General features: G+C 39.4%; 7 protein-coding genes across 15 annotated transcripts; 2 read left to right on the forward strand and 5 right to left on the reverse strand.

Annotated features, from left to right (window-relative positions):
* Positions 1–16,603: 16,603 nt before the first annotated feature.
* Positions 16,604–183,005, reverse strand: tns1a (tensin 1a). Of its 9 annotated transcripts, XM_072683799.1 has the most exons (36): positions 182,814–182,885; positions 168,610–169,080; positions 118,078–118,192; positions 104,705–104,746; positions 76,315–76,349; positions 74,288–74,329; positions 66,523–66,572; positions 65,517–65,688; positions 64,619–64,669; positions 64,364–64,486; positions 61,144–61,208; positions 59,570–59,653; positions 58,504–58,616; positions 57,844–57,904; positions 56,809–56,884; positions 55,009–55,138; positions 54,802–54,867; positions 52,510–52,626; positions 35,187–36,743; positions 33,301–33,378; positions 30,924–31,117; positions 30,353–30,503; positions 28,647–28,730; positions 27,489–27,515; positions 26,974–27,106; positions 24,871–25,556; positions 23,994–24,083; positions 23,766–23,894; positions 23,564–23,659; positions 22,081–22,158; positions 21,681–21,752; positions 21,473–21,502; positions 20,777–20,945; positions 19,901–19,969; positions 19,735–19,764; positions 16,604–19,633 (listed from the first exon to the last, which is right to left on the reverse strand). In XM_072683799.1, exons 2-36 carry the CDS (start codon positions 168,733–168,735, stop codon positions 19,492–19,494), a joined length of 5,283 nt encoding a protein of 1,760 aa, XP_072539900.1. In that variant the 5' UTR covers positions 168,736–169,080; positions 182,814–182,885; the 3' UTR covers positions 16,604–19,491. The 9 variants fall into 9 exon arrangements, with proteins under 9 accessions (XP_072539900.1, XP_072539901.1, XP_072539899.1 ...); XM_072683800.1 differs by lacking the exon at positions 168,610–169,080 and having other exon boundaries at positions 182,814–183,005; XM_072683798.1 differs by lacking the exon at positions 182,814–182,885 and having other exon boundaries at positions 168,610–169,989.
* Positions 183,006–188,654: 5,649 nt separating this feature from the next.
* Positions 188,655–189,730, reverse strand: LOC140559427 (C-X-C chemokine receptor type 1-like). The gene has a single exon (XM_072682934.1). The coding sequence runs from the start codon at positions 189,603–189,605 to the stop codon at positions 188,655–188,657; it is 951 nt and encodes a 316-aa protein (XP_072539035.1). The 5' UTR covers positions 189,606–189,730.
* A 7,027-nt stretch (positions 189,731–196,757) lies between these two features.
* On the forward strand, positions 196,758–207,922 carry LOC140559964 (actin-related protein 2/3 complex subunit 2-A). Its single transcript, XM_072683816.1, has 10 exons — positions 196,758–196,988; positions 198,153–198,187; positions 198,410–198,522; positions 199,340–199,385; positions 199,555–199,741; positions 200,116–200,209; positions 200,934–201,060; positions 201,282–201,382; positions 202,662–202,762; positions 207,472–207,922. Exons 1-10 carry the CDS (start codon positions 196,915–196,917, stop codon positions 207,491–207,493), a joined length of 900 nt encoding a protein of 299 aa, XP_072539917.1. The 5' UTR covers positions 196,758–196,914; the 3' UTR covers positions 207,494–207,922.
* Positions 207,923–208,810: 888 nt separating this feature from the next.
* LOC140559428 (keratin, type I cytoskeletal 18-like) lies at positions 208,811–211,344 on the reverse strand. The gene is made up of 8 exons (XM_072682935.1): positions 210,965–211,344; positions 210,786–210,868; positions 210,321–210,477; positions 210,051–210,212; positions 209,768–209,893; positions 209,373–209,593; positions 209,197–209,234; positions 208,811–208,994 (listed from the first exon to the last, which is right to left on the reverse strand). Exons 1-8 carry the CDS (start codon positions 211,301–211,303, stop codon positions 208,972–208,974), a joined length of 1,149 nt encoding a protein of 382 aa, XP_072539036.1. The 5' UTR covers positions 211,304–211,344; the 3' UTR covers positions 208,811–208,971.
* Positions 211,345–211,867: 523 nt separating this feature from the next.
* Positions 211,868–216,211, forward strand: LOC140559429 (keratin, type II cytoskeletal 8-like). The gene is made up of 9 exons (XM_072682936.1): positions 211,868–212,077; positions 213,579–213,787; positions 214,278–214,338; positions 214,441–214,536; positions 214,679–214,843; positions 215,042–215,167; positions 215,365–215,585; positions 215,718–215,746; positions 215,979–216,211. Exons 1-9 carry the CDS (start codon positions 211,868–211,870, stop codon positions 216,113–216,115), a joined length of 1,254 nt encoding a protein of 417 aa, XP_072539037.1. The 3' UTR covers positions 216,116–216,211.
* A 3,861-nt stretch (positions 216,212–220,072) lies between these two features.
* Positions 220,073–221,179, reverse strand: LOC140559430 (G-protein coupled bile acid receptor 1). The gene has a single exon (XM_072682937.1). The coding sequence runs from the start codon at positions 221,146–221,148 to the stop codon at positions 220,099–220,101; it is 1,050 nt and encodes a 349-aa protein (XP_072539038.1). The 5' UTR covers positions 221,149–221,179; the 3' UTR covers positions 220,073–220,098.
* A 9,454-nt stretch (positions 221,180–230,633) lies between these two features.
* aamp (angio-associated, migratory cell protein) lies at positions 230,634–238,802 on the reverse strand. The gene is made up of 11 exons (XM_072682939.1): positions 238,471–238,802; positions 238,142–238,279; positions 237,651–237,770; positions 236,989–237,128; positions 236,639–236,783; positions 236,260–236,343; positions 234,062–234,177; positions 233,839–233,933; positions 233,434–233,524; positions 231,880–232,034; positions 230,634–231,575 (listed from the first exon to the last, which is right to left on the reverse strand). Exons 1-11 carry the CDS (start codon positions 238,559–238,561, stop codon positions 231,500–231,502), a joined length of 1,251 nt encoding a protein of 416 aa, XP_072539040.1. The 5' UTR covers positions 238,562–238,802; the 3' UTR covers positions 230,634–231,499.
* Positions 238,803–255,189: the final 16,387 nt, after the last annotated feature.

Consider the following 255,189-nt stretch of genomic DNA (forward strand, 5'->3'; position numbering starts at 1 on the left):
AATATTAATCACAATAACTTTGTGAGCTAAGTCTTTTGTATTCATGATTATATGTCCATAATGAAACCTTCTTAAACACGTTTATTTCCTTTTCTTCCATAAAGGTTTTGCTCTAGCAGCAATGGTATATCTAATTTAGTAGACTAAGTATTTGATGTAAAGATGAGGTTTGGTATTTGGTGACACACTTGACTGTTTCATGTGAATTTGTTATTTATTTTTTTTAATAAATGGCTTAAGTAATGCAAAAGTAACTGAAGGTAATCATGTGACTAAAATGTGGAAATCCATTGGATTACATTACAATTGCATTTTTTGAACAGGTAATTAGTAATCTGTAACGGAATACAGTTTTAAAGTAACCCTCCCAACCCTGAATATAAGTTGTAACATTTAGAATTACGATGCAACCATGTCAGTGATATGGGATATGAGCTCCACAATGCACTAATGCATCTAAGCCACCTCTAAATAGAGTAATTCAAGTTCATATAAACTTGCAACCAGGTTTACATAAATTATTTGCAACCAGGTTTTTACAAGTTGGTTTACCATTTATGAACTCAAACTCCATTTAACCATTTTCAGTGCTTTCTGGAGTGCTTTCTGGAAGATATCATGGGAGGCCTTGAAAATGCAGCCTCTCTAGAGTGCAGCTCTTATGACCTACACAATTTGTTAGCAAATGCTAAAAAAGAATTAGCCTTAAAAAGACAGCTATAATTTTTCATGCTTCTGAGAAGTTTCCCCCATGTGGTGGACAGAACACCTACATTCAGCCTTGGTGGGAGCCCAGCAGGATCCCATAAAATGTATACTGACAGGGAATCCAGAGGCACTTTCAACAATCCTCCAGCAATGGTATTCTCATACACCAGTTTAGAGTTTTGTTAGTAGAATGTAAGGTGAGTAAGGGAAATGTTTTGGTTGTGGTGAGCCTCAAGACCAAAGAATATAGTCCCAAACATCTCCCAGGCTGGGGGAGGAAGATGAGGTTTCTCTGGTGTGGTCATGAGGATGAGTGGTGTGTGAGGACCTGGGCGGCCGGCCATAACGCCCTCTACCAGTCTGCCAATGGCGCCGTGCAAGTGGGCCTCAAAAACTGCTGGATAAAAGCAATCGTATACTTGTCGAAGACTTCAAAGCTGTCCTTCAAGGAGTGAGGAGGAAGATGAAGACAGTTTGGACTTATTCCTGCAATCTATGCACCATTTCTGTATTAGATTTGGTGGATGTTCAACAGCAGTTAAAAGGTTGCATGTCACATGCCTCAGTTGCTGACAGTAAAAGCAGAACTGACCTAGCCACAGGAGTGGAAAACTTTCAGAGAAATATTACTCACAAGTATATTAATGGAGTCAAAACTATACTGTTTTTACTATGAATCAAGAAATGTATCATTTTGGATTTTATGAAAAGATATGATATGTATGTGAATATTAGGTAGACCAACTTACAATGGTAAAATAACTGATTACAAAATGTTTTTTAAATTCACTCAGTTTAGTCAAACATTACTCACTAACTCACATTTTTAGTTCAGCATTTCAGTTTGGTCAACAATACAGGGGGGCATTTCTAATCTCATACTCCTTACCATGGAGGGCTGTAGTGTTGAGGCATTTGAACAATCTTCTGTCTCTTGACAAGCATGCAGTTAGACAGTTGTGCCACTCAAGAGTTGTGAAGCCATGTACATATTTGTGTAGAAGAAAAAACAGGTAAACTTACTCAGAACTGTTTTATGTAATAATGTTTCAAAGTAGCTTTACCCACAATGCATTCTGTACTGATGGGCTCTAAAAATCTTTCTCAAGGAAGTCACTTACCTCCTAAAACTCTAACACCTGCAGTTAAAATGTTTGCTATACATGTTCAATCCAAAAAGACCAACACTAAAAATATACTCTGTATGAACTATGTTTTTTAGGTAAGGTAGTTTCACAGTCCAAGAATGATGCTCTTCAAGAGACAGACGTTTACATCCTATTAACAGCACAGGCCTTTATGGTCAGAAGTCTAAAAATAGCAAGGCCTCCTATCATGTAATATGGGACATCCTGACCTGCAAATGGGAATAAACTGTAAACAAATTGAGGGGAATGGAACAAGGAATCTTTTACAAAATGTAAGCTGCAGGACATTTAAAAAAAAAATTAAGTTAGTTTTCATCAACTACACTAAAATCTAAAAAGAATTCAAAAGACTCTTTCTAAACTAAAAGCTAAACTTGACTGTTTAGTTTCACTTTTGGCAATTAATGTTTCCCCTTAGATGAAGGTTGTAGGTCCAGGGGTTCACAGACACAGGAAATTGTAGTATACTGAGATTCCGGAGCTGTCGTCTCACTGCTTGCATGCTCAGGTTTGTGGACAGTGGAGCAGATGGACGCTAGCGTTTCAGGGTACTCCTGTGTCTGTGTTACCTTCTGGCTCTCTCCTTTTTATTAGGCTGTTGTAGTCAGACCTGCCTTCATGGGTTCCATATTGGCCCCACATATGGATGCCCACCAAGTCAAGTCAAGTCAAGTGGGTTTTTATTGTCATTTCAACTATATACAGAGTACACAGTGAAACGAAACAACGTTCCTCCAGGACCATGGTGCAACATAGACACAGTGCATACATAACACAAGTGCAACTCAATACAAGTGCATACAGACAATACAACACAGTACAGACAAAGAATAATAAATAATTAGGGGTAGTTTGCAAATTATGCAATGTGCAATAAATATTGAGTCCAGTGAGGTAGTAAAGTTATTTGTGCAAAATGCTTTGTGAAAAAATGCTTCCCATGTTGTCTGGGGTAAATGGTTGGAGAGAGAGAGAGACAGAGAGAGAGAGTGTGCATGGAACAGTGTGTGTGTGCATGGAAGAGAAAAATAATATCAGTTCAGTCTCTGTAGTTGAGAAGTCTGATGGCTTGGGGGAAGACGCTATTGCAGAGTCTGGTCGTGTTGGGCTGGATGCTGCAGTACCTTCTTCCTGATGGCAGGAGGGAGAACAGTCTGTGTGAAGGGTGGGTGGAGACTCTGATGATCCTCTTAGCTGTCCTCACCATGCGTTGGAGTGTCTTCCGGTCAAAGGCTGTGCAGGTCCCAAACCAGGCAGGGATGCAGCTGCTCAGTATGCTCTCTAAGGTCCCTCTATAGAAGAGGGTGAGGATGGGTGGAGGGAGACGGGCCTTTCTCAGCTTCCGGAGGAAGCTGGGCTTTCTTGGCTGTAGAGCTGGTGTTCAGGGACCAGTCCAGGATCCAATTGCAGTGTGAGGGTGGGGTGATGGTGTTGAATGCTGAACTGAAGTCTATGAACAGCATTCCTGACCAGAGTCAGGATGGGACCAGGAGAGGTCAAGCATAGGCCATACATTGGTTGTACACTTCATATGGGGTCTAGATGGAATACATGTGAGATTAGGGTGGGCTGTAATGATGGGACCCAATGCAAGCCTAACTGGGTTGCAGTAATAAAGTACATACAAACCCACTCGGAGCCCATACCCACCTGGAACCCACCTGGCCCACATTCCACCCATGTGAGCCTCACTTGAGCATGTTGTCTGGGAGTATATTCAGTGGGAGTATGTGCATAATTAGAGTTGCAAGTGTGACCAAAAATACAGTGTATGGGAACTGTGTATGACAGAGGGAAAATGAAAAAGAGGAATTGAAGGTAGAAACAAACAGTAAATTGGATATTCTTCTAAGACATTTTTTATTTTATGCCTGAGTATGGTAACAAGTGCGGACATCAGCCGATTCTAATTTGTTTTTGTCAAAATACTTGCAGTGTTGCAGTGTTTGCAGTGTTATTTAGAGTGCTATTCATTTTCAAATGGGATTTTGTTTGTTATAGTTTGTGTTATTTTGTTGAAATGTACCACACATATCATAGTTTTTAGACTGTGTTGGAATTTTAGCCAAACATCTGTAAACTTCACAACAGTAGCTTTAAAAGACATCTGTGGGCCAAGCATGAAAAAGTCAATTTGCCTGGGTTTCAAAGCAATAGATTAATTGTTGCTGGTGACAAGTTATAAATATGGTGGTGTGTCAAGAAGGTATGTTTATGATCTACTGTATGTGTAGCTCTGAGACAGCATTGCTCTGAGATCTTGACAAAGTTACAGAGCTGATCATTTATCCTTATTATACATAACTTGTGCTCACACCTCAGCCATTCCACACTTTAATAGCTGTGTTTTAGTTGTTTCAGGTGCACACCATGGGCCACTACAAGTGCAAATCCTGGCAATGACTGATTGGACCACTGTGGTCTCTGCAGCTGTCATTGTTATGAAAAGTTATCAGTTTCTTCCTACACATCCATCAACTTCTACAGCACCCAAGGGAATTCACATAAGAGGAACATGTCAAGAATGGATGTTAACTGTCCATTAGCTAGTTTGGGGCATACATGTAAACATTCAAGTCACAGCACTATTGAATATTTTGGACTGAAAGTTCTTGCAGGGTCACCATTTGCAAGACTGCAACTAGATTCCTTTTGAGATTATTTCTGTTCATGCTCCTGGTGGAAATTGACAAGACGAGAAACTTGTTGAACAAAGGATCAGAAGCAGAAACAGCTTTTGGCCACAGCTGCCCTTATGTGTGCAATAGCTTGTTTGGGGGGAAAAATTAAAAGACGCCACAAAATGTGGACACAGCCCTTGGTTAAAGAAACAGGGACCAGCAAGGTGCTTCTGCTTTGGTGCAAGAGAAAGCTTACCTATTGGTTATTCACAATGCCCATGTCACCATTTGCATAAGCCAAGAATGAAAACTTGCTATAATATTGAACACGATTTATTTCATCAGAACATCAGAATTGTGCTACAACTTTAGCAAGACTCCTTTGATTTTTGATTGAGAAATTGCTTAAAAAGTTGTTTGGTATAAGGCATAAGCTAGCTACATTGGCCATTTCGAGACCAAACCAAGACCTGGTCATGTTGAGTCTGAGTCAAGATCAAGATTTTGCAATGGTCTGGACTTGCTCAAGACTAAGATATTTTTTATTATTTATTATTATTTTTTGTTATTAAGAGTGCTACTGTGTAAAAGTTTTAAACTAGAAACAGTGTAGCCTTTTAAACCAGTATATATACCGTTACATGTGATACATGCCACAATATCTACAACAACAACAACAACAACAACAACAATAATAATAATAATAATAATAATAATAATAATAATAATAATAATATACTTGTCTTGTCTTCATATCTTCCTTCTGACTTTTGGAAGAAATAGATCTTAAGATATATATTTGTCTTTTAAGCTCTGCCTCACTGTAATTAGTACTGTAATTAATCAATCATGTTCATTGATCAGATAGTGACTGAGGAAAACATTGATCTGTTTTTTCCCAGCAGCAAATCAGAGTGCAGATTATATGCCAGCTGTTACCTGATGTTCATGTATATATGTTTGTGGTATATATCTGTATATTAGGCTAACTAAGTTTGGCTTTATATTAGGCTGATTTTGGCTAGCTTACTGTAGTATTTGTATCACTTTACATGACTTAATAAAAGCTTCTTTTGTACAAGAAGCAAAACATGACAGTATACTGTATTTAGACACGTCTTGAAGCAAGTTGCATTTTGTGCACATGTGCCACTGTTACAGTATGTGCTAGCTGAAGCTGGTTTAAAAGGCCACACAGGGTAGTCCAACACTGCTTCTGGTTTTAAATGTGCTGAATTTTACACAGCTGGCTCTTAATGAAATTACTGTAAAGCTGCTTTGTAACATCAAGTTTAAAAAAGCTCTATACAAATATATTTGACTTGACGTAATCTTAAACAAAGGAAGCATTGCACTTGACTAGTGTTAAGTAAATGTTAGAGTCCTTGGGACAAGGACTGAGACAAGGCCAAAATGAGCATGAGACTGAGATAAAACAAGATCATTCATTTGACAATCTTGTTCTATCAAGGCTTAGGTACTTCCACACAACTACTAATCTATGAAAAAATGCTAATATAGAGTTTTTAGCTACAATGAGGCCAGACACATTCTCACCTGATCCACACTGATGTACTTAAGTACTCACACTCACTCACTCACTCACTCATGCCAGATGGGGCTGTTGTACATTCCACAGCAGCAATAAGTCTATTTAACTGTCTGGTTAAATACCCAAGGGGCAAGACAATACTGTTGAACATACACGTCTGCAAGCAGGAACACACACTGCATGAATTTTGCTTTGCATACACACTTTTTAGCAAGTATCAGGGGTGCTGCCAGATATTTTGGGCTATGAAAAGATATTACATTGGCCCCAAATCACAGGTTATGCCAACCAAAATGTAACATCAATCTCTTGAAGTAAAATGATGTAAAGCTGTAAGTAGACACTGACAAATCTAAAGTTGCAAATATAATGCCATTTATGTGTCTTTATTACAAAACACAACACACAAGATTTTAAAACACTGAAAATTAATTGCCCTGCTGAAAAAAAACCCCCAGCATAGATCAGCATGGCTGATCAACAGCAAAACCAGCACCAGAAAGTTCTGAAATAATATTTAAATAAAATCCCACTGAGCCCCTGCAATTATGTCCTTCAACACAGTGCAGCTCTCCTCTTTTGGTTGGGGGTTGGCTGTGATATGAGGATGGGGAGGCGGGGCTGCTGAGCTGTTTTTGCCTGTTCTACGTACAACAATTAATAATTTATTATTTAAATAAAATAATAATAATAATAAATACATTTTTAGGACCCCCCCAGTCACAGGTCCTTAAAATCGTTCTAATCCCCATCCCCCACCCCTCCCTATACGACGCCCTGGCAAGCACCTATCAGAGTAACATGTAGAGTTGTTTTTTTATGGTGACTTCTACATTAGTCATCAACTGCCAGCTGTGATTTTTCTATTTTACAACAGAATGATATGCACTGATACCGAACATACTGAGGAACTTCCCTCCAATAACACTCATCCATGCTGCAATCCATGCCTTATAGACACATAAGAACAGTTTAACACAAATAAACTTGAACCAATTCTAATATTAATATGTTCTAATGAGAGGATTACCAGGAGGGCCACTGCATTCATTTGAAGCATTAACTTTTTACCCTTGTAGCTCATTAAGAGAGAACTCAGAAAGAAAACAATGACTGATTAATCTAGATCTATGTAACTGCTTGACTATTTAAAATTATAGAGACTTAAATTTAATAACATTGAGACTGAGTTTTAACATGAAATGCCTTCTTACACCCAACATGGATGTTATAAAACGAGTTCTAAAATAATGGCATCTAAATGTAAGTAAGTTACAGGGGCACTGAGGATGCATGTCATTTTCAACAACCAAAATCTTATGCTTTTCATAGATTATAGTGCTGCATTCAACATCATGAAGACACACATTCTTTTGCAATGATTTAAGATTCATTATGTATTTATTATTATTATTATTATTATTATTATTATTATTATTATTATTATTAATAATAATAATAATAATAAATATAATAAATATATACAATCTTTTAATGTTTTATTATTTTTTATTATTTAATTTTGTGGATTAAAGATTTGAAGTGATCTTGACATTTTTTGGACAGCTGTCGAGGTTTTGAGGAGAACTGAGTTTGAGGTTTAGTCCGGATGTTGTTGAACTAGCATATCCCTCTCTTTTTGAAAACTCATGAGCATGGTGAAAATGGGTAGTAAATTAGTAGGAAGAAGTCAAATGAGGATCTGTATATTGACTATACTCAAAAAAGACATAGACCAGAAAGGATACACTACAGCCTTTGAAGTCACAGCTGAAATTCACAGCTTCATCAAGCAGACAGCGTATGCTACCAAGAGCTACCAGGAATATTTATAAGAGATCATTTTTACCAAACACAGTGGAAATTATGAACATTTTAGGGGTTGTTGTTGTTGTTTTTGGATAAAGCACTCTATTCTATTCTTTTCTAGAATTGGTGCAGCTACAGCATTTACCTTTTCTATCACTGACCATCATCCAGGATTAGGTTTACATCTCACCATCCAAAAGAGCAGATCATTGTGAACCCTGCTTCACATCAGTGTGGGCCTTCAAACTTTACTGGCATCGCCATGCTGTGTAAAAGGTTGTCCATCAGTGTGTCACTGTTTGGCAGAGGAAGCACAGTGAGGGAACTACAGTGGGTGGAATAGGGTCAACGACAGCCAGGGTAGGACTTTCAGCAGTGTTTTGACCCTTTTAAAAGCTGTGCTGTGCATCTGCAGTGCAGGCAAAACTAGTTCTTTCTGTTCTGAATGCTCACTTTGGTTCTGCCTCAGTTGTGTGGTTTTGAATAAACTCTGAGTACGAGCTCATTAATCCAAGAAAAAAGGCAGTGTTGCATCTGCATCTGTAGGAGCAGGAGCATTCTGGACTGCTTTGATGTGTTCTTTATCAGGTAGAATGCCTTTAGCAGATGATCGCTTTGTTTGGTTCTTGCAGATCCACACACATTCGGATGCCCTCTAATAATTTCTGTATGACAACAAACCTTTTGTATGCCAATGCTAACAAGGTCCCTCCTACAAGCCCAGACTTTGTGACACAGCTACTGTGTAAGCAGCTCTAACATAGTTCAGCTGGTAAAGTAAAAAGCCCCCTTTTCAGCCTCAAAAAAATATATCCATGCAACAAGAAGCGGCATTCTACAGAGTTTCAAATAAGAATCCTGTAGCTAATCAATTCCGTCAATGACGCTTCAATCCCTGTCACAAGGCTGTTATTACAGTCTCAGTAACGAGTCACAGCTGGACAAGAACAACTGGATGAGGGGAAGGGAAAAAAAGCAGCTCATTGGAGTTTGAAAGTGAAGCAGGTTTTTCTGAAATAAAGTTGGAGTAATGTTTGTACATGTTGCGTGTCTGGTGCTCGGCCTTTCTTTTCCATTACATCGTAGTCATGCAGCGGTCTCACACAAAAAGAGCCAACCACGCCAAAGCCAAACAAGCGCGGCACTGCGTTAGTTTCTAACAATGCAGAACGCCCTCCATCACTACACACATCAAGCTCCGGCGCAGGCGCACTCTCCCCTGCCACAGCTTATTTACACACTCTCCCTCTATCAGCCTTCCTTTACTCTCTACCTCCTTTATACTACCTCTCTACTTTATTCTCTCCCTCCATGTCCCTCATAGTCATTATGGCTTTTGGGGAAGTGGAATAGTGCACTATAGACCCCTGTGGCACAGCTTATGCTTTTGGCATTTGTTTTCCTTACATTACTTTTACTTTTATATTTTAAGTAGTTTTGAAAGCAGTACTTTTACACTTTTACTTGAGTAAGAAGCTTAAGTTAATACTTCAACTTCTAAAGAAGTATTTAGTATCTACACTTATGAAGTGAAATGAGTAATGAATGTAAATACATTTGGCACATTCCTTCCTTCCCTGTCATTTACTCTCTCTCTCTCCCTTTCTCCTTCAATTCCCCTCCTACACTTTTTCTACTTCCTTCCTTCCTTGTCATTTTCTTTCTCCGTCAGTGCCTCCCTTTACTCTCTCCTCCCTTCCCTGTCATTTTCTTGTTCCCTTCCTCATGCTCTCTTCCGCCATCTTTCTTTTCTTCCTGTACTTTCTCTCTATTTCCCCCTCTTTCCTATTCCGGTAACCTCATTTACCCACCTTGTTCTAATACCAATGTGATGGTGACTGGGGGACTCTGGAATTGCCAGTCTGCAGTGCAGAAGGCAGATTTCATTTCAGCTTTTGCTTCTGCTCGGTCTCTAAACTTCCTGGCACTGACTGAGACGTGGATCACCCCGGACAACTCTGCAACTCCAGCTGCCTTGTCGTCTGCCTTTTCCTTTTCCCACTCTCCACGAAGGACTTAGTTTACAGGACTCAACTGTCCTGACCACTCTTCCTCATCTTGAATCTTTCTCCTCTCTCCCACTTGAAACTGCTACAGACACTCTCCTCTCATCTATCTCCACCTCTGTCGACCTTCTCTGCCCTTTCTCCCCTAGGTCAACACATTTTTCTCCACCTTCCCCGTGGCTGTCAGATGTTCTCCGCAACAACCGTAGAGAGCAAAGACTGGCTGAAAGGAAGTGGCGGAAGTCACAACACAACTCCGACCTCCACTCCTATCAGTCTTTTCTCTCCAGGTTTAGAACGGAAGTTGCTCCGGCTAAAGCATCTTACTACAGGGAGAAATTGGAATCATCTGCATCTGACCCATGCAAACTCTTTACCATCTTCTCCTCTCTCCTCAACCCTCCTACTCCCCCACCTCCCACTACCCTGTCTGCAGAAGATTTTGTCTCTTTCTTTGAAGAAAAGGTTGACAAGATCTGCCGATCTTTCCCCCCAACCTCTACCCCCCTCTCTAGGCCCTGTCCTCCTCCTCCCTCTTCTCTGACCTGCTTCTCTCCTCTTTCCACAGATGACCTCCTACATCTTCTCTCATCCAATAATCCTACCACTAGACCCTGTTCCATCCCCTCTGTTCCAAACAATCGCTCCAAACCACCTTCCTTTCATCTCCTTTGTCATAAACAGCTCTTTGTTGTCAGGTCATGTACCATCGGCCTTCAAGTCTGCCAGAGTTGTGCCTATCCTAAAGAAACCAACTCTGGACAACTTGGACATCAGCAACTACAGACCTATCTCTCTTCTCTCTTTTCTCTCAAAGATTCTCGAATGTTCAGTCTACAACCAACTGTCTCTCTTTCTCTCTCAGAACAATCTACAGGACCCTAACCAGTCTGGCTTCAAAGCTGCACACTCTACTGAAACTGCTCTCATTGCAGTTACAGAGAAGCTCCATGCAGCTAAAGCTGCCAGACTGTCCTCGGTTCTGATCCTTCTTGACCTCTCCGCAGCTTTTGACACAGTGGACCACAAGATCCTCCTGTCTATCCTTGCCAGCCTTGGAATTACCGGCTCTGCATGGTGATGGTTTGCATCGTACCTGCAGGGACGCTCATACCAGGTAACATGGCAGGGCGGCACGTCCGCTCCTTGTAGTCTCTCCACTGGCGTTCCACAAGGCTCGGTTCTTGGTCCTCTTCTTTTCTCACTCTACACTAGCTCTCTTGGTAAAGTGATATCCTCCCATGGATCCTCTTACCACTGTTACGCCGATGATACTCAACTCATGCTCTCTTTCCCAACGTCTGACACACAGGTTTCTGCCCGCATCTCAGCATGCCTCGCCGACGTCTCTTCTTGGATGGCGACTCACCACCTCAAACTCAACCCCAGCAAGATGGAGCTGCTGTACATCCCGGGAACTGCTGGACCAAAAAACGATCTTGCCATCACCTTTGAGAACTCACTGGTTACTCCTTCTACAGAAGCTCGAAGCCTTGGTGTAGTCATGGATGATCAGTTATCGTTCTCAAGTCATGTTGCAAACTTAACTCGGTCCTGCAGATTTCTCCTGTACTACATCCGGAGAATTTGACCCTTCCTCTCTAGAGAGGCCACCCAGGTGCTTGTTCAGTCTCTCGTCACTTCAAGACTTGACTACTGCAACTCTCTTCTGGCTGGTCTCCCTCTGCGCACCATCAGGCCCCTGCAACTCATCCAGAATGCAGCGGCACCGGTCGTCTTCAATGTCCCTAAATTCGGCCATGTCACTCCACTGCTGCATTCTCTTCACTGGCTTCCTGTAGCTGCTGCCCGAATCAGATTCAAAACCCTGACGCTGGCCTACAAAGCCAAGAACGGACCAGCCCCTCCGTGCTTGATGGCAATGGTCAAAAGGCGATCCGCACCTAGAGCCCTTCGAGCTTCAAGTACGGCTCGGTTCGACCCGCCATCCCTCAAAATCCGCGGAAGACAAGCGCCCAGGCTTTTTTCTGTCCTGGCACCAAACTGGTGGAACAAGCTTCCCCTGTGTGTCCGAACGGCCGAGTCGCTCGCTGTCTTCAAACGCAGACTGAAGACCCTCCTCTTCCGAGAGTACTTGGACGATTAGAGTACTATGGTCACCTTATTGTTTTGTGTTTAGTAATGTCTAAGCTTGGAGGTATCCTTTGATTTACTGGTCTATTATAACTAGCTAAGGCTTTTATTGGGTAGCAAAGCACTTTGTAAGTCGCTCTGGATAAGAGTGTCTGCTAAATGCCATAAATGTAAATGTAAATGTATTTATAACAAATTCAGCACTGGCACAATGGCAGAAGACGCTATTCTCGTAGACTAGTTCTCATATTTTAAAAAACGGTGCCGCTCAGCAGGTGGCGATTGTTCTGCCAGCCAACATTTGCCCAAAACAGTGAGATAAATGTTTATTTTGCTATGTTATGAGGCCTGTATACCCTCCTGTGGTAGCCTTAGCTTTTGATAATAGTGACTAACAGCTGGGCCCATTGTATTGTCAGCTCGGCTTGTTGTATTGCACAATTGCAAGTAGACAGCACATCTTAATTGGTGTCCTCTGTCCCTGTGTTCTTGCGAGCATGTTCTTGCAAGGTAACATTGCGTTCTTGGTATGGAGAAACATAAAGTTTTTTTTTGTTGCTGTGAATATATTAGACATTTTTTTTAAAAATAAGAATAAACTAAAAATGCACCACAATGAGGTTGAGACAAGAAAATAAATAAGTATATAAATAAATAAGTACATTAAATGATAAACAAGTTTGCTTTCTTTTGGCAGCCGTACATGCCCATGCCATAACAGTAACCCCATCATGTTTGACAGATGATGTGGTATCCTTCCTTTTCTCAATCATAAACCATTTCTTTTCCTCTTCATATTCAGGTTAATTTGGCTTATTATCTGTTTTTTTTTTATTATTCTAGAAGTCTAATTTGACCTTTCTGTTCTTAAATCCAAATGTGTGGACCTGCAAATATATGAATACCAATATATTTGTGTGTGTGTGTGTGTGTGCGCATGTGTGTGTGTGTGTGTGTGTGTATGTACTAATTGCAGACATTCTCAGATTCTGCGCTTGTGAAGCAGGGTGTGAGAAGCGGCCTGGCGTGTGTCTAAGCCTCTCGCAACCAATTTCACACCTACTAACAGGATTTATGGGCTGAGTGGACTTCACCGCTCCAGGCTTGTGAAGAATTAAGTCAAGAGACACTGATGTATTTTCCACATGCAGCATTTAAGACACACTCACACATACACACATACACTCACCCGCAGATGATTCTTGGGTTTGCTAGCATCAGCAGCTGGTTTTCCTCAGGGCCTGCATACCTGTCTTCTAGGGTTGACAGGTACAATGTTTTTCAGTGTGTGTGTGTGTGTGTGTGTGTGTGTGTGTGTGTGTGTGTGTGTGTGTAAGCACAATACTGTGCACGAGACTGTGTGTGAAAAAAGTCCAGAGGGCCTGTGACTGTTGGGCTCACATAAATAATTCTGCCCATCATGCTTAAAAATCGAGAGGGAGGCAGAATTTAGAACATGCCATTACAGCCTGCTTTCACTTTATATCTCTACATTCCTTCCTGCAACCTCTGAAAGGGAGTGCATTCACATGTCTGGAAAAACAACTGCTGACCAGTTAGAACATGAAACAATAAAGTTACACTTAACTGGACATCCATCTCTGGCTTATTAATGCTGGAATGCTATTTTTAACATTATTTCATTATTAACAGAAATGGCTCTAAATAAAGCAAACCTTGCTACATTAACATAAAATGTGACCTTGTTCATAGGAAATTCAGCTCATTTATTTAATGTATACAAAATATGTATACATATTTAAAGCAAATAAATAAAGTCATACAAAATTACAGTAGTGGTCTAAAGCATTCAATGCCACTAAATGCTACATTGCATTAGGTTATCACACAAACTGATTATGACTATGTTGCTGAATGCCTGATACGCTGTTTTATGATATTGTTATAACAGGGGCCAGAGTCCAGATCAGTTTGCTGATTTCCCTTCTCTGACAGACCTATTAAATCTGGCAATTAACAGAGTTGAGATTAGTTGAATCAGGTGTGCTTGAGCAAGATAATTGCAGAAATCCAGCATTTTGCCACAAAGCTAACACGTGTGGGTGTAATCTTAGGTAAGCTGAGATTGTGTTTCCTTGCTTACATTCTTTTTATTATGGAAGTGGTGCTAAGACATAGTGTCAAAGTCTGTAGCAATAGCATGTCGACTCAACACCACATTGCATGGTTTCTTAACTTTGCCCATGTGTTTCTTTCCTATTGTTATTCTTTTGGGGATTAGAGATTTGGGTGTTAGTTAGGACAGAAACAATATACTTGGATGTAAAAAAAAAAAAAACTGTGAGCAGTTGAGTGTGGCTTATCTGTAATCAAGAGGCTACTGGTACGTTGCTGATTCAGGTTTTAAAAGTAACGCATCATTAAGAATGACAAGGTCATCCACTAGTGGGAAAGTTGCTACAGCAAATTGTCACTCTGATCTATGTGGGTGGTAGGGTGACTTTGACATGAACACAGTGTGTTACTTTTACATCTATAAACAAATAAAATTATTCCAGTATCCTGCATGTAGAACACTTGCTGAAACTGCTGAATTGACTGAAACAGCATCACAGGAAGAACAGTTGTGAACAGCACATATCTGCTTTGAGATCAATGTGTACTGTTTAACACTGCTCAGTGGATCTTGGTGTCCAAATAGTGCCACATGCTGGCAGCCGCAGGTACTTCTTCAACCTGAATTACAACATGCACCAGGTACAGCTTTGAATTACACCTCCTTTACAACACCTTAGCTGCATAACTTTTTGAGTACAGTTATACTACAGTTTGTTGATTTAGCTGATTAAGTGAAGTGTTTACTACAGTGAGAGTTTGTTAATGTATTTTCAACTAGAAACTCCAGGGGGTGCCTAAGCTTGAAGTCTCTTGACTAAACATGTCTATATGTTGTATGTATAAGTTTTAGTAGTATTCATGGGAGTATTTAAAGTATCTGTAAAGTAATTTATTTAGGCACAGCCAGTGACATGAGCCACTTTAAACTAAATCAGCAGTAAAAATAATAATAATGATAATAATAATAACAATGATAATATTAAAGTTTAGAATATAAAAATATAAGTAATAAGATCAGTATCATCAGGTAGTTGTGCTTTACTGCTTAACAAAACCTTTTTTAAAGGTTAAATTTCTTAAGATGTGATGTCATTCCGGCGGTATGACCCAGCTGACTTCGAAATCAGGAGCATGAGAAACATTGGAACAGGGTGTTTTTGTTCAGGAGTTCCAAAACTTGATTTGACTTTGACCTTTGTCCAAATATTGAGAACAAAATGAAGTCAGTTAGACAGTTCTTAAACCATTCTTTATTGATTTTAGTAGTCTTTAAAGTAGTAAATGGATACAATAAGTATTTTTCATCAGATAGACAAGGTGTAAGGTGTGTTTTCTTTTTGATAAGCCTAAGTAATGTTTTTTTAATGAATGCTCATTGCTTAAAAACGTTTGGTGTTTGGTGTATTTTGTTCTAATCATTCGTGTTATTGAGGTAATGTGTTAGGATAAGTATGATAGATTGTTTTACTCCATAAATCTATAGATGTTTAAATGTACAAGCTAATTACATAAACAATACAATACAACAATACAGGATACATTTCCCAGTATCCTCTTAAAACTTTTGAGGTTAGTTGAGGATTAATGAATTTATTTATTTCATCTGTGTTTGGTATTTTTTCATATAATAATGTTTACATTTGGTAAAATACAACCTAAGCCTTTTAAAATAATATTCTGTTGTAATATATGGTGCCCAACATTGCCAAACTTCACTGTATTGTAACATTTCCAAATAAGTACAAATCACAAAGGCCACATAAGATTTTTCTCTAAAGCCAATCAGACATCCTACACAGAATCTGTATGAGAACCAATATTGCCCTTGGTGATCATACCACACACCTTCAATAAAAAAAAAGGTTTGTATACTGTTTGTATGCCACTATATGCAAATGTTTGGCTATCCCTGTTTAATTAATGATTAAAGATAGTTCACAGTAGAATACACACACAATTACTGTTTATTTGGTTAAATCGAGTGTGTAAATGCATTAAATGTGGCAAAGATGCCACAGACGCCACGTGACAGGGTTTGCTGCATAAATAAGCGAGCACACCAGTCAGTTGTAGCCGAATGCAAAACAATCATCATGGGCAAAGAACATGATTTAACTTATGTCCAATAGGGCATGATAACAGGGTCCCGGGCAAAGGGTGGTAGCATTGTGGGATGAGCTGTCTTGGTAAGGTGTACCAAGAATAAACTTCTTGAACATTAAATATAACAGCATAACAGTAGTGCCCCACAAGCCATTGATGCTAGAGGGAAACAATGATTCTTATCAGTGGTAAGCCTCAATAATAAACACTGTCTGTATCGCCTAATACAGTCCATGCCACAATGTCTCACCTGTGTCATCTGAGCCAAGAGTGGCTAATCTCCTTATGTGGAAAGTTTTGCATACTTTTTTTACTTGACTTAACAGATCCTGAGCTTTCACAGTCTCTCTGTACTTCTTACATCCCTGCTCCCCATTTGGCTGGGTCAGATGTGTGGGTGTGTTCCCAGGGCCAACTTTGAGAACCCTCTAGCACAAATGAAGAGCACTACTTTATCTGAAAGATTTAATTTAGCATAGACAATTTTGGAACAGAGTTGTATTGCTTTTAATGTTTTTTTTTTCTTCACAGGGACAATAAAATAATGTTAAACAAAACAAATGAAAAAAGAAAACATTAAAGTTCTGTATAGCCTTAGTAGTACATTCACATCTTCAGAATCCAAAATCCATCTTTACCAAGCAGATGTCAAGCAAACGCTATCTGCCCACTTCGCTGCAACACTGTAGTCCATTTGCAGGTAACACTGATTCCGAATGTGATGGGCCACTCTCTTCTAGAAAAGAGCCTTTTTGACCTAAGCTGGACCAGGAAGAAATAAATAGCTAAAAATAATAAATATACATATTTATATGCATCGCAGGCAGGTGGGTGACATGGATTATACCTAGGTTGTCATGGAATAGCCAGGTGTAAAGTCAGAGGTGATGGCTGTAGATCACACATGGCCAAACATTTTGTGTAGGAAACAAGGCCCTAGAGCACAAATCAAAACCCACTGGTCAATCGTGTAGAATGGAAGCAGATGTGCAAATTTTAAGCCTTAATATCAAATCGACTGCACTTTGGCAAGTCAGATAAATTTGTCCCATAGAACACAGTTTGAACACAGTTTAACACAGTTTGGGCTGCCTTGGTCTATATTCTTGGCATGTGAGTTTTCCACAAAGAGTATTTTCCTGGTTTTTGTGTGTGGTCAAAATTATTTCTATCCATAAGTGCCTTACAATCATGTATGGGGTAAATGTGATGGACAGACAAAAGCAAAGTCATTTGACATTACAGAGGGCACATTGTATCAAATTCTGTGACTCTTTGGCAAACATACTAGATTGCATTGTCTTTTTTTTTACATTCCTAAAGAAAACAGTGACTAAGCACTGCTTCTATGACCAGTAACATACTCTATATCTTTTGCATGAGAAATCTGAATTGCACTATAAATGGCAGCATTCATGACAAACCTACATTTGTTGGCGACCACATGGTTTTTTTTTTCCAGTATATGTTTTTTTTTTTTTGGAAACTTCTTCTGCATTCATGCCTTTCCATTCTAAAACACCTAAAATGGCACAATGGGCACATTCGAAACAAAGTGACAAGCTGTAACATACAATTTACATCTTACATATTTCAAGAGCTTCTCAAAATCTCCTGACATCAACATCTTAGCCAAAATAAGTCTTTTTTTTCTTCAATGCCATAAATTGTCCTGGGGACTATACAATTTCTTTTCTTCAATATAATGTATTAGTTACCCGCGAGTAACGTAGCAAGAAAAATAAATATTTAATTAATGTCATCTTTTTTTGTATAATAATACATACATACATATCTAGTAATATTAATTTTCATATCTATTATCAGCTGTTAGCTTATAATGTGTGGGTGTTGTTTTTTTTCTTTATTGTTAAAAGTCAGGTGCTAAGACACAGTGAGAAAAAGGATGAGCTCTGACCATGACTCGAGAAACGATCCTCGGATTAAAAAAATAACTTGTCTACTTTGTTACAGTTAAATAAAACCCCTGCTTTGAGAAGGACATAAATGATACAAGCATAGCATTTTTTTTTTGTACACGTAGTCCTCGCTTCATTAGAAGGGACGTTGAACCATAAGTTTTTAGACCTTTCTTTTAAGAGAAGTACAAAATAAATCTACACATGCAGCCGAGCAGCTTGCGGCACTTGGCGTCCGCTTATTAGCGTATTAGTCTTTTTTGACTGGCGTGCAAGCCAAAGTATGAGGGATAGGGCGGTGGGGGGGCATGTGAGATCACGAGGCAGAGCAGGGAACACAAGAGCTAAAGGCCTACTAGCACGTGCAGGTTGTTGTGGTCTCGTCCAGAGAAAGAGAGAGAGATCCTTCCTACTCTGATGGTAGGTAGGTAGTTAGAGGGAGAGGGAGAGTGAGAGAGAGAGAGGAAGAGAAAGCATTTCAAGGTATGAACTATTACAGTTATCCTTGTCCACAAAGGGAGGAGCCATTGTCCAATCAGCGATCAGCCGTGTCACATAGCTGCAGCTGACGTCAGTACGTATTAACAGTCCCACGTCCGCAGGCAAGAAGAGCGCATCATCTGAATCCCATGGTGCCGACTGACTCGTCCAGCCTGGGCGAGGTGCTTATTATTGCCAACGTTGGACCACAGTGTGTGTTGCGTTATTTTCCCGAGATGCTTTTGGTCTGCTGAGAAAAGGTTGTGAAGAGTCGTGTTTTGCAAGAACACAACGCTAAGCCAAGAAGCCTACTGTCTCACGAGTCCAAAAGATGACTCTTTCTAGTGGAGAAGGTTCTTTGCAAGCAAACATGCAAATGTTTCTTCATACTGGTTGTTTTTTTTTTGTTTGTTTGTTTTGTTTTTTACAGAAGCACAGACACATACATTAATCCCGCAGGATTTTATATTTTCAACCTGTGTCTGCATGAACAATCTGATCCATTACAAAAACAAATGGAATACATTGTCCCATATGGCATACTTTTTTATTCTGAGCTCTACCTTTGGTTGTTGAACCTGTATCCTCTTGCACAAAACCCCTAAAATGTCGATTTTTTCTTTTACCTCCTTTTTTATACACAAGCTTCATTTAGTCCGGAAAGTTAACAGGACCGACTGTATCTGTGTCGATCACATCCTCAACACCTTTGGCACCTTCTCAGGCTCCACTTGTAATCTTCCCTGAATCTTTCTAGAGACATGTCTGAAATCTTTGCAAAAAAGTTGCCAGAGTGAAGAACCCGACTGCCATGTGTTTTTCAATCCAAGGAAATAAATGAATTATGTCCACACTGAAGAAAACAATGAATAACAAAATCATCTTTGGTGGGAGAAAAACAAACTCACAGAGAGGGAAAGAGAGGGATATAGAAGCAAAAACTCGGGATGGCCGCCAGGGCAGGACAGTTGTTCAGGGTTTCTGCGTGCTGAGCATGACTTTGGAGACGAAACTGACAATGGCTGTGGCTGGCTGGTCAGGCTCCAACTCAGCAAACAAGTGGCTCACGTTGTCCGTTGTGCTTCCTTGTTTTCGGGCCACAAAACCAAAGAGCCTGGTGTTTGAAACAGAGGAAACATATATTGAGTTTACTGAATGAGCTGAACAAGTGATCTGTGTTCTATCATTATAGTGACATGTAAACATTTGACGCACCTTGCTGAGCCTCCATCTGCCTTGTTCCACCTGTAGAGGAAAAAACAAATGTGATCAGATTTCAGATTTCAGACACAGTGCAATGTCATTTTCACAAGCTACAAAAGTCAAAATAGCACTGTGGTAGTGTGTGTGATATGTGATTCAATTCGTTCCCAATACTCACTTCCTTTCTTGTGGGTCTATGTTGCAGTATGTAACTGTGTTGACAGGATAATGACGACGAAAGAAGACCCTTAAGAAAGATAATCTGATTACCACTTGCTTAGCCAAACAACAAAACACACAGGGGTATTACTGCAAGGTCTCTACTGCACAACACAAGAAACCTTGTGGGTGAAATGGGTGTGGCTACATAATGTGTTGTTAGAGTGAGGGCTTACAGTCAACATCCCTGCAGTCATTATATGGTTTGCTGTTAGGAGTCATACTTTTGAAGTAGGACAACAGATACAGTTATTGTTTTTGGACATAATAAGCACATGTAAATGCTTCTTTGCCTGCTTCTTTGCATACTTGAGAAAGCTACAGACAGCATGGTTAATGGTTAGTTGTAATCATGGTCAACATGATCAAAACATAGGGTCCAGGACATGGGCTGGATAATTGCCTACTATTATTATCTTTACGACACCAAAACAAATGACAAAAAAGTTTGACTTGTCCTGATTGAAAGAGACATCCCTCTTTTGTCAGAAATTGACATTGTTAATAAAATAAATAAACAGACCTTGGAAACTTGAAGGGGGCGATTCATGATGTAAAGTCAGATTACACCAGTGTGTATATGAACAGGACAGAAAAAGGATTAGGTCTTTTATACAGTTCTTGTGAATATGCTGGTTCCTAGACTATGTGCATGTAAGCATACTTATTGTTGATTGCTGCACACAAACTGATATACTGATATCCCTTTTAATAAAATGTGTTACATCAACATAATTACTGCTAAAAGCAGAGGTGGTATAGGAGTAAAAGTGTAAAAGTACACACATTAACACACATTATACATTCAAATATCACAATTCTGCTCTGAACTCACTTCCTCTGATTGTCAGTGAGAGTGATGCCCTGCAAGGACACTTTGAAGTGGACGAGGGTTGCCGTGGGAGTAGGATTGGTGGCCAACGTCTCACTGATGGCTTTGGTCACGGCTTGAGGGCCTGTCAGAGACTCCATATCCACTGAGTTTATGTACAGAACATTACATGCTGCAGAGGCAATGGGACAGTGAGAGAATAACAGTGTTTTTGGTTACAAATACTATAATAAAACGAACATGTGAAAAAAATCTAATATTTCCACCTTGAAGGAAAGATGAACCATTAAAATGAAGAAGGATATATGTTCATGAATCTTGGGCACGTCATTACTACAGTGCTAAAACTAACAAGAGATAATAACTGTGTTATGCAAGCAATGTTAATTCACAAACTGATCAGCTGGAGAGGTGCTGGGACTTGTATCCATGCTTTCCTGACCATGCCTGTAAAACACACTTCTTTTGTTTTGGTTTTGATTTTTTTAACAGAAAAACACACAAACCAAGTCAAAAGCACTACCAAGTGGTGGCAAAGACAGTCTAGTTAAGGTTATGAAAACCTGTACTGGTCTCTGGTGCATCTATTGAGAGTGGAGGGCCATGTGACTACTAGCTGTTATTAGTAAGTGAACATGCACAGCTACAGGGTTCGGAAAAAAGGAAACCAAATGGACGGATACCAAATGCCATATTTACCATGGGACTCTTCAGGAAGCTTTGGTGGCCCTAGAATAGTGTAGGAGTGACATGGAGAATGAGGGGACAAATGAAATAGACACGCACACACACAGCAATGAGCGAAGGTCACTCAGCTATGAGGGTGAACGCAGAAACGCAGACATACTGACAGACCAGCAACAATCAGTGAAGAGAGAGAGAGAGAAAGATCAGGAGAGAGACATACCTGCTCCTTGTTTAAGAAGATCCATTGCAGAACTTGTGGGTGTGACCAACTCCAAAGCCTCTTCATTTGGATCTACTCAGAAAATTATAATTACACATTTATTTTAGTACTTTTCAAACATTGTTTATTGTTTGCATACTTCAATTAATGGCCAAAATATCTGATATATAAAAGCTAAATACTATCAATGGCAGAAACAGGCATTCTGGAAATGGTAAAGGTTCCCATGTTGCCATATACAGCTTTTAAAATCGGTATGGACTTTAACCATGGTTAACATGCAGACACTTTGTGGAATTCCAAAAGACAGGAGGATCAGAGTTAACAGAGTACATACAGTCCACTCTCTACCAGAACAAAGAGAAGCTGAGAGAATGGAGTGATAGAATGTGACTCTCACCTCTGGTGGGGACCATAAGTTTGCATGGCAAAGCCAATGGTGTGATGGAGTGTTGGTACACCAGTGCAGACAGACATCCTGTAGACACATCCAAATACACACACACACACATATGTGAGGACAAACACACATAAAAGTACAGTTACTGTACACAAGTAAGCAGATGGATTGAGTGCAGAACACAAAACACTATTAAAACTCTTGGATCAAGTGTTCTTCATTACGAATACTGAAAATGCATGATGATGCAAATGTCCAGATGAAGAGGGACACAGTACTGCAAAGTTTAGGTTCTACGCTGCTTTGGCATACCCAGTTCAGGTCAAGGGTCTGAATGCATTAGAGAGAAACTCCACCACTTTTTTTATTTCTCAACAAATCTTGTTTTTTTTCAAGAGTTTAACAAAATCATTCTTTGTGATTTAAAGCAGCATTATGCGAAAATGGGTATTTCTTGCTTCTGGGCTAATCCTACAGTCAGGAGGCATAACACCCCTAAGACACCCCACAGGTTTTTCACACACATTTGTGGACAAGATACACAGAACCATCACTGAAAGTGAAAGTATGTGGACTGAGGAAGTAGATTAAAATTAGAATTTTATTTCTAATTTTATCCAATTTTATACCCAATTCGGAAGACCAATTACCTAATCGCCATTCATGGGAACTCCCCCTATCACTAGCAATACCCCCACCAGGGTGGAGGGTGAAGACTAGCACATCTCCCCTAACACACGTGAGGCCTGCCACCGCCTCTTTTCGAACTGCTGCTGATGCAGCATTACTAGGTAGCCTGCAAACTCAGAGGAAAGTGTGGCTCCCCAGCTCCGATATAACAGCGACGCTTGTGCAGACCAACATCACACTAGGAGTGATGTGGGAAGGAAGTGCCATCAACCTACTCTAAGAGAGCAAGTCCAATTGTGTTCTCTTAGACTCTGGCTGTTGATGGCAAGCAGCATGATCCGGGCTTATGCAGTATTACACAGTTCAGAATGTTATCCTGCTTTGCCAGAGTTACATAGTGGAGTTAGCAGCGTGCTGACCTCAGAGTCACTGGAGCATCAAAATGATTTTGAAGCTGCTACTTATAATTTCTTAGAAAGGCAATGGACATGCTACATAATGCCTGAAATCCTGTTTTATGATAGCTCCAGAGATTTTGGTCTTTAATGTTTTTCCTCAGACAGGGTGGAAAGGCACATGCAGGGCTTTCTAAAGCAAAAGATGACCCTTTTCCAGGTTTACCAGTATTTTAGTATTATCAACATTACATATGAAATAAATATGTCAGTTCACAATCTCAAAAATGTTAAACACTATTCAAATATCTTAAAATCAAGGAAAACACGAAACTCTGCAGTGCTGTGGCCTTAAAGGACTCCTGGACTAAACTCTTATGTCACATCAGATGGCATTCAGCTTCATTACTGACTGACCCAGTGCTAATGGCTGAGTGTATAATGCATGGATCACGCACCAAAGTGTGGTTCGTTGGGACAGCCTTTCAGCCGAACACCCTTTGGGCTGGTCTCGATCAAGAAGTGGCGGACCAACTCGTTAGTCATGTCACCAGCTTCAAAAGAAGACAGAGCATCAGCAACATAAACACTGGAGGTATGGTTTTTATGTGGTAAAATGCTACTCTCTTGCTTAGTGATGGTGTTGTGTGTTGTTTCTACCTTTCTTATTCTGCTGTACTGTTGGTGGAGGACAGGCCACCTTCATGGCTAGGCCATACGCCCCTCGGAACGAATGGCTGTCACGGATGACGAACGCTCCTGGCTCACGATCTTTCAGCAGAGTAATGGCTGAGAGAGGACAAAGGAAATGTCAGAATGTACTGTGTTAGGCAGTTTTGCAGTTTTATTTATAGCTTTGCATATTTGAATTGCCTTGTATATTCTCACCTTGCTCCCTTGAGATGTCTGGTTTGTACCAGAACTTGGATGTGTCTTGAACAAACTTGACATTGAGTTTGATATCTGGAGGTCCATCAGCTGGGAAAAGTATTATATTCACTGAATGTTATATTCGAAAAACACAAACTCATTCTACTCATTATGGCAAGAACAAGTACAGTATGTGCATGCCAGTCATGCCTGCAGGAAATTAAACATTTGGTAAATTAAATAAAATAAAATAAATTAAGGCACCAAAACTAAACTGAATTTGTCAGGACCAGTGTTGCAGTCATTACTCAGATAAGTAATAATTAATTACAATTTAGAAAGTATTTTTCCATTAAACTGTACTACACAATTGGCCCTGCTGTTCCCTGGTGAGCTTCCCTGGCTCTCTGTCAGTGTGATGATGGTTGGCGTGGGCATATGCTAGCTTATATATCAGAAAGAGGTTCACAGAGCTTCCTTTCAAGATTGGTTGCATAGGTAGCAGTTTGCAAAGAGATGTCGGAGGAGGCATGTGACAGTCCTCACCGACCGAGTCTTGGTCATTTCATGTGATAAAGGGAAACTGGGTAAAAACAATAATAATAAAGAGAAGTAAAACTATACCAGCTGATTTAAAAACTAGAAGAAACAGCTGCATGAAAATAACATCTTTATAATTTAAAGTGCCTTCAAACATCGCTTCCATATTAGCATGTTAGATTACCCCAACACTGGTCATGGCAAGGTAACAAATCTCATCCTGCCCAAGACCCTCAAGGCAGAAGCCTTGTCAGTACAAACATTCAAAAATACAATGTGATAAAACAAACACTTTGACTGCTAAGTTGAGGTTGTACCTATTGCTAAACACCATGCTTTAAATGCTCCCACTAACCGTAAATAGAAACAAGGGTAGGCTCTTGTGGGGATCGTTGGGCAGGGATGGGTGTACTGACTCCACTAGTTGCAGGTGTTGGGGTTGCAGTCTTGCCGTTCTGGGTACTGTCTACTGTTGCTCTATCTAGCTTTTCTGTGCTGGGCTCCGTCCTTTTAACCGGTAGCTGGGGCTGCTCCAGGGGAAAAGATGACATGAGAGAAGTGTTGGGGACCATAGAAGACAGGCTCTGCCTGGATTGCGCCCCTTGCCTGTCGTCAGGTGTGACTTGGCCACTGGGCATGGGCCTGCGGTCCGGGCTGGGGTTTTGGGGAGAAGGTGAGGGGTGTCTGTTCAGCACAGGGCTGGGAGGGATGAACTTGCCATTGCGACCCAGCAGAGGGCTGTTGGGTGTGGTTGGTTCACTGCTGCCATTGCTCGGTGCCATTCGGCGGGCCATAGCCGGACTGCTCTGAGTGCCAAGGCGGCGCTGGAGGGCGGGGCTTGGGGGTGTGTTGGTGGCCACGGTCCGGTGCAGGGTGTTGGGGCTGCCGGGAACTCGGTGCACACCCATTACATTGACGGTGGCCTCCTCAGGGTCGAGGTAGCCCAGGGGGTCGGGGAAGAGAGGGGCACGAATAGGTTCAGCCGGAAAGGAAGGAAAAACAGGTTCACTGGCGTGTGCAGGATTAGTCATCCTTATGCTCCTGTTATAGACAGTCAAAAATAGAGAGTTAGAAATAAAGAGAAAAACAAAGAGAGGATAAAACAAAAACTACATCTCCATTATTAAGGAAGACATAAAATGTGATACATGCTGGAGACCCAGTGAGGCAGCAGTAGTTAAATCTGCAGTTTTAGAGAATGTTCTAGCATTGGACTCAATATGCTAGCATAATATTTAAGTACCTGGATAGTTTAACATTTAGTTGTAGGTTTTGTTTTTCTGTTTCTACTCAAGTCAAGATAACTCTACTTAAGATATTTTGATATATTATTTATTCTAACTTTGATATTGTACTCCTTTATATTTAAATGATTATTGATCTTGATTTACAAGACAATTATAGATTACAGAATGACTTGAGCTAACAACAAAGCTAATAACTCGAGTTACAAACAAATACCACAGCAAACCAATAGGAGCAGCCAGTGTGTCATTGGCTACCGTTGGAATCTGGTTGGCCTGGGTGAAACTTTTTTCTATATGAATCTATATCTATCTTTCTGTGAATCTATATGAGCAGGCTTTTAAAAAATGGTTCTTTTATCTCTACTGCATTTTAAATGAATGATTGTTTGATTGTGTAATATCTCTTTTAAATCTATTGTAATAATTATAGTTTGATGTTCTACTGTATTTCTATTATAAATTTTCTCTTCATGTAAAGCACTTTGAATGACCTCTGTGAATTTAGATTCATTTGTCAGATCCTACTGATTTCTAATGTGTTTCTAAGTGAGAAGAAGTAACTTGTAGGCATGAAGGCATACACATGACCAGTAAGAATACTCAAATAAGGTAATTTATGCATCAAACTTCTGTTCGTGATAGGAAGCCAGACCCCCCTCTGATAATTTATGGTCATGTTGTATTTCTGACTTACCTTACTAACATTCAGCACACACCGGCATCATTTTGAGCATATCAGTGTTTATTTCTTTATTTTCACTCTTTTGACAATGTTTATCTGACTGTTGTTTTCTTATCAATACAAATGTATACACCTGCACTTCTTTTGTCTCAATGTTTCATGGCATGGATTCCACAATAACATTCCACATTTAAAATACTAAAAACTTTTTAGGCCAGGTGACTGGGAAGGCCACTGAGGTACACTGAACTCATTGTCAAGTTCATGAAACCAGTTTGCTTTGTGACATGGTGCATTACCATGTTGGAAGCATGCCATAACAAGATGAGAAAACTATGGCAATTAAGGGATGCACATGGTCAGTAACAATACTCAAATAGTCTATGGCATTCATGTGAAGGTGGACTGGCAGAAAAAAACTGTACAAAAGGAAATAAAGTGTAACCCCAGATTTAGTTTTTCATGTATTTAATATATTTGTAAATTATTTGTTAAAATTTTATGTTGTGTATAAACTGAATGCACTTACCCATCAGGGTTGTAGATGGCGCTGCTGACAGGTTGAGGATGAGTGAAAGAGTGGGGAGGCTGAACTGGTCTATTGGGGACAGGGGACACCATGCTACCTCCTTGAAACACAGATCCCATATAGCCTTGTGGCTCTGTAGAAAGACAACAGAAACAGAGATCCTCATTTTGAAAACTTTAAGCTACAAGCAACCTCATGTTTTTGGACATCATGGATTTGGTGTTCAACAAAGACATTAGAAAAATATTGCTAAAATATGGTACACTGAAGAAATATTTAGAATTGTAAAAAGAAAAACCCTACAATAACTAACTTAGGGTTAGAAGGAGAGGTAAGGTGTTCTTGTATTTCAACTGTCTTGAACAGATTAAGGACAAAGTTAACATGCAAAAAAAAAACTAAACACTGATAAGTATGTGTGAGAAACAAACAAGTTTGTAAGAATATTAAAGTACACTGGGAGGTAAGTACTCAAGGGGAAATATGATTTTGCCATCATTTGAAATACCTCTTACCTTCTAAATCATCACTAGAATCTGAATCTGACAGTGGTAAGCAGAAAAAAGAAAGGGAATAAAGAATTGAAAGAATGGTGTTTACAAGAAAGAGAGAACAGAAAAAAAAAAAGTTCAACACTGCACAGGATGCTTGAGAGAGAATACAGCATCTGGAAAATTCAACACTACAGTCTATCTATATTTGCTTTGTTAAGAACATGTCAGAACACCCTGCTTTCTCTCATAAAGTTATGATTTTTGATAAACGAGGTATTCTTACAACAGCAGCAATATGATGCAAGCATTGTAGAAAAATGATATCTTAACAAGTGAAAACCCTATCTGACATAGTCAATAGGATATAGGAAATTTATAAGAAGAAATTGCCTATATTACATCTGTAAAAAGACATTATTTAACAGAACGATAATTGTACTTGTTTTATTGTTGTTTTTACTTGCATTGTTTCCAAATTAAGCAACCTTATCTGCCAATAGAATATAAATAAAATGTAATAAAAGTGAATAGACAGTCATATAAGACATAAGACATTGGAGGACAACCAATTCATATGCAATGCACAAAATCTATAGCACATTTTACATTTGTTGTGTAATATTTTTTCTAAATAAATAAAGAGAAATTGTGCTGTAGAGGATGTGTTCACATATTTTCATTTAGAAAAGTAACAAAATAAAAATAGAATAAAAATGTAATTTGATAAGCAGCGTCCAAACATTTGCACAAATGTACACAAATGTACATGATATACAATGGCATGCAAAGATTTAAGCACACTCTGGTCAAAATTTTGCTTACTGTGAACAGTGAAATGAAAAGAAGGTTAATTGATTTCAAAGACATAAAGGTAAAGGACATTTTAGACAAGATGAGTACATTTGTGTTTTCTACAATTCTGGAGTGAAAGAGGAAAGACTTTATTAATTTGCTAGGCATGTGGAGGTGCAAACCTTAAAGTCTTTTATATACTATGATTCCTCAAACCTTAAAGAATCAGCAGCCATGAGCTCTTCAGCAGCTCCCAAAGACTCTGAAATTTTAACTGATGCTCACAAAGCAGCAGAAGACTACATGAATACCAAAGGGTTTTTAGGTAGCCAAGATAATGATCCAGTTTAAAAAACAGCAACAATACATCTTTATTGTTGTACTGACCTGAGCTGCTCTGCTGAAAGAGGGCCTCAGACGGATTGGGTTGCTTCAGGCCCAGAGTTTTGGTCAGTCCAGGTGGTGAGCGACCTGTGTGTTCAAGTATGGATAGAGTGAGAAGAGAGTGAATGGACGCAGTAAAGATCTCTTACTGCAAAAGAAGCTTAACCCTTAACACGAGTTGCCTCATGAGAACTGTCCAGTTAGTATGCGTAGTTGTATGTTGAATAAAATTTCATTTGGTGGCCCTTACAGATGTGCACTAGTGTGAAACGCTTACTATACCACAGCTGCAACTAGAATAAACAATAAATTGCCACAGTGGATAGTGGAGGTTCATGCGAATTACTCGATTTTATGAGAAAAAAAGAAGGTACAACCAGATGCTGCATGCACGACATCTGCCAAGCATGGGGAGCTACACAGCTACAGAAATGGCTAGCAAATCAATTACAGGGTGCCGATGTTTGATGGGTCTTTTATTAAATACAGTTATATAGGAAGCAGCCACAGCAGTAAAGCCACTGTGCGTGAACTGTCAAAGTGCACTGATCAGGATTAATTATAATTAATTTATCAGGCCAAAATTGGTCAATATGTTGATTTTAAGTCAACAGCAACAAGCAACTAAGACAATTGTATTGCTTTTGTTGAGCTTGCATTTTGTGGGCTACTGAACGCAATGCGGTGAAACATACAGATTGGTGGCCAGGCCTAACATATAAACAATTGTTTGGAAGGTCCTTAAGGTTCTTAAATGTTCAGGACTTGATTTCACAGATGTGAATGAAGATTTTAGTCTTCACTGACATTAAAATAAAGCAGCCAGGGTTTCTTTATTTTTATTTTGCTCAACCCATGCTGCTATTTTTCATTTCTATATGATTGCAATCATGCAACCCTGTTAACAGCACAAGCAATACACAGCCAAAGCTCTCCACATCAGATGAATGTCTAAATGTTGGATTTTAATCTGCTGGTGGTCTTGCAAGAGCTACTTCCTACATTCTTCGTCATGCTAGTTGAAGCCACAACGAAATGGGTATGAAGAAAAAAAGGCACTCCGGAACATCATTCATGCTAACTCCACTTACCAAAGAATCCCAATCAATTCTTTGAGTGGCAGCCCAAATGCCCAGTAAAGGGCAGGGAAAGAGAGGAAGAGGTGGGCATTTGGGGCTAATCTCGCCACAGATCGCTTCTCTACAGCAAGTGCAGCCCACCCTCTCTGCAGGAGGAGGGAGCCATGAAGGATTTAATGATGTCACTTGTGTATGGCCGGCATACGCCCTGTTTCACCACGTCTATCAGAGAACCCAACTAGTGTGTGCAGGTGTGTTTGCATTTGGGTAAATGTATGGGTAAATTCAGTATTTTAATTGGGTCTGCTCTGATCAGAGTGCTGTGGGCCTTAAACAGCTTAAGATGTGAGCTTAAAGCATGACATGTTTGTTGTATCAAAGCTTAGATACTTGTAGCCTGGTGCTATGACTGTGATGACAAATGGGTGTACCAAATGGTAAACAAATCCCATTCAGGAGAGTATGGCTGGCAAAATTTCAAGTTTCCGACATTAAAAACAATTTTGTTGAATAGTATACATAAATTGAATAGTATACAATCTTCTGTGAAAACATATGGTAGTGACATGTCGTATGTTGTCATGTCTGAGAAAATTTTGCACCCTCATCTTGCTGCGAGGCTGAACTTACACAAGTTGAAGTATGGGGTCTGTGGCGAGGTGATGGGCGAGACAGGGAAGGCGGGGGTCAGAGGTTGTGCCTCACCGACACTGCTGGGGGTGGGGCTAATTGGCACTGGCTCTGCATCCTCAAAGGCCTCCTTGTAGCTGTGCATGTGTCCCTAAAGAAGGGAAAGGGGATAGCTACTGTTATGCAATTACAACAAAAGGGTGCCATAGAAGAACCACTTCTAGTTCTCCTATGAATCATGTTTAAAAAAAAGGTCTGTGAATGTAAATATTCTTTTAAAAGTGTAAGAAACCAAGCTTCTTTCTAAGACCTATAATTAGATCCTTTAAACTTTGGAGAACTCAAAAAGCAGTTCTCTAGAGAACCACTGAATAAAGGGGTTTTAGGGAACCAGAAGTACTTCCTTTACTAGGGGCTCGATTTTTGTAAATCTGCTTCATGATAACACAATAGTTTCTGCATTAGACAATGCATGCCAAAACAATAGTTTCTGCATTAGGATTACTAACTGAATAATAAACCTAAGGTTCAAGGATTAATAATAAAAATAGAGACATTCCAGAATCTCTACCTCTTTTGGCCGTCCACCTGGGTTCAGGGCAATGGTGTTGACAAATTCTGGTGATACACAGTGTGCTGGGGCACGCATCCCTCCAGTGGGAGCAGGGTTGTCTTCATGACTGTTATTGTACTGGCCCTCACTCGTGGTGCGACGGCGAGTGCCAGACATGGCCTCGTCTGGCGTTACCATATGTGAGCGTGATCCTGTCAGAGAGAAAATAAGGTATGCATTTTACAGTTCGCTTCATATAACAGCTAATCATGAGCATTACTTATAGTGAGAATGATCTCTGAACATGATTATGCACTTTCATAACAATACTATTCAAGAGGATAAGTGGAAAACACAAGCTAGGCAAGACAATAAAGTTGGGTCATTATCTAATCGAATGCATATTGCAGTGCACTATTTAGCGAACATTCATGCTTTGGCCTTTTGAAAATGCATTTGACATCTCCACCAAGCCTAATTGATTAGCATAGATGACGTATTTCTGGCAGACGCAGGTGTGTAAACTGGATGTACTTACTATAATGGTGTGATCTAGCATAGCAGGGCTACAGAATCAATCTTGATTTGGCTGCGTTCCAAGGACACAATTCTGACAAAGGCAAGGCCCTTATTTGATTTCCCTAAAGTGCTACCGTTATACATATAGTATCAAAGCCAGTTAAGTGAGGAACTTATTTGTAATAGCTGAGTGCTTCCTTCCCAGACAAAAATATAGAATCCACAATATGGATCAATGCCATTGCCCTTGAAATATATACTGGTACATTCAGAAGTACATTTGCTTCATGTCTTCCTATGAGTTACACTAAATCGTCTTAAGTGATCTCAAATGGAGATGGCATTATTAGATTAAATGCTGTGTGTTAATTATGTATTCACCAAGCTGTTCTAGAAACACAGTGACCATAATAGACTGAGCCTGACTATGCTAAAGGCAGTCTGAAAAAAGGAACAGAAAAGAGGGGGAAGTAAAAAGGGAGAGAGTGAGGGAAGAAAAGAAAAAGATTTGGTTTGACTGATATGTCAGTTGGTCAGTTGATATTTATTAAGTACCAAAGTTCAGTTGGCTGATTTGCAATAATAACCAGTCCCCTGTGAACTACTTGGGATTAGCAGTTACGCACTGGAAGAATAGTTTTAAAGACATATCTTAGCTGAAGGTTGGTGTCTACTTCCTTACTTTTTTTATAAAAATGAACTGAACTGTTATTTAGACATTTCTGCTCTCTCATCGATTTTTTTTTTATGTCTAATGATGGTCTTTACTTGCATCCATGATTATATAACACTATTACAACAGTTATCAAAAATGCACACCTTTTATATCCTTAACTTGTCATAAAATAATGTACAGGCCACACTTCACCATGAAGCTGTAATTCTTAAATGGGTAATGCAGTATTTTTGTTAAACCTCTTGATTTATAGCAAATTATTTTCAAACCTTAATTGTTCATTTCACATCTTTTAAGGTGGTGTGCAGAGGCAGCATGATGAAACCACTGTCCAAATACCTATGGATCTGACTGGAAAGGTTTCACTGTATTTTTGTCAGTAAATACATGGATTAAAGCAGATTTATATGATTTTTAGTGTATTAAGTATCAGTCTATATACATTTTGATAAGGTAGGCTGCATCTGAATACTTAACTAAAACATCCTTTTTCACTGAAACAATCATCATGCCTGATTTGGTAGCAATTTGAATACATACAATGTTCAACTCTGCCTTGTTGATCAGGCAGAATCAAAGAAAGCAAAGAAAGGAAGTTTTAGTAATCTGTAATCTAACATTTAAAATACAAATACACTATATGGACAAATGTATTGGGACACCTGCCCATTCATCTTCATCATTTTCTACTGTCCGTGGAAGGCTTTCTAATAGATTTTGGAGCGCTGCTGTGAGGATTTGATTGCATTTAGCCACAAGAGCATTAGTGAGGTGAGGAAGTTAGATGATCACCACCCCTCCTCATCCCCAACTCATCCCTACAGTATTGGAAGAGACCCCTTTATTACAGAGAACACAGTTCCACTGGTCCACATACTGGGGGGCTTTATGTGATACTGTTTTCTTTATATGATGTTATTTTTATATCATTTTATCTGTAACTTTGATCTGTTTGCTGTTTCGTATAAATTTCATTATCGAGTATTTTTGTCTTGTTTTTTTTTTATCATTTAACTCCTTATAATTATATTTTTCACAAACTATTCATATCAGTGGTGCCCAAGTGAGAGGGAAAGAGAGAGAGGGAAAGGAAGAGTGAGTGAGACAGAGAGAATCAAGACATTAAGAGTGAAACAAATGTATCACAGGAGGAAGTAAAGGACAGGAAAGAGAGGTGGAGGACAGTGACAGAGGACAAACCGGAGAAAGAATAGGAGCGATGGCGTTCAGGCTGGTTGGACATGCTCTCGGAGATGCCCCGGATGCGAGCGTTGTACTCTGGGTGGGAATGTGATGGGGTTGGGCGAGGATGAGGAGTAATAGGAGGAGAGGGAAGATGCAGGTGGAGGAGGAAGAGTATGAAGCGTGGTCCACAAAACAGGGTGGGTGGCCAGAGAAAAGGGTGGAAACAAAAAGAAAACTGTGAATCTTGTGGTCTAATATCCATAATTTGGACTGCATTACTATTTGGAACACAATGTGTGCAACCATTTTTAATTTAGTTCTGTTTTCATGTAGACCACTTTTTTATGTTTTGTTTTGGCACAATACTCCAAATATTCTACTGGATTTGAAATGACAGAATGATGTTGCAGTGCAGAATGACACATCTTTACTGTGTGAACTATAAGGGTTGCAATATATTTTGCAAGACTGAATTTTATCTGATGATTCTCTGTGGAGCCTGTAATGTTACAACTTGCCTTCATTAACTGTAATACATGCTTAACAGGATTAGGCCAGTTGGCCAGTCAGTAACATGCCACTGGTTTGGCACTGAAAAGCTCCATAGCAGGATTTAGCTGTAAGGTAAAATAAGATACATTGAGTTTTATGTATTAACTGCACAGTATCATTTAAATTCATTGTCATGTTAATTACTGTTTTTGTAATGTAATGCCTTTAAATTATTACATTAGAACCCTGAAGTCAGCTCTCTTGTTTCCTATTTATCTTTCTAGCTTTCCTATCTATCAACCTTGTAGCTACTAGGTTGCACTGATGTGCACTCAATAAGCCCAATGAAATACATTAACTGTTGGTGTGTTATTAGTTTAGTTAGATTGTGTCTGTCCATAAATGTGACTTAGATATTAGCAATCAATGCTGAAATCCAAAAGAGAACAGAAATTTAAGTACAGATGTTTTATAGTACCAAGTTAGAAATTCTGTTTTTTTATTTTCCTTTTATTTGTATTTATATTTATATTTATATTACACATACATGTTATGTTGTTTTGCTGTAACATAATTGCAAAGTCATTTGCAAAACATCTACTGCTTTTGACAATCAAATACAAGTAACATACTTGCAGTAATACATGCCTATGCTACTTTGTTTCACAGAGAAGGCATGCTTTACATCCTATCCCCATGGTCTCTCCAGGCCAAAAGAGTAAAAAAAAATTGCAGAAATTGCATGATGGTGCATGAAATGCAGTGATCCTTAGATAAGTCACACAATACAGACAAAACTATTGCTGATTAAACTCATTCTGCACATCATAATCATAATATAATTTCTTATGGACTGCACTTATGTAAAGTATATGTGCTATAACTAATATTCACTAAGATGACCTAATGTCACCTTGAAACACTGCAGTAGAGAATAAAAAAAATTATAGACTAGATTTCAGAAAAGACACTCAATCAAATGAAAACCTCAACCAGCAATTCCATTTACAGCCACAGAGTGGCACCTTGGAGATTTCTGCTCTTGGACTGCATGGTGTGTGCCTCTCAATGCAGAGAATGTGTGGTAGGTGGAGCTCAGCAGAGCAAGGTCTATTCTTACCACTAAAGTCCCAGCATGTTCTCTCCACTACACAGCCAATCTCGTAAGTGGGCATAGTTACGGTTCACTAAGAACATTCTAGTGCACCATTCCAACTACTATTTGGCCAGTCTTAGGGAATGTGTACCTATAGAACATGTTCCACACTAAACATATGCAGAGAGTGGTTTCAGCAATGTAATTTCTCTAGTTCTCTAATTTCTTACTTGGCCTTGTTTCAAATAAAAGGGAGATGACAGGATAAAAAATACTGTTTCCCTGTGGCTAATTATAGATGCTTGTTTCTTACCTGCCACGCGATGGGCCACTAGTCCTTCTAAATTGAGACTCTCTTCTTCAGGCTCAGGCTCAGGTTCCTTAGCAGGGGTAACAGGAGGCAGTGGGGAGGAGGATGCGCTGTAGCTCCGCTGAGTGGTCGGATACGGGGATGAACCTTGCAAGTCTGGAGAGTATGACACCACCCCACCTCCTGGGTAAACAGTCTGAGGCTTGATTGGTGATGGCAAGGGCATAGTAGGAGAAGGGGTCGTGACTGACCCTCCTCGTAAGCTGTAGGGGTCTTGTTGGTAGGTGGGTGAAGGAGAGTGCGGGGCTTGGTACTGCCTCTGGTGGATATCAGCTGGTGGGGTCATGGGGTATGCTGGAGAAGACCTTTGAGAGGATTGGCCAAAACTGGCTGAAACAGAGAGTGGTTGAGCACCAGTGTAATTATGGATGGCCTGGTCAGCTTGATAGGAGGGTCTGGTCAATGTCTGGGAGAATGGCTGGAAGACTGAACTGTTCTCCCCAGGTGGGGCACTCTGAGACTTGGGCACTGGTGTATGCGGCTCCAGGTCAAGCATGAGCATGTTGAGTGCCTCTATAGATTGCTCCACATCCTGTTGCGAAGCTCCGCTGTGGGTAGGGAAGCGAGGGAGACCAGCATTAGGGCCAAAGAAGGGGTCATCTATCAGGCCATACTGGTGCCAGGCACTTAGGCCACGCTGCACAGCCTCTCTGCTGCTTGTGCTGCGCTCTGGGGCCTGCGGAAGATACCTAGGACCGTCATCCAGCAAAGGCGCACCATATGACTGTGAGCGATACATGCCTCCGTTCTGCCCGCTGTAGTCCACCAGTCGTTCCTGTGCCGACGACGATCCTCTAATCTGATGCACAGGCATCGTCTTAGTGCTCACCACTGGCCTCTTTTCTGGGAGACCACCCTGCTGCCTGTCAATCTCAACTACAGTGGACTCTGTCTGAGGCTGGGTATCTGCTGGAGTATCCCGACCCTCGAAAGAAGACAGGGTCCCAAGACTGTCAGCACTGTTATCCCCTACTTGGCTGTCAGGTAACTCGTCGTCAAGGATATCTGTCTCACGCTCTGTGCCAGTTCGTCCGTTTACATGGACCTGTGCAGGCACAAGGTGGCGCACACCTGCTCCGGGACTTGTATTAGCTGCAGGAAGGAAGCCCTGGCGAGGAAGGATTGGAGGGCCCTCTAGCCCACTCAGAAGCTGCTCAAGCTCTCGTTTCTCGCGGGGGCTGATGGGGGCATCAGGCGCAGTGTGGCTCACAGGGCCAGATGAGGAAGAGGACTGCTGGGCGTCATCTGTGCGATCAGTCTTTACAGAGGCAGTGGAGTTGCCTGAGTCACTGCTCACTGACAAGGCGTGGTCAGCAGCTGGGAGCGGGTGATTGGCTACAGGAAGAGGAAGCGCGTGGTTGGCAGCAGGGACAGCTTGTTCAACTGCAGGTGGAATGCGGTCGCTGACTGGGAGACCGTTGACAACACCTTCAAGTGAGTCTTTCTTGCGCACCCGTGCGTAGAGGCTGCCGTCAAGTGGGCCTTGAGTGTGAGCAACGTCTGAAAGAGAGGTCATCATTAAACCCTCATCAACAGGTCAAGCACAAAACATACAAGCACACAAAATTCATGCGTATAGCAAATGTTAGAGGACCCTATAGAGAAACATATGGCTTCCTTGTATATTAATATTAATAACAAGCAATTGCAAGAGTTCAGCACAGGTGGACAGTCATTCTGGGGTTAGCCTTCGGATGTTTTTTTTTCTGCCTGCCTTGTAGGAATCTGCTTTTGCCAGCAGTGGTGATGTATGCAAGCACACCTTGGCCTCAAAAAAGCAACACCTTCTGTTTGGGAGCCTCCTTGGCCATCTGCTAAGGTGTTTTAAGATCAGCAACAAATGATAAATCTCCACAGCAGGGTAACATGTGCTCTTTGGGGGTTGGGGAGAGTAGCTGGACTGAGGACATATGGTAAAGTGCTCTAGCCTATTTTAGCTATTGGTCGTGTCACTTTCAAAAACATTGACAGCAAATATATGCTTTATCTGTCCTCACATTCTATACATACAATCTTATGTAAAAACTCTCCTTTTGGTTTTTCTAGTTTTGCTGAATATGTTAAGCTTGATACAGTACAGCCATTGTTCCAACATTCTATCTGTTTGATCTTTTCATGTAGCTTGTTGAATTGGCTCATATTACAGGGCTCATATAAATCAGTTACATGTGCTTCAAATCTCATCAAAAACCATGCAATGTGAAATGTGGTGAATTTCCCAGACAAGAATCAGATCTTGTCCTAGATTACACATTTTGAATGAAAAGTCCCTATTGAAGGGAAAAGCAGTGTTGGAATAAGCTTAATCACTGTCTGGGAAAAAGACCTTTTTTAAATGCGTCTGAGGATGGTCCTATAACAATTTCCAAAGACCTACTGGAGGAATCACAGTATTTACAATTACCATCCCACACCTAGGTCCTATTCAGTCTCCATCTAGTTGGTAAAACTAAACAAATCTGAGTAGTCAGCAACCAAATCTAACCTTTTCTAACTGTACTAACCAGCATAACAGTAACTTTTTTGGAAAATAGATTGTTTTGTTTATTTTAATTCACTTCTTCTCAATTATATTTACTGTAATATTGTCTTTTTTACTGAAAGTACACACTACCTTTCGAGTGACCTTTGTATGGATTTGGTACTAAATACAAGAATACACAAACTGTATATGTACTTCTGTTTGCTAAAATGGTCTCCTGAAATGTAACAAATTTATAACAAAAGTTGTTATTTTAATTATGTGTAGTAGTATGTATAAAAGCAAACACTGAGTGGACACAATGAGCAAACACTCATTGTGTAGTACAAATCATCTAGAAGCACAGAAAGGTTAAACATTCAGACCTATCCACTAATGATGCAACAACACCACTGGGGAAAAGATGCCAATCCTGGCATCTGACCTTGTACTCTGTTGTGTGTGTGCGTATGTATTTGTTAAGGAGAGCGGAAATGGGGAAGGGGTATTTTACATTGCAACAAAAGGTCTGAGTGCCATCCACTTCCGGAACCTTTAACAACATTTATACAGGAACCTTTAACAAGGACAGGGTACGCAAGATACATGTTCTTTTTTTTTTGGCTGGGTCTCTATTTTTACAGACACCTTTTAATGTGTTCACAAGCAATTACATGAAAGGTATCACAGGTTAACAATCAAACATACAAAGCATGCTGCCCAAACATGCATTCCTGTTTGTCTAATTTGAATCAGCAGATGGCTTTTAGAAAGGATAAACCACTTGTACCAGCACATCACACACTAACACACCACCACCACATCAGTGTCACTGCAGTGCTGAGAATGACCCACCACCCAAATAATACCTGCTCTGTGGTGGTCCTGTGGGGTCCTGACCATTGAAGAACAGGGTGAAAGGGGGTTAACAAAGTATGCAGAGAAAGATACGGACTACAATCTATAGAACTAAAAACTTTTTTTTTCAGGTATTATTGCACGAACATAAGTTACTGAGGAATTCAATTCACCCCAAGCTTTTGCAGAAAAGACTACTGTTGCAGTTTAGAGCATAGACTACTGCCATGGCCTTTCCAAGTATATACAGATTTTAACAATTACCTGTTAAATATATGCATACTGCATCCTTAGTAGATGTGTACATACAGCTAGACCTTATACAGCAGTCTAAATAAATAAATAAATAAGTCTGAGATGCATTCATGAGTAAGAGGAGTTGAATCACTTTAGGGGCTGTCACAGAGGCCTGAATGTTTGGGCCGCTGGAGGAAGGTGTCAGTGGCTCAAGCTGTAAAAAAGCCCCCTGCTGTCCCTAACGGCCCACTGAAGCCATAGACACTACTTCTAATATCCAGCACAGCTGGATCATGCACATACATAAAGTGCATCTGTGAGTATTGATGACCATTGTAGTGCTAAACAGTGAGATGCAGTGTGCCATGAGACAACAGACAAAACGAGGACTTAGAGGACTAATACAAACAGAAAAGATAAGGAACAGAGTAAAGTCTAGAAATTTTTTTAAAACACAGATAAACATTGTCTTTGTATCTGTTTACTTAACCAGCTATTCGAAAAAGGCAGGTGTGCTCTGGAATAAAGAAAGTTTGCTAGTTCAATACCCAGTGATGCCCTCCCTTTCCAACATCACTAGCCAACCCAGGTATGTGTTAGTTGGTGTAACAAAACTATAAGCATTCTCCTGCAAGTGTGATGAACTATCCAGTGAGCTAATATAGTAACAGTCTGAAAAGATGTATGTCTTTCGGAGGATGCACATGCTAGACTTTACCCTCTCAGCTTCCTAGCATCATATGTGACTTGGGGGGACCTAGCTATGTGGAACTGGTCAAAAAATAGGGAAACCACCTTCTTCAGTAAAAGTGGATTTGTATGCGGATATGCAGCCATGCAAATGTCTGGACCACAGGCAACTGGTATTGCATCTCAGGTTTAGCAGAACAGCTAACTCCAAGTATGCATGCAAATGTTTCAAAGAAATATACAGTTTAGATTACAATGATATTATTCAAAACCTAATGGTCACTAGTCAGAATAAGTCAGTGTAAAGTCAGAATTACAGTGTAAATATCTGTAATTACAATTTCTACTGATACAAAAAATAATTGTACACATATTTAATTGGACTTTTTACAAGTAAAAATGTAATTGTAGTTAGACAAGTCAAAATGACATTAGAGATATGTCATCCTGGAAATATGGCTAGTCAGAATGGCTGTATAGATCTGTAGTTCTTGTGATATTCCCAGTAAATATTTCATAGTTTTCTGAAATGATCATGATATCTGAAATAAAAATTTCTACTATGGCTTTCCACTTGCATTACAGACATAGAATTCTGTTTTTTTCTAGTATTGTCTGAATTACATCCCATATTTCTCATGGTATTTTAGGCTAAAATGGCTTGCCGTACTATAGAGTTTGTATGGATATCAAAATGGTTAAAATGTATATCCATACTAAATTGGCTATATTTTTATTTGCTTTTAAGAAAAATGTCCTAATCACTTGCTAGTGTGACTACTGAGGTTACCGAGTTCATTTCTGAGGATTGGGGCATTATCATATATGGAACATCTATTCACATTCTAGGCACTGAAATACACAAATCACTGGGTAGACTTGCAGATCAGATGCACACATGTAGACACAACCCTAGGCAAGCCAGACAGTCTGGCTCATTTGAAGTAGACACTTTATCTGTAACAGAGCAGTGTGTAGGAAATGCCTATGAAGTGTCAATCAAATAACTCATAAAGCAAAGGGCTTATGTGATGGAGATGGAACTGAGAAGTGATGTTCACAGAAGCAAATGCTAATATGTTGCTGTCTATTTACTGCCCAGTGCTATAGTACATTTGACAAGGAGTACATCTAAACACCGAAAGTATTCATTAATTACAAATACAACATTAATTACAACCCATATATATTTTTTAGAGGTATCAATATTTGTAAGTAACATGTTTTATACTATAGTTAAGATGCCTACTATGGAAAGAACTGCTTATGTCTGAGACCTTGAGACCTAATTGCTCCATGCTCTTATGGCAGAATTTCCAAGCTAGGAATTTTTCTAAGCTAGGAATCATCTGTTGACCAATTGTGTTAGAGTAATGTATGGCTTAACTGGTACATGTGAACACAACGTAGTGTGCCACACAAATACCTGCAATTTTCCCGAAAGGTCAATTAAGTGCTACGATCTTTCGACAATATAGTTTCTGAAGTTCTAGTTCCTTTAAAATCAATACTGGAATCATATTATGCAGGCTCTACATAACTAGCAATCAAAACCACATAACACACAATATTTTGTCTGTCTAGATCAGAATGATCTTACTACAAATGTCTTATTTGATTGGTCCATGTATGCTGACATTTCTATACTATTCAATGGCTGTTAGTTTCAGTTCACCCCTGCTGTTAGTGTGAGAGCTGGCCAAGTCTGACTCAGTCTAACTAGCAACAGCCAGGGCACTGGGTTATGGCCTGGGGGTGATGTCATGGGCAAGTGATGCCAAAGTATAGGAGGGAAAAAGAGATGGGGGGAGAAACAGAGGGAGGGTCATTCCAGGAAGGAAACAGATCCACAGTGAGCACTGCAACACTGGAGCCACCCTTCTGAATCAAGTCTGATGACAGCTTGTCTCTGACATGGAGCATGTAGCCAGCTTGCTTCCATGTAGCCAATTCAACGCAACTCATCCCTTGTCTGACTTCCCAATCAAAATATCAAATCAAGTCAAATGTATATCTCTAGTGCTTTTTTACATCTTTTAGCAAGCCAAAGGCAACAGGGGCGAGGCAAACCTTGGAAGAATCTGTGTGAAGAACCAAAACTCACAGGGGGACCCATTCTGAATCAAGTAGTCAATAGCACTTTATACTTAATAGTACTTAATAGTACTATTGGTAAAAAGTCATTGGACCACTTAAGACTTTTGTTATGCTCAGGAATACTGATACAATCATAATCATGAATAATGATGGTTTATATATATATATATATATATATATATATATATATATATATATATATATATATATATATATATATATATACACTGTAGAGAAGTACTGCCAATAGAATCATGAAAACATGAACCTACTGGCACCATGGGTAGAGGCCGATAAAGCCTCCCACCATTGCGCTGTGGTGCTGTGGAGCAGTGGAACTGTGTTCTCGAGAATAATGGTGCTTCATTCAATACATTTGGTATGAGTTGGGGATTTGGGGATAAGGTAGGGCAGAAGTACCCAAAAGACTTTTAAATGCAGCAGCAGGGAAACTGAAGTGGTAAAGGAAACAGACAGACAGACAGAGAGGCATGTAAGGAGAGAATATATAGTGTGACATTTATGAGGCGTGGTAAAGTAAGGAAAGAAAACAAAGCTGGGTTGTGAAAACAGACAGACAGACAGACATAGAACTGTGACTGAGAGTGATGTAAGAAGGAAAAGGAGATGGTGAGGGGGGCTTCAGGGACACCAAACCTGCTCTTGCAGCTCAACTCGTTGTCACACACTGCTCTAATTGGAGCGTGCTTCCTGCATGTGAGGGTTGAGGTCAACACCGTCATCAGCAAATACCATAATACCCACTCCCACACACAGACACACACACATGTATTTAGGTCTCTAAAGATAGAGGCTCTCTCTATCTTTGTCACTGTCACACAAAAACCTTGTATCTCTATCTTTGTTGTTTTACATTTTTGGTTGGTTGTTAATTAGTTGTGATGCTCCAACATTACTTCTATTTAAAGTTAAGACATTTTTCTCTTTCCTGTAAAGTTGCCATTTTGCATAAACAAGGTTATGACAGTGATGATATATATCCAAAATAATTTGCACACTCAACTTGTCATGGCTGATGCCAGGATTTGGGATAACTAGTCCTTAAACAAATTGAGTATAAAAATGATCCATAAGAACTTGTACTCGTACTCAAAAAAATCGCTAAATATACCTAAACAATAATCAATTATGCAAGTGAGCATTACTGTGTTTGCCATATCACTTCCTTTCACCATGTAACACTAAACCCAGTACACGGTTGAGCTCACACAAATCATTGTAACATCAGCTCTAACTTCGGAATGCATTGGTTGATGACTGTTTTTCATTAACATTTGTCAACAATATCACCGATATAACACAGCCAGTGACAGAGTCATAGTTCACAGAAGACAGAAATAGCTGGAGTGGTGTGATTGGCATTCAATAGTAACACACAAATAATATACCCTAGGCCACACCACTAAACTTCACCTGAACTCGTTCTTCATAGGCCAGCCTATCACTCATATATCGGAGAGAATAAGCCTTACTTTGACAAGAGTATTTATAACAAGCTTAAGTGATTCTGAGAAGTAACCAAAGTGGGGTTTGAATAGCTGTGGGCTACCAACAAGAGCATAAAAATGACTGTTCGCTCTTGCACAGGGAGCTGTTCCCTAGCCCTAAATGACGCATCCAAAGTGCTCTGTATGAAGTGTTTATTGTAAACATTCTGTTGACATGGAAACAAAACCATTCTGCCTGCCTTAAAAATGAGCAAGAAAAACCTCCTCCTGTAATTAATCGAAAAGACCCAGACCACACGCTTAATTGAAACCTCAGTGCAAGAACAGTCCAACAAACTTCCAGAGACCTGATGGCTCCTGTCCACAAATAGATCCTAGTGAGCCTGTGTTCAAAGTAAAAACGGATTTAAAATACTATCTATATATACCAAATATACCAAAGCATATGTCATACAAAGCCTACAATTGTATGCAAAAGGCTGGAAACCCCTGGAAAATTACATCTATTGTCATCATATACTCTACAAGTAACAAAAAAAGTCATTTTTTGCATGTTGTAGCACACGATTTTGCAAATTTGCTGAATTACATTATTTGTTATTAAATTCTTTGTAGTTATCATCCATGCATGGTTTGGTAAATCATTTCTTAATGGTAAATAGTGCTTAAATCAGGTAAGATGGTGACGAAATGTAATAAACCCATGAGCTGGCTGGGGTGTCCAAGAGAAATCTCAAATCAAGCTTTGTTCTTCTAACTGGCTCACAACATATTATCTACTTTCTTATTGGCATCTGATTATGATGTAACATTGCAAAATGCATTGACAAAAATGTTCCTAACTTTTAATGTAAGTTATTGGTCTATTCATCATTAAACGCTCACATAAAACAACCACTGAAAACCCCTCCAGAAAAACAAAAAACAAACATATATATTTTTTATGTCAGTGCTATTAGATTATACAAATGGCATTTTTATCACTCTATTCAAATAATAATAATAAATAAAAAACTATATTAGAGTAACAGTCCTGTTAGCAAGTTCATCTCACAAATAAACACACACACACACACTGAGCGACGTGTATGGCAACAGTTCATTTCAAACTGCTTTCACAGCCACGAACACTAATCAACAAAACCCACTTTACATTAACATAAGATGTATTACAAAATTATCACTCTAAACACAAACAACACACACAGCTTACCCGCTTCTCAGGTCCAACCTGTGTCTGTGTCTCTGTGTCTCTGCTGAGAACTCATTCTGTGTAGTCCATGTATCCACCCTGCCTTCAATCACTGCACTGTCAAAGACTTCAGCTCTCTCTCTCTCTCCCCCCCCCCCCCCTCTCTCTCTCTCCCTCCCTCTCCCACACACTTCCCTCTCAGCCATTCTAAAAATGCTGTGAGGCTGTGTAGCAGCCAAATATGGGAGCCCTGGCAGTAAACAAGGCCTGGTGACCATACACTCTGCTATCCCTGTAATACACTCTCTATCTTACACACACACAGTCACACTTATAAGTAGCCATAGGCCTAAGATGAATGCATGTCTACAGATAATCACTGCTTAGTTTTACACATGTTTAAGAGCGTTATCTATTAGTGCACCATCCACAGACAGACATCATGACATACCACCTATAGACAAATGCAACAGAAGGTAAAAAACCTAAAGGGAAAGGAAAAGAAGGAAACAATATTTTTAATGTTGTTGTAAATTAATATGCATTAAAATGACCAAACATAGACCTTTAATACATGATAACATAATGCTAGATTTCCAGTAATTCCGGACCACTTTTATTGGTCCACTTCTGAAGAAATGAGTACTGTACTTGTACTGAGACATCAAAAATGGGACATATTTTGGTTAGATTTGCGATACAACACCAGTAAAGGATTGTCAAACCAGTTTTAGTCTTTAGTTTTTTGGAAATGTTTTGAAATGGTTTATAATTATCTAAATGTTTTACTGGAACACAGTCAACTCAGGTGTGATGTCATCCAACCTCTGAAAAGACTAAAAACAAACCTTCAACAACCATACCACACACTGTACCGACGAGAGAGGGAAGAGAGTTTTGTTCTTGTTATAGTTCTAAGCTACACTATGCAAAGCTAGGCTGTATGCTGTGGGCGTAAACCAGTCAGTAAAGCTCAGTCAGTCAGAAGAGGTCATTCTTTTTCCACAAGCTCAGCATAATAGGAAAATATGTTTACATTTTATATAATATATACTGTTGAGAGGTCAGGTTCAAGCTAACAGACACTGCTATTTAGTACACACTGACAGACAAACCATTTTTCCTGCCTGTATCATAAAGCGGCTTTGTCTGGCCATTTTAGCACTAGCTCAAGAGTCTGATGAAAACAGCATGGACACCCACCACCCTTCAGGGGAATTAACCCCAGAGACAGCTGCTTGAATAGTCAACTATTACTGGATCTGTGTAAACACAGTTAGGATAGGGTACCCTGTGTGCTAGAACCTGTGATCTACAACCACATTCACTTTGTCACCACCTCTGTACTTGGAATGGGAGGGCATGAACATCTGCTGATCATCATGATATAACCGAGCAAAATTATCATGTTTTTTGGTATTATCATATTAATATACTGAAAATGTTATCATTACCACTGTGCAATATTATGTGAATGTAGTTACCCAATTCCAGGATTAAATAACTGATGAACTGAATTAGATTAATTGATTTGATAAAGACTGTATTAGAAGGTTTTATATTTATTTTTAAAAAGACAGCAATCGTACGGTATTACAAATTAGTAAAATATCAAAGTCCTTTAGACTGTCATTGGGCTTTTTACTGTGATCTGCCGTTAAAACTGGTAACCTCCCCATCTTCAGTCTGTGTGTGCCCGTTTTATAGGTGGATATCAGAGCATGGAAAAACAGAGATGCCTAACAGGAGGTATCCTAAACACTACACTCTGGACTCATTAATCATTCGTTACACTGATGTCTGTGTATGCTTTTTCTAAGCCTTAAAATAGGTCCATCTCTCATCCATTCCTTTGATCTGATCTCAGTAAATGTTTTTAGGGCTTGTAAACAATGAGCAGAGATGGGCATACAGGCCACGTTAGCACGTCAACTCATAGCTATGGAGCTATCATTAGTCATACAGGGCTAAAACAAGACTTTGCCCAGTCATGACGTGGAGCCTCCACAGCGGAATCTATAGCCCACTGCCAGTTCTTCTACAGATCAGGCCTAAATTTGGTACTAGTCTACTTGTTTAGGTTACCTCACCCATGTGCGTGCATGCTAGAGTACAGTAATCTCCAGCATGACCCTAAATAGTCTTGTTCTTCACACCTCCACAGCAGTTCAGGACAGAGCATGAAAGTAAAAGAAGCGGGAATCTTAATGGGGAAGGCTAGAAAAGCCTCTGAGATATCGGACCAGTGGGGAGATTTACATAAAGTAGTAAGAAATGGGAGGCCATGCATTGTGAATAGCATAGTGAATTTACTACAGTTAAGTCATGAAAATGAAAGTGTTCAAAAATGGCTTCATTTAAAATTGTCATTTGCCATTTATTCCAGAATATTGGGAATAAATGAACAATCAGATGCAGATGCACTTATACTTTTAGAATGCTTTTAGAATGCTTACACTCTAAACAAAAAAATGCTACAGCATGAGTAAACTAAATCAGTTATTTATCGTAGTTTTATTGAATCTGTTAAAGCATTAGTAGACTGATAAACTACTGTGCTGATCAGTTATTTATCTCAGTGTTACTGAGCTCCACTAAAGCACGAGTAGACTGATAAATCACTGTGCTAATCAGTTATTTATCTCAGTGTTACTGAGCTCCACTAAAGCATGAGTAGACTGATAAATTACTGTGCTGATCAGTTATTTATCTCAGTGTTACTGAGCTTTAATAAAGCATGAGTAGATTAATAAATCACTGTGCTAATCAGTTATTTATCTCAGTGTTACTGAGCTCCACTAAAGCATGGGTAGACTGAAAAATCACTGTGCTGATCAGTTATTTATCTCAGTGTTACTGAGCTCTACTAAAGCATGAGTAGATTAATATATCACTATGCTGATCAGTTATTTATCTCACTGAGCTCTGCTAAAGCATGAGTAGACTGATAAATCACTGTGCTGATCAGTTATTTATCTCAGTGTTACTGAGCATGAGCAGACTGATAAATCACTTTGCTGATTAGTTATTTATCTCAGTGTTACTGATCTCTACCAAAACATGAGTAGACTGATAAATCACTGTGTTGATCAGTTATTTATCATAGTGTTACGGAGCTCTACTAAGGCATGAGTAGCCTGATAAATCACTGTGATGATCAGTTATTTATCTCAGTGTTACTGAGCTCTTCTAATGAGCTTCTAATGAGCATGAGTAGACTGATAAATCACTACTTTGATCAGTTACTCATCTTAGCTGAGCTCTGCTAAAGCATGATTAGACTGATAAATCACAGTGGTGATCAGTTACTTATCTTAGTGTTGCTGACTCTGATAGACCAATATGAATGTACCTTTTTGCCACTGAAAATAATGTATCTAAAACTTCTATCTAACCATTTCTTGTAGCAACTTTATGTAATGTAACTTTTAGAAGTATTACTCTATTCAGGCATCTGCTTCCCATCACCACCACTGTAAACAATTCTGACCAAATCACATGTTTATTATAAATCACACTGTTGACATCTTATCCTATATAATTATTGGGCAATCAGTGAAATTTTAAGAGTAGTGTTAGCTCAGCTATGGCTCTAATTTGTAAGCAGTTCTTCTATGCCAAAAAAGAGACACCTTCATGAGAGCCCAAAGCAAGCAACACACTTCATTTGAGGCTCACACATGATACCTATGGTAACACTGCAACGCTAGCAAAGCTAGCTTTCCACCTGCATCTCCCTAAATAAATGGGGGATGCATGATTGTTGCTTGCTGTGTGAAAAGCCCTTTACTGTACCCTTAAGCTACATAAGCCAGCAATATGTAGTTTATTAGCATAATATTAAAATACTGCACCTTAAAGTTTGCCAGTGGTACAGTGTGTAACAGCTGCTCATTTTGCAGCAGCGGCCCAGTAGTTTTACTGGTCACGCTATGTTCTATGGGACTCTGGCACTCTGGTTCTCTGGATTAATGAAAGGCCTGGCGCAGCTTTCTGCTGAGAAGCGCTGGGAAGCAGCACATCCAATTATGGCAAAACTGCAAACACCAGCGCTTTACTTGCACTTTCTAATTCATGAATGACCACAATCTTGTGCTTCCCTCAACCTCAGTCTCTTCAGCTCCACGCCTTTTTTTATAGGGGCACTGTGCGCCCCCAATGATGTAATTCTGCCACTAAGTTAAGGAGCACACTGTGCTTGATTACTGAAGCTTCTTGATTAAAACTGTACCTTGCCATTAGGTGAAAATATAAACTCTTTTAATGGGCTACAAAGGCATATACTGTTTGCTATAAAAATGTTATAATATTTAAAGATAACAGCTACTACTACTGACTTTAGCTCTATACTTTTACCTGTAAAACTACAGTAATGAACTGGAGGCAGTTTTACCTGTGGAATATTACGTGTTTTCAAGGATTTTAGAAAATGTAAAATGCTGCTAATCTCATCTAAGATTTGTTTTATCTAATCTAAGATGTTGTACTGCATTGTGTGATTTAATATTTATTTGTAAAGCCCATGGGAACCTAAATCTGAGTTTTCTTTGTAAATAACATAATCTGGTTCGTCAAGACCCCCAGTGTCAATGTATAAAGTATGTTTTATGAATATCTTCTTTATGAACCCCCCCAAACCCCTCCCACCCCCCCTTTCAAATCTGACCAACCTTGAGAGCTATAGTGTGAGCTGCTATTGGTTGAGTGGGTGCCCGTATGCCTTACGGGCCTGATGTCTCTTCGCTTCAATGTGGAATTTAGCGACTAGGTGCTGGGACAGACGAAAGGTCCCAACACAGCACCGTAGCCGGGGATATTCGCTGCCTGCTGCCCACACATACCCTGCACAAGCCAGCCGCCACAGTGAAGGAGCAGAGAGGCAATGTATGGGAGGGATGATAAGGCATGTGTGGCAGCCGCCCCCAAGTTGTGAGCTTGTATCTAGCTATATATGGACTGATATCTATGTTACAGATATCACAAACTCAGTAAACCCTACAGATCGATGAAAACTCAACCGCAATTCAATGTAAAAGACTAAAAATGTAACTTATCTGTATCAAGGCAGTTCGTTGCCATGGTAGCATAGACAAATTTTGTTAGCCAGTAAATTGAATAAAATTAGTTATGTGAAATAACAGCAGTTATGTCAAGTACATATGTTTTAGTTACATGTTCAAACTACTTTTACAGCAGGGCTTACAGTAAAGTTTGAGCACCCTTTAACAAAAAAAACGTCAAAAAAACGTCAGTACGTAGTAACAACCCTTATACTAGAAAACAGGTGGTTTGACATTTGCATTTCAGATTTGCTGGTATTTTTTGGAATCCATTCCCCCAATCTGTGCAATACTACCAGTGTTTTCTCTAAACGTACCTTTGCAGATTGAGGCTTAGGGGTGAATCGTATGACAAGATCACAGGTAGAATTTTTATTGCTGTAAAAGTATGTAGTTATTAATATGCCTATATCCATCTTTATTACCCTGGCATGGTAACTAAAAAATGTTAACAAAATTTAGACACTAAACAAGTTTTGACTGCTTGACTGGGTAATGGGGGAATTCTGTAAATAAGATTTTTTGCCGAAACATAGTCTGTATTGTGTGCTGTGTATGAGTGCATGGATCAACATGCCAACAGCTCTGACTGTGCAAACACCAGCTTGCATGGCTTCTGAGAGTCAAATGACATGGCCCAGTGTGTTCTTATTGGCTCCAGTTTCAGCTTGAATCCAGCTGTATGAGTGAGAGAGGGTGAGATACAGGGTTGGGGGTATATAGAGAAGGGGATGTTTTGGGAACCAAGCTGTCTCTTCTGACCCGCCCATACATCTTGCATGAAAATTGGATAGAGCAGTTTCTGTTTTCCACCTCCTCTCAGTGATTGCCAATGACCACTGACGCCCCCTATTTATGAAGCCACTATTTAAAGCTCTGAATGGCAGGAGGCATGAACAGTGTCTTAATAGCAGGCCAGATGGAACAAGCAGACCCAGCAAAAGCAAGTGTCATACCTAGGGCTGCAGCTAACAATTATTTATAATAGTTATGCCTGCTGCTGTTTACTTTCAGTTTGCCCCTTCTCATGGCACCACCACTCTCAGGGGTGAGTTAATGGGACCTCCGTCCCACATCACTCCTACTGTGACATTGGCGGACAGGCGTCTGTTAGCTGTTGTATCAGAGCTGGGGATCCAAAGCTTTCCTCCGAGTGTGCTGGCTACCTAGCAACGCTACATCAGCATCAGTTTCGTATTTCATATGTTTCGTCTGAGATGTGCTATTCTTCACCCTCTTAGTGGTAGGGGCATTGCTAGTGATTAGTTGAGTTCATATGAACAGGGATCTGGTAATTGACCTTCCAAATTGGCTGCCCCTGTTCTGTCATGTCTGTCCCTGTTTTGTGTTGTCATGTGCTCCCAAGCACATGGCTCAGTTTGTGTCTTGTCTGTCTTAACCCTGCCTGTCTATGTTCCTGTCACTGTCTTTACTCCTCCTGTCCAGCCCCCCATTTCCATTCCAGTCTACTGTCCATTGCCCATTCCTTACCAATGTACAGTCTTTTTTCCGGCCCTGAGAGTTGCGCATTTCGGGGGGGTTGTGGGGGGCTACTGTCACTTGCATCAACACTTCCTTGGGCTGCATATTAAGAGTTCTCATGAACAGTGTGCCTCACCAAAAATAGAAATCAGGATAGGCTGCATTTCCAGTCTTCTGTCCAGTCTTGTTTTTTGTTTAACAATTTATTTCTAATTTTAAATATTCTAACCAATTCAGAAAGTCAATAACCCAATCCCTGTTCATGTGAACTCCCTCTATGACAATGCACTAGTGTTAAGATAAGCACATCTCTCTTCCAGCCACCACCTCTTTTCGAAGTGCCACTGATGCAGCATCACTACGTACCGTCTGTATATACAATATGTGTGCATATATACAGTACAAAATATATTCACTAATATATTCATTTAATTTTGTATGTTTGCAATATAGTTTTTGAACAAAAACTGCATTTAATTAACATAGTCATGAAATACACAGCAATCTGAGGGCTGTATTCAATGGTAAGTTATTACGACTTCAGCAGAGTTCTCATTTCATAGCCTCTGATGAAATGCATATAATGATGAAATTACTCGTCATCTGAATGCCTAACGACAGCAAAGGAAACTTAATAGCGTCATTAAAGTTTCTCATTTGGCAGCATCTGCTGGTCTCTGCCAGCCAAAAGTCTAGGAGAGCTGCCAATCACTAAGCCTCAGCAAGATACAAGGCAACGCGCAATCACATCACTCTGTTAAGCAACAGTTGCTCTGTAGTGGATAATCAACATCACTTAGGACTAATAATAAAACACACATAAAGGTAAAAAGTTTAGCCTGAATCAAATCAATATTTTGGCTAAAGAGTCACATTGTGACTTATGACTTATGAACTATGACTTTCTACCATAATAATATAATAATTGTCTATATATAATTGTCAGTAATGCTTGTGATTTATTGGAATGAATTAGCCAACATATTAAAACTATGTGTATTTAGCATGAACTAATATTGCTACCTAAGCACCACACTCCTGTTGTCTAACTGCATTATAGAATAACATAAGTGGCTTTAGTGGGCTATATTTCAGCCTTCAACCTGCATTGGACATGTGTAATATAGCAGTGTTTAATAAAGTACCATTTACTCTAAAAGTAGCCTTTGTTTAGTACTACAGCTATGATAGTTATTTTATACTAGGGTCTATGGAATTTGGAATGTTATGTTAGTGGTGTACATTCCTTTTTTTCCAAACAGGATTCTTTTATGATAACAGTATTTTAAAGGCCAATCCCCAGATAATGATTAATAAATGATATAATATGTAAAATATGCCATGTCACCACATGCAACAATATAGGCTGGGTCTACTTTCAGAGAAAAATGGCCACCCACTAAGAGAAAGGTGCTCTCAAGTGTCATTCCCTGAGTTCTTAGGACTCTATAAGTGGTCTGGAGCAAACCAATAAATCAGTGAGACACTATAAATTGTACTATTTGCCTTAGTCAGCTCAATGCACCTACATTCTTTTAGATGTTCACATTCATACTCTCATGCTCATACAACAACACTAAGGTCAAAAACAGTGAGCCAAAGAAAACTAGCTATAGCAAGTGACCAGTTATTCCTAGTGATTCATGGCAATTATTTGACAGATATAAAAGAAATGCCAGTTAAAATGCCAGACAAATTATAATACTGTAATTTTCCTCACCATCAGTTGTGTCCTCGCATCGGCGGTTGAAGTTTTCATATGAGTCCCAGCGGATAAGAGGGTCCTGGGTGTTGTAGTCTACAGACACACTGGGACCATTCTCTAGGTGATCCAGCCCTGAGGGTAACAAAAGAGTTCTGAATGACTGGCATTCAGTAGAAAGACCACATCTGAATCTCCTTCTCCTTCCTACCTAACATCCAATATTTTCTTGTAATATACTGTAGCTTCTGGCATATCATGTAAGAAAAATAGTGTAATCTGGTATAGTAGTCAATTTAGAAGTAGTAGTAAATTTAATAAATGCAGCATGTCTCACAGCGTAGCAAGTTTTTCCCTCAATCTGATTTGGCCAAAATGAAAGTTAAATCTTCCAAACAGAGCATATACAGTGCAAGACAATTTTTTTCCTTTTTGAAAAATCATTTTTGAAATATAAATAAGCAATATTATTTTCCAGAATTGCCTTAACTCTCTTGGGCATGGAGTTTACCAGAGCTTCACAGGTTGCCACTGGAATGCTTTTCCACTCCTCCATGACGACATCATGGAGCTGGCGGATATTTGAGACTTTGCGCTCCTCCACCTTCCACTTGAGGATGCCCCAAAGATGTTCTATTGGATTTAGGTCTGGAGACATGCTTGGCCAGTCCATCACCTTTACCCTCAGCCTCTTCAATAAAGCAGTGGTCGTCTTAGAGGTGTGTTTGGGGTCATTATCATGCTGGAACACTGCCCTGCGACCCAGTTTCCGGAGGGAGGGGATCATGCTCTGCTTCAGTAATTCACAGTACATATTGGAGTTCATGTGTCCCTCAATGAAATGTAACTCCCCAACACCTGCTGCACTCATGCATCCCCAGACCATGGCATTCTCACCACCATGCTTGACTATAGGCATGACACACTTTGTACTCCTCACCTAATTGCCGCCACACATGCTTGAGACCATCTGAACCAAACAAATTAATCTTGGTCTCATCAGACCATAGGACATGGTTTCAGTAATCCATGTCTTTTGTTGACATGTCTTCAGCAAACTGTTTGCGGGCTTTCTTGTGTACAGACTTCCTTCTGGGGTGACAGCCATGCAGACCAATTTAATGTAGTGTGCAAGCACTACATTAAATCTGAGCACTGACAGGCTGACCCCCCACCTCTTCAATCTCTGCAGCAATGCTGACAGCACTTCTTTCAAAGACAGCATTTGGATGTGACGCTGAGCATGTGCACTCAACTTCTTTGGATGACCAACGCGAGGTCTGTTCTGAATGGACGCTGCTCTTTTAAAATGCTGGATGATCTTGGCCACTGTGCTGCAGCTCAGTTTCAGGGTGTTGACAATCTTCTTGTAGCCTTGGCCATCTTCATGTAGCGCAACAATTCGTCTTTTATGACATTTTGGAGGGGAAATGACAAGCAGTGCTCAATTTGGATATTTATGGGTGTAGTCTCTTAGGGGTGTACTCACTTGTGCCGGTGGTTTAGACATTAATGGCTGCATATTGAGTTATTTTGAGGGAAGAATACATTTACACTGTTATATAAGCTGCACACAGACTACTTTTTATTGTGTCAAAGTATAATTTTTTCAGTGTTGTCCCATGAAAAGATATACTTTAATATCTGCAGAAATGTGAGGGGTGTACTCACTTTTGTGATACACTGTACATAGTTTTCGCTGATTTTCTGGAGCTTCTGCAGTCTTTTTCATTTTAATTCTTTAAATTTTGCCTGAAGATTTTATTTATTCTTCCTAAAACCTTTTTTTCCATACTATGCTATGTGGCTCCTGTGAGCCACTGTAGTGTCATGAACCAGTCCTCAATAAAATCAGAATGTTTTATTTTGAGCCAAATTAAAATAATGATAATTAGTGTGTGTGGAAGCTTGCAGGCATGTCTTCTATTAATTCCACTTTCCTAGCATTCCAGATAAGGCTATTCAGCTAACCGACAAGATAGCAGCACAATCTGATAAGACTAATTACAATGTTCTTGTTACAATGTTAAAAACGTAAAAAGTAAGGACTATGCAAGGAATGTTGATGAATTTTGTGGAAGCCAATGCAGTGCCTTTTTGTAAACCAGCCAAGCAGAGCTCATCAATTGTAAATGGTTGTGTAAAATTGCATCTGGGTATTTTTTGTTTCGCCCAAAGTCCTTTTCTCTCTATGTAGATATTAAAGAACAATTAACAAAATCCAACCTTAATGCATTCTATGGCACCTTTCAGACGAGAAGCTAAAGCTGACTAACAAACTGTGTCAGCACGTTGTCAACGTGAGATTACCTCGTATTTTCTCTGGCCCGAAAGAGAAGATAAACTCCACTTTCCCATCTTCTGGATATCTGTCATCTGTGAAAACACATTTTCATGATTAGTCTTATTAGCTGTCTGACGGTACTATATGTGACTCATGTGGTGCACTGAGCATCTCTCCATTTTACTACAGAATGTGTTGTTTTTGTAACAAGAGAAGGCTAAGAACAGAAGAACCTCTGAAGGTCTCGTCCAGGTCATTCTTGGTGAAGACCAACCCTAAATCATGCACAGCACATGTGTGGAACTGAACTCTGAAGATCACGTCTCGACTGGGGTTCCGAAAGCGCTTGTGGTAGCACTTCAACTGCAGAATGAAAGAACAGACAGACAGATAGGTAGTAGTTACATTGGCATTATAAAACACTATCAAATTTCTTTAAACTTTGTATAGTATTTGAAACATGGACACCATTAGAAGCCGTACAGCCCTGTGCAAAAATGTAGCACTGTTATTTAAAACATTTTCAATTCAATTAATTTTATCTTTAGCTTGTTTTTGCTCCTAAATGAAGCAATGATCAGCCAAATCAGGTGTTGGATGATAACTAAAAATAATATTGGGCTACGTCTAGAAGAGATTTGAAAATGGTTAAATGAACACAATGACATGTAAACCAGTAGTTTTTGGATATTAATATTGTTTGAATGTCCAAATAAAAAGTAGTAGTAGCATTCTACTTGGAAACCTCAAGCTGTAAGCCTGTAAACTGCAAGAAAAGTAAATAAAGTTTAGATTTGCATGGTATTGTGGGAATTGTGGTGGATTTATGAGTATCGCTATAGTAATGGCAGTTTGGTTGGCTCTACTCTGCCCTCTCCTCCTCTCTTTTTTGCAATACTAAATGCTATCAGTTAGTCAAGGTTAGCAGTGTGAAAAACTATCACACCAAAGATCTGAAAAACAATAACAGTAATACTTAGCATTGAGCTAACAATAGTGAAAAGTAACTTTCCCACACTTGGTTTTATAATACTCTGCTTAAAACACAAGACGATTTCCAGTTTTGTATATGCTTTATATTTAGTCAGGTTTTCTAGTCTTATGTGTGTGTGTGTGTGTGCGTGTGCGTGTGTGTGTGTGCTAATAAGCATAGGCATATTCGAAAGACAAATGTGGGTTTCATCAGCATTACTGTAATCCTGTTAGCAGGCTGTGTTGGGAGCAACCAAACAATACAAAGTATACCTCCCCATTTGTGAACACATTCCAAAATTTGTCAATGGGTGAAGTTACATAAAATTCAAATTTATGTCTGTGCCAAAAGCGTTTGCACAGTAGTGTACGTAGCTGTTACACTGTTAGCCCAGATTGTATATCTAACTAAACTATTTAATTACAATAACCATAATTGCACAATAATTGCAGTTTTTTAAATTACAAGCAAATATAAGTATATCATATTAATTTGAAGATTAACTTAACTTAACAGAAAAAACACTAGGGAGTAATTTTAAATGAAAGGTTTTAAGGAACTATTTATGAGATGAGATGATTTTCACCTGGTGTTTTTTGTGAAGTTTTGTGTAATTTAGTCACATTAGTTTTAAGAGCTATTTTCTGTGATTAACTTAGTTAGGCTTAGTTAAACACATACAGCTGTGCTCATAAATTTGCATGCCAAGAGTATGTAAATCTGTGATCTGGGCAAAGCAATTAGTAAAACAAACAAAACATTAGGTAAATCAAATTGTCATTTAGATGTAATTTAAAGTTTTAGGGTTTCCATTACATACACAATTTTTAAGGCAACTGTTTTCTCAGTTCTCTAGTGTTTATACAGTAAATTCAATTTATCCAGGTTTACAGTGTTGATCTATAGTGGTGGCTCTGAGAATAAATGCAATAACTTAACTATTTTACTTAGAGATGAATTTCAAGCATTTAAGCAGATGCCATTAGATCAAAACATCTTCAAAGACATGAAAATCACATGTGTCCCAACTTTTTACTGGATCTCCAAAACATTTCTTTACCAGTATATCTCCTTTTAGCAGCAGGCCTGGTTCAATGGTAATGCAGATGCTTGTGTGACTGTCCCCTTGAACATTACTGTAAAGACAGAGAAAGAAAAAAGTAGATCCCTATCAGAGCATCAGCAGTGGGCTACTACAGTGCCATGTAAAATGTCTGAATGGTGTGTTTTGTGGCCTGCAGGCGATATGAAGCAGTGAAAAAATGACTATCATCTGCTGAACAAAATGAACCAAAATATGAAAATTTAACCACTCATTATATATTCATTATTTTCAAGCCCATTGGCTTTTGGCCTATAAAAGTCAAGTGGACTTTCATGCTGGAGGATAACAGTGATGAAGTGAATTGTGAGAGTGTGTTGGAGGAAGAACAACTGAACTGAGAGGCAATCTGTCATTTCTGTGCTGTTATTTCAGTCAGTGACAAGACTGTCACCCAACCATGTCACTGTGACTGCCAAAGCGGCACACAGGTGCATCCTTAACACCCTTAACTACAGTTCACTAGTGCACACACACAATTACACACACACACAAAACTCTCCATCAAACAAAGAAACAAATTGTGCTCCATATGCAGTACTGTGGGAAAGGCCACACTTAATGTGTTTTTAGTTTCAATAACTAAACTAAAAATAACTAAAATATTTAAGTTGAATTTTTTTCATCATCAGGTAATAGGATAAGAGATCAATAAATCATAAAACATAAACATAAACACCCTCTGTGTGCAATCCAAAGCTGTCAGTGCCAAGGAAAAACTCCCTCATGGATAGAGGAAGAAATCTTAGGAGGAACAAAGTTTCTTTGGTCAAAACTACTACTAAATTATAGATATAAAAGTCAAGAAAGAAGGTGATCTCTGACTTTTGCACTTTAGCACTGTAGTTACCTTGCAGGTTGTACCCAGCATAGTTTGTTACTTTCCTGCTTAAACACACCCCACACAACCAGCAGTTTAAGGTGGTAGGCAATCCACTGGTTTAGAGGTTAAATATAGACTAAAACACATATATAAGCATACACAGAACTTACTATATACCAGATGTATACACCGGCTGCATTGCTTGGTAGATCTTGAGGAATGGCCTGCAACCTGAGACATGGTGAAAACATTTGTTTTACAAATGAAATAATAAAAAAAACAGTCAACCAGTTATCTGTATGAATGTTCAGGGATATGGCTATTCCACAGAAACAGACATAGAGTTGGGCAGTTGAGCAGTAAGTAATCAATTACCAGAAACAATCCTGCCAAAACCACATTTTTATTCAGTCAACCATTCAAACTTTCTTTTTGGGTTAGGAATCTTTTTGTATGTTGATCAGGTTCCAAATGTCAGGTTTTAAATCTGAAGGATGGAACATGAATTAACCATTACATTACTGCACACAATATTCAAAGCTACACAAGTTAAAATGGCTTCAACTAAAAGTCAATTTCAAAGGCCCTTTAGCAACCTCAGACATTCTAAATAAAAGGGGCTAATCCTGTTTCCTTCAAATATGTTCTTGCACATGCCCAGTTATATCCCATTATTATATATAACTAAATATACATTCAATTATTATTTGAATGTGAGACATCTGAACACTGATCATCTATCATGCCCTAGGTGAGTTAACATGGAATGACCCAATAGCTAATTCTCCACATGGTCATACCATGCATGTACATAAGAGTGCCATGCTCACCTCCTTTGGACTCAAAATTGGGAATGCCATGCATGATGACATGATGAAGGAACAAGGGCTTGTTGTTGATCTTTATATGGCCAGAGAGAAGTCCAGCAAAGTACTGCACATACCTGCACACAAACACACATACCATCCCACACAGGCACAGAGAAAGTTGATCAAACTGCTATTTACAACATTAAAATTGTTTAAAAGGCTTGATCTGTGGGGCCTATTCGGCATGTATGCTGTTTCTCTGTGTTCTCTCTCTCTCTCTCTCTCTCTCTCTCTCTCTCTCTCTCTCTCTCTCTCTCTCTCTCTCTGCTCTCACTCAGTGTTAATGTCAGACATGCCACTGCTTATAACCTCAGACTATGGGGCACTGGCTGCTGGTTAAATATACCCATACAGCAGGAAATAGTCTGCGGGCAGGACAGGGAGATCTATAGTGATGAAGGGCAAAAGACTGCTAAGCATTTTAGCCTAAACTCCCACCAGCGATATAAGTCGCAACTCAGTTACAACAGTTACTACAGTTTTCAGTTTTTTTTTACTAGTCATATTACCAGTATGACATATCCTTAATGTAATTTTGACTAGTCATATGTTACCACTAGTCACACATATCTACAATGACCTTTTGTAGTATGAAGTATCATAAGACATGTATTTCTTACAATAATATTAATGTCTCACAATAATATTTGTTTGTCAAAATAAAAGAATCCTTATCATTACTCTTGTCTCTATTTAAAAATACCAAAGCAGCAACAAACAAACAGTTTGACTCAGTATTGGCAGAATGGGAGCATAGATGTGCTATGGAATTGTGAGATTTTGCTAGAGATCACTACAATATTTCAAGAAGGCAAAAAGAACTATTCTGAAGTAACAGAATTAGAGATCATTTAGGGACAAAGATTGGGTCAATTCAAAGTGGACATGTGCAGGAGGGAGGAAGTTACAGGGAAGGGTGGTCATGTGGCATGGCAGTGAGTGTTGAGTTTGACCTCAGGGTTGAGGTTGTAAAAGCGGTGCAAATGGAGCGAAGAGGAGCACGGGGAGGAGGGGGTGCTGTACTGACCTCCTCTGAGACGGCTGGCCCACAGGCATGGCTTTGTCCTCATAAAAACGCTTCATGGCAAACCTGTCTAGGGCCTGGTCCGCACTGCAAATACATTAGACAAAATACTCGTAAAAAAAACAACAAAAAAAACTAGAGCAGCTGCTTGCAGCCGTATGTCAAACAGGACAGCTGACAGCTACATGACGAAAATCTATGCAATTTTTGTTAAGCATCAATAAACTGAAAGAGAAAGCTCTGTTGATGTAATTCATTTAATTAACTGTATTTCTATAGTACATATTTGTTGTTTAGAAAGGACACCTAATGAAAAAAAATAGTTTAATTGATTATTTTTCAATGTAAACATATAATTAAACCCTTCATTTATCCATATCAATCAGACATTTACTAAAAACTAAAGACATTAGTGTTTGGTATTTTATTTGGGTTTTATTTTAGCTGTGTTAGATGGTGGCTTTCCAGGGGCACCACTGGAGATTTCAGATTTGAACATGATATGTTTCTGCTTTTGGATATATGTCTCATTTTTAAGTAAAATGGGAGATTTGAATTGATATGGCCTAGTTGGACCCAATATTTGGATTTCTATGTTGTAATGTGTATTTTAATAAAGTTGAGACAATGCTCTTTTGAAAACGGTAAACACAAGTTCCATTAGTACAATAAATAATTTAAAGACACAAATGAGGATAGAGATGTATAAAACGTAGTGTATATTTTAGCACTGTAAGCCAGTCTGCTTGTAAAAAATAATGTTAATAAATCAGTGATATTGCTACAAGAAGGTTTTAAAAAGCCACAATACATTGCAAAATATGCACTCTGAGCATACCCCATATTAGTATAATGTTTCTAATAAAGTGATAAGTGAGTGTAGAAAAAACCCTGCATAAATACATGCATAAATATTTTTTTTATACTGATCAAAGCTGATCAATGTTATAAAAAGCTCTGAAAATGTGCAGTGTGTCCCACAGCTTGTGGTTTAATTTAGTTATTTAATTAAATATTAAATTATTCAACTTATATACAGTAGCAACTGATGCTTATAGGTAGTATAACAGTTAGTGAAATGGAGATCACCTGAGGGCAGTGAAATCTCAATTGATTGTAGTATAAAGACACCTGTCAGGAAGGTCCAGTCACTGGTTAATCAGTATTCCTGGCTACAAATACACCATGACAAAAGAACACTCCACACAGCTCTAAGCAAAGCTTATTGAAGAGGATGGATACCAAAAACATTCCTAGTCACTCAACATCCCCTGGAGTTCAGTGAAATCCACCATTAATAAAAGGATGGAACATTGCACAGATAGTAGGCCGTCCTCACAAACCGAGTGACTGTGCAAGAACGAGACTAGTGAAAGAGGCCATCAAAACACCTATGACTACTCTCAAAAATTATATTGACCATAATTCCATTTATAGAAGCAATAAAAGGGGCAAACATCCAAGGGGATGAATAATTTTTATAGACACTGTATGACACCATGCAGTAAGGGATTAAATTGACCAACTAAGAGGTAATACCAAGCTGAAAAGATGTATTTATCCTGCTTCCACTGTACCTGGCTGATATGTTGCTGTAGTGCATATAGGCAGCCACAACCACCCCAGTTCTCCCACGGTTTCCCTGTAAAAAAAAGCTTGAAAATTTAAAAATAGATGACAAGACATTAAAGCAATAAGACATAATTATAAAGTAAATTATAGTAAAAATAAAATTAAAGTAATAAAGTAAATAAGCACAATTATAGATTTCTCTTGGGATGCTACGGCAGAAAACAGGCAGGCAAAATGGCAGAAAATCCACTTCTCAATAAGAAAGAGTTGTCCCATTTATGGTTTTACACGCCAAATTGGGAAGCTGCAGGTTAAATCATCAAAGTCAGGTTGCAGGATGCAAAAATATTTCATGCCTTCCACATTATGAGAGTATATTATAGTAGATTTTAATTATGTAACTGGAAACCTAAGGACAGAGAAGCAGGTACAGTAGCCCACAGCTGAGGAGGGAACAAGAAAAGAAATGAGTAAGAGAGTGTAAGAGAGAGAGGCAGAGAGAGAGAGAGAGAGAGAGAGAGAGACAGAGAGAGAGAGAGAGAGAGAGAGAGAGAGAGAGAGAGAGAGAGAGAGAGAGAGAGAGAGAGAAGATGTGAACCCAAAGTGAGGTAAACGTTACTGGCTTGGGCAAAGTCTAAGCATTTGTGTAGCTAGTGGACAGAAGTGTTTACTTCTAGCAGTGGAATCTGGACAGGTCTCAAATAGGTGTTTTTTTGATAAAAGATTAGATAACATTCAGATTTCAAGATAAAAACTACTAGCTGTTCTCAGCAATACTGCGTAATTAGAACTGTGCGTCATGCAATGTCAGAAACAACACTAGCAAATGTAATGACTAATTTAGTACTGACTTGTAGACAATGTTAACTGATGTGCATAACCACATAATTTTTACTCAACAATCACTTTAACGTGCTAGAGGGTTTTGAATGAATATTGTTAGTTGTTACATGTCCCTCTTTTGCACCCACTCTTGTGTTTAAACTTCCTTTTGCTTCTCCAGAAGCTTAAATTTCCTTAGGAGAGGAAAAAAAAGTAAGTCCATGCAGTTGCCACGACAACCCAATGTTTGCAATTTGGGCTGTTGTAATGGTCGCAGATCGATCCGGTTGCGCTTCTAAGTGGTAAGCTCTTCAGGTCCGCTCTAGCTTTGTCTAAATGATGGAGCGGGAGCTGTACACCTTCCCAGACTGAGAGGGATTTAACTGTTGACCTTGGCATGGACCAACAAGCCTGAGCTGGACAGGATGTTATGCAGACATTTTGCAGGCCGAAAGAGGGAGCCAATGCTATGTGACTGTGCTGAGACACTCCTCATGTTTTTGCCATGTGTTATTTTTGAGTTTCTGTGTTTATTGGATTGGGTAACTTGGGGATCACAATAAAAAAAATAATTATGTCTAGCTTGGTGGGAAGACAGATTGGACAGCCACCCTTTGTAAATTTTAGGCCCCTACTGTTCAAAACTGTCACAAATTACGCAAAGTAAAAATCTACATCACCTGCTGTTACTAATTATAATTAGTTCTTTTCAACAGGCACATTAAATATCATTAAACTAAGCTGGCTTCTGATAGAATAAGGTGGAGATTTTGATATAAATAAGGTGGAGATTCAGAAATAAATTGGGCTAAGAAGGAGGAGTTCAGGGTGTGGTCCTTCTCCAAAAATGTAGTTATGTCATAACTCTTCATAATAACTTCATAATAACTTTAGGTGTCATATTTATAATTGTTTATACAGCAGTTTATTAGACTCAGTATCAGGTACAACATGGATGCCACTATGATCTGAGGATCGCTGGTTTGAATACCAGGGGGTTGCTACTTGCCATCAGCAGCCGAAGTCAGAGAAAGCACAGCTGAACATCTTAAGGGTGGGTCGATGGCTTCTCCTGCCCACATCACTCCTAGTGTGATACTGATCAACACAGACAACTGATAGTTGGTGAATCAGAGCTGGGGAGTGCACTGGTTACCTAGTGATGCTGCATCAGCAGCAATTTGAAAAGAGGTGGTGGCTTACTTTATATGTGTCAGAGGAGACATGTGCCAGTCAGTCATGGCTAGTGATAGGTGGAGGGTGTTCATATGAACAGCGTACATAATAGGGTACAATTACAAAAAAAGGTAAAGAAATAATATATGATATAATATGAGAACTGTGAAGATCAGTGTGACCTAACAATATGGTGTAGTGGGTAAAAATACCCACCAATCTACTTTTGGCAGAATAGGGTTTAACATCTTGAGACCTTGCTTCCTCATATGGGGACATTACATTTCTGCTTCTCTGTACCATGATACTTAATTTTTAAAAACCTTTGACCCTTTGGCCTCATATAAGGACATTATCTTTTGCAAAAATGACTTCCTGTACAAGGACTAAGTTTAGTTTTTATATTTGTTAGATCCTACTAAACCCAAACAGGAGAAATTAAAAATAAACACCAAGGTTAATTATCTAGCTAGACTCCTTAGGCAAGACTCCTAACTTTATATTCATCGAACTCTGTAACAGGAATTAAATGCTAGATCAGAGCATCAGCCGAATGCCACAAATGCTTAATATTAAATATGTGAGTATGTAAATGTCAAGGGTGAACCATTTAAAATGCATAATTTCTATATAAACTACGCAATGTTACTGAGCTTCAGTACAACTCTTTAACATTCTTTTATATAAAGATTATGTAAAATGCATAACCCAATAAAGTAAAGTACTTACACAGTCTTGTTAGCACTTGTGTCTTTGTAAACACAGACACCAGTACAATGTCATGCTTGTAAAGTTCAGACATTGCTGTTCATACAATGCTCAATATCAAATTACTGAAAGCTCTGAGGCAGTTTGTTGTGTTTGTACTCCATGCATAAGTGCCTCACAGCGTGGGTATCATTATTCCCCTTTAGCCCCATTCACTTTTACCATTACTGCCAACATCTGTTTTTGTCAGAAGTTAGCTCATACTCTGAGTAATACCAAAATGCACTAAATTAGCATAACAGTAGCCTACGCTAGGCTGTAACCTTTTTTAAAGATACCCAAAGAGACCAAAAGGGGACTGACTTCTACATTTGTGCATTACACAAAACATTCAGTAAATGTAGTTTGGTTTAATTTGCTCTGCAGTGGACATGATTCTTATATGGTTGTTGTGCTATTAATAACCCTGGCTGGAGTGGTGGAGTGTATGTCAGGCATTGCACAGAACATATTGGTCACCTTGTTGTGCAACACAACTACATTATGAGGGTCAGTGTTGAGCCAGGTGTCCATGGCTTTGCAGATACTGCAGATTTTATCCAGTGCAGGAGCATGGTGGTCGGGCCAGCCAAAGTCCAGCACCTGTCATGAACACACACCTTTACATTCTGAGCCTAAATGAACATCTAAAAATAAAATGGACTATTAACATGCACACAAACTGTCTCTAGCTGCTGGTCAGCCACAGCTTATAAGGACAAGTATTTCACTCACCTTTGGGTTCAATTTGGTGATGTCATGCCGCCGCTCGCTGAGGTTCAGCAGCTGCAATCAATATAAAAGCAAATTTCTGATGTTGGGCTGCTGGGCTACAAACTATTTGACAAGAGTTAATTTACCAACATTGGTTAGAGACATACTCTACAGGGTCCTAGGCATAAAAATACCAATGTTTATTATATCTTTATATATATACACATAATTGTATTTGTACTACTGTTATCTCAATTACTGAATTACTGCTCTTAAATCTCAAATTGACAAATCTGATGAAAATAAAAGTAATCACACTGCCACTGCAATTATTTAATAGGGCATGTATTAGGATTGGGTCTATTCTTGCTTCTTGTAGTTACAAAAACATATAACATATATATTACAACTACATATTTAATATTCAAAAATAATTAGACAATACACAGCACTTTACATGACATCAACATTTTTTGTTCTGACATCTGACAAGTTGGAATGGACAAAAAGGAACAATTTTAAAGACATTTTTCAAAACTACGATTACTGCACTAAATTCAATAAACCATAACTATTTATGGTCTCTTTGTAAACATGTAGACAGTCAGTGTCCTGGAAGTACTGACAACATCCATAATATACATAATATACTATATAACTATTATATTTAAAGCATATTTTGACACATTATTTATCACAATATCAGTAAATATTGTCAGAATAATTTGCTACAAAATGGTACATAATGGTATGGTTTTATGAACTGAAAAAAATCCTAATATTAACTCTTCCAAAAGTTCCCTACCCCAAAAAAACATTCAGGAACATCTCACCCCCTGCCCATGTCAAAGTCTAGTCTAATCTTGATGAATGCCCTGATCAATAACATGGCCCTTCATGTGGTGTGGAGGCTCCTGACCAGGTAGTGCTGCTGGTGTTTGGAGCGCAGCATGCTGATGACCTCACGTAGGTGCACACTATAGCTGTGTTCCTCTACCCCACCAGGGAAGGACAGGGAGATGATGCGCTCGGTGATGTACACCAGGTCCACCTCATAGCTCTCCTCCATGGCCTGAATCAGGCTCAGGCTCCTGCCACAGACACACATTCACATACTGCAATGCTGACCATGGAAAAAACACAGATCCACACCAATCAATATGTGATGTGCAGTAATGTAGCATGATTTTGAAGCATTTCTATTGATCCAATTATTCTAATACCATGATAACAGAGATTAGATAACAATACATGAACTGTTCACTTGTTTTATACATTACCAATTGTTGGTTGTGGTCAGATTCTGTCCACAAGTCTACGTTGAGCTAAAACCTAAAACATAACCTTACGCTAAAATAAATATGGTCTTTCATGTGGAACCTGTAGCTTTACTGTTTGTTTGATTTACTAGATAACCTTATATAAACCAAACACAGATATGGGATAAATAATCCCAAAAGCATGAATACCAATAAAACCAAAGAAAAATGTTTTATTCCGCCCGTCTCTCTGTCTGCTCTGAATTCCTGAAGCAAGGCAAGCTCTTGGCTTAATGTGACGTAATAAAATTAGGCAAAACGATAAATGGATGACAGATCTACAAGCAAGATTCATTCATTATTGTTTGAACTCATCTCCATTAACAATAAATACACTCTTTAAACTGTCAATTTTGTAACAGAACATCTAATCAATTCCATCACAATTCCAAAAATATAAAATATCAAGACATGGAACATAAACCACACCATGTCAAAAACATATGTTCAACGGTTATCAAACTCTTTCAACTGACAGCTTGAGTCAGGTACATTACAGTTAATTACTTGCATTATGGTGATGACCTGCATATTATATGATATAATCAGAATTATTGCTTCACACAATATAGGTTACACACAGAGTAAGGAACATGACTGTTCTACCTGGATGGCCTTCGTCTGGAGTCTGTGCTCTTAAAGGACTTTGTGGAACCCTGTTAAGAGTAAGTACATGATCATAAAACTAGTCACACTAATACAATTTCACACTGTGCAACAAGGTAGATCTCCAGAGCATGAGGGTTGGTAAACATGGCTTTAACCCTTGATCAGTGGTCAGTTTGTTGAAAAGTCCCATTCTCAGTTATCCCAAAGTAATTTAATATGTATATTGCTTTCTTTACAAATATGAATTAAACTACTGATGCTATGTTACGTTATACATCTTCAGATGTCCACTTAGCTCCAGCTAAGCAAAGCAGACTTTAGGAACATTCCATGACAAACCAAAAAAAGAAGAAATACAGTGTCCATCAAACAGGGCGTGAAAATTAAATTATACTGAGAGAAGCTCCACAATCTCCACATTCTCTAAAGTGGGGTTTCTGCTTTGGAAAGCACACTTATTGAATCTTAAACATAAAATGAAGGATGAAGGGCACTGCTGATTTAAATATCTTGTGAAAACCAGTTGGAAAACAAGAAACAAACCAAAAACGTGCTTTTAGCCCCAACAGTTAACAGGAGAAAGATTGGGTCAAATCAATGCATTTATAAAATATGGTCAAACAGAGCAATATTTCAGAATGTACTGAACATAGTTATTATTTTTCTTGGTTCATTGAATATTTTCTTTCTTAATATATCTGGCAACTCAAGATTTGGCAATGCAAATGCACCATTCTTTGTCATACCAATGAAGCAAACTGAATTAAAAACGATAAGTCAAGGGTACATTCACTTTACTCCAGTGTCACCTGGTTCAAGTAAACTCTGCTACACTGCAAAAAGTAATTCATTCACATGATTCAAATGTATCCATTTTTTCTGCATTACATTAACACAGTTATTGTAAAAAGTAGATGATTCTAAAAGACAAAAATGTGATTGTAATACAGGCTAGTATATAAAAAGTATTATTAAAAATTCTTTCTGACTGTGCAATTCTAGAAATTTTGTATTTAATGTGCACTTTATGAACCAATTTGTTTCGTGTGTGGCCAACGTGTTTCGTGTGTGGCCACTGGTATAAGGGAACATATGAGTTGGTAAGGCAGAGTTGATGTAAGGTTACAGAGTCTCTCTGCACAAGCAGAATGCCACCACTGTTACAGGTCCTGTACCATGTCCCGAAAATAATTCCCTCCTTGCACACGCTCATAAGGAAATCCATTATCCTCGCCACGACAACACAAACCAGATGTGCTGGCAGTTGTGCGCTGCTCTTGCTGAATGAGGCAGTATATTTATGCATAATGATATGAAACGCTCAAAGTTCAAAGCCAGATCGGAGGGAGGGACAAGTGGGCCGATCAGCCATTTTTATTACCAGGAAGAGCCTGTCCAACTCAAAGCAAAAGCCTAGGACCAGGCCAATCATTCTCCATTATATTAGTGAACTGGTTATTTTGATGATTAATCAAGAATCAGAGAAGGTTTAACTGAACAATAAAGAACCAAAACCAAACCCAAAAGGAGCCTGACCTGTCCAAAACAAAAGCACAGGACTAGTGTTATTTTTCTTTCCTGAATAGAAAACAGTAGAGCTGACACTATTAAAACAGTAATTGTACAATCCACTCATTATATTGTCAATTAATCAAGAAAAATATTGGCCACCCAATGAAGACTTTACTTAAACTATACTATACTTATATACTGTATACTGTATACTGTACTTAATTTTTCTATAGTATTAAGCAAACATTCTGACCATTGTCAGGCCAAACTATAAAAATAAACCAAACCACACATAACCTTTTAAAGACTCCAGAATACTGGAAAAGATAAAATGCAGAGGTACAGAAGAGCACTAGAACAGAAAATGTCGTAGTAGTAGTAGTAGTAGTAATAATAAGGACTAATAATAATAAGTTAATAAGGACTAGTGATCATTTATTTCACTTTTGCTTTAGGTAGCAGTATAAACAGCATTAGCGTACAGTACATTACAGTAAAATACAGTACTTTGGGTGGAGAAGGTTGGGTAGAGAAGCACCTTTACACAGTTCCATAAGTATCCATCAAAAGCTCCAAACGGAACAAGGCAGAACAAGTCTCATTTAATGATTAAACCACTGGAAATGTAAGGGTATGTGTGTTTGCAGGGGCCCACACTTTAAATCCTCACTCATTACTGACATATGAATGAAGTTACTGAAAAATACTGTATGTCTTAAGGCACTACATTGAGTAAACAATACTGGAATGCTATGCCTGCATTTTAAGTCTACAGTCATTTACATTTTATTAGTACATTTTATTATCCAGTAATTATATGGAAATCAATGCAAAATAATTAGGTTGTAGCGATAAGAAAGTAAAGTCTACCAAAGCTTAGGGAACCTGCATGCAAAATCTGGCAAAAGAAAAAGAACGTTTGTCATCCTTTCATGGAACCTCTTCCTTTACCTCATCCATCTTTGGCCCCTACCTTGAACAAGTGACCTGTGCTGCGTCTCCATGCCGACCGCAGGGAGCAAAAGCGTCGGCGTAGTGATGCCACTGAGTTCATGGTGGAGGTCGCAAAAACACTTAGAGGATTTTTCACCTGAAAGCCAGGGGCTTTTTTTCCCTCACTGCCTCAACTTCACATGGGACAGCACATGCTCGGACTTGAGATTTCCTCACCCGTCTTTTCTCTCTCTAGCTCTCTCACTTACTATCTTACTCTTTCTGTAGCAAACATTCTCTCTCTCCCACATGACTGTCCTTTATTCCTCTTTTCACTCTCTACCTTTTTCCCCTCCCCTTTTCATGCTCCCTCCTCCTGTTCATACTCTTTCGATGAGGCAGTGATCAGAATTTTCTCCTGCTGTTTCTGTGAGTGTGGGTGTGTATGTGTGCACTGAGCTGTGCTTAAAATATCTATCTGCAGTCCATTGACACATTAACACATGTCAGTGTCAACATGGGATTGAAATGAAGCAACCAGGATGGGATTAAAGTGTTGATGTTCAGCTTTAAAGCAATACTGTAGCATCTTTACCCTAAAATAACAGCTCCACTGACTTGTAATAAGTAGAATAGCATCACCATCATGGCTACTTCTGGCCTGGTATGCTGCTAACTGCTAACGGTAACTGTTACTAACGGTAATGGTGAAACAGGCAAGACTTGTGTATTTTTGTGTAACCCTTTCCCGTAATCCAGTAAATCCAGTAATCTTATTCTATCACAACAGGCCACATACTTTATTCACTTCAGATGCTGGTCTTTCTGTATCAGCTAGTCCAGAAATGCATGTGTACAGCTGTCCTTTGGGAAAACTCAAAGCAAAATTAAACTTCCCTACTGTTGGGGGAGCTTCTCGCTTCACGCACAAAGTCCTTCCAATTTCACAGGCTCCAAAGTAATAGGAGAGACTAATATAAATATAAGGATTAGTTTTAGGACTAGGATGCAAATCCTTTTTAGTCAAATGATTGGTGAAAGTCAGGTGACTGACACTGTCATATAAAAACAATTTCATTTATTTGTACATTGAAGCACCATCCTATCAGTTTTGAAAGCTTTGACTGATACTTTGATACTGATTCTCTACTTTAGTGGTCCTCCATGGTCGCCCATTTTTGATTTGGCCACAAGTTGTAAGTTTTTTCAGCCTAAAGGTGATCTTCTTCACTTGCATTAACAGCTCTTCGGAGCTGCATATTGAGAGTTCTCATCAGCTACCAAATGCAAATTCAACATTTTATCTAGGGATCAGTCCACGCATAGCAAATAGTATATGAGTTAATTGTCCTATTAGTTTTGAGCCTGTGAAAATGGAGGACTTTCTAAAAAAATCCTAAATGGTTAATGCAATATGTTTGTTAAACATTTTTAATTCAAGTTGAAAGTCTGCATTTCAATAATTGTTTGTGACTGTTTCATTTTAAATCTGTTTCATAAACAAGTTGTTTCTGTCTGCAGAATTGCTGCTCACTAGATGTTTTTTCTTTATTACACCATTCAGCTCACCTGATTTAACATCATTAAAAGCTGATTAAAAAAAAGATGTTGAATAATAATACTAATTTAGATATGTTTTAATAAACACATAGTGACATATATAAAAACACTACTTTGGCAAAGTACTGTATATTGTCGTTGTCACACACACAAACACAACTTTTATGTGGACTGACAGTTGTCCTTTACTTTGTATCAAAATTCTATGATGAAGAAACTCCAAAATGATCTGAAATAAAATATTTTTACAATGACCTCCAATTAAGGAAAAAGAGGGGTTTTCCTTCTCCTGTAAAGTTGCCTCACTGAGATTTCTAGCTTTTTGTGTAACAGAAACAATATATGCATATGCATTGCATACAGACATATATGCCCTGAAACAGCAGGAAAATTGTCTGTAGCATTTGTAAATGATAATGAGAATGCTGTTAATAAATTTGATTGATGTTTAAGTCCATTCCAAGGTCTGTGCTTTTGGGAAGCCACTGTGTTCATTATTAGTGTGTCATCTGTGAGCTCTTTTGGTAGTCTAGGCTTCATCTGCACATTTTCAGGCCTCCCTCGACCCAGCCGGACAAACCCATGCTGATTCAATTAGGAAAACAATAGAAATCTCACACATAGCTCCCAGCGAGCTGTGCTCCACACTAACCCAATAAAAACAGCCTGCAGTTTCCTGTTTCTGCACCAATAATATGGCTTGAGAAAAACAAAATCGCTTCCGCTAATAACAGGCAGCTCACCTGAGACCATGAAAGCGTATCATGCTCCCTGTAAACACTACTGGTGAATAATAATAGTCTATGGGCTGAATCGAGTGCAGTAATCAATAGACAGAAAGCCAAAAAGGCCAGTTGAAGGTCATATAATGGAGGAACTGGCAGTGGGCCCAAAGGCGCATCCGTCTGGAGTATTTTCAGAGTAAGGATGGCTGGCTAACCGGCTAACCGCATGCAGAGTCACAAGGGAGGGCTTGAGGTCAGTCAGGGAGCCTGGGTAACTCTGTAATACATTTTTCAGAGATGACTCAGTGAAATATCAAACTGGACATTTCTCTTTATTTCTGCCTCTGTCTTTTACTCTCTCTTTTTCTTTCTCTCTCCATCTCTCTCTCTCTGGGTTTCCAGAAGTAGCCAAAGATGGCTAGGAGTATTCCAACAGTTCTGAACAGTTTGAGTTGCCAGTTTATTACTTATTCCTACCTTGTATCTACAATAACTGGCCACTTAATCAGGTAAACCTACTATAGACACGTGGATAAAATTGTTGGTACCCCTCGGTTAATGAAAGAAAAACCCACAATGGTCACAGAAATAACTTAAATCTGACAAAAGTAATAATAAATAAAAAATCTATGAAAATGAACAAATGAAAATCTGACATTGATTTTGAACCATACTTCAACAGAATTATTTAAAAAAAGTAAATTCATTAAACAGGCCTGGACAAAAATGATGGTACCCCTGAAAATAATGTGACCAAAGGGACATGTTAAATCAAGGTGTGTCCACTAATTAGCATCACAGGTGTCTACAATCTTGTAATCAGTCATTGGGCCTATATATAGGGCTACAGGTAGTCACTGTGATGTTTGGTGACATGGTGTGTACCGCACTCATCATGGACCAGAGAAAGCGAAGGAAAGAGTTGTCTCAGGAGATTAGAAAGAAAACTATAGGCAAGCATGTTAAAGGTAAAGGTTATAAGACCATCTCCAATCAGCTTGATGTTCCTGTGACTACAGTTGCACATATTATTCAGAACTGTAAGATCCATGGGACTGTTGCCAACCTCCCCGGACGTGGCTGCAGGAGGAAAATTGATGACAAATCAAAGAGACGGATAATATGAATGGTAACAAAAGAGCCCAGAAAAACTTCTAAAGAGATTAAAGATAAACTTCAAGCTCAACATCAGTGTCAGATCGCACCATCCGTCGTTGTTTGAGCCAAAGTGGACTTCATAAGAGATGACCAATGAGGACACCATTGTTGAAAACAAATAAAAAAAAGCCAGACTGGAATTTGCCAAACTACATGTTGCCAAGCCCCAAAGCTTCTGGAAGAATGTCCTATGGACAGATGAGACAAAAATGTAACTTTTTGCCAAAGCACATCAGCTCTATGTTCACAGATGGAAAAATGAAGCATATCAAGAAAAGAACACTGTCCCTACTGTGAAACATGGAGGAGGTTCTGTTATATTCTGGGGCTGCTTTGCTGCATCTGGCACATGATGTCTTAAATCTGTGCAGGGTACAATGAAATCTCAAGACTATCAAGGAATTCTAGGGAGAAATGTGCTGCCCAGTGTCAGAAAGCTTGGTCTCAGTCACAGGTCATGGGTCAGAAAACCCAAAACACACAGCTAAAAACACCTTAGAATGGCTAAGAGGAAAACATTGGACTATTCTGAAGTGGCCATCTATGAGTCCTGACCTAAATCCTATTGAGCATCTTTGGAAGGAGCTGAAACATGCCGTCTGGAAAAGGCACCCTTCAAACCTGAGACAACTGGAGCAGTTTGCTCATGAGGAGTGGGCCAAAATACCTGCTGAGAGGTACAGAAGTCTCATTGAAAGTTACAGGCCTGTTTCATGAGTTTATTTTTTTAAATAATTCTGTTGAAGCATGGTTGAAAAGCAATGTCTGACTTTCATTGGTTAATTTTCATAGCATTTTTATTCAATATTACTTTTGTCAGATTAGTTAAGTTATTTCTGTGACCATTGTGGGTTTTTTTTTCATTAACTGAGGGGTACCAACAATTTTGTCGTTGTGTATATATGCGCATTAAAATCAGCACTGTTCAGAGTCACACATATAACACATATAATAATAAAACATTGAACACATAAGAAGAATACAAAGAGGAGATAATGCATAATATTTGTCTTGTTTGTTTAGAAAGAGGGTGAATGACAAAGGTTCTTTCACCATACTTAGTGTGTGATAATAGTTTTATCTGAGATAAAATGTTAATGTTTGGTTCAAAGGAGAATAGGAGCACTTTAGTGTTTTTCAGTCAAATCTTAATGTGCCACGTTTGTAGCCTAGGATTGATTACCACAAACAATAACTCCTACACATTTCCCTGTACTTATTAAAGGAAGAGAAACCCAATGATCCAAAAGGCATTCATAATAGAAGCCAATGGGTAAATACTAAAGAAACATATTGAAATTATTGTCCATGGTATTGGAATGTATTGTCTGTAAAAACTGATTGTGGATAGAGATACAGATAGAGATTAATGCTGCAGGATTTTTTTGAGAAACTGGTCCAAATAGAAGGAAAACAGGTTGTCATCAGGAAATAAAATGACAGTCTGGCAATTACATAACCTGGATTTATTCTATTAATTTCTGGCATTTAATTTACAAAAATGAGCCAGGCCAAAAGCCTCCTTTAAAGCCCTGGTTTAAAGATTAGAGTCTTCAACCTTAGAGAACTGAAATAAACAACATTGCTCTAATGCCCCCAAATCACATTTTTAAACATGAATCTAAGATTTGTATTTGGTCACCAAATATGCTTTGAGCAAACATATATTTACATGTACAATACACATACTACATTGATCTATCTATGTATCTTTATATACAGTATATATATATATATATATATATATATATATATATATATATATATATATATATATATATATATATATGTATGTATTTCTGTGTGTATGTGTGTGTGTGTGTGTGTGTGTGTTAATGTAACACTGCACTTGTGAGGCTGGAAATGTGACTTACTGGAGTCTCTACATGCTTCAGGGGGAGATCATTACTAGGAGGCTAGATGAGAGAAAGAGAGGAAAAGAGAGAGAACACATTAAGTTTTATATAGACACAGCTATGGAGATATAGACTATATAGACTTCATCCATGTAAAACAATATAACCTGTCAAACACAAACACACACACACATACAAACACACACAAGGATAAAATGCCTGTATTTCTAATGCATCTGATATGTGCTCTTATGTGCACCCACAGCTGTCTGAGGGTCTTTACATTATGTAGTACAAAGGCAACAGGCAGCAATAAACATATCTAGCTAGCTTCTGGTAGCACATCTTAAAATGTTCACGTACACTGTTAAATAACATGCATCACACCATTTTTATTCATTCGCACAAATAACTAATTAGAGTCCACTGATGCCAGTGTGTAAGACTGCTAAAGTCAGTGGGATCTGAACTTCAAATGGGATCCGAACGTCAAATTCATTCACTGATTTGTGTTCCCACAACATACAGTGCATCCATAATAATGCAGGAATTTTCCATTCCACCTGAACTGGTGCAGAAGTTACAGAATTGGAGCTGTGCTTGAGGTAAAATAACTCATTCTGGGCAGACCTCATGTGGAAGGAACATTCTTTGACAAAAAGCTTTGTCTGTAAATCTTAGAATGCACCATTTAACAGCTAACTTGTGTGTTTAAGGCATACAGCAACAGACTACTGCCATGTTTCTGCTGTACAATCGTATATGTTGACACTGATAACTGAACATCAGTGCAGTGCAATCAGTGTTCTCCAAATGGCCCCCAACTTTGACCCCTGACCTTAAATGTTAGTTCTTGCTATTTAAAAGTTATTTAAAAGTGCTTTAAATCTACTCTGCTTTTTAAATATTTATGCACATTTGTGGAGGTGTCAGAAAACAGACCCCCATTAATATTTAATAAATAAAAGATGTTTGATTAATAATAAATAATCCTTTAAATACAACAATTTTTAAGCATTCCTTTAAATTACACAATTTACACAATTTACCTCCCCTATTTTAGGTAGACTTATAATGCTCCCTACACTGAGAGGGTGAGGATTGACATATTTCTTTTCAAACTGCCATAGATGCAACATCACTAGATAACCAACATGCTCGGAGGAAAGTGTGACTCTTTCTAAATCATAGTGGCGGTGCCATAGTCCACTGGACCACGCGAGGCCCCTAATTCCTTCTTTATTTTTATTTTGATAAGTAATTTACTTTTTATTTTAAACAATATGAATATTAATTTAATACAACATTTATCATATTTTGTAAAATTAATTCTTATTTAATAGTAGTTAATTAAACAACATTACATAAATAAATAAATAAATAAATAAATAAATAAATGTATCATAATAATAATAAAAATAATTATAATTTAGTTTTTTTTTAATAGTCAGAATAAGAGTAATAAAACAAATATCCTATGGCAATGTGTTCAGACACCTGTGACAATTAGAAATACAAAACTACTTAGCACTTAGCAAAATGTACAAAACATTTTAAAACATTAATACAGTCTGTTGTGGTTGTATGTGTGTCAGTGTGTTCATTTAACCATTTCCAAGCCTGGCAGTCATGTATTGTAGTGTTCATTCAACACCTTTGACAAATCCAATCAATACCTCATTATGCTAAATTAAGCGTGCTGATGATGGAAACTTCTCATTGGCTGGGGGCGTCCAGAAAAAATCTGGTACCAAACATTCCTCAAACCAGCTCACAAGACGACTACTTTATTCAACATTTTTTCAAGTTACAAGTTTGCTGAAACCCTTACTGTACTGTATGTCCATTGCTACTGTACATTTGCTGTACATGGCTCTGAACAGCACAAATCATAATGTTGACAGCAAATAGTTTAAGGAATGTTTTTATACCAATAAAGTGTAAAAAGGTATGGAAAACCAAAATGAGTTACTTAACAATGCACATAGCTTCCATTTAATTTAAGTCATTTTATTGTATGAAAACTAAGCCTATTAGCATCTTACCAACTCATAGTTAGTGGTGGGAGCACAGGGTGTTGCTACCTGGAGAGAGAGAGAAGGCAAACAAATTCTGAAATACTGAGAAACACTTCAGAACAATACATATGACCAACAACTCTAAAAGCATTGCAAATAAACCAAATATCCCACATTCAACAATACATGTGATTAAAAAGGGCGAGTGAGAACCTTTCAAGGGTTTGAAAGGTTCTTTTTTTATAAAGGGTTTAGAAAGGTTATATATATATATATATATATATATATATATATATATATATATATATATATATATATAAACGAGAGACGAATAACTTTTTAAGCTTATTTCAGTATGCCACCCAGTGGCCATTTCACAGAAATATGTTTGATTAACATAATCAAATAAAACATTTACCCCTTTAATAATAAAACATTTAACTCTGTTAGTTCTATTAGTTCTATATTTATTTTTAGTTATATTTTAGAATAAATTACCAATTACCTAACCCAAATTATCACATATAATGATCCTGACACTGAGAGGGTGGGCACATGTGCAACCAGCCACTGTCTATTTTCGAACAGCTTTAGTGCTTTATTACTAAACAGCAGCTTACTTGATATGGAATCTCAAATGAATGTTTCCAACATTATTTGTAATCCATGCAACAAAGAACAGAGGCTGTTTTGAGAGCAAAAATAGGCCATACCCAGTTATGTTAAGCTTTGCAATGTGCCTGTTCAGAGCATGTTTCAATTGAAATATATTCCATTCATTTTATTGCAAAAAAAAACCCAAAAACAACAACAAAAAAAAAACGATCAACTGTAAGACAGATTATGACAGGGGTCCTGTTTTCCTCCAACTTTTGTTTTAAGGGGGTGCCAAAACATTATCAACCTATTTAGGTTTAAGCTTGCAAGTGCTAGGGTGGTATGACTGGAAGACAGTGCTGCAAGTGGTATATTAATGGAAAATGTAACAAAAAAAAGTAATAGGAAAAATAAGATAGACTGCAATGAAACTCATATTTTTCTGCATTGTTGCTATTTTCTGCTTTCTATCGCTCTGTCATTGCTGTTGCTTGGATCTGTTCTCGGTTAGATTGACTATTTTTAGTTGGTTTGCAGCAGTTTAAGTAATTTTCCAGCAGAGTTTCGAGGCCCTGGATGGCACACTATTTATAACAAAGAATGTAAGATTCCAAGACAATCCTGTTAGAGGAATCATCACCTTCAGATTGTCCTCAGACAACCTCTGTGTTTCAAAAAGCCACAAACTCCACCTCCATATTCGGTATTGATTTCATTTTCAAAAATTACACGGCACTTGCTGTGACTATTTCAGGACACAGGCACACCAGACTGTTTGCACAGAAAGTCCCCCTTTTGTGATGGCAAAAACAGGATGTTTTGGGTAGTGGTCACTGCGGTGTGTATTAGCTGGATGATTAATGGGCTGATTGGGTGAGGTTGCACGACATGATTGTGTCAAGGGATGTTTGCGTGTCCCCTCGCAGCACGTAAACAATCATAATTTATCAGTGGAGCGCAGCCACAGAGGAAGGATGTCTGATTACTACAGAGAGCTAGAGAACACAAGAGGAGAGCAGGGCTCCTGTCAGCTGATTGGCAGCCCACTGAGCCCTGCACCCAGAGATAACAGCATAATACAGTGGCTTGCTGAAGGATAATCAATCGGCTCCACATCAGAGAAAACAAGGGTTGCTATAGACTTGCTTCATGCATCTCTCTGGCTCTCTCTCTCCTTCACTATCCTGCTTTAGGGCTGATTTGGTGAAAAGTCTTGTTTTGCACTGGAGCTGTGAGGCTAATGTCTTCAATAAGCCTGGCATAGGTGCCGACACGTTAAACACTGGCAAGGAAAAAAAATAAGTGAAAGGTCTACTTTAGTTAAAAGGCTTTGTAATAATTCTGGGAGATATATTACAAATATATATAATTTAATCACAATTAATTACATTCTTTTGCTCTGGACCAAGGTTCGAGGTACCTTTAACACCTACTATTTTGGTTTGGACCAAAAACTGAAAAGGGTTGTTGTTGTTGCTGTGGTGCTTGATTCTTGTGGTATTCTGACAAAAGCATGGCACAGACAATCCTATAAGACCCCAAGAACCCCAATGTGTTTCGAAATGAGTTATAATATGACACATATTCAGTAACTACTATAAATCGGTCTGTAGTTATGATGAGAGAAAAGTCTAAGATTTGTTGTTTTGAGAATGTGGAACTGAAATGTTGTATACAGGTCATTTGGGTTTAAGAACTTAAGTAGTGTGGCTTAACAAGTGGTATGTGTAATCTTCAAGCAAACGTTTCTACAGCATCACAGCTGACGAGGTCGTATATGAGGGAAAGAGAGAGAGAGGCAGCTTTAGAACAGGGCGGAGGGCAGGCGTGGGAAGTTGTTGTTTTTAACTGCATCTATTATTATGCCCTCACTTACACAGGGCACACTCATCACTCTTTATATATCAACCCCCCCTTGAGTACACAGAGAGAAAGAGCCTGAAAAGTGACCCAATCAGTGCTGCTTTAGTCATGCACAGACAAACCACTTACTTTATGGCACTCATTATGATAATGCAGCTAAAACAGACAAGAACCAGCACAACACCACATAACATAGCATGTTGAATCAGCAGCTGTGTTGAGACTGCGCTTTCAGGATTGCCTGAAGGATCTATCTATCTCTCTTGACTAGAAGCCAGTCTCTCTTTACCAGTGCAGGGCCTTTTAGGTGATCTTCCAACATGCCCTGACAGACTTTGCCTTGTGACAAGGAAGTGTCTTTATATTACTCAATTTTCAAGTGGAATTTTCAGTCAGTTGGCTCACTGAGTTAAACACCTAGCTAAGTAAATTTTTTAAAGCACACTTTTATTGAGATAATGCATATACCCTTTGTCGATAATTGCTATGCTAAGCCTAAGACGCACATTTAGAACTAAGGTGCAATGGCTTTCTTTTTTATGCTGTCATTAGAAGTGTAAGCAGGACCTTGCTAATAAGCAAGCTAGCAAACTAGAGCAACAAAGTTACATTAGCAATAACGCATAACAGATGGAGTACTTCACTACATAAAACTCAGTTTACATGTAACAAATTTAATAATATGCTGTGTAGTAATAAAGTATTTAAAAGTAGATTATTCCACAGGCTTAAAAACAGAAAAAAAGGTTCTATGGGTTTGGTTTCAAGAAAATTTCAATTTATGCTAAACTAATATTGTTAAAATGTAAAAAAATAAAAAGTCGAATGTGCCTTTCTAGAGAAACATACACAGTCAGAATCTGATTAAGGCATATTTTCAGCTTATGGCAGTGTAGATGCCCACTCATGTAATAACTCAAGTTATTAGCACTATTTCAGCATGGACTGCTTCTTGAATATTTTACAAATCATGGCAACCAGTCAGTCTGCTGTTTTGGACACTTAAAACAACAAAAATGTCATAAGTGGAATTCAAGAGAAAAATAGGCATTAAGAAAAATGTGGACACTGTGTTAGACAGTTGATGTGGTTTTGTCACTGTATGACATTGATGTGTTTAAACAATGGACTAAAAAAGCACCACAAAGCTAAAAACAAAACAATATCTCACTTTGCATTTACCTACATGTAGGGAGAACAATCATGTAAATTTGATATTTAGCATGAAACATGCTAAATAACACTAAAGTGGGCTAGGCTAATTTTGGGCTTTATAACAGCAACAAGTCTGTTGAACAACCACATTAACAGTGCTAAAAAAACACACCCACTAAAATTTCCAGAGCTAGCTAAAATGCAGCAATGGCACCATTTTGTTTGGCACACCATTCCTTCCTGGGGATTTAAAGCAGAGGAGAGAGGATTCACATTGAACCTGGTGGGTTTTAGGCTGGAGGGAGATGAAAGTGCTTCTCCAGGTATGCACCTGTCTCCTTCAGCCTGCCAGAACAGCATAAACCAGACACAGATTTCAAATACTCATCACCATCACTCCTCCGACACTCCGCATCTCCACCACCACCATAATTTTTTTTTCATGTTCAACACTCTCTAATCATCCACCTGTCTTTGCAGTTTGACCAGCCTGCTATGCTCCCGTCTTGGTCGGGAGAGGAAGAAAAAGAGGGGAAAAATGCATCAAGAAGTAAACTGGTGGGTGGCGTTCTACCATAAAAGGACATGAAGCAGAGAGGAAAGAGCTTTTCGCTTTTCTATTCTGGTTAGGTGCTGAGGATGGGGTGGTGGGGGATGGTAGAGGACAAGCGAGAAGAGAGTTTATTTTGAAGTAAAAAAAGACAGAAGCCAAGTGGAACCCATCTTTGGTCACCACTAGGTACAGTGCCAAGGACAAATTATGCAAGTCACAATACATTTTCCTGGGTTTATCATGGATGGCTGTACATCTAAAATACTAATAATCTGCATATGTCATCTAAAACGAATATAAAGGACCTGTTGTCCTAGTCATTATTGTTAACCTGTAACGTTAGACAGGACATATAGCATATATAGCATATTAGAATCATTTTATACAATCATCTGCAATAAATCCATCTTATACCATTCAAAATGCTGATTTCAAACTTATGTATGGTACTGTGGTGTTATATATTGATCATTTTGTTTACCCTCACAACAATACAATATTTTTCATGCCTGCTAATGAATGTTAGCACAACAAATGGGATAGCTCATGCGCACAGTTGCTTGTTCCTAGAGGGAAGCAGGACAGAGCTTTGTCAAGTTTTACTTGTTTGTCCTGGACATCAACACATACACACACGTTGTGCATGACAAAGTAACAGAGCCGTCATGGAAGCAAAGCTAAATCAAGGGGAGGAAATGGTGAGCAAACAACACTCTCTGAGCTGCCAAAAACCATTAAGCGCAGCTACTGCCAACACAACATGACTGTTTGGCTCGCAGGCAGAAGTAGCCCGCCATAAGTACGTCCACAAAACAAGTCTGGGGAGACGAGAAACTAAGCAGGCAATGAATCCCATTGTACAGAAGGCAATGAAAGGCAAGGCAGAGACTGTGATGGTCTTCTTGCTGTTTAGCTGCTTCTCGGCATCCCGTGAAGACAAACAACTCTCTGGGTTGAGCGCAGCAGGAAGCTTATATCAGCAGTGCTGACTGGCTCCCAGACACACACGCCAAATATAAATCAAAGGGAGGCACAGCAATGGTGAGCTAAAAATCTAAAACAGCCACAGTGGGTTCTTTTCTACACTGTCCACCACAGTGGAGATGGATATTTGATGAAAGGATGGTGAAAGATGCATGCAAGAGAGAACTGCTTGTGAGTTGAAGATTCAAGTCCCAGAATGTATTTCAGACAAAATATTATGTAATTTTCATTCCACCTTAACTCATTGGCCATTTTATCATTGGCCATTTTTATCAGGTTCACCTACCACTTATCATCTTAAATCACAGTTCACCTATCACCTGTGGCATTTCTCAGTATAGCAGAAATACCAATATCCTGTTTCATCTCTACAATGCATCTAGCAGGTTGGTTTCTAAGAATGATCCACTCATTCTCCATTGATGGACTGGGTAGATGGTGATAGAGGACCATTCATAAGACACACAACATCTGAAAACATCTGACATTAAACCTAATGGTCACAAATGTTTCTCATGTTCTTGAGAAATGTCCTGTGATATAACCAAGATACTCACTGAAATCAATTTGCTCTTTTTCTTACTTGCAGTTTTTCCCAAAATCAACAGCATCTCATTTAGGTAAGTTTATCCAGAAGCCTGCCCTTCTTTTTGCTGTTGTGCTGTTGAAGGCTGGTTCACCCTCTACATGGGCAGCAGGCCCAGGGCTAAACTCAGGGTTTGGCAGAAGACAAGGCAAAGAGATGGGGCGATCCTTGGGTACCTTGAGGCTTTGGCAGAGCTTTAAAGCACACGTGTGAGGCATCACATCCCCAACGCAACCCCAAATCCTAGGAGACAGAGCCCAAGAGGGAGGCTGAGGGCTTTGCCAAGCGGATTTATTACAGCAAAAACACACAGGATCTGGCAGTTGCACCACTAGTTGGTAGAAATGGGGGCTACAGCAGGAACAACAAGATTTTTATATCCAAACAACAATTATTATTTATATCATAAATAATCACAAAAGCACTGCACTTAATTCCTTTCTCTAGTTGCTACTTCCTCAGTCAGGTGAAATAAAAAACACTCAGATGAGAATGGCAGAATTACTAGACTAGAGATTTGAAAAGGTGTGACTGAGAAAAAATATTAACTCACACTATTTATTGGTCTGTTACTATAAGTGCTATGGATACTGCCAGGAATCCTGAGCTACAAGTTAGAGGGACATGAAACTAGGGAAGATGGGAAAGTTAAATGTATGATGAATTACATTTACATTAATGGAAGTGATATACTCTTAACCTCCAACACTGTTGCCTCTTCACTGAAAAGAAAACTCAGCATATCCAAAACAGAATTCCAATTCCAAAACCTAACCTAAGGAGAATATGGTGTTGTTGATACCTGTAACACAGCATGCTCATCTCTGTCAGACTCTGCTAGTCATGGGAGCAGTTTGCTATGCAAACTTGTGGCGGTTGCGTTTCCTGTGCCAGTATTCATTTAAAGGGGAGCTCAAACAGGCCCAAAGTGAAAGTCAGGAAGGTGAGCAGGTATCTGTGCTAGGCTAAAAGCAAATGCTAGATGACTGGCTTTTAATATCTCTTCTCTCCAACGTCTGCACCTTTGAATATAAACTGGACTACATCTGCTGACTATCAAACACTCATCAGAAGCAAGTGCTGGCTTATTATTCCTATCTGATAAGCCGCAAACCATCCAATAAAAGCAGAGCTCATTATGTTTATCCACAACCTCACCATATAAAGAAAATCTGATTTTTCTAAGACAAAATAACAGAGTTTTAAATAGCAATGTAAAACTGCATCTTTTCCAAAGTCATGTACTCACTATACATCAAAGAACACGATAATAAATGTATTATATGAGGGCTTGTAAATAGCTAGCAAGTAGAAAGCTCTTTTAGCTGAATATATATGACACAATTAATTATGTTATTTCCAAATACAAAACAAAAACTGATGAATAATTACATTTATCTTGATAACCTGTTACCAGGTAGTACTCAATAACTGCTCTCACTTTGTCAGAAAGCTATTAGCTATTAGCATTTAGCTGCTGTCTCCATTACCTCCGCACACAAGATCTGTTGTTATTAATTGCCAGTGGCTAAAATGCTTGCTATATTTTTTTGCATGATTTCACTGAAGTTTCAGAAATTAAATTAAGACTTGTGTCTGTAACACAAAATACTGGAGTCATTCAGGTGATTATTTTTGGGTGTGGGGTTAATAAAACACTATTGAATCTAAAGTAATTCTGCTAGTGTGCTTTGTGAATCTTGCCCAAAACATGGCTTGTAAATGTTATGGCATATTTTATTATGCTTTATTTTTTCCAATATGTTTAATTCAGACAATAAATACAATTAGCATAAGAATTCTCCATTTCAGTTTGTTTCCTGTAGTGGATTTCATAACTTATTTAACTTTGCTCAAGGGCCCACTAGTGGCAGTTTAGTGGACCCAGGTATCAAACCCAGAACCCTATAATCAATAACCCACCGCTGCCCCAGAAATAAAGGTGTTTCCAGACTGGGAATAAAACCCAGGCCACAATGATTACAGCCCTAAATCCTAGACACTAGACCAAGCTCTCAGCACAGAAGAAATTACACCTTTGTCTGTGAGACGCATGACAAATTCTAGATGTTCACAGGTTCTAACGAATTGTACTTCTTCCTATATACCTGATTATAATGTATTGCTCTAAATTGCTCTAAATATGATTCCAGATCGCTCATGAAGTCATGATTCAAAGCAAGCAATATGTATTCCAGCACTAGCCATACTTTATCTGCCCCCAGGGTTAAGCGATTAGCTAATGCTTTGACTTGTCTTCAGGAGCTGCAGGCTAAATTTCTTGGATTCACTCGAGCCTTGGCTCTGTGCTACCAACAAGACCTGTCATGGAATTTCATCAACATCATTCTATCAAATATTGACGGATGGTATTAAATGAACACAAGAGTATAGTCTTTATTTCATAAAGTTGCTCACTAAGTACAACCTTACAGAACTAAATATTTATACTATGAGGAAGGGATTTTTACTCAGTTGGCCTGATAGATAAGTGCTTCATCATTGTACAAGACATTATAACAAAGCCATTCATCAAACAAGACTGTGTAGATTCAGAAGTAACCCAAGCAATCTAAAACTGCAGGCTGACCTCCCAACAGGAAAGTCTGAAAGTCTGAAAAGGACTGAATTTGAAACACTGTGTAGTAGTAGCTTTTGTCTGAAGTAAGCATTTGTTGTTGATTAAAAATCCAACTTCACACAATCAAACAAGTATACCTAAACATAAATGTACATTGTCAAATACCATATCCTAATATTCTAATAACAGTCTTGCAGATTTGACCATAAAGTGTGTAGATAAACTGATCATCACAGTGATTTATCAGTGTACTCATGCTTTAACAGAAACTTAAGTGTAAAGAAGTTGTTTCTTTAGAGTGATTTCTTATGCCTGATTTTAAAATAATAATAATTCTGAGTAGATTTAGTCTCTAAATTTCTGTGTACATTTTAATGTTTATGCATATACAATATGAATACTGTATATATATATATATATATATATATATATATATATATATATATATATATATATATATATATATATATCAGGATTGGCCTACATTTCCATATCTCTTTAATACATTAAAACTCACTATATATGCACTGTATAAGCTTAAGTAAAGGGGTGCATTTAGATCTTCAGAAAACCACAGCATGCTATATATATCAGACAAGCAGCACAGTATATCCTCATTCAAAATACAAACACTTTATATAAATATTTAATAGCTGAAAAGGAATAAGAAATAACAAATTGAGACAAAAGGCAAATTAAGCCTGTTAGGCAAGATAAGAAACTAAGAAAAGCACATTTAAAGTAAAAAGTTCCTTCTGAATAAGCTTGGCTAGTCCATCTGTTTTCTTATCTCCCTCTCCCTCTAATACTTCAATTAGTTCATCTCACCTGTTGCAGGAGTGTTGTGGCACCTCTTTTGTGCTTTTTCTCCTCTCTCTCTCTTTTTCTCTTACACTCTTTCTCTCTTTCTCTCTCTCTTACTTTCTCACGGCCACTTCCCTGTCCCTCAGATGCCTCTTTTGGAAGCAGCCTAAAATGCTGAACTTCAGAAGACCTGGCAGTTTTCCATGCAATGAGGAAAAATGTAATCCTGAGAATGTGCCAAAATAGAGTCCCAAACACCAGTGCAGGTATTTCAGCGAGTGTAAATGTTTGCTCCCATCGGACTGCGCAGATTTTTGCTCATCCCAAAGCGGCCAAGACAAGAAGGAGGCTATATATGGCGATGCGAAAGCCAAAGTGCCAATTCAGTTTCCAGATAGAAGCAGTTTAGTGGAGAACCACAGTTTGTGCATATTTGAGACTGCTGTATGTAGACTGGCCAGACTCAAACATTTCACTTACTCTCCCCCCCCCCCCCCCCCTCTCTCTCTCTCTCTCTATCTCTCTTTCTCTCGCAATATTCAGGAACACGTGTGTGGTGTGGTGGGTAAGCCAGCCAAGAGTAAAAGTAGGCATTTCAGCATGCGTAGAGGGTGTGACAAAGTAGACACACACCCCTTTCCTTTCTCCCCCCCTTCACTCCTCTATATTGTAATGTTAAAAACCCCTCTCACTCTACAGGTCAAACTTGAAAGGGCATGGAGACTCCACATGCTGCTCCTCCTGCATAGTCCTGCTTAATAAAATGTTTCCTTGCTGTGACTATGAGTAAAGTGCATGTGCAGTAATGTGAAACTCCGGGTGCAGGCCCATTCAGCAGCCTAGTAGAGTATCTAGTTTCGCCCCATTGCGCAACACTATTCAGAGTCAGCAGGTGAACTTCAAAGGAGAATTATGTGCCGCATGGAATGCTTTATGTTGGAAAAATGGATTGAATGTGGAAAAACGGCACTGTTCATTTTGACTAAATGCTTTTTAAATCTTTACTGTGCAGTAACAAATACAGTTATGTAATTGACACAGATGTAGTGATTACTGAAAAATTTGACCAGGGATGTCCTAATTGGATCTAGTGAGTCAGGAACAATGATTTTAAGGCTGATTTCTGTCTGTAATTCCTGTCCTTTGTTTTTACTACTGTGTTTTAGCTGAGCCGAGCCATGGTAAGGCCCCAAGCCCATTTAGGCGTCATTAACAGACATTATTCACATCCTGCAGCAATTAGAAGCGTTCTCAGTAAATAACAAAGCAGTTTAGATATCTATTGTGTAGAACTATTTACAGAGCATCATGAAAACTAATTAATAATACGTTATTAATAAGTAATTAGAATCAGAATCAGTATCAGAAATATTTTATTGATCCCAGGAGATAAATTGCAGTTGTTACAGTTGAAACCATGGTAATATGTCTATGAATTATTTCTGCCATTTTGTGACGTGGGGAGAGAGAAAGCCATCTACTCACCTGGAGAAAGAAAGGCCAATTGTGCTCTCTCAGTTTCCAGCTGCTAATGGCAGGCAGCATGACCCGGGATTTGAACTAGCGATCCACAGGTCATTGTATGTAAATACATAATTTACATTAATTTAATTTATTTTAACATAAATTCAATCTCACAAGTGATATCAACAGCTTTAATTCTGCACTTTTTTCTGTTTGTCGCAATATCAAGCCAATATCATGATGAAAATGTAAGGCATTTTTTCTTCTTTGCACAAACACAATTGGCAGTGCCAATCAATACATTAGAATGCACTCTTTAGGCAGAACTTCTCTACTTGTGTTTATGAACTAATGATAATAATTGCTATCAATTATTATACCTTGCTTTGGTTACACCATCAACAGGAAAAAAAGTCTCTGTCCTATCAGAGTGGAGTAGGACTGTGTGTCAGTTTATAATAAAAGGGAAACGGTTGACTTGCTGCTGAACTTGGTTCTGACCTTCAGAATCTGTCACTCCCTCAGTGTGTTCTCTGGCTCTCTGGAGCCACCCATCAAAAGTGAGGTAGCTATGACAACGCACTATGACAGCTCTTTGAAGTGGTGTGTATGTGGGTGTGTGTGTGCCATGGCAACAAAGTAGCCACTGTGGGAAAGCCTGACCGGAGCCTCTTCTGATAAGTAGAAAATATGTAACAGGTATAGTGGGTCTATTATGAAGCAGAAAAGTGGCTTATGTGCACATACACACACACACACACCTGTCTCAGTTTTCCTCTAGCTCTTCACGTTTGTCTTTCTGTTCTACAACCCGAGGCCCAAAAGGTCAGAAGCTCATGTTGTAACTTATAACACTCAAGAGTAAAGCCTCTGAAAACAGCTAAAGACAGTAATACATCACTGTATTACACAAAACATATTGAGAATATCATCAGTATGGGAGAGTAATTGAACTGTTTGAACTTTTGTCTGTGATCACATGTATTGCACTACATATCGTGTATCATGAAAATGTCTTTAAATATTGTCATATAATACTTTTACCATATCGCCCACCCCTATTCATTTAAATGTTTCTATTACTTTTATTAATATAAATCTACAGATAGCAGGTATCCAATAGTTATGGTATATTTTACAATGTTAAGCTTCATATTTGAAGCATGATTCCAAACCGGTTCAAGGAACAAGAGACAAAAACTAAAATGAACAGTATTTTTTCTACTTTGCATTAATACTTACTTATCGGCAAAAGTGATGTCTGCACAAAGCAGATGTGTTCTCGGTTCCCCTGAGATCCACTATATCAGTATTAAACCATTGATGTGACTGTGGCTACATCCCAACTCACACATGTCTTTACTGGGGCAACTACATTAATGAATGCAATTCTAATGGTAGGGTCAGTCAAAAGAAATGAAAGCACAGAAATGTGGGCAGGTCTGCACAGATGCTCACCTATGATAAGACGGGCAGATGTAGATGGCATGACGTTGGTGGTAAGAGCGGAGAGATTACATTTTGCTGGCAGGAGTGACCCGGTGCCCAACTCTGCCTTTGGTTCGTTTAGATATTTTTGGTTTTGTGTCGTGCTAACTTCAAACAAACCTCCTCAGAGTTAATTTAGAAATGGGCCGAGACCTACCTGATAAGACCTGCTGAGACCCACCACTTGTTCAAAAGACAGCATTCACACTTACTACCGCACTAACAGAGCAATCACATCGGTGTTCATTTTAATCAAACTACAACTGATACAAGTATAAACACACCCTAAAGCAACATCTATCACAATTTCATTCAATGTTCAGTTTTATCATAATTAACTGTTTTATTGCATGTGGACTTACTTTGATCATAAAAACATGAATTATTATGAGCTTTCACTGCTTTTACTGCAACAGTCGCACAAAAAAATGGGGAATATCTCGTCAAATTATGTTTTTTATTTTATTTTCTGTAAATACATCCTTTACTAAGGACACGTCTTAATGTTTTAATGCATAATTACTTATTTATTAAATATTATTTATCATTTATTTAATATATTAAATATATATTATTATATGTATATAATTATATAATATAATAATAGTAATAATATTATATATAATATATATATATATTTTATAAATATATATTAAAAAGGTGACACAGTCTTCAAACTTGTCAGCCCTGCGGCGCCGTGCCCCCCCCCCAGGGGCAGCTTCGGGCCACGGTCCACAGGCTCCTTGGGACTTTTCAGTCAATGTTGGGTTGATTTCAATGTTCACGTACTTTCTGTTCCTCCCGTTGTTTTTTTCACTAGGGACTTTTATGTTGACAGCGGTCACAGTAAGGCTTCATGTTCTGGAGACTTCTAGGGAGGTCTACGAGTTCAAGTAGTCTATGCTCTATCGGAGCGGTTTCACGTTCAGGAGTTCACTGTCTGGTTCACCAGTTGGTCGCCAGGGAGATTTGGCGTCCGGTTCCCTTGCTCCCTAGTCGAGTAAGTTCATCAGCGCCTGACGAGCGCGGTTTTGGGGTGAGGCTTTTGTTTGTTAGTTTTATTGGTTCCTTTGCGTTCTAGCCTTCCTCCCCCCCATTTGATTTGTCCCCTCTCGCTTTGCTCCCGGACTACTTTCCAGCCTCAGGTGGTTTTCCAGGTTAAGCCCCATTTCAGTTGTCACCTGTTTGTTTTCTGTTTCTGTTTATTGGACCCTGTACTTTGCTGCCTCATTTTGGTTGTTTTGTGTGGTCATTAAAGACTATTCCCCTGCATTGCTCTGTCCCTGCGAGTGTTCCCTTGTCTCGCCTAGCCAGCATGACAGAATTCTCGGCCGACACCCTCCGAACAGCGGGGATGGACGCCTTGGATCACGCTGTTCGCGCCCAAGGTCAATTCTTGGGGCAGCAGCAACACACTCTGTTGAGCGTGTCAGAGACTGTTGGCCACCTGGCGCAGCAACAGGTGGGCCAGCAGCACCAAGTCACCCAACTAGTGGGTGACGTTCAGGGGCTCACGAAGTAAAGACTTCGTTGGAGCCTGCTAGCTCTCCCAGTCCCGTCTACTTGGCAAACCGGATACGTACAGTGGCAATCCGGAACTTTGCGAGGGGTTCTTGCTTCAGTGCGAGGTCTTCTTTAAGAACTCTCCGACCGGCACTGACCAGGCGAAGATCGCCTTTATAGTATCCCGGCTCGCAGGGAAGGCTCTGGATTGGGCCACTGCCACCTGGACGGAGCTTAGCGAAGGATCCCTCTCGGAATACCTTAAACATTTTAAGGCGGTGTTTCTACACCCCCGAGAGGGACTCACCAAGGGCGACCTGCTGCTGTGCATGAAGCAGGGCTCCCGGTCGGCGGCTCAATACTCCCTGGAGTTCTGTACTCTGGCGGCAGGGAGCGGATGGAATCAGCCGGCTCTCTTGGCCCTGTTTCGTAACGAGTTAAACCCCCGTCTGCAGCGGGAGCTGGCCTGTCGGGGCGAGACGTTGGAGCTGGACGACTTCATCGCGCTCGCGATCTGGCTGGACCAGCTCCTAGGTCGCCCTACTCACCTCAGACCCCATGGAGCTGGGGGATCGGTCGCCTGCCCCAAGAGGCAGGCCAGCCAAGGTGCGCCAGGGAGTATAGGACTCTCCAGTTCAGCGGGTACGGCGGCCTCCGCCTCACCAAGTACACCAGAGAGTGAGCCCATGGAGGTGGGTCTCGGCCGCTTGGCACCGGAGGAACGCAGTCGTAGGACCAGAGAGGGTCTGTGCTTCTACTGCGGGGATGCGGGGCATCGTCGCAGAGACTGCCGGAGGAGGATCCTGATGGCTTCTCGCCCAAACACCGATGGGCGCGGGGAGGGGACTCCTCGCGCTAATGCGGTGAGTCTGCCCGTTCCGGGGCTAGTGTCTAGGTCGATCACGTTGCCAGTATTAGTGACCTACCGGTCCCAGTGTGTGTGTTGCAGCGTTGATTGACTGCGGTGCGGAGGGGAGCTTCCTGAGGGCCGACATCGTGGAGCGTCTGAGAATCCCGGTGGAGGAACTCCAGAGACCTCTCCGCATCACCACCCTGGACGGGCAGCCCATGGGTCCTCGCCCCATTACCCACCCATTGGTACTCCTGGCCTCCGAGCATGCTCTGATACTAGGTCTGCCATGGCTTAGTAAACACAACCCTCACATCTCCTGGCCAGACAGGGAGATAGTATCTTGGTCCTCATATTGCCGCACACACTGCCTCAATCTCACCCCCCTTAGCGTCAGGTCCACCTCTGTGGAGAGCCCTGAAACAGAATCCCTAGTCGTCTTGCCGTCCGAGTATGAGGACCTTGTAGATGTCTTCTCGAAGTCCGGTGCTGCTAAGCTTCCCCCCCACCGCCCGTACGACTGCGCCATCGACCTAGGGGCAGTGGTGGCTCAGCGGTTAGAGTGCCGGGATATCGATAACAGGGTTGTGGGTTCGATTCCCGGGCTTGGCAAGCTGCCACTGTTGGGCCCTTGAGCAAGGCCCTTTACCCTCTCTGCTCCCCGGGCGCTGGAGTTGGCTGCCCACCGCTCTGGGTGTGTGTGTGTACTCACTGCCCCTAACACGTGTGTGTGAGTGTGTGTTCACTACCAGATGGGTTAAATGCGGAGGACACATTTCGCTGTACACTGTACAGTGACAAATACGTGCACCTTTACCTTTAGTAGAGGGAGCGGTCTTACCTAAAGCACGAGTTTACCCCCTCACTAGGGAGGAGGAACGGGCGATGGAGGATTATATAGACGAAGCCTTAGCACAGGGGTACATCACGCCGTCTAAGTCTCCCGTAGCGTTAGGGTTTTTCTTCATTCAGAAGAGGGGGGGGGGGTTGAGGCCGTGTATAGACTACAGGGCACTTAACGCTATTACCAGGCGCTTCCCCTATCCCATGCCGTTGGTCCCGTCTGCCCTCGAACAGTTGCGGGGGGCCCGAGTGTTTAGCAAGCTGGACTTGCGCAGTGCGTATAATCTCGTGCGGATCAGGGAGGGGGACAAGTGGAAGACGGCGTTTATGACCACCAGGGGGCATTACCAGTATCGGGTCATGCCGTATGGCCTAGCCAACGCCCCCTCCGTATTCCAGTCATTCATTAATGACGTCCTGAAGGACTACCTCGGACGATTCGTGGTGGTCTTTCTGGACGACATACTGGTGTACTCCCCCGACCTGGTCACCCATGTGCGCCACGTCCGCCTGGTCCTGGCGAGACTCAGGTCCCACCAGCTGTTTGCTAAATTAGAGAAGTGTGTATTCCACGTGCCGGAGATACCTTTTCTGGGTTACATTATCAGCGAGCGGGGGGTTCTTATGGACCCATCACGTCATTACTTAAGGGAGCCCCGCGGCGCATCACTTGGACGCCGGCCGCGGAGGACTCGTTCCAAGCACTCAAGCGTGCTTTCACGTCGGCCCCATTGTTGCGCCACCCCGATCCCCGTAGGCCATTCGTGGTGGAGGTGGATGCCTCCAGTACAGGGGTGGGGGCCGTCCTGTCACAAAGACAGGAGGTAAGTGACCGCTTACACCCCGTTGCGTTTTATTCTAAGAAGCTCACAGGAGCGGAGAGGAACTACGGGGTAGGGGATCGGGAGCTCCTGGCGGTTAAGATGGCGCTGTCCGAGTGGCGTCATTGGTTGGAGGGAGCTGCCCATCCATTCCTAGTACTTACTGACCATAAGAACCTCAAGTATCTCCGGCAAGCTAAGTGTCTGAACCCCAGGCAAGCCAGGTGGTCCCTGTTTTTCGCCAGGTTCCAATTTCACATCACGTACAGGCCGGGCTCCCGTAACACTAAGGTGGACGCCCTCTCCCGCATCCACCAAACGGCGGAGGGGGGGGGAGGTCGACCCGGTACCCTTATTACCACCTTCTGTCTCAGTCGTGGCGATTCAATGGGATCTAGATACAGAGATAGCCGAGGCGCTTTCCCGCACCGTCGTTCCCGCGGTGTGCCCCCCTGACAAAGTCTACGTACCGAGCACGTTCCGGGAGAGGCTTATTGGTTGGGCCCACGCCTCTCCAACGGCCGGCCACCCAGGTGAGACCCGTACTTTCCACCTACTGGCAGCCAAGTACTGGTGGGAAGGGATGCGGGCAGACATTCACTGTACAATCGCTTCATGTAGCACTTGCGCCCTGTGCAAAACCCCCAAGACGCTCCCTTCGGGGAAGCTCATGCCTCTGCCCGTCCCCGACCGCCCGTGGTCTCACCTGGCGGTGGACTTTGTCACGGATCTGCCCGAATCCGGGGGTTACACGGTGGTGATGACGGTGGTGGATCGTTTCTCGAGGGGGGTTAGGTTCATCCCGTTTCCTACGTTGCCCACAGCCATGCAGGCAGCCCAAGCCCTGGTAGACCACGTCCTCCGGAATTTCGGAATCCCGGAGGACATAGTATCAGACCGAGGGGCCCAGTTCACATCCCGGGTATGGGGTGCGTTTTGCGAACACCTGGGGGTGAGTGTAAGTCTTTCCTCAGGATACCACCCTCAGACCAATGGCCAGTGCGAGCGCACTAACTAGGAGCTTTCTGCGTATCTACTGTCACGACTACCCCAGCAACTGGTCGCGTTATCTGTCAGCCCTGCGGCGGCTTCGGGCCGCGGTCCACAGGCTCCTTGGGACTTTTCAGTCAATGTTGGGTTGATTTCAATGTTCACGTACTTTCTGTTCCTCCCGTTGTTTTTTTCACTAGGGACTTTTATGTTGACAGCAGTCACAGTAAGGCGCCATGTTTTCTGTTTATGTCTGATTTGTTTCACCTGAGTGCTGGGGTACAAAGGGAGCAAACGCAGATGCCTCGGCGCCGAGAATTACTCTTGCGATGCCAAGCTGTAAGGTTGGCTTCATGTTCTGGAGACTTCTAGGGAGGTCTACGAGTTCAAGTAGTCTATGCTCTATCGGAGCGGTTTCACGTTCAGGAGTTCACTGTCTGGTTCACCGGTTGGTCGCCAGGGAGATTTGGCGTCCGGTTCCCTTGCTCCCTAGTCGAGTAAGTTCATCAGCGCCTGACGAGCGCGGTTTTGGGGTGAGGCTTTTGTTTGTTAGTTTCATTGGTTCCTTTGCGTTCTAGCCTTCCTCCCCCCCCCCCGTTTGATTTGTCCCCTCTCGCTTTGCTCCCGGACTACTTTCCAGCCTCAGGTGGTTTTCCAGGTTAAGCCCCATTTCAGTTGTCACCTGTTTGTTTTCTGTTTCTGTTTATTGGACCCTGTACTTTGCTGCCTCGTTTTGGTTGTTTTGTGTGGTCATTAAAGACTATTTCCCTGCATTGCTCTGTCCCTGCAAGTGTTCCCTTGTCTCGCCTAGCCAGCATGACACTTCTGCACATAATTGTATGTGTTGCAGCAATTTATTTTATTTACAAACAGATATCTGCAGCTTTTGTACATGTTAATACTAACCATGCTAAGCCAGGCTTAATAGCTTCCCAAATAAACTATTTTAAGTTACAGAAGAAACAAAATTAACCAGGTTTTAAGGTTGCTCTAACCCCATTTGAAAAGCTATGTTGGGGTTGGAACGCAAGAGTTGCAAGTTTAGTTCAGAGCACATCAACTGATTTTGTAGAGCTGATGAATGCTGACAAAGGTACAAAACAAAACACCCCCTAAACTTTGAATGAACTATATACACTATGTACAGTATGTGTATTACATTACTTTCTCATACACAGCTAAGCAATATAATAAACCAATATTGCACCAGTTTAGCATGAAAATAGCAAACAAGAAAAGGTGTATTTTAAAACACTAGCAACACTGCCTACCTTGAATTTAGTCATATCCACATATACAAAATGTATTTTATACACCAATGTACAATACAAAAAGCAAAGTTGCCATGTACAAATACATCTTCTATTAAAATAACATTGATTTTGTACACTATAAAAATAGGCCTTGTCCTCAGGCCAGTCTGTCTCTTAAAACGAAGAGACTTCTATTGATACAACTGAACCAAAATTTTCTCAAACCAAAAGTTTCTCAAACACATCAAGAGTCTGATACCATCACACATATCCAAACATGGTAGTGCAGCTTCAGAAGCCCTTTCGCGTCTCCTAAAAGGCCATCCCATGCATTTCTCCGCCAAGACACATAAACCTCTGTCAATTAACATGTCTGACTGTATTTATTTACCCAAAACAGTGGCTAAAAGTGAAACGAATAAGACATCTGTCAGCAAAAAGGACACTGGCGAGTACTTAAACACAACCATTTGCCAGAAACTGGAAACGCATTTTTTTCAAAAAAAAGTTAAACGCACAACCAAGGCCTTTCATCCTAAATCTGACTTTTGATTTGCCACTTTGTTTTAGCAAGTTCTTTCCTCTACAGGATGAAAATAGCAGTAGTTAGCTGAGCATAAATGATCTGAAGTGAGATTGAAAGGGTTTTAATCCAGCTGGGAGATCAAAAGGGGTCACCTGACTGGTGCACCAGATTATATCATTGTTTTGTTTTTTGTTTTTTTAAAGAAAGAAAAGATCAGGATTGTTCTTGCTCAAACATAGTCATTTTCATGATGGTGCAGAAACAAGGTAACGGAAAACAGCAATATTTCTCATTTGATTACTCATCTCATTTGATTACACATACTTTAAAATGCACCTTATAGCTTTTTATCCTTATATGGCAATTTGGCCAGATCTGTTCACACACTGCACTCATGAGTAAAAACATGCTTCAGCTCAATAAATCCTAACTGCTCAGCGTTGATTATAGTTTCTCAAGAAACACTCTGTTTGCCATTGATATACTCCGCATAAATGCATATTTTAGCGAAACACGAAGATGAAAGTGCAAATATTTGTGGTGAGGCCAAGTCTAAATGGCATGCCTTTTGCCAAAACCCAGAGTTTTTGCATCCACCTCTGTTCACCCAGTGCCAAACCCAGTCCTAAATACCCTGGCTTGCACTTAGAGCAGTGCAGGCACGCGTCCAGAAACATGGCTTTTTCAATTACACGGCAGCCATAAATGTACCATAATGATAAAGTAGCACAGTTTGTGAGTTGGTCAGTGATGTGTGTATGTGTGCTTGTGTAAGAGAGAGAGAGGGATAGAGAAAAGAGAGAGAGAGAGAGAGAGAGAGAGAGAGAGAGAACAGCACAGGGGAAAACAGCAGTTATCATTGCCAGTGAATGGAAGGATAAATTGTTCTACACTTCAAGTGAAGCTAATCAGGAATCAGTGAAGCTAATCAGTTATTTTAAAATTAAAAAATACCACATTGCAATGCATCATTCAAAATGAACAAAAACATAAAGAGCATCCAGCAACAGCATCAAGTGAGTCAGCACCACTCTAAATGGGCGACTTTATTTTTCAGTAAAATGAGCATGTTTTCTTTGATAATTACATTTCAGCATTAACTAAATTTAGTTATTGGTGCACCAGAAGGCTTCTGTGATGTTTGTCATTTCGCAATGTCATTGAAAAAATTTAGACTAAATATGAGCAAATTAGGTTTTTCAGCAAAATTGATCAAACATCAAACCAGAGCAATTTAAATAGCTCAACACAACTAATGTAACACATGCTTTCTCCAAATCCAACACAAAATCACACTTTTAATGACTACTGCAGACCTCATGACCCTAATGGCCCTTATGACCTGCTGCAAATGTGATGCATAGCCAGACACTAGCGTTCCTCCATTTCTCATAGGCATAGGCCTTCAGTTCACTAATATTCGCTGATCCATAGGGCTGAAAAGTTTCAGTTTCATTTCATCACGCTACAGAACAAAATCCCAAAAAGCAATGAAACAATGATATGTTAAAATGATGAAAACATAATGTCTTCTGTGAAGAAGTCCACCAAGGCTTGGTTATAGAAGAAGTCTGAAGAAGATTCTGAAGTAGTTTTCACAGTTGCCTGACTCATTGGCAATAGCCTCAGCACGCACACTTGAGGCTATTGCCAATGAGGAATGGGATAAGATTCCTCAGGAACACTGTCAGAAGGTGTTGTCTGGCAATGCATCACATTTGCAGAAGGCCATAACAGCAAAAGTGGTATGGCTCCATTAAGCACAAAAGATGTTTGTCATTAAGGGGTTGAATAATTAAAATGCAGTAGAAGTGGCATTTTGTGTTAATTTCGAAAACAATGCACTTGTTGTATTAGTTGTGTTAAACTGTTTAAATTGTTCTTGTTTGACTGGTCTAATGCAGACATGCAAATATGCATTGGGGGTTTAATAATTTCAACTACAACTATATAATACTGCAAATACTTTGTTTCTGCCCATATATTGCTAGAATACCATGCATTGCAAGCATGCACAGTACCAAACTATGCATGCATTCAGTGTAAAGGCTTCACTGACTAATATAGAAGCATGTTGCTGTGGTGTGAACTAGGATTCTAGTGTATTTCTGGCTAATAGGCCAGTGCATGAACACTGTCAAATTTGTCAAAATCCTGTATGATGCAGTTTGAGCCCTGATTTGAGCCCTGAGCTTCAGGAATAATGAGCTGAACATTGCGAATATTGGTAATGTGTGAGATGGTGCAGGACTGCTGTTATTAGGTGGAGTCTCCTGGAGGAAAAGCCAGCCCGTCCGGATCTGGAACACTGCATTACACACACTTCCTTCCAAGCATTCAAATTCCCACCAAACTAAAGTGCCAAGTCAAGTCAAGTCAAGTGGGTTTTATTGTCATTTCAACTACATACAGAGTACACAGTGAAACGAAACAACGTTCCTCCAGGACCATGGTGCAACATAGACAGTGCATACAAGACACAAGTGCAACACAAACAAACAAGTGCGGACAGACAACACAACACAGTACAGACCAGAGAATAATAAATAATGACGGTAGTGTGCAAATTGTGCAATGTGCAATAAATAGAGTCCAGTGAGGTAGTAAAGTTATTAGTGCAAATGCTTGTGCAAAAAATGCTTCCCATGTTATCTGGGGTAAATGGTTGGAAAGACAGAGAGAGAGGGAGAGTGTACATGTACCAGAAAGATATCAGTTCAGAAGTTGAGTTGTGTTGAGGAGTCTGATGGCTTGGGGGAAGAAGCTGTTGCAGAGTCTGGTCGTGTTGGACCGGATGCTGCGGTACCTTCTTCCTGATGGCAGGATGGAGAACAGTCTGTGTGAAGGGTGGGTGGAGTCATCCACAATGCTGGTTGCTTTGCGGATGCAGCGGGTGGTGTAAATGTCCATGACGGAGGGGAGAGAGACTCTGATGATCTTCTCAGCTGTCCTCACAATGCGTTGGAGGGACTTGCGGTCAGAGGCTGTGCAGGTCCCAAACCAGGCAGTGATGCAGTTGCTTAGGATGCTCTCTATGGTTCCCCTATAGAAAGGGGGTGAGGATGGGTGGAGGGAGACGGGCCTTTCTCAGCTTCCGGAGGAAGTAGAGACGCTGTTGGGCTTTCTTGGCTGTAGAGCTGGTGTTCAGGGACCAGGTGAGGTTCTCCGCTAGGTGGACACCAAGGAACTTGGTGCTCTTAACGATCTCCACAGAGGAGCCGTTGATGTTAAGCGGAGAGTGGTCCGGTCTTGATTTCCTGAAGTCAACAACCATTTCCTTGGTCTTCTCTACATTCCAGTGAAGGTTGTTGACTGTACACCAGTCTGTCAGCTGCTGCACCTCCTCTCTGTATGCTGACTCGTCGCCTTTGCTGATGAGACCCAGCACAGTTGTATCATCGGCGAACTTTATGATGCTGTTAGAACTGTGTTTCGCAACACAGTCATGAGTCAGCAGGGTGAACAACAGAGGACTCAGTACACTGCCCTGGGGTGCCCCAGTGTTCATGGTGATGGTGCTGGAGCTGCTGTCCCCGAACCGGACTAACTGGGGCCTTCCTGTCAGGAAGTCCAGGATCCAGTTGCAGAGGGGGGTGTTGAGGCCCAGCAGGCTTAACTTCCTGGTGAGGTTCTGTGGGATGATGGTGTTGAATGCTGAACTGAAGTCTATGAACAGCATTCTGACGTAGGTGTCCTTCTTCTCCAGGTGGGTAAGGGAGAGATGAAGGGTGGTGGTGATGGCATCGTCCGTGGAGCGGTTGGGATGATATGCAAATTGCAGGGGGTCCAATGAAGAGGGCAGTTGGTTCTTGATGTTCCTCATGACTAACCTCTCGAAGCACTTCATGATGATGGGCGTGAGAGCTACGGGACGGTAGTCATTGAGGCAGGACACCGTGGACTTCTTTGGCACGGGGACGATGGTGGTGGTCTTGAGGCACGTTGGGACAGTGGAGCTGCGCAGGGAGACGTTGAAGATGTCCGTGAGAACATCTGTCAACTGGTCTGCACACTCTCTGAGCACTCTGCTGGGGATGTTGTCTGGTCCTGCAGCTTTCCGTGGGTTGACTCTGCGCAGAGTTTTCCTCACGTCCACTGCAGTCAGGCACAACACCTGCTCGTCCGGCTTGGGTGTGGTCTTTCTCACCAACGTGTTGTTCTGTGCCTCAAACCGTGCATAAAAGTCGTTCAGGGCATCGGGGAGGAAGGCATCACTGTCACAGGACGGTGGCATTGTCCTGTAGTTTGTGATTTCCTGGATGCCCTGCCACATGCGCCGTGTGTCACCCGTGTCCTTAAAGTGGTTGTGGATTCTCTGGGCGTGTGCGCGCTTTGCCTCTCGGATGGCTCGTGACAATTTGGCTCTTGCTTTCCTTAGGGCCGCCTTGTCACCCACTCTGAAGGCCGAGTCGCGGGTCCTCAGTAGCGCACGTCCCTCAGGAGTCATCCACGGCTTCTGATTTGGGCGTGTGGTGATGGTCTTGGAGACAGTGACATCATCAATACACTTGCTGATGTAGCCAGTGACTGATGCTGTGTACTCCTCCAAGTTAACAGAGTCAATGATAGTGTATATACATTTTGGGTGTGCAAAGTGTTACTTTGATGTACTGAACTCTCATTATTCTTCACTTCTTAATCTCATCTCAATGGGTCTAATTAGAGCTAGCAGAGCTGTACTACTTGAGGTATGGGCTACTGTGGAAGTGTTCTTTGAGAAACCTACAAAGAAACTTTTACTTCTAACAATATTTTCTTGTAGGTTCCTCAAAGCACCCCACATAGCATCCCCCCACATTGGTTGTTCTTTCTTGGAGCACTCTTTTGAAGATGCATTGACTCAGTCATCAAGGCATCACAATTTGTGCCTTTATTCAAATGCTTTCTCATCTATCTTGCTTCCTACACATCAACATCAAGGACTGACTGTTCACATGCTGCCTAATATATCTTGCCTTTGACAGGTGCCACTGTAACCTGATACTTAATGTTTTCTTTACTTTGCTGTGACTTTGCAAGCAAATAGCTTTGAAGAAGAACATTTGTTCATTCACAAACCAGGATTACCAGCATATTTTACCATTTGCATAATGTGGCACTTTTACCTTTTTGCCTCATTTGCATGTGCCGTTACGGATACATAACACCACACAGAAGAATAATGAGAGTTCAGTACATCAAGGTAACACTTTGCACACCCAAAATGTATATACACTAAGCCCACTAGCAAAAGCTTTTTTGAGGTTAACTGCAGCCACATGCTACAACCACTCACAAAAGTGAGGTGTGCAGCGCAAGGAGACAAAGAGGCTTGCCAGATACGCTATGGATGAAGCTAAAAACTAACCCTACCCTACTACAAACTCTTCAGATAGGGTTTTTTTTTTTTCAAACTTTTTGATGGGCTTGTAAAAGTATTTTAAAATACTTAAAAGACGCAAAATACTAAAAACAGGACATGTAACACTAAGTACAGTAATGCTGTAAAAATCTACATCTGTTTCATTTTCATTGAGATAAATGTTACTAGTACCATAAGGTGATATTCGAGTACAGTCTCAATTTAAGTGTGATTACGACCAGGCGAGACAATCTGTTAATAAATAGTGTTGATGTTATTTTAGTACACTCACATTGTATTATGCATTCTTTTTGAAATATGATGATCAGAGTAATGATAGAACAGCACAAACATGTAATTTAACAGTGAAATTATGAGATTATTCCAATTCATTTGTTAGGCTCAGTGGCTTATGACTGTATAATCTATCCAGAATGTCTTAGCTAGATAGAATCAGTTAGATTAAATTCATCCTAAAGGTACAACCCACTAATAGGCTCAAACAGAAGATTTATAATGTTTTCTGACAACAGCGAGAATGAAAATAAATAGACATGCAGTATGTTACTTATATAGTCATACTGACCAGAAAGGCATAGCATAAAACTTAAAATGTAAATAGAAAGAACCATTTGCACCAATAAACACAGGAAAACCTCATTCATGTGAAATGCCATAAGTTTAAATGATAGAAGTTTCACATTCCCCGGGGCCGGGAGTCACCTTTGTGGGAAAGCAGAAATTCCACTCTGTCGTGATCTATCAGTCTGAGGGCGCCTTTACTGAGATTTGGCACATCACTGAAAATTCTTGAAATCCCTTGATATGTCACAGCAGGCTCTGTCCTATTGAGCGGCTCCCTTTTAGCAAGCCAGGCCAAATAGTATGTGCTTCTATTAAAGTGGTTTCACTACACAATCTGTCACCCTAAAATAATCTGTTGTGATCCAGCCATGACTCAGAGTTAAATCCATTAAGATATTAACACTTACAGTCTCATTGTGTCCTCATGGTAAATTTCAGGGGTGAATCCATTAAGAAGCATTTTTAACAGCCTTTAATTGTTGCAATTTCTTGCACATTGACTCTTGGCCATTATTGATAGATGTGTGTAAAATGGCACTCAATTAAACTGTTGTTTAACTCAGTTCCTTCTTGATTAGCAAAGAGCTTTAAGTTCTGTGAGAGCCTTGCATGCACTACTCTTTTGAGGTATATTCACATTTTCAACTATGTTTAGGTCAGGGGACTGTGAAGGCCAGAGCAAAACCTTCAGTTGGCACCTCTTGAGGTAGTACATTGTAAATTTGGAAGTATATTTAGCATCACCCACTAGAAGCCCACAATACCATCCTCTTTTCCTATTCAGCTTTTTTTGCAGACAGTGATGTGCTCCCAGAATTAGCTATTAATTAACTGTGTTTATTCGTCCCTCTACCAGTAAAATTTTCCCCATGCCACTGGCTGCAAAAAAAGTCTAGATCATGATGAATCCAGCTTCAACAGTTGAAAAGGTTTTCATGAATTTCTGCTCCCTTTTCTTCCAAACATATAATGCTCATTGTAGCAAAGGAGCTTAAAGTTTGCGTTCTTGATGACCTGGCAATGATTAGTTGGCAATTTCATAAAAAAGAGGCACAAATTATGGAAAAGGTCATTTTCTTTACTAAGCTGAAAATCTGAGATAATTTGAATCAGTCCACAGTACTGGTTTCCAAACTGCATCAATGAATTTTAAAATTGATTTTGAATGATACAGGGCGCAATACAGTTAGAATCATCCAATCCTTAAATGCAAAGTAACAAAACAGCCTGTTTAATTCTAAACTTCAAATATGGACAAAATAATACAATAATCCAGATAATTTTTCTCTTTACCTTACCTTTACCTTTTGGTGAAGATAGGACGTTTTCGAAGTGGAACACATACTACTAAACTACTAAACACAACTAAATAAATATATAAATCAGTGACGAGCCAGACTATTTTTTTTTATGAATAAATGGGTTGTTAACTGAAAATTAGGCCATTATAGCAGACATTTGTTATAATTCCTAGAGACATTGTCCATGTCTTCAAAGACCTAAAGGTTTATTGGAAAATACAGTGAATGCGTTTTGTATATGTGTGTTGGGGAGTGTTGTTGCCAGTGGTTTGTTATGAAGTGTAGCTAGTTATTATTTACTGTTTTAGGCAAAGAAAGACTTAACTTGTGCAGTAATTACTGCTTATTTGTTTGCATAGAACAATTCCCTTTATTTGCTATTTGGTTTTACATGAACAATGCCTCATAGAGGACACAGAAAGCAACTTGGTGTACATCTAGTGTATTTCTTTAATAGATTATATTAAAAAACTGATAACTGAACATTATGTCTGACCAGGATGTCGGCATCATTTTGCCATTTCCCCTCAAATTGGGCTTTGGGTACTTGACTGAAGAAAAAGTCTTTTCTTATTTAGATGCACAATTAACTGCAATCATACAGCGTTAATGACACAAGTTATTTCATGGTAAAAAATTAGATAAAATGGTTACTGAAATTACATTACTACATATTGCCATAGTTACATGCCTTAAACCTCTGTTGTCTTAAGACAAGTACACAGTAAAAAAAAAGTGTTTGCTTAGAGAACAAAGGGAAAAATGCAATATGTTAGGTATAAACTTACAATATACCTCAAATATGAGGTTTTAATTTATTCATAAAATAACCATGACATATTGTGTAAACCCCCATCATTTATGCTGTTGAAATGTATTATTATTTATTTTTTGATTATTTATGAATAATTATAATTATTTTATTTCATTTAAATCTCTTGATGCTTATTGTAAAAAAAAAATTGTAAACGACTACTCCACTTTTAAGCGTAGTAAATCAATGGTTTTCAACATTGATATTACAAACATATGAACTACAGTATAACCACTTATAACCACTAATAAACCAAATCATCTGACCATCTGCCTAGTATGCTGTTGGTTATTCATGTGCCACCAAGCAAAAGCAAAAATAAAACATACACATAACACAGATAATTCTAAAGCAGGCAAGGCATCCTTAAATTATGTGGTGTACATACAGATGTTTAGGTCATAACTGCAATAAAATGTTGTCCCTGTCCTCCAATAAACATTTATCCAACATAAAATAGTGAACAGTGAACAAGAGGTAAGATCTGACCAGGGAACAACCTATGTCCTTTTTCACTCCCTATCCCTACAAAACAAAATATTTCTCCCCATTTTCTTTTGACATTCCTCCTTTTTCCCGCTCTCCCCCTCCAAAAAAAGCCTCCGTCCCATCAGGACCCCCTGTAGCAGAGTAAAAGACAGCAAGGTTTATTATTAGATCTGGTCAATACGGGAGGAACATGTGGGCCAAAGCAAACAGCCTCTGAGACACTGAGCACTTGGTTTCGAGCTACATGACTTTCCAGGGAAAACATAAAGCACCACCAAAGTTCACATTACTATTTACTTATATATGGTAATACACTGGGAGTGAACCTCGTGAGACCTATGTTTGCAGCTAACAAACCAATAAATAAAGGCTCCGTATCTCCTAAACTAAATGGTTGGCCTGCAGTCTGTCTTCTAATAAGAAACCTACTGATTAAAAGTAATCACAACTGCAAGCTAAATTTACGGATAGGAGATATGATGGGGGAAAGGAGGATACATTATATATAAGTATGGACCCATGTACAGGCCTTCAAATGTGTTTCAAGGGTTAAAGAAGGCAATACAAACAAAATAAACTATTTGCATACTCAAACACCAGAAAAATAAATTAACAAAAGAATAAGATAGGGCTGATATCCAATCCATATTAACTTGTTAACATGAAGGTTATGCTGTTACTATACACTGATTTTTGTAGTTGCTGTCTATAAATTGTATTAAGTTGACTTATTTGTTTTTAAACCAAGCAGTTGTTTAGTGTTCTACAAGCACTGATGACTCAGAAAAGCATGTTGTTATGCAACAATTAACAATTAACAATAACATATCGTCACATTGCCCACCCATAGCTAAAGTCCTCCAGGATCCAAGCAGTGGCCCCTAGAGCACAGCTTGAGTGTCTATAATTTAAGGAGGGATTTTCCAGACCAGCGTGACTCACTAATGCCTCAAATGTTCTCAAATGTTTGTGCAATTTGCTGTCTTAGTAGATGATCTTAGAAGATGGAAAAAACACCCCCATGACCTACCTTTACTTCGCATTTCTTGTGACAGGACAATTTGCACACTGAAAGAAAAGCATAAAAATACAGTTAAACAACAACTGCAGAGCAAAACAGGAATATCATAGAAGAGACAAACAAATTATTCTATAGAAAAGCAACTGGTGGCATGCTTGATGGTGAAGCTCTGCAAACTTTCCAGTTTCACATTTAGATTAACATTTCATATTTACTTATTATACTCATTTTAGTTCTGCCTCTAATTTACTGTGTCTGTTCATCTGCTCAGCCTTAGCCTCTACTGTGCTGCCCTCAAGTGGAGTTTTACTGCATAAAACACCTAAGTGGCAAAAAGAGTGGCTGGCTGACGGCAGCTAAATTAGGTAGTAAATATAAATGCATTGTAAAGAATCCTCATGCTTGCAATAAACTGCAATTAAAAAAGAAGCTGACAATAAAGCCTGAGTCAGAGTTCTGTACAGAAAAAAACTATTACAATACTATTCTTGCTATTCCACTCTCATTTTAACAAGTAATGCTTTAGTTTCTAGCACAGAAACATTTAAACCACATCTGAGTACATCCCAGCCTAACTTTATTTATAGAACATGAAATAAAATATGTAGGAACGTATTGTCAATATGTATTCAATAATGAACCAGTTAAATGCGCGAAAATGACTTCCATTGAAGTCAGTGTAAAGATTTTTTTCTTTCTCCTATAAAGTTACTATTTTGATTATACTATTTTGAAGCTTGTTTATGTGACAGCAATGATATGAAAAAAAAAACAGAGCTATTGTTCTTTGTGCAAGACAAAAATGGCAAATCTTATACCAGTCTGTAATATTACATGAAGCCCACTGATTCCCTGTTGAGGCAGTTAGTCTTAGTAAGTCTCAAGGGTTACCACCCCAGATCCCTGTTCTGAAAATTTACCATCCGGAATACTTTAGCTCCAACCCTGCTAACAGCCACACTTAGTCTATTTTTTTACTATCTAATATATTTTAGTCATTGATAAGGTGGTTAAGGTGTTATTTGGAAGTGAAAGAAGACAAGAAGGTTAAGGAGAAGGAGGGTTGGTGACCACTGCTCTAGCCTTTTACAAGTGACTAGTTTCTTTCAACAACCCAGCTCTAACCAGTCAGTGGATTACTCTCAATCTGTGACACTGACACATTCAATAAGGCTTCTCAAAAAGCCCTGAATACAATAATGAGCTGCATTAGGGTTAGAGCTAAGTTATGCAGTAAGGTCGTGCTCCAGATGCAAGGTGTTTGACCACTACTCTAACCATTCATCAGTGGTCGTTTGCAACCACAGAACAGAAGTCTTATTTTCTGCATTACATTTTACAAACTAGAAAAGTGCTTGCTTTGTGCCACTTAAGTTTTTGTTATATGGTTGCTATGGTGTTGCTAGGTGGTTGCCATGGTATCCCAGGTAGTTGTTATGGTGTTGATAAGTGGTTGCTGCAGAGTTGCTAAGTGGTTGGTAGGCGGTAGGCTTGCTATGGTGTTGGAGAGTGCTTGCTAGATGAGTGTTATTGGATTGCAAGGAGATTGGAAGTTGATATGTTTAAGTTGGTTGCTATGTAGTCTCAGGTGGTTGCTCAGGTGTTGCCAAGTGGCGCTTTGGTAAGCCATATGGTTGGTTGAGTGTTTCTAGTGTATTCGTATCATTGTGACATTTGATGGGTGCCAAAGCATTTGCAGTCGATCCATTCTATGGGGGAAAAATATACAAAAAACTGCATGGAAATCGTGTGTCAGACCGAAAAGCCGTATGCAAGCTTGAATCTCACAATCCGTCCGAAAAATCTGGATTTGAAATGATTTTGGGTTGATTGAATATCAAATATTACATAACCAGAACATGTACATGTCTGTATGAAATATTGTTGGACTTAATGACACAACTGCTTAAGCATTTGCCCCCTAACATTAGGTGAACACATTACGAGCCCAGCAATCTGTAGCTTAAGAGGAAGGAATGGCTGATGGTCAATGAACGTTTGACTAAACTGAGAAATTGAAGTGGGTGGTTAAATTCTAGTTTTTGCGTATTACATGTCTAAAAAAGTGTTTTGATAAATTAACTTAAAATTGTAATTTGAGCTGATTTTAGTTTATAGTGTACTATGAACACTAACCTTATAGGTGCACAGGTTTGCAGTTATTCTTGTTTTACACTTTCTCTGCCCATCAGTGAAAGGGCACCACTATAGGACCATTAATTAGTTTGGTTGGGTTGGCAATTTTCTTTCAGCACAGTAGTGACTCCAACCAATATTTTGGTAATAGCATGTAAAAATACAATATGCAAATTGCAAATTATAGCAATGCTGCAGTGATGGATCAATTTCCATATTGGGCCTAATGTACTAAGTATTTTCTTATTTTCTGCTAGTTTTCATGCAAACTGGATCCATGTGTTCTAAATAAAACTGGTGCACAAGTCACAACATACAAAGATACTGAAAGAGCAATGGATTACATATTCCACTGTATTTACAAATTTTATGTCCAAAATTATGTCCACCTTTTAAAACAGCTTTCTGTTACTTCCTTTTCCTTTGACTTCCTTTTTCCACTTACAGAAGACACAGAACTAAATATGACTTAATGTGCTTGCAATATGTGCCTGAAGATGTTGTTTCAAGTTTTAAACCTATAAAGCAGGTGGTCAAAAGGTACACGTTTCCAATACAGTCATACAGTCGGTAGGTGTTATACATGAACTTTACATTGCTTTGCATCACAGCTTGCATCACTTCTTTACTGAGTGGAACTGGAGCTTATCTGAGATAAACAATCAGCAGCTGACACATCTTCTTGTCAATCAGTCTACGTCTTCTACGACAGGGCCTTTCACAGCCACTGAAGCCAACACATCTACTGAATATTTAAACACAACAGAGAGCGATTCAGGTCTGTCTGATAAAGCTCACTAAATCACATAGATCTACATTCAACAGTCAATAAACAAAGACTCAGTGCTGCTTAAAAAGGGCCATATTCAGGCTCTCTGAGTAACTCTCTGAGAAAAATGCACTGGGTCAAAAAGAACTGCTCAAATACATCTATGTGTACATCCTAACATTTTGATCTACTTAATCTATGCTTTCTTTTCTAACCCCAAAAATAACTTTGTAAATGTACAAATATAGATGCCATACAGTATGTCAAGGAGTGGGTAGTAAATTGTCATGGCCATTACCAGATTTAAATACCATTGAGAATGTGTTGGGTGAGTAAATAATTTTTGAGAAGCAATGTATTTAGATAATTTTAAGAAAACAGAGACATTTGACAAAGCACCTCACCAGATACATTTTTTTTGGAACTGAAATGTATTTTGAAAAAAAAATCAGGCTCAAAGCTTATCTAAAAACTCATCAATCATTATAACAGTGTTTCACACTTCAGGTGACATGTTAGATGTCTGGTTCCTACCAACAATACTGTGAAGAATTCTGACTCAAAATTCTCAAATCTGACTATTTTAAACCAAACCATTTGAATGACTCTGTTTATACTAATCAGCCATAACATTAATACCACCTGCAAAATATTGAGTAGGTCCCCTTAAACATGTGGACAAAACTGTTGGTACTATCCTATTGGTATTATCCTATAATCCTATTGAGCATCTTTGGAAGGAGCTGAAACATGCCGTCTGGAAAAGGCACCCTTCAAACCAGAGACAACTTGGTTGGTTGGTGTGGCGCAACAGATAAACCCACTAGCTGCCAGTGCGCTATTACACCATGTTGGAGACCAGGGTTCGATTTCCAGTCTGGGTGTGCTACACCAATAGGAGTCCTTGGGCAATACTCCTAGCACTGCATTGGCCTACTTCTGTAATATGAGTAACCATGTAAGTTGCTCTAGGTAGGAGCATCAGCTAAATGCCATAAATGTAAATGTACATGTAACTGGAGCAGTTTGCTCATGAGGAGTAGGCCAAAGCTTATCTAAAAACTCATCAATCATTATAACAGTGTTTCACACTTCAGGTGACATGTTAGATGTCTGGTTCCTACCAACAATACTGTGAAGAATTCTGACTCAAAATTCTCAAATCTGACTATTTTAAACCAAACCATTTGAATGACTCTGTTTATACTAATCAGCCATAACATTAATACCACCTGCAAAATATTGAGTAGGTCCCCTTAAACATGTGGACAAAATTGTTGGTACTCGGTTAATGAAAGAAAAAGCCACAATGGTCACAGAAATAACTTAAATCTGACAAAAGTAATAATAAAAAAATCTATGAAAATGAACAAATGAAAATGCCACATTGATTTTGAACCATGCTTCAACAGAATTATTTTAAAATGCAAACTCATTAAACAGGCCTGGACAAAAATGATGGTACCCCTGAAAATAATGTGACCAAAAGGAAATGTTAAATCAAGGCGTGTCCACTAATTAGCATCACAGATGTCTACAATCTTGTAATCAGTCAGTCTATATATAGGGCTACAGGTAGTCACTGTGCTGTTTGGTGACATGGTGTGTACCACACTCAACATGGACTAGATGAATGATGTTCTGGGGCTGCTTTGCTGCATCTGGCCCAGGGTGTCTTGAATCTGTGCAGGGTACAATGAAATCTCTCTATCAAGGAATTCTAGAGAGAAATGTGCTGCCCAGTGTCAGAAAGCTTGGTCTCAGTCGCAGGTCATAGGTCTTGCAACAGGATAATGACCCAAAACACACAGCTAAAAACACCCTAGAATGGCTAAGAGGAAAACAATGGACTATTCTGAAGTGGCCTTCTATGAGCCCTGACCTAAATCCTATTGAGCATCTTTGGAAGAAGCTGAAACATGCCGTCTGGAAAAGGCACCCTTCAAACCAGAGACAACTTGGTTGGTTGGTGTGGCGCAACAGATAAACCCACTAGCTGCCAGTGCGCTATTACACCATGTTGGAGACCAGGGTTCGATTTCCAGTCTGGGTGTGCTACACCAATAGGAGTCCTTGGGCAATACTCCTAGCACTGCATTGGCCTACTTCTGTAATATGAGTAACCATGTAAGTTGCTCTAGGTAGGAGCATCAGCTAAATGCCATAAATGTAAATGTACATGTAACTGGAGCAGTTTGCTCATGAGGAGTAGGCCAAAATATCTGCTGAGAGGTGCAGAAGTCTCACTGACAATTACAGAAATTGTTTGATTGCAGTAATTGCCTCAAAAGGTTGTGCAACAAAATATTAAGGGTACCATCATTTCTGTCCAGGCCTGTTTTAAAATAATTATGTTGAAGCATGGTTAAAAAGCAATGTCTGACTTTCATTGATTACTTTTCATAGCATTTTTATTTATTCTTACTTTTGTCAGATTCAAGTTATTTCTGTGACCATTGTGGGTTTTTTTTTTCATTAACTGAGGGGTACCAACAATTTTGTTCACATGTGTATGTGAATCTGAGCATCCGAGGCATCCTGTGGTATCTGGCACCAAGACTTTAGCAGCAAATCCTGTAAATTGTAAGGTGGGGCCACTCATAGGTCGCATCAGTTGGCCTTAGGTGTCCATAACTCTGTCGTCAGTTCACAGGTGGCTCCTTTCTTGAACCGGTTTTGGTAGGTACTGACCACTGAATACTAGGAACACCCTACAAAACCTGCCTGATGTTTTGGAGATGCTCTGACTTGTCTTACCATTACAATTTGACCCTTGTCAAAGAGGCTCACATTCTCATGCTTGCTTTTAACACATCATCTTAAAGACTGTTCACTTTGGGCCTAATATATCTACACCTTGACAGAAACCACTGTAGATGTAGGCAATCCAGCTGCTGACAATCCAGAGCCGGGACCAGGCCGCAGACAGACAGGCTAAACCCACCGTCTGCGAGCTGCTTTGAGGTGTCACCCAGGTTTCACTGTATTGAGACTGTGTCTGTGCCCCGAATTTAACCCAAACATAGAACATCTAGATCAGCTCGTTTTAATAATTTAAACAGTGTTAAAATCTCTCATTTCAACGATAACAGCAGCACCTCAGACCTAAAGCTTGGTCTACTTAACATTAGATCACTATCCTCAAAAGCAGTGATCGTAAATGAAATTATATGTGATCAGAAACTAGATGTTTTCTGCCTAACCGAAACCTGGATTAGACCTGATCAATATATAGCACTAAATGAAGCCACCCCCACAGGCTATAAATATGTACATAGCCCTAGATTATCAGGCTGAGGAGGTGGAGTATGTATAATCTATCAGAATACACTAGAGATTATTCAAAAACACTGTAACACCTTCACTTCTTTTGAGATTATCTACATTAATATATCAAATCCAGCCACAAATAAAAATGTTTTCACACTGATTAATATTTATAGGCCTCCAGGGCCTATAATTTTTAAAAGAATTTAGTGATTTTGCTGCAGACTTGGCAGTGTGCAGCAACAAAGTTATAATAGTAGGAGACTTAAAATAAACTATCAGACTTAATGTTAGACTTGGCTGATTCTTCCATCATTCCTGGTTTAGCAGCTAAAAATCTTGGCGTCACATTCGACTCAGATTTATCATTTGAGCAACATATAGCTAATATTAGTAGAACAGCCTTTATGCAGCTTAGGAACATCTCCAAACTAAGAAACTCCTTATCACTACAAGACGCAGAAAAGCTAGTACACGCTTTTATTACCTCAAGGCTAGATTATTGTAACGCACTACTGTCAGGTTGTTCCAGCAGGAACCTCAATAAACTTCAGCTGGTAGCAAAATGCTGCAGCCAGGGTCCTTACTAAAACTAGAAAATTTGACCATATCAGTCCAGTTCTATCAACACTTCATTGGCTCCCAGTTAAATTCCGTATCGAATACAAAATTCTTCTATTAACATATAAGGCCCTACATGGCCTCGCTCCTGAGTACCTGCAGGATCTTATAGTATATTACGAACCATCAAGACTACTTAGATCTCAGGGTGCTGGATTACTCGTTCCCAAAATTCAGAAAACCTCAGCAGGGGGAAGAGCCTTTTCTTATAAAGCCCCCCAACTCTAGAATAACTTTCCAGATAATGTTCGGGACTCAGACACAGTCTCAATCTTTAAATCTAAGCTGAAAACTTATATGTTTAGTTTAGCTTTTGGTAATTAATGTTTCTTAGATAAGGGCTGCAGTTCCAGGGGTTCGCGGACCCAGGGAATTGTAGTACACTGAGATGCTGGAGCTGTCGTCTCGCTGCTTACATGCGATCACTCAGGTTTGTTGACGGTGGAGCAGATAGATGCTGGTGTTCTCAGGGTGCGCCAGTGTCCGTGTTACCTTCTGGCTCTCTCCTTTTAATTATGCTGTGATAATCACACCTGCCGGAGTCGTCAGACATACCCTGATGCTGATTCTCAACATTCTCTGCCCTCCATAAAATTCCTCTTAGAACTAACTTTTCTCTTTTTACCTTCTTCGAGTATATGGCCACCCAGCCCGACCTGCTGGAAGATTGCCCGCTGAGGTCCCCTCTACCTGCTTCTAACCAGCTGCCACCTACCAGTCCAGCCAGCGGGTCCCAACCCGCCACCACCCATGGCTCACCCGCCTGCCGCTGCTGCCTGTTTGGTGGCCGTGCTGAAACCTAGATGGACTCGTGTCTGTCTGACACTATTAATATAACCACTATTAACTTTCTGTTGTATCTGCTTTGGTAATTTTTATCATTAATGTTTAAATAGTCTGGCCAGAGGAGGATGGGTCCCCCTTGTGAGTCTTGGTTCCTCCCAAGGTTTCTTCCTCCAGCTCTGAGGGAGTTTTTCCTTGCCACTGTCGCCGTTGGCTTGCTCACGGGGGTCTTTGATCCTTCATGTTATTTCTTCTTTCTTCTCTGTCTCTGTCCTTTATTAAGTACTAATTATGTAAAGCTGCTTTGTGACGACAACAGTTGTAAAAAGCGCTATACAAATAAATCTGACTTGACTTGACTTGACTAGATAATAAGTGTTTCAAATTACCGATATTACAACTGCACTCACTAGCGTAGTTGTGTGAGTTGGGATGCAGCCACAGTAACATCAAATTTTACAGCTTTAACATACATGGTTCCATAAACAAATTATCATGTGTAAATGTTGTTATCTGAGTATATTATTGTAATGATCTAATGATTAAGTCCTCTCTAGTTAATGTCCAGGGAGTGTTACATGTTCATTGATTCCACTGGATTCTATGAATTTTCCCCCAGTGCAACCTTCAGCTTGCCTCCACAAAAACATGGAAAGTTCAGATGTGGTTTCAAGCATTCAGTGCCTTTATGAATAATATTATGGTTGTGGCATCTCATCAGAGAAACAGAACAAAGAGCCAGTCTGTCACCACAGACAAGAACCTGAAATAAATGCATACCAAGCAGCAGTGTTTCGGTTCTGGTAGAAGGAGGAAAAACAACCTTTAGGCACACCATGAAACCTAGGCTCCATTTGTGGACAAAATGAAGGCAAGGAAGAACACAGTTCTGGAGAGAGAGGGAAAGGATGGATGCGTGGATGGATGAATGTAGAGAGAACTGAGCAGGCACAGTCCAGACCTCTGATGCTTTAGCCAAACCGGCTGCCCCAGTTTACTCTTTTTTGTTTGGCATTGAGTCAAGCTGTTTTTTTTTCCTACTGTCAGCTTTTATCTGGGGTAATGCAGAGGGGCTAATTTTAACAGCCGGGAAGCTGCCAAAATCTCAACCCCATTTGTATATGGATTATCATGTGCCCGCACAACTGTGAGCATGTAAATATGTGTACCTATATATTTGCGAAAGTATTCTACAAAATGTGGCGATATGGTGTTCTGTACATGCTAAAGTCATATCAAGAGACCTGAACAATGACATCACCATGCCAAACCATTCAGATGTCTATACCATACAATCACGACAATCACAGACTGACAGACTGAGGAGCTGTCCCCTAGCAGAGAGGCCCTAAAACTGCAAGCTACATGTTTTAAAAAATGTAGCAATGCCATGGATGAGTGCAATCACAATTTAACTTCCCTGTTGTCCCAACAACTACGCCCCCTTTTCAGTAAAAAACAAACCCATTCGTTTTTCTAATTTGAAATATTAGTGTCACTATGCCTAAAATCTGATGCAAAGCATTTTGTTTGCCCAACAATAAAACAAACCCTAATACTTTACAATTTTCTTTACTTCCCCAAAAAGCTTCAGGCCATCCGCAGAGAGGATGAAAATTGTAAACTGTGGGATCTGGTCAATATATGTAAATCTGTGGCAAATACTTCATCACAGATCAGGTAATGTTGCTAAAGTCAATAGCTATAATGTTGAAAATCAGAGTACTGAATGTTGATGCTACATATGACACTATTGTGAAAAGTCAAGGAAAGCCCAGTTTAATGTTAAGGCCCTTTCACACCGAGTATGTGAAGTTTTAAAAATCAACGTACATTTATGAATGGACTGACAGACTGCACCGCTGCGGTCGGATGCATTAAAAATTAGGCTGACCAATCAGAGCTCTGTTGTCATGGCTGCAGATCAGACATATGGCGGCAGAACAGCTTGTCCTGCTTGTAGCAGAACACAAAAGCTTGTATGACCAGCAAGATTCTAATTACAAAAATGCATTCATCTCTTCTTCCTCTTCCATCGTCTTCTTGTGATTGGAGTGTTTAGACAAAAGTCGCATCAGACTTACTGTGAAGATTCTACTGAAAATCGCATCCATTTTATCGGTGAGAAAAAGTCATACTTGATGTGAAGAGCCTTTAGTCTGTAACAAAAAATGTTTAATGCAGCCAGCTGGATTTTAGGTACCAAAACGTAGGTACCTGTCACGCCCGCGCCGCTGTGCCCGCCCCAGGGGCGGTCCCGGGACACGGCTCACAGGCGATCATGAACTTCATATCACAATCATGTCATGTTTAGTCAAGTGAAGGACTTTTATGTTGAAAGGGACTTTTGGGTTGACACCCCTCGTCGCCATTTTGGTTTCTGGTTATGTTTGTCATGTGACTATTCTTTGTTTGGTGAATGTGTTACACCTGTGGGCTGGTTTATTTAAGTAGGGCTAGTGCCAACTGCCGGTAGCTGAGGATTACTCTTAGTGCAACCAATGTACTGAGGATACTCAGCTAACCTTGGGTACTCAGTGTTTACCGGTCTAGTCTGTGAGTCCGTCTGTATCTAGAGGACTCTTCTGACCGTAGCTAGTTGAGCATAGCAAGCTAACTAGCTAGGCAGTATTATTCTCAGGGTCTGTTTGGGGGCTACTGCAGGTCTGCGGCGATCTCGCCAGGCTTCACAGTTTTAGCGTGCTCAGGCTGACTTGGCTGACTCCCCACTCCCACAAGTCCTGTAAGTTCAGCACGCCTGACTAGCGCACCTCTTTTGTCTCAGATGAGAGTTTTTCCCAGGCTCTGCCTGGTGGTTTATGTTTCTGTATAGCGGTTCAGGCTCAGCCCCGGCAGCTAGCACAGCCCTAGTGCCTCGCCAGCCCCAGATGTGTTCTTTTGTTTTGCCCCTCTTGGTTGTCACGGTTTCTGTTCTGTTCCTCTTTACCCCCGAACAGCGGGGATGGATGCTTGTTCTTGTTTCAGTGCTCAGTGTATTTATGTAGTCAAGGAACAAGCACTGACCAGGCAAAGGTCGCCTTTCTTGTATCCCGTCTCGCTGAAGAAGCTCTGGATTGGGCCATAGCCACCTGGGAGGAGCTTAGCGTGGAGCCCTTCTCGGAATACCTGAAGCACTTCAAGGCGGTGTTTCAGCATCCTCGAGGGTGGCTCACGCCGGGCGACCTGTTGCTGTGGCTGGAGCAGGGCAGCAGGTCGGTGGCCCACTATGCGCTGGAGTTCTGCTCCTTAGCTGCGCGTAGTGGGTGGAGTCACACTGGGCTTGCTGCCCAGTTCCGCAACAGGCTTGCTCCCCGTATGCAGCAGGAGTTGGCGTGCCGAGGTGAGTCGCTTGAGCTGGATGAGCTCATGACGCTCGCCATCAGGCTTGACCAGCTCCCAGATCACCCTACCCCCACCATGTCACAGCCCAAGTCACAGAGAGCTGGGGGTTTAGCAGCCGGGCCTGGAAGGCAGACCGGTCCGATTACTCAGCGTCTGGGTGGGTTTACGGGTACCTGTCAGCGAGCCCATGGAGGTGGGCGTGTGCCACCTTAAGCAGACATCTGCTCCTGAGGTCCAGGGCCCTAGGTCTAAGCCTAGGGTCTCTGCTACGGTGGCTGTGCCCAGCTCCTCGGCTACGGTCAAGGCGGCGCTTGCGGCCCCGGATCACGTCAAGGCGGCGCTCGCGGCCCCGGATCACGTCAAGGCGGCGCTCGCGGCCCCGGATCGTGCCCAGCGCACCCTCACCGGTCACGGAGGCGGCCCAGCCCGCCAGTCAAGCCAAGGGGGCGGCCCAGCGCGCCCTCACGGGTCAAGGGGGCGGCCCAGCGCACCCTCACAGGTCAAGTCAGTGGCCCCGTCCGCCTTTCAAGCCACACCGGCGGCCCCGTCCGCCTCGGTTAGTGTCTGGGCAGTGGCTTCTGCACCCCCTATCGGGCAAGCAGGGCCAGCTGCCCCAGGTTTAAGGTCTGGTCCGGCGGTGGTACCCAGAACTGCCCCAAAGCGAGCTGTCATCATGTCCTGTTTAGTCAAGTGAAGGACTTTTATGTTGAAAGGGACTTTTGGGTTGACACCCCTCGTCGCCATTTTGGTTTCTGGTTATGTTTGTCATGTGACTATTCTTTGTTTGGTGAATGTGTTACACCTGTGGGCTGGTGTATTTAAGTTGGGCTAGTGCCAGCTGCCGGTGGCCGAGGATTACTCGATGCACTCAGGGTACTCAGCTAACCTTGGGTACTCAGTGTTCACCTGTCTAGTCTGTGAGTCCGTCTGTATCTAGAGGACTCTTCTGGCCGTAGCTAGTTGAGCATAGCAAGCTAACTAGCTAGGCAGTATTATTCTCAGGGTCTGTTTGGGGGCTACTGCAGGTCTGCGGCGATCTTGCCAGGCTTCACGGTTTTAGCGTGCTCTGGTTCAGGAGCTCCGGTAGTGAGCAACTCGTACGCTCGTTTTGGCAGGTAGCTTCCCCTCCGTCGGACCGGTTCGGTCGTCTAGGTTTGGTGGCTGACTCCCCACTCCCATGAGTCCTGTAAGTTCAGCCCGCCTGACTAGCGCACCACTTTTGTCTCAGTTAAGTTTTTCCCAGGCTCTGCCTGGTGGTTTGTTTCTGTATAGCGGTTCAGGCTCAGCCCCGGCAGCTAGCACAGCCCTAGTGCCTCGCCAGCCCCAGGTGTGTTCTTTTGTTTTGCCCCTCTTGGTTGCACCCTATACATACACCCTATTGAGTGATATGTGATATGACATGCAGTTCATTAAAAGTTGAATATAAAATGAATAAATTATAGTAGCTTTTAGTGTCCTATGGAAACAACACTTCATTTGTGTTGTGACTGGATTTACACCATGTCTATACAGTTGCTGTAGGTTGTTTTTTTTTGAACGTGATTTTGTATGGCATCTGAAAATAATTATGCATTTGTAAAATGTAATTTCTTTTTTTTTCAAGCCACCATACAGCTGAAAAGCTGATTAAAGTATGGAGGTACACAGTCGAGTGATGTTCCTCCAGGACCATGATGCAACAGAGAGCAATGCAGTACTACACAAAACTACATAAAGTGCTAATGTGCAACATTTGTAACATTTATGCAAGTAAATGTGCAAGTGTGCAAACACAGAGCAAAGAAACAATACAATAAATTGAATAAAAAACACAAGCACAATGGATAGTAGGCACAATATTTCCTGACAATGCTGCAGATAAAAGATTGTCATTTTCAATGCAGTATTTGTGATGTTTTTACTATGCTTGTAACTATGATGATATTCAGTCTGCTAACTGTCATAAATAATGGCAAATAACAATTCAGATCAGCCAGAGTATGAGAATTGGTGACAAAAATGGAAGACTGCACCACTGGCTGGTCACCTCTGGTTGCCTGTTGCAAAGATGCAGTTAGGACAAGTACCTGGACAGGTTCTGCAGTCACCACAGACTTCAGAGATTGGGACAAAATCTGCATTACTGTTGGTAATATGAAACGCTACACTGCATTGTCACTCACAATCATACAAATGTGCACAACATTTTATAGAATTGAGCAATCCATCCAGAGTGCAAAAATACAAACAGAAAAGACAGAAAACACTTCTGCATTATCCCATGTGCTAAAAAGCTGAACTACACAGCTAACACAAATGCATTTCCTGTTTTTGGTTTACTCATTTTTTGTGCCTCAACCCAAAGGACCCAATTCAGAGTCTGGCATCAGAATCAGCACATCATAGCTTTGGTACTGCAGGGGACCTGATCCATCTAGTACTTTTGCCCAGAAATACAGGTAAAGTTACTTTGGCACTGACCTCTGCAGACCAGGCCCTCCTTGGTCACAGCCTGCTTGCACACCCCACAACTCTTGGCCTTCTTGAAAGTCTTGACCTTGAAAGTGTGGGAATGGACGCCCTCAAAGTCCTCCGGCTGCAAAAAGAGACAAGTCAAAACACAGATAAAAGGTCAAAACATGCTCTTGTAGTGAAGCTGTTCTGAAGGGGGCTGTTCACATGTAATTGTATGTTGTTAACACCTGTCTGACACTAGAATTCCCTCCAGATGCTAATGCTAGTGGACACCGGTAATTATGCAGTGCTGAACGGTTGATTTGTAAAGTACAGATAAATTAGGCATTGCCTGCTCTTCTTCCTATAAAGCATTGTTAATAATTGACGTAAGGCTCCCACAAATACAGACTCAATCACTTTTGATAATATTTAAATCAGCATTTAATGCATTTTGGACAAGTTAAGAGATAAAGAACTATTCAATCATTAAAAATAAAAAAAATACATAGTGCAGTTAGTAGTGTGCCAAGTCTGGAGTAGCAATGATAGATACGCTGTTCTCCTTATTACACTTCAGTGGAGCATCACAATTAATTTTGATTTATTTTAATACATACATAATGTTGCTTTAACTGCAATGTATATAATTGGATTTATTTGACAGAAATACTAAGGGTGGATTGATATATGAAATCTAAAATACAGATGGCCTGAATATGTTGCTCATTTACTGAAACAGTAAAGCCACAGATGAGGTAAATAACCTTGATTATCTTGATAGGGGTTGTAAATATTAGGTGGCAAGTAAAAAGTTTATGAGCTGGAAGCAGGAAAAATGGACAAGTGTAAGGATCTGGAGGGATAAAATTGTGATGCCTGGGTCAGAGCATTCCTGAAACATCAGGCAGGTCTTGTGGAGTGTTCCTGTTATGCAGTGGTAGTTGCCTACCAAAAGAGGTCCAAGGAAGGACAACCGATGAACTGGCAAGAGGGTCATCTAAGGCTCATTGATGTGCTCCATGAACCCCTACCTCCTAACTTACATGACTAAAATGATCAGCTGCTAATGTATTGGTGCCAGATACCACAGTGCCAGAAACCTTCAGTGGTGTTGTGTAGTCCATGCCTCAATGTGTTAAATGGGTTTTGGGGGATATGACAATGTTAGGCAGGTGGTTTTCATATTATGGCTGATCTGTGTCGATGATACATCCTTCAGCATTACATCGGGGGGGGGGGGGGGGGGGGAAGGAAGATGCACATTTGCAGAGTGTCATCTGGGAATATGTGGTTTCAACGACAGCGGCCCTGGCTGCTATACACCAGAGAATGCTATCACTTTGAAGTTAGCTCATTAAGTTACTAATGAAGTCTGATGAGAAGCAAAGCAGGCATCAGTGCTGTCAACAGCAGCTTGTGAACTGCATCTCCTATCTCTTTCTACACCTTCTGCTTAAAAGGACGGCCAAACTAATTTCACACTTCACATATTTAACCAAAGAAACTCATATCTACTCAGTGTATTTTATTATAGGAAGAACAGCAACTCTATCGTTTCTACTCCGGGCTCAGCAGGCTACTAACTGCCCTGTTTAACTCTGGTGAAATGCCCTATGTAACTCTGGTGAAGCGGGTAGGACAGTGCTCACAAGACCTATATAAAGCTGATTAACCCAAGTCGTATTTGTATAAAATCCTGTAGTATTACTATACCGCCTCTATCAACATGCTTCTTTCACCTTCAGAGAGTACTCTATCTCTCAGTTCATCCAGAAATACATGTGTAAAGCATGTCCTTTCATAGTGTCTCAAATTGTGACTTTCACCTCATGATTGTAGGGGAAGGCCATTAGCAAGAAATACCAAAATTTGCATAATGCTGCTTTAATATGTGCTTAACATGTGCACACATACACACCTGTTTACTAGAACATAATCTACTCCAAAATTGTAATCATTAGCAATGTTAATGATCATAAATACAATATGTAATATAGTACGATATGTGAAATATGTCTGTTCAAGTCAATGGCACAACAGAAGTGCTGCCTTATCTACTTCACCAGTTCATTTTATTTGAAACATTTAGTTTGAAATGAACATTTAAAAATCTAAAAGTAGACGAATATACTTTTACACTATATACCAGTAATTATATACTAATAATTACTCAAACACTACTACACCACAGGATGAACACACACATAACAACATCATCACAGTTTGAGTGTGTGCCATTGTAGGTTGGGTTTGTAACTGGATTTGCAACACTGATAATTTAGAAGTGCATTAACATTCAAACAATAACTTAATGGTTAATTGTGTGATGGAGAGACTATGGCTAATATTAGAGCAAATTCCTTATAGGAAAGTCTGCTCACCCAGTGGCCATCTTTGCAATGCTGCCAGGCTGTTATTTCCAGTCACACAAGACCAAGCTCCCAGCATAAGACACATGCTAGCCAACTAGCTAGTTTCATCAACACAGTCCATATTGATCATGTTTCATTTTAAACAAAAGGCTCTGCCTTTTGAAGCAAACTCATAAGGCTAAACCTTTTTACGAAAGTGAGCAAGGGGAAACGAATAGCAATGTTGCAAATAGTGCACTCATGTTAGTAGGGATATCCTTAAGACAAGCTGAATCAGCTGCTGGAGACCTGCCAGTCGACTGTGTTTCTTTTGGTCAAGTAGTGTTTTTAATCAGTGTGCATTAATAACACAATAACAGGATAAACAGATAGTAACCATTCAAAATGCACAGAGATGAGCATGATTTCAATGAGTATTAATTAAGTTAAATTATTTATATTTTCTAGCCAGGCTAGCTAGCTATAACAATATTTTAGAAAGTATGGCAGCAATTTGACCTCAAAGGACAACAAAGATAAATCCTTTTTTAATAATTTACAATTCAATAATTTATCCAAATTACAGAGAAACCAATAGTCCATGTTCATTCATGTGTAGCCAGTAATGTCTGGCTAACTGAGGCTTAAATCAAACACGTTTACAGGATAAAACCGGCAGGCCCTTGTTATCGCGCCCTCCCCCGGGGCGATCCCGAGCCGCCGCCCACGGGCCCATATAAGGACTTCCTTTTTTTGTGTCGATTCATGTTCAGTTAGGTTCGTTTGTTGTTCATGAGTTGCACCTGGGACTGGGAGCATTTAAGGAGCTTCACGATGGCCGCTCCTTGCCGTGAATTGAATCTCATTGAATCCTTGGATCTCCAGAGATCTCCTTCACTCCCCACACGTTGGTGACATGTTCAGGTTGGCAAGTGATCTGTTCTTAGTCAAGTGAAACCACAGACTGGTTTGAGAGGCAAATGTGTTACGTTAGCTTCCTGCTCATGCTCCTAGGCAACCTCGGTTCTAGGCAGTCGCTGCTTACTCAGGTTTGGCTTGCCTCATTTTCTGGTCAGGGAGCTGGCTCCCCTCTTGTCTGGCCGTACACGCCATGACAAAAACCTTATATCTGAGAGTGTTTTTAGCTGTTTTCAGGCACACTTAGCAGAGTGGTTTATTTGGTTTATTTTGCTTGCTTTCTCTTTTAATCGAACTTAGTCTGTTGCTAAATTCACAACTGCTGTGGGCATATTTGTTTTCCACCTGTTTTTAGAGCATTACTTTACCAAATAGCAAGGTCCAACATATTTTAGCGGTATTCATACTGAACGCTAATGCTGCCATACAGTGGGCATAGTTGCATTAACTCCTGACCGCCGGTGACATTATAATTAGGTCTATTATAATTCATTTAAAATGAAATGAAAATAATGGGTATATGAACCACTGTGGTAGCCCAATGTTAAATACTGATTTTTAAATGCTCAAAAATATTTTTCTATTTTATGTTAATAGGATCTAAATCATCACTGAAACTCATGCCCAGTTGGTTTTCTGATTGCCAAGTTGAAGCCTCATATTGAACAGCCAAGTATATTCAACAAAAAGCTGCTTCAGTTCTACTTTTTAGAGTGACAATTGAGCTCCATGTGTTAATACATTTTGGAATCCATTTTTAAAAACTCAAATACTGCAATATGACATGAAATCCAACATTGACAATATGTTATGTCATCCAACACTATGATCTGCAGTGGACAGAGTTTTCTTCATGATGATGATAGCTCTAACATTCTCATCCCTTATGCTCAACACACACACACAAACACACACTGTCCAAACATGCTCAGAGCCCCAATGCCGCAAAGCCCATTTGGCCATGGTTTTGAAAAGTGTATTTCTCAGCATTTTTCCACTTCGTATCTCCCTAAATCTTAATGGCTTTTGTCACACCCTGACAGACCGGTTAAGCTGAGGGCTGTGGGGAAGGAGGCGGGTGACCTTGGCATTGGAAAGCTCGGTATAAGGGCGGCCGTAGGTAAAGCTCCTGCCTCACATTGTCTTCCTCAAGTGTATTCACTCTATTCAACCACTGCTGCCAGTAAGCACTGCAGTCATTTAGAATTTGGGCGTCAGTTCAGAGTGACCTTCAACATCTGTGTGGTAGTGTATATGAACTAGAGGATGAATTTGATTACATTATCAGCAAAAACATTGCAGATAATGCTCTAACACTTTTCTTTTTTGTGACTGGATTAAAACATCTACAGTGTTGTCTTGCAATTTGAAAACTTGAAATCTTGCTTAGTGTTAAAAAAGCCAAATGTGCAAGGAGTTATGAACAAATCCACCCCAGTACACCCAAGTATCAACAAAGAATGAACATTTTGTAAAAATGCTCACACAAAATTCTCATGGATGGGCCATTGTCATCTTTGGACAAATACTTATTTGTTTAACTCAACATAACTAAATTTCATTAATGCTTACTAGGGTTGCATAATACAACATATTGAGATTGCAGCTCTGCATACTGCAATTTCAACATATATTATATAACTAATTGTTTGTGGTCATCCCTTTTAAAGAATACCATCCACCATCCTGACCTCACTAACACTCTTGTAGCTGAATACATCAAATCTTTACAGCAATGCTCCAAACTCTAGTAGAAAGCTTTCCCTGTTCAACAGAGAAAGCTACTCCAACAAAAGCAGCATAAACACTTTTTAATAACTTTGGTTTCAGAAGAAACAATAAATGAGCCGGTGTACCAATACATCCATATGGTTAGTTAAACTTTTTTTTTTCAATGCCTTCAATGCTTTTTTTTATGTGTGTCCTACCTCTAGGAAGTAGGCACACACCACAGGAATAGTGCTAAAGATAACACTCTTTGGGGCTTCAAGGTCTACTACAGCAGGCTGCTCTTGAAACAGCCCATTGCTCTCAATGGAACTGTGCTCCAGTAACAGAGTTTGTATATTAGACATACTTGCTACAACGATACTGGTTGTGATAATTTATTTTAGTCCTCCTGGGTGTTCTACTGTGTATATGCATTGACAATCTCTTCTTTTCTTTTCTTTTATTATTTCTCACCACAGTGGTGAGTGTGTGTTTGGCATGCACAGCATGACAAATCAAATCATGGTGTGGTACCCTTGGCCTTGACTACACTACTGCCCGTTTACCATCCACATGCACTAGACTTATTTATTCATAGCATTTACTAATACACAGTGTAATATGTATATTATTAATAGACTGTTAATATTCTGCACTCTGACATAGAGGTGGAGTGTTTGTGTGCCTTGGGCTGGTTTGGGTGGATCAGACACAGCAGTGCTGCTGGACTTTTTAAACACTATGTCCACTCTATTAGATATTTCTACCTGGTTGCACCTTGTAGATGTAAAGTCAGAGACAGAAGCTCATCTATTGCTGCACAGCTTGTGTTGGCTATCCTAAGTCCTTCATGAGGGGTCACAGGTCACGCTGCCCACTGTTGCCTGGACAATTTTGATTGGTGTACTATTCTTAGTCCAGCAGTGATGCTGAGGGGGTTAAGAACTCCACCATCAAGTCTGTGTCACAGCAGTGCTGAGAATGACCCACCACCCAAATAATCTTAGAGCTGGGCAATATGGCAATTCTATCTATAAATGTTGTTATTGTGATAACAATATGCTTTTCTAAGCATATTGAGGATACTGTTAGTGCTTAATAAACACTGATCAGCTGATTTCAGATTTCACTGATCAGATTTAATTACAGTGTAATTAGGCTGGTTTAATTAGATGAAGTGCAGCAGATGTTGGATAAAAAATCCTAGTATTTTTAACCATATTGCATGAGTATGCAGAGAGAGTTTGGAAACATTTGTTGTAAAGGCTGAAATTGTTTGGACAAGGTCCCAAACCTTTACACAATCAGATCTATGGCACTCTGAGCTACATTAAAATTTTAAGCTTAATAAAACTGCTCTCTTTTCTTGCAAAATGACATTGCCTCCATATGTCAAAGCTTAGTCCTAATATTTACAAAAACTTACTAGCACACCAGTGTTTTTATTAGACTGCGACAGTATCACTGCATCACTGTCTCTCTGAAGTGAATAAATTGTGTGTGTGTGTGTGTGTGTGTGTGTGTGTGTGTGTGTGTGTGTGGAGGTTAGGACGAGCAGTCAGTAAGTGATCACGTGACCTGGACCCGCTATGTTAACATCTGTTCCATTTGTACTCCAGCTGCCTGGAATGTCAGCCTGCGCAGTTGTCATGGCAACGTTAGCCTTTAAAGCACAACTGTTTATGCTGAATGTGTTCCATTTCCAGCAGCAAGCCACCGTCGTCCTGTACTGCAGATTTAACGCATTACTCCAAACTGCGCCAGATACACTGGCGACCAAACTCAACTGATCCGATGCTCAAATCATTTCTGTAATGTAACTTGTAAATAAAGGAATGTGACTGGCCAATTTATGTTATGAAAACATATGTGGGTCATCTTCCTGGATTACCACAGAAACCCCAGATCAAACAACCTAACATAAATCTTATACACATATGCATGCAGCAGTGTTTTTAGCAGCAATGCCACAGCCAGAACATTTTTAGAAAAGGACACAGAATCACACAGAATCACTTTACCATGTGAACAAACAAAAAATCCATATGTGAGGCATTTAAGACGAGATTTTAACATGTTTAAGACATTCAAAGTACTCATAAATACCTGTTCACTTAAAACAATATGTAATAAATAACACTATTCGAATCATAGACAGAGTGTATTGTTACACCCCTAAAAGTTACTGAGCTAAATAATGGAGTTGAGTCTGTTTTTGCCACTTGTGGCAATCATCATGCATTGAGATTTGTAAAAATCTAATCAAAATCAAATGTATTTGTACAACTGATAAGTTGCAGAGCTGCTTTACAGAATTCCAGACATGAGAAAACAAAGAAAACATATAACACATGTAGCCCCAAGTGAGAAAGCCAAAGTAAAGGATTTGCAAAAATATAATGACCATTATTGACAAGCTACTAACCTGTAAAATATCAGCTTTAGTAAGGGGAACACTTGGTGGTCAATCACATTTGCCATTCACCTTCCACCAGACAAGCCTCTGTTCAGCTAGGTAACAAGGTTATTTGTACTACTGAGGTGGGCCAACGTAGTGTTAGGAGTCTCAGCATAGTCTCCCAGAGCGGGAATAGAATCTCAGGCTCCTATCAACCACTTTGAGATCAGTAACCACTTAAAATTTCAGAGCAAGTTGTATACAGTGATATTTGTTTGCTTCTGTTTGTGTTTTTGTGTTTGTGGAAATCCGTCCCTTCTGTTCACCTAAGAAACATACATAAAACCAGGCACCATGGAAAGGCACCAGGAAAGTCAGACACCATGGTTCTTTGGCCAATCTTAATGTCAGACAGTGATGCTAACGGTCAACAGCAGAGGGCACTAAAGCAATCATTTGCTGAAAAAGCAACAAAAACAGGCTCTTCATCTGTCGCCTTTGAGTGGTCACAGCAACCAGAAACCCAAAGAAAAAATGAAAAAGGTGAAAACAATTGTAGTCAGTAGGAGACTAATGTCTTGAAATGTAAAAAGCTGACAGAGCTGTTTGGCTACAGTGCCAGCAGCAGTAACATTCAGGATTGCATGGAGTACATTATATAAAGTGCTGTTCCTGGTAATTAGGCATGTAAACCTATTGTATAAAATAACATACATTTACACTTACTCATTTAGCAGGCATTTTTATTCAAACCAACGCACAGATGTATATGTGGTATATGCAATCAAGCACACAACTATACTAAACTTTACATTTATAAACAGCCATCATCATCAGTGGTATAGCGATGTTACTTGCTTTTGTGAATGAAATACCTTGACTGGTATAGTTGAGATACCATCATGACAACCCTGCTGGGGGCTGTGTGCATGCTAGTTGTGGTTGATTGGGGCAGGGCTGTCTTTAGGGCGTTTTCAAACTTGTGCACACAAGTGCGCACTTTGCTTACAAACAGAAGAATTCGATACAAACTGTAAACTGATTGCGCAATGTTTCCTGTGCGCATTTTTGCAAAATGGCAGGTTTATTGTTTTCTTTATTTTTCTTGGATATACACACTCAAGCAGCAAAGTCAATTAAATGTACCAATTGCACAACATCACACACCGCACCGTGATAAGGGAAGAGAGAGGGCCATCCTACCCACCCAGAGAGAGCAAGGCCAATTATGCAGTCTGGTACTCAGGCAGTAGCATCTCCAGGGATTGACCTGCAATCTCCTGATAATAGGGTCAGCCCTGCAGTGACAACATTTTATTTTAATTGTATACTGAAACAGTCACTGTAAATCTCAATGTTTAATGTAACCTAAATGTCGGTTAAAAGCTTCAACTTTACATATTAAAATAGCATTATGCAACAGTTTTACATAAAGCAACAGCTTCAACATAATATTGATGCTCCACTGACTTTAATATCATCATGTCATATATCTCATATCATCATACATCATGTTACTCCAGACTCGGCACACTGCAAACTGCAGTATGTAATTCTGGTGGGAGTATGTAACTGTAGAGGGAGCCTCTGAGCAAAAAATTCCAGTTGTCACATAATGCTGCTTTAACTTTATAATATATGAACATTTACAGCTAATTTGATTGTAGAACATTCTGATATCATTAACCACTGCACACCAACTGAGAAAAAAGCACATTAGATTTAACTGGTAAAGCATGCAGAAACCAGATTGTAATCTAATTTGAAACCACATGCAAAGTGCCTGAGTCCGAAAAGTGGGATTTCATGTGCCTTTTTGTCATTCAGACAATGGGAAATCTGTCCTGCTCAAACTGGATATGCCAGAAATACAGATTTAGAAGCCATAGTAAAACCAGTCTTTGCTGCTCTCTCTCTCTCCCGCTCTCTCTCTCTCACCCTCTTGCTCTCTGATTCTTTCCACACTGTCAAACAGAGGGATAGAGACATGGAGAGAGAGAAGGAGGTCAGAGGCCTGTTGCCGTGCTGATGACTGTTTTCCCACTCCCGTGAGAGCAGAGTAGTCCAGTGTATTTGTGTGTGTGTATAAGAGAGAGAGAAAGAAAGAGAGAGAAAGCTTCTGAAGGCATGCTAACAGTTAAACAGTGACCCTGAACACAATCTTATAGACATGTACACCTGCACACCAACATTGACATAGGGACAGACACAATAATGCAGTAGACTACAGTATATACTGTTTGTTAATTATACTTCCCTGGTAAATTGGTGGTACCATGGCAATTATTGTGGTAAACATTTTTCATTATTTTGCTAAAAATAACCCTGGCCGATCTCCAAATAAAAATAACATTTAGTTGTTCTAAAGGTTCCAGAAGATTAGCCACAGGTGTGTATGGTAAGTCGGCGCTAGGGTGGAGATAAGGTGGGGTTAGAGCTGGTATCTACATAAATGTAGTCTCCACAGGGGGGAGACACTGTGACTGTGTTTTTCAGAAGGGTTTTCTTTCATTTTGCTATTTTAATGTATCATATTCCACCATTTACACAGTGGTTTTACTCCTCTTGAACCTGATAAATAACTACAGAGTTGATTTTGCTCCCAGGCAGATGTTAATTGTCCCTGTTTTGCAAATTGGAAATAGTGACCACCTACCAATCAGGGCTAATGGACTCACACAACTGTACAACAGATGAATGTGTGGTTGGAACACATTAACCAAGTAATTTTCTGATTTACATTTATGAGACACACAATGATGAACACGCTCTAATGATTGTGGTTCAACATGTTTAACATAAAAAAATTATAACATTAAATTTCATGTCAGTTTTTTTGTAAATAATTTGGTCAAGCATTCATGCATTTATTAAAGATGAAAGGGTATATTTACTCAGTAGTGAGCAGATCATTATTTAATCAAGCTGCAACCAGTTCTGAATGTAGCAGCTAGAGTGCTTACCACGACAGGAATAGTTGACCACATTACTTATTCTCTCATCCCTACACTGGCTACCTGTGACAATTGGTTTACTTATACCTTTACACAAGTTTTATCAATGTGTGAATTTCTATTTTCTTACTGACTGTGACTACTTGATTGTTGTAAGTCGGTATTTGTAATGGTCGATAATGAATGAACAAGATAGTAATGCAAAAGAACGTAGTTTTACATCTTACCCTTTCTAGTAGCTTTGACACCATGATCAACTTGAGCACTCACTGGGAAGACAGGTTTAGTGTGTGGGTATAGCATGTTACTTGTTGTTCCTCTCAATGAAAATCATGGTTGATTTAGTCTTGGAGATAGATTTTAGTCTTTAGGTTTTACAAAAAATGAATTAAACATCTCTCTCACCACCTGCTCTGTTTGAAAACATTCCTTCCCACACTCATCACAATGAGGAACAATGTTCATTCTCCAACGCTTCAACAGCTTGGAGTGTCATTCACACTGACTGTAAAGTCCCAGTCTGCCTTCACTGGGGGATTTCTGTGCTAACGTGTCAAAACAAGCTAGGAACTGTAAACTGAGTAACTGATTGACATAACGCCTAAATCAGCGCTACCTGTCTTTCCCATCAGTCACCACAGGATGCAGTTTTTGGGGCCATCTAGCTGTTTGTCAGCAGTTTAGAATGCTGCCTAACTCTTGTTCACCTGCTGAGACAAGAGCAGCCAGAGGACTAACGGAGGCACTGAGCTTAACATCTGTTCTCTGTCTGCACTTACGTACTCTCTGCATGTGTGCATATGAGAGAGAGAGAGAGAAAGAAAGAGAGATAGAGAGAGAGATAGATATGGATGGATTAATGGAGGTTAAGTAGAAATCTCCAGTGTTTCTTTTTTTCTTATATACACTGCTCAAAAAAATAAAGGGAACACTTAAATAACACATTCTAGATCTGAATGAATGAAATATTTTTATTGAATACTTTGTTCTGTGCAAAGTTGAATCAAAATCACACTGACACACGCCAGCCACATGAGGTCTAGCATTGTCCTGCATTAGGAGGAACCCAGGGCCAACCGCACCAGCATATGGTCCCACAAGGGGTCTGAGGATCTCATCTCGGTACCTAATGGCAGTCAGGCTACCTCTGGCGAGCACATGGAGGGCAGTGCAGCCCTCCAAAGAAATGCCACCCCACACCATTACTGACCCACTGCCAAACCAGTAATGCTGAAGGATGTTGCAGGCAGCAGATCACTCTCCATGGCATCTCCAGATTCTGTCACGTCTGTCACATCTGCTCAGTATGAACCTGCTTTCATCTGTGAAGAGTGAATTTGCCAATCCTGGTCTTCTCTGGCAAATGCCAAGCGTCCTGCACGGTGTTGGGCTGTGAGCACAACCCCCATCTGTGGACGTGGGGCCCTCATACCATCCTCATGGAGTCGGTTTCTAACTGTTTGTGCAGACACATGCACATGCACATGTCATTTTGCAGGGCTCTGGCAGTGTTCCTCCTGTTCCTCCTTGCACAAAGGTGGAGGTAGCAGTCCTGCTGCTGGGTTGTTGCCCTCCTACGGCCTCCTCCACGTCTCCTGGTGTACTGGCCTGTCTCCTGGTACCGCCTCCAGCCTCTGGACACTACGCTGACAGACACAGCAAACCTTCTTGCCACAGCTCACATTGATGTGCCATCCTGGATGAGCTGCACTACCTGAGCCACTTGTTGTAGAGTCCGTCTCATGGTAAAAGCACCACCAACATTCAAGTGACCAAAACATCAGCCAGAAAGCATAGGTACTGAGAAGTGTTCCCCACCTGCAGAACCACTCCTTTATTGAGTGTGTCTTGCTAATTGCAAATAATTTCCACCTGTTGTCTATTTCATTTGCACAACAGCATGTGAAATTGATTGTCAATCAGTGTTGCTTCCTAAGTGGAAAGTTTGATTTCACAGAAGTTTGATTTACTTGGATGTTATATTGTGTTGTTTAAGTGTTCCCTTTATTTTTTTGAGCAGTGTATAAGTCCAGCAGCTGATTTTTACACTCTGTGAACACTTAATGGTAAATGAACCAACATCAGTTGGAGTTATTATTATATAAACTTTAAAAGTCAAAAAACATTCTTGCCTTTTTTGATAAAGTTATCATATCTACACAGCTTTCACTCACTGTCCATTTTATTAGAAAAGCCTATCTTGTAGGCCCACTTTGCTGGTGTGCAGTTAGAGAAGCAGCCCATCTGTTGATGTTAGCCATCCATCAAGCTATACATTACTGGTCAGTTTCTGACCATAGAGCTGCTCCTGGATGGATATTCCTGGACACTGAACGGCTGTCAACATAGCAGTGACACTGACATGTGTAAAAACCCCAGCAACATCACTCATGGTTGTGTCTATGGTGCTGCTATAAACACAAAACACTCATCCCAGCACTATGCACACAACCATGCCACTATAAGGTAAGAGTCACTAAGTAGAAGTATACAGTTGATGTTTCTGATAAAGCGGCCAGTTAGTAGATGTGCAAGATTGGTGTTTCCAGAGCATAGAAGCACAAGGCAGGTAGTGGAAGTACAAGGCAGGTGTTTCCAACGATTCTGACAATTTCCAGATATGTTGATATTCAGTACAAGTGGTCACCTTGTACACTCCTGAAGTCCACAACCATCTCCTCCTCAGTGAGTAGCAGTACAAGGCAGCTGTTTCTAATAAAGTGGCCAGTGAGCAGAAGCATACAGTTGGTGTTTTTTAATCAAATTCAAGTTAAGTGTAAAATCTGAACAAAATTAACATATTAAATTCCCAAGCTTATTACAGATTAAGGCTCCACAAAACGATATTCATGGACCCAAAAATATCACCTGGCCATTTAAGAAACTAAGAAAAAAGGGACACTGACTCCTCAATGGTGCATTCATGCATATGCACCGGGCATTGTTAATGTCAATAAAGGTCCTTCATACTATCAAGTTTTATCTCAAGCACTCTAGCTTTGGCTGAAAAATGCAGTGCGTTTACAGTAAATGAACTCGTAACCAATGTAAAAAATGTTTATGAGATGACATCTTCCGAAAGCGAACCAGTGGGAAGTGATACCAGAAAACTATGGACAAACAATGCAAGAATACAAACATGCAAATATAAACACATTGCTGCAACTATCTAACTATCGCTATATCACTACTCTTTTCTGTAAAATAGAGCGATCTGTCTGTGTGTGAATGAGCCAGAGCTCCCCCGCCACTTGCATTCACAGTTGCTGTGCTAATTAGCAAAACTGAGGAGTTAATTTCTCTCAAGGTGTAAAGCACTCCATGCTGTTTCACTGCATGGCTGAGAGCTGAGGGAAGTCTGAATAGGTCTGGATAGGGAGGCACCGTTTTTCTGGGCCAATTACTAAAACCAGTAGCTTATTCTGTAATCCACAACATTCCTGTTTTTATTTTAAAAACAGGTTTACATGGTAAACAATATATGATGACTGTACCAGTGACTGTAAGACACTCAAAACACTAATGATAAAAACGTTATTTGCTAAACCTTTTTGCTTAACTAAAGAAATTTAATGATTTTATAAATCACAATCACTGGTGTCCAGTAAGAGCAAAGGTGTCTGCATGTTCCAATTAATACCTGCATTTATTAGAAATATACTAAACAGGCACTGGATATATCATATATGATATACTGTCAATGGCTTAGCTCCTTCACTCTCATCTCGTTCATACAGCTTTCGTATTCCGGTAATGATGGAGGCACTCAAAGGGGAACTGGAGCTTTCATGTTTGTTATTGCTTTTGATAGCTGTTAGTTGCTGCTTGGTTATTTCTCAGGAAGTCTTTTGCATTGTCCAGTGTAATCTGGTGGTGGTGACAAAGTTATTGTTTTAAAGGCAAAACACAGTGTGGGCTGTGACAAAATCTTCAGCTTGCACCTTTTTAGGTAGTCCATTGTAAATTAGTTTACCTGGTTTCACATCTGGAGAGGTGTTGCTTTCTTATCTTATCCTTTTCCTCTAAACATACCGTTGCCCACAGTATCCAAAATATTCTATTTTAATTTCATCAGTCCACATGTCTTGTTTCCTGAATGCATCAGGCTTGCTGAGATTCTGATGCTGAATTGTGTGGTAAGGACAGGAATGTTTTTTGTCTGATGTCTCTTCCATTAAAGTCATATGTGTGCAAGGGTCTCTTACCAGTAGAATAGTGCAGCATCACTCCAGAGTCTGCAAAATCTCCCTGGCATTTTCTATTGCTTTCCTGAATTATATTACACATATCTTGCTTAAAATTCTTGCTAAAAAGTCTTTGCCTGTATGCCTTTTGGAGATTCTCTTCTTCTATTCACTGTAATAAAAGCAGGAGTGTCTAAACATTTGCATGCCAATGCATCATGGACTCCTTGTCTAACAAGCAATCTGCAAAGAAGCAAGTCAGCCTTTTATCAGTGACAGCACAGCAGGAACACATCCAGATCAGGATGAACCAATCTTGAGGTTTGGCTGAAGGAAGATTGATCCAAAAACTAGCTTTACAAGAGTAACAGTGACTTTCAAAGGTAAACTATGAGCTGCCAACAGTCCACTGTGTATGGCAGGATGATGTATGAGCAAGCAGGAGAAAACGAGTGTGTGTGTGTGACAGACAAGAAGTTATGTGTATGGAAGGCAGGGAAAAATGCTGCTGTCCCAGACTGAACCCACCACCCACTCACTCTTGTCTGGAGCCCAGCCCACACCCACACATCCACCCCCCCCCCCCCCCCCCCCACATGCATGTTTGTGTGCACTTTTACCCCTTAAAGTTCTCTACATTATGAATGACACACATGAAATCAAAAGTCACACGACCTATACACTTGCCTTTAAAAAAATTAAAATGTTTTTAACACCAATATAAATATATTATTATAGTCAGACTACTGCTGTAGACAATGTTTAAAATCAATTTGACTTTTCAAACATGTGGCTCACCACACCCTCTCTATCCACACAGCCTGCACGATCAACAAGCCTGTAAACATTTAGATTAGCACCCATACAGCCCAGCTGCCACAGAGTTTTATTACACAGACTGTGTAGACTGCTCAGTGACCCATGACATAGCACACTCCATTGGCTGACCGCTCCATTTGACCCCAGTTGTTTATGATCGCTCCTTCTTTAAAAGTACACATTACTAAGTTCCTGACAATTTACACTGCTAATGTATTCAAGTGTGTCTAGTTATTATTAGTAGTATTATTTTATTATTATTATTATTATTATTATTATTATTATTTCCAGTCAAAGTCACAAGCACAAGTTATTCATTTTTCAGGAGATAGTCATGAGGAGGTGAGATAAAAGATATTACACTTGCAAATGGACAGATCACTGTTTTTGAAACCAATACAGATCAGCAATCGTCTTCCAATTTAATTGGTATACCGCTTAAGGGCAGGCATTATGCTATATTAACCTTTCCAGGCAAACATGGTAACACTTAAGTAAAAAGAAGACTTTCAAGGCATGTGCTGTTCGGGACATAAGAGGGTTAATATAGTATAGCCAGCTCTGCTGAATGAGATCATTCGAGATCACTCACATTTTGTCCTCTAGTCAGAGCATAAATACAAATGAAACCATGCAACTGCAAAGTGAACAGCAACTGCAGACTAAGTAGATTGAATTTGACTAGCTGTACATCTGGGCCTGACTTCACTAGTCATCATTTTCTCTTTGGCTAGTGTAGCTCTTTAACAATAGCAGATGTAATGCATTCCAGAAATTGCAATAAAGGAGGACAGGGAGGCTGAACATTTTACTTAAAAGTCTTGTAGACTCATAACATGTGCAAATGGCACTGAGTCACCAAATACAGCCCAATTCTAAAACATGCTGGAGGCCTTCGGAACCAATAGAAGCATCTGGCAGTGACGTTTTCAAACTGCGGAACATAAGAGGCTTGTATAGAGAACCTAGCACTGAGGCAAAGGCAACGGCACCTGCTTTCAATTTCCAGTGCAATTGGAACCCCAACAAGAACAATGGATGCTTTTGTGTGGCACTGGGCAAGTACAGATCAACATGAGGCAATGCTGCCTGACGGCCTGCAGAGAGAGAAAGCGTGGCTACAGGGCTGATTCAGAAACAAGAGAAAAACTGCAATCTGTTTGATGACTGGCATTGTTGTAATGACGGTAGATTGGTCACATTGAGCAAAATATGAATATGATCCCAGACTATATGGACATTGTTTTTCACAATTTACACAAAGATCCAAGAGAAACATTGAAATTCACAAGAAAACCAAGCAAATAAATCTGCATTTCCCTTGTCCTATAAAAATACACATGCCATTGTATCAACCATCTAAGAAATAAAAGGTTTCTGCCATTTTGGCACATGTCCAATTATTTTCTGCTCATTTCTTAACACATCTATCATATGAAGCAAGCCTCCCACCCCTCAGTCAAACACATACACCCACTCATCTAGCTCTCAGACTTGCAGCTGCCAGTCCAATAAGACATTTCTGACAGACAGGACAGCATAGAACAGGGATCTAATCGCAAACATAGTGACTGATGCTGGACTTTTTGTTGATGTTAATAGGCTCTCAAAGACAGGAGTTCAAATCTCAGGAGTTTTGAGCTTTAAATATCTGCAATTAATCTGAAGAGCTGCTATAAAATGCCAAAATTTACCACTGTTAGCTTAAAGCAAACCATCATTACCAAGGTAGTACTCTACCTTGTTTAATGATGGTTAGCTTCAAGCTAACAGTGGTAAATTTTGGCATTTTATAGCAGCTCTTCAGATTAATAGCACTTTCTTAGCAAGGCTAGCATGTAAACAATACCTACTTTTTGAAGTGAATTACAAAATGTGGTAAATTATTGCTGTGGAATTATGTAATTGGCTGGCTAATGGTCAGAGGTAGTGATTGCAATTTGGTCTTTCAGTTCAAACAAGTTGAACATGTAAGGCTGTAGGAATGTCATGAGAACCGATACCTCGGTACCAACCTGGTTATCATATACAATCAACATCCAAAAAATATTATTTCAGATAAATAACCGGGTAAAATAGACTAAAGAGTTACTGGTACTATTTTTACATTCAACCTCAATAACAGCCAATTTAAATCAACAACATAGCTAATGAGCTCATGCATATTAATTACCAATGCTCAACAGACTAAAAATCAAAACAAAAGATACAAAATTATCATTTTGTACAATACAACAGTGAATGAACAGCAGAAATTTAAAATATTAAATAAACAAACACTATCAATAAGGTATCAAATATCAACAACAACTTGCATCCACTGTGAACTGACAGTAAAAGCACATATAGTAGAACAGACTTTAACAGACCACCAAAAGTAATTCTCTTTATTTTATATCTGCTTTTTTTATATCTGAGTCTGTATGAGCTCTAAAGTAACTCTAAATAAAGGAAGTCAAGTTCAATAGAAGTGTGATGTTTGTCATGATTTTCAATTCAAACAGATCTAAACTGGCTTTTCTTAAACATTTTTGTTAATCAGCTGCTGATTACATACCTATTTGAAAACATTATACAAAAAAGTTATCAAGAAAGACACCTATTTTGGTAGAAATTTCTTTGCATGATGTTATGGTTGATGAATCATTAAAGGTGCATGCCGTTGAGGGGAGGGTAAAGTGTATTAGCACCTTGTTGAGGCGCATGCCGCTGAGGTGAGGTTAATAAGTGAAGAAAAAAAGAGTTCAACAGTGTACCACCTGTTGTTAGGCAGCCAGTAAAACTTATTTTTGAATGCTGTTGTATAGATGCTGTTTCCTCTAAAGGTTAAGGTAAATTTGTCAGCTCCAGACCAGAATCTGGCCTAAAGGATTTACTCATACACATCATTTGTCAGTGTGGTCTCTTCTCCAATACAGTCCCTTCTCTCCTCAAACTACTGTCTAAATTGGTAGAAAAGGAATAGACGGTTTGTCTTTATGTCTCGTGTACTGTGCTCAAGACCCTTTTAGGGCCTGTAAATTGTGAGGTGGGGCCTCCATGAATCACATCAATAAACCTTGGCACCCATGACCCTGTTGCCTTTTCATTAGTTGTTTTTTCTTGGAGGTACTGACCACTGCATACTAGAAAAGGGAAATTACTGCATATGTGCCAGTCAACACTAAAGGGTCATTTTCATCTGTAGTCCCTGACCAGTTCTTAGAATGGCAACCTAAAATAATTAAATAATAATAAAATTGCATAAAAATCATATAGACAATATTAACAACTGCCAAAACAAATACAAACAAGACATTACAAGGACAGCAGTAAAACTAAACTAAGATAGGGTTCCAGTCAAAAATAAGATAATGGGCAGAACAAACTATGAAATATAATTACAGATTACAATTAATGTACAAATACAAATAATGTATCTGTTGAAAACCAGTTCAAATTATGCAAAGTGGATTACTGAACAAAAATGAGTAACAGAAGAGTTTACCAGAAGAATAAAAGTCTGAGAGCTAGAAAAACATGTTCATGGAGAAAGATGAAAAAGCAGATGCAGGCCGGTGCAACATGAGGTAGAAGCTCCGGGGGCCTACAGGGGCTTTGAGTGGACATGTGTCCAGTGAAGCATGCCTGGAGTCGGGCACTCCCGGACAGCCAGGAGCTGGAGGAGCTCCACTCCGCACCATCAGTCCACCTGGGTAAAGATACACAGACTATTTTTCTTTTTAGTCCCACAGGAACACCTGTCACACCTATCCCCTCTCACCTCAAAGCTCTTACAGAGGGTCTCCAAGGACAACACAGAAGTGTCAGTTGTGGAACAATACCAGAAGATGACAGAGGTATTCCCTAAACTTTATTCAAGGAGAATCTGGTTCAAGATTGGTTCAAAGCATGTGCGGTTTAACACTTAGATGTCTAGAGTTAATATTGTCAATCTGCTATACATCAGAATTATCTTACGTAAATATTTAAACTAGAGGGCCAGTATCATTGCAAGCTTTCTTTCCACCCAAGCAAAAGTGCACATCATTAACTAATCAGGTGTGATGAAAATGATTAAAGACCTTTCCCACTTCTCACTTTTCTCTCCTGTAGTATGCACACTACTTGTCAGCTGATGACAACTTGAAAGTGTAAAACATTCTCTGACTCTTCAAACATTTAACTGTGGACTCCAATAAGCATCTGGCTGAAGCTCTGAACATCCTACAAAGCAAACAGCTACACGCTACATGCCTACTAAGTAAAGAACATTTTAAAAAAGATATCAAAATTCTTCCAGCTCACAATTCCCACAATCTGACAAATTATTAAGAAACAGCAGTTAAGGTGGAAGTCAAAGCAAAATCTTGAAGAGCAAAACAAGCTCAGCTAGATCAGCTTGTGTGCTGGCCAAAAAGGAAAGGCAAAGCAAAGCAGCCATACCTGTAGGAAGGTTAAGCTTACACAAGACTAGGTGCACACCATTTACTGTGAAACATTGCATGGATAACTGCATGGACAAGAGATCAGGTCAGATTTTACCTGTGGTCTTACTGCAAAAATCTATGTCTGCAAAAAATAAGTGCGGTGGACAGATTGATTTGGCAAAAACTCTTTGACCCAATCACAAAAGGCATGTTTGAAGAAAAAACAAAGGAACAGCATTTGATGAAAAGAACCTCTTGTCAACTGTTAAGCATGTTAAGCATGATTTTTAATGCTTAGTGGTTGTATGGCAGCCAATGGCATAGAAGTAGATGGAAGAATGGATTCCACAAAATAATAGCAAGTTCTGTGAGCAAACATGACACTGAAAGTAAAGAAACCGAAGTTGCCTATAATTTCTTCTTCACCGCAATGTTTGCATCACTGCTGCACATAGAACAACCTCTGTTGTGGAATAGTCTCTTTTTTAGTTTGGGCCCCCTGGCCCCAGCCACTGATGCCAAGCAAAGCCCAAAAGCTGAAATTTAGACTTCTTTTTAATGTTTAAAAATTTGTTGAATCTACACTACATTGGCCTACAACATTCTATATGCTGTACTTTATCATTACTTACATCACTGTTTTGCTGCAGATTATCATTCTCCTGATTGAAACTGCTGTAATGCATCCACTGAAGGACCATCTGTATCACTGTGTGTAGCCTAAAATAGTTGGGGTTTTTTTAACAGTGAGGCAACTGCCAAACCTCCACATTCATACAGCCCAGATTTACAAAGTCAGCTTTTGATCTGAGACCAGCCCTGTCATTTCTTTCATAACGTTAGGATCTGGGCTGAGGGAGTTTGTCCTGGATTGCTTTTTCAGAAGAGCTCTTCTATTTAGAGCACAGTAGGAAAGCCTACCTGGAGTTGCATGCAAATTATAAATTATCATCTAATTTTAAAGCCCACTAAGTTTGGCGCTGATGTTTGCCCAGTAGCTACGTTTAAGACAATCTCAATGTCTATTTTTCGAAAAAAACAAAAATGAGGTAAAAGTTGCTGCTTTTCAGCTATTTTTGCATATTTCTTATTTGCAACTTGTTACCCAGACTATAACAAGTTAACCAACACCTTTTACTTCACATTCACTTTTAGTGGAGATATGAAATATATTTACTATTTAAATTTGCATCCTGTATAATTGGTGTTACAATAGACTAGATACTTTATTCATATCATATTGTATATTCACATTTCTTTTAAGAATAAGAAGAGTTTTAGTCATATTTCCCAACCCTAAGCTATATGATGCTGTACACAGTGTAGCATAAGTAGTAACAACATTGAAATAAAACAAAAACTCAAATTTTACGGCAGATATTTTGGCATAACAAATATTGGCTTAAACACTTGGCTGAACATGACTTTAACATTCTACAAAATAAGACAAGAGATAAATAACAACAATAAACAAATCATCTCTCCTACTTATAAATGCATGGAAGTTTAGAATTTGCACTTCTAACAGAGTTTGTTCACTTTTTGAAATAAGAAATACTTCATAGCAAATGTTTTTGTTATCACCAGCGATAACTGTGATAACAAAGGGTAGAATTGAGCTACAGATTAAACATAATGTCCAGGTTTTGGATAGAAATAAAGACCTGGCATTTGATGGGCTCAAACCATGGGCTCATGCCATGAGAGCATGTGGCTATAGCTTCCCTCCTGGTCACACTATGCCAGCATGCCAGTGATCAGACCAGGTGGTCATTAACTGAGGTGGCGGGGGAGTAGCGCTAGAAGTACAGGGGGGCGCTCGCTTGACCCGTGACCCGAGCTGCGTTGCTCACTAATGGGCTTGGGGAGCCGCTGCGCTCGGGACTGGGAGCACTCTCTGTGTCGTGCAAACACCAAGTGGCCGATTAAATTATACACGAGCCGAGGAGAACAGAAATAGCTCTGGGCCTCGCCGAAATGGACCAGCCAGGCCTAGTGCTCATCCTGTCGTCCAGAGAGGCAGCTCAGCCTGCCTGAAAAAGTGACCCAAATTGCAATCTATCTACGTATATTTGACATGTCATGATTCTTTGCCAAAGTCCATGTCTAAAGATTGACCAATCATTAGGGTTGCACAATACGTCATTTATTAATCATTATCACAGTGTAGGCCTTTTGCGATACTGATACACTCATATTTCCTCTAACAGATCAACTTTTACTATCACAGCCAATCCAGGTGTCCGTATTGTTTAGCCCAACCATCCATCACTCTTTAAATCTCTACAAACAGGTTCCAGGTTCTTACTCACACTCAGATACTCAGAAATGCTTTTCCTACAATGTCTTCACAAATGTACAAAAACAAACACACATACACACACATTAACACAGAACAGCAAAGGAGGTTAGCGCGCCCCACAGCATCTACAGCAGAGAGAACGCTATGTCTCACCCAGAACATGCAGGACAGGCACACCCAGGTTCTGGCCCGTCCGGCAAGTGCCTCAGGCAGCCCCAGAGACATGGACGGCATCCTGAAAGGATCTTTCTTCTTCCAGCAACAACAGAATTCTCTCAATTCCCAAATATTCCACACTGTTCCTCTACTAGCTGCACAGCTCCATCAAGTAATAAGGGCATGCAGAGGAGAGAGGCTGCTGCAAGACTTTCTCTCCTTCACACTCTTCTTCTGTTTCTCTCTCTCTCTTTCTCTCTCGGGGTCAGGCATACTTGACTCTCCAGGCGGAGAGAGAGAGAGAGAGGGGGTACTGTCTGGCTCTCAGATCTGTAACAAGCCCCCATCCCTCCCTTCTGTGGCCCCTCCCATATTTCCCCTGTACCTCACTTTTTTTTTTGTAACTCCTTTTTGTTACCCCCCCCACCCACTACTTTATATACTCTCTGCACATTTTCCCATCCTCCCTCTCCCAAAGGCCTAACCTCTCTCTCTCTCTCTCTCTCTCTCTCTCCTGCACGCCTGCTTGCTCATGTCTTCACTAACATGACTTAAATTTTTTATCGACTTTCTCCTCTCCTTTTTCTTCATTCTATCTTCTCTCTCTCCCTAAGCTCTACTGTTGAAACATCTGCCTTCTCTAAACGACTAAAAGTAACCAGACTCAGTGAGATTTGAGAGATTTTGGGTGAATGTTAGCCTCTCACTAAGCTGACCCAGAAAATAGATTAAAAAAAATTATAAATAACACACAGACAAAGAGGTACTCTAGGGTTACTTGATATACATCACTATGCAAAATGTTGGTCACTCCTGGTCAAAGTGTCTGAACCCATTTTCTCCAAATATATATTTGCTGATTGTAGCCATAATTTTCTAAAATGCATTAGTTTTGTTTAAATGTTTCTTTAAAAACATCTGAGACAGAATTTTGTGCTGAGGACACAGGAATGGTTTTCCACTGATGATTATTTCATGAGGGTCATATTTGTGCAGGTGTTAATGCACAGTAGAACAGTGCACCACCACTTAGGAGTCTGCTAAATCATCCTGAAGGTCTTCTGCAGTCCAACAGGGGTATTGGTTTGCCTTTCTAGGAATCCTAAAAGCAGTTCTCTGGGTCTCTGGTATCCATGCTGCAAGTGCATCGGCTGCCCTGCGATGCCACACTTGTGGCAGTTTAAGAAGAGGCACTAAATGGCTTTGCATGTATCGGAGGTTAAGTTCTTTCCCTCCTAGTGTCGGGGGCATTGCTAGTGGTAGGTGGAGCTATGAACAGGTGAGTTAATTAGCAGTACCAAATTTGGAGAAAAAGGGAAACATTTGACAAAAAAACTAAATGAAAAACAAATAAATAATGGCAAGGGGGGACTTTGGGGGGAGGTTTATGAATCACTTAGTAGTTAGATATTACATTTTGTACAATTACGCGTTAATTAAATGTCATATAGTGACAACATGGGTACATGCCAGTTCAGGTTCAGCTGAGGTTAAGGCCACTCATAAATTGATTTGCATTCATTTTCTATTTTTTGTAATCAAAAAATGTTTTGAGGACATTGATGTAGATAAAGGGATAATTCCATCTGATTATAATTTCAGTCAATAAAAAAAAACATGATGTGTGCACTCTGTATTTCACTCATTGGATGACAAAATGATCTGCTGTTGCTAACAGCCACAACATTAGTCAATGATCATTATGAATTATCAATTCACTTTATATAAACAACCAGACTGTCACTGCGATGATAACTTCTTTGTCATTGTGGTAGTCTTGAGTAACTTTAGTCAGGTGACATAATTTTACCCAACTTCCTTTGGAGTTGTTTTCTAAGCCCCCCCCCAAGGTATTCAAGACGAACATTGTGACTCCTTCAATTAAGTGCTCTGGTGTCACATTTCTAATTGTTTAGCCCGGCAAAGCAAAAAGTGAGATCTGAAGCATTGTCCAGACCTGTCCAGCTCAACATCTCTGAGGCTTCTCTGTTTTTTTTGCAAACACTTATCACAGTGTAACAGCCCTCCTGGAAGAACTCCACCTCAACAACCACAAACACTTAATGAGATGCCATAGATCTCCTCTCATGGTCTTGGACATACAATCACTTGCATTGGGGATGAGATTTTCAATGTGCTAAATCATAATCTCTCAGGTGGCCAATTACACTTTGAGCCCTCTGTAAGCCTGTGATCTTTCATGTAGGCACTAAGCATATTTGTGGGGCACTGCCAGTAGCTGTTAATTCGATAAAGTGGTTCTCGTAATTCAATTTCACATCTAATGTTGTCACTTTCCATTTGGTGACCCTGGTAAAGAGTTGTTAAATGACTTAAATGATTTGGTAGTCATAACGATAACAGCTACAAATGTTTAATTTGTTCTTGAATTATTTAGCATCATCCGATATCTATATGAATATGAAGAGTGGTCACCCTCTTTAGTTGTTTAGTTTAGAGGTACTACATGCACAAACTATTCTCAAACATAAGCATTAAATTCAAAGCAGCTGACACCATGCTGCAAAATAATGAGTCAGAGTTATTTTTGTGGTATACTTTTTTGTGTGTGTGTGTGCATGTGTGTGTGCATGTGTGTGTGCATGTGTGTGTGTGTGTGTGTGCGTATGTGTTGGGGGACAGTGCGTGTAAGGGGGATGTCATGTCTGTATGTGATGTGTGTGTGTGTCTGTTAGCAAATATGAAACAGCCTATTGTGCACACACCTCCCTCAGAGCTGCATCAAGATTCCTTACGTTGTTGCCCTCCTTTTTTCCAGTATTGATGGAATTGTGCTGCTGGCCGCTGAGAATTTAGATATAAACCCAACAGCTCCCCTTAGTGGACATTACTGAGCCAATAAGAAGAAGACAGTGCTTGCAGCATTACTGACATTACTGCTGGGTAATCACTTCGAACCAGTAGTACTACCGAAGCCAGAAGCAGGTACTTTGCTATGATCTGCAAAACGAAGCATTATTGCCCTAAATACAACCTGAGTGGAGTGAAGAACTGCTACAATCTAATAGTACTATTATTATTATTATTATTAGTAGTAGTAGTAGTAGTAGTAGTAGTAGTAATAGTAGCAGTATTATTTTAGTATTAATATTATTATCACAGCTGACAGTCAAACATTGCAGTGTTGTAACAAAGATTGTATGGGCGTCAGTGCAAACAAAAGAAAGTCTAGTAAAAATGTTACATAGTGTGATTAATTATTTGAATGGAATAATTTTGGTCCTTTACAATTTTGGGTATATACATAATGTACACTGCCAGGTCCATAAGTATTTAGATAGTGACTCATTTTTTGTCATTTTGCCTGTATACACCACCTGAGTGGACTTGAAATGAAGTGATTAATGAATTGTGATTGAAGTGTCTATCAGCTTTAATTTAAGGGGCTTAACAAAATAGTGTATTAACTGTTAGTTATAGCCATTTTGTACACAGTTCTTCAATAATAAATAAGTGATCAAATGAGAGGTCAGGTAAATCAGCCATTTACAGACATTCAATTTCTTTGCCTAAAGAAGATCTTGGGCTCCTTTGGTGGTATGTTTTGGGTCACTATTCATCTGTGCAGTGAAATGCCATCCAAACAGTTTTGCTGCACCTGACTGAATCTGAGCAAAGTGTAGCTAGAGAGGCATATCGAGGCAAATTTACAAAAAATGTGTTATTGTCCAAATACCTTTGGACCTGACTGTATATTATGTATCAGGATATGAATGATCTGTTACCATGGATGTGCTGCATCATGAATTAGAGGAAGATGAATAGGAAGTCTGTGGTGTTGATGGAAGTTTGCGAGTCATTTCATCATGGCATTACGTTTGTGTCATTATATTTACGAGGGACCTAGCAAAGATTTTAAGTGGGCCACAGTACCCCCTTGCCCTTTGACAATATTTACATCCCTGCTCTGACACAGATGTAGCCATCAGTCCAGATAGCGGTATCATTAATAAATAATGAGAAAAAGTACTTCAGCAAGACATTGATCATGACATTCAACTACTACTGTAAGTATTTTCATTACTGTTACATTTATACACATAAATGTATAACATAAAATGTAAATATTAATCAGTGATAATGCACTGTACAAGGATGAACATGAATTCCTAAGGTTGTTTCAAACAGAAAAGCTTGATGTAGTATGTCACATAAAGCAACACATTTACATATAACCACCTATTTAGTCTGCAACAGTTTGACCACTTAACGCAGAAAGACTTATTATACACTACTACAGAGACTTCTATACAAACAAGGCTATACTTCTATACTGGCGAGGCTATTCTTTGTTTTAAGGGGTTAATCCAGCTCATTTATGCCTACATTTTAGGTCCGACTACTTTCTGAGGCACAATACAGAGAAGCAGAAGAAACATATCAGATACCCATCTTAACATAACAAATATCAATCACATTACAAAGGTAACCTCTTTATGGTAGTGGCCTTTAAATCCCTTAACCCCTTAAACCTAATATTCAGTTATTAATCCTAAAGCAAAAACTATTATATGGCCATTTATCTTACAAGTTTTTTGGAGTCCCACCACGTTTTATTTTAGGGCCTATGAAACTGATGTAAATTATGACAGTAATCAAGTATCAAAACATACAGAGTTGTGAAAATTACTTTTGCTTTGTGACTTGGTGCATTGTCAAGCTGGAAGAGACCAGCTCGTCTGGCACCAACAGTCATGCTACTCTCAAAATGATTGAGATAACATTCTAATGACTGACGTGAACAACCTTCTGACCTGTATTTGAATGTTTTATGTACTGTACTGCTGCCACACAATAGACTGAATAGATATGGAATTATGAATGTGTAGGTGTACAGGTGTTTGTAATAAAGCACTCAGTAAGTGTACTTTTTATTACATATGTGGTACAATACAACAGGCATTCTCTCTTTGCCTGATCCAGACAGAACAATGGCAAATACATCAAATTTGATTATTTATGGAATCAAAACAAGGTATTTATCCTAGCAGAGCTACAGACAGCAGGAGAGTTGTATGTTTGCAGGTCACTCTGGGACATCTGGGCATTTATTTGACAGATATGCACGGCTCTACATGTCTGTCGTAACAGGTTATATAAGTTGGAAGGGACGTATCCAGGCTGTTGTTGCATGTGCTGAGGTGATACGGACAGTTAAAGGAGTAGCTCGTTCATCACATGATGCTCAAGACTAAAGCATTTCTCCTTGCCTGTCAGCAGGGTGCACAGCATGGACTAATTTATGAGCGACCAGGACATTAGTGAAATGAGTGGAGAGGGCGACAGGTCCTCCAGCATAATGGTTACCAGGGAGAGAGGCATGCTGGTAGCATTCAAAGTGTTTTTGATGAGGAAAGGAGAGATTAACTCCAGGGTTAAAAGACAAAAGAGATTCAGCGGGTTGTTTCTCCCTTTAGCCATTGCCCCTTCTCTGCCACCTACTTTCACATCCCCACCTCCAACTTCCAGCACTCGGAAACCCCCCAGATGGGACACTCCAAGTACAGTAAAAGTGTACTAGTAAGAAAGAGATATTATTGTTTTGAATGGTAGACAAACACAATAGCGGGAGACTTGGGGCCAGGCCTACTAATGTTTTGCATCATCGCAAAAACCCTAGTTCAGAGTTAAAAGTGATTGAAATTTACTAAACAGGTACATTTTTATTCAAATATTTAAAACTGCTGTTTCCTGATACATTTGATATATTTTAGAATAATCAAATCGGGTTTATGTCTTGCCTCTACACTCAAAGATGACCCCCTGTATGATCCAGTTTGCTGCACTGACCCTGTTTGCCACTCAACTTTTAAGGCATAATGAATTAAATAAACCACGGTATGTTCTTCTGCTCATGAAGCAGCAAAAACAAAGTTCTAATTAATGTGTAGTGTGTGCCCAACACCTCACTGAAAAAAGTACATGATGTTTATTTGTAGGCAGCTTTATTTCTACAGTAGCATTCTTACCTAGACGGGGAATCCCTTGTGGGGAGCAATGGCATTATCCACTATGTTATCCAACAGCTAGTGGCAGAGACAAAGATGAAAAGGCAAGAATCTCAACTCCATCAACCTGATCCTGTCTAGCTGGAGCTTTGGCAGCTGTCCCTTCCCTGACTGGGGTGAGCAAAGTTGCCAAAGGTGAAGCACAGGTCATACTGAGGCGAGTCTGACTCTTGCTAAGCTACATGAGCACACAGAGCAACATCTTACACTCCACCAACACTCTCACCACTCAGCTTGCCATTCTCATACTGCTCTGATCACAGTTAGTATATGCTAGAGTCAGCAGTCATGAACTCATTACAATCCAAGCTGAAATAATGCTTTCATCATCTAGCCAGGAGAGTCCTGGGGCAGACAGTAAGATCTTGTTACAAGATTTATCAAAATGATCTAGTCCATCGGTACCTACAACATTCATGATAATACATTTTGTGCCATTCATTTGAGATTCTAAAGCTTTCTTTGTGACATTAAACACTGTAAAATGTAAGTTGCATTGAATACCCGATAATGTGCAAAATACTAAAATAAAGAACTTACATTTTAGGTGCTTCAAACATACTTCCCACAAAATAATCTGGACTACTGGAGGAGCCCTTGATGACCAACAAGCTCTAGCAAAAATCTCCAAGTACCTCACTGGGTTTCATCAAGCACCATACAGAGCAAGTAATCAAGCACTTTTGAAGAATCGTTGAAGAACCTAAATGTAAAGAGGTTATTGTAAGACTCCAGAAGGCTTCTTTATGTCTAGCAGGTTCCTTGAGTAACCAAGAACTTAGGTCATACTGGCATTAAGACCAGCTGAGTTTTAATAATGCATTATGCAGGTAGTCAGTTAAGTACAAAAAAACAAACTAAAATGTAACAGTTTGTAATTATCCAAGCACACTCATATCAGAACATTATGACCATGCTTCATAGTAGTATAAACGACCATATTTGGCGGTGCTTTGCCATGTGGTATAGAGCAGTTGATGTGCCACTGTGGAGCAGTTAACCTCACCCAATACAGTCTATGCCATAACGTCTCACTAGTGTCATCCAAGCCAAGGGTGGTTATTTCCACTATTTATTGTTTTGCTATGACTGAGTATTGTTATACAACAATGCTGGTGTTTGGGCAATGCCACTGCTACTCTCATCATGACCTGGATGAAGCACATGGTAAAGTACAATTTTGTATATATAAAAAAAAACTGTTTTCCATGTATAACTATCGCTCTTTTAAGTTAGTAGGAACACTTTTTTCCATATAATATTATTTTAATTTATATGGTTTTAAGCTCTTTTAATGATTATATTGTTAACATTTTTGCTAGCATTCATTATTAAAATGTATTAAGTGCTATGCTAATGAACGTAATAATATAGGGAATACTTAGATTAACTAGGAGTGTCTAGGGAATAAAAAAAAGAAGACAACAAACAATGTTAAATCCCCTTTTACAGCCACACAATGGTGAGCTGTATATTCAGGTATATGTCAGATAGATGTTTAATATTAAATGTGACATATAGTTATTTTTCACAAGTTAACCCAGCTCTTGATAAAATTTCTGTGATATGCTTTGGTCAATACGATATTTTTTTTAAATGATAATGAGTCACTGCTCACCCCACCCCCCCTTCCCCACAAACCTATGCCACAATACAGATAAAGCAAATAACCCACTTATAAGCATTTGAAGAAAGCTACTGCACAGCTTACATTTTTGTTATTGGGTCAGTGCAAGCTTTACATGGATGGGGCAGTAAGTTGCTCACAAACCATTCGTAACAATGACCTTTATAAGTCAGCAATAAACACTGGCGAAGCAGAAAAACACTACTGACAATACTAATAATGACCAAACTGCAGCACAGTAATTAAGAGTTGCTACTCGCTAATCTTTCCTGTCTTTCCAAATTTCAGGGGAGCGTACAATCAGATGCACTCTACATACATCTATACCCATCTCATTTGTAGATAAGATGAAAGGCATTTTACTATCTAGTCTATTTTATTACCTTAGCTGTTAGCCTTAACTAGAGCGAAATGACCAAAGAAACACATAGCGTAATTATTTTTTAAACATTTCTCTCTGCTGAAGTTTTGCAACAGACAGTTGTTATTAATCTCTTTTAGAAAATATCTTGATGCCAGACCTGTGCCTTGTTAAATGCCATTTTCCTGACCTAGGAAACTCACTGTGCTGTCTTATTTTACAGTTTGGAGATAAGTTGGCACTGTGCAAGCACTGAAAAGTGCTTACATCCCTTTTAATATTTGTACAGTTTATTCTTATTACTACATAAAATATATTGGTAAAACTGATTATTATAGGAAACTTAAACTTGCCCTAAATGTTACACGTAGGGATGCCAATCTAATTCAGTAATTCGGGAATGGGGCTGATCCAGGTATTTTTAATGGATAGGCTATCCAATCAATTTCCGATCCTTAGTTTTGTAGCAGCAGCACGCCAAGGCACTATTAAGAGGCATGATTCTCAGCTGTCACAGTAAAGAACTTCTCATTTTTTTTCGAAAACTACCTGGAATTTGTTCAGTTGTGACCTTATCTTAAAAGTTCCTCAGCTGATGAGAGTGGTGACTTTACCAGTAAGCAGCCAAAACAAGGCTGAAGTTGGTTTCTAATTCTCCATTCCACTCCATTCCAATAGTGCAGCAGCTTAAAGCATGTTAGAAGTCAGAAAAGGATTATTTAAACCACTCTTCCATAAAATGTTTGTCTTTTTTCTGATGGTTTTGACTACCCAGTTTGTTTGTTTGTTGTGCAATGACAAAGATATTTTATTCCATTATATCCATTTAAAGATACTCCCACCCCAACCTTACTTTTGAATTATGCCTGGTTAGAAGCCAAACTATTGTGAAAACCAACGCTCTGTTCCAACAGGAGAACCACACTCCTTTCTTTGGTTCAAAACCAGCTCTGAACAGCGCATTCAAAACCGAGGAGGAGGCTAATGTACAAGCTATAGAATGGCATAGCTCATGTAGTCTTGGTCAGGGTTCTCTTGCAAAAGAGACATTTAATCTCACTGTGCCTCCCCTGGTTAAATAAAGATAAAAATGACCACATTATAATTCGTTTTTACACAATCATAGGCCAGAGATAGTAAAAATGATCAGTTTAGAATGTGTCCCACTATATATGCATACTCACAAAGTGATTTGACTGTAGTGTTGTAAAGGAACTGGGAGCTAAATGGTTAGGTAGGTGGGAAGTGATTTTACTACTGTAGTGTTTATTAACAGCACATCTTACCTAGGTTGTGGGGCTGTATTAATTACAGCAACAGAAACACAAAGATCAGATCAGATCGGCATTGGATGACAGTCAGAATTAAGGTACTGATGAGTTGGGAAGCAAAAACTTGATAGGGACACCCCTAGATACATCAGGCTCTGGTAAATTAAAGGCAATAAGTGCCCCAGGTGCACCCTGTGACCACATTAAATGTATTACCATTCAACTCATTTGATATATTCATTTTTGTTATTTAATACAAAACAATACATTATATAATGTGGATCTGATGTTTAACTGCCTTGTTTGCTTTTTTATTTCATAATTTGATGAGAGATATTCACTTTTTTACATACTATATGCATATACGGTATGTATGCATGTTTCTTTTATTTATTTAGTCAGTTTATTAATATATGTTTAAGATATGATCGGATTGTATGTAAGTGTAATGTCTGAACAAATATGCATGTAATTATTAATTAACAATTAATAATGTGTATCTCTCTTTATGTAGTGTGTGAATAATGTAAGAAATACTATGTCCTTAAACAATCTTTAAGTAAATTTATTGTAGTGTGTTAACTTTAATAGTACTTGCTGTAGTAGCAATAGGTTAAAAATGTTTCCAACCATGCTGGACAAAACAGTTCCACAAGGAACCTCATAAAATGTCCTGAGGGCCTTAGAAAACTGCTATTGTTAATGGGGGATTGTCTTTTAATTTTTACAGTGTGGGTCTCTCTTTGAGCACAAATGTACAATGAGACAAGATTCCCCACTCGAGCAGAAAGTTTACTATCAAAAATTAAGGAGTGTTCCAAAAGCAGAACACACATCCTGCAGGCCATGTGTGAACCATGTAAGAGAACAACAGAACATTTCATCAGCGTGGCTGCTAAAATTCTATAAAATGATGTCCTTATCTTTGCTTTTCTGTATGTCTGTCTTGTCTACATTGTATGCATCCCTCTGCATTTCTGCCAATTTGTTTGGCCTATATTTGTCAGTAAGTACCTGCCTGTCTGAAACCTAACCTGGAGAAAATGGTTGGACTGGTTTGTGTCCTTATAATAGCTAGGAGGATGGTTCAGACCACAATGTGCTCACACGACAACACAAAAAAGCTTTCAGTCTAAATGAAGAGTGTTCAGTAAAGGGGTAGGTGGGGGGAGAAAGAGCGAGTTGGAAGCAAGGGATCAAAAAAGGACGTGTCATGAAAGAGCAGTGGATGAGTGTGGGATGAAGGCGATGACTTGGAAGATGAATGGAAAGCACTTGGTTATGGGGTTAGCAGGAGCTGAAAAAGCTTTTGGTGAGGTACGTGAGCTGGGAGAGATCGAGAATTGGGGGGATGGGAGAGAGAAAAAAGAGAGTTCTGCGGCAATGGTGGGGGGGGTCTGCAGCAGACATCAGAAAAAGCAGGTACGTAATGAGCAGACCAATCACAACTTGACCCTTACTCTTGCTACACCCCCTCCCCAAATTCACCTCACACAGGGCACCAGTTAGCAAGCTCCAGCAGTGGTTATGATCCCTCATGGTTATGATCATCTAAGCAAATCCCTAAGCTTAATCATTCTGTAAAACTTCACTGTGCTGCCAAAAGGCATCACCAAGCACCCTCGGGCTTGTCCGCACCATGAAAAATCACTGATGAGAACTCGAGATAAGCCTTAGGGGCTGGGATAGACAGCTTCTGTTAAATCCTTAAAACAAAGGCTTTCGAATGAAAAGCACTAGGAAAAAACAGAGGGGAACACAAAATGACTGACACCTCACACTGTTCCATGGCTGAGTGTGTGACCGTGAAAGCTCATGTTTGCTCACTGTTTCATGTGTGCAGAGATGTACCAATGAAAGGACGCATGAGGATTGATTCGGGCTAGCACATCCAGAATGACCGCTCTTCAAACACTGTGCTGATGAGGCACTGTCGCAGCATCAAATCATATCAACTCTCAGAATCGAGAGAGGTTACATGGATGCACACCTGAGAGATCGGTTAGCAACCACAGGTAAGGCACTGGGAAAGACGAGTGCAAAATGAAATGAAAAAGGAGACTGGTTAGTCTGACAACATTCACTGTTGGTTAACACTAACCAGTAAAGGTGACCCTTGTGTGTTTGTGTGTGTGTGTGTGTATGTGTGTGTGTGTGTGTGTGTGTGTGTGTATGTGTGTGAGCATGAGTGTGGTTGGATATGGTAAAGAGCCGGTCCATATGCAGCCTTACCTTATCCCTCCTGGCTGCACGCAAGGGGAAGAAGCATGAAAAGAGGAACTTTCCCCAGCTGATGACCGCTGCTAGACACCAATTCAGCCGGGCCATGGCGGCTTCTTTTTGTCAGCCCTTTGCCTTCTCTCTCTCCCCCTCTTTCCTTCTTGTGATCCCCAGGTAAATCCAGTAGCGATGCCCTGGCAAGAGGACCAGCCCCCTCTTAGCCTGTCTCCCTGGCTGTGTTCATGCAGAATGAACGGCACTTACAGCATCGCCAGTCCCATGCCCAGGAGAGAGAGAGAGAGAGAGAGAGAGAGAGAGAGAGAAAGGGCGAGCAAGCCACCGACAATGCTTGGTACACTCACAAATAGCCAGCCTCTCCTCCTGCACGCTGGCTTGCAGTCACCCGCTAGCTCACTCCAAGGATGCTGCAAGCCTGCAACACTCGGTCTGGTGAAGGAGGCAGAACGTGGAGGAGGGGGAGAGAGTGAGAGAGGATAGAGAGAGGATAGAGAGACAGAGTGAGAGTGAGAGAGGCAGAGAAGAGAGAAACAGAGTCGGTGGGAGCACTGGAAATTGCAAGCCGAAAGGAATGAGAGTGGAAAAAAAGGATAAGAAGGAGAGGGAAATCCAAATGTGTTTGAGAGAGAGGGGGCTTGTGAAAAAGAAAGACAATGAAAAGAGGTAATGAAAGAAAAAACGATGCTGAATGAAAAGAGATCCTGAGAAAAGGAGTCATGCGAGGAAAAGGGGGATGAAAGGACAGAAAGAGGGTCAGAGGACGAAAGAGACCAAGCAGGAAAGGGAGAAACAGAAAGCGGGAGAGAAAGAGAGACTACAAGAATAACAGCCCCTGAATTCAAAGCAGACATAGACTAAGAGCATGCATAATCACCCACCAGTGTGCACACACACACAAATTTGAGAATCAGGGGGAAGATGAGAGGTAGGTATGAAGTATCGCAATTACGGCACGACAAAGTGGGTCACTATGCTGTGAATGCCATGTATATGAGCTGTACTATGTGTGGTGTGTGTGTTTGTGTGTGTGTGTGTGTGTGCGCGTGCCATGATTAGCACTCTAGCGTCAAAGCTGCCTGTCCAACTGCAGGTGCACCGCACCACTGCAGAGTCGCTACGGTTCACTAAGAAACCCATTCTCACTCTGCACAGACAGAGAGAGAGAGAGAGAGAGAGAGAGAGAGAGAGAGAGAAGAAGAGAGAGCGCGCATGCGAGAGGGAGAGAGAGAGAGAAGGAAGGAAAGGAGGAGGACGATGAGGAGAGAGAGTGAGAGGCATTAGTATAGTGAAGAGAGAGTGAGAGAGAAGGGGAGGAAGATGGGGAGAGCAGGAGAAAGAAAAAGGAGGGAGGTAGAGAATGTGAGAGGGAAAGAAAGAAGGGAGAAAGATTGGGAGAGCGAGAATACGAAAAAGGGGGCAGAATAAAAGCAAGCGCAAGAGAGAAAGGGAGGGATAGGGATAGGCAAGAGAGAGAGCAAGAATAAGAAGGGGGGGTTGTAAGAGCCAAAGAGAAAGGGAAGAAGACGAGAGGAGAAAGCAAAAGAAGTATGGAGGGAGAGTGAGAGAGATTAGTGTAGAGGAGAGCAAGGGGGATGCAGCAGGAGAAAAAAAGATATGATAGAGAGAGAGAGAGAAGGAGAGAAAGAATAGGGTGGGGGGGTGACTGCATAATGATTTTGCTTTTCCTCTGATCCCACGCCCCCCCCACCACCACCATTCCGCATCGTCACTACATCACCCATCCATGGTGAGGCAGCGAGCTTCTCGCGCATATATGATGAAGAATAGTCTAACCACAAAGCATCCTTCTGTCCTACGCTCTGTTAGAGCAAAGCTTCCAATCAGCGTCTCTGTTAACTGTCCCACAGACCCCATTTTTTTCTCCCTGTGTTGGTCATTGGCCACTCATGTAGACATTTCTATACAAGAAGGCATAAGTCATAGTCACATAGCAGACTGCTGTAGAAACCTCCAACAAATCACTCTAGCATAAGTCTGTCGGCTGCTCCTGGCAAATGGAGCTGCTTGCTTTCATAGACTTGGTGACATACGGTGGTAATTTGCATTGTAGATGTGGATCGATTGTAGTGAGACGGAGACTGTGGCAGGATGCTGGACTCTTTTTCAACAAATAAATGGGGATTATGAGCTTTAAAGTAAGCATCTATGTAGACACTTACTTTTAAAGCAACATTATAGCAACTTGTGTGGTGCTCCACTCACTTGTAATAGGGAGAAAAGCATCTCTGTCTTTGCTAGTCTGGCCTTGGCATCCTGGTAACTGCACTACAGAGCTCTGGTAAAGCTGGATGAACAATGCTCTCAATTAACTGTGCAACACTATGTAGTGCTGAGTCATATTTGTGTAAAATCCTACAATATCACTCTACCGTGTTAGTCCACATGCTTCTTTCAGTGATGGTTCTGTATCTCTCAGCTTGTCCAGAAATGCATGTTTAACGTGTCCTTTAGGGGTGCTGCAAATCACAAATTACATTTTTCAGCAGCAAGAAATACTAATTCTCGCATAATGCTGCTTTAATTTCACATAGCTTTATGATTAGGTTGTGTACATACACATAGCACTTTTCACTGAACATAATCACTTATTCTTGTAATAATTACTACCTCCTGCTCAGTTTCACAACATTATGTTGCACATTCACTTTGCTCTTGTTGCACTTTACACTTCACAACACATCCCTACTCTGTACATTTCTTTTTGTATTTTGTGCAAATTTAATGTGTATATATTGCTATTTTTTTCTTATGTATTTGTTATTATCGCTGTATTTTTTATACGTTACTTATTTTACGTTATTTATTTTTACCTATATATCTACCTATAACCTTATATATAACTTTGTACCTGATGTGTTCCCATTGCATGAATGGATTATAAAATCTGTTTATATGTTGTTGTTGGATATACTGTTATTTTTGCATTACTGAACAGAGGTTTAAAAAAAGTGCTAACACTAACTGCTAACCCGATAACACCAGTGTCAAGGTAATCAGTGTCAGTTCAAAAGACCGGCCCCCAGGTCTTGGCAGTGAAGTGGTGGCTCAATTGTTAGTATTCACAGGGTTGTGGTTTTAATACCCAGGTCCATTAAGTTACATAAGATCCTAACCCTCTTATCAGATTTCAATATCGGTATCAGAAAGATGAAGTATTGTGCATTTTCTGCTAAAAAAATTTTGTAATATACACAACAATTTGTGGGGAAAAAAGTATTTAGTCAGTCACCAATTGTGCAAGTTCTCTCACTTAATAAAATGAGAGAGGCCTGTAATTGACATCATAGGTAGACCTCAACTATGAGAGACAAAAATAATTCTGAAAATCACATTGTCTGATTTTTAAAGAAGTTATTTGCAAATAATGGTGGAAAATAAGTATTTGGTCACCTACAAACAAATAAGGCTTCTGGCTGTCACAGACCTGTAACTTCTTCTTTAAGAGGCTTCTCTGTCCTCCACTCATTACCTGTATTAATGGCACCTGTTAACAGTATAAAAAACACCTGCCCACAACCTCAAACAGTCACACTCCAAACTCCACTATGGTGAAGACCAATGAGCTGTTGAAGGACACCAGAAACAAAATTTTAGACCTGCACCAGGCTGGGAACACTGAATCTACAAGCAGCAGCTTGGTGTGAAGAAATCTACTGTGGGAGCAATAATCAGAAAATGGGAGACCTACAAGACCACTCCTAATCTCCCTTGATCAGGGGCTTCATGCAAGATCTCAGCCAATGGGGTCAAAATGATCACAGGAATGGTGAACAAAAATCCCAGAACCACATGGGGGGACCTAGTGAATGACCTGCAGAAAGCTGGGACCAATGTTACAAAGGCTACCATCAGTAACACACTGCCACCGCCAGGGACTCAGATCTTGCAGTGCCAGACGTGTTCCCCTGCTTAAGCCAGTACATATCCGGGCGCGTCTGAAGTTTGCTAGAGAGCATTTGGATGTTCCGGAAGAGTATTGGGAGAATGTCTTATGGTCAGATGAAACCAAAGTAGAACTGTTTGGTACAAACACAACTCGTTGTGTTTGGAGGAGAGTGAATGCTGAGTTGCATCCAAAGAACACCATACCAACTGTGAAGCATGGGGTGGCAACATCATGCTTTGGGGCTGTTTCTTTGCAAAGGGACTAGGAAGACTGGTCCGTGTACATAAAAGAATGAATGGGGCCATGTATTGTGAGATTTTGAGTGCAAACCTCCTTCCATCAGCAAGGGCATTGAAGATGCAATGTGGCTGGGTCTTTCAGCATGACAATGATCCTAAACACACTGCCAGAGCAACAAAGGAGTGGCTTCGTAAGAAGCATTTCAAGGTCCTAGAGTGGCCTAGCCAGTCTCCAAATCTCAATCCCATAAAAAAAACCTTCGGAGGGAGTTGAAAGTCTGTGTTGCCCGCCGACAGCCCTAAAACATCACTGCTCTAGAGGAGATCTGCATGGAGGAATGGGCCAACATACCAGCAACGGTATGTGCCGACCTTGTGAAGAATTACAGAAAACTTTTGACCTGTCATTGCCAACAAAGGATATATAACAAAGTATTGAGATTAACTTTTGTTATTGACTAAATACTTATTTTCCACCATTATTTGCAAATAATTTTTTTAAAAATCAGACAATGTGATTTTCTGTTTTTTTTTTTTTTCATTTTGTCTCTCATAGTTGAGGTCTACCTATGATGTCAATTACAGGCCTCTCTCATTTTATTAAGTGGGAGAACTTGGACAATTGGTGACTGACTAAATACTTTTTCCCCACTGTATATGTATAATTCACATTAATAACATATGACCTATTAGTAAGACATAAAAGTGTCAGTCTTCCATTCTGCATGAACAGCAGAGCTCAACTTTTCCATGGTGACTATCACTCTCACACAATGCACGGACTAATCACAGCATGACTCATCATCACAGCTAGGCTTTTCTTTTCTTTCCCACAAACCTCCATTTTCCTTCTTCTTACTTTTTTTCTCCTTTTATTAACTTTGTTTTGTTTTCATGCCAACTATAGGGTGAACCTCACAGATATGAATTCATGTCAGATCAACCCAAGACAAACTTCAGTGTCATCTACAGCACAGCAGCTTTCTGTCTTGGGATGGGAGGTCATAACCTGTTCTTCAATGGGTGGAGTGTATAAGCAAGCCTGACAACAACGTGACCCAGAGACCTAATAATGCAACCATCAATCCGGACACATTTGTAGGGCTTAGCGGTGTTAGCTTTGATGAGGTGCTGACTCATGGAGGGGCGAGCCAGTGGAGTGAAAGAGATAAGAGAGTCAGAGTCAGAGAGAGAGAGAGAGAGAGAGACAGAGAGAGAGAGGGGGAGAGAACGACAGAGAAAGAGTGTGGCAATGGCAGTCTCATCATTATCATGAGGTAGAATTCCTGTGGACAAATCTGATCTGAGTGTACTTAGAGTGTATAGCTATGAGAGATGATGTATCATGATGACTGCCAGGGGGACTTATCTGCCGTGCTGTGTTTCACACATGCACACACATGCAACACACACTCCAATTGTCTTATACAAGGCACGAGGGCGAAAATTATGGGTCTCCCCTTCAGTGGGTACATTTACCATGCCCATATGTAATTTTAGTAGTTTCTTAGTAGTTTTAGTAGTTCTTAGTAGTTTATTCGGTAGTTTCATTTAGTAGTTTCTATAAGAAGTTATTGGCTGATTATTTCAGTTATTTAAACAATAATTAAGTTTGTACTGTTTTTACTCAGAGAAAACAAGTCGTGCGCGGCAACAGGAAAAATAGACCTGACTGAGCGTATTTTATCACATGCATGCTACCATTGCAATGGTTAACCCAGGAACCCATTGCACACTGCAAGATGGCAAGGTGTATAATATACTTTTTTTCTAAAATCAACCCAACCCCTTCCACCATCTACTTTGGTTAAGCTATGCTACACACGTGGACAAAATACCCCTCGGTTATTGAAAGAAAAACCCATAATGGTCACAGAAATAACTTGAATCTGACAAAAGTAATAATACATTTAAAACATTTTTTAAAATAAACATATGAAAATTTAACATTGATTTTGAACCATGCTTTAACATAATTATTTTAAAATGTAAACTCATGAAACAGGCCTGGACAGAAATGATGGTACCCTTAACTTAATATTTTGTTGCACAACTTTTTGGGGCAATCACTGCAATCAAACGATTCCTGTAATTGTCAATGAGACTTCTGCACCTCTCAGCAGGTATTTTGGCCCACTCCTCATGAGCAAACTGCTCCAGTTGTCTCTGGTTTGAAGGGTGCCTTTTCCAAACGGCAGTTTCAGCTCCTTCCAAAGATGCTCAATATGATTTAGGTCAGGGCTTATAGAAGACCACTTCAGAATAGTCCAATGTTTTCCTCTTAGCTAATCTTGGGTGTTTTAGCTGTTTTTGGTCATGATCCTGTTGCAAGACCCATGACCTGCGACTGAGACCAAGCTTTCTGACACTGGGCAGCACATTTCTCTCTCAAATCCCTTGTTAGTCTTGAGATTTCATTATACCCTGCACAGATTCAAGACACCCTGTGCCAGATGCAGCAAAGCAGCCCCAGAACATAACAGAGCCTCCTCTATGTTTCACAGTAGGGACAGTGTTCTTTTCTTGACATGCTTCATTTTTCCATCTGTGAACATAGAGCTGAAGTGCCTTGGCAAAAAGTTTCATCTGTCCATAGGACACTCTCCCAGAAGCTTTGGGGCTTGTCAACGTGTAGTTTGGCAAATTCCAGTCTGGCTTTTTTATGATTTGTTTTTTAACAATGGTGTCCTCCCATTGTCCATTTTTGCGCAAACAATGACAGATGGTGCGATCTGACACTGATGTTCCTTGAGCTTGAAATTCACCTTTAATCTTTAAGAAGTTTTTTCTGGGCTAAGGTAAGTAAAAATTAAGGCAAGAAAATATAATTCGGTAAACATGTCTGGTGCCAATTTCTATATCCTTTGTACCTTTGCATCTCTTCCTCACATTCCTGTAATTGGAGAATTGATTCCTTTTGGCCATCTGTCCCCCGGAATATTGGATTCCCCTTGTGAGTCTTGGTACCTCCCAAGGTTTCTTCCTCCAGCTCTGAAGGAGTTTTGAGCGACGTGCCACTGTCGCTGGGGGTCTTAGATTTTTCAGGTCTTTTTATGTTATTTATTTTTCTGTATTTTACTAATTAATGATTGTGTAAAGCTGCTCTGTGACAACAGTGACTTGAATTGAAACAGCAGACTCTGTTAATGTCTGCTTAGGGTGTAATTCTCTACATTTCTAGACCAACTTTGTCATATGATAGATGTTGTTGCAATTAGCCTGTTTGCCAAAATGCCAAAGATGTTACATAGACATTCATATCATACACTAAGATACAACAACTGATAGGCTAATTTGTATGTATTTGCACTTCTGAGTGTATGTGGGAGTTATGGGAGATGTCATTGTCAATATATGCATTGTCAGTACTTTCCCTTCTGATGTGTGTTCATCTCAGCTGAGGTTGTCCAATTTGTTTTTGAGGAAGTGATAATTAAATAGAAGTAATGGTAAAAGTGTAAGCTTTTAGCCTAGCACAGATCCTCACTTGTTTCCCCTGGCTTTCTCTTCATTATATGCAGAGTCTGAGCTCCCCTCTGTGGACACTTGGAAATTGGAAAAAACATATTAACAAGGCCTGGTTCACATAGCAACTCATATTCCCATAACAAGCAGAGTTAGGGCCTCGGAAATTCTAGGGCCTCTTTTTTGAACCTTACTGTTGACCACAGTTGCCAGCTCTGCACATTATGAAAAAATCCATTCTGGATTTAAATGAGCACTGAGCAGTAAGTAAATGAGATTTCTCCAAGATCTGTATTTACAGTGTAACTGTTTTCTTAATGGCCAAAGCAACCCTTAGTGGTTAGCTGAATGGCCCCTTCCTGTCAAAGTAGGTGGTTTTTGACCACGCTGATTAGCAAAGCCCTAGACTCTCTGACAGGAGCAAGAAGACTGCCCCGCAAAACTTGTCTGATGTAGCCTGATGGACACAGCACCTGTGCTTCCATATGAAGCTCGATCTGCTACATTCAGTGGTCTGGTGCTTGGAGACGGTGATTAATTGGAGTAATTATGTTGAGTGAGGAGTCGTCTCTCCCTTTTATTGATCACTGCAGCCATTTCAGGGATTGAGGGATTCACAAATGTGTGTGCGCACCAGACAGCAGGGTCATTACTGCAAACTTCTCCCGTTGCTCTGCTCAGACAGAGAAAAATCTCACTCTACATTCATCCATGCTGTCACACGGTAGGAGAGCCTGCAAGGCTACTGGAGAAACAGTAAAGAGGCTAAAACATTCCTTTGTATAGTAGCCAAATCATTTTCTAACTATATTAAGGCTAATTAACAACATTAAATTAAAATGGGTAATATTCATACCCACCTAACCCATCCCCCACCCCCAACAACTAAAACTACACCCTTGGCAGCATTGTCACTAGAGATTTATGGATAGGGGCTAAACCTTTACTAGGAGAACTTGTAGAATGCTGAAAAAAGGCCCCAAAGTATCTGCTTGCCATGATTTTTAGAACAGATATGTCTTTTAATTGTTAGTATTTGGCACATATTTAATGTGATAAATGATTTTCTTCAACCTTCCACAGACCCAGACCAACCAAAGCTCAATCAAGCTTTTTTTCAGGTAAGCTGCAATATGTCCCTTTCTGTGCAGTTCATTTGGTTTGTCACCTAAAACTAAAAAGATTACAGGCAGACAGTTTAACAGTTAGCTATGATTGTAATTTGCCACAAATGTAGTTTATAGCTAGGGTTCTGCAGAACAAATTATTAAGTGGTATATACTGTATATCTCACACCTAATATGCAACCTGGGTGATCTGATCATTAATGGCCAGAACAAAGTACAGGAGTGAACTGGGTATAATGTGGGGTACAAGGATGCATTGAAATTTAGTCATTTAAACCACATTCAGAGGTGGTCAGAGAGGCATATGGCCACATTATTTGTGTAACGCCAACATGTCTCAATGCTTCTCAACAGCAAAGCATCACACATATCAACCGTGTCACTGCCCCAGTCAAAGAAAAAAAAAACTGTAAGACCACATGTTCACCAACCACACAACAACAAACAAACTAATGGATAAAAGCAATCCATCTCTGTATATGTTTTAATTGGGAAACACAGCTTCCTAGAGAGTCTGATCATCAACTGACTGTCAACAGAATCAGATGTATCACAGCTGAAGGTACCCTGCATAGTTCAGTTTTTATGCCCCTTCCTGCTGAGCATTTAGAAGCTGGATTGAGACCCTGCTTATCCTAAATCTGCAATTAGGAATAACTTCACATGCAGGATTTAGCTGCCTGTGAAGCTCATTAAAACCTCACCTCCCCAAATAAGCTTCAAAAGACGCGTAGAGCAGTTCTTTAAAAAGGAGGCTAGAGGCTGAGGACTGTAGGAGCACAAGTTCAACATAGATGAGAATGCTGAGGACATGCACTTTGCTAGTTACACAATTGTTTTTCATTTAAAATATTCAATTACCTGCAAATGTGTGTTAACATGAAAGATTTATTTACAAACAATTTGGGTATGTCTTGAAGCTGAATCGGTTTGATATTCACATTGCACAAAATAAATAAGAATATAATAAAAGGACTAATTGTGGAGTTTAGGACCAACCGCTCAAAAACCATCCTGATCTCCACAATTAGTCCCCTTGAATCCAGGAACAGCCGGGACAAAGAGACAAGAGTGCTGCTTGCAGCAGGACACTGTCTGAAGAAAGCACTGTGGAATTACTAAATAAAAAAACGTCTTGCTTTGTGACCTTGACTTGCCTTCAGAGAACAGACATGCCATCGATTACAGTACACTTAGAGTACACTTATTGCTGAGCACACCAGAGTTTGTATATAATATATATATATATAACCAGAGTACTATAAATATGATTAAGATACCATAGATAAAATGCATTATCAGAGTTATATGATATATACTGTTTAAGTATTATTGTGATATATGCTTTTGCAATTCCGACACTTCGAGGGGCTGCAATATACAAATGCTCCCTTACCAGTCGCTATTAGCATCCTGACCAGTTCAGTTCAGTTTGTTTTTCATACATTGTAAAGCAAATCACAATATGCAGCAATACTATGGCAACATTAGTATTTTGTCCATATTCACTATGTGACATACTTTACTGCATTCACACAACCAAGTGTTCTGTAAAATATGCAAGAAATAGCACCTGATATAATAAAGTTCGATCGGCTCCATCTTATGAAAGTGAGCGTTTTAAAAGAGGCACAGAATGAAGCGTTCCCTGGCACATGAGGGAGTTCTTTTCAGCTAAATCTTTTTATCACATATGTGAGGCACAGCAGAGTGAGAAGTAGGCCACAGAGGCGGAAGGAGGAAAAGAGAAAAGAGTAGAGGAACAAGAGAGGAAGGGAGGGGTTCTGAGATTAGCTCAAGCAGCCTGGATAGTGTCAGGACAGGAGGAAAGCCACAATTGGCCATTTTCTCCCCCCAAAAATGAAAAATGTGTATGATTAATTTTCTATGTTATTGTATGCCTTGTGTTGTTGAGTGTAGCCATAAGGCAGAACAGAAGGAAGCAGCAAGATTTTTCTTTTGATGCTGATGACAAAACGCCCACACTACAACTGCAGCCTTCACCCTTTCCGTAGATGGTTCTTTTTTTGTCAAGGTCCACTTATACAGTATATGTGGTTTATATATGTTTATGTACCAAATAAGGTCATCTTTATTAATCTCTTAGACATGTACCTGGTTGTGATAAATGCAAAGGAGTATGCATGAGTGCAGGTTTATTCAAAGTAAAACAAGATCAACAAGAACAAACATGGGTATCCAACCTCACAGTAGTACAACAAAAGCAAAGCAGAAATCACATATATGATGCCATAAAAACATGAGCAACCCCAGGCAAGAAATATACCACATACCTGACAAAGACAGCAATCAAAAGAGGGTAGGCAATGAAGGATAACTGGGAAGCCTAAGGGGTTGGCAGGCTGGGGCAGAGACACAGACCAAAACATAAACACAAAGCCATGTGCTCAGATGATCGAAATGTGCTTTGTGCTCAATCAGACAAAAACAGAAAACAGAGCAGACAGACGGATGGAGCTATTTGATCAATTTAAACAACCCATCCTACTTCGGCTACAACCTAATCTTTGAAACACAGCTATAGTAAGGACACACAGTACATTTGTTATTGCTATTGCTGAGCTGTAATTGCTGTAATTGGGGCGGATTTGTTCCAGAATTGTCTGCTTTTTATGGGTTTTGGCTAGTTTAAATGCTACTTACAACAAAGACAAATATACACTGATATTGGGAGACAAACATAGAGAGACAGAGAGAGAGAAATTTCATAATTTCATCATCATTTAGCATATGTTTACCATCCATGCTGACTGCACACAGAATCCATCACTCAGTGGCATTAGCAACACAGCACTCCACTGTGTGTGTAATAAACGTAATGGAAAAAGCTGTGATGTCTTTTACATACGATGCACTTTAGAGCTCTGAGTGGACGCTGTCATGTCCTCTCCCCTGCACACAAACAAACATGCACATGCACACACATGAACATATCCACTAATGTCATGATAGCTATGTTGTGCAAGATCAGCAGCCAGCTTAGTAGCAATGGTCGAGGCAGTACCGATGCTGGGTGAGGCTGGCAATCCTTGCACTACCAAAGCTAAGCTTACAGTAGCAATGGTAATGCTGCTGTAGTGATGTATGGCGAGGCTGGCGATCGCTGCAGTAGCAATGCTAACAGTCCTGACAGAATATTGTTGCTGTCATGCAAATCCTTGTATCTATATGAATCATTGAATCCTGAATGGACTGTTTGAAATGCTTCACTCAGAATAAAATCTTCACACACTAAAGGTTTTTGTCTTCTGCTGTAAAGTTGTCATTACACTGGTAATTATTACAATTGTATTGTGCGCTGCCATCTGCAATACACTGACAATGCATTGGTGAATTGCTAACAAAAAAAGCTGCTTGTTCTTCATTTCAGTACTATTTTAACGCCACTCCCCACCCTGCTCTCCCATTTTCTTTATTGTATTGTCCCGTCCCCTAAGTCTGTGTGCTGAACACTGTCCCACTCCAACAAGGTCACCTAACTAGCTAGCCTTGCTAATAAATACACACAAGCACACAAAACACACACACACTGTAACAGACACATTACTATAATTGCGTATGTCATTGCCACTCGCCATTGTCGGTTTGTCTATTGCACAGGTCAAATAAGGCTATAAGCTTTTATGGATATCTGATTTACATTATCTTTTTAATATTTTGGTTAAGCTGTGGCTGTTTGATAAGTGTTTATCTTAGGCACATGCATTACTAATTTTGTTAATTGAGTACTCTATAAGAGTTAACAAACAGGTAGTCAGTTAACCACAGACCACCAACTTACTTTGGCTGAAATAAATGTAGTACTGAAGGCTCATTTACAGGCACTACAGTTGTTACAGAGCATAAACATTAAGTAGTTCAAAGACTCATCATATAGAGAAAAACATTTATAAACACATTTAGGTATCCAAAAATAGTCTCGGTCAGTTTCTCTTCAGGTGAGTAACGATTAACAGCTAATGAGCTAACAGAACCTGCTAACTAGTACAGTGCTGGATGTTAATGAGAACTTGTCTCCTATGGTCACTGCCAATATTTCTACTTAAAGGTCTTGTAGCAGCATGTTAAGTTTGTTTTAACCTTTAAAAATTCAATCAAAACAGTCTTATTAGCTCTGCTGGCATACATACCTCATATGTAAAATGGCACGTGACTTTCTTGCAACAGAAAGCATGCCCTACCTTTGTCTGTATTATCCATGAAAACCCATAAACAGTCATGTGAAAAAACTAGGACACCCCATGAAAAAACATAACATTTAAACATATGGACATTTGATCTTCATTTTGACAAATGAGATGAAATATGGAGTTAATATAACAAATAAAACCAAACAAAAATGTATTTAATAGGAATGGACATTCTATGCTCTAATAGATGGTATTTCCCCCAACCTTCTTTCTGAAGGCCTCAGAGATCTACCACATACTGTTACCACAACGATTAAGAGCAAACCAAACTAAATGTCTGAGGTTTCAATAAGACAGACCCCCTCCAAAATCCGCTCTAATCATCTGCCGCTAATGTGGTTCACCTGACTTTAATTTGGGGAATCTTATGTAGTAATAAATATGGGGGTGTCCTAACTTTTTCCTCAGAAAAAAATAGCATTTTTATTAATGATATTTTACAAATTAAGACATTTATTCGGTTTTATGTTTAGTTATGTTACCTCCATCTTTCAATATTGTTGATATATTGTTGAACTATATTGCCTAAAACGCAATGTGAAAGTAACCCTACTCAGAAAAAAAAAGAATTGTATCATATTGCGATACATTTTATATCAATACACAACTATAACTGCAATCACTCTTTCATTACAAAAAAAAAAAGTATAATTAGTCCTGTTTAACTAGATGAAGTACAGCCAATTTGGAATTGGAATTGGCATTGTATGGGAAAGTATTTGGAGAGCAGATCTTAAAATCTGCTGCTATTGACTGGATTTGGATCACATTACTACAAAAGATGTTATTTAGAATACCAGGTTATAAAGTTAGCAGTTGTTTTTTTTTGTTTGTTTGTTTGTTTTTTTATTTACAATTTTATTTTCAATGCTTTTCTCAGGTGCAGCTACTAATTCAAACTACGCTCACTTTGGAATCGCCAAAGCATCTTTCATGCCTAATTGCCCTAAAGAAAATAGAGGTTGAGAAAGAGAAACTTCTGTTTAGTGTCTGGATTGAGAGAAAGCTCTGGAGATTGGGGCATTTCATTAAAGGCAGAAACAGCTACTGCTTTGTCCTCCTCCAGCACCCAGACTGCAGCTATTAAACACTTAATGTTATGTGTTCAAGCTACATAATGATTTTTATGCACCTATTGATCACAGCTACACATCTGCTGGCTGAGGGAACACAAACCTCTCTTGAAGTCAACAAGGCCCTGCTTGAGTAAATATCAGAATCATTCCATGTAGTGCATTCAGTCTACCCATTTCGAATTCCAATAATAATTCTACCATAAGAAGCAATGCACTGTGTCACTGCACCTCAAACTACAAAGTACAGACTTGTGGTTTTAAGGAAACAAAGATCTTCTACAGTGCCCAGAAAAAGTATTTGCCCCCTTCCTGATTTTCTCTATAACTGCATTTTGCAATTAGTGAATGCTGATCAAAAACAAGGAATAACATAGAAACAAAATTATTAGCTCTGATAGCGCTGAAAAGTTTTTAGCACTGACAAGGACATTTTGAGGTATAAATAAAATGAGCCAAGGCTGTTGTGTAACAGTTTGGGGAACTGACCCATGTTTATGACTGGGTAAAATTGGCATCCATGTGACAGCAGCAATGCAGGAAATACTGCTAACAAACGGTATGTGTATTTGTATCAAACTGCCATGGTACAGACATTACTGTTTGGTGCACATAGTTACATGGAGAATGCACAGTAAAGTGGGCACAAGGTGGGACTGAAGATTGTTTAACATAATGCAGAATCAAAGTGTACAAGCGTGACTTCCGCCGTAAACTGTAACCCAGATTAGCAAGGTATCACTGAAATTTTGGCCTCTCGAACTTATTGTAAACCATGAAATCATAGTGGATCAAACAAGGTCGGTTAGTCTTATGGAGGTGATTTTTCCCATTGTTCTAAACTCATATCGAACCACGAAGGCCCAATTATGATGTGAACCGAACTACAAGTTATGCGTATCATTGCACCCCTACTGCTAACCAAAAGTATGCTTATCAGTGCTTGACAATGCAAACATGATGGCGGGGGCATATGAGGATGTTTTGCTGTTTCAGGATTACAATTGGTGATATAATAAAAGGAGACAAATACTTTACAGCTCTGTATAACAAGTTAATTTATCAGTTAAAGCAATGCTAGAACTTGCTGCTTTTTTCTATTATCAAGTCCCAACGAAATACTTTCCAGAACTTAGCAACACCACATTTTTAGGTGTTGCCTTTCGGGAGCAAGAATGAAATAAAAATGATTTGTTCGGCCACTGTGCCATCCGTCTATCAAGCAGTTCAGTAAACATTGAGGCTACCTACAGAGAGCCACAGAGGAGACTCCCCTCAGAGACTGCTTTCAGACAAGTCAGAGCATGGACACATCTCAAGAGCCTAAAATTGTCAAGGGCTTCAGTCATACGAATTGCCAAAGACACTGTATGTCAATGTTAATGAATCCAAAAGTGATAAGAATTGTTCCCTAATCCCAGTGAGTGCCAAATGATGTGAGACATCAAGTTTAGGGTCAGTCCAGTCCAATATAAATTGGACAATAAAGGGTATGTTTATTTCTTAAGTTACTTACGCCCTGAGGCTCATCTTCTGCATTTGACTGAGGTTTGCCACAGACTTGAGGTATCGGGTGCCATACACTCCTCGAGCGTCTCCATGCTGGATAAAAAAATGCAAAAGACTCCTTTTTCACAGGATAGGATGGAATATTTACCCACATGACGATTCACACATTTTACACCTCGTTTTACAGAAAGTAAAAGGAGGTGGAAACGTTACTGACACGTAAAATGACTCATTTGGCACATTCGGATGGAATTAAAATCACTGAGAAACTCCCCATTTTTATTATCAAACTCCCCACCTGCCCATTATTCCACCTCCCCATGTAAAACTTTCATCTGAATAGAGCTTGCCAGTCAATTAGGTAACACCAAAACTGCCATTTTACAACTTTAAATGGCGTAAAACCTTACATTTATTAACAGGGCGCCAAGACAGATTCAAAAAATGTTTCATTGTAGTTTCATTCATGTCTTTTGTGTTCATTTTAATAGTTATCACAATATCAGATTTCGCAATATTAACATCCATAATCAAGACACACTGGGGTCCAAGGGGAGCTGCAGCACCCCCTGTCAAAGTATAAACATCAAGAGCGACCATGAGAAGAGAGGTAAAAAAGACAATCAGTTAAACATAAAATACATCAGGCTTGTATGATTTAAAGTAAACAAATGCACTTAGCAATAATTGCTACCTGCTTTTGTATCTTTAGTTAAACTGCGCAGGAATATTTGTATCTTGCCCAATTTGTAAGAATTTGAGGCTTCTATGATTCGTAATGATAGTGGAACCCTTTTGAGGGTTTTATTTTGAACCATCTCTAAAAGTTAGCCAAAAATCTAAACACTTTTAAATGGTTCTTTGCTCATTATTTTGTTCTGAACGCTGCTTTTTGTCTGAATTAAACTGGAAGAGTAGCCATTTTGTACAAAATTACTGTTCAGTTGCGTATGCATTTGAAAGAAGGCTTGCAAATGTGGGCGGAGCTATCGGCAATGCAACTGACTGCATTACTTTGGATTACATTACACTATGTTAAATATATTTCTTAATGGAGAACATTAACAACCTTTCCTATTTAAATTTTTCATTATTCTGGTGTAACTTTAGCTCTATGCATTATACAGTCACAGACGCAGATGTAGAAACCACAGAAAAACACACTACAGTATCCTCTTATCTGCATTTTGGTATTACTTGAAAATACTATACTAACCTGTAAATGTACCTCTAGCCTGAAGTGCACTCCCTTACACATTACGCCCGCAGCATTTTAACACAGCAAACGGTTCACTTACCAGCCACAGCCACATCGCTGAGCGTGGACGCACACCGCTCCTCCACACACCGGCCCTAGGGCGCGTACAAAACTCTCTCAGGTAGCAGCCTCCGTTAGCTCCCTGTGGCTGTCTTTCCACACCCATTAGCAAAGCAGTGGCCGTCAGAGGGCTGTCCTGACACACATTTCCTGAGGGACATTGTGAGCGGGGTGGAAAAACATACACACAGGCAAACACAGAGAGACATTGAAAGGCTGGACCAGCACCAAAAGGGGTGTAATGGAATCACATGGTAATGTCCTGCCTGGGCGGTGTACTGAAGGCTGTTTTTCTTTCCTGGCAGTGGGCTTTTTGCTCTCCGCAAAAGGTCAAAGTTCAGCCTCTGGCTGACAGAACGCTCAGGCCTGTGACACGTCCATTCCTGGTTTCTTTTTTGACGAAAGGAGGCAGTTTTTCCATCCCCAAAGCCAGCACTCACTGCCCTATTAACTGCACAAGACAAGCATTGTAAGAGTAATTCATTTCTATGGTCAAAATTTAAGGCTGCATGTGAGTGAGAACATGAAATTACTTTGTGCATGGTCATGTGTTTTGCTTTTTATGATGATTTACAGTTACAATGTAATTTGTCATTGACACTGAAGCACTGTAGCTATTATAACTAGTGATGGAATATTTGCTGAATTATTCCGAACGAATTCATCTGAACTGTTTGTTAAAATTAATTGGACGTCTCATTCCATTTGTTCTGGAAAACGCCTTCTAAACATAAGACTACAGTGGGACAGTGGAAAGAATCAACATTGTAACTGGAATATATAGTACATTTCTCACTACAGTATGTGCCTCACTTCATGTTTGTATGCTTCTGTTGTCAGTCTATATGCCTACCTTGCCTTGATCTTTAGTACAGGTCGCAGTGCCCTGATTTGGCCCTGTTGAGTTTGTTGACCAAGCATCACACACTCTCTAGTAATTAAGACTAAGATGATTTTGGGGAAACTGGGCCAGCTCATCAAGTGCCTTCCAAAAAACATCCAATTCATCCACCCTACCCTTTTTTTTCATTAGATAGTCTACCTGCTGCCAGTAATGGCATTTATTCAGCAGACAGGTGACGCTACTGTCAAGGTAGAATAGTGAATGACAACACCATCTACCCAGAGGCAGACTACGATGCAACTCCCCAGCTGGGCAGTCACACCATACCATAAGTCTTTGAGGACTCTTATGGTATGAGGACATTACATTCACTCTTACTTCGTTTAGTATTAACTGTAGTATTAAAATAATATACTAGACTGTAGGTGATTGTTTAGCCTAAACTGCAATGTCTAACAGATTACAGATCACTGGTAAAGCCTGGTGAAGATACAGTACAGCTAGGGTAGCATAGTGGATGACAACAAACCTCGTCCATTGTCAGACTAGAGTTGAATTCCCCAGTTGTTAAAGGTTAAAAAATCTTTGTTCCCAGCTTGTTCCCATTTCTTGAACATGTAAATACATTTTATGACATATAAGCTCATTTTGGTTGTTTAGGTAATACTAAATACACTGTGTTTAATATTAAGTGAATTCTGCAGGTGAATGTGAAATCTGAAGGTGCATGTGTGCTTTTGTTGCAGTAATGGATTTTTAGCTGTGACTTCTACAGTTAACATGTACAGAAAAAAAGTAATGATGTATCATTCACTCAGCACACACTTGTTTATAATTACAAAGGTGCATTAGCACTCATGACTGTGCTCTATACATACTGTATAATGTGATTTCCACATTTTTCCCATATCCAAATTCAGACGATCAGTCCAGACATGTTTGATTTTTAAAGTTTACTACTTTATATATGTACTTGAACTACAATGCTAATATACAAGAATAGAAATCTAAACAGCACCAAACTGCATAGCTCAGCTTTTCAACCATGGACCTGGAGTGTCCTCTATCCTGCGTATGCTTGTGTTTTCCTGCTCTATTCAGTCACTTTAACTCAAAAAAGGGGCAACCATGATAATATGTGTGAAAAGTGCAGTACATACCTGTACATACAGGTTTGCTCATTTGTAAATTAAGACCATCCGGAGGGTTTTACTGTTTGCGTAATATCTGACACTACTGCCAGCTTCTTTCATTTGCAGATTTACATTAGCAATTTGTCGACAAATCTGATGGTAAATTGAAAGTTTTCAAAAAATTCTTGATACACATACAGACACTGACTAACCAATATATTTACATTCGTAAGAAAAAACTACAGTGCCTTGCAAAAGTATTCAGACCACATTCATGCCACATTTCAAGGCTTCAAACATAAAGATATGAAATTGTAATTTTTTGTGAAGAATCAACAACAAGTGGAGACTTTGTCCATAGGTCAACAATCACTGCACAAATCTGGCCTTCATGGAAGAGTGGCAAGAAGAAAGCCATTTCTCAAAGATATCCATAAAAAGTCTCGTTTAATGTTTGCCACAAGCCACCTGGGAGACACACCAAACATGTGGAAGAAGGTGCTCTGGTCAGATGAAACCAAAATCGAACTTTTCGGCCATAATGCAAAACGTTATGTTATGTCAACACAGCTCATCACCCTGAACACACCATCCCCACTGTCAAACATGGTGGTGGCAGCATCATGGTTTGGGCCTGCTTTTCTTCAGCAGGGACAGGGAAGATGGTTAAAATTGATGGAAGGATGGATGGAGCCAAATACAGGACCATTCTGGAAGAAAACCCTTTTGGAGTCTGCAAAAGACCTGAGACTGGGACGGAGATTTATCTTCCAACTAGACAATGATCCAAAACATAAAGGAAAATCTACAACGGAATGGTTCACAAATAAATGTATTCAGGTATTAAAATGGCCAAAGTCCAGACCTGAATCCAATCGAGAATCTGTGGAAAGAGCTAAAAACTGCAAACGCGCTCCATCCAACCTCACGGAGCTCAAGCTGTTTTGCAAGGAAGAATGGGCAAAAATTTCAGTCCCTCAATGTGCAAAACTGATAAAGACATACTCCAAGCGACTTGCAGCTGTAATCGCAGCAAAAGGTGGTGCAACAAAGTATTAACGCAAGGGGGCCGAATAATATTGCACGCCCCACTTTTCAGTTTTTTATTTCTAAAAAAAAGTTTAAAATATCCAATAAATTTAGTTCCACTTTACAATTGTGTCTCACTTCTTGTTGATTCTTCACAAAAAATTACAATTTCATATCTTTATGTTTGAAGCCTGAAATGTGGCAAAAGGTTGAAAAGTTCAATACAGAATACTTTTGCAAGGCACTGTATAGGCACTGTACTCCAAACTTGAACTATATTTTTCTTTTCGTAGTCTACAGTGAAAGCAAATCTCAGCAATAAGTTAATAAAATATCACTAATTTATGAATTAGTTTTCTTATTAGATGTAGATGTTTTTATACCTGTAGAGAGATACTTTTTTTACCTCTCTGATCTAAGAAAGGTTTTTCTATGCAAACAAAAGGCAGCTCTGGCTATATGATGTCCAGCAAGTTTACTATTAGTTATTAGATATGAGCTGTTATTAGCTTTAGTGCAAAACTAAGGCAGAAAACCTCAGAAATATGTCTACATATATAGATAACAAAGTGAAAGAACAACTGAATAGTGTCAATAAGGAAGTAATGAAAAATCACATCCATAAAGTCTTCCAGGACAAGAAGGTATTGTCTCTGGGGTCAACATCCTGTCTTTAGTGATAAAGACTGACTTTAGGAAGCTGCATGGCTGTCCCTGCTCTCCAGCGACAGACGCAGGACCTGGGATACGATCAAATCACAACACCAATCATCAGAGGTGACAGTAATGATGTTACAAGGTGATCCTGAGCTGGTTGGACAGTGATGTTGTTGTGGAGAATGCTGTGTTCAGATGTGCTGAGCTAATGGTAATGGCACTCTGTCACAATGCAGAGTGGCTAATCGCAGTGGATTTTAGCTTAGGTTAAAGAATCAATCAGACAGACGGGACAGGGGAGACAAAGACCTATTCTAAATGTCTTTGTAAATGTCTTTGTTTTGTAAATGTCTTTACTGTGCTTTTCAGATTAATTATATATAACTGATGCAGTAGATTTATAAGTATGGATACATGCACATCCACAGACATGGCACATTTAAAACCTTCTGTGCTGCAAGGTACAATCTGTGTACAAGCCAAAATAGGGAGCACTTATAAAAAGCAAGACACAAAAAGGTACAAACAGTGTTTGACTTTGAGCCATCCAGTGTGCAGGCAGGGGAAGAGGGCCTCAGGGGAGCTCTTGTCCTCTCTGGCCCCGTTTAGGAGTGTCTCTAAGGCAGCCCAGAGATTAATGAAGCTGTGTTGACACGGCCCTCAACAGAAACACTCTTTCGCTCTCCTATAGGAGCATACAGTACATGCAAATGCTTACAATACACTCTAGCGAACACCTGCCAGGACTATCCTTTCAGAGAATACAGTTCCACTGCTCCAAAGCTCAATGCTGGGGACCTTTATACCCCTCTAGCCCAGACCTGGCATAAGGCATGGTGCCAATAGGTTGAGCAATGTTCGAGCATTCATTAGAAGGGGTGTCCACAAACATGTAGACATACAGTGTATGTATAAAGATATGTGTATGACATGCACCGAGTGTATCACTTCCACTCCATACTTTCACTTTTAATTGAGAAAGAGATAAACAAAATGCTATGCTCACTTTTTCACTCCAATTTCCACAGAATATCTTTAGTTCATGATTTGTGGAACCCCAGCATCTACCTTATAAATTAATCAGCAACTCCATATAGCCTATTTCATAATAAGGAATACAGCACCTGGATGAAAAAGTGTGAATCAACTTTCTGGTACATTACAAGATTAGTGTTCTAATTCTATACCAGGACAGCACTAAAACACTCAAGTGCCCTTGAACTTGGTGCAGTAGGACGATGGCGTCCACTGCCTGTGGTTATGCTTATTCTTTCTCTCCAATGCCTCCATCTTGTGGCCACAAAACACCAGCCTCTGGCTCCTCAATCACATTACACTGGGCATGTGATTATAAACTTCCCAAAGCGTCAAAGATTCAGTTTCAATACTTTTAATATTGTATTTAAGATTGACATTAGCTTTTGTCAGCTTGCTGAGTGTTGTATTAATAAAAAGAGATTTTTAGAATTAGCCATTTCAACAATTTGAACATTTTTCTGTGTTGAATTTTAAAAAAATATTTAGTGTTGACATAACTTATGACACTCATGAGTGTTTTAATTTTCCTATAGTATCTTTCTTTCTTTGGTATCAAGCTTTGAGATGGCGCAGTGGCTGTCAGTATCAAAGGTGCCAAATAATGTATTCATTGAACATTTTAAATTGTTCGATATTTAAATAGTAAGTATCTGACTATGGGATGGAAAACGCTCAGATGCAGTTATTTGCTAATTTATAGCACTGTGATGTGTCACAGAAGCCACATATTACAGTGGTTGTAACACTGTAACAAAAACACTGTTTTACCAGATTTTACCACTGTTTTTGAGAGAATGCTGGAGAGATGGCAAAAGCCGGTCAACTAGCATTAGCTTTTAGTACAGTAGTTCCCTGTTTGCTTCCCTGGCTTTCACTTTGTCATTTGTCATTTGCAAAATCTCTTTCAGTTACAAGGTCACAAGGCCTGGTTCCTGTAGCAACCTGTATTCCCATAACTAGAGTCTTGTGATGTGCTGCTCTCCAGTCTCATATTCTCCCGGCATACAGAAGAACTAAGGTAACTTCAGTCCTTTTATTTCTATCACAACTTACTGACCCTTTCTTTTTGAAACCTTATTGGTCTATTTATCTATTTTATCCATTAAGTGTTCGGACAATGAAAAGGGCGTAAAAATGATCAAAGGCAGGAGTGGGTGTTATGTCATGAAGCATGTATAAGATGTGACGATATTACAAATAATATTCCATCTTACAGGATTTGAAAGAAATCTCTTGCTGAGGAAAGCTGCTATTACCTTGGGCATTTATTAATTCGCCTGGCTCCCTGGCATTCATATGCACTTTGGTGTTCTTGGGTATTTGGCAGCTCTATCTTGGCGTACAGTTAGTGTGTGTGAGGCGCCGTGGCTGTGGGGCTCCACGGGCCTGCTGAGTGAGGCTGCCGCCTGGCACACTAAGCATTGTCAGCAAGCTGTCATGAGGATCAAAGCCTAAGGCAACGTAGGATCATGGCCTGTCAAACAGCCTTTACATCAATCACAGCGCTCATGGAGAGGAAAAAAGTCTGTGGCCAGTGCAGTGTAGTACTGTTGCTTCTGTTTACTCCAGATCCAGTTCCCTTGGGTAAACTTCATGTTTAAATGGTACTGCTCTGCAACTAAAAAACAAAACAATGTTTTTTTTTCATGAAGTAGTCTATCTGTCAAACGTTTGGAGACTCTTTGCTTGTAAAAACTGTCATAAAATGGCCTACCATGGACTCATTTGAGCAGGTAACAACACCACCTTCTTTGTGGCAGAGTAGGGTTCAATTCCCTGGCTAGACAAAGAAACCATTCTACACCAATATGAGTCAATAAGCAGTGGGACTTCTAACACCAAATTCACATTCCCATAAATGTAATTTTTAAAGCACTAAAACTGTTACAGATATTATTCAGGTAACATTTACTTTTTAAGAAAAGCAGTTCAGTGCTTAGATGACATTTTCAGGCAAAAAAACTAAACAAACTAGACAAAAATGCTGTAAACAGATAATTAAAGTATATTATTTTTATTTATTAAAAAAATTGATACAATTTTTTTATAAAAAAGTAAGAAACATGGGTATGTTGTTTACAATATTTAAATCTGCTTATGACAAGAAAATCCAAACTTGATAAGACTAGTATATATTAGTCACACTATTGCATCTGAAGTGGCAGGTAAAGAGATGGCTCTTTTGACTTACCCTTTTAAATGAGAGTGTCTTGACCTTTAAAGGTTAACCATAACACAGGTGTCCGAGGGGTACTTTAAGATTAAGGTCTACTTGGTTTCATGTCAACATGGCATCTGTCACCAGTTCTTTTTCTTCATATACTGCTGGTGAGAGGTAAGGAGATCACTGACGTTTGCTTTTCAGCAACTCTATTTTCAATGGTGTTATTGGGTAAACAGAGAGACAAAGTTCAAACAAAGACTTGAGATACCAAAGCCTATAATTTCAGCTACACTCTTCTCCGGGCAAACAATATGCCTTTCCTTCTCCTTTGTTTTGAGTGGATCTGCTGACGTTTTGTAATACTGGAGACATAACATTGATTTCTATAGAATCCGATCTGGTGGGCTTGGAGTGTTAAAGATCCATTGTTCTTTAAAAGGCCTCACTCTGAAAAAGCAAAAAAAATCATAGTTCACACTTCAAAAAGTCATATTTTACATATTTTAACATATTTTAGGTTTTTATGATAACAACTGCACTATTTAACACAAAAGTTTGGATAAGCTGTTGTGTTTGGAGAAAGAATTTATGATATTTTTTATATTAACAGATGTATATTTATATTAATATATTACAATTAATCTTTGCTAATTACAAATATTATTTAGAGTATTTTTCATATTTAAGTATTTTTCATATTTGACATGTTTAAAAAAATACATTTAGATGAGACATGATCTGATTTAATATAAATATACATTCACAAATAAACAGTTTTCATTTTGAAGACACACTCCAGAGAAATTCTACAGAATAAATTATTCTTACTCTTATCTTATTGTTACATAATGTTTAAGTCCAAAGTTAAACAAAAATCCTGCTGTTAAAAATTAAAAAATTCTCCAAAATGGTAACTTTATTGGCAAAGCAAAAAACCTTAACTGTCAATGAAAGTCAACGTAAAAACATTTTATTCAATATAATTTTCAATATAAATTTTTTATTGATCCATTCATCGTGAAATTCTGTCAAATGTAAACGCAATGTAATTGCCGATTCATATGATTCAATGATTTAAATTTTGTAAAAAAAAAAAAAATTAATAAAGAACTGCAAGCAAAAATATACAAGAGTTTTGATTCTTTCAAACACTGAGATTGGGTGGGATGTTCACAGCACTAAATAAAACATTTAGTGATTGGCTGGTGGATTGCACAATTGCACATGCTTGTAATGTGAGTATTAGAAACGCAGATGGTGTGAAAACAATTAATAATAAAAAAACTCAGCATTGTTACAGCAATGTGTAGTTTGACTAAAATGTTGGTAAAGTTATGGTATTTGAAAGCACGTAGTGTCAGCCAAATACACCATCATTAATGGGGTACTTCATTCTCCAAAATACAACACATCTTTTGGATGAACATCATTAGAAACTACACTTTGTCATTCTGTAGTGACAGTTTTCCACTGTGGCTGAATTTAGCTTTGAAGAACTCAGTATCAGCAAAGACCTCTATCTACACACACACACACAGGCGTATGCACATCTACCCTGGCAGAAGTCCAGCCGAGAGAATGATGAATGCATAGGGTTCTCCTGCCTGACATATTCCATTAAAACAAAACAGCGCCTTATTTCCAGCTGGCGTGCACAGACACAAGCCTCATCGCTTTTTTGTCCCACCAATATTATTGAATGGGGGAAACAAATGACTCGGGCAGAGTCCACCTACAGAGCCCCGCCTAGAGTAGGGGACGAAAACATGGTCCCACAGAATGAATTGTGTATGTTTCTGCAGCATGAAATGAGATATCTTGCTTAATGAGTCTATTTAAAAGGTAAAGGTGCACGTATTTGTCACTGTACAGCGAAATGTGTCCTCCGCATTTAACCCATCTGGTAGTGAACACACACACATGTGTTAGGGGCAGTGAGTACACACACACACCCAGAGCGGTGGGCAGCCAACTGGGGAGCAGAGAGGTTAAAGGGCCTTGCTCAAGCGCCCAACAGCGGCAGCTTGCCGAGCCCGGGAATCGAACCCACAACCCTGTTATCGATATCCCGGCGCTCTAACCGCTGAGCCACCACTGCCACCACTGCCCTATTTAACATTTATGATTTGTGTCTACACTACGCTATGTATTGAGGGGCTATCTGAAGTTTGGTGAGGACATAACATTGGGCCTCATTCACCAATATTTTCCATTGTTGAATGTCAGAATGTACATTTGTGTAAGCATGGTTTTCTTATTAAAGGCACAATGATATAGGTTTTGATTATTTAATAACTATTGTTCTCTAATATGCCTCTCATAAGGAAGAAGTCATGTTTTAGGGTTTCGTAATAAATATTCTAGTATTTGAAAATCTGAAAAGACAAACCTTTAGTAAAGGAAGTTCATTATTATTCATGGAAGAACTGGAAGAAATTAAGGAGATGTGTTTAGAGGACGAATTAAGTTGAGAAACTGCACATGAATTAGATTGAACAAGATACTTTTTTATACAACTTTACTTGAACAAGATACTTTTTTAAGAAAAAGAAGGAAAATATTGGTGAATGAGGCCCAATGTAATGTCTGCAGTGTCACCAAACTTCAGATAGCCCCTCAATACAAAGCAAGTGTAGACACAAATCATAAATGTTTCTAGAAGCAATTCTTGCCTGCAGTTCTTTGAATGTTGTTGTGGGGTCTTTTGTGGCCTCCTGGTTAAAATCTCAATTACTTTGTACTTCATTTGTTCCTGAATTTCTTTGGATTGAACCATAATGTCTAGATTTTGAGGAACTTTTAGTCTACTTCACTTTGTCAGGCAGGTCATATTTAAGTGATTTATTGTTTGAGAACATGTGTGGCAGTAATCAGGCCTGGGTGTGGTTAGAGAAACTGAACTTAGCTTTCCAAAGATGTGATAAACCACAGTTAATTTATGTTTTAACAAGGGGGCAATCACTTTTTCACACAGGGCCATGTAGGTTTGGATTTCTTTCCCCCATAATAATAAAAACCTTCATGTATAACTGCATTATATATAAACATATCGTATATAGATTGTAGAGAGCTTCATAGAATGGGTTTCCATGGCCAAGCAGCTGCATCCAAGCCTTACATCACCAAGCGCAGGGTGGTGGAGGGGGGATGTTGGTGTGGGGTTGTTTTTCAGGAGTTGGGTTCGGCCCCTTAGTTCCAGTGAAAGTGAACTCTTAATGCGTCAGCATACCAAGAGATTTCGGTCAATTACATGCTTACAACTTGAACACTTTGGGGATGGCCCCTTTCTGTTCCAACATGACTGCGCACCAGTGCACAAAGCAAGGTCCATTAAGACATGGATAAGCGAGTTTGATGTAGAAGAACTTAACTGGCCTGATCTTAACCAGATAGAACCATTGGTAGTGGTCCCCACACAAATATAAATTAGCATAACTGCAAGCATACATTTTTTCACTGGAATGCAGTCATAATTAAATATATGGACATTTAATCTTAAAATATAAGTTTTTCCCACTCCTTTATGAAGAATTGTCGTAGCTGTGTTTCCCACAAAAAGCTTGTAAATAAAAACTTATGTAGTCTCTTTATGATGGTAGATGCATGCAGTAGATGTCAAACTGCATGCATCTACCATCATAAAGAGACTACACGAGTTTTTATTTACCAGCTTTTTGGGGGAAACACAGCTACGACAATGTAGGTCCCATGATGACATTTATGGATTATTGAAGTCTTCTTTATCATTTACATTTTTAACACATTGTTTCTTAACATCAAAACAAATATTGGACATGTAGCCCTAAAGTCTCAAAGATACAAAGTTTAATATAATTTACTGCACAACTTACTATGCAATGGTACTATGCAAATTATGTAATGATGTCATTACATATACGTTTTGACATCTAAAGATTATAAGAACTCAAACTGCATATTATCCTTAGATATATCAGTCACAGAAACTGTTGCAAAGTTTCTGTTGCAACAACAGTCCCTGTGTGAGCGCAGTCTAAGTCTTCAGGGCTGCAGCAGCACTGCGGCTCTGAAAGCTTCAGCCATGCAGGAGTTTCATTCTTCAATAGAGCCCTGGGAAGGGTAGCCGTCTCCACTTCCAAAAACTGAGAAGGAGCAATCAGGTGAGGACGAGGCAGCCGTTACCCTAGGAACCAGGAAACAGAGGCCACACTGTTTCCTTGGAACCAGGGGGCGAGAGGAATGTAGCGATGGATTGTGGGGGAAAAAAACCCTCTTATACTCATTCCTTATCAGATAATTGCAAAATGTGTGAGGTGGTGGAGAGTGTTGGGGAGGGCAGCGCTTTGCCAGGAGCCTTCACCTCTGAGATATTTAGCAAAAGGAAGGGAAGTGCTGCAGCAGCAGCCCAATTCACAACAATTTTCATTCTGTTAGGACATGTTTTGAAAGTCGTAATTCATTAGCTTAATTTTACATGACCATTTTCTCTTTACCCATCAGAATTAAACAGGTTTGTGTTAATACACCCCTGTTCTAATCAAATTGGCATGTATTGTGCCTCATTTAAAAAGTAGTTGAATGGGCAGTCCATGCTGCTTTATGCTAAATAGGCAAATATATGTACAAATGTAAAAGATATATGGATTTTATAACATCACACAAAAATCTAAAAAATTAACTTTAAACTTTTTTACAGATTACAGTTTTATAAAAAAAAAAAAACATCTACTTTTTATTTAAAAACAGCGGCTAGTTATAAAAGAATATGAAATATGGAAGCAAAGCTAAAAACCTGAAAAAGCTAAAAAGACCAGGCACAGCACCACTCTGATGCAAGTTGTATTTTGTGGGAAGCCAATGAAGCTAGGCCGGGTGATAAGAACGAGTTGGGAAAGCCAACAAAGCTAGCTGGGCTAAACGCTAACCATTGTTTTAATTAAGCTTAATCAACTTTTCCTGCATCAATAACAATTTGTGTATAAATGATGATTAAAAGTAATTTTCTACCACAATATTGTTTTGGTATCAAGCATTGTAATTCTAACTATTGTTATCCAAATGTATGAAACTATAACAATAAGTGCAGTACAATCACCAAAGAGTAAGATACTCTATGCATCCTTTGTAAAATCAAATCAAATTAAATCAAATGAAATTAATTGTCACATGGTGTAAAGGTGAGTAAAAAAAACGTACATAGTCCCTCATACTTTAATAAGTAATAATATTTTATATACACTATACATAAATGATTGTACTGTTTAAAATGTACATGTTTAATATATAATCTGTTAAATTACTATTTACATATAGAATAAGTTTCAAATTTAAGTGTAAGGTGAGTGGGGAGAAGTCTTTGGTGGGTGCAGTGTGACTAAGTAGTGGGGGAAAACAATATGCTTGTTGTTCCTGATTTTAAATTACTGCTGTTCAAATACATATTCCTCTGTTTGAATTACTTGTAAAAACACTGCTCTAAACAGACCTATTTCAATGAAGAGAGGAGTTGAAAGGGCATTTTCGTTTATTAGCTGATTAGTTGGATGAAAGTAAACACTAGAAATGGGTAAAAGGCACACTACAGGAACAAGCTTGGAAATCATTGGTATAGAGCACAGGCAGAGCAATCTTTGGAGGACAGGAATCCAGAAAGATATGCTGGCACATTTCATAGGGCTTTACACCACTTAAGCTCACGCCAAGCATTAGGAATGGAGCCAATAGGTTCATGTTTGTCTGCTCCAGGGAGTCCTATTCAATTGGCAATGCTTCTCTATAGGAACTAGATAATCTGGGTGTGTGTGCATTTGCGCATATCTGTGTCAGCAATGGGTGCCACCTAAAGTTGTTCACCAGGGGTGTCCACAAACATTTGCACATATAGTGTTCATTATGTTAAAAGCTGTCTATTATCAGCCTGTAAGAATAGCTAGGAAAAAGCAATCACTGATGAAAAACCACATCAAAGCATGTCTGGGCATTTGCATCATAGGGCCTGTTTTCACCTGACATTAACATGCGTTTTTGTATCTAACACCTATTAGTTTAACCCCTTAACACAAAAAGGCTTATTACACACTGTTTTATTCAGTAACATTTTTTGGGGTCGCCGGCAGGCCACAGGCTGTCTGAGGGGATCATTTTATGTAACTTTGAAGAAGCAGGCAGGACAACACTTGCAAGAACTGTGTAACTGTGTAACTGTGTAACCTCGACAGTCCACATGAGTCTTTCATTTTCAGTAATGGCGCTCTTTCTCTCAGCTTGTCCAGAAATGCAGTGTAAAGTGTGTCCTTTAGGGCTAGCTTAAAGCACAAATCACACTTCCTGAGTGCAGGAGGAGCCCAGGAGCAAGGAATACCAATTCTATACAATCAGATCGGGATTAGTTAAATTAAATAAACATCAGCCTATTGCCGATTGCTGAAAATGGGCCGATACTGATACATATTTAATCAATCCTCAGTTATATTCTTTGGAACAGTTGCATCCACATGTTCCATTCATGTGACACTAAGATGTAAACAAAGTCATTCAGAGCCGTTTCGTGTTGAATGCTCTCGGCAAGAGAAACCTACTGTGTTGTAATTGTTCATAGTGTTGGTGATAGGGACCAGAAGTTTCTTTTCAAAATGCCCCTAAAAGCTTCCTTACAGAAAGTTCACTGTCTGATGCCTTTAGGATTCTGGCCTAAAATGTAGTTTCAAAATACAATATTGGGGAGAGCTACATGCAGGATGTTGTAAGGCAAAATAGTCACCAAATAAATATAATATACAAAACAAAGACAAAACATTTGTTTCTCGATATGTTTCTCAAGAAAAACTTTTTCACATTAAACCACTCTAAATGTCATAGTGTTTCATCTGTTGCATTATGCAGAAAGTTTGAAAAATGTGTGGAATTACCCTTTAACTGACATCCATAAACAAACAGTCACTACTCGCTTATATATATATATAAGTAAATCATACATGCATGAGTCATAATTCCTCACTCATGAGCATGAAACCATCTTTACAGAACAGATTAACTACTGTAGCATATATGAACACTTCCACAACCATTAGGCCATCAATACAGTCGGATAGATCTGGCAGTCAGAACTACCAGTGGTTTACTGTTAACATCTGCTAAAGGCTTTAATCACACGACGTTCCCGGGCTAGATTTGCCCCCTTCGTTCACCGCAGCGTGACTCTCCTAAACATAACACACTTTCATTTGCTGTTTGTTACACAAGAAAGTTTCCAAACTACGAGTGATGGGCTAGATGTTACGTCACGTTACATTACGAGTTAAAGGCTTCGCAGGCTTACGCAAGAAATTTGACTGACTCACCTCAGACATGAGTCTGGATCCTTCTTTTTTTTCCTCGTCATTGCGCTCGAGTGGCACATGCAGAAAATCGTCTTCGCAACAGATGAAGCTTATTGTACATCCCATCCGGCCCGTTTACAGGCATTTCATCGCCTGGACCTCTCGGAAAGACCTAAAGCATGTAGCATGACACAGCTGGGCGGTCAGTGGTGTGTGATTCCAGACTTTTGGAGTGTTTGGAGTCAGAAGAGTTCACTACAGACACTCCCTCCCTCTCTTGGGAAGGGGCAGAGCATGAACTTCACACACACAGCGAAGAAAACCACTGTATGAATTGGAGAAACACATTATCTGATATTTTTAAGATGCACTCATTTAACATCTGAAAACTGCATCAAAACATTGGGACAGTCATTGGTTGTTTAGATAGCCCATTTCATACACAGAGATCAAGTGCAACTAAAAGTGCAGTGTTGAATGTCAGTTGCAGTAGAAACGTACAGTGCTGAGTTTAGAATGCAAATGTTCAGAATGTGTTCACTGATAAATCACTGTGCTGATCAGTTATTTATCTCAGTGTTACTGAACTCTACTAAAGCATGAGTAGACTGATAAATCACTGTGCTGATCAGTTATTTATCTCAGTGTTACAGAGCTCTACTAAAGCATGAGTACACTGATAAATCACTGTGCTGATCAGTTATTTATCTCAGTGTTACTGAACTCTACTAAAGCATGAGTAGATTAATAAATCACTGTGCTGATCAGTTATTTATCTCAGTGTTACTGAACTCTACTAAAGCATGAGTAGACTGATAAATCACTGTGCTGATCAGTTATTTATCTCAGTGTTACAGAGCTCTACTAAAGCATGAGTACACTGATAAATCACTGTGCTGATCAGTTATTTATCTCAGTGTTACTGAACTCTACTAAAGCATGAGTAGATTAATAAATCACTGTGCTGATCAGTTATTTATCATAGTGTTACCGAGCTCTACTAAAGCATGAGTAGACTGATAAATCACTGTGCTAATCAGTTATTTATCTTAGTGTTACCGAGCTCTACTAAAGCCTGAGTAGACTGATAAATCACTGTGCTGATCAGTTATTTATCTTAGTGTTACTGAGCTCTACTAAAGCCTGAGTAGACTGATAAATCACTGTGCTGATCAGTTATTTATCTTAGTGTTACTGAGCTCTACTAAAGCCTGAGTAGATTAATAAATCACTGTGCTGATCAGTTATTTATCTTAGTGTTACTGAGCTCTACTAAAGCCTGAGTAGATTAATAAATCACTGTGCTGATCAGTTATTTATCTCAGTGTTACAGAGCTCTACTAAAGCATGAGTACACTGATAAATCACTGTGCTGATCAGTTATTTATCTCAGTGTTACTGAACTCTACTAAAGCATGAGTAGATTAATAAATCACTGTGCTGATCAGTTATTTATCTCAGTGTTACTGAACTCTACTAAAGCATGAGTAGACTGATAAATCACTGTGCTGATCAGTTATTTATCTCAGTGTTACAGAGCTCTACTAAAGCATGAGTACACTGATAAATCACTGTGCTGATCAGTTATTTATCTCAGTGTTACTGAACTCTACTAAAGCATGAGTAGATTAATAAATCACTGTGCTGATCAGTTATTTATCATAGTGTTACCGAGCTCTACTAAAGCATGAGTAGACTGATAAATCACTGTGCTGATCAGTTATTTATCTTAGTGTTACCGAGCTCTACTAAAGCCTGAGTAGACTGATAAATCACTGTGCTGATCAGTTATTTATCTTAGTGTTACTGAGCTCTACTAAAGCCTGAGTAGACTGATAAATCACTGTGCTGATCAGTTATTTATCTTAGTGTTACTGAGCTCTACTAAAGCCTGAGTAGATTAATAAATCACTGTGCTGATCAGTTATTTATCTTAGTGTTACTGAGCTCTACTAAAGCCTGAGTAGATTAATAAATCACTGTGCTGATCAGTTATTTATCTTAGTGTTACTGAGCTCTACTAAAGCCTGAGTAGACTGATAAATCACTGTGCTAATAAGACAATTATTGCAGTTTTTCTCTTGATTTGAACTGGAAGGTCTTTGGAAGTATTCACAGCTGATGGGCTTGGTGTTGTACTTGATTTGTGCATGAATGTTGTGGTATAATTGAGTGGTGAGATTGAGTTATTGAGATATGGTCCATCATGCTTTGTTCAAGAGAGTTCGGGGATTATTTGAGCAATAATGGACTGATGCAGGCAAAAAGGGACACGAACAAATGTTGGTCAGAAGTTTGGAACTCTACTCAAATGATGAAAGAACTACATGAACAAAAATATAAATTAAGTAAAAATGACCACAGCAAAGTTCTTCCCCACATGTCTTATCAATATGTAGTCTAATTGTTTTCTGAATGTAGTCTGATGAGATACTTAATGTTTTGTTAATATGTTACTGTATTTACTATACCGCATATTCAGTACTATTTGAAAATTAGATTAGATCTTTCAGAATATGGATCTAGTAGATTTGATAGTTGATAGAAAGCCGGTGGTGGGACCTCCATTGACGGAAAGGAATTTTGCAGGTCTAGGATGTTCAATGGCTCTTCTTTTTTGTTGCAGCAAAGCTTGGCTATGTCCCTCTGGGGAGCTTTTTGTCCTTTTCAGCTCTCTGCTCTGCTTGCCTTGTATCTCTAATGTCGTCCTACAGGCTCTCAACCTCGAGGGTCACGATGATGAGCTGTGGCAGGGGTCAGAAGGCACTGGACAGACAGCAGCGTTTGTCACTCAAACAAGTAATGGGATATGTGGTTGAAGATGACAACACGGCAGAAGAAAAGGCTGGTCCAGCAGGAGATATATACTCTTGGAGATTGTTGACATTAACCCCATTAGCGCGGGAAAGAGGCAGTGATGTCACTCGCCCCGCGGAGCAAACCAGGCGACATTAGACCCGCCGCGACAACAAAAGCTTTCACACTGCTGCCTGTGTTCAGGTGGATTAGGTGATGACGGAGACGTTTTACGTACAGTAGATCTGTTTGCCTTTGTGTGTATAGCCTGCAGAGCTGGGGTGAAATATTACGGATACACACAGCCACAATGTATGTACAAGGAACATGCTCATATTAACACACATAAATGGCCGTGCTCTCTCCCATCATCACTCTCAAGGCGATGTTGGCCGGCGCAGGTTAAATGGTGCGGAGGAGCCCAGCAAAGCTGCATCGGTAGCAAATCGAAAAAAGGTGGTGACTGGCTTTACATTTATCACGGGAAATGTGTCCATTCCCTCCTAGTATCAGGAGCATTGCTAGTGGGGAGTTATGAACGGGTGGATGGGTGGTGCTAAATTGGGAGAAAAAGGGATTTGACAAACAAAATGTAAAAAAGACTAATTACAGTGCTAAAACATTTACAATAGTTATATATATGCTAATCGAAGCTTTACTATTATCAATATAATTGTCCAACCTTTTTATCATGGTCTATTTTCAAAAATTGTATTTAAAAAGACTACATGTTTAAAGGTAAACAAACTATGTTCTGTGTCACAATATTGTGTAGGTAGTTATATATAGTGGCATGCAAAAGTTTGCCCACCTTGACAATGTTACTGTGAATAGCTCAGTGAGTAGAAGACAACCTGAAGAGTAGTGGATTATTTTGCTTTGTACAATTTTAAAGTAAAACCTCACCCCAAATTATTTACGTTCTCAGATAACGTTTACTAAGGTCTCAGACCATCTATCAGCAGTCATGGGCTCTACTAAGTAGCTGGCCAGCGCTTTAGCAATTAAAATAAAATTTTTCAGGTAGTAGAAGAGAGTAGAAGAGAACTTCTTGTAGGATTGCTAAAAAACGTTTAAAAAAAAAGCAGACTACCGAGTGGTGTGGCACTGTTCTGCTGTGCAGTGACATAGAGGAATCATCAGAAGAATTCCTTTCCTGCATCCTCACATCAGAATTCAGCATCAAAGGATTGATATGACAATTTATATGACTTTGTTTGTTTGTTTAAAACTGGCTTACTATGAAAATCAACAAAACATGTCATTTAAATAGGGGTGTCCAAACTTCAATGCAGCCTCACTAGCTAAAATAAAGTGCTTTGGATTCTGATTTTGATTTAAGATCTGAATTATTTCCACTTATTTACAGGTTTCTTCATTTGGTGCAATGATGGAAATATTGACTAAGTGTGACTACAGCATGTAATTCTTCTAACGCTGATAGTATTGCCCCCAGTGTGGTTTCCACACATCTTCCTGGCTGTAATAAAGAAAGGAACAAGGAAACTGTAATTGCATAAGTATGCAGCTTCCTGTGTTACAGGTCATCAAAGCAAACAAACATTTACTAGACAGTGAATAGACAGTATTGCTGTTTCTTTACAATGATACCTAGGTCTCATATAACATGCATGTACAAGAATCCAGATTTTTAGCAGTTCTTATGGAAATGAAAACAAGAATAATGAATACATGGACAGAGTATTCTTTCCTACATTACAAAATGATACACTCTGAAGTCACCAGCATTTAATAAAACCCCTAAAATTGTGCATTGCACATCAGCCAAACCAACACTACAGGCATCGGTTTAACCATAGTTATTTTGACGTGATATTTGAGAACATTATCAGGGATGTAGGAGATTAATAGAATGTCTCTCTACTCTGCTCACCTTCGGAGAGAGTATTTTGTTCTCTTTTTCTCCACCAAAAGTAGGTCAGTGTTTACTCCTGCTGGTTTAAAGGCCTCTGGCATACTTGGCACATTTTCTCTCATGAGGGTGGTCACAGATAGATGTCTCTGATCAACACCACACATCAAAGCTCAGTCACAGTACTCAATTTCTGAACCATCTCCCCACATATGCAAGTTAGGAGATAAACTAATTGGAATGACAGAGGCAAACCTGCAACTACTGAGTTATGACAGATGACAGTTATGACAGCTATGTGCAACTAAAATGATGTTACTATGTTATAGTAGCTGCAGATGATCTATACTCTAGTACAGTCATGGTATTTAGACTATGTGTATATACAGATTGATCTTAAACAAAGTGTAAATACCATGTTCAGGTTCATGTCCACATAAACAATCATGCATTCAGTCATATTGAACTATATTCAGAATAATTGGCTAGTAATATCTAGCATAGCATATTTTTTGCACTTTTGCAAGTGCTTCCAATGCTACTGACAGCCTTCTCTTCAATGTCAGCAGGGGTGTGAAAAAAAGTACAGAGAAAGTAATTTGGACAATTTAATATGTGAAAATTGCATTGGTATCAATAGACACATGATATAACGGTAGAAGCTAGTTAAAAAAGCCAGGCTGTGTATTTTACCATCACACATTTGCCTTAAGCTATGTCATGTTGTTAGGTACTCCAAAAGTAGTCTTGATCCTTGGCTGCTTTAGGACATGGCTACAGTGTCAGAAACCACATAAGTACGGTTTTGTGAAGAGTATGAGGAGTGTGATAGTTCAGATATGAATTTTGCATGATGCTTTGTAAGTCCAGTCTAAAACAACAGAAAATCTTGGATAATTATCGGCGTTGCAAAGCCTAGGCTGCAGCCCAGGTAGACTGAAAACAAAGCCTCCAGAGCAGAGTTTAAACATGTTTAAAAATGTTATTTTTTATAATTATAATTAATTTTCATGAAGAATGGATGCCACCACACAGTGGTGTGGAGTTTTCATAGGACAGTCCTACTGAGGACCCACCCTACCTCAGTTGCAGCCTAGGCTTTGGAACACAGCTATTAAGTGCATTTTGAGTAAGGGACATTACATGATATATTATTAAGTCTTTTCTTTCTTTGCTTTGTCCCAAACAGGCAATTATGTGAGAGCATTATTAGCATTAGAAGTGGAGGAGGTTGACCGACTGAACGACCTAGAAGTCGACTCTCTCTCCATTACACCTTTCCTGCGTAGCAACCTCTTCAGGTTGCTTCGGAACTTCTCTCCCACGAAAGCGTACAGCATGGGGTTGATGCAGCAGTTGAGCAGACCCAGACTCTGGGTGGCCATCAGGGCCTGGTCAATCTCATGCCACCTCCGGCAGCCTGACTCCACCAGTTTGTGCCTCACCAGTGTGTCCATCATCGTGACTAGGTGGTAAGGGCACCAACAGAGCAAAAAGGCTGTAACTACAGCGATGATGACCCGCATGGCTCTCTGCTTGCGAAATCCTCGGGTTTTGACCAGCCGGGCAATGGTCACACTATAGAAGCCCATCATGGTGCCCAGGGGCAACAAGAAGCCCAGCAAGTGACGGAGCAAGCGTGTGGCAAACCGCCACTCAGTGGCGCTAGAGATGTCGTAGCGTTCGCCACACTGCACTTTCGTACTGTTATTGTCCAGGTTGTAAGCTGTATTGTACATAAATGCAGGTAGAGACAGCACAAATCCCAGCATCCAAACACAACCAGCGGCGATCCAGCTCTGCATCAAGCGGCCTCTGGACCTGCCCCTGCCCTCCGTGGCAGCGTGTACCACCACCATGTAGCGGTCAGCGCTGATACAGACCAAGAAAAGGATGCTAGTGTAGAAGTTAATCTCCAAGATCATGCTGACCAGCTTGCAGACAAATTCCCCAAAAATCCAGCCCTGCAAGATAGACACAGCTGAGAAAGGCAGCGTCAAGGCCAGCATCTGGTCAGCCAGGGCCAGGTTGAAGAGAAAGAGGTCTGACGGACTGAGCACATGGCGGCTGGAGCCCACCACAAACCCTACCACCAGATTACCAGGAATGGCCAGGAGGAAGACCAGCAAGTAAAAAATGAACATGAAGATTTGCAATTCCACGGGAAGTGGCTGTGCATTGCAGCTTAGGGCATGATCCACCTTGTAGGAGGTGTTAGTAAATAGATCAGTGATGTTGAGCTCTTTATAAACATCATTAAGAAGGTCATAGAACTCCTCATTTGATACTGAATGTCTGTTAAGGCCTGTTAAGCAAAAAAAGACAATCGTGAGATTCATCAAACATCACATTAAATAGATTTTTTATTTGCTTGTTAGATTTATCATATACAGTTGTGTGATGTGATCTCTTATTTAAACAATATTAAGCGATATTGGGAGGTAATAAAACTGAAGCAATGTCTTTTAAATTATTTGTAAATCAGAATAGAAATAGAAGTTTTCTTGTGAGAAAAAATACCCTCACATTAATTACTGCTTAAAATGCTTGAAATTAGAATCAGTTGCAGCACATCAGCTCCAAATGAATTGAACATTATTAGAGAGAATTGTGTAAGAGCTTTGTTGAAGCTCTAGAAATGTATTTATTACTTACACCAAAAAATTGTCAATTTAACTGACACAGATACATTTCCAATGTTGGAGTAAAATTCTTATAAAATAAAAAGTCTTTTTCTTGTCTTGACATTCTGACAAATCAACCAGCATTATCACATTTTTAGTCTTGGCTCGTGCAAATTGTGACATGGACATTGTGAATAACCAATAGATGAGCTCTCTCCAGCACCAAACAGGAAGCACCTTGCTGTCCCTATTTGTAGTTTCAAATATACTACTACTGCACACATAAATGCAGCTTTGGCCAAACGCTGCTTCTGTTTCTGTTCTATTGTTCAACAGTTTGTCTTTGTCCACCAGGAGCATGATGGGAAATAATCTCTAAAGGAATCTAGATGCAGTCAATAGTGACCCTGCAAGAATTCTCAGTCTTTGCAAACTCAATGCAATGACAAATTGTTTTTAGATGTGAGAGTGTGTCAGACTTTAGTCTTTGAAAAGTATGTTAAGAGTGTTTTAAGTCTTCTAGTGTATGATTAACATTAGTTTGGTTTGCTCTTGAACGTTAAAGTAAGTGGTATCACCATGGTGAGATCCATAGATGGTGAGATTACATTTTACAAATGAACTTTAAAACACATTTCTTAATCCTTCATCTCTCAGTATCATTAAAATAAGGATTATTAGTTCATGTTTAAATACATTTAAAAAGATTGTTAATCCTGAGATGAAACAATATAGGCCATAGGGGCATATTTAAAAATAACTTTTTGTCTGTTTGCTACCTTAAAGTTGTCACTTTTAACCTACAGTAAAGCACCTTACACAGTTTGAGTGGAGCATTACTTATGAGCATAGCCATGAGCTTTCCTGTGATAACAGGTCAGTTTTGCCTCAAAAAACTGTAAAAAAAAAAAAAACTTTAATGGTAATGGTTTTCATCAATAACCCTTTCCAATAAGCAAATATAACAGAAAACCTACAAGCTGAACATGTTCAGCAGCAGATAATTGTATGGGGAAATTAGGAGACATATGAGGCCATGCCCCGAGTTTTGCTCAGGGCACCAGCAAGGCTATGGCCAGTCCTGAGAGTAAACATAAATAATAATATGAATATCCTAAGTTAATTCAATTAAAGGTTAGTCAGGTCAGGTCCAATTAAAAGTAGAGATTAAATCTCAAAAAGATAGCATGACAATAAATGGATGCGAATAGATCATTAAAGCATGGAATTTATTATTTACCACATGCACAGGATTCTTGAAATTCTTAAGACCTAGCTACATTGTTTAATTAATCTAGATGTTGTAAAAATGTTTGTTTTAAAACCAACAGGCCTAAAATGTTCATTGTTATGGTTAAAGACAAATAGCTTACCTTCCATTGCTTCCTCCAGCTTTGGGAGAATAAGACTAGAACGTCTTTTATTATTCTGCTAGTGGTTTTTGCTCCTTGGATGTGTTAATACTTCCTATTGGGCCAACATGCGAATTTTGCCTTGCATCAGGCACATTTACCAGACATGATGTCAGTCTGACGTCCATTTGAATATAGGACCAGCGTGGCTTGGTCAATTAGCTTGTGATAATTTAGATTAATTTATTAATACATCCACTTCACAGCTTTATCTTGACTTATTTTGGCAAGATTGAACAGTTACAGCTTTACTGTCTTGTAATTCAATTAAATATGATTGACTGTTGCTGTTTACTACTATTATTAAATTATATATAAAAAAGAAATATTACATATTAGCGTGACAAACAATGTATGAATGTTGTACTGTAACTTATAACTTGTAACATCAGTTATCTGTTAACTTACCCAGTGGGATTAAAGGGGTGTGTTACAGTGTTTACTGCCATCCATCATTAGCTGTTTCCACACTAACGATGTAAATGTAAGTATTGAACAACACAGGAAAACGTTTTGCAACAGGGAGTTTAAGAAACAAGTGGGTTTTTCAGGGAATAGTGCGCTTCCCTAAATTCCTCTAAAGATAAGACATTAAATGAAGTTTTATTGTCACATTAAAAATGATCACATAAACACAGCTGTAAAGGTGAGAAAAAAACTGCATAATGCATAGTCCGTCATGGTAATAAAAACAGATATGTATGACGGACTATGCATTATGCATATATGTATATGTATATGTATATATATATATATATATATATATATATATATATATAGGAGATAAGATTCTGTTTTGTGATCATACCTTATTTATGAAATTGTACAGTGGGGGACAGTAGAGGTCCATGTTTAGCTGCAATAGACCTATAAAGTTTTTTTTACTCTCTCTTATGGCTCTGTCCACTGCCCACTGCTGCTGCTCCGCAGGCAACCGTTTAGCCATTACACAGTAATATGACTCAGCTGTTTACTTTTACCGTTCTGTCTTGACAACTGAACTACTTTGTACATGTACTTTATTAAACATATCTACTTTGGACTTCCTCTCACTGAGGAATTTACTATATATTTATACAGAACCAGTTTGTGCATACAAACCTGAACACATTCCACAAATAATACAAATAAATATAAAAGGTATGGTATATAGTATAATATATACAGTGATATAACTATGAAATACCTATAGATATTGAATATGTCTGACAACAGGTACCAAAGATACCGAAGTGGACTTAATAGAAGACTATAGAAAACCGTTGTTGAAAGCAAATCATTAAAAAGATGCCACATAAATCCAAGGAGCTTTTACAAGGAGTTACATCATTTTCGTCCAGGCCAGTTTGTTAATAGTATTCTTTTAAACCACAATTTGAATGCAATGTCTGATTTTGATTAGTTGATTTCCAGACAATTTTGATTTATTATTGCTTTTGATTTCAAGTTATTTCAGTGACCATTGTGGGTTTTTCTTTTCTTTAGCGTAGGGGTACCAATAATTTTGTCCACGTGTGTAGCAATCCATTGTCAAGTCAAAACTAAAAACAAAAATAAATATTACAGCAGGCCCAGACCAAATTCAGGTTAAGTTTACACTCTCATGACCAGTCCAATGTCCGGCATGTAGTACCCAGGAGAAAACATATTCACAAGTGGAGAACACACCAGACAGTGACCGGTGCAAAGATTGAATCCACAAATCCAGTCCCCTGGAGCTGTGCAGCATACAAACCACCTGTCATGCCACAGTGCTCTCCTGGAAAATGTCTGAACCTTGTTTTAATTTTGAGCATGTAGAATAAGTTGACCCAAATCTAACAATTACTGCAGAAAATACACAGATCAGCCAGACCATTTAAACTACCTGCCTAATATTTTGCAGGTCCCTTTGCCCCAAAACAGCTCTGACTCATCAAGGCATGGACTGCACAAGTCCTCTGAAGGAGTCCTATGGTACCTGGCACCAAGACATCAGCAGCAGATGCTTTAAGTCCTGTAAATTGTGAGGTTGGTGTGGCGCAACAGATAACACCACTACCTGCCACTGAGCTACTACACCGTGTGGGAGACTGGGGTTCGATTCCCGTGCTGGGTGACTGTGCTGCGCTACACCAATAAGAGTCCTTGGGCAAGACTCCTAACATTACACTGACCCTCCTCTGTAATACGAGTAACCTTGTAAGTCGCTCTGGATAAGAGCGTCTGCTAAATGCTGTAAATGTAAATGTAGGTTGGGCCTTCATTATTACATTCATATGCATTGAGGACCCATGATCCTGCCATCGGTTTACTAGTTCCACTTTCTTGGAGTACTTTTAGTAGATACTAACAACTGCATACCAGAAAAAAATCCACAAGAACTGCTTTTTGGCTCTTGTCAAAGTGGCGCAGATCCTTATGCCAAACTTCAAAACATCAACCTTAACACTTGCTACCTAATATATCCCACCTCTTAACAGGTGCCATCGTAATGAGATAATCAATGTTATTTACCAGTTTTAATGTTACTGCTAATAATGATATGTATTATTTATATACTGATTTCAAAGCAGAAAATATATTTTCTAATGGAAAAATAATGATATTGTGCTAGTGTGCAGCCTTTTTATTTTAGCCATTTACATTAAGCTATTTTATTTATCTCTTTTAGTGCTTTGATTGTTTAAGAGATAGAATTGAATACAAAAAGACTATAATAGTATATATTATGATGGATTTACTATAAAGACTAGATTACTGTATTGTCAGGATGTTCCAGCAGAAAGCCAGTGTCCTTACTAAAACTAGAATATTTGACCATATCAGTCCAGTTCTATCAGCACTGCACTGGCTCACAGCTGAATTCCATATTGACTACAAAATTCTTCTATTAACATACAAAATCCTACATGGCCTCGCTACTCAGTACCTGCAAGAAATTATTACATATTGTGAACCATTAATGTTACTTAGATCTCAGGGTGCTGGCTTCTTAGTAGTTCCCAAAATTCAGAAAACCTCAGCAGGGTAAAGAGCCTTTTCTTATAAAGCCCCCCAACGCTGGAATAACTTTCCAGATAATGTTTGGGACTCAGACACAGTCTCAATCTTTAAATCTAGGCTTAAAACTCATCTGTTTAGTTTAGCTTTTGGTAATTAATGTTTCCCCTTAGATAAAGATTGTAGGTCCAGGGGTTCACTGACACAGGGAATTGTAGTATACTGAGATGCTGGAGCTGTCGTCTCGCTGCTTGCATACGATCACTTAGGTTTGTGGACGGTGGAGCAGATGGACGCATAGCGTGTCAGGAAGCTCCCATGTCTGTGTTACATTCTGGCTTTCTCCTTTTAATTAGGCTGTTATAGTCAGACCCACCGGAGTCGTCAGACACACTCTGATACTGCTCAACATTCTCTGCTCTTTATAAATCCATTGATCCATTTACCTTCTCCGAGTAAATGGTCACCCAGCCCAATCGGCTAGAGGTAGAGGTTATTATTATTATTATTGATAGGTTCCTCTCTCAATAACTCACTCACTCAATAAATAAATAAAAATATTAATTTTGGTTTGCTATTAAATTAATCATACAGTTATTCCGTGTTTTTAATAATAATTGTATTTTATTATCACTTAATTTTATGTATTCTCAAATTGTTTGTCAAATTGCAAAGCTACTTTAAACTCTATTTGAATCGTTATAAAGCTAATGAAGCACCACTGTTGAGCAACAGCAACACTGTTGATACCAGTTGAGTGTGCAAAAAAAAAAACTCTGGTCATTTTCAATATGGGAACTTGAGTTCCTCAGAATACTTTGTATTTTAATTGCATGCGTATCACCTCCTTTTGTGAATTGATCCAAGCTTATAAAGCTTCTAAATTTACAATGCATATTGCAGAACAGACTTTCAATTGTTTACTACTACCACTCATTTAAATCTTTTTCTTTTTTTTAACCAAGACATTATATTTCTTACTCCTTCCTCATCTCACTCTGAAGCACAGTAAGACACAGGGGTTGAGCTAGAGTGCCGTTTGACCTCGCTAATACTCTTTTGGATTGTGGCTGAATGCAAGCAAATCTCCATTACTGGTCCAACATAGTGCAAAGTGGTGCCAAACTGTGACTGTTAGATCTAGACCTTTGTAGGCCATTTTCATTCCTGTACACCCCTACTCGGTAACCCCCAGCCCAACAACCGGTACTCATATCTATTATCAAGTAAAAGTATATAAGTATAAATCTGTTCATTAACTGTGCTTACACTGTCTACATGTGGCTAAGCTAAAGGAACTAGTTACTTCCCACTTCAGCCATTTTTAGTATGCTGTATTTTTAAAAGTTTAGAAGGAGAGCGTACTAGTCAGTCTCAGCTGGTTCATGTGTGGCCATGTGTGGCCCAGCCGGTCCCCACAGCCATAGCAAACCAATAAAAAAAGACAACTTTTCCATCATATGTGTCACAGATGTGTTACCTGTGTGACAGTGTGAATGGCAAAAACACTGAATCTGATATTTTTAGTTACAATTTGGGCCACTTTAATGAGAAGTGAAAACGGGGCACATGGAGCATTTCTCTTTTGCGCAGGCACATTAGTTTAGCAGTGTAACTGTTCAGACAAATGTTGGATATAGCTAGATCATATTAAAAAAGACCCTAACATACTGCTGTGTGAACATAGCCTTAAGCATGTTTGGTCTTTACTAATATCTTTAGTAATATTTGAGATGTAACTTCAGTGGTTGTCTATGAAGACACATACAAGTATGTGTTCCTCATAGCATATTAAAATGTAAAACACTGCTGCATGTAATTCCACGCATGGCTAGATACAAAAGAACAACAGGAAAAGGACTCATAGTTGGTGAGTGAATATTGTACTTTGTTGTTCTCTATACATTTATTGGGCCAACCTAAATCTCACTTCATTTGGCGTGTGTGTGTGTGTGTGTGTGTGTGTGTGTGTGTGTGTGTGTGTCAGTCAGTCAGTGTCACTGATGTATCAGGGCTGCCAAATGAAATGAGATTTAGGTTGGCCTAATAAATGTATAGAGAACAACAAAGTACAATATTCATTAGTTACACACAATAGTGTGTGCCTTCGTTGTGTGGGTAATTATTTTGCATTATCAGGCTTTCAAATGCTGCTTCGAATTGCAAAAACAACCTATGGCCGAATAATTCAAGCGTTTCCATACAGCCATATGCGATGGTATAAGCGAGATAACGATGATGTTCGGTCTTTTACACAGGCAGACACACAGTCCACCTATTCCGGGTCCTTCGGAAAAGGGGCAGCGGAAGCGTTGCAGGCGGAAGCGGCCTGTTGTCAGTAAATATACCAGAAAAGGGAATTAGAGAGAATTGGTGAAAACAAAGATTAAATATTCGTTTATACCCAACATTTCACATCTTTTAAAAGCGGCGATATGATTCTTCTGGAAATTAACAACCGGATCATAGAGGAGACGTTGTCTCTGAAATTTGAGAGCGCATCAAACGGGTGAGAGAGAGCAGCGGTTTAGCCCGAAGCAGTGCAGCCTGGTTCCTCTCTAACCTGAACACTGGACTTACTGCTTTTTCTTTAGCTAACTGCAGTTTACTTTTCTGCTGTGCTTCTGCTCTCTGTTAGATTTGTGTCACTCTTGTAATTCTGCTGAGAGCTACGTGTCCGCTGCATTTCCCGTAGTGCGGGTGTGTCCCTGCTGCTGCTTCTAGTGCCTTGCACTGCCTTATTCAGTTGTGTTCTGCCTCGTACTACCCTGTATCGACGTTGTACTGAATGCAATTCTGACTTATTTAACCTTATATTGCATTTTGTTAATTATACTGCCTTGTTCAAGGCGCAGGGCCTTGTTCAGCTTAATGTCACATTCAGCCTTATACTAGCTACATTATTCCACCTCATTCTCGTTCAGCTGTATATTGTCTATTCTGCCTTACTCGCTTTATACTGCAGTTTCATAGTGTGGGGCTTTGTACTGCCCTTTTCAACTGCCTTATTTTCCTCATAATGCTGTATACAGTCTTTCAGGCCTCTGGCTTGTATCTCCTTACTCATTCTTGTACTTTCTTGTACAATTAACTTGTACTTTCTTGCTTTATTTAATGGAAAGTAAGTGAAGTCAAATAATGTGTTTTTACTCTCACAGTGAATTCATGGTCACTCCAGCAATTGGCTACTCACTAGCTAGCTAAAATGCTTATAGCTCTACACATTTGACATGCCTGAGTGTTCATGCCTTTAATTATACATGGTCACACACCATGAATATCAGACATAAGCGTGATACTTTTTTTCAAATAGGATTTTGAAATTTATTATCCACTTTTCAGCCGCTGTAGGGTGATGTGACTGCATTGTGTAGAATTCAAAGTGAATACCAAACCTTGTTCTGTCATGTTCTGAGGGAGAAGGTAGTTAGTGCCGTGCATCAACTTGTCTTGTAGCTTGACTGAAGCTGTAATAACTCCATAGTAACCCATTGACTAACACACAGGCCAGCATGAACACAATGGAAAAACAGCTAACACCTGTCTTGCTGCTCTTTTTGCTTGCATGTATGGACATCCTATGTACTGGATTTTCTTATAAGTAGTTGACTGTGTGGTTTAATGGTTAATTTTGGCTGCACCTCTTGTTAATCAGTGTTTCTTCTTTCTGAAGTAATAAACCAGAGGCAGTGGAAGTCACTTTTGCTGGTAAGGTCCCCCCAAGTTTTGTCAATACCATGTGTGCTGTTTTGTGATTGTTTGGTTGTCACTAGAAGAAATTTTGTGGTTTACCTAATTGTTACTGTATCTAGTGTGAGTATCAGGGCTTGTCGGTTTCTAGTCTCAGCTTTAATTTCATTGTAAAAGTTCTTTGTCACTTGCTAATCATCTAATTTTAACTCTATTTGACATTGCATATCTGTGTTGTAGACTTTGATGGTGTCCTCTACCACATCTCAAACCCAAATGGAGACAAGACAAAAGTTATGGTCAGCATCTCTCTCAAATTCTACAAGGAGCTGCAGGAACATGGAGCTGATGAGGTACACACCATGCATAGTGCAAAGCAGTGAGAAAGTATAGCCAATGTTTACACAGGTGCTGTCCATAAATGCTGTTCAAGATGTTTTGGGTTGGTTAGTTGGGTTTCAGTGGTGGTTAGGGGATATTTTTAGGATATTATTAGCATATGTCTAAACGATTCTGTTTGGTGCTGTTTGGAGTTCTTATTTTGGAAGAGTTTTGAATGTAACGCTATAGTGAGATCTAATCATCACCATTTAAGGAAGAGAGAGGCTACTGTGGTCGCTGGCTGAAAACAGGAAGTGCTATGAGTCACTCTGATGACCTCTAGTGACAGGAGTGTCTCTGAGCTAGAAAAAGAGGAAGGGTTATAAATAAAGAATTTATTTAGGTAATTGAAACAAACCTGTGCGACTGTATGCAGCCAGCGGTGCAGCTTATATAGATATATTGCTTACAGTGAAGACTAGCATGGCCTTTTATTCTTTGAAGTAATAGAGAATCATGCCTGTACAGTTGGCATTCACATTCTCATTGTTTACATTTTATCCCTCCAAAACAGATGTCAGAACAGTGCAAGGTATTTAAGGACTGAGTGAAATGTCTGTGAAGTGTGTCCCAAACATGAAACCACTGATTATGGTTAAGAGCACATTACAGTAATAACTGTTGCTTATAACCTTCCTTTGCCTTCCTTTGTAAATTCCTTTCAGGCTGGCTCATATCCAATGCCTGTTGGTCTTGAAACCAAAAATACATTGCTGTGTAATGGAGAATGCCTGTTGTTTTAGTGTTGTCTTAGTTCAAACTGCCACTAATTGCAAGAATCATTTTCAGCTTTTGAAGAGAGTCTACGGAAATTTCCTTGTGGCACCTGAGTCAGGTATGTCAGCTTGCTTTGTTTACACTGGAGGATACAAAATGTTAAAAATGCAACACAAATACATGCAGTGTTTAGATTGTAAATGATTTGTGTATTAGTTTCTTGGAATGCAAAGATGGGACGTCCAGCATCGTTACTCACTTTATTCCCTTAATTGTCTTTATTCTAGGCTACAACGTGTCCTTACTTTTTGACCTGGAAGCGCTTCCTGTGAACAAGGAGGATATTGTTCACCAAGCAGGCATGCTGAAGAGGAACTGCTTTGCATCTGTGTTTGAGAAGTACTTTAAGTTCCAGGAGGAGGGCAAAGAGGGAGAGAAGAGGGCAGTGGTCCATTACCGTGATGATGAGTCTATGTAAGCAAAGCACTGTCAAACTGTAGCAGTCTTAATTTCTAAATACATTGTCTCAGTTGAAACAGTTTCATTGTGAAGTGAATCCCGTAAAAGCTTGGGGCCCAAACATGGGTGCATAGATGTGTCATAGAGGTCATTTGTTTAAAGTTGCACTATTGGTCCCATTGAGGGACAGCACTGCAAACTTTAGTGTACTGCTTCACCACACCCTGTTCACTTCATGATGATGATGATGATGATGATTAGTTGAGTAAAAGGAATTAGATCACACATCTGACTGTGCTGTCCCTTCTTAGTTATATAATACCTTAGTTTAGTTATATAATTGGCATGCTGTGCTAATGTAGAAAAGTTTCTTTTTTGTTGTTTCACAGGTACTTGGAGGCAAAGAAAGACAGAGTGACAGTGGTTTTCAGCACCGTCTTCAAGGATGATGATGATGTCATCATCGGGAAAGTATTTATGCAGGTCAATATTGTTTTCTTTGTTTGGATAACAGGTGCTAACCAAGTTAATAAAAGTAATAACTAATAATTAAAAATTAGTAAACACAGCCACTAATCATATATAAAGTATTCCAGAAAGTCCTAATACACTTACTCCATCAATGAAAACGCACCAGTGTGGCTTGTACAAAGTATTGGTACCACAATCAGCAATGCTATGTTTGGAGGATGGTTCATGCAAGGATGGTTCATGCAAGACAACACAAAGATATCTCTGAACTGGACTGCAAAAAAGAGTAAAGAAAAGTGAACAAATAAAAGACAGATTTGGTGTTACAAAAACATATTTGTAAGCTGTAACTTCTGACAAAGGGTGTGTTAACCAACAACTCTGTACGGTGCCTGCATAGACATCGTTGACGGTTATAATAATAAATAAATAAATAAAAACCCACAAAAACAATGTAATTTGACCAAGGGTGCCCAATTGTTTGTACAAGACTGTTTGCTTCAAATATTCTAAATTAATCAATCAAAAAAAGAAAAGATGCATAATCATTAGACATGGCATTAAAAATGGTCATGTAAACATATGTCTACCAAACATTATAAGTGGATCAAAAGTAGGTCAAGAAGACTAGTATGATTGGATTGGTCCTTTATTCTGGTGTTCTCTGCAAATTGTTACCTGAACAATAAACATGTGTATTCATATTCATATACACATCTCTTCCTCCCTGTTTCAGGAGTTTAAGGAGGGTCGGCGAGCAAGTCACACGGCCCCACAGGTGCTGTTTAGTCATAGGGAACCTCCTCTGGAACTGAAAGACACAGATGCTGCTGTGGGCGACAACATTGGTTACATCACATTTGGTATGTTCACCCTCTATCTATCAATCCTCCGCCTGTTGTCTGTGTGCGTGCTGCCTTGCATTCAGGTTTAAAAAAAATTCAAGGAATCCTTTCAGTTACATTGTCTTAGCTGTCATCTTAAGGAATGTAGTTTGGTTCAGATTAGACCGCTGTTTTCTGTGTTATTTGTCTCTAATTTTGAGGTTGTAATTACTCTAATTACAAGAGCACTTCATTTGCAGTCCTCTTCCCCCGCCACACCAACGCAAATGCCAGAGACAACACCATCAATCTCATCCACACCTTCAGAGACTACCTGCACTACCACATCAAGTGCTCCAAGGTGAAAGAAACTCTTCATACTGGAAAACACAATACTGTACAATGGTCATCAAGCATTTGAGGACACCTGTCTTTTTTTTTTTTTTTTTTTTTTTTTAAGTAATGGTTTTATAAGAGCATGTTTTCCTTAGCATATCACTTAGCATATTAAATAAAAAAAACCCTAAGATTTGTTTACTCCTGTGGAAATCATGGTAGAAAAGTTTAACTACTCTTCATACTCTCATTCAAAAGCCAGGGACTGGAGTCACAAAAGTGACTTAAAGACGTCTTCCTAGATGTTCTTTTTTTCTTAATTTCATAATTAAGATAATTAATCATAATTAAGCGACTCGTGTAGATGTCTCCTTGTTTTCCAGCATCATATTACAATTCTCATGAAGCTGGCTTTTTCAGTTCTAGCTCTTAAATGTCTAGAATGTTTTTGAACATAGCTGTAAAATGCATCATAAAAAATGTTACAAATGACCAACAATGAAAACTACAGAAAATAAATAAAACTTCATTAAGACAATATTTAATAAGTTTTTTTTTTTTTTTTTTTTTGAGAATTGCATTTAGGAATAATTTTCTGAAATTTGTTACAATTTTTAAACTGAGAAGAGTTTGTGAATATATCCCAAATTAGAAAACATTCGTCAGTGTTAGAATCTTCATACTGCATAAGTGTGTTGTTGTTTTTTTTTTTTTTTTTTTTTAGGAATTTCTTCCTAAGAGCAGTTGGTGAATAAATAAATAATAGAATTCTTATGAACCTCTTAGTGTTTGTTAGGATTCTTTTAACAAACACTGTTTTCTTAGGAAAGCTTTTGTAAGTCCTGCCCCGTGTTTTTATGATTTTAATTACACCCATTCTTCATACCAGAACAAACATACCACTGAACAAAGCTAAAGACTTATAATACTTTTTTTCTTACTGATAAGTAAAATGAAAATGAACATGATTAAGAACAAAACAAAGCAAAAAGAAATTGCCTAAGGTTTTGATGGGTGGTGTATATCTGATGAAAACTGCATATGTGTGCTTGCACATAGTTGTCATTCAGGTTTTCATTTATTTCACTGCTGTATTTGTTGTGGACCATAAAGACTTTTGGAAAGCGAGTAGTTGGGATGCATGTCTGTTTGAGCCTTGTTTCAGTATTGACATAGGATGGCAGTAAATTGTAGATCTGGCTTCTGGCCATACCTCAAGTAGTTGAATGTCTTTACTCTAGATCAGTTTTCTGATAAGCTCTAGTTCATACAACCCCCTTGTTTTGTTTTGTTTTTTCTCTTAGGCCTACATTCATACACGCATGAGGGCCAAAACCTCAGACTTCCTGAAGGTGCTGAACAGAGCAAGACCTGATGCTGAGAAAAAGGAGATGAAGACCATCTCGTAAGTCTTGCTGCCCACATTTAATAAAAGGCCTGGTTTTCCTTCTAAACCATGAACTCTGCCTAAACCCTTAGTTGGCCATGAATCTTTTGTGGAATGGCTCTGAACAGACGTTGTGCATAGAAATTGCTCATTAAAAATATGAACAGGGATAATGATGGATCACAGGGAAATGAATTTAGCAAAAAGTGATTGCCAAAAGGTTTTAATAATAGAAAGTATTATAAATTGAAACTAGATTGCCCCTGCTGATTAATGCACACATGAGGTTAAAGCAAATGTGTGGCTGACATTTTGTTATACTTACTGGACAAATGTTTTAGTCTTTCATCACATTATACAGAACTCTTTCTAAATTGCATAGGCATATATTAAATATGCTGTATTTGTTTATACTTGTGGTTTAACCCACTGTAGTTGCAGTGAAAATATACAGACAAAGTATTTGTGGGTCACATGAATGGAGCATTTTTACAAACCCGGTACAATATGTAAACAGGTTTTCGGGCCATCCGTATTGCTGCAGTTTAACCACCACATGGAAAAATGGACCTTGCTCACGGCTCCAGAAATCCTATGAAAAATTGTCACTCCACCAATTTCTTTGCCATATGTGACCTAATCTTAGCCAAAGCTAATAGAAATGTGTTAAGCTAACATGCCTCATGGGTGCAGCAAAGTAAAGACTTCTAACATACGATACTTCGAATACATCACTCTGCTACTACAATACTGCTACACCAATACACTACTGTCGTGTGGACCTGTTTTTTAGCTTGTCTTGTCCATGCCATATGAAAAATGTTTATGTGAATGTGTTTGCCATTCCTGGTCCTGCAGTAGCTTTTCCCTAAATATACTAGTGCTGTCTCTCATTGTAACTCAAGAAGGGTTTGTTAATTATCTGATTGGTGAAGACAGAGAAAACATTGAAATGCTTTGTGCAGGGGTACTCCAGATTTGGCTAACATTGCATTAGCCTAGTAAAACAATGTTCATTACAATTCCCACAACATTGAGTTGTGTGAAATGTAAATTTAGCATCATTAATGTGTCACTGGTGATAGCATTCAAACTTTATTTCTGTTTAAAGGTATTGAATAATATCCGTTCTTTAACATGTATCTCTAACATTTCATTTCTAAAGGTCAATAATGTTTTCGGGTTTTTTTTGTTTATTTGTTTTTGTTTCATTTGTTTAATGGTTAAAACGTGGTTGATTATGATCATGTCTGACCATTTACCCATGTCACTCTAACAGACGAGAACAATGACGTCCGTTGTTAATCCAGTCAGTGTTATTCAGTAAGAGTTTGGCTTCAGTTTTTTTTATTTAATCTGTGACAGTCAAAAAAAAGCCATTCACATTTGATCATTTTAGGTTGTCACATTGTAGCTTTAATAGAAGGACCTGCTTCATAAATTCTTGGCAAATATTGCCACATTGTTTAGGTGTATGGCTGTTAAAGCAAATAAAATAGGATAATTATCAATTGAAGACCTCAAATGAAGACTGTTGAAGTGCTTAAAATGACAAACTAAGCAACCCAGAGTTATCTGGACATGTTTTGTAGGGCATTTTTACCTGGGGCAATGAGAACACTGTGAACTAGCAATTCCTCAGAACATATATCGGCGCTCGTGTCAGTCCCTGCATATCTAGCATTCATGGTCCTAATCCAACAAATCATGTTGTCTTATCTGATTCTTTGGAAGACTTGTTGATTCTCATTCTTGGTTCGTAAGCAAGTCAACAGTTTTGATCTTATCAGCTGTGGAAGTTTTATTTGAAGTTCATTAGTCATGTTATTCACACAATTGCAGACATACTAAGAGGACAACTGTGGTTTTCTATATTGTTTGGTGTCTTTTTTTAAAATGACGCAAAACTAGCATTGTGTATTCTCCTAGCTTTTAGTTTAAGCTAAATTAATTATTATTATTTTTGTCATTTTGTGTTATTTTTAAATATTTGTGGTCGTTTAGTGTGGCTGGAAGTAGATGGAGTTGCCAGTTCGCAAGTTCATACTGGGAGCCTCAATCCTGGTGTGCTAAGTTCCTGAGGGAGCATGGAGAGTGAAAACTATTTGTAGAGACTTAAAAAGAAAGAAAGAAAGAGGTTTAAAAAAACTTGCAACCGATAATGAAATAATCCACATTAATTAATTAACTAATTTGCCACATGTAAAACAATTTACCAAACTAATTATTCTTGTATTTTTTATTATATAAATATTTACTAATAAATACTTTTAATTCATGTCAAATTACACTTTCGAAATGTTTTTGACATTGCACACATTTAGGATCAGACCTAAATTTTGTTCATATTTATAAACATTTTGAGACTAGGAAAACATAATGAGTGCGGTAGGGATGTACAAGAGTCTCTTAATGCTGACTGTTGGCCAAATACCGACTTGATCTGATCCTATCTTTGTTTCAAATGAAAACAAAAAACAAAATAATTTTTAAATCATGAATCTGCCAGTTTGACAATCACAAAGTTTTTACATGGAATTTAGTGATCATTATATATGAGTAAAGGCTTTGTTATAAAAAGTTGAGGTGAAACCTATGCCACTGAGTAACATGCACTTCATGCTTGCCATAAGGATTTACACTTTTCAACAGTCACCATAGCATACTATGTCCAAAAATTGCACACATAATACATGTAGTGCTATATTTAGCAGCAATGTCTGGACACTGTGTTTGAATGGCATGTCGTAGAGACCCAGTGTTTGATGTCAGTTGGGGTGTTCCCATGGTGCCCCTGATTGCTTATCGCTTCCGATCAGGCAAGCGTCTTTTTTCTTATATAACTATTTTTTTGAATGATCTATTGTCACATAAATAATTGCACTAAATAGTATATGTTTTTATTACCATTTATGCCATTGATATAATAGAAATACATTGTTCCATTTTACTCCTGGTCTGCTTTGCAGTCATACTGACATATTTGCAATCAAACCAAAATTAAGGGGGAAAAGGGTGATGTGTGGCGCATGTATGACAACAGGCTGTAGAGGTCTGTACAAGGCCGGTGTGTCTGTGGATCCTGCGTAAGCCATGCAGTTATAAAATCTAAGCCCTGGGCCCTTAAACCTGGCTCAGTAAATTATGTGTTTAACAGTATTAAAGCACATGTGTTAATTTGTTCACGGAACATTGCATGTTTAAGCTGTCAAATTTTACTGTGGCTGCAGGCTAACTTGCACATGTCTTTACCAAGGCAATTGCACTAATGAATGCAATTCTAATGGTGGCTAGTTTTGAAACACTGCACAGTGTGGTAATGTGTTGTTTGGGACCAAAGAAGTTAAAGCACAGAAATGTGGGCAGGTCTGTACAAAGACTCACTCGTGCTAAACTCTAGCTGCCAGAACACCTGTAACACAGCCATCTTATGACATCATTGACATCATTGGTTTGTTTAGATGCCTTTGGTTTGTATTGCATTTATACATTAAACGAAGCGTTCGTTTTAATCGAACCAAACTTGACTAGTATAAACACACCCCTAAAACCAGTTTTTAAACAAAGTTGACATCCCGGCTCATTTACATTACTGGGCTCTCCTTGCTAAGAAAACACTATGGACAATATTGGGGTCAGTAAAAATGATTGAGGACATGTCCATATTGTATGATGTCAATAACCAAGTTACCATGATGCTTATTTGTTGCCAATCAGCTTGAGGTAAGCTAAGCAGGGCATGTTGCTAATTTCGCTAAACAGTTTACAGAACTTTTTCATGCCAAGAGCCATCTGTGTCTACTTGCTGGGTTTGCTGTTCTTTTATTCAGCAAGTTATTCAAATATATAATGACCCTTGTTTGTTCTGTATTTAGATGTAATCCATTCAGCTCTGATCTTCATGACATTAAAAAAACAAATGATCACATGAAGCTTAATGTGAAACACAATCATTAACGTTTAAGTTGATCTCAATACTACCAGTCTTGTGGGAAAATGAGTTGGGGTCAGTCTGGGCTAATCGGATCACCATTGTTATGGTATGAATTTATTATATTTAAAGAAATAATTACACATCATTTAAAATAACCAAAATGTAATAACGTTTAACTGTTTAAACATATTACTTTCCAAAACCAAACACGTTGAACTTTGTACTGGAAACCAGTGGAATATTAGATAAAGCAGTGTGCATTTTATTATATTTGAGAGTGTGTAACACCTATTGGTAAGTGTTTTTAAAACTGTTGAAAATTTGCAGTGTGCTCATAGATCACAATTCAGCAATTAAAAGAACTGTTTGAATGAATTCATGTTTGTTTTTTCATTAACTGATTATTCTATGTGTCTGGCCCATAATTGCTGTTAAGTCAGTCAGCTCTTTTGTTTATATTATATACAACTCATGTTGCTTAGAATGAGGACTTTATAATGGTTTAATGAAAAAAAGTCTTTTAAATGTGTGGAGGAACATGCATAACATAAGCCGCTCCCAGTTTACAAAGGTACACTGCACTCAGGTGCCTCGTTTGACAGTGGATGATAATGATACCCTCAAAGGTGAAAGGTTTATCAGTGGTACAGTTTTACATTTACATTTTTCAATGTTAGGGTATCAGTTTTAGGACATTTTTAATGTAATTAGGCATAGAAATCGTTACACCCTTCCAAAACACAGCTATTGCCGCTACATACACTTACATTGACCATGTGCTTTGTATTTTCAGGGGCAAGACCTTCTCTCGCTAGAAGACATTTACTCCAACCCCAGGCTCCTTAGAAAAGGCCTCTCAACGTCAGTGCCTTCTTGGACGGGAGAGAAGGCCTTTTCAGTCATTGTCTCTTTTTTTGTTGTTTTTCTTTTTTAAGAATATATGCTTCATAAATAAAATGTCAGACATTTTAAAAAGGGCATTCCTTCCTTGGAGCATATCAAATCGTATATTAAAACCATAAATATATAGATATATCTGTATAAAATGAACATTTTGATACAAAATCTTTTACTCTGGATACTTGTTGCTGTCTTGCTACTACACCAACTTACATGTGTTCAAACAGTATACCTGGTTGCGGCCCTTGAGTTTATTGCCCCTCCCCTTCTCTTTCTTGTCTGTCACAAATTACCGCTGTCAGTGGATGGTACAACATAACAAATAAAAACGCCTTCTTTTGGAACTGTTCTGTTTTGTGTTTCCTGAGAACCTCAAACAGTTTCTGTCCTTGCTTGCCAAGTACTAGCATGATTGTGGTTGCTTCTATGTAATTAGTTGTGCACCTGAACTGATGATTTTAACTGCTACGTCATGCACACACTTCTGTTTGAGTTCAGAGGAAATGGTTTTTTGTGTGTGTGTGTGTTAAGCAAGCTGTTTTTTGTTGTTGTTTTTTTTTTGGGGGGGGGGGGGGGGGGTCTCCCACCGGCCACCTGAAGTAACCTTTTTTTTTTTTTTTTTTTTAATCTGTGTGATCTGCAACTTAACCTGCCTTTTTGGTCCCTTTATACTGCTTAAGATTATACATAAAGAGTAATGCTGGTCAGCGGTGGTTAAAACAGGCTTGAATTAGTTTCTATCTCTAGCTGAGTTATTTGACTGTTTTAGTGAAGTGTTTCTTTTATTTTAATATTGATCTTGGTACATGCTGTATGTACAGTTGTGGAAAGATTGTGTGTAGAGTTTTTCCCTGTTTGTGTAATATATAGGTGTGTGTGTGTGTGTGTGTGTGTATATATATATATATAATCATATAATCTCTTTGTGGTCAGCTACAAACTGAATTAATTGAAGCAGGGACTTCTTGTTGCTTATCTTTAGACAGTGACACTGGTGTTCAAGCAGTGTTCATGGCAGATGTGTGCTTTGGTTGTTCTGTCGGCGGTTTCTGATAATCCAAAACCATTTCCTCTCAGTGGAGACAGTTTCAGCCCTCATCCAGATCTTGTAATAGCCTTTACATTTGTCTGTACTAACTTAACAGTCTAGCCCTTATTAATATTTTAATTTTAATTTTTAAATATCAATTTCAGATTATAACACAAAAACCATGAGTGACACAGAACGCATTTATTTTATTTTTTTATTGCCACAGACCTCTGTATGAGGTTCAGTTATGATTTCAGATCCAGTACAATGTCATATTAAAGGAAGAAGAGTAAAGGTCTCCTCGTCTGCTCAATTCTGACCAATGTATGGAACCATTTGCAGACCATCACAGATGAACGCAGTCTAATTTCGAGGCTTAGATGGGCCTGTGGAACAAGACAGCAATTTATATGGTTAAAATCATTAAAATTGTTTCAGATTACATCATACTACAAATTAACAACTAAGCAACAACAGGTTCTGATTTAGTATGCCCCATGCTTGTAAAGACACATTTAGTTATTGATGTAGCATTGGAAAAGATTTATTAGTCTATTTAGTCTGTTCTAACAAGTTCTTTAAACTCACCATCACTCTGTACAGCCTGTTCTAAGGAAAACTCTGCACTGTGGGAGGAAATGATGGAGAACAAACATTAACTACATAAGCAACTCAAAACAACTCTGCCCTTTGAAATCCCCCATGAAAATAGAAGCCCTGAAATATCTCTGAAGACATCCAACTAAACTCCTGAAATCTCTGACCCGTCATCGGTTCCTCCCAGCAGCCTGCGGTAGCCATCAATCTCGGCTTCCAGCTTCATCTTGATGTTGAGCAGGGCCTGGTACTCCATGGCCTGCCGCTCTACCTTGTCTCGCACTCTAGTCAGCTCAGCCCCAAGCTGCTGGAGGATACGGTTCAGGCGGGCCATTTCCCGCCCATAACGACCCTCCGAGTCCTTCAGGGTTTCTTCCAAAGACAGAATCTGAACAACAGCATCAACAATAACAACGTTCATTTGTTGTGCATAGTAGGGGAGACTGGCTCGGGTTGTAACACCTCCAGTTCTATCAGAAATAAGGACGCTATTATTACTGTAACAAGCCCACCAGCCTCAGATCTGACAGAAGTTAGAAGTTAGACTTTGTGTGAAAGTTACCGTGCTCTGCAAAGCCTGAACGTCAATTTCTCGCAACTGTTTTTGTCTGCGAAGCTCATTTAGCTCAGTTCTGCTGGTCTGCAGGGACTCAGTGTTTCTCGCCACCTCTACTTTGATGTTTTCAAACTGTAAAAAAGGTTAAATATATAAATAAATAGACCAATGGAAGTGGTGTCATAAAGAACTGGTAAGAAAATACTCGAGTTACTGGCACTAGCTCTTGACTTTAAACTATAGGCTAGCAGGGGAGGGAATTGTCTTCACAGACGTACGTTAGCGTTACCTTGTTTTTGTACCACTCATCCGTCTCCTCGCGGTTCTTAACGGCCAGCTTTTCATACTGGTTGCGGATCTTGTTGATAGTGTCGCTCAGGTTGGACTGTGAGGAGTCCGTCTCGACGGTCACATTAGACTCCTTGATTTTCTCCTTCAGCACGGCAACTTCCTTCAGAACAGCCAGGAGACAAGAGAACAAGTGAGATCGTATTTATTTAGGCTGACGTTATTCGTCTTAAGAGGTGAAACTTTAACGTAAAACTTAAAGTAAACTTGCGTCGCGGTGCTCTTTCTGGAGGTAAGCGAGCTCCTCCCTGTTGGACTCGATCTGACTCTCCAGGTCGAGGCGCGCGAGCTGCGACTCATCAATCACTCTCCTCAGGTCGGCGAGGTCGTGCTCTACGCTCTGGCGCGCGATGTGTTCCGTCTCCAGCCTGACGAGAACCACAAACAACAGGAACAACTGTCAGTTGTAAAAAACGGTCTTGGCACCATGTATTTTTAAGGGATGGTGAAATCAGACAAACTAGCCATGTTGTGTCATTTAGATCTGTGATTTTCGCAGCTCATATTGCCCAATAATATCTGTCTGCAGAGCTAACAATAATAATTGACCTCCAACGGTCAACATTAAAACCCGGATGTTCTGTAAACTGCCTTGCAAACAACCTGTTTGCTCGTTTTTAGAATATTTTTGATAATAAAAAGGGTTTAAAAAGTGTATTATAAACTTATTCCATACTTGTTTTTGAAGTCCTCATTTGCCAGTTTGCTGTTGTCTATCTGCAGCAAAAGACGGGCATTTTCCATGGTCTTGTCACGGATCTACAGGCCAATAGGAAGAAAGTTAGTAGGGGAATTTTCCTTTTTAGCTTCACAAACAAGTTGAATGCTTCTCCTAGTCACTGTTTCGTTCCTCACCTCCTTTCTGAGATCAGCCAGTGGTTTTTTGATCTTGTCCCAGTCTTGGTCGACTGTCTGCCCCCTCTTCTCCAAGATGTCTCTGATTTGCTCCTGGAGCTCTTGGTTGGATTTCTCCAGCTTTCGCACTCTGCCCAGGTAGTCAGACAGGCGGTTGTTCAGGCTCTCCATGGTCTTCTTGTCATCAGCGGGTGCAGGAGCTGAGGCTCCACTGCCCAGAGGCTGCATCTGGCTCTCAGGGCGCAGGGCATTCCTCAAGGCCTGTAGAGTGGATACGGAAGCCCTGGTGCCCTGACCTCCTGCCCCACCGAACACACTGCTGGCACTGCTGCGAGACATTCTGCCAAAGTGGTTGAGAACAAGAAAGAAGGACAGACAAGTGTAAAATCACACTATATATAGACACACAAGTAGATGAGTTGCTACTTATTTCAATAACTACTAAAATATAGCTGTGTAAGAAAGTAGATAAATTCTTTCTGTGAGTATATTTGCCAATTCTCAAAAAGTGTACATCCTAAACAGTACACCTGCTGATGGAGCTGTATAAATGGAACTAGTTCTTACTCACCTCTAAAAACAAAGTAACAGAAAGCAAGAAAAGACAGCCTGGACTGTTGACCTCTAGCCAGCTCTTTGCTTGTGTTTCCTGAAGGTGGATGGTTTTGTACAGCACTGTATCCGATGCCATTGAGCAAATGACACCCACACACTGGTCCAACGGGTTTTTGTCCCGAAAAAACAGGTTTTTGTCCCATCCTCCCCACCACGTCCTCAGCGAACATAATTCATGATGGGAGGTCCTGGCTCACCCTTAATAAGCAGGTGCCGTTCTCAGCTCCTCTGCACATCCATTTTTTTCCTATCTTGAGAACTTTTCATTACAGAAGTTTCTCCAGCAGAATGGCACAGAGAAGCAGCAGACCTGGCTTCAGCGCCCAGTCATACTCGCCTTCTTCGTCCAGGGGCTCCCCGAGTATTCCTTCTACTAAAGTGGACCCGCTGCTTAACTCACCAGTCAGTAAGGTGGATCCTCTGGACCAGCAAGCCAAGACGAAGGAGAAAGATCAGATGGTTGGACTCAATGACAAGTTTGTTGCATTCATTGACAAGGTAAAGAGCCAGAAGCAGACCTTAGTGGCATACCTATTACCTATCAGATCTTTTTGTTTCACAGTAAATACTAACTTAAACGCAGGCACAAAAAAGACCAGTTTCAATGTTTATTTTTAATGTTTAATGATCTAATATTTTTAATGTTTTTCTGTGCATGAGGGAACATATGTTACTGAACACAAATTAAAAGTGTTAAGGCAACTAAAAATTGAAAAATAAATAAAATGCATTGTCTTTTTTTGTACACTAGGTGCCACCATCTAGTAAAAAATTATCATTAACATTAAGTGTTGTTTAAATGGCTGCACCAAATAAACAGAATTTCTTTATTTTTCTTGTTTTCCTAAGCAAATGTGCGTTTAATTAAGGTATTGGCTAAATGAAGTAGCTGGCACATTACTGTTCCCATTTAAGATGCTGTTCCAAAAACAAGGACATTGTATTTATTTGAATTGGACACATTTGACCAGGGAAGTCTGGTGTGTGTAAATCAGGGGTGTAGTCCAATAATAGTTTTCTGATCATCCTACTGTAACACAGATATTAGTAATTTAATTGATTCCACATTTGTCACTTAAATGTTTTGCTCTCAAAGCTACAAGAGAAAGGTTACATTAAATCAGGAATTTGCAATTCTAATTGTGGGGCCTCACACTATTCTCATAGTTTTCTATCTAGCTACACCTGATTCGGCTCATAAGCTTTTAATGTGCTGGGTCAGGTGTGTTAGAGTATGGAGAACATGGGGACTCCAGGACTAACTTGTTGCATCAAATGGCCCTCTGCCATTGCAAGTTATTGAAATCTATCAGCAGCACACCTGATTTAATTTAGTGATGCTCTGATTAACCAAATGTAATACTGGGCTTCCTTAAGGAGAGATGTCCACCTTGCTTTACACATTTTCGTCTCCTGAGCAAAACTATCTTGGACTGCCTAAAGTGGCCATGTTGGCAGTTGTTTCACTTGTAAATTATTTTCCAGACAGTGGGACAACTGAGTATTCTTTAAAAATCTCAAATCTCAAACTAATATAAAACCTTCCTAAGACCTTAGTAAGCTATTTGGATCTGGCCATAGTAATAGCACTCATTTCAACAATCAAAAGCAGACCAAATAAAATAACAATGTTCCAATAATCAGCAGACGATGGTGCATCTGATTCTAATTGTAGATATTATAAGTGGTAATAAATAAAGGAGGGTCCTAACTTTTTCCTCATAAAAAAAATTGTTACAAGACATCTCTTTAGTTTTATGTGTTTAGTTGTATTACCTCCGTCTCTCAGTATTGTTTAAATTAAGATTACTTTTAGTCAATAAGTATGCTAAATTGTTTTCATGGAGTGTACTACATTACTGCTCATAAAATCACAACTTATTATATTACTGTCATATTTAGAATATTTTATGTTATATAAAATGTAACAAATCAGATGTCATTTATATATATATATAATTAGTCAATTAAATATTCTTAAAAATCTGCTGCCATTTAGGTTAGTCATTTAGAGGAAGAGAACAAAATCTTAGAAACCCGGCTGAAAATTCTACTGGAGCAGGACAGCTACAAGGGGAGCACAGATGACATTGTGAAAGAATTAGCTGCAGATCTGAGGCGACAGATTGATGAGCTTGACCGGGACAAGCAGAAGCTGGATTCAGAGCTGGTGAAATGCAACGAGGGAGTGGACAACACCCGGGTCAGGTAAGTGCACACATGGGGGAGTAGCAAGCATCAGTATGATACTGTATGAGTAAAGTATCAAAGACTCAAACACTGATGTTTATACTGGTAATGTAGGCTTGAGATAAATCCCATTTTTTTAAAGATATGCACACAGAATGCCTTGAAACAGCATTTAATATCGTGTTCACAATGAATCCACCTTAAGAACTCCTGGGACATGATCTTGAGTTGCAATTACATAAACAACTGCTGTCCAGTGAGCCATGTAAGGAGGAGTTGGATGCAGAAACACTCTGGTATGCGCTCCATGTTGGGAGCAGTGCACAGAGCAGCAAGAACAGGCCATCATTAAAGCCATTCATCCAGCCTGTGCTTCCGCAGCTTAGTCTGTTTCCACTCAGTGTGAGCCCTGTTTTCTTCCACTGGTCACAAGGTCAGTGCAGCCTCCAGAGTTTACATTTATGACTTTATTAAACACTGTCTTTCAAACTTATTCTACATTTGACAGGTACGAGAATGAGATCCAGAAGAAGACTGACCTAGAAAATGACTTTGTTCTTTTCAAGAAGGTAAAGAAACCCATTCAAAATTTAATCATTTAAGACCTGTCAGTGTGCCATGATGAATGTCCTGCCTGTTACAGTGAGAGTTCTTGTGTTTCTGTTTTGTAGGACGTAGATGATTGCTATCTGCAGAGGGTGCAGCTGGAGCTGGAGCTGGAGGATGTCACAAGGGAACTGGAATTCCTAAGGCGTGGATTTGAGGAAGTAAATGAAAGCCACGGACCTTAACTCGTCCTCAGGGCCCCCCATATTTTTTTCTTCACCCTATTTGTTGCTAGAGAGCCACATACCTAAGAGGTTTGTGACTACCGTTTCTCTCTGACTCTCTCACTTGTTTTTGGAATAGGAGATAAAGGAACTGCAATCTCTGATTCTCAATGAGACGGTTGTGGTGAAGTCAGGAAACGCTCGGTACCTGGATATGGATGAGATCCTGCAGACAGTCAAGGCCCAGTATGAGGGCATGGCTGCCCGTAGCCGAGAGGAGGCTGAGCAGTGGAACAAGAGGAAGGTTAGTGCACAATTATCGTGACTGATCTAAAATGTTGTTGGGATTTATTGGGTTTTTTTCAACTTATTTTTGACTTTAATTCAAAATGTACATTTATTTAACAATACAATGATTAGTATTAGTAAACTGCCCACTGCTAATATGTAACTAATATGTTAAATATTGATTATGAACATATATGTCTTTTTAATTCCACAGATGGATGACATGGTGCTTAAAGCAGGGAAGCATGAGCAAGATGTGAAAGAGATCAGAAAGGAGATCTCAGAAATCCAGAGGAGCATTCAGAGGCTTGTTGTAGAGATCGACGCTCTCAAGAAGAAGGTGCAACTCCTCACACCAACAGCTTTCATTTTCCAATTCCATAAAATAGTACACAATTTCAAAATTAACTAGACATCAAAGTCATGTGGGCTGCATTTGTGTGCCTGTGTGCACCAGCCATTTGTCTGATCCAGATAATTAACTCCATGTTAGCTTTTTGTAGCTCTTTCAAATTTGTCCATGTATGTCTTTTATAGAAAAAGAGTCTGGAAGATGACATAAGGAACTCTGAGCTAGGCGGGCAGCAATCTCTGGACGATGCTCGGGAGCAAATTGCACAGCTAGAGGAGGCGCTCCGCAGGGACAAGCAACTGATGGCACGGCAGGTGCGCGAGTACCAGGAGCTCATGAACCTCAAGCTGGCCCTGGACATTGAAATTGCCACCTACAGGAAACTTTTGGAAGGAGAAGAAATGAGGTACAGTAACAAGAGAATGACTACCTATGCTTTTAAACAGGTGTGTAGAGGAGTTTTTTTGTTGTGTTGTGTTTTTTGTGTTTTGGCACGGATACTCTTTATTGTCTGTCTGAGCAGTGTTATTACCTACAGACTGGCTGACCAACGGCGTGATCAGCTGGGTAAGAATTTTACTGGCTTTTCTTTGCAATAGGACACATACTGTACATGCACATTTCATTACACTGACATTTTTACTCACCTTTTTACTCACATTCACACACCTACGTCACACCTCCAGATCCGGGGCATAGACTGTGCCATTTCACTGTCATGCTAAAGTGAACCTGTCTCATCTTTTGCTCAGATTTCTAAAATCATACCCAAAAACGATCCTGGTCCTTGCTTATGCAGACGTCAAGGGCCCAAAGTCCTGGTCAAGTGAGGAGCCTTCACGAGTCGACTCTCCTAACAAAGTCAACAAGTGCCTGATTTTAAGAATCAAAGTCAAGGATGGACATGTGATCTCTGAGAGTTCACAGCTTCTTTAAGGATTCTATGTCATGCTCTAAAACAGTGGCTGCCTTAACAGACAAGAGAGAGATGAAAAAGTGATGTTGAGTTGAACTAGGAGCAGGACAACTGGCAAACTGTGTGGTAAAGCTGCCCAATGTGATGTTTGTTAATTGTTATAGCGATACAAGGCTATAATATACATTTATATATATATATATATATATATATATATATATATATATATATATATATATATATATATGCAAAAGCCATATAATCAACCAGAGTGTTTTCTTTTCACTGTTGGCTGTGACCAATATATTCAAAATAATGCAGGTAATCACATTGTTAATCTACTAGTTGAATATATTGTAACTTGTGATCACATTATGTTCATGTGAGCACATTACTAATCATAATTCTAGTATTTTGTCCTTATCATGTACAAAAGAACCTCGGACAAAGCTTGAGAACCACTGCTCTAAAACTACATTACAGCTCCACCCTCTTCAGTCTGGATATCAGGAGAGCCACTGGTGACCTCATCACTGCACCATGCCTTTTGGATTTCTTTACTGTTCCCTCTATTTGCGAATGTACAAGCCATTTACATGTATACTTGAATATCTCAAAACGAAAATAAAAAGGAACTTTTCTTCCTAACTGTACAGCTTTTTGTCTTTTTGGTCTGTTTATGTAAGCAGTGACTTTAAGATGTAGGTCCTGGTCTTTGTCTTTGTCTCTAGCAGAGACATATAGTGTTTCCTAGAAAGCCAAAACCACTACAGCTGACAAAAATCTTATTTAACATACACTGTAAATGTGCCTCATGGGATTTTGCCAGAGGTGGCTTATCAGTTTAAACAGTGTGAGTACTGCTTACTTAAAATATAAAATAAAACATTTTGTAATATCAAAATTTTAATATTGACCTAAATAACCTAAATATAACAGCATCTGGTTTAAATTAAATAGATGTATGTATTCAGTCCTATATAGTATGTATACAGACTTTGTTTAGACAGTTGACGCCTTAGACCCTCCTCTTTTAAATCTTTTTTTTTTTTTTCAAAACAGCAGATTCTCAAAAACACTAGATCTTTGTATTAATAGTTTACATGTGAAGATGTATGGCAGGCAGGCAGGTTCATTTTGTGTTGTGTTTACACTCAGATCGCTAGATGGCAGTTTTGTACTCTTTATTCAGATCCCACTGTTCTGACCGCATAAAAAATTAAAAACCTTTTTTCCTCTGACTTTATGCATATGAAGGTTCCTAAAATTTTATTCTCAATTAGTCTCAATATATATACATGGACTTGGCTTTTCTTTTTAGGTTGATCCTGTTGGTTTTATTTTGCTGTGGCTATTTTTATATAAATGCTGGGCCAGAGTAACCATGTGTTAAGCCTGTTATTCTTACAACATAGCACTGCTGGGTCAGTTTAACTTCACGCGTGTTGATTCATATTGTGACCCAGTACTGGGTTGTGAAAATGACCCAAAAAGCCCGTATTTCCTTATTTTTCCCAAACATGTATAGGCACATAAAAAAGCCAGTTAACATTACATTTGAATGTCTTAATTACCTTCCTCTGACACTGATGCTACTCAGCCTAACATGGGGGCCTCACATGGGTGGAACGTAGGCTAGGTGTCTTCCAGGGTTTGTATGCACATATTTACTGGGTCCCATTTGGGCTCCCCAAATGTGCCCTATCTTTACAGCCAACCCTAATCTCACATGGGTCCCATCTAGGCCCCTTTATGCAATGAACAGCACAGATTGGGCACATGTTTAACCCCAAATGGTCCCATCACTGACTGTGGTGGGCATTCGTATGAGGGGCCAACATGAAACCCGAGGACAAAACCTTTTTGGTTCTCAGTTTGGCTTTCCACACAGGCTCCACATGTTAGCTGGTTACCTTGTGAATTTAAACCTCCTTACGCGTTTTGTGTATTTTGTGACTTTTGAAGTTCTTAATAGTTCCTACCAGCCATGTTTTTATCATGTTTTTTCAATGAGGATCTGCTGATCTCATGTGAAATGGGGTTCTAAGCTGTTTTTTAGGATAGATGTTTAGGACAAAGCACATGGACAGAAAAACAGGGACCTGGAAAGGAGTAAATGATAAAGATGGCAATTTGAACAGCAAAAGATCTGGGACCACAGCCAGTCTAACCACGCCTTTACTCTTTGACACTCTCTTTCCTTTACTGAAAAAAAACACACCATGCCTGCAAATTTTAAATGACTGGCTCGTGATGTTTCAGTACAAATGTAGCACTATTTCAGTTTGCATTGTAAAATAGGTTTTAAAAAAGAAGCAGATCACCGGACTTGGACGTCACACATAAAGAACAACCCATTAGTCAGTTAAAGCGTTTTGTACTTGTAAACATTATTTAGAGCTATAAATATTCATACTGTCCTCCAAATCTCCAACATTATGCTTTGACTTAGTTTGCAGTGGAATACAAACCACTGGAAAAGATACTTGTTACTAGTTAATTACACTATTAACTACCGTTTTTTCTACACAGCAGAAATGGTTAATTGCTCAGCAAATGGTTAATTGCTCTATTTAAAACTGTTTACACAACCCCCTTCAGCACTTTTACTTGCTATGTCTCTTTGTCCTGCATGAAGTGTTATATTAATAGCGACAAAGACCTCCTTCAGTTTTCTACAGGCAGGAATTGTAAGGATGGAATGGAGAGATAAACATTATAATTGTTACTTGTAACTGAATTTCCAAATATTAAAAAAATTACAGAAGTCCTCACAGCAGGCTCACTCCAGCTAAAGTCATACCTCCCTTCTGACCAGCTCAGATTTGCCTTCAACGTAATTCCATAAACTTTGGCTGTTATTGTTTCCACACTTGAAGTGCATCATATCCTTTGTATTTTTGGTATTTTTGGAATGGTTCTCAGTTCTGGTCATGCAGATGCGAGAGCAGTGCTTTCTTAAGCTGTTTGGGCAAAATAAACAATATATTTTTTTACAAGAATTTGTACATATAGATTTTGAAAGAACTGTGCTAAAATGCTCAGATGAGTATGCAAGCCCAACAGGGCACACTAATACCTTACAAAGTTTAATGTCCATTTCCTCAGGAATCAGGTGTAAAGGCCAAAGACAAAAATATACAGACACCAAAAAAACGACCATAGGGTTTTTACGGTGTTGAGTGATCAGGCTGAAATGTCTTAGAGCAGATCATTTTGAAGATATTTGAGCATTTTACAGTGAGAGCTAACCAGGCTGAAGTACACACACAGCAGGGTTTAATATTAAACTTCCCAAAAGAAACAGTTGGAAAGGTTCATGTCTTCTTAAATAAATTGATAAGTTAATTGTATGAAGAATTCTATGCACAGATTACTACTATGTGTACAGCCTCTTTTCACTTTAGCATCTGGATGTAGATATGGTGGATATAGATATAGTAGGGGTGGTCAAGATGGTAAAAAGAGATGGTGTATTGAATTAATTGCATCTTGTAACAATTTACCAGACTTGTTAAGCAACTATGGATGAAGCTTTAACATGTATGCACACTGATGCTGGAAACAAAGTTTACATTTAAATCATAGTAGAAAGGTTGGATGTATAAAAATACAAATATTTTAAATATGAAAAGCAATTAGTTGTCGCTCTCCACTACAGTTGAAAACATAATGGTATGAAAAAAAGAAAATTAGTTATACATGAATAAAACATGTTGTAGTAGTCCTTGTCAGATATGACCATTACATATTTTGATGTAAGCATGATGTGATTTCATGTTTAGTATTCATCAGCTTCAAATGTGTCAACTCAATGAGTTTTCCGTAGCATTACTTTTAACCTGCTTTTAAGCACAATAACATTGTTTTAGTAACAATCTTTTTTATTTTTGAATTGTGGTAATTTAAGGTGGATGTACCAGCAGGAAATACCATACTTTTCAGTCCCTTCAAAGAGCTTAATACAGAAGGCCTGCTGCAGGTCAAACTGCTTATCAGTATATCAATATGTATTACCTTCCTGAAGATTAAAATCCCTTTGCGGTTGTGTCCTGCGCCAGCGGTGCCACAGCTTGCATAACAGTCTCCTGGCGGGGTCCGTATACTCCCTGTTCGCGAGGCCCAAGAGGAGTGGCACTGCTGCCATGCCACCCATCCCGGTGCACAACAGCACAATTTGAGCAGTCTGATTGACTCGTGCTTGGCGGTTCAGAAGGAAAGCCATGCACACATGTGTGTAGATGATGTAGGGCAACCAACAAGCCAGGAAGGCTAAGGAGACAGTGGCCACAGAGCGGGCATAGCGCAGGTCTAGCTTGCGCTGCCTCTCTGTGCTGGTCACAGCCCGCTGCAGCCGCTGGATGTCTCTCAACTGACCCCGGGTGATCCACAGCACCCGGCCAGTCATGACGGCAATTGAGAAGATGGCAGGTGCCAGCAGGCCATAAACCTCCAGGTAAATAAAAGAGTCTGTGAAGACAATATGGTATGTGCAACAAGGGTCTTTAGGCAGAGCCGTGGGACAGTCCCAGTGGACCGTGCTATTGGCCACAGCACAGCAGCCACCAACAGCCCTATCATGCCCGTCTCGGTTGTTCCAACCAAAAGTGGGCAGCAGGGCGAAAAGCAGGGGCAGCAGCCATACAGCTAGCAGGGCTGGGATGAAGTGCCGCCGTGGCCAGAAGTGGCCTGGCAGCAGAGGGCTAGCAATGCTCAGGTAGCGCTCGTAGTGCACCAGGACCAAGTTGAAGATGAAGGCCAGAAATAGAAAATTGGGAAAGACATGTACCAGCAGGCAAGTGGAGTAGCCGAAAGGACGACTTACATTCATCCAAGGGATAAAGGGCAGAGCCACACCCGTGCCCAGATCTGCCAGTAGCAGGCTCAGGTAGAAGTAGTTGGGGGGATTGTGAAGCTGTCGGCTGCAGGTGATGCCCAAGATGACCAACAGATTGGCCATGATGATAGTCGTGGACAAAGGCAGAGTGATGGCATAGATCAGCTGAGGCTCTCCCCCGCTGCTCTTTGTATCATTGCACACAACTGCAGCCATCGCACCTGCTTTCCGTTAATTCTACATCATCTTGCAATGAGAGGTCCAACCTGTCTGCATGGGGTAAAATTTCAGATATCATTACAATGTTCCTGTTGTGTTCTTAATGCAGTTAAATGATGCATACGCTGAAATTCAACCACCCATAACATTAACATACCAACTCCATTTGCACACCAGAGCTGTAGTAGTCTCTAGAGCAGGGATGGGGATAAGGGACTAGGTCTAGCACAATTTGCTGATTTTCCTGGTCTAACATGAAGACTAAGTAAGAAATGACTAATTAGCTGTGTTTTACAGAAAACTCAACAAATATGACACACATTTTCCATTTTGAACTATTTAAAAAAAACATTTTTGATTTTTTGCTTTCCCTTTTCTTTTTATTTTTCCAATTTAGGTTTTCCTCATCTATTGTGTTTGTATTCATTTGGATAATGATAATGGGTGTATAGAGAAACATAAGAATTTATTTTTAGCATCCAAATGGTCCTTTAGTAGTCACGGCTCTTTTTTTAGCTATATAACACATTTTAAAATCAAAATGTTTTGGCATAAAGCTGTAAGAAACTGTGTAGAAAATCCCCAAAATCACAAAACAAAAAAAGTTAAATTTCTCTGCAAATCATGTACAGTTGAAATGACCTAGGTTCTGCATAAATTAATAGTAATCAATTAAGTATCATTATCTACATCAGAATTATAGTCAATGTCATTTATGACTTTACATGATGTCATATGGTGATGCATAAAGCCAGAAAAGGCTAGAAAGGCATTGCTAAAGACCTAAGTGTACATCAATCCATGGTTCAACACACTGTCTACAAAAAGAGAAGATTCAGGACTGTTACTCCTCTCTCTAGGGGTCTTGTTAGGGGCTTTCTAGGAGCATATCAGACAATCCTGAAAGCAGTAAAAGAACAACAAAAAAAAAAAAAGAACTAGAGGCCATGAAAGGACATCATTAAGAAATCCAATGCTGCAAAGAAATGTTAATTTTTTTGTTGTCCAAAAAGGTTAATGTTAAATGTAAAGGGGGGTCTATAGGTTAATAAATTCACAGATTCACTTACCTTTTCTAGCTATAATGTGCTCAATAAAACAGATGAACAGCACAACTTACAACAATGTTTAGTTAGTGTTTGTCTATAATTGATAATTCACCACATTGCTTCCAAGAGTAGAGCCAAATATTGTGGTATCCATACTGACTTTTGCATTAAGCAGTGTCTAAACGTAGATGTATCTTTTGGATCCTAACTGACAAAGTAGCTAAGAGTATTTTCTGAGTAAATGGTAAAGCACTTTTGTAAGTCACTCTGGATAACAGTGTCTGCTAAATGCCTTAAATGTAAATGTATTGTTAAAGGGTTTGCTTACTTTTTCTTGAACCTGTAGATGTAGCGCTCATGTATTAATTTTATCTATATTATCTATTATGTATCAGCATCAGCTGATATGAAAAATATTTGATATGAAAAATATTGGATACCAATACCAGTCTCATTTTAATAGATTGTACTTGGGGCAATGCAAAACATTATTTTTATGCCATAGGTAATTTCATTGTGTGAGGTGATATATATACACTGTATGTCCAACAAACAATGAATGAGCAGGTTTTCCAAAATGTTTGTCTATATAGTGTATGTATTAATTAGCTTTTTGGTTTATTGAAAACAGCCTGACAGAATGACGGCGAGAGCATCATTAAAACTGTTCTTATTATGTTATAATGTGCACTGTTGATTATGGGCTGCAACACCAAAAAAATTTAAAAAATGCTGATTGAGACTGATTACTGCCTACTGTCTAGTTTTGTGACTGTTTTGTGATGTTTCTCTATAGTATAATTGAGTGTTTGAGGCTGTAAACATTTAGACACAAGAAAAACAAAAAATGTCTGGCTGAAAAACAGCTTACTAGAACGGACACAATTGATGTATTTTGATAAAGCTTGATCAACTGAAACCAGGACACAGTAGAGAATCGCTGACCTTTTTATTTGCTTCAGTTTCAAAGTGAAAAAGCAGCTGCATAATAAAGTTAGCTGTGGACCACACATTGCGAATGGGTCTTTGAATTATTTACACAAAAAAATCTGGTGCTATCTGTTTCATTCGGTTTTTCCTTTTATCTTGCTCATATCGCTCAATTATATTTGTGTTGAATAAACAAGCAGGGCACATTTTCGTGTTGAAATCAAACATATTCAGTGAGAATGACTGTGAAAGAACACTACTGCTTTTCAAGAAAAAGCAAAAAGAGTCACTTGATTCACTACATTGACTACATTTCACTACATTTCAATGTTACATTGACTTCAAGACAAATACATTAAACACCTTCAAAGTTCATAGATTGTAGAATGTTTCCCTGATTTTACACAGACAGTTTTTACGCATCTCAGTTAAGGTAAAAGAAAAACATGGGCCAAATTTCAGGTAAGCTGTTTAATGCAAGTGGCCATTGCTCATACTACTCACATAGCTAATGCCTCTGTTTTCATCTGTACAGGTAACCATGTAAACATATAATTCAAGTTTCTGAGAAATGGTTTGTGTGTTCCTACCTGGCAGAGTGGACTTCAAAACGATGTAAAACCTATTCCTCATAAACAGCCCATTTGCCAGGTTTATAGCAGGCATGAAAAAGGAACTCATAAAAGGCATAAATCCTCCTCTGTATTAACAAACACTTAACCCTCTTGTTTTCTAAAAAATAAGTAGATAAAGACATACCTTTCTCACATAAAGCATTCAGTCGTGGACAGCAATTTCAAGCAACTCCTTAGGTCCTCATTACCGCTGGACTAAGAGTGGAGGGGGTCAGGCGAGAAGGTCCACACACATCTTCATTAAACAATGTTGAGTTCACTTTTGTACTGCAACCCATAAAGAGCCTACATTTGTACTCTAACCCATAAAGTCTTTCCTGTCTTCCTATCGGGGCTTCTTCTTTTGCCCCAAGCAGACGAATCACCAGCGAGTCAAATCACTAGAGATGTATCGAGGAGAGGAAGCACTCAGCAGGAAGAGCAGACTCTGGAGTGGATGTGTGTTGAGAATCAGCAGAGACATGAATTAAAGCATAACTGCTGGAGTGTGCTTATACACTAAACGCATCTGCTCCCTGACACACTAGCAGAGAACTCTCCCTGAGACCTTTGAACTACCGTAAACCAGATGCTGGAAAAAGAGGACAATATACATGTTTAAAAAAATATTATTTGCTAGAGGGCATCCATCCCCTATATGAGGTCAATACATATACGGTCATCAGATACAGTCCATTGTTGTAATGTGATATAACTTGCTCAGTGGACAGAAGTTAGCTGTATGCATGTTTTCTTGTCTAAACCATGCTCTGGCCCTAATAACAGCATCAATTCGGTCTGATGACGATTGCACCCATTACCTTCTGTGCAGTTTAGGCTTTGGTATTAGAGATGAAACAGCATATTCCACTAATCTAGGAGTTTTCAATAGTCTTCAATACTCACGGTTCTAGATTCCCACTGACAGTGACATTTTTAGAAAAACATCCATTTTCTCAACTGCTCTCATATAAACCAACAGTCTTATAAAAATGTTGCCTGTTGCCAGTATGTCCAAGTTTGGACTAGACATATTTGCAGAAGTGGTTAAACAAAAGTCCCTGCTAGAGATTTTTCTGATGATCATTCCACCATCTGCAGCTTCCCTGTCATTAGACAGTAAATACAGCAGATGGTATCTGCTAGACTTTAGACAGGCCCATAAGACTGATGGTCCAACAATAAGGGGAGTCAGTGAGGAGGTCTACTAATGATGTAAGACTCCCCCCATTAAGCGATTAAAATCAGTCACTAAAACATCAGCTTATTATGTTTCTTGTTCCTTCTTGCTGGGTCAGACCATTAGTTGGTATTTTAAAAGATTACGGATTACGAATTGCATATATCATCCACTAAATTTCTATTAGTAAGAATATCAGATCTACAGATCTATAAAGCCATTCTGAATATTTAAATTGCCAGTATGACATATGCAGATATCCAAATATTCAAATATATCCAATATCCATATAGTATTATAATATTAGACTAATAGTAACATTTGGGATATGCAGTTTTAGAGCTCTATAATATTGTAGATATTCTAGAGATTTCTACTAGAAAACAAAACTTATTTTAGTCATAGCACTGACACAGAGTAGAACTGTCAAACAATCCATTTATCCTGTCTATATGTATCTCTAGTTTCCTAAAAGGTTCTGAAGTAAAGAGAACTGCTCTATATAAAACCATGACAACTCACAGAACTGTTTGCATGTTTTAGTGGTTCTTCGCTATGGTGAAGAACACTCATACAGCTTCTTTTAAAACAGCAAGACCAATTCTGTGGTTTTTGCATTACAGTAAATGAGTATAAATATCAGTTTTTATTTACTTCTAGGTGTGCTAAAACATGGCACATTTTAGGTATGTACAAGTACTGGGCTAAGGATTTATCAATAGCCTTTTTTCATGATGTGAATGCGGGGTTCAGATGAATCTCTGCTATTGTGACCACAAATTCTTTAGATTCGTTTGATGGACCATGTCATCAGTTAAAACCTCTACACATAATCAGGTCCATAAATATTTGAGCAGTGATGTCATTTTTGTAATTCTACCTCAAATTTCAAATGGATTTGAAATGATGCAATCACAATGTGACTAAAGTGCAGAATTTCAGACTTTCAGACATAAAAGCTTTAAGCCAAAAGATTTAACAAAAACCGAGCATCAATCAAAAGAATTAGACTTTTTACAGTCATTTTCACAGGCTCAAAAGTAATCAAAAATGAATGCCTTGTTATTTCTTTGCAAATTAAGGAGATAAAATATTGTTTATCTTTGAGAGTTCATTCCAATTGTTGAATTTGCATTTGGTAGCCCTTCATAGGAACTCCCAAAATGTGGTCCAAGAGGTGTTGTAACTGCACATAATGTAATAATGCAAATGTAATATAAGCTTATAATGAAATAAATTCTTGTACCAAAACTGTGATGAGATTTGTGCATATAATGCACAAATGAACACTCTGTTGCCTGAAAGTTTTGCCTCTGCTGGTAGATCTGTATGACCACATGCTTTGATACACCTGCAAATAGCTACTTCCTTCACTTTATGGACTGTGGCACGCCCAAATGAAATCACTCCTTTTTGCCAATCAATTAACATTTGCTTTGTCTCCCATTTTCCACACATCCAACATGACATTCACTGCACTGTATTACCTCTTCTTAATCTATAAACCCTGTCACACACCTCGCAAGTATATAAAGCCTGCTCGGTCAATTTAGTTTTTTTATTACATTATATGTTAATTACATTATTCTTAATTTTATTGTTACTCTTACAGGCGTCAATTCATGTATTGTGTGTGGCCTCCACATGCCTGTATGACCTCCCTACAATGCCTGGGCATGTTCCTGATGAGGTGGCGGATGGTCTCCTGAGGGATCTCCTCCCAGACCTGGACTAAAGCATCCGCCAACTCCTGGACAGTCTGTGGTGCAACATGACGTTGGTGGATGGAGCGAGACATGATGTCCCAGATGCGTTCAATCGGATTCAAGTCTGGGGAACGGGCGGGCCTTCATCTTGCAGGAACTGCTGACACACTCCAGCCACATGATGTCTAGCATTGTCCTGCATTAGGAGAAACCCAGGGCCAACCGCACCAGCATATGGTCTCACAAGGGGTCTGAGGATCTCATCTCGGTACCTAATGGCAGTCAGGCTACCTCTGGCGAGCACATGGAGGGCTGTGCAGCCCTCCAAAGAAATGCCACCCCACACCATTACTGACCCACTGCCAAACCGGTCATGCTGGAGGATGTTGCAGGCAGCAGATCGCTCTCCACAGCGTCTCCAAACTCGGTCAAGTCGGTCACACGTGCTCAGTGTAAACCTGCATTGATCTGTAAAGAGCACAGGGCGCCAGTGGCAAATTTGCCAATCCTGGTGTTCTCTGGTTCTGTCAAGTGTCCTACACAGTGTTGGGCTGTGAGCACAACCCCCATCTGTGGACATCGGGCCCTCATACCATCCTCATGGAGTCGGTTTCTAACCGTTTGTGCAGACACATGCACATTTGAGGCCTGCTGGAGGTCATGTTGCAAGGCTCTGGCAGTGCTCCTCCTGTTCCTCCTTGCACAAAGGCGGAGGTAGCGGTCCTGCTGCTGGGTTGTTGCCCTCCTACGGCCTCCTCCACATCTCCTGGTAGCGTCTCCAGCCTCTGGACACTACGCTGACAGACACAGCAAACCTTCTTGCCACAGCTCGCATTGATGTGCCATCCTGGATGAGCTGCACTACCTGAGCCACTTGTGTGGGTTGTAGAGTCCGTCTCATGCTACCACGAGTGTGAAAGCACCACCAACATTCAAAAGGGATCAAAACATCAGCCAGAAAGCATAGGTACTGAGAAGTGGTCTGTGTTTCCCCATCTGCAGAACCACTCCTTTATTGAGTGTGTCTTGCTAATTGCCAATAATTTCCACCTGTTGTCTATTCCAGCTGCACAACAGCATGTGAAATTGATCGTCAATCAGTGTTGCTTCCCAAGTGGAAAGTTTGATTTGACAGAAGTTTGATTCATATTAAGTTATATTGTGTTGTTTAAGTGTTCCCTTAATTTTTTTGAGCAGTGCACTATTCTTTGGCTAGATGAAACCAAGATTACCCTAATCATGGAGAAGTAAATGAAGGGGTTTGGCATGGGCATGTAGGGCTGTCACTGGTATTTATTGATACCATGACTGTATATGACTGCATATTTATTCAAGTTCTAGAAAAACAATAGGATGCTTTACTCAACAACATTAATGGGCCAAAACAAAAGCAACCCAAAAGCTTCTTAAGGCAAAACTATGTAATGCATTTAATTGAGAGTTACCGGTCCTCAATCCAAGTAAGCATGTTTTTAATTACTGAACATAAAACGACAAACTACAAAACAAACAAAAAAAATACTTCAAATCAAAGCTGAATATCTACATGTTAATCACACCTTGATTGCTTTAAGTTCATTAAGGTGGTGAACAAAGCCAGAGGATTGACCCACAAAAGGCCACCAGATATATTAATTGAATGCTTTTTTTCTGTGATCAGTAGAAAAGGGAATCAGGACAGTTTGCTGCATTCCCAAGGCACTCCTATGGTCACACGTATGAAGTGCACATGAGCCACAGCATAATGGAAACATGGTTGCAATGCAATCGGAAATTTTCTGCACGCCCCACATTGTGTCTATGAAAGGGCAGCGATATACTTGCCTTGCAAATGAGCCACAAATACAAACTGAAGCTGCTGTGGCACCATGATATATATTCATATGCAAATAATCACTGCTGTCGAAGCCTGAGGGATGTGTTTTTCCCCCTTACACTGTTGTCCACTGCTTACTGGTTAGTGCCCATTGTCCCGCACTCATAGTCGTATAGTTTATTAGTGCTTTGTATAGTTTATTGTCTGTGTTTATTGTCTGCTTGCAATGTTGTCTACTGCTGTTCTGTGTCAAATGTGGCACAGGGTTCCGGAGGAACTGTATTTTGTTCCCTACGGAAGACATCTGTGGTGAGAAGGATTACAGTAAGCAAAAATCAACAGAACTGTTGAATGTGAATACAAAATAAGACATTGGAGATATGAGGGGAAAAAACATTACGATACCTGTTGATGCGTTCTCATACCTGACAGTATCAAAATATTTAAGGTTTTTTTTTTGATTTGTGGAATAGCGGGAACCGACAAAAGTGTGCATTTGGTCAGACTCGATGATCAACAGGACACTGATCTAAATGATACTTCAACATCTACCATTAATTCCTTCTGGAAACACAAACTAAAGCTTTGACACTCAAAGATTCCTGGCTTGAATGTCACTGAAAACCTGTAGGTGCTAGACAAAATGTCAACTCTCATAGCAAATTAGGTTTACAAGCAAAATGTACAAACTTGCAGCTGTTTGCAATAAACCAATCAAACAAGAACTATTTTAAACAGATCAACACAACTAAAAGAACAAGTTGTTTCTTCAGATTCAACACAAAATGGCACTTTTACACTACTGCAGTTTCAGAATTATTCAACCCCTTCCTGATGAGCGTCTTTAGCACTTAGTAGAGCATCTTTTTGTTGCCAAGATCTGGCAAATGTGATGCATCGCCAGACACCAGCTTCTGGCACCATTACAGACATTCATTAAATTCATCCTACCCTGCACATGCTACAGGTTTTTAGTTCCAGGAGAAGCAAGGCAGCCCAGAGAATCACAGAGCCAACTGCTTCATCCTTCTTCTCCAGACATACAGCTGAGCCTGAAACATTCCAGTTTGTTTTATTGCTCCACAGAACAGAATGGCTTATTTATCTGGTTTTGAGAAGATTGGAGCAGACCGGTGCATTTGGGTCAGTGTTTGCACAAGGCAATAATGTCTTCTCTGAACTGTTTGGACAACTCTTGACTTATTTCTAACATGAAGTCAAATGTCAGTTAAACCCCTAGCTAGCCCAGGTATTTGATGTGTTTATCACTTGATGCAATTAATGAAGCTCTTGATTTGCAAATTTGTGCTCTTATGAGATCCTATTTAGGGGGTTGAATAGTTCTGAAACTCCAGCAGTCATTAAATGTGGCATTTCTGAGTTGAATTTGGTTATATGTTATGTTATATTAGTTGCATGGAGCAGTTTAAATGGTACTAGTTTGATTGGTTTATTGTAAACAGTTAAAAATGGTAATGGTTTGTTAACAAACCTAATTTAAGGTGTTACTGATCTAGTGGGGTGTACAAACCTTTGCATGTTCAATTATAACCATTTTTGCTATTCTTAGGTTAACTAAATGTTTCAATTAATAAAAAGTCAGTGTCAACCCAGCTTTAAAGAAAATGTATTTTTAAATTTGTTGCAGAGTTTGAACAATTTTTTTTGGCCAGGGGTGGCATACAACTATACTAACAAAAGACATGTGCATGTGATCCATTTATTACCACTGGTCAAAATTCAATTGAAGCATTGTCATTTTGTCACACAGGGCTGAACTGGGAACTACAAAGAACGCAAAAGAAATGCTTATTGAGAAGCCATGGAGACCTGCTGTATTGACATCAATTGTGGCTGCTATGCTTGATTCTTCAGGATTTTTACATAAAAAAAAAAAAAGAACTTGCAGCACTGGCATGCTTACACAAGTATTTTGGGCCAGTTTTTGCACTGTAGGGTGAATAAAACACTTCCTGGGTAAACTAGCATATGTCATGCTAGAAGCTGCTAAAAAAAAAAAACTAGAAAAAACAGACCTATCCATCACATATTGACATCACCGAACACCATAAGGCAGAAAGAAAATATTTGATGAGATCTAGTTTAAAACCACAGACACACACACACACACACTTCAATTAAATGAAATGTAATTTAATTGAATAGAATTTAATTAAAGACACAAAGTTCACACCAAACTGTATTTATTTTGTATGATGAGTGTAAATAATCCTTGAACAAAACAGAGGTTGTTTGGTTGATCCAGGAGGATGTACACAAATGTTGGGCCAATGTTGGTCTGATTGTTCTGTTAATATGTTTTTAAATCGGTTTTAAAATCTGTTTTTGTAATAAACGCAGACTTTCATTCCCTATCCATCTAAAGCTTGGATGAATCCAAGGTGCATCAGGTTATATTCCAACAATCTATTTAAAACATTATAACCCATCTACCCAAAATCACATCCACTGTTTTAAAATATGTTGCTGGACTGTTCAGTCGATGAGGCTATACAGCAAGCTGTAATACCCATTAACAGAATAATGCATTAACATGTATCCTGTACTACAACAAGACTGGCCATTAAATGAGTTACATTTAGTTGCATTCATGATAAACAGTAGGAAATGACTTACATGTATCTTCCAAAGATTTTGAAATAAACCGGATTCATGAGCAGGCGCATGGACTCTAGCAGTAACTGATCCTCATCATACTTTGTAACACAAGGTTACACTTTCATTTATCCACAAGCCAAACTGAAATGCGGTCAACTTGCATTACAGACTACATACAAATCTTTTTTTTTTTATTATGAATAATCAGTCTGACCAGTCTCTTGTCAGCCTCTGAAGCCATTCAAGTCCAAGTTAATTGTTTAACAAGTGTCATTTTACACAAATTACACTGTAGCAGATCAATTGCATTGAAACACTAGCTTGTGGAAATGGGGAGCAGCTGGCCGTGATCAGTAAAAGAGTTAGAGGTCAAAATCCATCTCTAAGGAGGGGATAAGGCAGCAGAGGGTTGAGAGAAGCAGGAGGTACAGTTCCTACCGGTCAGGCCTCTGAAGACAGAAGACTTTGGCTTTGTGGTCCCCACCAGCAGTCACAGCAATGGAGCCCTCTCTGCAGAGTAAAGAGGGAGTAACACACAAGAATAATGGTTAGTGTAATAATGTGTATCAATGATTTATGTGACTAAATATGATATACATTTGATTAAGGTCTCCTATATGTTCATCATTCAATGTGCTGATGTGCTGCATCGGATTCTAATTTAAGACATTACACAAAGTAATACATTTGTTTAGTTATATTACCTCCATCTCTCAATGAAAGTAAATATAAGTATGTATCCAAGTTCAAATTGCACGCTTGAAAGCCAAACTCAGAACCATTATCTTGCGTCTCTAGAGCCAGTAATGCTTACCTATTGAGAGTAAAGTCCAGGATTTCTGCTGAGTGACCACGGTACTCAGACACCATGTTTCCAGAGCGAGCATCCCAAAGAGTTACCGCTCCGCCCAAATTACAGGTGGCCACGAATGCTGACTCATCCTCCCACTGTAGATTGACAATACCGACCTGGAAAAGATCGATACACACCATCTTACAGTAAATTAGACAAAAAAAAAAAAAAAAAAAAACACCCTGTTTCTTCGGAAATGAACTGCATCCCATTTTTGTTTGTGGAACTCTCTCTACTGTCCTGGGAAGGCTTTTTACTAGTTTGTTGTACATTGCTGCAAGAACGTGATTCCATTCAGCAACAAGAGCATCAGTGTGTTACACTGGTACAGCACTGCTGCGTCTGATCCCCTCGTACCAGCACATACTAACATGTCAAGACCAGGGTCACGGCAGCGGTGAGCATGATTCACCACCCAATACACCAAACAAGATTTAAACAACAAAATTTAAACAGTTCAACCCAACTAATATAACAAGTGGTTTCTCTAAATCCAACACAAAATGCCAGTTTTAGTGACTACTGCAGTCTTAATCAAGCAACCCCGTCATGACAAGCTTCTATAGTACAGTAAAGCACCCTTTTACTGTTATGACCTGCTGCTGATTTATAGCCAGACACCAGCTTCTGGCAGCATTCCTGAGGAATCTAATGCCCATTCCTCACAGGCAATAGCTTCCAGTTCACTAATATTCTTGGGTTTGTGTGCTGCCACAATCTTCTTCTGATCCCACTGAAGATTTTCTAAGGAGTAGAAGTTAAGAGACTGGGACAACCACTCTAGAATCTTTCTGAATTTCTTCTAAAACCAAGCCTTGGCAGATGTCAAATGAGGGTGCCACAGAACAGAAAACCTCTGACGAACAATAAAACAAAACCAGAACTTTTCAGGTGTCTTTGGTTCAGTGGTATGTCTGGTTGAGGAAAAAAAGAACACCTTGCCTGGAGAGAAGCAGGGTGGTAACTCTGATGCTCTGAGGCTGTTTTGTTTTCTCTTGCACTGGAAATCTGTAATATGTGGAATCAGGAAATCATAGGAGAAAATGTCATGTCTTCTGTGAGAAGCTGAAGCTTGGGCGTCATTGGACATTCCAACTGGACAACAACCCCAACATACCTCGAAGTCCACCAAGGCTTGGTATGAAAGTAGTGATCTGGAAGCCACTGTCCATGAGGAACGGGCTAAGATTCTTCAAGAACGTTGCCAGTATCTGTTCCCTGGATATGCACTATGTTTGTAGAAGGTCATAAGAGTAAAAGGGTGCTTTGTAATGAAGAGGTTGAATAATTCTAAGACTGTCATTAAAAGTGCCATTTTGGGTCAAATTTGGAGAAAGTACTTCATATACACAAGTTGTGTTGAGTTCTTTAAATTGTTCTTGTTTGATTGCTATACTGTAAACAGCTTAAGGTTGGTAATTTTGCTAATAAACCTAATTTGCAAAGCGTGTTGAATAATTTTGATTTCAACATTAATATACATGTATAAACGCACAAAAAGAAATTAATTGGTACCTCATGTTTACACCTGTGCCTCAGGTTTTGTGTGGATAAGTCGTATATGGCTAGAGTCCCATCCAGATATGCCACGGCAATCAGGGGTAGCCTGTCAGATAAACATTTTTCAACACATCAATACACTTTACACTAAACATACATAATAAACAGACAAAAGAAACTAGCCTATATGAACTTGTTTTGGGAGAAGAAGGATACCCCAGTGACTGTAGTGTGAGGGATTCTTTAGGCACTAATGCAAAGGAAAATGTTATCCACTATCAATGACCATATTCCATTAGCACTATTCATAGGCCTGATTCTAATAAAAAAAAATTTTATAGTGATTTTAAAGTGATTTATTTACTTCTTATAAAGAACTTAAGTGTTTCCAATGTGATCATTTCAGCAAGAAACACTTACACGTTACAAAAACCAACAGATTCTACAGAGTTGGAATCTTGCTCCTCCACTGCGCTTTTCACCTCACTGTTCCCAACTGAAAATGAGCCCAGTACCTAGACCAAAAGTAACACATTCACAATCAAGGTTGTGAGCATTTAAAGCAAACGTTTGCTTTAAGTTTCTGTACAGTACTACAGGCACACTCCTTTGTAAACCAAATGATCTGCGCCAGTGGGCTCACTTTGCCTGTTGAGGTGTTGACTAGTTTAGCTTGTCCGTCCACTGATCCTGTAAGGACTAGGGTTCCATCTTTGTTGCACTCAATGGAAGTCAGTGGCCCCTGGTGGCCATCATGGCCTTAAAAAAAAAGACAAAGTATTTAGTAAGTAGTCCTTACGTTTAGTCAGACTGAAAAAATGATAAAGCATGTCCAGCACAGTATAAATCAAGAATGGGCATCAGCTACATTGATCAAACAGTCAATATACATTGTAACACTTCTTTTGTTTGTGTTGCATACACAGTGTATCACAAAAGTGAGTACACCCCTCACATTTCTGCAGATATTTAAGTATATCTTTTCATGGGACAACACTGACAAAATTACACTTTGACACAATGAAATGTAGTCTGTGTGCAGCTTATGTGACTTATGTCACTCTTATGTGACCCTTAAAATAACTCAATATACAGACATTAACGTATAAACCACCGGCAACGAAAGTGAGTACACCCCTTAGTGAAAGTTCCTGAAGTGTCATTATTTTCCAGAATTGCCTTAACTCTCCTGGGCATGGAGTTTACCAGAGCTCTACAGGTTACCACTGAAATGCTTTTCCACTCCTCCATGACGACATCACGGAGCTGGCGGATATTTGAGACTTTGCGCTCCTCCACCTTCCGCTTGAGAATGCCCCAAAGATGTTCTATTGGATTTAGGTCTGGAGACATGCTTGGCCAGTCCATCACCTTTACCCTCAGCCTCTTCAATAAAGCAGTGGTCGTCTTAGAGGTGTGTTTGAGGTCATTACCATGCTGGAACACTGCCCTGCGACCCAGTTTCCGGAGGGAGGGGATCATGCTCTGCTTCAGTAATTCACAGTACATATTGGAGTTCATGTGTCCCTCAATGAAATGTAACTCCCCAACACCTGCTGCACTCATGCAGCAAATTAATCTTGGTCTCATCAGACCATAGGACATGGTTCCAGTAATCCGTGTCCATTGTTGACGTCTTCAGCAAACTGTTTGCAGGCTTTCTTGTGTACAGACTTCAGAAGAGGCTTCCTTCTGGAGTGACCGTCATGCAGACCAATTTGATGTAGTGTGCAGCACTACATCATTGATGTAGGTCTAAGCACTGACAGGCTGACCCCCACCTCTTCAATCTCTGCAGCAATGCTGACAGCACTTCTGCAGCTATCTTTCAAAGACAGCATTTGGATGTGACACTGAGCACGTGCACTTAGCTTCTTTAGACGACCAACGTGAGGTCTGTTCTGAGTGGACCCTGCTCTTTTAAAATGCTGGATGATCATGCTGCAGCTCAGTTTCAGGGTGTTGGCAATCTTCTTATAGCCTTGGCCATCTTCATGTAGTGCAACAGTTCATCTTTTAAGATCCTCAGAGAGTTCTTTGCCATGAGGTGCCATGTTGGAACTTTCAGTGACCAGTATGAGAGTGTGAGAGAGCTGTACTACAAAATTGAACACACCTGCTCCCTATGCACACCTGAGACCCAGTAACACTAACGAGTCACATGACATTTTGGAGGGAAAATGACAAGCAGTGCCCAATTTGCACATTTAGGGGTGTAGTCTTTTAGGGGTGTACTCACTTTCATTGCCAGTAGTTTAGACATTAATGGCTGTATATTAAGTTAATTTGAGGGAAGAATACATTTACACTGCTATATACGCTGCACACATACTACTTTTCATTGTGTCAAAGTGTCATTTTGTCAGTGTTGTCCAATGAAAAGATATGCTTAAATATCTGCAGAAATGTGAGGGGTGTACTCACTTTTGTGATACATTGTATAGTATACAGAAAAACACCATAACATTAACACCACCTCCTTGTTTCCACACTCATTGTCCATTTCATGAGCTTGACTTACCATAGAGGACCACTTTGTTTTTCTATAATTACACAATGTAGTCCATCTGTTGCTCTGCATACTCTGTTAGCCTTCTTTCACCCTGTTCATTAATGGTCAGGACAACCACAGAGCAGATATTTGGGTGGTGAGTCATACCACCATCATGGTCTACAGACTGTACTTTTAGATATACAAAGTACTCCTATATGGTAAAGAGAACTGATGAAATGATGAAATCTAATTCAGATACATTGATTTTTCAGATTATGAGGTAATGCAAATCTTATCTGGCTTCTAGAGATCTGTGTTACATATTACACCACACTTCATTGTTTTACCTTTAATGACATGGATGGCATTGCCTTGTTTAAGATCCCATAGACGCAGAGTCCCATCCTCATAACCAACCATCATTCTTTTTCCTATGTGTGGGAAACAGCCTTTATTTACAACACAAAACAACTCATTCCAGTACACTACATAGCAACAACACTAATGATGATGATGATTTTTAGTCACCAATAATGATTTTAAACCTCTAAAATCATTTTAAGCATCTAACGTCAGCAAATGTGAAAACTAGTCCTCAACAAAATACAATTAGTAATTTAGAAGCTTCACCAAAAAAAAAAAAAAACATTAACCAGCCTTTCAGCTTGCAATTTCACAGATTAAATTTTCCCTTTAGTCAACATTCATATGTTTTAGTTCTCTCACCATCAGGGAGGATTTTTCCACTTGTTGCCTGGCAGTTGGGTCCCTGAAATGTCTTACATTCTCCACTTGGTATCTTCCACATCCACACGTTGCCATCAGCTGTACCTGCCAGTAAGACCAGCGCACCGGGATGCCACTGTAGCCACTAACAACAAGAGACAAGGCAAAAAATCTAATTTAAATATTAAAAAGCTTGACTACAGAACTCCAATTGATGGCACTATTGTAATAAAAGTGTCACTACAGATTACATAATGGTTTGCATATTAATTCAACAAGCAGATTCAGCACTGTTGAAACACTTAATTTTAACTGCTTTTTAAATGAGTTTGTAACTGGCTTCAAATTACCTCCAAATCTCCTACTTCAAATGACCAAATCTCTTCTTTGGTCTCAATTTTCCATACTTTAATTAGACCACTCATGTCCCCGGATGACACCAGCTTTGAGTCGTGGCTGAACCCTGCACATGTAACTGAATCCTTATGGCCTGAGAAGAAAGCAGAGATAAGTGTAAAGTGTGCAATGCTGGCAAGTAACAGATGTATTAGGAATACATCTTTAAATGACCATGTTACATTCTGAATAGTAATGCAGATTACAGATTAACTGAAAATTGCATAGCTCCCTACTTTGTAGAGTTAGTTAATTATTAACACTTAACACATTTAAACCTGGTTTAATTTAATAAAAGATTTAATTATGTTAAGAACTTCAGAACTCTTCAAATTATAAACATTTTTGATGAAATGAAGACAACTCCCATTCAGCAACAATTACAAAAATTAAACCAAAAATCGTTCCATGTTCTTTCTCAAAATTGATTCTAAAGGTACTCTATATTCACTCTAAATACATTATTAATCAAGGTTTTGTAACAGAACATGTTCTTAAATACATTTAAGACAGTGTACTCAAAAGTATTCTGCCCAATTCTGATTAGTGAGCGACTGTGAAACAACGCAGTGCCAATGCACTTCACAGTGGATTGGCGAGGATCAAGCCAACCCACCTGTACACTCAAATAGGACCTCTCCATTGGCGACACTCCATACATAAGCTTTGTCATCTTCACCTCCAGTGATGGCAAGATTATTCATCACTGGGTCCAAACTAATGCAGAATACAGAACCTGAAACAGCAAATTGTTCGTGCTGAATACAACTGCTTGTAATAGACACAAAAAAACTGCATGCAAACATTATTTCTTTCTGACCAATAACAAATACAAGGCGTTCAGGTAATGATGTCCATATTAACTTTATGTTCACGCCAAACACACTTACACTACCACATTCCAGGATAACAACTGTAATGGGTCTGTCTGTGATGGGCTCAACAGACATGATGGAACACTGGAACGCTGGGACACTGGCCGACCAGCAAACTCACCAGACCTCAATCCCAGTTCTCAAAAGGTAAATTTAAAGGTAAGGTAAGTGTGATAAACAGGTATGTCTAAAACGGCATAGGCCACCAGAAAACAAACTAAAATAAACAGACCTGTGTGTTTAGAGAAAGTTAGCTCGCTGTCATCTTGCTCTGCTCCCATCTCATCCTCCGTCTCCCAGCCTTCATCATCTAGATCTTGGTTTCCAGCATCAGAGAAATCCACATCCTCGAACTCGTCAGCAAGGTCGTCTAAAACCCAGATTTTAAATTAAAACCCAGATTCAAGTTACACAGATACAGACCCACCGATAAAATTGAGTAACACGTTAGGTAAAGCTAACTTATCTAGCACTAGCTAACTTATGAGCTAAGAGGCGTAATGCCAGGTGGCTAGGGACACAGAAAAGTAATTTTAGCGGCTAGAAGAAAACGTAAAAGACCTGGAGTCTGTTCTGTATCGTTCAAATCGATAACTTCGATTATCTCCTCGTCTCCATGAAGTTGCACAGCGTCTTCTTCGGCGTTATCCATGCCTGATGAGTAAATTCAGCGTGCTTCTCTCCCTTCTGCGTTGTTATGCTAAGCTAGCTTATGAACTTTGCAGACGGTTTCGAAAACACTCCTCCGCGTGTTTGTGATTCCAGAGGTTGTATTTAAACCGTACACATCCAATATCACTTTAATGTAACTGTGATGTGCAGTAAAATGCAAACATTTGTCAGAAAACGTCCGTTGCCCCCATGCTATTCACGTGTAGATTGTGAGCCCAGCGATGACGCTAACTGATTCGTGAACGCAGATTCGTCATGATTTAGTTCAACTGAATCGAACTTTATTGTCCATAACAAACGTAGTGCTATAATATATAATGTTTATGCTGTGTAATGACGAATGACTTTTGATTCAACCCGAATAATAAGAATAATAAAAATCTCACACACACAATTTGACATAACATAAACCGTGTAAAGATGATGTTCAGAGTTTCTAAATCCATAGCTAGCTATCACTACATATTTTGTCTATATAGCAAGCTGGCTTCTGTTTTCTGTTATGTGTCAGTCTTTCGTTTAAAGCATAGAAGCACCGGATGGCACTTACTAGATTCGAATCTTATTATATTTGGAAAATAAGATAATACAGCTGTGAATAAATCAATCGTTCATTTAGTTGTTTGATTCCCTAAAAGGCACAGTTCAAAAGAATCGATTCCTTCACATATAGATTGTGGATCTTAAAGGCGGGACTTCCCGTTATGGAGGCAGCCTGTCTTTCCCGTTTATGGCACAAGATGGCGCAATGTGGTTTACTACAAAATGTGATCAAAATGAACAGGTCATCATCTACGCCATGTAAGTGCAGATCAAAATAGGAAATCTGGAAATACTGCATTCTGCTTACTATCTAATGTTTGCTTACTGATTCTTTTTAAAGAGTCCATAATGCAATGCTGTACTTTTGTTGCCTTCATGTCCCATTGAAATTATGGTTAATATCAAAAGTATTGTCAAAAAGTATTCACATTCATTCAGATAGAAGTGTAGATCTTCAGCGGACATCTTCATACTAGGCTACATACATCTGCTATGTCACACTTTCCAGATGGCACAATTGATCTGGATAGGGTTATTTATTTATTTATTTATTATTTTTTGAACGATAAAAAGCCGGAATGAAAACAAACCGAAATAAAACGAGTAACGAGGCTATTTTTTAAAATGTAATAAGTAGAAAGTACAGATAATTGCGTGAAAATGTAAAGAGTAGAAGTAAAAAGTCGGCTGAAAAAGAATTACTGGTATAAATAACCAAAATTTCTACTTAAGTAAGGTAACAAAGTATTTGTACTTTATTACTTCACACCTCTTGTAAATATGAGTTCCCGACTTAAAAGTTGCACATAAACGCACATCATTTGATTATCGAGGTGACCATCATCCTTTTAACATGTGAGATTAGGAGGCAGAATCAGTATTAGATATTACATTATTTATTTGATTTATTTATTTCTTTATATTACATTATTTATTTGTTTTTATTTTTTAACGATGTTGCCAATGTTAATGGTTGTTTGTGAAGAGTTTATTCTGTAATCCTTGTGCATTTAAGTTGATATAGTACAATGCTATTTATCATTCTGTCCATAGCAGAATGAGAAAGGGGTTCCAGATCAAAGCACAACAGGGAGAGAAAAAACCTTGGTGCAACAGAAAGTAAGACAGGAGGAACCGAGAGATAGAACCGAGAGATATAGCCGGTCCAGATCCAGGCACTCCACACAACAAAATTTAACAGTGTTAAATCAACTCTGCCAGTTGTAATTTGAACACTTTTAAAGGATAATCTTCATACACTCTTGTCAGTGTTGGAAATGTAACTATTTAGGTGTTGATCTAGTTACTCTGATACTGTTAGAAGAGAAACTATGAACACTCACCATATCAGACCAGATTTGTATCTGTTAGAGGGTAAAAAAAGTTATTTTAACATTGATTATATTTTGATGGGTTTTATTTTTTTTGTAAAACTTAAATGAAAAAACTGTGTTAATTGTTCACAACTTAAGAGTAACTGCTTCCACTTAGGACAGAATGTTTAATTAAGAATCAATTCCTGTTTTACTAATTGATATATTAACGTTCATCAGCTTCACAAAAGGTGATGGTTTAATCCAGCAATAGTGCATGAGTGGACACATGCATGCAGCCACCATATTCAGCAGCAGAGAAAGTGGTAACTTGCTTTTACAAGCATCAACACTGAGGTCAAGCTGTTCCATTAAATATATAATACATATGAACACCCATGAAAAGACAACACAATATGATGCTTAGTGAGGGGGAAAACACACCCTGAATACATATAGGTGGTGCCAGAAGCCAACAATAAATGTGTTTTTTCTTCCTGCTTCTTCTTTCGGCGCTAGAGTGTGTGAGTCTGTGTGTGGGAGCAGCCTAAACTAATTAAACTCGAAAAGAGAGTTATCTCAGTATAGCACTCATCAATAACACCTGCTTCTGTTATCTTTTAACACTATCAGTGTTGAGGAAGTAATATCAACAGTATACCCCTAACATTATAGGCAACACTGGAAATTCAACACTGCCATTTTTACTGTGCAAAAAAGAAATGCAGATGTTTCAGATGAAGGCACTTCAAATAGTGAGACAATACCATAGAGTGAGATAAAACCTTCGGACCCAGACACTAAAGGAAATGAGACAGAACCTGAGAGTGATGTAGATGTTTCAAATTCAGAAAGGTGGAGGGCCTAGATTAAGGCACACCAAAGAGCAACAAAGTATCCAAGTCATTTAGAAGTTTTAGATCCAGGTACTTCAGGAAGAAAGGCAAAGAGTGCAGATAAAGACACCCCAGTGAATGAGACTGTACTGTGATTTTTAAAGTGATTTAAAAATTCTGGACCCTGGCAGTGCAGGACGAAAGGTGGGGGTCTCAGGTTAAGGCACACCAGAAGGTGAGACAAAGATTTTGTATCCAGGCACTCCAAGACATGAGAGTGATATCAATATTAAGGCCCTTTAGGAAATAAGAAAGAACATGAGAGTGATCTAGAAGTTCTAAAGTCATCACTCATGGAAGAAAAGTGGGGGGTCCAGTTCTTGCCACACTAAAAAGTGAAACATTACATGAGAGTGGAGCTTCCAGATCCAGGCACTCCAGGACAAAAGTCAGAGGGTCAATCTCAAGGTACACCAAAGAGCAAGATGTTACCTGAGAATGAGATTTCAGAAGTGGGCACTTGTAGATTTTTGTTTTTGTCTGGCTTGGATTTTTTTGTCACTCTTGTAAAATCTGGGAGTCCAAACAGGTAAAATAGTTGCACATTAACATTCTTAGACCACATAGAATTACAATAGGGAAGTATAGTTACTGTATGTTTTGTTGTTGTTTTTTTAGTGCCATCCACAGTTTGTTTCTCCACAAGTGGTACACTTAGGTTGCATTCTGAAACCAGGGCTTCAATTAATTTACACAGCTTCCTCAGTAACCCCAGAGTTTAGTTTTAAAAAAAAATGTAGGAAGGAGGATATTTTTACAACACGCTGGATTCCGTGTGTTTCTGTTTCGAAGCAGCTTGTGAGGAAAGAAATTATCTTTTTGATATGGTGTATGTAGACACCCCCTGCTCTTGAGGAAGAAGTTAGGTGAGGCAGTTGCACCAGGTGATTGAGCTACCTTCTCAGTTGCAGACAGCATGTTGACAATACACCTTGCTTGACTTCAAGCAGAAGCATAAGAAAAGGAAAAGTTTGGTTTCCGCTGCTGTTCCCCCTTCTTTTGAACCCCAAACTAAAGCAGGCATTTACTCAATCGCATTTAATACAAGTAAACGCATAGCTTTAGTACCTCCATTTCAGGAAACTGAAGTGGACGTCTATTTTAGTGTTTCCGAACGTGTTTATATGATTCAGGGAGGCTGCAACTGAAGGTGACTCTGTTAACTTGGAGGAGTATACAGCATCAGTCACTGGCTACATCAGCAAGTGTATTGATGATGTCACTGTCTCCAAGACCATCACCACCCAAGACCCAAGACTCAGACCCAAACCAGAAGCCGTGGATGACTCTTGAGGTGCGTGCGCTACTGAGGACCCGCGACTCGGCCTTCAGAGTGGGTGACAAGGCCCTGAGGAAAGCAAGAGCCAAATTGTCACAAGCCATCCGAGAGGCAAAGCGCACACACGCCCAGAGAATCCACAGCCACTTCAAGGACACGGGTGACATGCGGCGCATGTGGCAGGGCATCCAGGAAATCACAAACTACAGGACAATGCCACCGTCCTGTGACAGTGATGCCTTCCTCCCCGATGCCCTGAACGACTTTTATGCATGGTTTGAGGCACAGAACAACACGTTGGTGAGCAAGATCACACCCAAGCCAGACGAGCAGGTGTTGTGTCTGACTGCAGTGGATGTGAGGAAAACTCTGCGCAGAGTCAACCCACGGAAAGCTGCAGGACCAGACAACATCCCCAGCAGAGTGCTCAGAGAGTGTGCAGACCAGTTGGCAGATGTTCTCATGGACATCTTCAATGTCTTCCTGCGCAGCTCCACTGTCCCAACATGCCTCAAGACCACCACCATCGTCCCCATGCTGAAGAAGTCCACGGTGTCCTGCCTCAATGACTACCGTCCCATAGCTCTCACGCCCATCATCATGAAGTGCTTCGAGAGGCTAGTCATGAGGAACATCAAGACCCAACTGCCCTCTTCATTGGACCCCCTGCAATTTGCATATCGTCCCAACCGCTCCACTGACGATTCCATCACCACCACCCTTCATCTCTCCCTTACCCACCTGGAGAAGAAGGACACCTACGTCAGAATGCTGTTCATAGACTTCAGTTCAGCATTCAACACCATCATCCCACAGAATCTCACCAGGAAGTTAAGCCTGCTGGCTTGAACACTGGGGCACCCCAGGGCAGTGTACTGAGTCCTCTGCTGTTCACCCTGCTGACTCATGACTGTGTTGCGAAACACAGTTCTAACAGCATCATAAAGTTCGCCGATGATACAACTGTGCTGGGTCTCATCAGCAAAGGCGACGAGTCAGCATACAGAGAGGAGGTGCAGCAGCTGACAGACTGGTGTACAGTCAACAACCTTCACTGGAATGTAGAGATGACCAAGGAAATGGTTGTTGACTTCAGAAAAACAAGACAAGACCACTCTCCGCTCAACATCAACGGCTCCTCTGTGGAGATCGTTAAGAGCACCAAGTTCCTTGGTGTCCACCTAGCGGAGAACCTCACCTGGTCCCTGAACACCAGCTCTACAGTCAAGAAAGCCCAGCAGCGTCTCTACTTCCTCCGGAAGCTGAGAAAGGCCTGTCTCCCTCCACCCATCCTCAGCCTCTTCTATAGAGGGACCATAGAGAGCATCCTAAGCCGCTGCATCACTGCCTGGTTTGGGACCTGCACAGCCTCTGACCGCAAGACCCTCCAACGCATTGTGAGGACAGCTGAGAGGATCATTGGAGTCTCTCTCCCCTCCGTCATGGACATTTACACTGCCCGCTGCATCCACAAAGCAACCCACCCTTCACACAGACTGTTCTCCCTCCTGTCATCAGGAAGAAGGTACCACAGCATCCGGTCCAACACGACCAGACTCAGTAGCTTCAATAACTGCGATAGCTTCTTCCCCCAAGCCATTAGACTTCTCAACTCAACTCAACTTCTGAACTGATGTCTTTTCTGTTACATGCACACTCTCTCTCTCTCTCTCTCTCTCTTTCCAACCATTTACCCCAGATAAAATGGGAAGCATTTTTTGCACAAGCATTTGCACTAATAACTTTACTACCTCACTGGACTCAATATTTATTACACACTGCATAATTTGCACACTACCGCCAATTATTTATTATTCTCTGTCTGTACTGTGTTGTCTGTCCGCACTTGTTTGTGTTGCACTTGTGTTTTGTATGCACTGTCTATGTTGCACCATGGTTCTGGAGGAACGTTGTTTCGTTTCACTGTGTACTCTGTATGTAGTTGAAATGACAATAAAACCCACTTGACTTGACTTGATATTACATTTGCCTAGGGATATTTGCACATTGCCATCTCACAGAAAGTTAGTTGGCAAGGCTCAGGAAGTCTGTTTGACTTCACTGCTGAGGGATAGCTTACAGCATGATATGGAGAAAGCAGATATCTTATAAACATATAAACTTCTTTCAGAAGCTTAGAGACAGAAATTCAAAAATCACAGGAAGACAACCACTTAGACCTTTGTAGGATTTGCATGGGAAAGGGGGAATTTGTTTGATAAATGGTGCGCTGCCTATAAGGTCACTAACTTTAACTCTCTTGATGAGATGGTCTTGATTAAAGATTTTAAAAACTTTGGTCTGCCCTAGTGAAAATAAATTTACTTAAATTTCAAACATACTGACTTTTGAGTATGTTGTCAATATACTAGCAAACTGATGTACTTGCATAAAATGCATGCAAGTAAACTTTTGAGCATACTTTTTGATCAAACACAACTTATAATAGTATATTTTATAGATACATTAATATGAATAATACTTTCAAAATAAAAGTGGCTCAGCGATTCTGAGCCTATGACGCTTTGCAATCAGCGACCAGAGTCCATGAGAGTACAATTGTCCATGCTCTCTCCCCTCAACACTCTTAACAGCATACAATGTAATTAATTATTTTAGCTGATGGATTACCATTAACTGATGACACTAAAGACAGCTTTTCCGGTTTCCCATGTAGCTTGTTAGGGCACTAAATGAGATCCCCAGACCACTGATTTCAGAGAACCAGAGCTCAAAAACAGCTTTCACACATGACCATGTCTGATATATATATATATATATATATATATATATATATATATATATATATATATATATATATATATTGAATGAACGCTGATATATATAGAATGAATGTTGATATATATATATATATATGTTGAATGAACACTAATATATACAAACAAACAAACAAACAGAAAGCACAGTCTGGGCAACGTAAGACACCTGGGACTGGGAGGGCTCTGAACGATATAACAGGGAATACATAAGCAACCACTAACTAAAGGGCAGTGATGGGGTACAAAAAAAAAAAAACACCAAACAAAAAAAACAAAACAATGAACCAAGAACTAAGAAGCAAGGCTTCGGATCAAAAAAAGACTAAACAATAAACTAAGAACTACAAAGCAAAGCTTCAGATAAAAAGGCAAAACAAGAAAGCTAGAAACGGTGACAAACACACAGGACCTAAATGACAGGGCAGACAAGGTGGGCAACAGTAGTCAGACCAAACATGAAATAGCAAGATCAATGTCCTTTCCCTTTCAGCTGTAGAATGCTGTGTACACAGGGCTCCACTCCACATGCTTTCGCTGAAGACACCTCGTCCAAGGTGCCAGACACACGGAAACATGAAACAAGTTACGCATACGACACTGCAGGGGCAACTTGAGCTTATAACAAATGTCATTGATCTTTTTTGTAATGATGTAGGGGCCCGTGAACTTGACTTTTAACTTGGGGAGAGGGTCCCCAGCTCTCATGTCCTGCGTGGAAAGCCACACGCAGTCCCCTCTCCGCTGGTCTGCCTGCTGCTTGTAGCAAAGGTCTGGATATCCAGGCGTCTATGGCCAGCACCGAGGTCTCCGTCCCGGTCCAGGGGGCCAGCGGCGATTGGTATCCTACATAGACCTGGTATTATGTGAAACCAGTGGTAGCGCACCTCAAGGAATTCTGGGCCATATATATTTCCGCTGTCGGACAAACCTTTTGGGCGTTTATATCTGTTTTGACATCTTTTTAATGATAAATGACCCAATAGAAATGCTCCAAAATTACTTGGAATAAAATCTTTTTATTTTTGTCTGAAAAAAATGCTTTTTTTCAGTAGCAATCCTGTAAACTTGCCATTTTGGAGATACAGAGTTTTGTCTGACAGCGATTATATATAAATCTCATCACAACACATCAAGTCAAAAAACATAAAGGGGAAGTTTTTTTAAGCACTAAAAATTTGACTAATCACTGCTCTTTTAGTCTCATTTATATTGGCAAAGGTTTAATAACAATTTGTCAACTGTTTCAACAGCAACACATTTTACATTTCCTGTTATCATATCTGGCCAGATAGCACTGACATTTCCAGTCTGAAATATAAGTAATGAACTGTAAGTATTATGTATGATGTATTATGACTGTTCTTTTTTATTAAATTTAGAAAATTAGTAGTTTACAGGGAGTAAACTTAAAAGTGAACTTTTACACTTTGTGGGATACAAAATGGGATAAAAGTATTTATACAACAGTTAGTTCCAGCCACGCGAACTGACAGTGAAATAATAGCATGGATAAAGTGCTTCTCAACCAATCAATATATTTTTTGACAAACAATGCATCACTTAACACAAAGTAACATAAATGCCCTGAGCTAAAGAAAACAAACTAAAAATGAAACAAAAAATGTCTGCTATATGACTGAAAAAGATTAAGACAAAGATTAAGTACACAATAACAAAAAAACAAAAGGTGCAGGAAATGGAGTTTCATTTGTTGGTATGAAAGGAGCAGGAGAAGGACGTTCTTGTCTGCTTCATCACAGCCATGCTGTTATTTCAGGATAACACACAACCACTCACGTTATGTTGCTTCAACAACTAGTACCTATAACTTCACATACAGTGTAGTTCACAGTACAGTTGCAGTACAAAATTAAACTTAGATGTAAAAAATAGTTCTGCATTCAACTTTACCGAACTCAACTTTACTACTGTATATTTCATGAAAGTGCTCTGTGCAGGGTTTTCTTTCGAGTGGACCCACTAAAGTGGGCTAATTTAATCTCAAGAAATATTGAAAAAGTACACTCACAAGTATACTATTAGTGCACTGATGTTCTTATACTTACTACATAAAGTATACTTGGGAAATATACTTAAACTTTACTGAAGTTAATAATAAAAAAAACTTTAATTATACTTGTTATGTTTTGTTTGTTTGTCCTATAGTGTACTATTTTGGTCTCACAATGTGGTAGTGTGATTGTTTTGTTCTTTTCTTTAGTGCAGTCTACAGTTTACACAGCCCTTTTTTTTGTTTACGTTTGTGTATATCCCTTCTCTTCATTGGGTCATGTTTTTTTAATGGCACCTTATGTTCCCCACAATGCCCTAGATGCAAGGTAACAGTGGTAACAGTGATCTATACATTCCAAATTCAGGTACTCCAGGAAAAAAGGCTGAGGATCCAGATTAAGACTCGCTGTAGAATGAGACAGAACCTGAGAGGTTTCAGAGTCAGGCATGCCAGTAAATGAGAGGAAGGGCCTGGACCAAGGCCCACTATTGAGTGAGCCTGAACCTGTGGGTGAGACAGAGATCCATACATCTGGCACTTCAATGAGTCAGACACAACTAGAGCTACAGGAGAAAGATGTGGAACCAAAAAACTGTTTTTTTTTTTTTTTTTTTAAATCTTCTTTGAGTGCACAGTGTACAGGTTGTATGTACAGTATTTGGTAAAACACTGCCACCAGTGGATAAATGCTGTAGTGTTAATAGTACAATATGTACAAAAATCTTCAAAGCAGTGCCACCAGTAAATGGGAGCTCCTTTTGGGAATCCTAAAATATATTACACATTTTTTGGGGTGCACTTATAGTCATATATGCACATATTTTATGAGATTTAATTGCCAGTGGTTCTACCAGTGGTGATTTCATTAATGAAAAACAACCACCTCTACAATGATTGTTGATGTGTTGATGGAGATTCATTTAACACCAACCATGCTGTGTTATATACTGTGACACCAAATTATATCGAACACCACATTATATCCTGCTTTTTTAAATGTACCCTTTAGGTGTGATTGTTCCTCTGGATGCAACTAAGAGTGCTGTACCACTCACTTTCCCTACTAGGAAAGGGTCGGCATGCACCAGCTGTGCCTTTATATGCATCTACGTTGCACCTGGCAAGGTACACATAAATGCACGGACAGCAAATCAACAAAAAGTGTCTTGCGTGCATTTAGCAAAAGAAAACATTATTTTGTGCATTAACAGAGCTAATGTCATTTATAGAGGTGATAATAGATGGAGTGAAACACAGACATTTACTGTATTACACAGTGTTCTGCTCAAAGTAGTAAGACTAAGCAAAAAACTGAGAATTAGTCAAAAGTATTTTTCTACCTTTGTTTTTATAATATTTCAAAATGGCACTTCAATAACAGCAGTAAAAGAAAGAAGGCACGTCAAGACAGTTGTGGTCAGGTCACCTTACTTTGCAGAATTCCAATGGGTAAGATAAGGTCAAGGTACAAGTGTGAATCCAAGTGAAGACAACACATACTTCTGCTCAGGGAAATATTTGGCAAATATCTTGGCATTTTCTCCATGAAGTGTGTAGTCACTGGGAAATTTGAAGAGATGCAAAAGACCCAGTTAAGATAACAGATAAAAACTGACCCATGGAGAGGTGATTTACTATTGTAAAGCTCTCTCTTGGGTAAACATAACATCTGTAACCAGGAACCTTAAATGTATGATCCCCTGCAAGCATGATGTATGTAATATATGGAGCACATAATGAAAAAATAACCTCTCCCCACACCCTTTATTGAAACCCCTACCACCAAAGAACATATTTCACTCTCATGAGACATGGGCCAAGAGGGGTGAAGCATTAAAAGTTTGTACATGTACAATAGAGTTTACCTAGTAATATCCAAAAAATAAGATGCACTCTAAATTCAGGAATTTTACATTTATTTTAAATCATGTCTTGTCCTAGGACATACAGGCCCTGCCCACATAGATACTGATTGACCCTCAGCTCAGCAGTAATAAAACCAAACATTTGTCTGCTATCTGCCATAGACCAGTTGCCCAGCCTCTATTGACGACTATATTGTTAATATGAACTTTAACTATTATTCTTATATTTGCTGCTGTTATTATTATTGTTACTATTAACCATGATTATTGGTTTTGACCAGAGGAGTATAGGCCCCTTTTTTGAGTGTTGGTTTCTATGTCATTCATACCACCACTACTATGAATGCATCTGAGCATAACAACAGACTTGTGATGGTATGGTGACTTATTCTTAATAATTTATGAGCCATTTTGAGCAGGATGGGCCCCTGTAAGTTTTGATTACTCCCAAGGTTTCTTCCTCCTTGCCACTGTGTCATTTAGCTTGCTCACCAGGGTTTTTATATTTGATGTGCTGATGTGATGTCTTTTGTCTTATTATTGGATTTCTGGAAGGCTGCTTTGCAACAACATCAGTCGCTATACAAGCGCTATACAAATAAATATTATTTGATTTGTTGTTTTTCGCTAGTTCACTTGAGATTACATGTTTATGTGCGTTTTCTAAAAGAGCAAGTGGTATGTGGAACATGCGGAAACAATCACTATCATAGGTAATTGACAGTTGCAATTGCACTATTGTAGCTTAGTACAACCAGAAGCAGCCTTTAAAAGAAAAAAGTGTAAGCCCCCGTGACTATTGTAAACGTTCAGTTAACTATAGATGTAACCGGTTGGCAGTGTATTAACCCATTTCACTCCTTGGAACCACTAGTGTTTAACAGGGTTGCGTATTGGCAAGAACCTGGCAATATGATGTTTCATGATACAGGGGTTAAGATGCAAAAGCTAAAATGACCGTAAGCAAGATGATATAAAGACAACAAAAGGAAATCTGTGGTATAAAAACATAAAAACATCAACACCAGTGTGGAGTGTGTTTCATTTTTATTATTTTTTTATTTTGTGAAGCTATTAAAGGTAGCTCTTTTTTATTTCATTTCAGACATACTCCATTATTCAAAATATATTTGGTTAATCCTTAGTTTTGCAATGCAGAGCCTAGGTAGATCAACAGGCTCAAGAACAGTCTTGGATGTTCAACTGCAATGGGATATAATGTAAATATTTCTATAACTATTTCTTTCACCAACCATTAGCATTTATAAACAACACACAAAGTGTTTGGATTTGTATGTGCACAATTGTCATTTAAATCACAAACTGATTATCATACTTTTATAGATTTACACAATAATGCACAAGGAGCTTTTGATAAGACATCTGTGTGAATCTGCAATCAGCTGAACATCAGTGCAATGTTTCAAACACAAAAACGCACCATTCGGCAAAGTCTCAATCCTCAAGCCTAGGCTGAAAACTTACTTGTTTATTTTTGCATTTTGATTAATGTTTCTCTTAGATGAAGATTTCAGATCCAGGGGTTCATGGACATAGGGAATTGTGTTAAACTAAGATGGTGGTGTTGTCGCCCTGCCACTTGCATGCGTTTACTGGTTCGTGGACAGTGGAGTGGATGGTTACTAGTTTTTCAGCTTATTCTTGTGTCTGTACCTTCTGGCTCTCTCCTTTTAGTTAGGCGGTTATAGTCATAGCTGCCAGAGTCGTCAGCCACACTTTGATAGTGTTCACATACTCTGTACTCTATATTTCCAAACTGAACTAATTCCATTTTTTTCAAAATTTCATTTTCAAGCTAATGACTGCCCACCTGTCCAGCCTGACATTGATGGAAGATTGACAGGCTCTCCTTTGACCCACCTAAGACCAGCTGCTCACTCTTCAGCTACTGCTACCTGCCTCAGTTGCCCCCCCCCCCCCCCTTCATCACGACTACATTAAAGTTTGCAAGATTTAAATTTATTATTTGTCTAGCTAACCAGTAATTTATAATTGTTTTTAGACCAGAGAATATGTTTGTGGGGTTTGATTTCTGGTTCCTCCCAAGGTTTCTTCTTAGTATGTTAATAGAAGAATTTTGTAGTCAATACAGAATTTAACTGGGAGCTAATAGAACTGGACTAATATGGTCAAATTTTCTAGTTTTAGTAAAGACACTGGCTGCAGCATTTTGAACTAATGGGAGTTTTTGGAGGTTCCTGCTGGAACAACTTGACAAAAGTGCATTACAGTAATCTAGCCTTGAGGTAATAAAAGCGTGTATTAGCTTTTCTGCAACCTGTAGAGATAAGGAGTTTCTTAGTTTGGCAATGTTCCTAAGATGCATAAAGGCTGTCTTACTAATATTAGCTATATGTTGCTCAAATTATATATCTGAATCGAATATGACACCAATATTTTTAGCTGCTAGAACAGAAATAATGGAAGCATCAGTATTAAGTCTAATGCTTAGTCTAACATGAAGTCTGATTAGACAGTTATTTCTAGTGTCTTTTGAACCTAAAAGGAGAACCTTGATTTTGTTACTATTAAAAAGAAGGAAGTTATGTGACATACAGAGTTTTATATCCTTACACATTCCTCAATTTTCATTAATCTAAATTTATCGTCAGGTTTGGCTGATATATAGAGCTGTGAGTCATCTGCTTAACAATGGAAAATAATGTCTGCTTATAACTGAGCCCAGTGGTAACATGTATAATGTAAATAATAGCATTCAAACATATAGCCTTGTGGAACTCTATATCTTACTTTTGTGTAATTTGAAGATAAATCTTTTATCTTTACAAACTGATAGCGCTCGTTTAGATATGATTTAACCACAATAGGGCTGTTCCTGTGATTCTGAACATTTTCTCTAATCTTTCTAGTAATATAGTATTATCTATTGTATCAAAGGCTGCTCTGAGGTCTAGAAGGGCTAATAAAGATACATAGCCTTGATCAGAGGCAAGAAGGAGATTGTTTTTAATCCTTACTAGAGCTGTCTCCGTGCTGTGATTGGGTCTAAATCCAGATTGGACTTTCTCATACATGTCATTTTTACTCAGGTATAAGCAGAGTTGCTGGGCCACTGCTTTTTCTGTGTGTTAATATATTTTATTACATACATTTAGAATGTAGATTTTTGTGAGCTTAATAGGGACGCTTACCCTAGTTTAGTGATGCGTGATACAGTGGTGATGAAGTGACAAACATACTGTAAAAATACTTACTGTGAAAATACATCTTCAGTTTGTTGGCCTATGTATGTGGGGTTGTGTTTTGTAACCTTAACAAAGAAAATTTAGAAAAAATATTAAAAATGTTAAAATGTTATATTTAACACTTATTTAACACTTTCTTACATTAAATAAATTTAATAAGTTAATAAGTTAAGTTATTAAGTTAAGCCCTGCTACTTTTTAAAGTTACAACAATAAACCATAAAACACTCTCAGACAAAAAATTCAGTCAAGTCAGGGACTTCCAAGTGTCTAAGTCTAAGCATGTACTACAACATCAAAATGAGTTTATTTTGTGAGTTAAAATCCTATAAAGTACACTTACTAACAAACAGCAGCATCAGGATAAAACAGAGATCTGAGGAAAGATCACAGTAGAAATTAAGAATGTCAATCAGCGAGTTAAAAAGCAGAAACCGCAGTCTAAAATAGTTGAGTTTTTTTTTTCTTAAAGTGAGAGAGATCACTCTCTGAGAGATGAGCCTCAACAACGTGATAACTGATGAAAGAGATCAACAAAGTCTTCCCTGATGAAAGAGATTGAGCAACCCAAGCCTTCAACAAGCACCTAATCTGCAATTGGAATCAGTATGATCAGTACTAAGCAGTGTTGATGAAGAGGCAAAGAAACTGCAGGCCTGATTAATGCTTTAAAGGAGTACTCCAACATTTACTCCAACTCTCTAATCTTATATGGTCCATAACCATTCAATTTCAATGTGTTTTCCTGTACTACTAGAAAAGAAACAGAAAGAAACCCAGTGAATTTAAAATGCACTTATAACAGAACTTGATGGGTATAACCATAACCACTCGTGTTGAGGGTAGAAATTAAAGAGAGTAAATGCAGGCAGGGAGCAGAGAAAAGAAAGAACGGGAATGAAAGCTATGGAGTTTCAGCCCTGTTTACAAAGCACAGAAGACAGGGTCCACTATGTTAAAAGTCGCATACATTTTTCTCACTTGGTTTGAATAGGGCTTTAGTCATATTAAGTGTGTTAATACTAACCCCACTGTGCAGGGTATTTAGCCTGTGCTTTTGCCTGGCTACATCTCAATGTGAGTTAATGTTTTAAATAATGCTATTTTACAACCAACTAGAGGGTTATTCCGTGACTCACACACTTAAGTTTTATGGTACAGAAATGGTCTTTAGAGTGAATCTTGATAAACCTGTCTGATTGCTGTCATAAACATTAGATGATGTTGCTATGGATATATGTGAACCAGAATCATGTTTTACCTGAATCTATACAGTAGACACATACAGTACAACACCAAACATTAAGCAAGACAAAACACATCTGACAGATATATTACAAACTGGAGAACAGCTGGGAACCCTAAAGGGTAGGTGGGATGGGATTTAAACACACAGCCAGATCGCATGACAGACAAAAACAAAACAGGGCAGACATAAGAGTAGAGCTTCATATATGCATACTATACACTATATAGATGCTTAAAGTGTATACAGTGCCCTTCGTAATGTTTTGGACAATATTTGGACATATTTTCCTTTACATGTGAAAACAAACCAATAAGACATGATTAAAGTACACATTTCACACAGTAAAGTAATGTTTACACAGCCCCCCTCACTTTAGGATACCATAAAATTAATTGGTCAAACCAAAGTCATCTGGTGATAGAACGCACTGGTGAGCTCAGTAATAGCAAAGGGACTGGTAGGTCAAAGAAGATTTCTATTGCTGATATCAGAAAGATCTCCCTTCAAGGAAAAAAATCTGTTGGCTCCCCAACAGATTAGAAACAGTCGTCAGGAGGAAGGAGTCTTTGAGAGAGATGAAAATATATCTTTGTCCCAAATGTTATTGGGGGGGGGAGGGGGGGGTGCACTGTAGATGCACAAATATTAGGTCATGGGTTTCTAAAATGTAACTCACAAGGAGCTTTTTAATTTGACAATTTGGAGTTGAATCTGGTGTGCTTTATTTTAGAGCTACGTCTAAAGTCAGACGGGCTTGTTTGAATGCTTCTATAACTGCTCATTTCCTGGAATTTTCAGCACAACAGTTTCTAGAGTTATAGCTTAAAATGATGTGATAAAGAAAGAACTGGTAAGACAGAAACGCTTTGTTGATGAGAGTGTGGCCACACTGATTTGAGCTGACAGAAAGCCTAGGTAACTTGGATGATCATTCTGTATAATTGAGCAAAAAAAGACCATGTCTATGGACACAAGCTGTGTCCTGTTATGACCAGTGAGTATTGTTGCTGACCATGGCTACAATTGAGCTACCTTCTACTTTTGCTACTGCATGATAAAGCACCATGTCAGAAAGCAAAAGTTGTTTTCAACTGGTTTAAAGGACATGTGTTTCAGTGTTTTCCAGTGGACTTTCTAGTTTCGGCATCTGAATCCAATAGAAGAGAAAGTGAACATGAAAAATCAGCAGGAATTGCATGATGTAATCATGTCAACATCTACATCACAGTGAGCAAGTGTCCCACTGCTATGAAATGCCAAAAATTACCACTGTTAACTTAATTTTAAAGTTACCATATTTCCATGCTATTGGAAATTAGCATTATCTTAGCAGGGGTAACATGAAAACAAAAGCTACTTTCAAAGCAAAACATGATTTTGTGTTAAATGTTGCTGTACCACAAGAGGAAATCCACCAGTTTATATTTACAACTATTTTACAA

The sequence above is a fragment of the Salminus brasiliensis genome, chromosome 7 (assembly GCF_030463535.1).
Source record: "Salminus brasiliensis chromosome 7, fSalBra1.hap2, whole genome shotgun sequence".
Classification (NCBI taxonomy): Eukaryota; Metazoa; Chordata; class Actinopteri; order Characiformes; family Bryconidae; genus Salminus; species Salminus brasiliensis.

Coding starts and splice junctions, on each gene's coding strand:
- LOC140559429 (XM_072682936.1), top strand. CDS start 211,868: ATGGCACAGAGAAGCAGCAGACCTGGCTTCAGCGCCCAGTCATACTCG. Junction 214,537..214,678: donor TAAGGCGTGGATTTGAGGAA/GTAAATGAAAGC, acceptor TTTTTGGAATAG/GAGATAAAGGAACTGCAATC. Junction 214,844..215,041: donor AGCAGTGGAACAAGAGGAAG/GTTAGTGCACAA, acceptor TTAATTCCACAG/ATGGATGACATGGTGCTTAA.
- LOC140559964 (XM_072683816.1), top strand. CDS start 196,915: ATGATTCTTCTGGAAATTAACAACCGGATCATAGAGGAGACGTTGTCT. Junction 199,386..199,554: donor CCTTGTGGCACCTGAGTCAG/GTATGTCAGCTT, acceptor TCTTTATTCTAG/GCTACAACGTGTCCTTACTT. Junction 202,763..207,471: donor AAGGAGATGAAGACCATCTC/GTAAGTCTTGCT, acceptor TTGTATTTTCAG/GGGCAAGACCTTCTCTCGCT.
- LOC140559430 (XM_072682937.1), bottom strand. CDS start 221,148: ATGGCTGCAGTTGTGTGCAATGATACAAAGAGCAGCGGGGGAGAGCCT.
- aamp (XM_072682939.1), bottom strand. CDS start 238,561: ATGGATAACGCCGAAGAAGACGCTGTGCAACTTCATGGAGACGAGGAG. Junction 236,344..236,638: donor TGGAAAAATCCTCCCTGATG/GTGAGAGAACTA, acceptor TCCCACACATAG/GAAAAAGAATGATGGTTGGT. Junction 231,576..231,879: donor CTGGACTTTACTCTCAATAG/GTAAGCATTACT, acceptor TTTACTCTGCAG/AGAGGGCTCCATTGCTGTGA.
- tns1a (XM_072683799.1), bottom strand. CDS start 168,735: ATGGGTGTGGAAAGACAGCCACAGGGAGCTAACGGAGGCTGCTACCTG. Junction 33,379..35,186: donor AGTGGCCCATCGCGTGGCAG/GTAAGAAACAAG, acceptor ATTCCCACCCAG/AGTACAACGCTCGCATCCGG. Junction 23,895..23,993: donor AGACATCTCAAGGGAGCAAG/GTGAGAATATAC, acceptor GTCCTCTCTCAG/CCATTACTCTGCTGAAAGAT.
- LOC140559428 (XM_072682935.1), bottom strand. CDS start 211,303: ATGTCTCGCAGCAGTGCCAGCAGTGTGTTCGGTGGGGCAGGAGGTCAG. Junction 210,869..210,964: donor TGGCTGATCTCAGAAAGGAG/GTGAGGAACGAA, acceptor ATTGGCCTGTAG/ATCCGTGACAAGACCATGGA. Junction 210,478..210,785: donor AATGAGGACTTCAAAAACAA/GTATGGAATAAG, acceptor GGTTCTCGTCAG/GCTGGAGACGGAACACATCG.
- LOC140559427 (XM_072682934.1), bottom strand. CDS start 189,605: ATGTTCATTTTTTACTTGCTGGTCTTCCTCCTGGCCATTCCTGGTAAT.